The sequence below is a fragment of the Hemiscyllium ocellatum genome, chromosome 1 (assembly GCF_020745735.1).
Source record: "Hemiscyllium ocellatum isolate sHemOce1 chromosome 1, sHemOce1.pat.X.cur, whole genome shotgun sequence".
Classification (NCBI taxonomy): Eukaryota; Metazoa; Chordata; class Chondrichthyes; order Orectolobiformes; family Hemiscylliidae; genus Hemiscyllium; species Hemiscyllium ocellatum.
In genome coordinates, this window is record NC_083401.1 from 79,203,377 (window position 1) to 79,458,096 (window position 254,720).

Here is a 254,720-nt window from a genome sequence, read left to right on the forward strand (position 1 = left end):
GGATTTTCAAGAAGAATCATATTGAACTCAAAACGTTAGCTTTAGGCTGAATGTTTGTTTGTTTGACTAAGTCCGAGCCCTAGTCCCTCCTCCCTACCTTTTATCTTAGCCTGCTTGGCTCTCTCTCTTATTCCTGATGAAGGGCTTATGCTCGAAACGTCGAATTCTCTATTCCTGAGATGCTGCCTGGCCTGCTGTGCTTTGACCAGCAACACATTTGCAGCTGTGATCTCCAGCATCTGCAGACCTCATTTTTTACACTAAGTCCGAGTTGAGCCAAGTTTATTGGTGAATTTCTTGTCACAAAGTCTACCAAATTCTCTTGTTGTATCTTACCAAAGTTGGTCCAATAACCCACCCCCATGGCATCTCTCTTCTCCTATTTCCACCCTATCTTAGTGAGTACTACTCCTGAAACGACTTGCCACCAAATGAATATTCGCTGAACAGCCAGCAGCCGAGGGACCTGTGCCACCTTTGAAAGCTGGTGGTGCACCCAGACAAGTGTGTGAGTCAGAGTTGCTCCACATGGTCACTGACATTTCCTCTGGACATAGCAGACAAGGGAAGATGATGCCCCATTATATCGGCAGAGCCCTGGAGATCCTGCTGAATGGTGCTGTGCATTGGAAGGACCTCTTCTTCCACAAAGATCTCCAGTGGACGTCACAGCATGAGACCATACCAGCCTGGTCCAGGTTGGCACCTAGGTTGAAGCATTGTTAGCCATCTGGAGAATTGCACAGCACTACAGGAAGAAGTTCAATGTCATTCTCCACTGCACCACTGTAAGTTTCACTGTCTTCCCTCTGATACCTCACTCTCCTCTCACCAAGAGAAGGCTGTCCTGATTCTGACCACCCTGATCAGGCCCTGGATGTTATCTGAGCCTGCCCATTGCTCTGGGTGCTTGTGAGCAGAGGCTGTTCTCCTTCACTTGACTGAGGCATGCTGATAACCATGACAAACTTCTTGGCTGGCGTTTGTTTCAGATTTATAGCAGTTTGTCTTTAACATTGGTGACTTTTAAGCCTTCATCCTTCTATGGGAGCTGTAATTTTCACTATGACTTTGGACATGTAAGTATTACATATTTGTAGGCCCAGATATTCAGATAGCAGAGAATTATTGGAACAGCCCAGACTGGAGTTGGGAGTCCAGACGATGAGGATTCCCAGACACAGTAGACTTTGTGCAAACTGCCCAAGAAGCTTGATGTTATTGCTGCCCCTATTAATATCTGGGCCATAACTTAATTAGTGAAACTACTGACTAAAACTACAGCTAATAGTGGTCTGATATTTCTACACTTGAAGTGAATTAGTTAAAGAAAAAACACACACTGTACAGTTGGCAGGGCAGATGATGCGTTGCAGCTGAGGGTTCTGATGGACATCAAGTCTGATCTAAGGTGGCCATGCCCGCAGTACATTTCTTCAGCTTGTAAAACTTTGAATCTAACTTGATGAGCTTGAGTTCAAGTTTCAGACAGTGCAATACATCAGGGAGGGGGAAAGTTATATGAACACTTTGTTCCATGAAGCAGGCACACACTCTATGGTGAGGCGAAAATGAGTACTGCAGATGCTGGAGTTCAGAGTCAAAATTAGAGTGGTGCTGGAAAAGCACAGCTCATCGGGAAGCACTCAAGGAGCAGGAAAAATCGACATTTCGGGCAAAAAACCTTCATCAGGAATGAGGCTGGGAGCCTCAGAGGTGGAGAGATAATTGGGAGGGGGGTGGGATGAGGGATGGGGTTGGTGAGAAGGTGGCTGAGGTAGCTTTCCCAGCCTCTGTGCTGCCTAACTTCTGATTTGGACCATAGTCAGGAATGTGTGACTGTGGGTTCAGGCAGGTACGGTGATCCAGAAGGTAGAAATGGAGATACATTATTCCCTTGCAATTGTACATCACCTCAAGGTTCCTGCATCTTTTATAGACTAAAGCAGCAACTGAAAGGAGGATGAGCAAACTGACCATAGCACTGTGGGGTATGGATGTATCCAAGTGTAGGGAGTGAAAAGGAATGTAGCCGTAGTAAGGGATATTTTAGTTAAAGATGAACACAATGATTCTTTGTTAAATTAATGCTTTGAGACTGTTTTATATCTGCCTGCAAGGGTAGCAAAGGACTTGGTTTAATGACTCTCCCAAGACATAACACCTCTGAATGTGCAGCATTTTATCAGCATTGAAGTGTCAGGCTAGATTATATATTCAACGGTCCGAAATGAAATGAAAAACCCACAAGCTGCTGAATGAGAGGCGAGCATGCTATCACTGAACCTCAAGTTGCGACTTGCTGCAGATAGCTAATAACACTATCAGATGTGTTCTAGAATATAGAGAATACTTGGCTATTCTTTGCAATTAATTAAAAGCAAGGGATAAAATAAATCATACCACTGCTACCAATATTCTCGTGTTCAATTTCAACCCAAGGATTGACATATCTGATTGTGAGCTGGTGATGCTTCCTTGTGCAGAAATCAGCTGAGGACAACTGAATGATGGTTAATATTAGTGCAGACATAAAAGTCAGCCTCAGCCTTTGACAGCTGAAAATGTGTTGCTGGTCAAAGCACAGCAGGCCAGGCAGCATCTCAGGAATAGGGAATTCGACGTTTCGAGCATAAGCCCTTCTTCAGGAATGAGAGAGAGTAGCCAAGCAGGCTAAGATAAAAGGTAGGGAGGAGGGACTTGGGGGAGGGGCGATGGAGGTGGGATAGGTGGAAGGAGGTCAAGGTGAGGGTGATAGGCCGGAGTGGGGTGGGGGCGGAGAGGTCAGGAAGGAGATTGCAGGTTAGGAGGGCGGTGCTGAGTTGAGGGAACCGACTGAGACAAGGTGGGGGGAGGGGAAATGAGGAAACTGGAGAAATCTGAATTCATACCTTGTGGTTGGAGGGTTCCCAGGCGGAAGATGAGGCGCTCCTCCTCCAGCCGTCGTGTTGTTATGTTCTGCCGGTGGAGGAGTTCAAGGACCTGCATGTCCTCAGTGGAGTGGGAGGGAGAGTTAAAGTGTTGAGCCACGGGGTGGTTGGGTTGGTTGGTCCGGGCGGCCCAGAGGTGTTCTCTGAAGCGTTCCGCAAGTAAGCGGCCTGTCTCCCCAATATAGAGGAGGCCACATCGGGTGCAGCGGATGCAATAGATGATGTGTGTGGAGGTACAGGTGAACTTGTGGCGGATATGGAAGGATCCCTTGGGGCCTTGGAGGGAAGTGAGTGTGGAGGTGTGGGCGCAAGTTTTACATTTCCTGTGGTCGCAGGGGAAAGTGCCGGGGGGTGGAGGTTGGGTTGGTGGGGGGTGTGGATCTGACGAGGGAGTCACGAAGGGAGTGGTCCTTGCGGAACACTGATAGGGGAGGGGAGGGAAATATATCCTTGGTGGTGGGGTCCGTTTGGAGGTGGCGGAAATGACGGCGGATGATACATTGTATGCAGAGGTTGGTGGGGTGGTAGGTGAGAACCAGTGGGGTTCTGTCTTGGTGGCGGTTGGAGGAGCGGGGCTCAAGGGCGGAGGAGCGGGAAGTGGAGGAGATGCGGTGGAGGGCATCGTTGATCACGTCTGGGGGGAATCTGCGGTCCTTGAAGAAGGAGGCCATCTGGGCTGTGCGGTGTTGGAACTGGTCCTCCTGGGAGCATCCCCTACGCCCTCGGATTAATGAGTTCAATACGCGCCGAGATATTGAACAATTCTTCCGCCGCCTTCGCCTCCGTGCCTACTTTCACAACCAAGACTCCCGCCCACCCTCTGACAACCCCTTCTCCCGCCTCCAACACACCCCATCCACCTGGACACCCCGTGCTGGCCTCTTACCTGCCCTCGATCTCTTTATAGCCAACTGCCGCCGTGACATTAACCGACTCAACCTGTCCACCCCTCTCACCCACTCCAACCTCTCACCCTCAGAACGTGCAGCCCTCCACTCCCTCCGCTCCAATCCCAACCTCACCATCAAACCCGCAGACAAGGGAGGCGCGGTGGTAGTTTGGCGCACTGACCTTTATACCGCTGAGGCCAAACGCCAGCTCGCGGACGCCTCCTCTTATCGCCCCCTTGACCACGACCCCACCTCCCACCACCAAACCATCATCTCCCAGACCATCCAGGACCTCATCACCTCAGGGGATCTCCCATCCACCGCCTCCAACCTCATAGTCCCACAACCCCGCACCGCCCGTTTCTACCTCCTGCCCAAAATCCACAAACCTGAATGCCCCGGCCGACCCATTGTCTCAGCCTGCTCCTGCCCCACCGAACTCATCTCCCAATACCTCGACACGGTCCTGTCCCCTTTAGTCCAAGAACTCCCCACCTACGTTCGGGACACCACCCACGCCCTCCACCTCCTCCAGGATTTTCGCTTCCCCGGTCCCCAATGCCTTATTTTCACTATGGACATCCAGTCCCTGTACACCTCCATCCCCCAACACGAAGGACTCAAAGCCCTCCGCTTCTTCCTTTCCCGCCAAACCAACCAGTACCCTTCCACTGACACCCTCCTTCGACTGACTGAACTGGTCCTCACCCTGAATAACTTCTCTTTTCAATCCTCCCACTTCCTCCAAACTAAAGGAGTTGCCATGGGCACCCGCATGGGCCCCAGCTATGCCTGCCTCTTCGTAGGATATGTGGAACAGTCCATCTTCCGCAACTACACTGGCACCACCCCCCACCTTTTCCTCCGCTACATCGATGACTGTATCGGCGCTGCCTCGTGCTCCCACAAGGAAGTTGAACAGTTCATCAACTTTACTAACACCTTCCATCCCGACCTTAAATTCACCTGGACTGTCTCAGACTCCTCCCTCCCCTTCCTAGACCTTTCCATCTCTATCTCGGGCGACCGACTCAACACAGACATCTATTATAAACCGACTGACTCCCACAGCTACCTGGACTACACCTCCTCCCACCCTGCCCCCTGCAAAAACTCCATCCCATATTCCCAATTCCTTCGTCTCCGCCGCATCTGCTCCCAGGAGGACCAGTTCCAACACCGCACAGCCCAGATGGCCTCCTTCTTCAAGGACCGCAGATTCCCCCCAGACGTGATCGACGATGCCCTCCACCCCATCTCCTCCACTTCCCGCTCCTCCGCCCTTGAGCCCCACTCCTCCAACCGCCACCAAGACAGAACCCCACTGGTTCTCACCTACCACCCCACCAACCTCCGCATACAACGTATCATCCGCCGTCATTTCCGCCACCTCCAAACGGACCCCACCACCAAGGATATATTTCCCTCCCCTCCCCTATCAGCGTTCCGCAAGGACCACTCCCTTCGTGACTCCCTCTCAGATCCACACACCCCACCAACCCAACCTCCACCCCCGGCACTTTCCCCTGCGACCGCAGGAAATGTAAAACTTGCGCCCACACCTCCACACTCACTTCCCTCCAAGGCCCCAAGGGATCCTTCCATATCCGCCACAAGTTCACCTGTACCTCCACACACATCATCTATTGCATCCGCTGCACCCGATGTGGCCTCCTCTATATTGGGGAGACAGGCCGCTTACTTGCGGAACGCTTCAGAGAACACCTCTGGGCCGCCCGGACCAACCAACCCAACCACCCCGTGGCTCAACACTTTAACTCTCCCTCCCACTCCACTGAGGACATGCAGGTCCTTGAACTCCTCCACCGGCAGAACATAACAACACGACGGCTGGAGGAGGAGCGCCTCATCTTCCGCCTGGGAACCCTCCAACCACAAGGTATGAATTCAGATTTCTCCAGTTTCCTCATTTCCCCTCCCCCCACCTTGTCTCAGTCGGTTCCCTCAACTCAGCACCGCCCTCCTAACCTGCAATCTCCTTCCTGACCTCTCCGCCCCCACCCCACTCCGGCCTATCACCCTCACCTTGACCTCCTTCCACCTATCCCACCTCCATCGCCCCTCCCCCAAGTCCCTCCTCCCTACCTTTTATCTTAGCCTGCTTGGCTACTCTCTCTCATTCCTGAAGAAGGGCTTATGCTCGAAACGTCGAATTCCCTATTCCTGAGATGCTGCCTGGCCTGCTGTGCTTTGACCAGCAACACATTTTCAGCTGTGATCTCCAGCATCTGCAGACCTCATTTTTTACTCAGCCTTTGACACAACGGAGTAAGTCATTGCTGTCATGGTGAAAAATTGGTGAGGAGAGTGAAAAGAAGATAATAGGTGTGGATCCCCCGTTTTAAATCGATATAAATGAATGGGTTTTGAATGACAGAATCACAGAAGTGTTACGGTGCAGCAGAACACCATAATGTCAGCGTAGGCTCTTTGAGTAAGCATCATCACTTAATGCCATTTTCTTGCCTTTGACCATAATTTTGTATATTATGTCCAGTTAAATATTCATCTAAAATGCTCTTGAAGGCGTCAAGATAACCTACCTCAGATAGTGCATTGCCAACTGGACTGAAATATCAGAATGGAACCACTCGCTTTATGAAAAGATTTCTTCTCACATTGCAATTGCTTCTTTTACAATTTGTTTTAAATCTGCATCCTCTTGTTCTCAATCCTTTTATGAATGGGAACAGTTTGTCCCTGTTATCATATACAGTCCATCAAACAGTTTGTCGCTGTTGTCATGTACAATGCTCAGATAGCTTGTCCTTGTTGTCATATACAGTCCATCAAATGGGTATCGTGAGACAAGTGTGACTTTTTTCATTTATTCACTTGTGGGATATCGGCATAACTGGCTGGCCAGTATTTATTGGCTATCCATAACTGTCCTTGAGAAGTAGGATAGGAGAAAGTGCTGGAGATCAGAGTCGAAAAGTGTGACACTGGAAAAGCACAGCAGGTCAGGCAGCATCTGAGGAGCAGGAGAGTCGATGTTCCAAGCATAAGCTCTTCATCAGGAATGTGACAAAGAGCTTATGCTCGAAACATTGACTCTCCTACTTCTCGGACATCCTTGAGAAGATGTTGGCGAGCTGCCTTCTTGAACTGCTACAGTCCACATGCTGTGGGTTAACCCACAAAGCCTTGGGGGAGGCAATTCCGGATTTTTGTCCAGTGACAGTAAAGGAATGATGATATATTTTCAAGTCATGGTGGTGAGTGCCTTAGAGGGGAACTTGCAATATCTGTTGCCTTTGTCCTTCGAGATAGCAGTGCTCATGGATTTGGAAGTGGCTATATAAGGATCTTTGGTGAATTTCTGCAGTGCAACTTGTGGATAGTATAGACTGCTGCTACCAAGCATTGGGAGTAAAGGGAGTGGGATGCTTGTGGATGCATTGCTAATCAAGTGGGCTGCTTTGTCCTGGGTGGTGTCAAGCTTCTTGAGTGTTTTTGGAGCTGTGCTCATTCAGGCAAGTGGAGAGCACTCCATCACACTCCTCTAGGTGGTTGGACAAGCATTGGGAAGTCAGGGGGTGAGTTATTCACTGTAGTATTCCTAGCCTTTAACCTGTTTACTTGGCACAGTGCTTATATGGTCAATCCCATTGAGTTTCTGGTCAATAGTGACCCACAAATGTTGATAGACAGGAATTCAGTGATGGCAACTGAATGTCAAGGGGCCGTGGTTAAATTGTCTTTTATTGGAGATTTATGTGGCACAACTGCTACTTACCACTTGTCAGCCCAAGCCTGGATATTGTCCAGATCTTGTTGCATTTGAACATTGACTGCTTCAGTATCTGAGGAGTTCCAGATGATATTGAATGTTGTGCAATCATTGGTGAACATTCTGACCTTATGATGGAGGGTAGTTTATTGATAAGCAGCTAAAGAAAGTTGGGTCTGAGGAACTGCCCTGAGGAACTGCCCTTAAGGTGACTGACATCCAACAACCATAACCAACTTCCTATGTGCCAGTTATGACTCCAACTGATAGCTCTCTTTTATATCTTTCCCCTTTCACCCTAAACCTAAGCCCTCTAGTTCTGGACTCCCCAACCCTAGGGAAAAGACTTTGTCTGTTTATTGTATCCATGCCCTTCATAATTTTGTAAACCTCTATAAGGTCATCCCTCAGCCTCCAGGAAAAATAGCCCCAGCTTGTTCAGCCTCTCCCTATAGCTCAAATCTTCCAACCCTGGCAACATCCTTGTAAATCTTCTCTGAACCCTTTCAAGTTTCACAAAATCTTTCCAATAGGAAAGAGACCAGAATTGCACGCAATATTCTAATAGTGGCCTAACCAATGTCCTGTACAGCCACAACATGACCTCCCAACTCCTGTACTTAAAACTCTGACCAATAAAGGAAAGCATACCAAACGCATCAGATCTAAAAATATTTGCAGCACCTTTCCTCCACTTAACACTATACATCAGCACGAATGATTCGTTTACCATAGGTAACATTGATTAGATTAGACTAGATTTAGATTTATTGTCACTACATAAAAATAAAGTGATAAATGTTTCTTCACATACAAAATGCAGTGTCACCATGCTCCCGCACAACCTCGCAGTAGAGTTCATCTTTCCCTCGTCTTTGTTACCCTCCACTTTATGATCCACCCTCCACCGCCCCACTACTCCTTTATTCACTGCTTGACATTGACCAGGGTCTCTGGCTGAAGATGAGTGTAAATGTTTCAATCTTCTGTTTTGAATTGATGAGAATCTTTGTGTAGTGTCCTCTTCCAGCTAGTTGCCCACCACAATTCATGGCTGGATGAACAGGAATGTTAAGTTTGGAGCCTGGATAGTGAGATTGCAGAGCTCTATTGCATGCAGCAGTCACTGCTGAGCATTTACACAGTACTGGGTGTAGCTTCGCCTCATCTTTACCTATGCCTGATGCAGTTTTGTCTTCACAAAGACTCTGCATTGGCTACTGCTGCCCGTATTATCCCAGACTGATGGTTAGCAGCAAACAGATTTGGAAGGGGTAAAATCAAGTATATTTTCCCTCTTGAAAACTGAAAGGATTGCGGATGCAGTAAATTAGAAACAAAAACAGAAATTGTTGGAAATGCACAACAGGTCTGTTAGCATCTGTGGAGAGTAATCAGAGTTAACGTTTCAAGTCAAGTTACCCTTCCTCAGTACCCCAGTTCTGAGGAAGGGTCACTTGATCCAAAATGTTAACTCTCACTTCTGTCCAGAGGTGCTGCCAGTTCTGCTGAGCTTTTCCAGTAATTTATGATGATTTTTCTCCCTCTTGTTAGTCCTCTTCTTACCTCCTGCAAACCCTATTTGGCAGGTAGGGCTTTCAAGACTCGGCCAGCTTATGCTACCAGACCACAATTTGTAATGGACAATGAAATCCCACTGCTTGGTAACAGCAGGTACAAGTTGCACTGCAGAAATTCACCAAAGATCCTTACATAGCCACTTCATTGCCCTTGTTTATTCCAAGTGGTGTTCAATGTTCATCAAGTAAGGATTTAAATAAGTGTTGCTGAAGGGATTTTGCTTGAATTGTGTTTACAATCAAAACAGAAACTTCCTTATGTGAGAAAAGGCCATAAATTTATTCACCAATGCTTATTTGTCAATGTTACCCTGGTAATTGACAAAAGAGAGGAAATCTGGATAATTCCTGCAAAACGTTACAAAGCTCTAACTTGCACCCAGTATGGTTGGTACACCATTAGTTATAATGGACTTTCATTGATTGGAATGTTTTTCTCAAGCATGTCCCATTTGAATTCGTTATAGGCATCCTCACCATATCGTTTCTCTTTAAGGAACAAGAAGGTCAGCTGATCCTCTTTATTTAGTACATGCTTAAAAGCCATGCACTCAAGACAATTAACTGGACTGTGTCAGTCATGGCAATGGATTCATCAAACTGTACTGAGATACATTCATAGGCCTTCAGGTCCTATTATACTTCCTGCACAACATCTTTGGATAAAGAATGCACTCAACCTGCTGCTGTTGAAACATCTAGTGACATGCTCTGAATTGTCAGCATTATTTCTTCATTGTTCTCAAAATCTTTGATTGAACAGTCAGCAGTCATAGTCATTGCATCTGTAATTGCTTGTTATTTTATAATTACATGTAAGATGTGAGTGTTGCTTTTGTTGCTTGTCCCTAGGCAAGCATGCTTAACGCCTTCTTAATTACTTGAAGGTTGAGAGAGAGAAAATGGTTATGTACCTAAATCTCAAGGTCTCTCTGTTTGAAAACACTACCCAGAGCCCTACCATTAACTATATAGATCCTGCTTGAAGGCTGAGATAATCAGGGCCTGGGACAGGTGTTTGTCAGGCCTAGTAACTGATGCCTGGGATTCTACCAGGTTATTGTACATCACTGGGGGTGGGACAGAGTTTTGTGGTCAGTCTGGGAGCCAGAGGCATTGCCAGGAACCCAGAAGACTGCTATATCTGACCTAGCAGCATCCAAGGAGCAAGAAAATCAATGTTTTGGGCAAAAACTCTTCATCAGGAATTTCAGGCTTTTGCCCGAAAAGTCACTTTTCTTGCACCTCGGAAACTGCCTGACCTGCTGTGCTTTTCAAAAACCACTCTAATCTAGACTGTGGTTTCCAGCATCTGCAGTCCTCACTTTTGCCCTGTTATATCTGGCCTACCTCGAAGATAGCATGGACCTGCAAAAGTTGAGAATTCTGAACTTTGCTGAAAACTCAGAATTTGTCATGCGTCCTTTGATTAACTGAGATGAGCTTCTCCCTTACATATGCTCAAAAAAATTACTGCTTGCTTGAGAAAGTGGTCATTTTATACCAAAAACCCATTCTAACATTAATCCTTGAAGTAAATACCATGACCTCATAAACTGTCTTGGAGAAGCATGACCATGCAGGCTGTTAATTTGTCAAATACAACATCAGCTCAAAATGTTGCAAGAGACACTTCCAATGAAAACTAAATATATCAGTCAAGGTTACTTTAAATGGGCAGTTAAAATGGAATCTACTATGGCTAACGCAAATGTGAAATGTAAGCCTACTCATGGTTCTTCTATGAAAAGTTATTGCTTGTATTTGCCTTTTCTAGAGAAGTACCGATGAACATAAATGCACGCATTTTGTTGTTCTTTAAACTGTGCTGCAATTGTGGTTTCTTTCTGACCTTTATTTCAGCAAGATCCTTTTTCTTCATTATTTGCAGTTTCACACTTAACACGACTCAGATCAAATGGTGGACCACCTTATCAGTTCTTAACATCGGTCATTCACTACTCAACTTTGACCAAGTCCAAATAACCACAACATGTAGATTTTTGGTCACTTCCCACTATTTAAACAACTTTTATTTGTGAGGCCATTCAGTTTTCAACGCAACTCACTTAGTTACTGAAAACAAATCGGTATCAAATAGTTCTTAAAATAATGTTCTTGAAACTGTACTGAATATTTCGTCAAATATTCATTATGATCTGTAATTCCTGCATGCAATTTAAAATTGAGCCATTATGTACTGTACTGCACTATTTACTTCTTTGCTTCCTTTTTTTAAAAATTGCAAACACAGCATGAGTGGCAGAAAGACTGATTACTAATTGTAGTGAACAGGACTCAAGAGAATTGAAAAATAAGTGCTGCACTCCAGTTTATTTTACCATTCCTTCTACCCTTCAAACCAATGCAGGTCTTGGAGACAGAACAGAAGAGGCCTCTACCAGTTAAATTGACACTGGAGGTTCAGTAGCAGAACAACAAAGCTCTGGAATCTCCACCAAAAATACATGAGATCCATCATGAGAACATAGATGGCTGGTCATCACAAACAACCAAGTTCTCCTGCATGCTGCGTTATTTATTCATTATTCATTTATGGGATGAGAGCATTGCTGCCTAGGCAGCACTTATTGCCCATCCCTAATTGCCCAATGACCATTGTCAACTGTCAGAATGCCAAAGGGCAATTAAGAGTCAACCACATTGCTGTGGGTCTGGAGTCAGCTGTAGGCCAGACCAGGTAAGGATGGCAGCTTCCTTCCCTAAAGGACATTAGTGAACCAGATGGATTTTTCCGACAGTTGACAATGGTCATTATTAGATTCTTAATTTCAGAATTTTAAAAAATCAAATACAAATTGAATATGAATATCCTTTATTATTGCTTGCACAAGACAGGAGTAAATGAAACGTTTTTACAATGGCTACCTTTTAATGGCACTATCTTAGATAAAGTACCTAGGTACAAATCTTGCAGAGTAAAAAAGTATTGTTATACAAAAGATGATTAAAAGGGAAGTAGTAGTATTATTTAGTAACTGACAATGATTAAGAGATGAGCTGGTTATAACATTTTTAAAAGAATGTACATTGCAGTCTGGTAAAGAGTGCTGAACAGCAGCAGCTCAGCACGTGGCCCCAGCCCATGTCTAACAACTATCCCACATTGTTCTAGCCTCCAGACAGCTCCTCAGCAGCAACAAGGTAAGTCACGTTCTACCAGGATTCACTTCACCTCGTACGCCTCTAGGACTCGGGATGCCCCATGTGCTGCCTTCTAATGTAGCAAAATTTGAACCAAGATTGCCAGAACGCTTTCTGGATGTGTGGACTAACAGACCAGTGATAATATCACGAGACCATCATCTCCCCATAGGAGGGAGTTGCAGTTTCCAAATGCAATGGCGACCATATGCCAGAAGATTCAACTTATGTAGGTAGACCATGTCTCTCACATGGATAGCCACAGACTTTCTTTGGTGAAATGTCTTATGGTAAGTAGCAAAGTGGTCAGTATAAATGATACACAGAGCCTTAAAAAGGATTTTACAAATGTATGGATCACAGACCACCTAGCTTGGGAAAACACCGGCTGGAGTTACATCTATCACAAAGGAAGATGATTGTGGCCATTGGAGGCCATTCATCTCAGTCCAAGGATATCACCCAGGGTGTTCATCAGGATTGATATTTTCAATCAACCTATTCAGAGATGTTATTACATCATCAATGGCCTGCTTTCTATCACAACGTCAGAAATAGTGATGTTCCCTGAGGATTTTACAGTGTTTAGTAACATTAGCAATTCCTCAGATACTGAAGTGGTCCATGCCAATATGCAGAAAGGTCTGGATGACATTCAGGTTTAGTCTGATAATTGACAAATAACATTCATGCCAGAAATGTGTCAGGCAAATATAATCTCCAACAAGATAGAATTTTAACATCTCCCCTTGAAAATCAAAGGCATTATCCACTATGAATAGGCTTACCATTAACAAGAAACTAAACTGGACCAGCCATAAAAATATTGCGGCAACAAGAGCAGGTCAGAGGCTAAGTGTTCTTCAGCGAATAAGACACCTTTTACTACAACAGAGCTGTCCACTATCTACAATACACAAGCCAGGAGTGCGATGGAACACTCTTTCAAATGAATGCAGCTCTGCCTTAATATGCTGGCAGAGCAAGACATTCAAAGTCTAATAGATTGTTACTGTCAATTGTGGCAGGAAGTGAATACAGAAGTGAAGGAGTTATACAGGGCATTGGTGAGACAGATCTGGAGTACTGCGTACAATATTGGCCAAAATGCATTCAACCTGCTACTGTGGAAGCATCTAGCGACATGCGCTGAATGCACAAGAAGAAAATGTGGAAAAAGTTTACTAGACTAATACCTGAAATGAGGTCTTACGAGGAAAGTTGGACAGGGCAGACTTGTTGCTGCTGGACATTAGAAGAGTGAAAGTGACTTGAGTGACATGTATAGGATCCTTATGCATCTTGATAAATTAGATCTGGAAAGGAAGTTTCCTGTTATGGGAGAATTTAGTCTGAGGGGTCACCATTTAAAAATAAATGTGTATTTTTGGACAGAGTTGAGGAGAATTGCTTTCTCACAGAGTTACATGTGCCTTTGGAACTGTCTTCTTCAAAGGGTGGTGGAAGTAGAGGGTTTGAATACCTTTACAGCAGAGGTAGACAGATAAGCCAGGTGGGAATGTGGAGTAGTCAGCTTAGCCATGATCTTATTGAATAACAGACCAGGCTTGAGGAGCCAAGGGTCCTACTCCTGCTTCTAATTTATATGCTCTTAACATGTCCAACAATGATCAAGAAATTCAATACAATTTAGGGCATAGCAGCTAACTTGATTATCACCTCATATTCTGAAAGAAACAATTTACACAATTTATGTATTCAATTCCTTTTCAAAGGCTACAATCAAACCTATACCCACATTCCTAATTATTCCAACTAATTGCATAAAAATGTTTTTCCTCATGTTGCTTCTAGTTCTTTTGCCAATCTCTCTCAATCTGTGCTTTTTGGTTCCGCCATTATAAACAGTTTCTCTTTACCCCATTATCAGCAACCTTCATCATTTTTAACATCTTAATAAATTTCTTATCTTTCTCTGTTCAAGGAGCACAGCCTCGGCATATGCACATAATTATAGTCCCATAACAAACAAAAAAGAAACAAAGAATTGTGGATATTAGAAACCTGAAGCAAAAACAGAAATTGCTGGAGAAACTCATCAGATCCAGCAGGACCTATGGACAGAAAGCAAAGTTAACAGTTTGGGTCCAGTGACCCTTCTTCAGAAATGTAGCTCGGAAAACGCTGGCTTATATATTGAAGAAGGAATTGGGGGCAAGGGGAGAGGAGGAAACAATACTTGGAAATGGAGCCCAGAAGCAGAGAAAACAACAGTTAGGCAGAGAAAGAAATGGGTAACAGTCAGGCCGGGAAAATCAATAGTTGCTAATGGGGACAGGCAGTAGCTGACAATGTGCTGTTTGTGGTAGTAGTTCATCTGATAACAAAGCCTGGTGGGTGGGCTGGAGGAAGGTGCTCAGATCCTATAATTATTGACCTTAATTTTGAAAACCACAGTTCCCAATCAGAAAATGTGATGCTGTTCTTCCAGTTTACACACCTGCCAGGTGAAGCAGTGACTTACTTGCACTTCATTCAAGCTAGTCCACTGTATTTGTTGCTCACAGTGTGGTCTCCTCTACAATGGGGAGATGGAACACAGACTGGGTGAACATCTTGCACAACATTTTGTCTATAAAAATAATTCTGAGCTTCTGGTTGCCTGCCATTTTAACACACTACTGTGTTCCCTGGCCAACATCTCTGTCTCAGGCTTGCTGCAGTGCTCCAACAAAGCTCAGCATCAGCTGAAAGAACAGCACCCCATTTCTCACCTGGGTACCCTGCAATCTTCAGGACTCAATATCAAGGTCAATCATTTTTGGGTCTGAGCACCTCCTCCCACCTCCTTGCCCCAACCTCTACTCATCAAGCTTTGTCAATATATAGGCTGCTATCACACACAACCCATTGTCAGCCACAAATAATCTCCATTGCAGCAATTCATTCTCCAAGGCTCCAGCTCATTCTTTTATCTGTCCAATTGCTGATCCCTCTCTCTGGACTTCATCTCCACCCATTGTTTACACTTCCCCCCATCCCCTGCCCCACTCCATTTTTTTTCGAGCGACAATCAGTTCACTGGACCTGAAACTCTGCTTTCTCTCCACAAATGCTGCCATACCTGCTGAGTTTCTCCAGCAATATGTGTTTTGGCAAGTGCAATCCCTCAGCTCTGCAACCTCTTCAGAACCATCATCAAAACCTGACATTCTCTCTGAAATGTGGTCCCCAGAATTGGACACATGAGTAGAATTTCTGTCATTCTGTCGCCACTCCCTCACTCCAACCTCGCTTCCACACCACCCCCACCCAACCAAGAGCAGGTTGGGAGATGGTGGCGCCACATAAAATGAGGATAGAATTATGGGTTTGAGTGCTGATTGACTTTTCAACTCTGCTCCGAACAATTCCCAATCAGCCTCCTTGCATCTTGTGACCTATTTCATTTTGCTGTTCTGTGGTTAGTTGCAATACCAGCCATGGCCATTTGCGACTACTCTCCAGACTTCCAAAACTTCCATCAGCAGGGTTGCTTCAGGCTTTTTGACTAGTGGACAGAATCATTGCCAGGCCAGAGAATATAGCCCATAATCCAACTGGGATCAATTGTGTTTAATAAACATGGAGCATCACTTTCTGCCCTATCCTTAAATTTCCAAAGCCTAGGAGTCATGGGCTGGAATGTATCCCACTTAAACTGTCAGGGGCAGAAGTGAGAAAGGAGGGGCTATCAGATCACAGTGAAGAGGAGATCTCAAGAATAGGAAAGACATTGCTATGGGAATGGGTTGTTCGCAGAAAGAGTGCATAAAGCCCAGGGCAGTGGTTTGATTGTTAGATCTCAAGGAAGATGTTTGGAAATGGTTTGATGCTAAGCTGAGAGTTAATCCTGCCATTGGCGGTCCCAATTAGACATAGTCAGAAGTCACACAACACCAGGTACTAGTCCAATGAAAGGACTATGCTGCAAAAAACTTGTGTGATTTCAAATAAACTTGTTGGACTAGTGTACCTAGTGTCATTTGACTTCTGACTTTGTCCACCCCGGTCCAACACTGGCATCTCGACATCAGTTGGACATTATTAGACTGGACCCAATGCCAGATCAATTCCAGTGATATAGGGTGGCAGACCAGCGAAGTGAGAGTCTAACAGGATTTGCGGGAGGAGAGGACCAATTCTGAGGTTGTACAGGAGGTGACAAGGTAAGCAGTGTACAGTCAGAAACAATCAAAGTCTGCCGAGCAGAAGACTTGGATTGAAGGCCAAATAGGGATGTTCAGAGGCTTCATACTAAAGGTCAGAGGTAGATTGGATGGTATGAGTGGTGTCAGAACAGAGAAGAGTTAAGGTAGTCATGGTAACACTAACAGATATGGCCAACAGTCCTCAATTGTCTTCAAGGCAGCCAAATGGTTACTTATGCCATTGCACCTTCATTTCCAGCACATGAGGCCAGAATAGAGACAGGTTGTGGTGTGGTTTAGATTGTTAAAAATCTGAATAAAAGTATAGGTAAATGTAAAAGGAACAGAGAAAAGGCAATTGGATATTCATGAAGACCTTTAACTTCTAGAGAAAATCAACAGGTATTATGAAACTGATAACTAGTCAATTTTGTTGCACTTACATCCTTTTATCACTGTGAAATATGACACAATTCTACCTCATTGTGAAAGACTAGATAAGAAATTAATTTTACAGTGAAACAGAAGTGAACAATAAAGGAACATTACACTCCACTGTGAAAAGCAGCCTCTTGCCAATTTGATGTAAGTTTTGGATGAATTCTATACTCAAGACAAGGGATATTGGTGTCAATATTAAATATGCCCATGGATCAGATCGATAAGTGGTAATCTAGATGATGAATTTATGGAGAGCATCTGGGATAACTTCTCATACAGGATTCTCTAGAGTCAACCAGAAAACAGTGGAGAGTGTGGTGCCTGAAAAGCACAGCAGCTCAGGCAGCATCCGAGGAGCAGGAGAATCGAGGTTCCTTCATCAGGAATCAACCAGAAAGCAGACTATTCTAGATCTCTCAATGTGCAATGAAGCAGTTTTATTAAATAAATGGCCTCATAGTAAAGGGGCACCAATATAACGCTAATCATAATATGATTAAATTTTCCATTCAGTTTCAGAGAGTGAATAGCAAATCTAAGGATGTGTTGTTTTTTAAAAAAAATAGTGAAGTAAGAAATTAGGTAAAGGGACAGGTGAGGGGAGATGCAATGGCAGACATTTAAGGAAATGTTCAACAAATATATATTCCAGAGAGAAAGAACGATGTATCATCATTCATGAAGGAAATTTAAAATGGCTTAAAATCTGAAAGGTATGCGATTCATTGAAATTTGTGGTAAGTCAGAAAATTGGCCAGAATTTTAAAAAGCAACAAATAATGATTTAAAAATTTGAGGGAGGAATTAGAATACTAGAGGAAAGAAACAGTTGATATAGTTATTTTAAACATAAAACTTCAGAAAAATAAATCAGTCTGATTACAAATTCAATTGTGTCACAGTCAGAAAATGTAAACCAATGTTTGATACCAAACAACTAAGAATTTCGATGTCTATTGTCCGTGATTTACTTGTGCCATACTCTCTATCTCATGTATCAATCACTGGCTTCTTATAAGAGGCATTGTATTGTTACAACCTCAATCATTCACTGAGGTTGGAATTGAAAAATTCCTGTATTACATCCATGAAGTGTGTAAGTCAATTCAAACTCAAGAAATGTTTGCATGGGTGCTAGTGTGAGGTAGAAGGATATGCTCTTAATGTAGAGCATAATATGCTGCCTTAACCATTTTACCACTGAAGTCAAGTTAATAAAACTGCTTTATTCTACACAGACTATGTACATCTTGGTTGCTTTATTACCATGTAGCACAGCTGTTCATGAACCATGCATTTAAACAAATTGGATATGTACTCCAACAAAAATTAGAAGGTACATTGTTTTGGGGTCTGAGGATATCAGGGGTCCAAGAGAAGGTCTCCACTGAGGAACAGAGAATTTACAGTGCTGAGGACAAGAGATACTGTTGGCTATTCTTTACGCATTGCTTAACAATGGGGAAATCTAGGAGCACAGTGTGACAAACAACATGATTTGTCATGGAATGGACAGGCATGGATTTATAATCTCAATACTCTAGAACATAAGCCTTCAGGAAAACATCACTAAAAGAGTTACATTGTAAATAAATGTTATATTTTCTCATTGAACCAGAAATGGGGAGGCCAAATTATTAAAGATGTGCACTTTCCAGGAACTCTACAAAATGCCGATGAAATAAAACATAGCTCATAATTCATATTTATTCCGAACAAACTCGTTGTAAACTGCAGATGCACAGCCACACTACAGCCTGGAAGGTACTGCACAAGCCACTCTCAAGTTGTCCCTTTTGAGAAGCTATGCGGGCGTGGACCTACAGAAAACATTGACAGTTGGAACTTCTGTTCCAACCCCCAGCAAATGGAGATGGATGAGTAAGTAGGGAGGAGAGGGATACAGATGCTTAGGAATCGGGCGATACATTTAGGCAGTGGATTTGGAACAGCACAGGATTGGAGGGCCGAAGGGCCTGTTCCTGGGCAGTAAATTTTCTTTGTTCTTTGTTCTTTGAGATAGAAATTAAAAATGACACATTCATTTTACACGAAATTCATGATTATCAACTGCATGCTGCATTTTTAAGCATGCCGAAAAGCTAAGATTAGAAGTTGTGAATTGTGTCTATCGTATATAGCAGCAGTCACAATACGTTAATGTGTTTCATTTACTCATTTTCTTTTAATTCTATCATTTACTTTTTATATGTTTCTCTAGCTCTCGCTGTAGAACGAGCTGAAGCCAAGGAATTGTTACTTTCTCACCATTCAGAGAGCTGCTAAAGTGCATGTTAATAGAGTTTTCAAGCCGTTGTGATGCTGTGATAGCTCAATAAACCAGCCTTCACATTGTTCATTTGCTTCCTCTTATTTTCTGGTTGAAGCAACCAGATTGCAGATAATTAAGCTTCTGTTAAGTTGTTCTGCTGAAATGCAAGTTCGCTAAACAGCAAACTAAAGAGCAACATATTTAGTCAGCTAATCGGCGTAGGGAAATAATTCAATCCAGACAGGTAGCACAATAGAACCCTTATTGTTTTCAACAACAAAGAGTTTTACAATCTCACTAGAGGTTGATATGGGCTCCCAACAAAACATTACACAAAACTTTAGTATCAGTTAGGAGACTTCTGTGATCCTAATGGATGGCTAACATTTCAAATGGAGCACCTCAGTCTGATACAGGAAAATCCTCTTTTGATATTGTTATGAAAGGACAGGTTTGCAATATTTTTGTTGTCTTTAATGTAGGAAGTTGTCCCAAGATGTTGCATAGAAGTTTAAACTGACAAAAAACTGCTGCAAGTACTACAATTCTTAATTACAATGTTTCAAATAATGGGTCTTTAATGGTTGCGACAAACTACACACAAAGACACTTTGAGCAGAAGCAGAAGTTACAAGTAGGTGGCAAGCACCACAACCTTAAAGTATAATTTCATTTCTCTAAACAGCAATGTTTAAGCAAAAAGCAAAAGAAAGATATGTACCATCATTTGCAGTTAACACTATATATCATCTCCACACTATCCCCAGTCAAGTGGCAGTGGTTAAATTGACAGTGCAATTGTCAAAGAGATCATAAAGGATAGCATCTTATTGTGCAGTTTGCTTGATTTGAGCAAGATGCCTTCTTATCCACTCAGACAATATTGAGCTGTTGCTTCCTGTTGAACGTAGAAGATTTCAAACTTTGTGATAGAATCCTTGACTTTCTTCACAGGGAGTGCTTGACATCATGTGAGCAGTGTTAATCTGCTTTCCTTGTTGGTATTCTAATCCAGATGCTATCTCTGCAACAAAGTAACACTCTGAAGGAAATAGAAGCTGCTTGAGGGACATTCTTTAAAGAAGTTTGTGGTTGAGCTCCATTGTCCCAAACAGGTAGGTAGTTAAATGCTCACAAGCAAAGACAATAGCGAGGCCCTATCTCTTGATCTGAGCCGAGTGTCACTTAAACTGGTATTAATGCCCTGAATGTAAATGCAACTGTTTGTCCTTGCATTAGGATTGCTCCAAATCTTGTCTCACTGATCATACTGGAAGGCTTATCTTGATGCTGTGATACCTCTGCACAGGAATTGCCATCTCTAGTTTTTTTTATATATATTCGAGTGAAAGCTTCTCTTTCTTCTGTGCCCAAGCTGCTGCATGCTCTTATCAGTGAGCTTGCAGAAAGCTGAATACTACCATAGAACATAGAACATTACAGCACAGTCCAGTCTCTTCGGCCCTTGATGTTGCGTCAACATGTGAAACCAATCTGAAGCCCATCTAACCTACACTATTCCATTATTATCCATATGTTTATCCAATGACCATTTAAATGTCCTTAAAGTTGGCGAGTCCACTGCTGTTGCTAGCAGTGCATCCACGCCCCTACTACTCTCTGAGTAAAGAACCTACCTCTGACATCTGTCCTATATCTACCACCCTCAATTTAAAGCTGTGTCCCTTCGTGCTCGCCACCACCATCCGAGGAAAAAGTCTCTCACTGTCAACCCTATTTAATCCTCTGATCATCTTGTATGTCTCTATTAAGTCACCTCTCAACCTACTTCTCTCTAACGGAAACAGCCTCAGGTCCCTCAGCCTTTCCTTGTAAGACCTGCCCTCCATACCAGGCAACATCCTGGTAAATCTCCTCTGTATCCTTTCCAATGCTTTCACATCCTACCCGTAATGCAGCGACCAGAACAGTATTCAATACTCCCAGTACAACCCCACCAGGTGCAACATGATCACATTGTTCTGAAACTCAATCCCTACCATTAAAATCTAACACATGATATGCCTTCTTAACAACCCTATCAACCTGAATGGCAATTTTCAGGGATCTAAGCACATTGTTGCTAAGACCTCTCTGCTCATCCACATTACCAAGAATCTTACTATTAGCTTAGTACTTTGTATTCCGGTTACTCCTTCCAAAGTGAATCACCTCACACTTTTCCGCATTAGACTTCATTTGCTACCTCTGAGCCCAGTTCTGCAGCTTATCTATGTCCTTCTGTAACCTGCAACATCCTTCTTCACTGTCTACACCTCTGCAAATTTACTAACCCATCCTTCTATGCCCTCATTCAAGTCATTTACAAAAATAACAAATAGCAGTGGACCCAAAACAGATCCTTGCAGTATCCCACTCATAACTGAACTCCAGAATGAATATTTCCTATCACCCACCAACTTTCAGCTAGCCTTCTTTCAGCTAGCCAATTTCTGATTCAAACCACTGAATCACCCTCAATCCCATGCTTCTGCATTTTCTGCAATAGCCTACCATGGGGAACCTTATCAAATGTTTTACTGAAATCCATATAAACCACATCAATCATTTTACCCTCATCCACCTGTTTGGTCACCTTCTCAAATAACTCAATAAGGTTTGTGATGCATGACCTACCCTTCACAAAAGTGTGTTGACTATTCCTAATCAAATTATTCCTTTCTTGATGATTATAAATGTTGTCTTTTATAATTCTTTTCAACATTTTACCAACAACTGAAGTAAGGCTCACTGGTCTATAATTACCAGGATTGTCTCTATGCCCCTTCTTGAACAAAGGAACAACATTTGCTATCTTCCAGTCTTCTGGCACTATTCCTGTAGACAATGATGACCATTACCATGAGACCATAAAACCATAAGATACAGGGGCAGAAGTCTTCACAGCCTTCTGCAGCAATTAGTTCCACACGTTTGCTACCAACTGGCTGAATAAATTTCTCCTCATTTCAGTTCAAAAGGGTCATCCCTTCACTCTGAGGCTGTGCCCTCGAGTCCTAGTCTCTCCTACTGACGGAAACATCTTCTCCACGTTCACTCCCAGTATTCTGTAAGTTTCAAAGAGATCTCCCTCATCCTAAACTCCATGAAGTACAGACTCAGAGTCCTCAGCTCCTCCCCATATGACAAGTCCTTCATTCCTGGGATCATTTTTATAAACCTCGCCTGGACACCCTCCAAGCCTAGCATATCCTTCCTTCGATATGGGACACAGAATTAGACAGGAGCTTTCAGACGTTGATTGGAGTAGTCGGTTGGCAGGCAAAGAGCCTTCTGGCATGTGGACAGCCTTTAAAAGTGAGATAGCTAGAGTTCAAGATCTATATGTTCCTGTTGGAGTGAAATGCAAGATTGACAGGAATAGGGAACCCTAGATGACAAGAGATATTGAGGCTTTGCCCAGAAAAAAGGAGATATGGCTCAGGAACAGGCAGCTATGATCAAGGGAATCCCTGGAGGTATCGAGGGAATACAGGATTTTACTGAAGAAGACACTCAGGAGGGAGAAAAGGGGGCTTGAGATAGCCTTGGCTGAGAAGATTAGGGTGAATCAAAAGAGGTTCTTTAAGTACATTAAAGGAAAAAGAATAACTGGAGACAGAATAGGACCCTTCAATGACCAAGTGGACATGTATGTGCAGAACCGCAGGGGATGGGCGAGGTCCTCAATAAATATTTTCCTCTGTGTTTACTGTGGAGAAAGACATGAAGATTTCAGAGCTTGGGGAATTTAGTCATATCTTGGGGACAGTCCATATCACAGTCAATGAGGAGTTGGATGCATTAAAATGTATGAACGTGAATAAATCTCCTGGTTCTGACTGGATATATCCAAGAACACTGCAAGAGGCTCGAGAAGAAATTGCGGGGGTCCTGACTGATATTTTTGCATCATTGTTAGCCACGGGTGAGGTCTGGAAGATTAGAGAGGAGTGAATGTTGTACCCTTATTCAAGAAGGGCTACAATGAAAAGACCTAACATCTGTGATTGGTAAATTACTTGAGAAGGTTCTGAGGAATAACATATACATGCAATTGGAAAGACAGGGTTTGGTTAGGAATAGTCAGCATGGCTTTATGTCTGGGAGATTATGCTTCACAAATTTGTTAGAGTTCTTTGATGAAGTGACCAGGAAGGTTGATGAAGGCAGTGTGGTAGATGTAGTCTATATGGATTTCAGTAAGGCCTTTGATAAGCTTCAACATGGTAGGCTGCTCTGGAAGATTAGATTGCATGGAATCCAGGGTGAGCTGGCAAATTGGATACACAATTGGCTTGATGGTAGGAAGCAGAGGGCAATCATGGAAGGATGCTTGTCGGACGAGAGGCCCGTGACTAGTGGTGTGCCTCAGGGATTGTGCTGGGCTCATTACCTTTTGTTATCAGAAATTGCAGCAGGACCTTGATCAGCTGGGGAAGCGGACTGAGAAATGGGAAATGGAATTTAATATTGATAAGTGTGAGATCTTGCATTTTGGAAAGTCAAATCGAGTTAAGAGTTTCATGTTGAATGGTAGGGCTTCAAGGAGTGTAGTGGAACAGAAGGACCTTGGAATTCAAGTGTGTGGTTCGCTGAAAGTGGAGTCACAAATAGACAGGTTAATGAAGAAGACATTTGGCACACTGGCCTTCATCACTGAGTATAGGACATTGAGAATAGAAGTAGGGAAGTTGTACAGGATGTTGGTGAGGCTGCACTTAGAATCAGAGAATCATAAAATCTCTACAGTGTAGAAACAGACCCTTCGCCCAACAAGTCCACATTGACCCTCCAAAGAGTAACCCAGCTAGACCCACTTCCTGACATTTAACTCCTGACTAATGCACCCAACCTACACATCCCTGAACACTATAGACAATTTAGCATGGCCAATTCGCCTAACCTGCACATCTTTGGATTGTGGGAGGAAACCAGAGCACCCAGCGGAAACCCATGCAGACACAGGGAGAATGTGCAAACTCCACACAGATAGTCGCCCGTGGCTGGAATTGAACCTGGGTCCCTGGCACCACGAGGCAGCAGTGCTTGGAGTATTGTGTTCAGTTTTGGTCAACTTGCTAGAGGAAAGATTTTATTGAACTGGAAAGAGTGCATTAGAAAATTACAAGGACATTGCCAGGGCTCAAGGGTCTGGGTTATAGGGAGAGGTTGAACAAAGTAGGACTTTTTGCTTTAGAGCAGAGAAGACTGAGAGGCATGGATAGGATGAATGCATTCAATGAATGCATTCAGTCTTTTTCCCAGGGTTGGGGAGTCAAGGACGAGAGAACATCAGTTTAAAGTTAGAGAGGAAAGAATAAAAGAGATCCTGAGGGGTAACTTTTTTTACATAAAGAGTGGTACATATATGGAATGACCTGCCAATGGAAATGTTTGAGGAGATACATTAACAACACTTAAAAGGCATTTGGACAAATACATGGATAGGACAAGTTTAGAAGGATATGGGCTAAGTGCAGGGAAATGGGGCTAGCATGGATAGACATTTTGATCAACATAGACCAGTTTGGGCCAAAGGGCCTGTTTCCGTTCTGTAGGGCTCTATGACTTGATGATTTTATGACTCACAATATTCCAAATGCGGTCTGCTCAGAGCCTTATACACACACAGCTGTTTATCTCTGTTCTTCTTTTCTACCCCTCTTGAAATTAATACTAACATTGCTTTTTCCTTCCTAACTGCAAAGTGAACTTGCATGTTAACCTTAAGAGAACCATGAACTAAGTCTTTCCAAGTCACTTTGTGCTTCAGATTTCCCCATTTAGAAAATAGCCTAAGCCTCTATTCTTCCTAGCAAAGGCTCAGTGGTTAGCACTGCTGTCTAATAGTGCCTGGGACCAGGGTTTGATTCCACTCTTGGCTGATTGTGAGGAATTTGCACATTCTCCCTGCGTCTGTGTGGGTTTCCACTGCATGTCCCAGTTTCCTCCCACAATCTAAAGATGTGGCAGTGAGGTGGATTGGGTCATGTTAAATTGCTCATTGTGTCCAAGGATGTGCAGGTTAGGTGGATAAGCCATGGGAAATTCACAGTTTATGGGGATAGGGTAGGGGGGTGAGTTTGAGTGGGATGCTTTTCGTAGGATCAGTGTGGACACAGTGGGCCAAATAGCCTACTTCCACACCGATTCTACCAAAGTACATATCCTCACACTTTCCCATGTTGAATTTCATCTGCCATTCTTTCCACTCTCCTAGCTTGCCCACATCCTTCCGCAGCCTCCCCATTTTCTCAACAATACCTGTCCCTCCATTTATCTTTATGTCAGCTATTCGGCACCAACACCCTCAGTTGCTTTGTCCTAATTGTTGATGTATAACATGAATAGTTGTTGTCCCAACACTGACTGCTGCGTAACTCCACTCATCACCAGCTGCCATTCTGAAAAAGACACCATTATGCCTACTGTCTGCCTTCTGCCAGTTAGTCAATCCTCTATTCATACCAGTACCTTGCCCCTAACGCCTTGGACTCTGATCTTACTGAGCAGTTTCTTTTGCTGAACCTTGTCAAAGGCCTTCTGGAAATCCAAACAGGTCATGTCCACTAGTTCTTTGTCTGGCTCTGGTGATTTATAGTGTCATAGAGTCAGACAGCAGGGAAACAGACCCTTTAGTTCAACTCATCCATGCTGGGCAGGTTTCCCAAACTAAACTAATCCCATTTATCTTTGTTTGACCCATATCCTCTAAACCTTTCCTAATCATGCACCTGTCCAATATCTTAAATATTGTAACCATACATGCATCTACTACTTCCTCTTCCAGGTCATTTCACATACAAATCTCTCTCTGTGTGAAAACATTGTTCCTCAGGTCTCTTTTGAATGTTTTCATCTTACCTTGAAATTATGCCTTCTAGTTTTGAACCTTAGGGAAAAGACCTTTGCTATTCACCTTATCAATGCCCCTTATGATTTTATAAACCTTTAAAAGGTTTATAACCTCCTATGCACCAGGGAATAAAAATCCCAGCCTATCCAGCCTCTCATTTTCACTCAACCTCCTCCCCCCCCCACCCCAGTCACAGTAACATCCTCGCAAATCTTTTCTATACCCTCACCAATTTAATAATATCCTTCCTATAGTAGGGTTACCAGAATTGTGTTCCAAATGTGGTCTCACTAATATCCTGTACAGCCATAAGCTTCCTCAGCACTTTCTCAGCACCACAGGAGTCATAGAAATGTACAACATGGAAACAGACTCTTCAGTCTAACCCGTCCATGCTGACCAGATATCCGAACACAATCTAGTCCCACTTGCCAGTACCCGGCCCATATCCCTCCAAAGCCTTCCTATTCATGTATCCATCCAAATGCCTTTTAAATGTTGCAACAGTACCAGCCTCCACCACTTCCTCTGGCAGCTCATTCCATACACGTAGCACCCTCTGCGTGAAAAGGCTGCCTCTTAGGTCTCTTTTATATCTTTCCCCTCTCACCCTAAACCTATGCCCTCTAGTTCTGGACTCCCCCACCCCAGGGAAAAGACTTTGTCTGTTTATTCTATCCAGCATCGATCCTTGTGACACTCCACTGGTCACAGGCCTCCAGTTTGAAAAACAGCCCTCCACCACCACCACCCTCTGTCTTCTACCTTTGAGCCAATTCTGTATCCAAATGGCTAGTTCTCCCTGTACTCCGTGAAATCTAACCTTGCTAACCAGTCTCCCATGGGGAACCTTGTCAAACGCCTTACTGAAGTCCATATAGATCACATCTACTGCTCTGCCCTCATCAATCCTCTTTTTTATTTCTTCAAAAAACTCAATCGTTCGTGAGACATGATTTCCCATGCACAAAGCCATGTTGACTATCCCTAATCAGTCCTTGCCTTTCCAAATACACGTACATCTTGTCCCTCAGGATTCCCTCCAACAACTTGCCCACCACTGATGTCAGGCTCACTGCCCTATATTTCCCTGGCTTGTCCTTACCACCCTTCTTAAACAATGGCACCATGTTAGCCAACGTCCAGTTTTCCGGCATCTCACCTGGGACTATTGACGATACACTAAGCTCTGTCCTCTGTCTCTCTTGAAGTCTAATATACTACTGGTGTCACCCACCATTAAGATTGATGTTTCACTACCATATGAGTAATTGAGGACCCAACAGAGATCCTTGAGGCACACACTAGTCACATCCTGCCAAGTACTTAGCCATTATTCCAACTTTCTATTTCCTGCCATGCAATCAATTTCTTACCCATGTTAATCATTTGCTGTCATATCTTTGGGTTCTCCCTTATCTAACAGTCTTTCATGTGGAATTTTTTCACAAGCCTTCTGGAAGTCCACATTAACATTCATTGACTTGCCTCTGTCCACCACCTTTGTCACCTCATCAAAAAAACTCTATGAGGTTTGACAGGCATGACCTACCCTTCATAACTCCATGCTATTTCTCTCTGATTAAAATAAGGTCTGTGACCAGCAGTGTGCTGCAAGTATCGGGGCAGAGTCCACTGCTTTTTTGTCATTTGTATAATTGATGTGGATGTGAATGCAGGAGAAATTGTAAGTTTTCAGATGACACCAAAATTGGTGTGGTGGACAGTGAAGAAGATAATCTCAGAGTACAACAGGACCTTGATTAGATGGGCCGATAGGACGAGGAGTGGCAGATGGAGTTCAGTTTAGATGAATGCAATAAATGTTGCATTTTGTTAAGGCAAACCAGGGAGGACTCACATAGTTCATGGTAGGCCCCTGGAGAGTGTTGCCAAACAAAGAGACCTAGAGGTGCAGGTGCATAATTCCTTGGTAGTAGAGTCACAGGCAGACAGGTGGTAAAGAAGGTCTATGGCATATTTGCCTTTATTGGTCATTATATTGAGCATAGGCATTGAAATGCTATGTTCTGGCTGTACAAGACATTGGTATGGCCTCCTTTAGAATACTGCATTTCAATCTTGGTCTCCCTGCTACAGGAAAGATGTTGTTAAATTTGAAAGGGTTCAGAAAAGATTCACAAGGCTTTTGCCAGGGTTGGAAGGTTTAAGTTATAGGGAGAGGCTGAATAGACTGAGACTGTTTTCCCTGGAGCATGTTTTCCCAATGCTTATATACATGTTGATCATTTCGTCCTTTCTCAGCAGACTTGCTCTTGGTGCAAGATCACTTGTGCCTGAGACAATCCTGTCTCTGAAGGGGTATCATCTTTCTGGATCCAGCCAGAAGTATCAATGGTGTCACATACTGATCAATAACCTCCTTTGTCCCTTTTGAACAAATAACATCCTCAAACAATGACAAAACTCTCCTATCTATTTTGTCTGCTCCTCAGCAAGATCTATTTCTCTAAATAGGGTCACTAAACTAATTTTTTTCCAGATTATGTCGCTATTTCTTAATTTGCCATTGAGACCAGAAAAATTTCAATTCTGCCTATAAGTCCTTTCATTTCCACAGTTGCAGGGATTGGAAACTGCATAGGCATTTTGACTCACCCAGTTACCAATACTCAAAATTGCAGAACTCATTTTTTATTTCTCTCTTGCTGTCTTTTTCAGTAACTAGCTCTCTTATAGCTCTGAATATCCACACATTTTCAGCTGGACTATTCCTAACACCATTGTTCAAGTAATGTATCTTTAGTGACCATAGTGACTGCACACAAAGACATTCACTGCAGAGGTTGAGGTCACATGACTACAACAGGCCAGCTAGTACATCAAGCGCAACTGCATTTCTGCAAACATATAAGACATTTAATCAGAGACAGTTTCATTCCAAAAGTGGATACAGAGGACCAACAAATATTTTACTGCCAGTGCCAAATTAAATGTTGATTATTTTGTTAACCACCCTATCTATTCCACTGCCATGAATCTATCTTTTGAAATTATGAAAAGCTGAAGTTCTGCTTATGAGGGATAAATGGCATTATTGTAAGAAACATCACAAAGTAATCTGAAAACTTAATCCTCTAAATTTTAGCAAATAGGTCTGTTCAACTATTGTTTTGTTTCACTAGTTTAGGGATCCCTACTTGATACTTGTTGGTCTTAATCGACGTGTTGTCAGTTGTCATCAGTTTTCATCATTTCACCATCATCCCCAGGAATGCCCATCTCTCCTTCCCTGATTCACTGCTAGGTGGCTGGGTTTATGGGATGTCCACCCTGGAAATCCCAATGTTTCCCTCCTCTAGGGTAAGCATGATCCCTCCATCATCGATTTCAGCAGAGTGAGAAGAGGAGCCAGAGAAAACCCCAGAGGGCCAAGGATTTGCACACTGTCTCAGCATACAGTCTTCCTTGGCACCAAATGTAGCAGAGGCTGTCATGCCAGAGTGTGTGGCACCTCGGCAATACCAGACAATGCCTGACACAGAGCTGACCACCATCTGCCGAAACTTAATGTCATCTATTTTTTAGCATTTCTGTATTTTCTTCTTAACGCACAAACTCGGCTTGCTGATATTATCCTGACACATCTCGTCTCATCAATATCAGCCACAGTAGCTATTAGCAGCAACATGTGTCATAACTGCTGATTTAAAAAGGAAGGACTTACATTGCAATGACGCATAACCAGGATATCAAATGTGAGGTTACTTTCAATGTAAAATTACTGTTGCATTGTGGCCACATACCTTTTTTTCTTCATTTACTTCATATTTCATTTACTTACAATAAATTAACACGCATAAACAACTGCTTAAGATTGATGTGAAAATGTATTCCCCAGAATAATGCAAGGACTCCTTGCTCTTTTTTCAAATGACATAATGGCATGTTTTAATGATGTATTGGCATCATTCAAAGAAACAGCAATATTGGCACACAGCATACTTTAGGTAGCTCTAGCTCAGAGACACAAGTGTGAATTATAACACCTTCATGAAATGTGGCAATAACTTCACCTTTTTTTTTCTTTGTCCACCAGTATTAGGGCTGGTATATTTAGTATTCAAATATTTAATTCAGATATTTTTCTGTCTGAAAGACTGCCTGAAGCATTACAGATGTTTAAACCCAAGTGTCAAAACAGTATTGCAAGATTTCCGGTTCACAATATGTTATAAATTTAATGACGAAGCCATTACTTTTTCACACTGAATATGCAGAAAATGAAAGAACTGCCAAACAAACTGAATTCTGTTCTTTTTTTAATCAAATAATTTGTTATAAATCAAGCTATGGTACATATTTTCCCAAAGATTCATAAAACTATTCAGCCTGTCTAGCTTCTGCTTCTATCAAACTTACACAACTTAGCCTCTTATGATGCACACCACAGTCAAACAGGAACAGTGTACAAAATGGCTAGAAATGTGGACATTATTTGTAAACTTTCCTCACAGGTAATACTTGACGGCAATCTGCATCCAGAGAGTTCCTGAAATGCTAAAGAACAAAAGGAAAATGAGTGTGCAGAAAGGTCTACTAAAGACTTGTCAATTTGTCTTCAAACTGGATCAGAAGAGAAAAATGTGTTATAAATCCTTTCTCTCAAGACAACATTCACAACAATGTATCAAAGTACTTCTGATAAATAAGTAGCTTCTAAAATGCAATGACTTGTCCTACCTGCCTATCTTCCTTTCCACCTATCCATTCCACCCTCCTCTCTGATCTATCACCTTCATCCCCACCCCCATTCACCTATTGTACTCTATGCTACTTTCTCCCCCCCCTCCCCCCATTTATTTCTCCACTCTGCATGCACCCTGCCTCTATTCCTGATGAAGGGCTTTTGCCTGAAAAGTTGATTTTCCTGCTCCTCGGATGCAGCCTGACCTGCTGTGCTTTTCCAGCACCACTCTAATCTAGAGTCTGGTTTCCAGCATCTGCAGTCCTTGCTTTTACCTGGTTGTAGGCAATCCACCAACTAATTGCAAAATGTAAGGGTTGACAAACAATGAGACAAACTGTCAAATTTTCTTCTTTTGTTTTGATGTTGGTTGAGGGATAAATGCTGGCCAGGATTCCTCGAGAATTCCTCGATCTTCCTTAATATCCAGAATGAGATCCTTTATACTGAGCTGAAATAGCATTATGACCTATGATTTCACATGATATTTGTCAGATAGCACCTCCGGCAATGTTTATTCCTCCAGCACAGTTTTGAAGTGTCTGTCTTCACTCATGGGTTAGAGCCCCACAATTATCTGATTCAGAGCTAAGATGCTACTACTCAATGCTACTCTCAGTGTTGATAGTTGAAAGCTAGCCTCTTCGCAACACACACACACACACACACACACACACACACACACACACACACACACACACACACACACACACAATCTGGCCTGAAGGAGAAGGAAATGCAGAAACAGTACAATGACTACAGGTCCGGATTGAGAACATCAGAATTCCAGACAATTGGAGATCAGATTGAAACTGAAAGAAACACTTTACGATCCATCAGATGTCCCAATGCACTCACCAAAATAACCACCCTTTGTAGGTGGCACAGTGGCACAGTGGTTAGCACTGCTGCCTCACAGTGCCAGAGACCTGGGTTCAACTCCCGCCTCAGGCAACTGTCTGTGTAGAGTTTGCACGTTCTCCCCGTGGGTTTCCTCCAGGTGCTCCGTTTTCCTCCCACAGTCCAAAGATGTGCAGGTCAGGTGAATTGGCTGTGCTAAATTGCCCATAGTGTTAGGTAAGGGGTAAATGTAGGGGTATGGGTGGGTTACGCTTCAGCGGATTGGTGTGGACTTGTTGGGCCGAAGGGCCTGTTTCCACACTGTAATGTAATCTAATCTAATCTAAAGTTTAAATGTCTGATGGAAAAGTAGCTGCGATGTGGAGGTGCTGATGTTGGTCTGGGGTGGACAAAGTCAAAGTCACATGACACTGGGTTATAGTTCAGCAGGTTTATTTAAAATCACAAGCTTTCGGAGCACTGCTCCTTTATCAGGTGAAATGGTTATCAGGGAAGTTAGCGCCCTCTGAAAAATCTCCAACTCTGAATTAGAGTTGGAGACTTTTCAGGGATCAGACTTTATGCTGTCACCCAGGAGATGAGGAGGTAAATTCTGCTTGAACTTAGACTAATTATAAACCAGACTCATTCGTCACAACCCCTCCACCTCTAGCCCTCTCCCAACTCACTACTGATCCCTCTCAATTGTTCACGCTGACCACACTCTCTCCAACACATCCAATCAAACCCAGTGCTCCTTCAAGTGCTATATGCCTTGAGTTGCTATGCCAGGCAGTCAGCAACTTTCTCCTCCCAGCCAGTGGTGTCAATGTCTCAATGTGGAGCATATCTTATCCTTTTTCATTTAACTGCCCTTTCAATGTTGATTTGAGTAATATTTCCACTTTGTGGCTGCTAGAAAAGCCCAACACCAGAGCAAGCAAACATAAAGCAGATGTTAGAAATCAAAACTGTTATGACCATGGACCAAACTATCATGTGTGTTTACTTGCTATGGTATTCAGCTTTTCCAGCAAACACAAAATGGAAGTATTACTCAAATCAACCAATCTGCCATTCTTTGCTGCATTCAAGATGGGAGATGTGTTTGCAGCCCTACATGGACGTTTGAGGAGTTAAGCCAAGATCAGCATGTATAATCTCAAATGTGGTGATCTATGAACTTTTCCCTGCACATCTTGTTAAAATATAAGGGATGAGTTATTATTATCTTGGATCAACATTTGTTTGGAAAGCATCCAACCATGAAACTCAACAACACTAGTGATTTTCACAGTGGAGGCACCAATGGTGTAATCTTTAGCCCAGTGGGAGTGCACAGGAATTGCTTACAATACTAATATAGAATCTGCTGAACTCTGCTGACTAGTTCTTTGTTGCTACTCGGACTCCTGCTTCCTCCTTATATTGTTCCTCCTCTGTAGCGAAGCATACTTAATGGCTTACAAAAACAGAAACCAATGCTGACTTTTTAAGGCTGTACTTTATAGCACTCTCGACTCAGTCATAGAAACAGAAAAGGCTAGTCAGATGGAAACCACAAAACTATTGTCAATTGTTGTAGAAAGTACCTATCTAATTCACTAATGTCGTTTAGGAAAGGAAGCTGCCATCCTTGCCTGGTCAGGCCTAGCCAACCTAATTATATTTTACAGATATTGCTCCATAACCCTGAAGAATATGACATCTCAGCTGAATATTCAAGGCTTTTTTGTTAATGGCTGAAAAAGGTTACATTTTGTTGAATCTCTTCACTTTATACTTAGAAAAAAAAGATCAGATTACCAATACAAAGGGAAAATGACATTTAAACTATATGAGAGGAGACTGTTGATTGGTTATCAAGAGGTAGTGGTGATGACATGGATAAGGCACCATTGACAGTGGTGGTGCTTGACAATTAAATGCCAACCCTTGTTTAAATTTTCAAACAGGAAGGCTGACTCTGATTGCAGGCATTACCCTGCGAAATGAACCAAAAATAGCTGTCATCTATTTTGATGAGTTGAAATTAAGTTGATCATAGCATAATTCTTCGAAACCCAAGATTATTTAGCAAGCATTGATCAGTTGCAGAATCACCTCGAATGTTGGAGAATCTAGTTTGAGATTTGCAAATGAGCTGGTGGGGTACATTTAGTAAACTACTTGTTGGCTTTTTGGTTCTTCACTGGCATATCATGATGACTAACTACTTACTAGATGGTGTGCCTCCCATATTACCGTCATAGAGTTATAGAGTTAGAGAAACAGACCCTTGAGTCCAACTCGTACATGCCAACCAGGTGTCTTAAACTGATCTAGATTCATTTCCAGTAACTGGCCCATATCTGTCAAAACCTTTTCTATTTTTATATCTGTTCAGATGCCTTTTTACTCTGGGCGGCACAGTGGCTCAGTGGTTAGCACTGCTGCCTCACAGCACCAGAGACCTGGGTTCAATTCACACCTCAGGCAACTGTCTGTGTGGAGTTTGCACATTCTCCCGGTGTCTGCGTGGGTTTCCTCTGAGTACTCTGGTTTCCTCCCACAGTCCATAAATGTGCACGTTAGGTGAATTGACCATGCTAAATTGCCCGTAGTGTTAGATGTAGGGGAATGGGTCTGGTTGGGTTGCTCTTTGGAGGTCCGGTGTGGGCTTGTTGGGCTGAAGGGCCTGTTTCCACACTGTAAGTAATCTAATCTAATCTAAATGCTGTGACTGTACCCACTTCTAGCACCTCCTCTGGCAGCTCATTCCAAATACACACCAGCTTCTGTGTGAAAACATTACCCCTCAGGCCCCTTTCAAATCTTTCCCCTCTTATGCCCTTTAGTTTCGAACTTCCCCAGCCCAGGAAAAAGACTATTGGCTATTGACTCTACCCATACCTCTTATGATTTATAAACCTCTACAAGCTCACTCCTAAGCCTCCAATGCTCCAGGCAAAAAAGTTCACACCTATTCATCCTTTCCCAATAGCTCAAACCCTCCAATTCTGGCAACATCTTTATAAATCTTTAGCAAGTTTAGCAATGTCTTTCCTACAGCACGGAGACCAGAAGTGAATGCTGTATTCTAAAAGTGACATAACCATTGTCCTGTACAACCGCAACTTGACATCCCAATTCCTAAACTTAGTGTACTAACCAATGAAGGCACAAGTGCCAAACAACTTCTTCACTATCCTGTCTACCTGCGACTCCACTTTCAAGGAACTATGCACCTGTACCCAAGGTCTCATTGTCCAGCAACACACCCAAGAGCCCTACCATGAACTGCATAAGCCCTGCCCTGATTTGCCTTACCGAGCTGTAGCACCTCACATGTATCAAAATTGAATTCCATCTGCCACTCCTCAGCCCAAAGACTCATCTGAGCGAGGTCCTGTTGTACTCTGAGGTAACCTTCTTTACTGTCCATTACACCACCAATTTTGGTATAATTTTCAAACTACTGACCATACTTCCTATATTCACAACCAAATAATTTATATAAATGTTACTAAGAAGTGGTCCCAATGGACCCTTGTGGTATACCACTGGACTCAGACCTCCATTACAAAAAAAAACCCTCTACCACACCTTTTGTCTCCTACATTCAATCCAATTTTACATCCAATTGGCCAGCTCCCTCTGGATTCCATGTTATCTAACCTTGCTAACAGTCTACCATATGGAACTTTGTCAGCCACCTTGCTGAAGTCCGAATAACAACCAAAAGAATTGCAGATACCACTCAAACATTTTAATTCTGTTTGGCAGCAGGGTCACTCGACCCAAAAGGTTAACACTGATTTTGCTCCACGGATGCTCCCAGACCTGCTGAGCTATTCCAGCAATTCCTGTTTTTGTTCCAGAAAGACAACATCTAGCTTTGCCTTCATCAATCTTCTTTGTCATTTCTTCAAAAACTCTAACAAGTTAGTGAGAAATGATTTCCCACACACAAGCTATATTCACTCTCTAATCAGTTCTTGCCTTTCCAAATTAATATTAATCCTGTTGCTCAGAACCCCTTCAACAGTATACCCACCACTGATATCAGGCTCACCAGTCTATAGTTCCCTGGCTTTTCCTTACCACCATTCTTAAATAATGGTACCACATTAGCCAACCTCCAGTTTTCTGTCATCTCACTTGAGGCTGTCAATGATATAAACATTTCAGCAAGGGGTGCAGCAATCTCTTGTCTAGATTCCCACAAAGTTCTGGGATACACTTGATGAGGTCCCAAGCTTTATTTATCTTTATGCGTTTTAAGATGTCTAGCATCTCTTCTTCTTCTGTCATGTTGACACTTTTCAAGACAGCACTATTTATTTCCCCAAGTTTCCATGTTGAGCTCCACAGTAAATATTGAAGCAAAATATTTATTTACTATGTCATCCATTTCCTGTGATTCCACACACAGACAGCCTTGTTGATCTTTAAGGAGTCCTATTCTTTCCCTAGTTACTCTTATTCCATTAATCCATTTGTAGAAAATCTTTGGAATCTCCTTAACTTTATTTGCCAAGGCTATTTCATGTCCCCTTTTTGCCCTCCTGATTTCCCTCTTAAGTATACTCCTCTAGGGATTCATTCAATCCCAACTGTGTATACCTGACATGTATCAGCTTTTTATCATGACCAGAGCCTCAAAGTTTCTAGTCATCTAATGTTCCCTTCACCCTAACAGGAACATACTCTTGTCTGGATTTTTGTTATCTTATTTTTAATGGCCTTCCATTTCCCAACTGTCCCTCTACCCGTGATTAGCATCTCCCATTCAACTTTTGAAAGTTTTTGCCTGATACCATTAAAATTGGCCTTACTCCAATTTAGAACTTTAACTTTTAGATCAGATTGTTCCTCCTCCATCATTATTTTAAAACTAATAGAATTAAGATCACTGGCCCCAAAGTGCTCCCCCAACCTTAGTCACTTGCCCTGCCTTATTTCTCAAGAGAAAGTCAAGTTTTGCACCTTCTCTAGATGTTACATCCACATACTAAATCAGAAAATTTTCCTGTACACGCTTAACAAATTCCTCTCCATCCAAGCTCTTAACACTGCCAGTCCCAATCTATATTTGGAAAGTTAAAATCCCCTACAATTACAACCCTAATATCCTTACAATTATCTGAGATCTCTTCAATATTTGCTTCTCATCTTCCCACTGACTATGCAGTGGGCCTATAGCACAATTCCAATGAGTGATTATCCCATTCCTATTACTCATTTCCACCCACATAATCTCACTGGATGTTCTCCTATGAACATTCCCCCTCAGTACAGCCGTAATATCAACCTTAACCGAAAATGTCCCTTCCCCCTTTCTAACCTTTCTATAGGATCTATACACTGAAACATTAAGCTGTCAGTCCTGCCCCTCCCTGAGCCACATTTCAGTAATAGCAATGATATCCCAGTCCATAAAGCTACTTCTTTTGCCTCCATTGCATTACCTGGGGAGGAACGGACTACATTTACAGCATTGGCTACAATTCTCCAAAGCACTATTAGAACAGAAGTGCTCGGTTAGTCCTTTGATTGCTGACTTGGTATTGGAGGTGGGACATTCTGCCTCATGGAAACTGAGTCATCAACGTTAGGCAATTAGTTGCCCAAGGACCCTAACATCCAGGCATGTTGATTAGGATAGTAGAGAAAGCTAAAAATCACACAACACTAGGTTATACTCCAACAGGTTTATTTGGAAATAAACCCTTGGACTATAACCTGGCGTTACATGACTTTTTAACTTTGTCCACCCCAGTGCAACACTGGCACCTCCATGTCAAGGATATTGAAGGTAAGTCTATCAGCAACTTGCAAACAGTGACTGGGGCCAGTGTGGATGTGTAATGGCATAATTCTGAGTTGGAAGTCAAAAACCGACTGCATGTTACTGGTACAAGAAATCTTGCAATTCAAAATACAACAGCTGCAACTACTTTACAGGTTGGAAAATTCTTTGAGATGTCAAGAATACAAGTCATCCTTTCTGGTCTGAGCCTTCACATATACAATTATCTCAATTACTTAGAACCCTCATTGACTTTTCATTGTTTTCTATTTTAATCATTTCATCAATCTTATTTTGGAGTTGTGAACTATGAATTGTCAGCTAGAAATTATTTGTGGACCTTAGGGTAGCTTGCTGTAAATTGATCAAACAGGTTTTGTTCATTTGGAAAGATAGGCCTGGAGGCTAATTGATTATTTGGGGTTACTACTGACACAGTGACCCCGGGAAGAGCATTGTGTTTAAACAGGTAACAGAAGTTGGCTTTAAAGCAGTGGATGGGAATTGGTTCCAACAAGTCTGGAATTGAGCCTATTTTCAAGCAGATGGCAGATGTTGAATGGTAATTGAGGCCTTGGGAAGAGCCAATCAATCTATAAGGGGTAATAAAGAATTGAAGTTGGCTTTTTGAACTCTATTTTATGAGAAAATGAGCTGACAAGACACTGTGAAGATTTGAAAGCTAATTTGCTATACCAGGCTCCAGGAGCCTAAAGAGTGGAGAGCTGAGTAAGAAATATTGCTACCTATACCTGAGTGAATTGAAAAGCTGACACTGACTGATGATTTCACAAAAAAACCCAAGGAATCCACATTTATTCCTGTGAAATATAGTATCATAAAAGGCATTAAAGCAAGCTGGCCAGTTTTGTTATTTTCTTTTATTTATCCCTTAACAGCATTTGTTTGTCTACCAGTCTTTTGTGCGAGTGAGGGTCTGGGTTAAGGCATAGACATTAATCAGCTTACCTTGTTTAATTTGTCTTCTGCCAAAGTTATTGTGCATTTACTGAATAGTTAAGGCTTTTTTGAGATATAAAATCAGTGTCTGGAATTAATTATTTATAAAGACTGTGACTGGGACTTAGAAGTCCAGCTAGGAGCCATGCAAGTAAGTTCTGGGAGTCTTTGATGACTTCATTTTATTCTATTGAGAACATAGAGGACACGAATAAACTATCATCAAGTTGGCAGATGACATGAAAATAGGTGGGAAGGCAAATGGTGAAAATGATACAAATAGTCTACAGAAGGATATAGACAGGCTAAGTGAATGGGAAAAAACTTTGAAGATGGAATAAAATGTGAGCAAGTGTGAGGTTATGTACTTTGGCAGGAGGAGGAGAGGAGTTAAATATTGTATAAATTGAGAAAAATGCAGAAAGCTACTGAAGAAAACTCCACCAGTAGAGGCTGATATCCCGTCACTAAGTCACCCTTTATTTTAAGTACTTGACTCTGGCATATCCTTGTCAGACTTAGTACTCAAAGTACAAATCTGGGACACTCCTGTTTATCCCTGTCAGACAGGGTTCCCAGGTTAACAGCCCCAAGCAGGTCACTCACATTCTGTAAGGTCCAGCTGGCTGGCTCATTATGATCACTAGAGCTAAAAATAGAGGGAGTTTGGAGTCCCCTCATCCATGAATCACAAAAATATGGCATCCGAGTTCTATGGATAATAGGAAAGGTAAGTGGAATGTTGGGCTTTATTTCAAAGGAAGTGGAGAATAAAAATTGGGTCGTTTTGCTAAAACTATATAAGTTACAAATCAGACGACAGCTGGAATACTGTGAACAGTTTTGTCCTATTAACTTACGGAATGATATACTGGCATTGTAGGCAATCCAGAGAGAAGATTCAATAGGTTGATACCAGGACTTGGCCTATCCTGTTTGGAGTATAGAAGTATGAGAGGTATTCTTATTGAAATATGCAAGATTATTAGGGGACTTGGCAGGGTAAATGTGAAAAGTTTGTTTTCCCTGCTGGGAAAGTTTGAAACTGGAGGATATACTTTCAGAACAAGGGGCTGCACATTTAAGATCCGAATGAGGAGGAATTCTTATTTCAAATATTAGGGAATCTATGGAGGGCTGTTGTAGCTGTGTCGTTAAGTGAGAGAGACACATTGTTATTTAGTAAAGAAATCAAGGGTTAGATGGTAAAGGTAAGAAAGTGGATTTGAGGATTCTCATATCAGTGATGATCTCATTGACTGAGAGAGCAGATTCAATCAGATAAATATTTCACTTTTGTCCTGCATCATATGATCAGTGGCAAAGTAGGAGTAAAGTAATGGAAAACATTTTCACAGGTTAATGCTCAGCATGCTTCCATTTCATTTACACAAGCATTATTAATTAACCTTCATTTTCAAGAGATCAACAGATCTTTAAAAAAGCTTTCCTTACAGCTCAAGTAATGTGAAGCTATTGATTCTGGATCATTTTCCAACTGCATGTCAGTCACCCATCACAGCCATGGCCCTCAAGCAGATTAGCCTTTGAATATAAATGAATGGACTCATAGAGTCATTCAGCATGGAAACTGACCCTTCAGTCCAACTCATCCATGCCAACCAGACTTCCCAAGTAGAAGTAGTCCCGTTTGTCTGTGTTTGGCCATTATCCCTCTAAAATGTTCCTCTCATGTACCTGTCCAAATGTTTTAAATGTTGAAACTACTTGCATCTACCACTTCTTCTGCCATTTCATCCCACATACGAATCACCGTCTGTGTGAATAAAGTGCCCCTCAGGTCCTTTTTAAGTCTTTCTCCTCTCACCTTAAAATTTTTCTCTCTTGTTCTAAACTCCCCTACCCTAGGGAAAAGACATTTGTTTTTCACCATACATATGTCCTTCATGATTTTATAAACCTCTCTAAGGTCACTTCTCAACCTCCTATGCACCAGGGGAAAAAAGTCCCACCCTATCCAGCCTCTCCTTGTAATTCAACCCTCTAGTCCCAATAACAGCCTCACAATTGTTTACTGCACCTTTTGCAGTTTAATAATGTCCTTCCTACAGCAGGGAAACCAGAACTGAACACAATATTCCAAATGTGGCCTCACTAATGTCCTGTACAACCATAACTTGATGTCCAAACTCCTATACTCAATGCTCTGACCACTGAAGGCAAGCATGTCAAGCACCTTCTTCACCATCCTGTCTACATGTAATGCCATTTTTAAGAAACTTTGTACCTGAACACCTGGGTCTGTATTCAACAAGGTTCTACCATTAACTGTGTAAGCCCTGCCCTGGTTTATTTAACAAAATGCGACACCTCGCATTTATCTAAATTAAACTCTATCTGCCATTCCTTGGTCCATTGGCCCAAGGTCTTGTTGTACACAGATAACTTTCTTCTCTGTCCATGATACCGTCAATAATGGTGTCATCCACAAACTTACCAACTATACTTCCTACCTTCTCATCCAAATTGTTTATATAAATATAAACCTTAATCTCTTAAAATTTTGAGTTAATTTTGTTAAAGGTTAGTACACACACAAATTAAGTACTACGGTTTTATATTTCTTCCTGGTTTGACTCCACCTGGGCCTCACCTTACCTTCAGTTGAAACCTCTATCCATGACTTTGTTAGCTCTCGACTTGACTATTCCAGCACATTCCCAAACAGCTTTCTACATTCCATAAACCATTTATAAACTGGAGCTCATCTAAAACGTTGCTGACCGTATCCTAGCTTATATTAGTTTCCCTTCAACCATCACCCCTCTGCACACTGACCTAAATTGTTTTCTGCTCTGCCAATATTGTTATTTTAAAATTTTGGTCCTTTTTATCAAATCATTGATCTCATCCCTCTTTATCTCTGCACTCTCTTGCAACTCTACAACTGTAGAAAATCACAGTGTTCCTCCAGTTCAGTTCTCTTGAACAATCAGTTTACTTCAGATTATCTTTGGCAGTTGTGCCTTCAACTTCTCTGGCCCTACGTTTTGAAACTTCTTTCCACAAGTCTTCCTCGTGTTAGGTACACCTTAAAAACCCAAATCTTGGGCAAACCTTGGTATGTGCACCATCGTTTCTTCTGTGGCTCAGTGTTGTATTTTATCTTAAACCCCTGCACAGCACCTGGGCATGTTTTACAGAGATGAAGGTGTGAAGCAATGTGTTGTTAAAGTTTCTATACAACTGCAAGGTTGCCCTTTATACACATTATAAAATAGTCCGTGCAAAAATCAGTCAGAAAGTTTTACATTCTTATTAAAAAGGTTTTTAAAAACCTTTGCTCTATAGTTTTGCTCAGTAGTCCACTTCATCTCAATTGTAGAAATTTCACAGTTGAATGGGAATGCTATTGGCAAAGTAAAGCAAAAGATTGTCAAACAGAGAACTGACAATTCCTGGAACTGTATGTAATAACTGACGACTGAGAAATGGATAAAGTCAGGAGAACGTGACCTAGGAGGTCAGGGACTATTTGAGTTGCTCTCAATAGACCCAATCTTCTTTCCAGGGGATTGTTTTCTGAGGAGTCTATATAGTCTTGTCATCAGAGACTAATGATGATGATAATTATTATCATGCATCTGCACCCACACCAGCAATTATATGGCTAAAAAAATGGTCTAGGTTCTGACGTTAGAGGGAAAACCAACATTTGTGTAGTCTCCTGAGGACCTCTTCTGGCTGAAATCAATTACTACATCAAAACTGCCTGTGATTGATCTGCTGAAAAATATAAGTGCAGTAATTGGTGAGCCCTGTTGTTGGGTTGAGGTGCAATTTACATTCCTCCCTGCAGTGCTCAAAATGAGATGAAGTATGTAAAATTGTTGCACCCACCTCATCTTATAGCTCTGCCCCAAGCGGTTACGACACTGACCAACTCTCAGTAGTGCAGCAGTTTTTATACACAGTACACTCCGATGGTTTGTGCTGAAATTGGGTAAGCTGCCCCACAGACTAATCAACAACAACCTGATATGATCATATCCGGCGAGATGCATTAAGTTGATGACCCATCTGACTAGGGTAGCATTGTTCTAGTACTGCTGCTTCACAGTGGGGGAGGGACCCAGGTTTGATTCCACCCTTGGTTGAACCATCTGTGTGGAGTTTGCGTGGTCTCCCCATGTCTGCATGGATTTCATCCCACAGTCCAAAGATGTGCAGGTTAGGTGGATTTGCCATGCTTAATGCAGGGACTGTGTGGGATGCTCTTTAGAGGGTAGGTTGGAATGGCATGCTTTTACGTTGTAGGGATTCACTGGAATAATTATCTCCTCTGGAGGTCTCCAGAATTACAAAAGTCAGTCTTCAGCCAATTTCATTTACTCAATGTAACATCAGTCTGCACTGGTCAAAAACAACTAGCTAACTATTCTAATCCTATTTTTCAGCATTTGGTTTTGTAGGCTTTGGCATCGCAAGTTCACATCTAAATACACCATAAAGGTTTCTGCCTCAACCTTATATGCAGTGAGTTCCAGATTAAAGATACACTGCCAAGGCAATAGAAATATTACAGAAAGGATTGACAAAGATGACATTAGACATATGGGCACACATGGATAAGCATGTCTTGAGGCCATCAATACAAACAACTACTAAGAATTCCAATACAAAATTCAGAAAGTACTTGTTTGTACAAACAATGGAACTTGTGAACACAGTAGTTACATTTAAGAGAAAGTTAGACAAACTTTTGAGGTCTATAAAATAAATGGTTACAATAACATATGCACACAAAGAGAGATTGGAGGAAACAGAAGTGGAGCATAAATGCTGCCATGGACTAGTTGAGCCTAATGGCTTATTTTTTGTGATGTGATATCCAACATATGTTGCTGTCTTATGTGCTTACTCCATTCCTCATCTCATCCTGAAAGGTACCACAATTTTGAAGCTGGTGTGACCTTTCACTTTACACTCTCTATCCCCCCACTCCTACACTCCCCTGCTATGTTATGCTTTCACATATTCAAGAACAAGTGGTTGCTCAGCCCTCTAACAGCCAGGAGGTACTGCAAAGCCACAGATATTATCAATGCATTGATGATTATCTTCCAAAATTGTAAAGATCTGGGATACATCCTGCAGATTGAAAGGGAACAATTATCACCACACTGTTTAGGAAGGGAGTGAGACAGAATACAGGGAATTACAGGCCTCTTAGCCCTATGTCAGTATTATGGAAAATGCTAGAATATATGATAAAGGGTAAGATAAATAGATATTTGGATAATAATATCTCCTTTATTGGTCAGAGTATTGAGTACAGGAGTTTGGGAAGTCATTTTGCAGCTGTACAGGACATTGGTTATGCTACTATTGGAATATTGTGTGCAATTCTGGTCTCCTATTGGAAAGATGTTTTGAAACTTGAAAGGGTTCAGAAAAGATTTACAAGGATGTTGCCAGGGTTGGAGGATTTGAGCTACGGGGAGAGGTTGAATAGGCTGAGACTGTTTTCCCTGGAGCGTCAGAGGCTGAGGGGTAACCTTGTAGAGATTTACAAAATTATGAGGGGCATGGATAGGATAAATAGACAAAGTCTTTTCCCTGCGGTGGGGGAGTCCAGAACTAGAGGGCATAGGTTTAGGGTGAGGGGGTTAGATGTAAAAGAGACTTAAGAGGCAACTTTTTCATGCAGAGAGTGGTACGTGCATGGAATAAGCTGCCAGAGGATGTGTTGGAGGCTGGTACAATTGCAACATTTAAGAGGCATTTGGATGGGTATATGAATAGGAAGGGTCTGGAGGGATATGTGCCAGATGCTGGCAGGTGGGACTAGATTGGTTGGGATATCTGGTCAGCCTGGATGGGTTGGACAATGGGTCTGTTTCTGTGCTGTACATCTCTATGACTCTATGGCTCTAATAATGATCTGATTAAGCATTGTCAGCGTAGATTTGCAAACAGGAAACTGTGACAAACTTGTTGAAATTTATTTGGAGATATTACTAACAAAATTGTTGAAGGAAGGTTTATGGTCATAGTTTTGAATTTTCAGAAGATTTTTGATAAAAGTCTCTCACAAGAGTCTGGTCAGAAAAAAAGTAAAGGACATGAAATCGGCGTGGCTTATTGATTGGCTAACTGACAGAAAACAGACAGCAGGAATAAATGAGTTATTCTCGCATTGTCAGACTGTGACTAAAGGGTATCGCAAGGATCAGTATTTGGGCCCCAGCTGGTCACAATATATTTCAGATGATTTAAATATGGGAAACAAATGTAATATTTCTAAATTTGAAAATGATACAAAGCCAAGTAGGAATGATCTTGGCATCAGGGAGGCAACGTACCATCTTGAATTCACGGTCATGACCACAGAATGCCATATCCGTGCCACTGACAGAACAGTCCCCCATAACAATGATTCTTTGAATCTTGACAAATCCCGCTTAACAAAGGATTCATTCTTGATGCTCAAGATCTGGCTGCCACTTCTGCTTTCCTCTGAGTGAGTGTCCTCAGCAGCACCCAAACTGGCATATCTGTTTGAGGGAGGAATAGCCACAGGAGACTCCTGAACTACCTTCCCACTTTTCCTGACAGTCACCCATCTATCTGACTGAACCTGTGGTGTAACCACCTCTCTAATTATAATAACTATCACACTCGGTCTCTCCTGTATGCTCCTCAGTGACTCTAATTTCCTCTCCAGCTGATTCAAATGGTCTGCTATGAGACGGATCCAAACACAATTCCTCTAAACATGGTCTACAGGGACAGTCAATTGTTCCTTAATCTCCCACATCCAACAGGAGGATTGTGCCACTTCACTGACTGCCATAGTGGCCAAATAAAATTTGTTCACTTTGATTGACCTAAACAGACCCAGACCTTTCTTAAATCCAATGTTTGTAGACTGATTACTGCTGACACAGCCAGTAGGAGATTAATACAAAACTATTCTATATTATCAGGCCTAAAAGAAGAAGCTCTAAAAAAAGAACCTTTTTTTTAAAAGAAAAGACAAGCTGGATAGCCCGGGACCTTTTCATTGGAGTGTAGAAGGTGTAAGGAGTGACTTTATAGATGTTTATAAAATCATGAGGGTCATAGATAAGGTGAAAAGTGAGGGTATTTTCTCTAGGGTGGGTGAGTCCAAAACTAGGGGTGTATTTTTAAGGTGAGGGGAAAAATATTTAAATTGGAGCTGAGAGGTAACTTTTTCAGACAGAAGGTAGTTCACGTGTGGAATGAACTGCCAGAGGAAATGATAGATACCAGTACAGTTACAACATGTAAAAGACATTTGGACAGGTACATGAAAGGTAAGGTTACAGGGATATGGGCCAAACGCAGGCAAGTGGGACTCGTTTAGTTTGGGAAACTGATTGACATGGCCAAGTTGGACCAAAGAGTCTATTTCCGTGCTGTATGACTATGAATATGCATTGTGAGAAAAATACATAGTGGTTTCAGAAGGATTTGAACAGACTGTGAATGGGCTGGAACATGGCAGAATGTAATGTGGAAGAATGTGAGGTTATCCACATTGGTAGGAGAAACAGATGAGCAGGATTTTTTTTTAAATGGTAAGAGTTTGGACAGTGTAGATGTACAAATGGACAGAGGTATACTTGTCAATAAGTCACTGCAGATTGTTAGCCTTTATTGTAAGAGGATTTGAATGCAGAAGTAGTGCAGTCTTGCTTCAATTGTTCGACTATACCTGGAGTAGTGCAGATATCTCAGGAAAGATATTGTTACCAAAGAGGGAGGACAAAGAATATCCACCAGACTTATTCCTGGGATGGCAGGACTGACCATTGAAGAGAAATTGTGCAAATTAGACCTGTATTCATTCTTCAAAGTTTCAAAGAATGAGAGGTGATCTCATTAAATTGTACAAAATTCTTAAAGGGATAGACAAGGTAGATGCAGGTAAGGTGTTTCCACAGGTTGAAGAGTTTAGAACCAGGGACACAATTTCAAAATAAGGGAGAAATGCGACTTGGGTCTAAGCTGAGGGGACATTTGTGATAGGGTTAGGATTAGGATAACTCAAATGGGTTGTGAACCTTTGGAATTGTCTATCCCAGGGAGCTGTGGACATTCAGTCTTTGAGTACGTTATGGTCAAGATCGATAGATTTCTGTTTACCTGTGGTGTAGGGCATTATGGGGATGCATGAATAAAAGGTATTGAAGTGTTCGATCAGCCATGATTGCATTGAAAAGCAGGGCAGGCTTGATGGGATGAATGGCCTGTTTCTATGAAAAGGAGAAAACTTGACCATACACATGCAGTCACATGTTCAGATTTTGACACCATCTGAAATTTTGAAGATAGCATCAAGCTATGGGCATGAAGGAAAAGGACAAGGACAGTTTCAATTGTCTCCAGCAGTGACAACAACTTCCCCCATACTCACTGTGGGAGATTCTGCTAGACCTGACTAGTCAACAGTGCATCTCTTTAACCAATGAGCACAACCTTCTGAAATCTTTTTCTGTGAAAAAATGCTGAGAAAGAGAGAAAGTTTGGGTCAGCTCATGGTGGTTCATTAGGCATGATGCAACAGAAGCCAGGCCAGAGGGGGAGGGACAGCTTGAATTTGAATTCCATAGAGGTAAGGCACATCAGATTCGATTGTAGGATATTCTGGCAAGGACCTCAGTGGAGTACAGGAAAGCTCCAGTGAAAATACACACTTAGAAGTTGAGCATTGACAGGTAGACAGCCTCCTGTCACTAGTAGAAAGTGAGGACTGCAGGTGCTGGAGTTCAGAATCAAAAAGTGTGGTGCTGGAAAAGCACAGCCAGTCAGGCAGCATCCGAGGAGCAGGAGAGTTGACATTTCGAGCATAAGCTCTTCATCACATTCGTGATGAAGAGCTTATGCTTGAAACGTTGCCTCTCTGCTCTTTGGATGCTGGCTGACCAGCTGTGCTTTTCCAGCACTGTAATTTTTGAGTCCAGCCTCCTGTCACTGGCTGGGAACATGGAGAAGGCTGCCTTCAATATGATGCAGAGTTTGAAGCCCTTCCTTACTGTAGCAGAAATGGTGGGCATTTCCATGGCAGTATTGCTAGTCTGACTCATGATGAAGAAGCTAATGGCTACTGTCTCAGCTTCCATGGCAACACAAACAGAGACTCTGCAACAGAAGCTGAAACAGAAGTCAGGACTTCCTGGACTGGTGCAATCGAGTACAGACACCATTGTGCGCAGACTGATGCCCAATGATAGTGGCCGTTGTTCCATTGAGCAAGAAGCTGCTACACTCTCTTAAGTTAAGAACATTCATTCTCCTGTTCTTACAGTTCTGACTGTGCTCCTGCTGGTGCCTCTCATCAACCAGACCACATAGCTAGCACCAATGCCCATGTGGTGCCAACCTGAAGCCAAGACATACATGTCTCAAAGTTGCTTGAGGGTGTGCTACAAAGCCACTTACATGCTTTCCCTGAGATGGGCCATATTGCAAGAAACTGGGGTAATAATTCATCTCAACATTGAAATTGTCACCTTAAGTGAGATACAACGTACCGAGGGAAAGCCAACTGAAGATGATGGGAACACCTTTTTCAGGAAGGTCTATCCAGAAAATTAGTGACATCACCAATCGTCATCAAAAATATACTTACCTGGCACCTCAGTGAACCGCATTCCTGTGGGATAAACAGAATGGCTACCCAGCTCATCGGAACAAACAATGAGCAAGTTGTACCATCAGACAAACATTGGCACACATGACGCATCAGATGATGCTAAGGACTGGTTCAACACTGACCATACGCTATTCCTAGTCTAGTTTCCAACAAGTTATACCCTCAGAGATTCCAATACCAGAGTCATGAGAAATTTGAATTCAGGAAAGTTGCAATTGACTAGGAAATATTACAGAAAATCAAACTCCCAAAACCTTCTCAAAAAAAATTTAGAGCCTTGGCATGACCACAACCTGCTCCAGCAGTGAGACAAGCACAAGACCCACAGCCCAAACACATTAAGCAAGCTTTCCATTTTATTTCAGATTTATGCTGAAGTCAAATTTCACTGTAAACAATGAATGGATTCAAACCCACATCTCCAGAATGCTAGCCCAGTGATATACCCGCTATGCCACTGCTTCGTTATGCTTAGGCAACAAAAGCTACTTCTAAAGTGTGTTTTGAGATGTTTTGACATGACAAAACATGTCGGCATAAAATTCATTGCCACTATCTTGCTGGCGCTGTGACCTGATGGAGCACTGACATGGCACCACTTTGCCGTGGTGAAGCATTACACAGGTTTGGTGCTGATCTGCTATGGTCGGATTTGGTACCTGGTCTATACAGCACTCCATCTGGACAAGAATGAAATCAAACAGTCAGCCACCAACATCAAGAAATTGAAGATCAACCCCCTTCCAAAAACAAGAATAAACACCAAAGTATTTGCACTGGTTTCAGTACCATCAGACTGACCGAGCTTTAAGTGGCTGATAGCTGTTCTCTATTCAATGTTAGAGTCACTGAGAAGTTGGGAGTTCAGAAGGTCACAGAATTGCTCCTTAAGCAGACAAAATAAAAATTTAAAAAACTCAACAAATCTCTTTATCGGTGAGATTATTGAATAAAGCGGTTGGGAGGTCATGTTGCGGCTGTACAAGACATCGGGTAGGCCACTGTTGGAATATTGCGAGCAAATCTGGTCTCCTTCCTACCAGAAGGATGTTGTAAAACTTCAAAAGGTTCAGAAAAGATTTACAAGGATGTTGTCAGGGTTAGAGGATTTGACCTATAGGGAGAGGTTGAATAGGCTAGGGCTGTTTTCCCAGGAGCGTGGAGGCTGAGGGGTGACCTTACAGAGGTTTATAAAGTCATGAGGGGCATGGATAGGATAAATAGACAAAGTCTCTTCCTTGGGGTGGGGAATCCAGAACTAGAGGTTCAGGGTGAGAGGGGAAAGATATAAAAGAGACCATGGGGCAACTTTTTTACGTTGATCGGAGTACGTGTATGGAATGAGCTGCCAGAGGAAGTGGTGGAGGCTAGTACGATTGCAACATTTGAAAGGCATCTGGATGGGTATATGAATAGGAAGGGTTTGGAGGGATATGGGCCAGGTGCTGGCAGGTGGGACTAGATTGAGTTGGGATATCTGGTCAGCATGGACGTGTTGGAACGAAGGGTCTGTTTCCACGCTGGACATCTCTATGACTCTAAATCAGTCAGCATCTCAAAAGAAAAAAGTAAACAATGTTTCAATAGTAACCTTTCATCAGAATTTAAAACTCAAAGAGAAACAGGTATCTGAGTCAGAGATGAGAAAACGAATGTAAGAAAAGATATTGCACCAACTGAGAACCTGGTTGGAATGAGCAGCAAGCTGTTAAACAGAAAACTTTCAGCTGGTGGAATAGATCCCCAGTGAGGTGATAGGATGGTGATAAAAGAAAACAGAAATAACTGACGTAAGGCCCATGCACTAAAAAAATTGAAAGAAAAAAACATCAAATAACAATCTGAAATTTAAGCAAGAAAACAAAAACTGAAAACGCAACTTACTCTGTTCATCCTCCCCTTCTCCAGGGTGATAAATCTCCCAAACTCCTTGCTGGCCATGTCAGTTCGTAAAATGATCCTCATAAAGTAAATTGCTCTTTTACTAGCACAATAAAATTTGAAACAAACCAAAAACCCTGGAAATACTCAGCAGGTCAGGCAGCTTCTTTGTAAAATAAAACAAAGGCAATGAGTTTTTAACATTTGAGCAAGAGCCAGAAGTAGAGATTGAACCCTGGCTTTGAATCCATTCCAGGAAATTAATTACCCCTTTTCACCTTAATTGAGGAACAGACCGTTTGTCTATTGAACTATGGTTGACAAGTTGGCTCTCAAATCTGCACAGCTAATCAGATAAAAATCAAATGCCTTCCAGCTTGAGAGGAGCAAGGGACTACAATAGTTAAATAATGGAGTGGGCACATCAACAGACAGGTGGGGTTTAGCTCAGCTAGTTGGATGGCTGGTGTGAAATACAAGGTAATACTAACAGCATCGGTTGAATTCCTGTAAAGGCTCATGTTATTATAATGAACTTTCTTTCCCAACTTTCCCTTTGTCTGAGGTGGGTGACCTTCAGGTTAAACCTCCACCAATTGTCTCTCTAATGAGAGAGTAGCCCTATGTCCTGGTAAACTATGGCTTTACCTTTATTGCCCTTAATAACGTTTTTATATCAAACAGAAGATGCAGCAACCAGCCCACACTATAGTGGGGTTAGCTCCTCGACAGGATGGTCTTCTGCTGTACCCACACCCAGGCAGACAGAAGGATCTGTACCCCTGCCTGGAACATTGTCCCTCTAGCTTTCCACTGGGGCCGACCTCCTGGCATTTAAAATACTTCTAGTCACATTAGGAAACTGGAAGCTGACTGGAAATTCCTAGGCAAACTCCTTCAATATTGGTTAAAAAGGCTGTTAATGAGATTAAGTGGCTATCCATTGGGTGGGGCTGGGCAAATTTGCCATCTGTGAACGCATCAGTCAAAATGACGCCAAGGACAAGACTGGTGAACCCAGCACTCAATCTGTACCATGATTTCTGGGCCTGTTTCAGGTCTATGGTCAAAATACAACACAAAACATTCACTATAATCTTCACCTATATTCCCAACAAAACTAACAGGAACCTGTTATATTAATGGCTTATGATCAATCATTCACCAGGGGACTGATTAACTCCAAGGCTGAGTTTATTTAAAACAGCAAGACATATTATATGTTATAAAACAGACATTACAGCAGAGCAACTGGTTCCTGTGGGAGAGGCCAGACACATCCCAGCCAGACAAATGATTCGACAGAGTGAAATGGAATCCATATAGGTGAAATAAAAATAGAAAATTATGAAGAAATTCAGCAGGTCTGGCAGCATCTGTGGAGAGAGGAACAGAGTTAATGTTTTGAGTTCAATATTACTTCAGATCTCCAACATCTGCACTAATTTGCTTTTATTTGAGTGTGGTATGTGGGCCTGGATGAGGTAATTCACTGTCATCTGTCTCCCTTTGTTTTTGCTTTGTATGGGCTTGTCCAGTGATGAGATCACAAAAAGGTTTACTGTATGGTAGCCATAAGAACAAGAACATTTGTCAGGAATAATGACGAGAATATTACGGAGTGGGCACAGACACATTTGTGTCCTCTGAAAGCTAAAGCAGAACCTCTTGTCACCATCCACAGATCGGGTGACATCAGTTGAATGAGTAGAATCATTGTAATATGAAACATTATTTTATAAACAGTGGGCAGCCTATATTATCTTCAATGTAAAGACTTGACCTGTTTCATTTAATATCCAGTCTAATTTCCAAACTCTCAAACACATTCATACCAGTGGTCTGGCCGGATAACTCCAGAAGGGCTGCAAATTTTCAGTCTCTACATGTTCAGAATTGAAAGGAAACAAAGTTGTGTCTGGATCCCTAGGCACCAGACTGTTTCAGGAGAGTGGCCTATTTCTAGATGCTTTGGTTGTTCATGCAGCTTTTTCCACCGGCATAGAGGTGAGGCTTCACCCAGGTAAGCTCATAATATTCTTGGTGAACCAAGACGAGTAACCGGCCAAATCATTGACATTTCTTTGCTTTTAACTTCAAAATTCAAAATCAGCACTCGAGACAAAATCAGCACTTGAGACAAGGAGAAACTTGTTCTGTTTGTACCACTGGCCTCCTGATATAGCATTTGATCTTGATCCCTGCATGAATTCAGCAGTAGTTTTGACTCCTAGTGTGTCACTTCAGCTTCAGGCTTGCTTGTTACCTGCTGTGTGAACTAAGACCAGTACATTACAGGGACACCAACCCTGCGCCAACACGTGATGCCTTTCTAAACTAAGACTCTGTACCCCTATACTACCTGCCTATTTATGTATCTGTCAAGCTGCCTCTAAAACGCTACTATTGTATCTGCTTCTACCACCTCCTCTGGCAACACATTCCAGGCACTTTTCATCCATTGTATAAAAAATTTGTCTCTCACAACTCCTTTAAACCTTCCCTCTTTTATCTTAAACCTATGTCCTCTAGTAACTGATGGAAAAAGTAGGAAAAAGTATCTAACTATCCATTCTATCCATGCCTGTCATAATTTTATAAACTTTGTTCAGCTCGCCCTCCAGCCTCTGATGTTCAAATTAAAACAAACGAAAATTGTCTAATCTCTCCTTATAGCTTAGCCTCCAAACCAGACAACATCCTGGTAAATAATTTCTGTACCCTCTTGAAAGTCTCCACGCCCTTTTGGTTGTGTGGCAACCAGAACTTTGCACAATATTTCAAAGGTGGCCTCACTAAAGCTCGATGCAGCCACAACATGACATGCTAATTTTTACATCCGACTGATGAAGGCAAGCAATATATACACCTTCTTGACCACCTTACCAACTTGTGTCACCACTTTCAGGAAACTGTGGACCTATACACCTCATGCTTCAAAGAGTTGGTGTTTCATTAATGTATATTTCCCACCTGCATTAGACCTTCCAAAATGCATTCACCTCATATTTGTCCAAATCAAATTCCTCTTCCATTTCTCGGCCCAAGTCTCCACTGCTGTATCTTCTGGCAATCTTCCTCACTATTCGCAGCTACCCCAACCTTTGTGTCATCAGCAAACTTACTAATCAAGCCACCTACATGCTCCTCCAAATCATTTATATATGTTAAACAGGGATCCCAGCACAGATCCTTGTGGAACACCACTGGCCTCAGATCTCCAGTCAGAAAAATCCCCTTCCACCCTACAATAGAGTCATAGAGTCATACAGACCCTTCGGTCCAACTCATCCATGCCAACCAAGTTTCACAAACTAAACTAATCCCATTTGCCCACATTTGGCCCATATCCTTTTAAATCTTTCAGTTCAATATTACTTCAGGTCTCCAACATCCACACTAATTTGCTTTTATTTGAGTGTGGTATGTGGGCCTGGATGAGGGTAAATCTTTATTATTCATGTACCTGTCCATGCGTCTTTTAAATGCTGTAACCGTACCTGTAAAACCAACCACTTCCTTTGGCAGCTCATTCCACATTCTGAGTGAAAAAGTTGCCCTTCTGGTCCTTTTAAAATCTTTCTCCGCTCACCTTAAAATTATGCCATTTAGTTTTAACTCCTGACTTTCGGGAAAAGACTTTTGTTATTAACCTTATATGTGCCCCTCATGATTTTATACATCTCCAGTGAGGTCGCCCTTTAACTTCCCATGCTCCAGTGACAAAATCCCACCTTATCCAGCCTTTCCTTATAACTCAGACCCTCCTGTAACATCCTTGTAAGTATTTTCTGCACTCTCTCCAGTTTAATAATATTCTTCTTACAGCAGAGTGATCAAAACTTTACATAGTACTCCAAAAGTGGCCTCACCAATTTCCAGTACAACCACAACATGACCTCCCAACCCCTCTCCTCAATGGTCTGAAGGCAGGTGTGCTAAATGCCTTCTTTACCACTTTGTCTACCTGTGACGCAACTTCCAATGAGCTATGTGCCTGAACCCCTAGCTCTCTCTGTTTTCCAACATTCCCCAAGATGCTACTATTTACTGTGTGAGTCATGCCCTTGTTCATCTTACAAAAATGCAACACCTCACATTTATCTAAATTAAACTCCATCTGCCACTTCCTGGCCCATCAGCCCCATTGATCAAGGTCACTTTGTACTCTTAGATAATCATCCTCACTGTCTACTATACCACCAATTTTGATGCCATCCTCAAATTTACTAACCATGCTTCTTATATTCTCATCCAAATCGTTTATATAGATGCTGAGCAACAGTGGACCCAGCACCAATCATTGCAGAACATCACAGACCTCCAATCTGAAAAAAACAACCCTCCACCACAATCCTCGGTCACTTATTGTCAAGCCAATTTTATATCCAACTGGCAAACTGTCCCTGAATCCCATGTGATCTAACTTTACTAACCAGTCTATCATGTAGAACCTTGTCTAAAGCCTTACCAAAGTCATAGCTGTTTTCGTCCTTTTCCAAAACTATTTTAAAACTAATATAAAATTGTTCACTGATCCCAAAGTGCTCCCCATTAATACTTCAATCATTTGCCCTACTTTATCTCTGAAGAGAAGGACAAGTTTTGCTCCTTCTACAATAATTAATCTACGTTTTGATAAAGAAACATTGAACGCATTTAACAAATTCCTCTTGATTCAGGTGTTATGGACTAGGCAGACCACTCAAGATGTTCTTAAGTAGGCAGCCCCAGACCATAACTTTGCAATTTGTTTCGGTAAGTGTACAGTGAAAATTACCTGGATGAAGTTAGTGAGGTTGAACACCAGGTTTAAAACAGACAACACTTTATTCACAAAGAACAGAATTTAAAAACCCCTGCAGGACCCAGTCTATCTAAACTAGACTTAAGTATGCTGTTCCGAATATATACAACAGCCCCAATAAGCAAACTCCCCAGTATAAATGAAATACATGCTTACAGGTTGAAGTTGTAGGGCAGAAGAGAGAGAGAGAGAGTTTCCACATATCTCACTGTTAAACACTTCACCAGTTCAGGACTGAACTAAACTGCTCATCTAGAGAGCTGACCACTCCTCTTTCATTATACAGGTCACTTCAAAAACATGACCACTTTGGCCTAAAATCTCATCTGTCTACATATAAACAAAAAGCCTCTTAAAATCACGGATCCCATGTGACTTTATCTTCTGCATCAGCCTGCCATGAGGGACCTTGTCACAGGCCTTGCTAAAGTCCATGTAGACAGCATCTACTGCTCAGGCATCATCAGTCATCTGTGTCACTTCCTCAAAAAATTCAATCAAATTTTGAGATACAACCTTGCCCACAGTAAGCCATGCTTGCCTATTGCTAATAAATCTATATTTTTCCAAACGTGAATAAATGTGACTTTGCTTAAGTTTGAAGTGTATTATACAGTCACTTGTTTTGTGATTTACTTGCTCAGGAGAAGTTCAACCCGACTTGAAAGGATTCCTGGGCATTTCAGCACACAAAAAAACTCCTGAATAATATGTTTTAGAACAATAAATACAAATAGTAAAACCATTAGCTTCAAGGAAACTATTATCCTTTCAAACCCACTCTTGAAAAATTCTACTCTATAATTTACTATTGTTAAAAGCATTCAAAAATGTAATTAATGTGCAACTTCGCTTCCCTTTCACACTATACAAAACATTCTAGCTTTAATCTTAAGATCTGTTCTCAGTACAAAACAAAAATTATTTAAAGATTACCAGGTGGACATGGAACTGAGATATAGCAGCCCCTGTGAAACATGCAGGCAGGTGGGAAAGCTGGTAATTTGACACTGGGTAGCTGTGAAATGGGCATCTGATATCTCCCCATGGCCCAGTTATATTATCAGCAGTAGAAACCTCTGGAGTTCAATGATATCTAAGTACCGTGGCAGCCTCCAAGAATATTTGAGAGGATCTCTCCTTCCTGGCTACTTAGTGGCCCATGGACCAGCTGTGAACACCAGCAGATAGGATACTAATGCCTAACAGTGAACTACCCTTACCACAGAAGTCTGCTAACCCTTTAAAAATAACTCATCTCAGCTTCAAAGGTTCCTCATCAAGAAGACACACTCTCCAAGCTGAAGCCTCGCCAATGGTCACTTGTAACAAGGACACCCCTGAAGCTGCCAAATGCCACCAATTCACCAATTAGACAGCAATTTGACAGCCAGCTCAGTAGTGATGTGAACCATGTTTGGACCAGAATCCTGGTGAATTACAGAACTAGACCTGTGAAGAGGGTTATAAAATAAATCGTGGGGCTGGGTGGGTGCTGTTGCAAGGAAAGCTGAAGGAAAAGTTAAAGCAAGGGGAATGACTCAGCAGAGGTTATTAAAGTTTCCTGAACATGTAATAGAGTCATAGAGATGTACAGCATGGAAACAGACTCTTTGGTCCAACTTGTTCATGCCGACCAGAGACCCTAACCTAATCTAGTCCCATTTGCCATCTCTTGGCACACATCCCTCCAAACCCTTTCTATTCATATACTCATCCAGATGCCTTTTAAATGCTGTAATTGTACCAACATCCACCACTTCCTCTGGCAGGTCATTCCATACACACACCACCCTCTGCATGAAAATATTGTCCCATAGGTCCCTTTTAAACCTTTCCCCTCTCACTCTAAAACTATGCCCTCTAGTTCTCGACTCCCCCAACTCAGGGAAAAGACCTTGCTTGTTTATCCTATCCATGCCCCTCATGATTTTCTAAGGTCACCCCTCAGCCTCCAATGTTCCAGGGAAACCAGTCCCAGCCTATTCAGCCTCTCCCTATAGCTCATACCCTCCAACCCTGGCAACACCTTGTAGATTTTTTCTGAACCCCTTCAAGCTTCACAACAGCCTTCCAATAGAATTCTACAAATTCTATTTGAAGAGTTGCATGCAATATTCCAAAAGTGGCCTAACCAATATCCTGTACAGCTTCAACATGACCTCCCAAGGATGGAGAGTATTGGAAGTGTCAGGAATCTAACTTCAGCCATGGCAGATTATTGGACAACTATCAAAAAGGGGACAGTCAACACAGGACTGAGGGTGTTATACTTAAATGCAGGCAGTGTACAAAGGAAGATAAATGAGCTTGTTGCATAGATTAAAATTGGCAGGTACTATGTTGTGGGTATCACAGAGACATGGTTGCAAGGGGATCAGAGCTGGGAACATGGCTGAAATGATGGCTTAGTGGTTTGCACCATGCACTGGGTTCGATTCCAGCCTTGGGTGATTGTCTATATGGAGCTGGCATGTTCTCCCTGTGTCTGCGTGGACTTCCTCTGGATGGTCCAGCTTCCTTCCACAGTCTGAAGATATGCAGGTTAAGTGGATTGACCATGCTTAAAATTTGCCTCATAAGATCCAGGCAAATGCAAGTGAAGTGGGATAGACATGGTTAGGGAAAAAAAAACACTATGTAGGGTTACAGGGATGGGTTTAGGTGGGAGAGTTGGTGCACTCAATGGGCTGAGTGGCCTCTTTCTGCACTGTTGGGATTTTATGATTCTAAACATTCAAAAATACATGTCTTAGCGAAAGGGTGGGTAGAGGGGGCAAGGTTGCCTTCTTAGTAACCAATGAAATTAAATCAATAGCAAGAAATGATTATCGAGTCAAAGACATAGAATCTGTGTGGGTATTGTTGAAAAGCCACAAAGGGATAAAAGACCTTGATGGGAATTGTGTCTCGATGTGGGGATAGAATAAATCAGGAGATAGAAATGCACGATTACATTGGTCATGGGGGACTTCAATACTGCAGATGGACAGGAATGTCAGGTTGGTAGTGAATGTCAACAAAAGGAATTTGTAGAATGTCAATAAGATAGCTTTTTGAAGCAGCTTTTTCTAGAGCCCACTAGGGAATAGGCAATTATGGATTTGGTGATGTGTAATGAGGCAGACTTGATTAAGGCACTTAATGTGAAGGAACCCCTAGGGGACAGTAAGCAGTTCTAATGTGATAGAATTCACCGTGCAGTTTGAGAGGGAGAAGCTGGAATCAGGTGTCACCAGATTATAGTTCTGAGGAAGGGTCTACAGACCCAAAACATTAACACTTTTTCTCTTCACAGATGCTGCTAGACCTGCTGAGTTTTTCCAGCAATTTCTGTTTTTGTCACAGTATTGACTAAAGGTAATTACAAAGACATAAGGTTGGAGCTGGCCAAAGTTGATTGAAAGGGGTCCCTAATAGGGAAGACAGTGGAGCATACAATATGGTGAAGATGAGTGGGAAGCCAGAGCTTGGGAAGCCTTTAAAAACCAGCAGAGGAAACTAAAAAGCAGTAAGGAGAAGAAGATGAAAGACAACAGTAAATTAACCAGGAATATAAAGGGATTGAAAGAGTTTTTTTTTAGGTATGTAAAAGGTAAGAGAGAAACAAGAGTAGACATTGGTCAGCTGGAAAATGAGGCCGTAGAAATAGTAATGGAGAACCAAGAAATGGCAGAGGAACTGAATAGAGACTTTGCATCAGCTTTCACACTGGAAAACCCCAGCAGCATACCAGAACTTCAAGAGATTTGGAGGCAGACATGAGTGTATTAGCCATCACTATGGAGAAGATGCTTGGGAAGCTGAAAGATCTGTAAGTGGATAAATGACCTGGACTGGATGGATGTCATCCCAGAGTTCTGAAGGAGATAGCTGAGAAGATTGTAAAAGAGATTGGTGGTGATCTTTCAGGTATCATTGGAGTCAAGGAGGGTCTCAGAGGACTGGAGAAAGGCTAACTTAACATGCTTATTTCAGAAGGGAGGGAGGCAGATGATAGAAAATTAAAGGCTGGTGAGACTAACCTTAGCCATTGGTAAGATTTTACAGTCCATTACTAAAGGTGAGACTGCAGATTACTTGGAAGGGCATGGCAAAATAGGGCTGACTCATAATGGCTTTGTCAAAGGAAGGTCATGCCCAAAAATCTGTTAGAATTCTTTGAGGATACAGCAAGAAAGTTGGACTAATGAGGGCCAAAGGATGTGATCAATTTGGATTTCCAGAAAACATCTGAAAAGGTGCTGCACAGGAAGCTGTTAAATAAGAGCCCATGGTGTTAGGGATATGGTACTGACATGCATAGAGGATTGTCTGACTGCCAGAAAGCAGATAGTAAGGATAATGGATGACAGCTGGTGACTAGTGGAATACTGCAAGTGTCATTGTTGGCACCACAGTTACTCATGTGATACATTAATGATCTGGGCGAAGACAGTGAGGATATTTTTGCAAAGCTTTCAGATGACAGAAAGATAGGTGGAGGGACAGGTAATGTTGAGGAAGCATGGATGCTAAAGACTGACTTAGATAGGTTAGGAGAGGGGCAAAGAAGTGGACGATGGAGTACAAATGTGGGAAAGTATGAGGTTATGCACTTTAGTAGGAAGAATACAGGAGATTACTTTCTAAATAGGGAAAATTTTGGAAATCTAAAGCACAAAGGGAAGTCTGAGTTCAGGACTCTCTTAACAGGTAGATTCCGTTGGCAGTTAGGAAGGCAAATGCAATGTAAACATTCATTTCAAGGAAGCTAGAAGCAAGAGCAGAAATATACTGCTGAGGCTGCATAAACATCTTGTCAGACTGCATTTAGAATATTGTGAGCAGTTTCAGGCTCAGAATTTTAGGTACATTGTGCTGATCAAAGTTTGTGAGAAAATTTGTAGTTCAGGTGCTTGTTGTTGTGGTTCTGTTCGCCAAGCTGGGAATTTGTGTTGCAGATGTTTTGTCCCCTGTCTAGGTGACATCCTCAGTGCTTGGCATCCTAGAGGCATGGCACTCATCCACAGATTCAATCAATAAGCACATCGACCTGGACCCAATATACCGACCACTACAACGGACAGCTGGAACTGACAACCGAAAGCGACAGATTCAAACCACTATAAATGCCAGAGGAAACATCACAGAAGCGCTTCACAGGAGGCTCCCAAGCACTGAGGATGTCACCTAGACAGGGGATGAAACGTCTGCAACACAAATTCCCAGCTCGGCGAACAGAACTACATTGTGCTGACTTTGGAGGGGGTCCAGAGAAGATTTACCAGAATGATCCTAGGGCTGAAGGGCTTTCATATGAGAAGCAGTTGAGGACCCTGGTTCTATACCCAATGGAATTTAAAAGAATGGGTAGTTAGGATTGAAATTTACAGAATACTGAGAGACTGCATACAGTGGATGTGGAGAAGATATTTCCACTAGAAAGAGAGATTAGGACCCTTAGAGTGAAAGGTCGATCTTTAGAACGGAGTTGAGGACTTTCTTCAGCTAGACAGGTTAATCTGTGGAACTCATTGTCAGAGAAGGATGTGGATGCCAAGTCATTGAGTATATTTAAGTCAGAGGCAGACAGATTCTTAATTAGTAAGGAGATCAAGGGTTATAGGGAGAAGGCTGAAGAATAGGGTTGAGTAACATATCAGCCATGATTGAATGACAGAATAGACTCGATGGGCCAAATGGTTGCATTCTGTTCCTATATCCTGTGCTCTTACGGACCCTGTTAGTTGGACGCTGTCAATAAAATGCTCCCCCTCCTGAATGGAAGTTGCCAGGAGCAGGGTCAGATCCTGCTTTATTTTCTGCCAACAAGACATCTCAATCCCTGAGGAAATTCTATCCTTGGTCTCTCTTATTTAAACAATCCAAAAAAAAAAGCTGGTTGTGATTGTTTTACATTCATTTTCAGAGGAAACAGTAGATTTTAATGTCATCCACAATATATTAAAAACCAGTCCTGTAATAACAGATGCCCATAAAGAGATGGACCTCACATTGTTCTTGATAAAACAAGTAAAGATCCCTGTACTTCCTGTTCCTGCGATCAAATCTCCCAAATTATAAATCCCAATAGATCACCAAATCTATGATAATGACAACTGGCCATGACTGGTTTTGACCATTCACTGGTGACATCGAGCAGGCAGTGTGATCTCACTGTTCACTCAATCAAGTCTGCAGATGGAAATAAGCCTATTAGAATGCATAGCTTCAAACAAAATTAGCAAACATTTTGAAGTGCATGGATTAATCCAGGACAGCTAGCACAGATTTGTTAAAGGCAAGTATGCTTGACAAATATAAATCATGTTTTGGAATAGATGAAAATGGAAGTTGTATATTTTTATTGATTTTAAAACACATTTAATAAGATGTCATAAGAATTGCTTGTCAAAAAAATTCCTGCATCTGGTAAAAGCACAGAATGAACACTGTTTGAGGGCATGAAAAGAAATTGGAGTAAATGAGCTTTGACTGCTGGAAGAGCAGTTTTAGGTAATCCATATTTTTTTTTTAAAAAGCCATTAAAGCCAAACATAGCATATGAATTGAATGGTCATGGCTGTGGGATCAGAGAAGCAGTGATTGCCATCTTGGATGCTGCCTGACCTGTTGTGCTTTTCCAGCACCACTCTAATCTTTTGACTCTAATCTCCAACATCTGCAGTCCTCACTTTTGCCTAGTTGACTATAGCCACAATGAGGCCATGCCCAGGAGCCGCATCAGGATTAGATCCCCGTTGTGATGTCTGCTGGCTGCTTTGGAGGTCCTGAGGATGTCCCACCTGTGCGAGCTCCTGACAATTTCACCAGGAGCACTAGGTATTGATACTGTAGGTGGATGCAGGGCAAGTAGCATCACTGGAGCCCCCTGAACTCTGGTTAAGTGAGAATTGGTTCACTAAGGCCATTCAGGCAGGACTGATGATGAATTAACCTTCGCCAGTTCATTGCAATGTAGGAAGCACACAAACTTCATGTTGCCTGCTCATTATAATAATATAACTTAAACCCATTGCTGGGAAGTTGCTTGCCCAAATTGGGTAAGACAAGTACCATTTACAACTTTCCTGTAGTATTTAATACAAAGATGCATCTCTTTAAAAAAACGCATTCTGAGTGTAGCAGACACTGAAAATGCCTGGGGAAAGTTATCTGGCCTTCAAGGAGAGTGAATATGGCACAACAGAGCAGAGAAGGAAAAAAAGCAAGCAACTGCAGATACAAGATAAGAAATTGCTGGAAAAGCTCAACTGATTGGGAACTCCAGTTCTGAGGAAGGATCACTCAATCCAAAATGTTAACTCTATTTCTCTCCACAGCTGCTGCCAGACCTGTTGAGCTTTTCCAACAATTTCTATTTTTATCTCTGACTTACAGCATCTGCAGTTTTTTTTGTAAAGAACTGCAGAAACACAAACCAAAATTGCTATACAAATGCAGCAGGTCAGGTCCAGTGACCATTCTTCACAACAGAGCAGTACAGAGGGGGTGCTAGAAATGTCTCGGACACTGTAGGCCTCAGTGCAAGAGCTGAAAACCGGGTTTGGGGGTGGGGGGGGCGTGTCTTTATCTGTCAGAGACCATGAAGCTCTCCACATAAACACTGAGAGGACAGTAGGGGCAGGCAGTTAGTTATCAAAGTTTGGGAGAAAATTTGTAGCTCGGGTGCTCGTTGTTGTGGTTCTGTTCGCCGAGCTGGGAATTTGTGTTGCGGACGTTTTATCCCCTTGTCTAGGTGACATCCTCAGTGCTTGGGAGCCTCCTGTAAAACGCTTCTGTGATGTTTCCTTCGGCATTTATAGTGATTTGTACCAGCCGCTTCTGGTTGTCAGTTCCAGCTGTCCGCTGCAGAGGCCGATATATTGGGTCCAGGTCGATGTGCTTATTGATTGAATCTGTGGATGTAGTGTACAAAGTCCCATGCAAGGACTGCACAAAACACTACAAAGGACAAACAGGAAGACAGCTAACGATCCGCATTCATGAACATCAACTAGCCACAAAACGACATGACCAGCTATTCTTAGTAGTCACACACTCAGTTGACAAGCAACACGAGTTCGACTGGGACAACACTCCTATTATAGGACAAGCCAAACAGAGAACAGCCAGGGACTTCCTAGAGGCATGGCCGTCATCCACACATTCAATCAATAAGCACATCGACCTGGATCCAATATACCGACCACTGCAACGGACAACCGGAAGTGGCAGATACAAATCACTATAAATGCCGGAGGAAACATCACAGAAGCGCTTCACAGGAGGCTCCCAAGCACTGAGGATGTCACCTAGACAGGGGACGAAATGCCTGCAACACAAATTCCCCGCTCAGCGAATAGAACCACAACAGCAGTTAGTTATCGATATTAGTGCAAGCAGTTGCGCCCCTGAAGATATGAATAGGGCATTGGTAGATGTTTAATGGCCTCAAATGAGTGATCAAGATCAATGAATACATTTTCAAATGTTAAATTCTTCCAAATGAACCTCTAGCTGTATATATTAGATTAGATTCCCTACAGGAATCCCCTTCAGGCCAACCGGTCCACACTGTCCCTCGGAAGAGTAACCCACCCAGGCTCATTTCACTCTGACTAATGCACCTAATACTATGGCCAACTTAGCATGGCCATTTCACCTGACCTACACATCTTTGGATTATGGGAGGAAACCAGAGCACCTGGAGGAAACCCACGCAGACTCAGGAAGATTGTGCAAACTTCACCTAGGTAGTCACCCAAGGCTGGAATTGAACCTGGGACCCTGGTGCTGTGATGCAGTAGTGCTAACCACTGAGCCACCGTGATGTTCGAAATTCTCAAACTCCCATCCTAACAGCACTGTAGCTTTATTTATCATCTCCACGGACTGTAGAAGTTCAAGAAAGCAGCGTACCTTTTCAGGGGAAATTGGGGATGGACAGCAAATGCTAGCCAAGCCAGCGATATCCACATCCTGTGAATGAGATTTTTTGACAAAAATAACAGGAACGGAACGCCGAAAGGACGCATTATTAGCAACAACCCAAATGTAGCAGATGTGGCGCCAATCCAGACTGCTCTGGATAATATTGTGCTTCTTCACTGTCGCTGGATTGTGTGCATCTGAATATGTGGATAGTTTACTGTTAAATTTTAACCACAGTTTATTTTATTTTAAACATTAACTGTATGATGGCTCAGTAAATCCCAGTAAGGATTTTATTTTGAATTGAGAATGTCAATGTTATAATGACCTGTAATATTACTTTTTTTTGTATAGACTTGTAGAATCGCTACAGTGTGAATGCAGGCCATTCGACCCACCAAGTCCACACCTACTTTCCAAACAGCATCCCTCCCAGACCCTGACCCTGACCATATCCCTGTAACCCTACATTTTCCATGGCCAATCCACCTAGCCTACACATCCATAGATATTATGGGCAATTTAGCATGGCCAATCTACCTAACTTGCAAATTTTTGGATTGTGTGAGGAAACTGGAGCATGCACCTCTCTGTAAATGTCACACAGAGGGACTCCTTCAGAGCCATAGTCCCTCAGATAAAGTTAAGGGCTCTGAAAAGAGAAGCAGGTTCTAATAGCTAGACACACACTTACCAACAAGAGTTATAAACTGTTTAAGTTGTATCTTCACCCAGCTTTCAGCAGTGCCAGTTGAAGCCAGAGATGGAGAAATTATTTGGTATCCTCATCCTTCAAATATCATTTGAATGCAGCAAGTCAACTGAGGGACAAGTGACTGAGTATCTTGCTAGCAAAGGTAGGAATACAAAGGCAAGCTTCCTATCCCTATTTCCTAAGTTAGGAAAATCTAGCCAATAGTGTACTTCCTCATCCTAAATTGGGATTTCACAAAATGCTAAGGTGATTTTTTTACAAGCAAGCACAGCCTCTCGTTAGCATTTGATTATTTCTCATATGTCACAGTTCTTACAAAGGTGGTGCAGCACAACACCTCAAGCCTGTCTCACATGGATCGCATTCGCAGTTTCCCGATACTCTACCATGACCCAGAGTTTACTATCAGAAGCAAATGCAGGTTATGAGTCTGGGAAGGTTGACAGTAGGACTAAAGCAGCAAACATCTTGTTTATCCCCGTTTTGATGCGGGAGGTGATGGATTAGTTGTATTATCGCTGAACTATTAATATAAAGACTCGGTTAATGCTCTGGGCTGCAATGGCAGATAGTGAAATTTGAATTCAAGAAAAGAAAATCTGGAATTAAGAGTCTAAAGATGACCAATAGTCTATTGCTGATTGTCGAACAACCCATCTGGTTTACTAATGTTCTTTAGGGAAGGAAATCTGCCATCCTCACCTGGTCTAGATTACATGTGACTCTAGACTACTACTATTGCTGTTGGGGAGGTTTTAAATTAATGTGGCAGGGGGATGGGAACTAGAAGAGTAGACAAATAGACAGCGAGGTGGAAACTGGAGACTGTAAGAATCATGAAGATAGCATTAATAGGGGGAAGAGTAGGCAGAGGGCAGATGAACGCAAAAGAACTGGTGGCCTGAAGTGCATCTACTTTAATGCAAGGAGTATAGTGGGTAAGGCAGATGAACTTAGGGCTTGGATCAGTGCCTGGGAGTATGACATTACTGCAATCACAGAGACTTGGTTGAAGGAAGGGCATGATAAGCAACTAAATGTTCCAGGATGTAGGCAGGACAGGGAGGGAAGTAAAAGGGGGGGGTGGACTTGCATTGCTGGTCAGGGAGGATATCATGGCTGTGCTAAAGGAGGACACTGTGGAGGGCTTGAGTAGTGAGGCATTATGGGTGGAACTGAGAAATAAGAAGGGTGAAGTTACATTGTTGGGGCTGTATTACAGGCCTCCCAACAGTGAGCATGAGGTAGAAGAACAAATTGGTAAACAGATTATGGAAAGATATAGAGGCAACAGAGTAGTGGTGATGGGAAATTCTAATTTTCCCAACATTGACTGGGATACACTTAGTGTCAGAGGTCTCAATGGGGCAGAGTTTGTAAGAAGCATCCAGGAGAGTTTTCTAGAGCAGTATGCCAATAGTTCAACAGGGGAAGGGGCCATATTGGACCTGGTGTTGGAGAATGATCCAGGCCAGGTGGTAGAAGTTGCGGTGGGGGATTTCTTTGGGAACTGGGACCACAATTCTGTAAGTTTTAGAATACTCGTAGACAAAAATGAGAGTGATCCTAAGGAAAGAGTACTAAACCGGGCCAAAGTCAATTATATCAAAATTAGGCAGGAGCTGGGAAATGTGGATTGGACACAGCTATTTGAAGGGAAGTCCACATTTGATATGTAGGAGGCTTTCAAAGATAGGTTAAAGATAGGGCAGGATAGGCATGTCCCATTGAAAACAAAGGATAGGAAAGGCAAAGTTCGTGAACCATGGATGACAGGAGAAATCGTGCGACTAGCCAAGAGGAAAATGGAAGCGTACATAAGGTCCAGGCAGCTAAGAACAGAACCCTGAAGGAATATCGGAAGAGTAGGACCAGTCTTAAATGAGGAATCAAGCTTGCTAAAAGGGGTCATGAAATAGCTTTAGCGAGCAGAATTAAGAAGAATCACAAAGCCTTTTATTTTTATATAAGAAGCAAGTAGGTAACTAGAGAAAGGATTGGTCCATTAAAGGATAATGAAGGAAGGTTGTGTGTCAAACCTGAGAGAATGGGTGAGATTCTGAATGATTACTTTGCATCAGTGTTCACTGAGGAGAGGGACATGATGAATGTTGAGATTAGAGATAGAAGTTGATTAGTCTGGTTCACATTGACAGAAGTAGCGAAGGGTAGGCTAGAGGTTATTAAGGTGGACAAATCCCCAGGATCTATCCCAGGTTGCTGAGGGAGGCGAGAAAGGAAATAGCTGGGGCCCTGACAGATATCTTTGTGGCATCCTTAAATACAGGTGAGGTGCTGGAGGACTGGAGGGTTGCTCATGTTGTCCCCCTGTACGAGTAGGGATATTCCACGTAATTACAGACCAGTGAGCCTGATGTCAGTGGTGGGAAAGTTGCTGGAGAAGGTACTGAGGGATAAGATCTATTTATATTTGGAAAAGCATGGGCTTATCAGTGATAGATAACATAGCTTTCTGTGAGGGAGATTGTGCCTTACCAACTTATTAGAGTTCTTTGAGGAAGTGACCAAGTTGATAGATGAAGGAAGGGCTGTAGATGTTATATACATGGACTTTAGTAAGGCGTTTGATAAGGTTCCCCATGGTAAACTAATAGAGAAAGTGAAGTCACATGGTGTGCAGGGCATTCTAACTAGGTGGATAAGGAACTGGTTGAGCAGCAGGACACAGAGAGTAATAGTTGAAGGGAGTTTCTCGAAATAGAGAAAGGTGGCCAGTGGTGTTCCACAGGGATCAGTACTGGGGCCACTGTTGTTCATGATGTACATAAATGATCTGGAAGAGGGCACTGTTGGTATGATCAGCAAGTTTGCAGGTGATATGTAGATTGGTGGAGTAGGAGAAAGCACAGGGGATTGTCAAAGAATACAGGAGACTATAGATAGACTGGAGAGTTGTTTGGAAAAGTGGCAGATGGAGTTCAGTCCAGGCAAATGTGAGGTGATGCATTTTGGTAAGTCTAATTCTAGAGCAAATTATACAATAAACAGAAAAGCATTGGGAAAAGTTGATGAGCAGAGAGATCTGGGAGTGCAGGTCCATTGTATCCTGAAGGTTGCTGCACAGGTGGATAGAGTGGTCAAGAAGGCATATGGTACACTTGCCTTCATCAGACGGGGTATTGAGTATAAGAACTAGCAAGTCATGTTAAAATTGTACGCAGAATTGGTTTGGCCGCATTTAGAATACTGTGTACAGTTCTGGTCACCACATTATCAAAAGGATGTGGACACTTTGGAGAAAGTTCAGAGAAGGTTTACGAGGATGTTGCCTGGTTTGGAAGGTGCCAGCTATGAAGAGAGGTTGAGTAGGTTAGGATTGTTTTCATCAGAAAACAGGAGATTGAGGGGGAACCTGATTGAGGTCTACAAAATCATGAAGGGTATAGATAGGGTAGGTAAAGATAAGCTTTTTCCCAGGATGAAGGATTCAATAACAAAAGGTCACGCTATCAAGGTGAGAGGTGAAAAGTTTAAGGGGGATACACGCGGCAAGTACTTTATACAGAGGGTGGTAGGTGTCTGGAATGCGTTGCCAGTAGAGGTAGTAGAGGCAGGCACGGTAGATTCATTTTGACCGATGCCTGAGTAGGTGGGAAGCAGAGGGATGCAGATGCTTAGGAATTGGGCAACAGGTTTACACAGTAGATTTGGATCGTCTCAGGCTTGGAGAGCCGAAGGGCCTGTTCCTGGGTTGTAAACTTTCTTTGTTCTTTGTTCTTTGTAGACCTACGGCAAGGTGGTTAATTCTTCACTGCCTTCTAGGCAATTGGGGATGGGCAATAATTGCTGGTCAAGTCAGCTATGCCCGCATCCCACAAATGAATGCAAAAAAAACCTCTTAACTGGCTGCCACTTCATTTACAATCCAAATAATGGCAGTGAATGGGCTGTCCATACTGCCATCTAAACAGAGCAAGGCAGTTCTGTAGCCTTAAAATTACCATTGAGAGATTGGCCTACTTCTGAGGCTGCAAGAAGAATGAGAGGGCACCTCCTTTTGGAACCATGCCCTTTGGTTTTAGCTTCCCTTACCATGAGGAAAAACTGTTGGCTATCTACATTATCCATACCTCTCATGATTTTATAGGCCCCTATAAGGTCCGACCCCCACCCCCCCCCCCTCCCCCCAACCCCCACCCCCCTGCAGTTTCCTATGCTCCAAGGAAAAAAGTCTCAGCTATCTAGCCTCTCCTTAATTCAAACCTTCCAACCCAGGTAGCATCCTAGTAAATCTTTTCTGCACTGTTTCTAGTTGAATAACATCCTTTCTATAGTGGGGTGACCAGAACTGCATGCAGTACTCCAAATGTGCCCTCACCAAAATCTTGTACAGCTGCAGCAAGAGACCATATATAGAATCCCCTCATTGTAGAAACAGGCCATTTGACCTAACTAGTCCATAACAACCATTCTAAAGAACATCCCACCCAAACCCATCTCCCTACCCCTGCATTTCTAATGGTTAACACTCCTAACCTACACATCCCTAAACATTATATGTACATCTCTATGACTCTATGACTCTATGACAATTTAGCATTGCCAATCTACCTAATCTGCACATCTTTGGACTGTGGGAAGAAACCAGACCACCCAACACAAACTCACACAGACACAGGGAGAATGTGCAAACTCTACACAGAAAGTCACTTGAGGGTAGAGCCGAACCTGAATCTCTCCCTGGTGCTGTAAGGCAGCAGTGCTAACCACTGAACCACTGTGCTACCCACTGTATATTCAGTTTTGCTGGAAATACCACAAGTACTTACAAGGAAATTAATGTACAGCAGCCAAATTTGTAGACAACACAAAAATGGGTGGAAACGCAGGTTGTAAGAGGGATACAAACAATTTAAAGAGAGTCACTGATAGGTTAAATGGGGAAAAAGTCGGCAAATAGAATGGAATATGGGAAAATGTGAAGTTGTTCATTCTGGAAGAGAGAACAAAAAGTCAGAGTATTATTTAACTGGAGAAAAACTGAAGAAAGCTGTAACACAAAGGATCTTGGGGGACTTGTGCACAGTACACAGAAAGCTAGCATGCAGGTATAGTGAGTAATCAGGAAGGCTAATGGAATTATGGCCCTTATTTCAAGGCGCTAGAATATAAGAATGGGGAAGTTTTACTACAACTGTATAAGATGCTGCTAAGACCACATTGGAGTCCTCTGGGCAGATTTGATCCCATTATTAAGGAAAAAAAAATCATTCAAGGCAATTCAGAGAAGGTTAACTAGGATGATCCCTGATAAGGAGAGATTGTCTTATGATCAAAGGCAAAACAAGTTTTGAATCTACTCATTGGAGTTAGAAGAATGAGGGGTAATCTCATTGAAATGTATAGAATTCTTAAGGAGTTTGACAGGGTACATACTGAGAAGATGTTTCCTCTCATGGGACAGTCTAGGGCCAGAGGGCATAGTCTCAGACTAAAATGGGACCAAATTGAGATTGAGATGAGGAGGAATTTCTCCTGTCAAAGTTTTTTGAGTCTTACGAGCCCCATGCCATGGAGAGCTATGGGGGCAGAATCCTTATGCATATTTAAGACTGTGATCGATAAATTCTTGATCAGTAGGGGAATCAAGGGTTACGGGGAAAATGAGGGAATGTGGACATGAGGAATGTCAGATCAACTATGATCCTATTGAATAGTGGAGCAGGCTCGAGGGGCTGAATGCTCTCCTCCTGTTCTTATAGTCTTAAGGTCTTATCATCCGGTTGATTCTATTAACATGAAATAGAGATTATCATAGGTTTACACTCTGGACATAAACTATTCATGAATAAAAAAGATAGCAAAGACAGATAATCCCTTTAGAGTAATATGTAGGACTCAGCCATTCCTCCACAGCTTTTAGAAATGAATAAACACTAATGTTGCCTATACTACAATTTTAAAAGGATGCTAAATTGGCACAGACCCAATAGAGGTAAGATGTATATATGCAAGATTCTGGGATTAATACACATATTTTCAGCTTCAAATGATGTAGAGATTGAATTCCTTCAGAGTTGTTGCTTTACCAATCTAGCTTGACAAGAAATATCTTTGAGTACATAAATAAATAAAGTTTGGATGGTGAAAATGACAGAGTGGGAGCAACCCAAGGGAAATTCCTGGCCACACTCAGATATATATTTACATGAAATCTAAAAGGTGGTGACCATCGTCATTATTAACAGAACTTGCTGGAGAAACTCAGCAAGTCTGGCAACGTCTGAGAGAAAAACAGAGTTAACATTTCGAGTCCAGTGACCCTTCACCATAACTGGATTCTAAACACAGAACTTGAAATGTTAATTCTGTTTTTCTCTCCACTGCCAGAACTGCTGAGTTTCTCCAGCAATTTATGTTTTTGTTTCAGATTTCCAACATCCACAGTTTTTTTGCTTTTATTTTATCATCATTGTTATGTCTGTTTAGCTGTACTTCCAAGGTTTTTTTCTTAAGATCATAAAAGAAATAGGAAAAATACTCTATGTTTAAAGAAAGTAAGCATTCTGTTTGAGTGTGTTACAATTTTGAAATTTTTAGGAGATTGTTGCAAGACTTCATTTTGCATTTATAAGCTCCTTGAGAGCTGACAAAGGCTTTAAAATAATTAGATGGACTGAGAGATGTACAAGAATAGCAAGGATCCTAAGTGTAAATAAAACAGGGCAGGTTAAAATAGGAAAGTTTTTGTATGGCTGTATATTATATGCCCCAGCTGTGTATGTTTTCAGCAGGGAAGCATGTAAGTAGGTCAGGCAAGTAGTCAATCACCTTCCATCTAACCCACTCCCATAAGACATAGGTCGGGGTGGGCAGCCACCAAAGTTATCTGGCTGCACACTATATGTAAATAAATCTTTAAGGATCAGTTGAGCTTGTTACTTTACACATGCCACAATACAATAGTCTGGTCGGGCAGGTCGTAGCAAGAAGCCTTCATTGTTTAAGTTTCCAAAATGGTTGGTAGAAGCAGAATACTAATCTAGGAAGGTGCCGTAATATCCTTGCGGACACCTCACAAACAGGTAGCATCTCCTTTCCTCCTATTTGCATTTGCTTTAAAACCAATAATCCCCTACAACTCCCTCCCCAGGGGATGGTAAACCCACACATTCTAAAGTCCCACCAACTTACCTAGGCCCATCAAGCCTCCTGCATGGGCCTACATACAGCCTCGGCAGTCTCTGACACAGCCAGGCCTGTCTGTAGCTATAATCCGGCAGCTCCACAGGGTAGGATTTCCTGCCAATAAGGGGAGAAATTTCCATTCTGGATTAATTTAGTCCACATGCAACACATTATGGCTGGTTTCTACCTGTCAACTAGACATCAACTTTTGAGGTGTCCACCCCCCACCATTCCATCTGCCTCCATAAGGTTCTGTACTATGATTCTAACATGAACCTTTACTTCAGAGAATTGTTAATACCAATGTTATAATAAACAATGAAATGTACAAGACAGGAAAAGATCATGCATCCAATTGTCCAAACACAATCCAAGATATTTCTCATTTCTTTCTGGTAGATATCTTACCACACATTTATCCAATTTCTCTTCAATTTCCTAATATAGCTGGCAATTTTCCCTCACACTGAAAACCACCCTCTTCCCCACCACCTATGTTCACTATCATTTGCAGACTGCCTGTACCTTCATTGTCTTCTGAATCCACCTGGTAAATTTTAACTAACACTTTACCTCGCCACCTGTAAGTTTGAAATGATGGCTCTTGTTGAAGATTTGTAGAAATGAAACTCTGAGTTAGGTTTTACTTCTGCAAGAGAATGAAATCCAAAGAAACAGTTAAATCATATGAAATATTCAATATCCACAACAACAACCCTTATTAACTGATGGAAGATAGAGTACACAGCAGCCAGAGCATTGAACTACAGGCTTAGGAATCTGATTAAATCAATGAATAAAGATTGCTTTCAGTTAAGTTGGTTTAGGCCATGACTAAACCAAATCCATTTCTGAGAGATACTGCTGAGGGCTGTGATAAGTCTGTTCTTACTGCATATCAAATGAATTGCTCAACACAGGCACTGGGTATTGATTTCCACCTGAAATCAGCAGGGTATTCACTTCAACCTTAATGTAGAAACTTTCTGCTTCACAAAATTAGACTAAACTGGAAACAGTCAAACGCAGTTTTTACTTCTGAAATTGAATCAGAGTAAATGTTCTCTATCTATGGAACTATGTGCTGCAATTACAAAATATACGATGTAATAAAATAGCTAATTATAAAGAAATTCAATCTCACACCAACTGAGATAAACAGTAAATAGAAAATGTAGCCATGGAATATTGAACATGATATGCTTCAAATACGTTGTAATCTATCGCTACAGACAGAAGCTGTTTAACACCCATGCACATACATCAGACTAGTTTAAGGGAGCTGCTTGATACAATTAAAACTCTCAAAGGATTAAAAGTTTATTAGAATTAAAAATTGATGTGTGGCCTGCCTGTGTCCCCTCTCATGACCGCTCCCAATCTCCCTCCCATTTTACATGGTGGGTGGAAGCTGTTGATGTGCTGGGCAGCCTGGCCACCCATGGGCCTATTGAAGACAGTAAATGATCATTATGTACTGCATGCTACCCTGTTACTATTTTCCAAAGGCATGGGGAGATCCCTATCAAGCATGTAGCCCAGCAATGTTTATTGTGCAGGCTGGAATTGGGCATTGGCGTGACCTCCTTTGGGTGCCATCCAGATGTCTGATTATTAGTTATCCCAGTTGTCCAATGTAGGACCAAGGAAATTTGTCATCATCCTGGACAAACTTCTTGATTCAAAATACTGTAAGCAGCATTGATGCAAAGTTATAGAGACCTGTTGTTTCGCCATAACCACTTTATTATTAGCAATTGTACAGGAGTCAGTTAGCTCAGTTGGCTGTTTGGCAATGCAGAGTAACACCAAAAGCATGAGTTGAATTCCTACACTAGCTGAGAATTGAATGAAGGATTCTCCTTATTAACCTCTTCCCCCAGCCTGAGGCATGGTGACACTTCAGTTTTCTTTCTTTTACCTTTCACTCATTTGACATAGCTAGGTGAACAAAGGATGACGTTGTTGTCATCTCCAATTCAGAGAAGATCCACATTGCTTCCTGACTTGGAATCAAATCTTTAGTTCCTAACTAATGGAAAATTTCTGTGGAATCTTACCAGTTTAGTACCTGCTGCATTGACAATGTTTCATGGTGTTATGGGTCAACCAGATTTTACAGAACATGGAGTGCAATAGTTCAAGAAGGCAGTTCCACCAACTTCTCAAGGACAACTAAGAATAGGCAATAAATGTTGGCCAGCCAGCAATACTCACATCCCATGAATGAATTAAAAAATGAACCCAACACTCTACACAGAAGTTGCTCTACATTGTCAAGCCAACTTACACAAATTGAGCTTGAACAGGGTGAACTTGAACTCACCTCCCAGCTCCCTGAACAACTAATAATAGAGGGTGGAATTACACGTCCACTTTGACATTTCTTGTTAAAGGGCCCATGACCTGTAAAGCAAGCATTTTATTTGAAAGTGAAGCAACCACATGCAGAGATCTGGAAAATCTGCCCCATCCCTCCAGTTGGGCTCTGTTCATTTTATCCTATTGTCCTGCTGTAGGCTTTGAGGGAATCCAGTGAGATGACCTGTTCCTTAGACAGCAAGGAAGCAGTCAACATCTTCAGAAACAGGGATGGAAATAGCTGAGGAAGTCAGTAGCGCAATTATGGCTCCCCTAGCCTGGAGTTAGTGCTCTGAGAGAATACAAGGCCTTAGAGCAGTATGATCGAACGCTTTCAGGTGACAATCCCCACACTCTGACTTTCACAACTTCCTGATACCCATTGGACGTTTTTGTCTATGGACGAGATAATGATCCATTGTTTCCCTGGAAGTCACATCTTTCTACAAGTCTAAACCTAAACAAAGAGTTGATGTTGTGCTGAGCTCAATGGTTCAATAATGCATGGGGAAGGTTTTGGACTACACAACCCAGTAGTTCAGCTATTTTCTAATATTATTTTAGCTCAGTAAACACCTGCATTTTTGGGTATTTGGCCTGGTCAGAAGACCAGCCTTTAAATCTGCTGTTAATGAGTTCAGCTCTGAGTGTGCTGTTACATTAGGGTGGTTGAATGCATTCCCATAACATTCTCTCCAACTTTGTAGAATTTCTTCTGGAATTGAATATGTTCTGCTATCTGTCTTTTAGAGGGTTTAACACCAGTACCATCTGCTTCTAGTTGATCCAGGTGACTGAGTAACTTAGTGTGCAAGATGTAGAGAGTTAATTCCAGTCCATTCTTTGACATATTTTTCTCAAGGGTTCTCAAAGTATTTTGTATTTGCCTCAAAGTTGCCTTTTAGACATTCACATTTGGATTCATATCTTGGTGTTGTTGGCTTCAGTTTTCTTGTGTAGGACTTGGCATACCTCACCAGATACACAAGTGCATCACTTGGGACAGCTTGATCAGATCATATCTACTGTTTCTCTGAAAGCTGATCTGTGTCTGTGCAGACTAATTCATTATACAGAAGGTTTTCAGATGCATCAAACGTTTATGTATTACGACAGATTAGTACAAAGTTAAAAATCACACAACACCAGGTTATAGTCCAACAGGTTTAATTGGAAGCACTATCTTTTGAAAAAGCTAGTGCTTCCAATTAAAACTGTTGGACTATAACCTGGTGTTGTGATTTTTAACTTTGTACACCCCAGTCCAACACCAGCATCTCTAAATCATGACAGGATAGTAGTTGGCAAATCCTGAGTTTGCACAGCCGTTTAGTATTCTATATGTCATATAAAGTATACTACAATGTTGAAATTGAGGAGATGGTGACCTTAGCAATAGCAGATGGTTCTCCACAAGTCCAATAAAGAACTAGCTATCTGCTATGATTCTGGACTAAGATGTGGTCTAATTCATTTATTTTACTGTTGTCAAATATCTAGAGATATCACAATAACTGAACAAACCACCTGTGAAGAATTTGTTATATATTATGCAGGAGAAGAACCTCAGAGAAACACTGTTTGTTATTCAAAAGTCAAAATGACCGCAAATAGTATTAATGCCATTTTTGAAGCTGGGTAATGTATCATTCAGGTTTCCAAATATAATAAATTTTTCATGTCCTGGAGGAGATTATATTATCCATGTTAACCATTGACAGATTTATTGTGTCTGTAAATTCTTCAGTGTATTTGTAAACTAGAATGATAGACATTTGCATGTGACAGTTCTTATGGTCACATTGTATTCCTGTAAAGCACAGACATTATGTTTAAAAGGAAACATAGAATATTAACATAATGAATTCCCGAAAGGAACTCTCAAAGTGTCAGATGATTTCTTTGCAGTTTTTGGATGGACAGCGACAGATCTTTCTGAATGTATCTTTGAGAAGTTACTTAAAATACTAATGGGCCTCAAATGTGCTGAAGCTTTCACCATTTTCACAGAGTCATTGAGTCATGGAGTTGTACAGCACAGAAACAGACCCTTCGGTCCAACTTGTCCATGCCAACTAGATATCTTAACCTCATGTAGTCCTCTTTGCCAGCACATGGCTCATATTCCAGGGAGTAGTCAGTATGAAAGCTGTTACTGCTAAGATTACAGAATTGTTAGTCAGTTGGACTGGCAGCTTCCAGCATTGGGACTCGCTCATGAGTATAGGACAGAAATTCTGCCTCCAGCCAATTATTGCTTAACTGCTGCAGAGTAACTTGCATCAGCTATGACTCCAGGTCACCCATTAAAATCTACCCTTAGGAAAGATGTATTGATTTGGAAGGAGTATTCATCAAAATGACACCAGGTCTTTAAAAAATTATGAGATTCAGTTGTATAAATTTGGTATGTATTCCTTTGAGTTTGGGAGTGTGAATGACAATCCAGTCATGGTGTTTGTAATGATCAAGAAATTATATAGGATGTTTGAACATTTCTTTTATTGGGGGATTCAGATCAAGAGGATGTAATGTTTAAATTGGAGCTGGGCAATTTTAGAGTGAAGTTAAGAATTACTTTTTGATACAAAACATGTACTAGGTATCTGGAACTTACTCCCCACGATGTTGTAAATGCTGTGCTAATTAATATACTCAAAATTGACACCAGTGTTTGTTGTCAAGGTATAAAGGACTGAGGTATGTTCCAGTCTTAAAACGAATAACAGGAGGGACAGAGTTGAGGAGCTGAATTGTATTCTCTGTTCCTATGTCCCATTTTGTGCTAAAATGTCTTTTTCTCTCTGTGAACACGATTTGTTTTGTTACAATGTACATTTGTTATAGAGATCCTGTTCTGAGTAACAGTACAAGATATGGCACCGTTAAAAAAAATGTATTCCGAGGGTGTGGACATCACTTGCAAGGCTGGCATTTATTGCCCATGTGAATCGTTAGTTACCACTGGGGAGGGCAATTAAAAGTCAAATAAGTTGGCACAGGGCTGCAGGCAATTATACTCCGAACCACCGTAAAGGCAGCTCCATCTGAGTGACCATCAATCAATCGTTAGATTTATTCTTACATTAATCTAAGCGCGTTTAACGTATATAGTGCCTTTTCTAACTACATCCAACTTCTCATGCTGCCTTGTGGGATCATGAACTATTTGATATCGTGGTTGCTAAAGAATTAAGAAAGCTGCCTGTTTTCGAACTAATTGGACCATCGGAAAGCACGCAGACCCGTAATGATTATTATTTTGGAACGGCTGATTGGTATTTTCCGATAGGTATCGGCAGATTCGGGCATCGTTTTATTTATTCTGAAAAGATATGCCTTTGCTGTTCAATGTGACTGTTCTGGGCTGCCTGGAGCACTATCAGGCATTCTGTGCAGACTTGCATTTAGTTGCCATAGCAAATCAGAATTTTACCTTGATTTCGAAATGCAAACAGCTTTATGTAACTGTTTAAACAATCCGCTGACCTCATTCCCCTTTTAGCCACGCAGCAGCTAATACAAAGATAACATAAATACAAATGGCTATTTTTCCCCTTGATGTATCATGAATTGGAAAGTTTAACCTGGTCGCCTCGCTGAATTACAGAATCATTTCTGACTTTCTGTTGCCCGCTGTTTTATTGGATCAGCTTCTTTTAACAGTGTTCCTTAGACGGCCAGCATTGGCCGCCACTTGGTCTTTGTTCCGCAGTTTCTCGCCGCAATTCATCTGAACAGCTGACCATGTCCTGTTCTCATCAATCCTTCTCCAAGTTCTCCTTGCTGATGAGATCATTTGGGAAAGTATTTATTTATAATAGCGTAATATCTCCTCCATCGTGAAAATACGTGCAATTTGATAGAAGTGATAAAATCACAAATGTATAATGCAATCGCGATTTTAGCATTCAGATTCGTAAAGAGATATACAGATACAACTAATTCTGGAAGTAGTACTATTTTGACACATGGGGAAAATATTGAACTTAAGTTCCCATGATATAAGTTTGTCTAGTGTATTTTAATATATGGGAATATTACATTTATTAAATTATTTGTGTATCACACAGGAATGCCTGGCTAGCGTGCAAATATCTCCCAACCATAGATCAGCTCCGATTTCTAGAATGCTTTGATCCATATAGTTTGGCTGGGTGATCATATAGGTCGTCCCACCCTAGCCTCCTCGTAGCCATAAAAGGCTAATGAAAAAAACCCTGCGGTCATTAAAAAAGTACAAGATAAATCAGCAGAAATAGGTGATCACATTTTCTTTCAACAATGCTTGTTCTTTCTTGAAAAGACTTAGAACATTACCAAGTGCTACCTTCTGTTCCCTAGTAAATAAATATATAATTACAACGGATGCAAACGGTCGACAGCTGCGTGTTGTCCAGAACAGCAGCGGATCCTGAGTCTCTGTTTGCCTTCCCTGTAGTTCAGATTATATTGCTGCCAGATGTGGAGGGGTTACACACGAAAAGCAACTGAGGACTGAAATGTGAATCTGTAGACACACTTCTCTTCAACTTGCCAACCGGAGACGATAGCATCGACATTGTTCTTTCCTTAATCGTTCGACCATCCTTATCCACATTTTTGAACTTGTGAAAATAAATGGAGCTTTATGGAAAGGTAAGGCATTGTTTTATTATACTCACGGGCTTCCTCTTTCAAGACCGAATCTCTGTTGATATCAGGAAGGGCTGTGGTCTTTGTGAGTTTTAGACAAGATTCCATGAAAACAGCCTGTCTTTGTCCCGACTGCAAAGTCTTTAAATGAATGCTAACATTAGGGCTTCTCCGTTTTTAGGATATTTAAGGGCATTTATTATTATTATTATTAATGAATACTTACTACAAAATAATTTGCGAGAATACAGATACATTTAAAATGTATGAAATAACGTAAGTAATACATATGATATACAAGAAGTAATGTATTACTAAATTTGACACATTTCCTGGTTGTTTATTCTAAATATCGGTCCAACATGATGCAAGGTATCCGAGCTCGTATCCATCGCTTGCAGCCTTGTTTCTGCCAACGCCGACCGCTATCACTGTTGTTGTGTGGTCGTGGGTACTGGGGAGAAGGGGAACCGCTGGGCATGATGGGATCTGTAGTCCAATAGGAAGGACCACTCCCTCCCAATATGCTGGGGCGCCCGCGAGCCAAAGAACGACAAATGCCAGAAAGCAGAGCGCGACAGACGCATGCGCAGCAGCGTGTCCATGTCAATACAAAAGTGGGTGACAGCGGGAGGGAAGTGGCTCGTTGCGCTCGGCTCTCTCCGCAGCCTCAGAGGGATCAGCAGCGCTCTGGCAGCATGAGACACGAGGCACCCGTACAGGTCTGCTTTTAACCTTTCATCTCATTACAACACCTACCAGATGCAAACCGCGTCCGAGTGAGACTTTTTGATCAAGGAGATGGCTTTAAAACGCCTGTCACTGAATATCAGATTTTTCTCTCTCTACATGATCACAATAACTTGTATCGTAATGCACAATTACAAAGGTTAAACCGTGTAATTTTGCAGGTTTTTAAATCGGAACTGGATTATTTAGCGCAGAAAAAATTCAATCATTTAAATGTGGAATAAGGTGCACAATTTAAAAAAAAGCATTGCGAATTAAGAATTTTTAAAACCAGTTTCGTTTTTCTGAGACCAGTGTATTTATTCATCCCAATTTTTGTTCCTCCATTGGTGGGTGGTCAATAGCTTAGCCGTTAGGGGTTGCTTATGTGAAGGGGGTGGGGGGAGGCAGATGGAATTATGATGACAGATGTCAAGATTGCATCCTTCATTTGTGCTGCTACCTTACTGTTTGAGCACACTATCTCTCCTACTCATCGCGGGTATCTGGTGTTTAATTTAGATGGTACAGTCACCTACCAAGATGTCTGGGCTGCAGTGGAGGGGAGCCTATCCATCTGATTTTAACATGCCGACTTTTTCATATGCAGGGATTACCTTTATAGAGATCGTGTGTCGACTCTTAATATTTTGTGATTTAAAGCATACGAACACTTTATTCTGACAAAATAGACTTTGTCACGCTTGCTATTACATTATAAAATCAGAAAGCCTGCTTTGTGTCCATTCGTAATTCCCAATACAGTACATATCATTTGAAGTAAAGGCTTATACCAATATTCATATTTAATAATTATTTAAAGCTGACCTAAAGCCAGAATTGTTCTGGTTATAATTAAAAATACTCTGTGGACTAAATACTGGATATTTTAAGTCTGCTGTTATTTAATTAAGGTATGATTCAGTGTCATAATGTCTTTAAATACAATTTGCTGTTGTTTTTGTTGGGATGGTACACATTAAAAATGGACTTCTGTGTTTGTGATCAATACATAGAAGGTGTACATTAAGTGTATGTGTGTGTATATATATGTGTATATATATATATAGTATAAAAATTGTCAAGTCTAAGGGGATTGATAATATATATTCTACAATGATGCCATTATTTTGATCTTTGTAGTTTTTTTTCTAATTCTTGTCAGAGAATACAAGTTTTACATTTTTTTTAATACTCATACACAATTTAGATTCTGTGAATGGTGCCAACATTTTATGCAGAATATAAATAAATACCATTTGTAATGTGGGTCTGGATGTTCCTCCTCAATGATGTTAAATAAGTTGGGCTGGCAATTAGCTCTAGTCCAGTAGGAGCCATAGTCAGCTATCTTTGACAAAGCGTGAGTGAAACAAATGGTTAAAGAGATAAAGGAACAAGCATTCAGCAAGATGAGAAATTAGCACTCCATAAACTACCACAAAATGGCTAAGTAAACTAATATTGCACATTGTAGATAAAAGTGTTGCTGGATAGCTGTTCACCTGTTCATACACTGTCATCAATTAGAATTATGAGAATCAGACCAAATTGGAAAGGGACAAAAAGTTCCATTTGAAGTGTAATACATGTGTGCCATGATACACAGCATTTATCAAAGCAATCCAGAAGGTCCCATTTTAAATTTGGAATATGCTGAATAAAATGATTTCAGCTAGGTCAGGAGTGCTACAGTTGTCTCTGTATAGAGACTTGATGGTTGTTCTACATCCTAATTTCCATTTGGTAATCTTCCATTTTATATCTTTAATATTTGAATGGTCCCTTACTGCTGTTTATGTCATTTACAAGAATCTGGTTGCCCATGGACATCAGGTGAGAACAGATTCCACCTCCATTTTATTGCTCATGTGAATGATGGCCACTAGGACAGGTTATTGAAACAAGTGCAGATGGAATTAAAACTGGAGCAGCTCACTGCCTTTCTAAAGGAAAAAGAAACACTGTAAATTGCTATTGCTGTAATATGAGGTGTTAGATTCTTGTAAGCTATAGTCTTTAGTCAGTAGCTTCCATTGCTTGATTGTCTGTGTTCTACTGACAATATTTAGGTGGTTCATCTAGGAAAATATTTATGTATGATATGATATATAAGAAAATACAAGAGATTTAGTTCCCATGGCATTGCTTATCATTTGTCATTTTCATTTTGTTGCTTCACCCTTTCTCCCATTTTTTTCTTTTTGGCTTTTCTTTCTGTATGTCTTTCTGTTTTCTATTCCAGATGGGAGTGAATGATTTGTAGGCTGTTCTGGGGAAAGCTGCTTTCTACTGCAGCTTCCTCTATTTATTTAAACCATATCTTCCCCTTTACCCTTTTTCATTTTCAGTCTTCCTTCCCTTCCATTTGCCATCCCTACCCTCCTATTTTCTGTGTCCCTTTCCCACTGCACCCATAAGTTTCTTCTAAAATGTTGTAACTTCTCCTGTGTTAAAGTGCACATCACTACCTTCATCGCCTAGATTTTTAATTGAATTACAAAAGTGAGGAAGCCCCACTCTTGTGCAAAATCTTAGTCAAACTCCATCTTAAACATTACAATCATTTTTGGGCACTCCACCAAGGCTTTGAAAGGTGTACATGGCAGATTCACTGGGATTATACTGGATATTGGAGAGGGTAATTAATGAGGAGTTGTTTAAAATTGCCTTGTTTTCCCTTGCTGGAAAGTTTAAGGAGCATCTAGATGCAGTCTTAAGAAATGATAGAGATTTGACAGGATAGATAGCAATGAATTAATTCCATTGATGGCTGAATCCAAGTCAATAATTAATTTATAATTAGAGTTCAGCCATTTTGGAATGAAACCTGAAAGCATCTTTCTCAAACGCTAGTGGAAGATTAGAACTTTCCAAAAAAAACTGCACATGCTGAATCAGTTAAAATTTTAGGTACTATGATGTCTGGGTTAGGTAAGGCAATCAAAGGATATGGTGAAAAGATAAAGTTGAGTGCATGTCAGCATGATCTTCTAGTATGGCAGACCAGGTTCAAGAGCCTATCCTGTTTCTCTACATAATATATCTGCTCTACTTCCTCAATTCCTTAGGACCTACCACTTAATCTTTGTTGTTTTCACAGAACTGATTTGAAAAAAGACAATTTGGTTTTCAAAATGTTCACTGTGCAAATAATTAAGTTGCTGCCTGTGGTCAGCACAAGTTATGAGTGTTGTGAGGTAATGAGTTGGTTTCCAGTTCAGAGCTACCATTCTCTGCTTCACTTTGTAGTTATAGAGTCATAGAGATGTATAGCATGGAAACAGACTCGTTGGCCCAACTCATTCGTGCTGACCAGATATCCTAAATTAATCTAGTCCCATTTGCCAGCATTTGGCCCTTATCCTTCTAAATACTTCCTATTCAAATACTCATCCAGATGCTTTTTAAATGTGATTGTACAAGCCTCAATAATTTCCTTTGGCAGCTTATTCTATACACTCATCACCCCATGCGTGAAAAAGTTGCCTTTTAGGTCCGTCTTTAAATTTCCTCTGTCACCCTAAACCTATGCCCTCTAGTTCTGGACTTCCCCCCCCCCCCCCCCCCCCCCCCCCCCCCCCACACCCCAGGGAAAGGACCTTGTCTATTTCCCATATCCATGTCCCTTCTGATTTTATAAACCTCTATAAGGTCACCCCTTAGCCTCTGACGGTCCAGGGAAACAGCCCTAGCCTATTCAGTTGCTCCCTATTGCTCAAATTCCCCAACCCTAGCAACATCCTTCTAAATCTTTTCTGAACCCTTTCAAGTTTCACAACATCCACCTCCTAAGAGCAGAGCTGGAATTGCATACAGTATTCCAAAAGTGGCCTAACCAATGTCCTGTATAGCCGCAACATGACATTCCAACTCCTATACTCCATACACTGACCAATAAAGGAAAGCATAACAAATGCCTCCTTCACTATCCTGTCTACTTAATTACTCCATATTTCTGTCTCCTCCCTTTCTGCCTTATTTTTTTTTCTATTCCTTTATTCACCTTTTCCTTGATCTAGTACTACAACACTTCCCCTTCTGCTTCAATTTGCTTTGCATTCAAATTCGTCCTTCTCCTAGAACCATTCATTCTTAACCCCAATGGTCTCCTTACTTTTTCAGCTCCCTTTCATCCTCCAACTTGATGTCATTTAATCTATTTCTTTACCACTTTCAACCCAAAGCTTTTGATAAGAAAATAAGACCTAGAGATGTTAATAGTATGTAAATATAGCATGCCTCAATGACACCTAGAAATAGATCTGGAATGTGAAGCTTAGCAAAACATCCGTTTATCATGTGAAGAGCTGAAGGATAAGTATAATGTTAAGCTTTTGTTTAAGTTGGAAAGTGCTAACCGTGGTCTTTGTTAATTTGCTACTGGTTTGGTTGAATGATTTATTTTCCCTTAAATACAACACAAAATGTACTTGTGTTCTTTTGAAATTAACCTGATATTTTTGCACCATTGTCTGAATCAAAACATTCAGTACTGAAGAGTACACTTAGGTCCTCCACTGCCTTTATATGCATCGTATGTTCTGAACAGCACTGTACAGATATTGTGACTGAGAGCAAGTAAATGTTCACTTGGTCAGTTTTGTGGGTATACTTATTGGAACAGTAATGTGTGTGTATAGTTAAAGTTGCAGTTTCCAGTTAGCCCAATGAGAGTGAGCTGTATTATTACCAGTCATTTATATTGTGGACTGGAGAAAATTCAATGCTGCATCTGATATAAAGCACAAGCTGTGATAATTAATTCTGAGAGTGTACTTGTTACTTTTAAGTAATTCTATTCCCAATGGTTTTCTTACCTTATGCCTTTTTCAAGCAGTTATCTAATTTCCTTTTTAAAGTTATTACTGAATCTGCATCTATGACTTCTTTTAGCCAGTGCATTCATGCATAATATCCATGCATAAAGGAAAAGTTGACTTATTCCCCACAGACTCCTGTATCAATTAGAATAAATCCAAACCCTTGATTTCTTTATTCACTCATGGAATGTGGGCATCTCTGGCTAAGACATATAAACCTCTTTCAGGTCACCCCTCAGCCTCTGACGGTCTGGGGAAGACAGCCCCAGCCTATTCAGCCTCTCCATACAGCTGAAACCCTCTAACACTGGCAATATCCTTGTAAATCTTTTCTGAACCTTTTTAAGTTTCACAACATCCTTCTGAAAGGAGGGAGACCAGAATTGCACACAATATTCCAAAAGTGCCCTAGGGTAAATGGACAAGATCTTTTCCCTGGGTTAGGGAGTCCAAACAAGAGGGCATAGGTTTACAGTGAGCGGGAAAAGGTTTTAAAAGGGACCTAAGGGGCAACTTTTTCACGCAGATTTCGTGCATTTATGGAATGAGCTGCCAGAGGAGGTGGTGGAGTCTGGTACAATTACAGCATTTAAAAGGCATCTGGATGGGTATATGAATAGGAAGGGTTTGGAATAGGCTGGGGCCACATGCTGGTAAAAGGGACTAGATTAATTCAGAATATCTGGTTGACATGGATGAGTTGGACCAAAGGGTCTGTTTCAGTGCTGTACATCTCTATGACTCTATATTTTGCCCATCCCTAATTTCCCAAAGTGCAGTTAAGAGTCAACCACATTGTTGTGGGTCTAGAGTCACATATAGGCCATATGAGGGCAGATTTCCTTCCCTCAAGAATTTTCCTGACAGTAGTCATCATTACTGAGCTGAAAATGTGTTGCTGGAAAAGCGCAGCAGGTTAGGCAGCATCCAAGGAGCAGGAGAATCGACATTTCGGGCATGAGCCCTTCAGGCTCCTGCTCCTTGGATGCTGCCTGATCTGCTGCACTTTTCCAGCAACACATTTTAGCTCTGATCACCAGTCCTCACTTTCTCCTAGTAGTCATCATTAGACCCTTAATTCTAGATTTTTGTTTGAATTCAAATTCTGCCATGGTAGAATTTGAACTCATGTCCCCAGAACATTAGCTGAGCTTCTGTATTGATGGTCTCGCCGTCTTATCACTAAGCCGTTGGCTTCCCCATATTCACTAAGTCTTCAACCAAACCTTTGTTAAAACAATAAATAATTGTTAACATCACTTTTTAAAATTTCCTCTTCACCTTTTAATATCTAAGAACGCAACACAACTTACTGTTGGTCAGATTCTAGTCCATACTCAGTGCACTCTCCCCCTATAAGTCTGAGGTGAATTCTTATTTGCAGATGCGTTCTATTTTGTTCAAAAAGTGCACAATTTCTAGGCAGTCAGTCCATGGGACATTTTATGAATTCCTAATTTGGAAATAGATCCAGTCTGACACAAAGTTGGGATACAGACAGTTTCTAACCTCATGCCTTAATGCATTGAGCTGAGATATCCCTTTTGTTTAGACTGATAAAACCTTATGTTTTCTTGGGACTGTGACTTGAAAGACGTTCTGGGATTTGCATATTAATCAATTAAAACCTGCATCCACATTCTAAGTGATTAAAGACTTAACAGTAGGTTTCTTCAATACATTGCATCAGTTGTATGACACTTTGATCTTTTACTATAAATTCTGTGTCCTTTATTGTTGCCCCACTAGCTACCTGACGAAGGAGTAGTGCTTTGAAAGCTTGTACTTTCAAATAAACCTGTTGGACTATAACCTGGTGTAGAGTGATTAAGCAACAGGTATCTGTACAAAATCTTTATCCAGAACAGTCCTGATGAAGGGCTCTGGCCCGAAAAGTCGAATTTCCTGTTCCTTGGATGCTGCCTAACCTGCTGTGCTTTAACCAGCAACACATTTTCAGCTTTATCCAGAACAACCAGATATCTTTTGTCCAGCTACTTGTTATATTTTGTTACCATTTTATAAAAATAAAGTATTTCCATGTTTAAATAGTTAACATTTAGGAAACACTATCTTGGGACAAAGTTAATGGTCATTTGGACAAGTGTAGATTAACTAAAGAAAACCAATGTGGCTGTGCTGAAGGCATATAGAACATAGAACAATACAGAGCAGAACAGGCCCTTCGGCCCTCGATGTTGTGCCGACCTGTGAACTATTCTCAGCTTGTCCCCCTACACTATCCCAACATCATCCATGTGTTTATCCAAGGATTGTTTAAATCTCCCTAATGTGGCTGAGTTGACTACATTGGCAGGCAGGGCATTCCATGCCCTTACCACTCTGAGTAAAGAACCTGCCTCTGACATCTGTCTTAAATCTATCACCCCTCAGTTTGTAGTTATGCCCTCTCGGACAAGCTGACAGGACATTTGAGAAGTGCTCAAAATCAAAAGAGGTCTGCTGAGAGTTGAGTAATAGAACACCCAGATGCAAAGTGATTTTCAAATAAACCCTGATGTCATAAGTCACAATTATAATTCAGGCTTTTCACTGTTAACCAATAATTGAATTACTACAGGTTTGGTAAATTGTGATTTTATTTTATTTCCATCTTTATTTTTATTTGTAAATTTCTATGGTCTTTTGTATAAATCTTTTTAACAAAGAGAACAACAATGTAATATACTTGGGTCAGTGGGCATTTTGAAAGTATTTTTTAATCTATCTTCTAGATGGCATCTACACAAGATTCTCGATATGGCCAGAAAGAAACAGCTGACCAGAACTTTGACTACATGTTCAAATTACTGATCATTGGCAATAGTAGTGTTGGGAAGACCTCATTTCTTTTCCGCTATGCTGATGATTCCTTTACATCTGCCTTTGTGAGCACTGTGGGCATTGACTTCAAAGTAAAGACGGTTTACCGGAATGAAAAGAGGATTAAGTTGCAAATTTGGGTAAGTTTACACCTATGGTTTAAAATACAGCATCCTCAAACGCTGTAGTTTAGTGAGAATCTTACTTTATAATCTTTGTTTGATATTTCTATAAGTCATTCATGACTAAAGTTTTTTAAAATTTGGGGGATACTTTAGTAAAGTGTTTGCAAGGTATTAATGGATGTTGCCTATGGGTAACTAATTTGAGTGTATCCATTTTGCCACTGAAAGGGGACACACACCATTTCCCATTTTTTCTCTTTCTGCACATTAAACTAGTGAATGAAATCCTGAGTAGTAGTAATCCACTGAACAGCTAAGTCATGTTTGTAACATGAAGTCTTAAGGTTGAAGAGCATTGATTCAATCATGTTTGAAGAAATAAGTAGAAAGTCTGGCTTATAATGAATTTAAAACACGAAAATAGACCAAAAGACAATTTTCTTTCAAAATGGAGTGATATGTAGTTTTCTTCCATTTTGTTTTTTTTGGTCCTGTAATATAGACTTCTATTGAGTTCTGTCAAAACTGGAATTATAATTTGGTAACTTTAATTATATTCCAAATGGTAGTTTACTTTGACTTGGTGCCAGATTTAACCCGAATGTTTTGCTTAACTATATTCAAAGAAAATCTCCTGGAAAGTGAAATTCAAATAAATAATCACAACATGCGGTTTAACAGTCTGAACAACAGACTGTTGTTCTCTGCATTACTTGTCATCTAGTTACTCTTAAACATGGGAGAGTGACTCAGCCCAGTGCACCCTCATCAACATCTTCAAGTAGAAATGAAAATAAATTGTTTTTTTAAATAAAAAGCAATATTAAGAAAACATTGTTTGTGCGTTAAGTATGAAATACTTTCCTCTTGAAAATCATCTGATATTTTGCAGAAAAAAATGATGATTTCATGCACGTAATTATTGGTGAGGAAAATAAAGACTCAAGATTTGCATGTCTGTGAGGAAAAATAGCTTTTTGCTGACATGGTAAACTGCAATTTTGTTTATTTGTGAAGGAATATGAGCAGATTTTTTCATTAAACCTAGAAACAAACATGCAACATATGTTCAGCAACAGTAATAGACATACCTGCTCATAAAGCCTTGTGTCTGCTCAGTGTCAATGCTCTGACGCCAATGGATAATTTCATTATAAAAGCACAAAGACTCAGATTAAGTCATTTTCCTTATTAGACCAACTGTTTCTCTTCAGTCTGCACGAACTTTCTGTTGCATGCTGTCTGGCTTTAAGAAAAATTGAATTATTATGCATCTGCTTAACTGGGTCACACTGCAATGTGGATATTTGTAACATCAGTCAATAACTGAACAGTTTTTAATGTTGCTATAAGCTCAAATGTAAATCATACCCAAAATTAGGTTGGATGACAAATTCATATGCAACATGTTGACAAACATCAATCCTATTTAACATTCAGTTCCGTCAGCATTTTATTAAATCACCAAATAATAATTGTCAATGTCAAGTGATATTATTTTAACTTTTTTAAATTGCATCCTCTTACACTGAGGCTCTTATTTTTGTTGACGTAACTGATATCCTGTTCCATATCATCCAGACACTGAAAATGCACTTTGCGTAAAGCCCCTCTCTATTCTGTTTGATTGGATCAGATTGTGTGGTCAGATTTAATTTCAGGTGTGCCACAAGCAGTGAAGTGAGCGAACAGGATAAAGAGAGAACAGGTATCACACTGAAGTATTCCCAGAGGCACCATGTTAGGAACTTAAATGCATTTTTATCTTCACATTTTAAGTTTTCAAATATAAATTTAATCATCATTTTAAATATATGTTGAATTCTTGCTCACTGTAAAATTTGACATTTCATAAATTTAAATTATTCTTTCAGAGCCAGCACGACAGTAATTATGAACTTTGATTGCTGTTAAAACCCTGTCAGACCCATTTCATAAGGAGTGACATTTTCAACAGGTTTTGCAATGAGAATAGTGGAATGTGGGCTTGCCTGTTCCTAGTTTCTCTTGAGAAGGAGTTGGTGAGCTGCTCTTGAAATTTTTCTGTCAATTTATTCTTCTTCAGTCGTGGAACATTGATGTCACTGGCTGGCCAGCATTTATTGCCCATCCCTAGTTGATCATGAGAAGATGGTGGTGAGCGGCCTTCTTGAACTGCTACAATGCTCTTAGGGAGGGAATTTCAGTGTATCGACCCAGTGGCAGTGAAGGAACAGTGATGTATTTCCAAGTTAAGCTGGTGAGTGGCTTTTAGAGGAGCTTGCAGGTGGTGGTATTCCCAAGTACCCTCTGCCGTTGTCCTTCTCCGAAGCGTTTGTGGGCTGACTGGGTGCTATCTAAAGATCTTTGGTGAATTTCTGCAATGCATCTCATTTGGCTTCTGAGTTTACAACTTGTAGTTTACAAAAGCTATTAAAAGATTATTTGTGGAGTTCAATTAAAAGTTTGTTTCATCCTAGGGAGATAAGCCACCTGAGGAAATTTAAAAGCTTTGAATGGGCTTCAAGAATGGGAGCTATATTAAATTGTTAGAAACTTAATTTTATTTGATCTTCATGTGTCTCCTGAGGTCTGTCAGTTATGAATGTTGGATGCTATGGAATAATGTTGGCAGGGAGGTGAGATAACATGGAGATCAGTGGGGATATGAGTTGGATTTGAAGTGGCATGGGACTAAGTGGGGTGAGGGGGGAATGGAGGTTAAGCAATCTTACGGTTTCTAAAGCAACTGTGATGAAGTCCCAGAGAATTGATGACAGGTTCTAACCAGTGTGCATCAGTGCTTGCCTACTCCATTGACTGCCAAGGATCTGCTTCCTACGTCAGTGTGCCTGAGTGTAACACCTCCTCAATATGAAAATTTCATTTTATGTGACTCTTTTAAGAAAGACAGGCCTGCCAAATCAGGTTTTCTCTTTTGATAGTAATAAATCTGGCTGTAATTATAAAAGAAGTTTGTTTTTACCATTCACACATGGCTTAGTAATTACACTCTGGTAAGAAGTCAATATTGTACCTGTAGAAGGGTGTAGAATCATACACAGTAACTTGTGAATTTCCACATTATTCTGTGCACATGAGAATTCCCCAAGTTGTTGTTATTTCTGTGATATAATGAAAATTCATGCAGTCAGTTTCACAATCATTAATATGCAAAACCTAGGGCACTGTATTCAAATTAACTAAGTTCACAAATGCATTAAAATGCATATGGAGGAGTTTATATGCATGTGCGTTACAAGTACAACTGGGGACAATTTTCTCTCCCTTTATTTAGTTAAACTTCAATAGAGTAAAATGGGACAATCTGGAAATTTCTGTCAGTAAAACGATAAGCCCATAGGTTATAGGAGCAGAATTAGGCCATTTGGCCCATTTGAGTCTGCTCCACCATTCAATCATGGCTGATATGTTTATCAAACACATTCTTCTGCCTTCTCCCATAACCCTTGAACCCCTTAGTAAGAATCTATCAATCCGTGTCTTAAATACCCTCAATGACCTGGCCACAGCAGCCTTCTGTAGCAATGAGTTCTACAGTGTCACCACCCTTTGGCTGAAGAAATTCCTCCTTGTCTCAATTCTAAGAAGTCATCCTGTCACTCTGAAGCTGAGACTAACATTCTTTACTTGCAAATTATGTTAGTAGAAATTAATGTAGTGTAAATGTATGAAATGTTGTCTTAATGTTTATCAATTTGAATTCACTTCAGTTATTTGCTAAAATTTAATTGTTCTTTTGCTGAATGACCATACTAGTAATTTAACATATTTTGGAGCAGAATAGCTGAATCTACAGTATTATTAATACATTCAAATATTCATGATTTTGCAAACATTGAGAAAAATCAATTACAGCAATAGCACTTAAACAACTAAATAAAGGCCAGACATTAATTAGGAAGGCACCTTATTTTGTGAAATGAAATTCTTCCATATTTAGTGTTTGGCATTTAAGTTTCAAAACTGTGAACTGAGACTAATTTTTCAATCTTTGCAACAATTATCTGTACCTTTATGTAAGAAGTTCTTGATGGTTCTAAGTATTAGTTTTTGCTGCCTGTGATTGATTTAAAATAATATTCATTTAGATTTCATTTTTGCATCCTGGATATAGATTTGTTTCCTAACTGTCAAATGCATTCAGGGAAAACTCTACTATTGAGATTTATGCAAAGATTAAACTTGGAGTGTAAAGTGGTGCAGGGCATTGTATAGATTCATAAATGCAATTTAAGTGAGTGGTTTCAATCATTTTGCCTTTGCTGCTTCTGAATTCAGGCTACATTTACATCATAATTACAATATCAGTGTGAGTTCAAATCTCTTTGGACCTTCATTATAGTTCAATTTATATTGTATTGTTCATTAATAATTAACAAACCACAATGAGTGTTGTTCAATTTAAAAAAAAACAACTTGACACACCTTGAGCGTTCTATTGTGATTAAACTTACTAGTCTGTGACTTCTATTGACTCAGTCAAGTACAGTTGAGTTTAAGTGTTGGACGTTGAAAATCAATGTACTGAAACGCAAATAACCCAACCCACTGCATAGTTATTTTGTTACAGGTTGTATAAATTTAATCTAAGAAGATTTGTCTCAGTCTGCGGTTTGCACTGCTAAAATTAAGATGTTATGAAATGTCATTTTTTTGATAATTCTTGTACTTACTAGCTTGGGAAATTGAAAAGGCAGTTTTTTGCAACATTAATCCTTACTTCCAAAATCTGGTGGAGCAAGATATTTAAGTGAAGTATTTATTCCAAACGATCACTTTTTAAAAATGGAATAATTATTAAAATCTTCTAGAATTTAAGAGCAAGTTTTAGAATATTCTACAATATACTTTTCAGAGATTAGATTTCTTGCAGTATAGAAACAGGCCATTTGGCCCAACAAGTCCACACCAACCCTCCAAAGAATAACCCATCCAGATCCATTCCCCTACCCTATATTTACTAATGCACCTAACACTATGGACAATTTAGCATGGAGAATTCACCTGACTTGCACATCTGTATATTGTGGGAGGAAACCAGAGCACCTGGAGGAAACTAACAGACAAGGGGAGAATGTGCAAACTCCACACAGACAGTTGCCCGAGGCAGGAATTGAACCCAAGTCCCTGGTGCTGTGAGGCAGCAATGCCAACCACTGAGTCACCATGCCACCCAAGCTGTGTATGTTATATTTTTGTTTGGTAATATTCAGTTTTAATAGGACTAATGCCTAATAGCCTTTTTGATTTTACTCTGAAGCTATATTCATTTACCTCCTGTGGGAACAAATCAGCTTGTCTCACTCTTCAGTCTTTTCCCAGAGTACTCATTTGAAAATCACAATTGAATTGGCCTCCATCATAAATATCAAGTCTTACTCTAAATCCACTCATGTATATGCTTCCACTATTCCAATGTAACAATAAACACCAATTGCCATTGACTGTGAAGAAGATTTCTGCTTAGTTCTTCAGAGGATATGTTAGTGGCTACCTAGCCTTTTTCTTCCAAACTCATCTATGCTGTTTGACTCTTCTTAAATGTAAATGCCCTGTTAGATATTGTTTATTCATACACACGATGTGGACGCTGCTGACAAGGCTTACATTTATTAACTATCCATAATCACTCTGGAAAAGGTAATCATGAACAGCCTCCTTAACAAATAAATAGTTTGTGTAATAAGTTCAGCAGACAATTCAGAACTATGTGTAGGCCAGTCTCTACTGGATAGTAGATTTCCTACCCTTGAAGGCAATTGATAATACAGAGAATTTTTTGCAAAAAAGAATAGTTACATGTAACTGTACTGGTGGTTATACTGACTTTTTTTAATTCCAGGTTTTCGATTTGATTAATCGAATTAAAATCCCAGCAGCCTTTTTGGGATTTGAACTCATGCCCTGATTTTAATTCTGAGTGAACAAATCCGATTTGAATGAACTGGAATCTCACTCAAATGTTTAAATCATTAATCCAGGCTTCTGGATTACAAGTCCAGTAATTTAACCATCCTCCATATACTTCCTTCTGGAAAAGGAAAAATTATTCTGTCCTGCTCAATCTGTCCTCTTGGGTAGGCCATAAGAACATCAGAAATAGGAACAAGCATAAGTTGTTCAGCCTCTCAACCCTACTTCACCATTCAACAGGATCATGGCTAATGTGACAGTCCTCCAGTCCACTTTCCTGCATTTTCCCCATTACCTATGATTCCCTTATTGAGCAAGAGCCTGTCACAAGGATTCTGCCCCACGGCTCTCAGTGGCAAGGAGTTCCAAAGACTCTCAACCCTCTGAGAAGAGATTCCTCCTCATCTGAAATTGGCCCACTTTATCCTGAGACTATGCCCTCTGGTCCTAGATTATCACATGAGGGGAAACATCCTCTCGGCATTTACCCTGTTAAGACCCTTAAGAATCTGATATGTTTCCACAAGATCACCTCTGATTCTTCTTCTAAACTTCAGTGAGTAGAGTTCTAACATGATTAGCCTTTGCTCATAAGATAACCCCTCCATACCAGGGGTCATCCTAGTGAACCTTCCCTGAACTGCCTCCAATTAAATTATATTGCTCCTTAAACAAAAGGACCAAAACTGCTCTCGGTACCTCAGATGTGGTCTCCTTAGCACCCTGTGCAGTTGCAGTAAGACTTTCCAATCGCCTTGAAATAAGAGCACATGTTTCATTGGGCTTCCTGAATACCTGCTGCGTCTCTAAGCTAGCTTTCGATGTTTCATACACAAGTATTCCCCCCAAATTCCCTTTGTGTTGCAGCTTCCTGCAATTCTCCATTTAAATAATACTCTAGATACATCTAGATACATGGTTCCTGAAGAAGGGCTTATGCCCAAAACGTCAATTCTCCTGCTCCTTGGATGCTGCGCTTTTCCAGCAACACATTTTCAGATCTGATCTCCAGCATCTGCAGTCCTCACTTTCTTCTAGATACATCCAATCAACTCTGAGTCAAACTTTATAAGTATTTTCTACATTTCTTCAATACCGTTTTTTAATATTAGCGATGAGATCTACATACTTTACTGAAGTTGGGGTCTATCCAAAAAGTTTCTATCATAATTTTAAAATGTCTTTTCACTTTAGTGTTCATGTATTCCTTCAGAAAAAAGCCTCAAAGCATTTAAGATCTTTTCAACTCCTGTTGCTAATTTTAGTGATGTGTGTATCTGTTATCTCAGATGTATTTCTTTCAACACTCCATCTGGTTTTTTGCCTGCCAGGAATACATGGCCTTTTATCCCTCCTACCAAAATAAACCATCTCACTCTTTGTTAATCCACCCACTCTGCAGCTTGCCTAAGTCCTTTTAACACTTTACTATGGTTTTCCATACCATTAGTTACTTCCTATATTATGGCTAAACTTCAGAATCCTTCATTATCTGTGAAATGACTTACAACATTGTGTTAATGAAAGAATCTACTTGCAATATAGAACCTTTTGTTCCCTATTTGATATCATCTGTAATTCTACTCCATTTTAATTCTGACCACTATTATAAACAACAATAATTGCAGAGCCCTAAGTGACACCACTTTCTGACATTCCAAAGAACTTAAAAATGCTTCTGTTTTTATGCTCCATCGACTTCTTTCAATCCATTCTGCTATCTAACCCCTGATTCTGCACAGTCTGTGCTTGTCAACCTAAGCCATATTTTTGAAAGGCTCTTGAAGTCCATATCTATCTCATCTACTGTATTTCAGTTGCCTTTTTCTGTTTTTTTTCAAAAACACAAGGTTGGTTAAAGATTGCAAAAGTGTTTTCTTTTGTAAATGTTAATACGGTGTTTTCATTTGTGGGTATTCCAAAACTAGGGACCATAAATATCAAATAAGCAGAAACGACTTTTTTGTTTCAAAGGGCGTGGGTTTCACTGGTTAGGCCGGTATTTATTGTCTATCCCTAACTGCTCTTGAGAAGGTGGTGGTGAGCTGCCTTTTTAACCTGCTGCTGGCTATGTCCTGTAGGTGAACACACAGCACAGTTCGGGAGGGTGTTCCAAGATTTTGACCCAGCAACAATGAAGGAATGATGATATAGGTCCGAGTCAGAATAACGTTTGGCTAGGCTGAGAACTTGCAGGAGTTGGTATTCCCTTGTGTCGCTATCCTTGTATTTCTGGATCTGGATTTGGATTGGGAAGTTGCTAACAAAAACAATTGTGTAAATTGCTGAAATTATAAATGGCACTTAATGCTGCAATTATGGAAGAGGGAGTGATTGTAGATGTGATGCCAATCAAGTGGGCTGCTTAGTGCTGGATAGTGGCAAGCTTCTTGTATGTTGTCAGAGCTTCATTCATCCAGACAATTGGCAAATATTCCATCACATTCCTGGATTGTCGAATTTGCTACATTTTGAAATAATTGAGGAGAATAGCATAAATGCCTTTAAATGGAAGACTGATAGTTACAAGAGACAAAGGATTGAGTGATAGAGAAATGAAGGAAGGAAGATCAAGTAGAGCACAATCACGTGTCAAAAAGTAGTTGGATTGCATGGCTTATTTCTGGCTTTTATATATATGCAATTGTCTTCTACTATAATAGTTGCTTCTTTGGAAAAGTCTTTAATAAAAACTGGGTCAACATATATATTCAGTACTCTTACCATTCAAGTATCATCTCCTGTAAGCTTATCTGAAATGTCAACTTCAGAGAAGCTGTCAGTTTCTAACTGAACAGCTCAGAAGATGGATCGCCAGTGTGATTGATTGCCTATGGGCAATTTGGACAGCTAGTGATGAAAATAATGTAAAGGAGAGAAAAGAAAACATTAAAAGATGATCCTTTTACAATTCATTTTCGTATAGAAGGATGTAGAGTTGTGCTGGAGAGGAACAGAAATGCAGAAAAGTGAAAAGTAAATTACTCCTTTTATTGCTATGTGAAGTAAAAGAAATTTTCTATGTATTTTCTTGTCATTTCCACTTGACTGTTTTGAAACTTCATTCAGGTATGGATTTGAATGCTTTGAATATGCTTTGTTTTGTTGAAGTGGTTGTTTACTTGTGTGTGTTTTGACAATTTACTGACATTGCTTCTGCATCAAGTTGAGCTATAATGCTTATGCTGGGTATCAGGTGAGAAGACAATTGAACATGTGTCTGTTCTGCTGTCAGTGATAATTTAAATAGTTCAATCATCTCAATCTGTTCTTTTTACATTTAAATAATTTATACTGGACTTGCAATTTCCATGAAGTTCACCATTGCATGTTATAAATGGAGAATGCAAATAAAGAATGCTTAAATAAATGGGAAACCTCATTAAATTATCAACATTATAGAGATTTTTAAAAAAAATTCTTTACCTTTTTATCTTGATAATGACAGTTCCTACATAGGGGAAACAGAATGCTGCCAGCATGTTTTGCATCTATTCAATTGTATATCAGCTTTACTATATTTCTACAGAGCTGAAAATGTGTTGCTGGAAAAGCGCAGCAGGTCAGGCAGCATCCAAGGAACAGGAGATTCGACATTTCGGGCAAAAGCCCTTTTTCAGGGCTTTTGCCTGAAACGTCGAATTTCCTGTTCCTTGTTTGCTGCCTGACCTACTGCGCTTTTCCAGCAACACATTTTCAGCTCTAATCTCCAGCATCTGCAGACCTCAGGATCTGTAGAAATATACGAGGAGAAAGTGAGGTCTGCAGATGCTGGAGATTAGAGCTGAAAATGTGTTGCTGGAAAAGCGCAGTAGGTCAGGCAGCAAACAAGGAACAGGAAATTCGACGTTTCAGGCAAAAGCCCTGAAAAAGGGCTTTTGCCCGAAATGTCGAATTTCCTGTTCCTTGTTTGCTGCCTGACCTACTGCGCTTTTCCAGCAACACATTTTCAGCTCTAATCTCCAGCATCTGCAGACCTCACTTTCTCCTCGTATATTTCTACAGATCCTAACACATTGCTAAATACATTATTATCAGGCAGGTGCATGTGTATATGGAATACTGGCTTCTATGTCAAGGAGTAACAGGACATTTCTGACCTGACAGCACTGCAAATAAAAATGGTGCAGACTGAGCAAGCATGTTCATACACATTTATCTCACAATCATAAAAAAAAAGCAAAGTATATTGATGTTGGAGATCTGAAATCAAGAGTGCTGGAGAAACACAGGGTCATACTGGACTCTAATTGTTAACTCCATTTCTTTGCCCACAGGTGCTGCCAGACCTACTGAGTTCCTCCAGCATTTTCTGGTCTCATAACATAGTTACACAGTCTTCCAATCATGTTTTTCATCAGGCATAGTGCAGTTTCTGAAGCTCACTGTTGCAAGGTGATTTCAGCTGATTTTAGAGGAATATAGAACTGTTTGGTATATGTCTCCTGTATTCCAATGTGTTGTATTATAAACTGAGCTGAAAATGTGTTGCTGGAAAAGCACAGCAGGTCAGGCAGCATCCAAAGAGCAGGAGAATCGACGTTTCGGGCATAAGCCCTTCTTCATTCCTGAAGAAGGGCTCATGCCCGAAACGTCGATTCTCCTGTTCCTTGGATGTTGCCTGACCTGCTGCGCTTTTCCAGCAACACATTTTCAGCTCTGATCTCCAGCATCTGCAGTCCTCACTTTCTCTTGTTGTATTATAAAGGTTACTTACGCTTTCTGTCACAACTGAGGCATCACATCTGCTAATGCACATTTCTCTGTTCCATTTTAATACCTTACTAAACACATGAACATTTCACTGGGCAAAAGTATTCTCCAGAAACATAGTACAAGAGTCATGGGGCTTGAGATCCCACCTATTTGCAGAAATAATGGCAATTACAATGCCTTAATGAGGCTTGATGATCATAGGTATTCCATTGAGAAAAAGGCTGTCATAATTTAAGTTTTCTATCCTGAGAACAAAATCTCTTAATTTGGGAGAGAGAAGCCTGTATGTTTAGGGAAAAATATGTGCATTTTCATCTCATTGATTACCAACTTGTTGTCTTAGCTACCCCTTTTGCAAATAACATGTGCCTAATCAGGAAACTCAATGCTTCAAAAATTCAACAGCAAAACCCTAGCAGCTAGCTGTTGAGTTGAGGCCTCGACCTCAAGTCCAGGTGAATTCACAGCTATGCCAACCATCCTCCTTCACTTCAGATGCAACCAGTACATAATTGAGCATGAGGACTCACTCGTCCTTACAACCACCCAACTAAGCAATCGCGTACCACCAGCACAGGAATGTCAGCTTCATGCTCGCAGGCTGGCTTGGCCAGCAGAATCTCTGGCGGAGGTTTCAGATTAGCAGGCAGCGGCAGCCAGTAGCTTCTGGTTCAGAGGGAAGACTTTGACATGGAGGGGAAAACTGCATTAATATTGTAGGCAAAGCAGCAGCTGATGCGGCAAACAATTGTTTGCCTGTGAGAAGGAGAGGGAAACTATCTTTAGTGGGGCATCGGGGGACTCCAATCAGTTAGGGTGGCTGACTACAATCCGTTCAGAAGCTGGGCCATTCATAATCTGGTGTAGTTGGCCATGAACAGTCGGATAGGAGACAGTGAGGACTGCAGATCAGAGACTGCACTCTGGAGATCAGAGTTGAGTGGGGAGCTGGAAAAGCACAGCAGGTGAGGCAGCACCTGAGCAGCAGGAAAATCGACACTATAGGGCATAAGCCCTTCATCACGAATGAGGCTTGTGGGTTGGTGGAGCTGAGATAAGTGGGAGGGGGGAGGGGGGAGTGCAGCTGGGGGGAAGGTAGCTGAGCATGCATAGGTAGATGAAAGTGGAGGAGAAGGTAATAGGTCAGAGAGGAGAGTGGAACAGATAGATGGAAAAGATGATGGACAGATCAAGGGGGCAGTGCCAAATTGGAAGCTTGGGACTGGGAAAAGGTGGGAGGATGCAGAGAGAAAATGAGGAAATTGGTGAAATTCACATTAATCTCATGTAGTTGGAGGTTCCCAAGGTGGAAGATAAGGCGTTCCTCCTCCAGTCATTGAGAGGTTAGGGTTTGGCAATGGAGGAGACCCAGGACCTGCATGTCCTTGTGGGAGGGGGAGTTGAAGTGGTTCAGCCAAGGGGCAGAGCGGTTGGTTGGTGTGGGTGTCCCAGAGATATTCTCTGAATGATCCGCAAGTTGGCGCTCTGTCTCCCTGATGTAGAGGAGACCACATCGGGTGCAACTGACACAGCAGATGACATTTGTGGAAATACAGGTAAATTTCTGTTGGATGTGGAAGGATCTTTTGAGGCCTTGGATGGAAGTGAGAGGGGAGGTATGGGTGCAGACTTTGCACTTGCTGCAGTGGCAGGGGAAGGTGCTGGTAGTGGGCTGGTGGAGGATGTGGATCTGGCAAGGCAGTCACAGATGGAATGGTGTCTCCATCACGCAGATAGGGATGGGGAGGGAAATATATTCCTGGTGTTGGGGTCTGTTTGTAGGTGGTGAAGGATGATGTGATGTATCCGGAGGTTGATGATGTAGAAGCTGAGGACCCGGGGGTTTCTGTCCTTGCCAGATCCATGCCTTCCACCAGCCCACACCCCACTACGTGCACCCTCACCTGCCACCATAGGAAGTGCAAAACCTGCCTCACTCCTGATGAAGAGCTTATGCCCAAAACACTGATTCTCCTGCTCCTCGGATGCTGCCTGACTCACTGTGCTTTTCCAGCACCACAAGCTCGAACATGAGCAGTCAGATGCTGGCTTAGTGAAGATCCGCACTGTTCCAGTCCAGGATTTGACCTTATTGGTCAGTCAGTTGGGGTGGGATTAATTAGTTGGCCAGGCAGGGTCTGTACACCGTCCTGAGGATTTTAATATGTCAGCCTATATCGACAGTAAGGCTATCGATGATTTAGGTCTGGGAATTGACTTCAATATACTGGGTCGCTGAGGGATTGATCAAAGTGATATGGACAATTGGAGATAAAGTGGGGCATTTCAGTATTTTATAAGGATCTATATGGCCCTGGTGAGAGCAGAAGGGTTTAAAAGCAAGTTGTGATCATTCTGGCATTGATATGGAAAAGTGCAGAGCCAGCTTGGTCAGCTGGTGGGCCATGGGAGCTGAGAGGCATGGAGCTGGAGCGGGGGGAGGGGGAAGGTAGCTGAGAATGCAATAGGTAGGTGAAGTGGCAGGGGAGAAAGCTAGGGTAAAGGGATTGACAGCCATGGACTCAGGGAATAAAGCGGGTATATTAATTGTCAAGTAAAATGAGGGGAGAATAAAGGGTCATTGGGGAAGAGGGATCAAAACACAATAAGGGATGTGAAGAACTGGAGACATTTCATCATGAGGTATAGGTGGAACCTGCAAATCATTAATACAAAATGAACCGCTCAAACATCCAATTGATATGGACAACACAACATCTAAAGTTGGAGGCTACAATAAAGCAAAGAATGGCAGTTACTGAAGATTTGAGACAAAAACAGAAATTGCTGGAAAATCTCTGCTGGTCTGGCAGCATCTGTAGAGCGGGAAAACTGCATTAACATTTCAAGTCCAGTGACCCTTCTTCAGAATTCAGACCTGCTGAGTTTCTCCAGCAGTTTGTTTTTATTTCTGAAGTGGGAGGAGGAAGTAATTGGAATGCGAAGCCTTTTAAGGACATGTTCCAATAAAGTAGAGTCCTGTCATCACCCAATGCTACACACCTGTTAACTCCTAGTTGAACAAAAGGTTGCGGCAGGGGAATTGGAGGCCAGGGTAAGGGTTTAGTTTTCAATGGGCATCCTCCCTTCATTGACCGACAAACATGACAAGTTTTGCAAGGCCTTCATAAGGTGTGGGAAACCCATACACCTTGCATTTAATCACTAAAACGCCATATAGTTATAGGTGGCTCTGATTTAACATGGCCAGGATTTAACCAGCAGTGTGCTGTTCTGGCATTATCACCAGAACCATGTACCGCTTATGTTCCCTGTCTTTTTCCAGTTTCCCAGATGAAAGAAACATGTGACTGGGCAGTACGCAGTGCCCAAGACAGCAGAGTACATCAGAACCCAATATCTGTGTCCCAGGGTTCTCTGATTCCACTGTCTCTGGGTTCAGGCAGGACCAAGGGCAGGGTTAGAGCTTGAACCAGGAGCCCCTGGTTTTTGGTTCTGCCCCTCATGGCGGGGGAAACTGACAATGCAGTAAGTACAGACAACCTGTGAAAGAGTCCCCTGTTTAAGCAGGGCAGTTCTGTAACTGTTACCAATAATAAAAACATAACTTTCACTGTGTATTTCATATTACAGTGGCTTTACTTTTTATTTACCTGTACATCATCAGTTGTTGAGATACGCTTAATCAGAGAGCTAACTGTACTATGGCACCTCATGGTTGACATATTTGGATGGTTACAGGAAGATGAGGAACATTTCTTTATTGTGGAAGTAGTCATGTTGTGGCTTTGCATTTATTCTTTATGAATTTTCATGGTAGGGTTCAATATTGTATGCATTGCCTTGTGGGAAATGGCTGAACCTGTAGGCTGAGCTGGCCCTCTCTCTATGCATTGTAAACAACATTGTCCCATGTTGTTGAACAGAGATAATTGAAATGTAGGTGAACTCAAACTTCTGTAGGAGCCCTTCTAACCAACATCCAAAGACGGTCACAAATTTGAACAGTTCTGACACTGCCCTTAATTTTGTCATTTTCTTATCATAACTGACTAATCCCACCTGTCCCCCATCAACAGGAGCTCAGACGCTTTACACCTCCATACCCCCCCAATAGCACCCTCTGTCCCCTCCTGGGTCCCTCTTGCACTCCTCAACTCAAATTGACAACTTCCACTGACTCTGTCCAATGTCCTATAAATGTTGCCATAAACAAGGCCCACTGATGCATGTCACCTTTAAACAATTATGAACTGAGTGGAACAAAATTTTCATTTGCCAATCATTTTATTTTATAGATAGGATATGATTAAAAAGGTTTATGCCAAGGGATATGCATGGCTTGCAATGTGTTACAAGTGGGAAACCTCCACAGTTTGATGTGATGCTCAACAAGCCACTTACATTATCTCCGCATGTCAGCCCACTGTCAGGAAATCAAAATTTCAAATCCTGCCCAATTAATTCCCCCTTCATGGCACATTTCTAGTTCTTGAGAGCTCCACATAAATGTCCCCACGGGTGTCAATTGGCTCATTAGTGAGCTGAATCAACATCCCACTGACATCTAAGCAGTACCTGGCTGTCTTATTCTTTCTACCTCCCTTCACACTTCTTTATATCAACTTTCATTCTCCATACCCATTGAGCAAGGCTTTTAATATTTTCTTGCATTTTGTTATCTATTTTATGCCTCTCAATTTGATATTGCCACAAAATTTAAAATTACAATTCTTGAGCCCAAATCATTTATGTAAATAATGAATAACACTGGTTCGAGCATTAGATTTTTTGGAATGCTACTTTCTACCTGTCGCCAATCTCTATCATTCACCCCTATTGTGTGGCCAACTCACACTCCATTCTGTTACTTGTTCCTGACTCCACATGCTCTGACCTAGTTATTCTAATCAAAGCCCTTTGAAGGTCAGGCCATATTGCATTACTCAAATACTTTGTATTTTCTTCAGAATTTACGAATATTGATCAAGTACAGCTTTCCCTCTGAGATCTGGGCTGATCATTCCTTTATGATTTCAGTTTTTCAATATTTTCTATTATGTCTTTAAGTAAAGGTTAATTACCTTTCTGACTACCAACGTCAAGTTAATTGGTCTCTCATTCTGTAGACTTGTTCTGTCTCAATTTTTAAATACAACAATGACATTAGAAAATGGAATAGCTAATGAACGTTTTTGTTAACATGTGTCTCTACTTCTTCTTTTCTGCTTTTCAATATGTGTTGATGCAATCCATCTAATTTTATCTTCAAGAAGATGGATTGATTTATTCATCATCTTACCCCTTTCTTGACCTGGGATCCACTGAGACAAAGTAATTAATTCACATTTTTTCCATGTCACTATCATTAACTGTGAATTTATCCTATGTTTCCTTTAGTTGCCCTATACACAGCTTAAGATCAAATCAGTATAAGATATAGAAGCAGAAATAGGCCAGTTAGCCCATCCAGACTGCTCCACCATTCAGTAAGATCGTGGGTGATCTGAAAAGCCTCAACTCAACTTTCCTTCCTTAGTCCAATAATCCTCGATTTCCTTACTGATTAAAAATTAGTTCGGAGCTTTGACTATATTGAATGAGTTAGCCTCGACAGCCCTCTGGTATAAAGAATTCTCCAGATGCATCACCCTCTGACAGGAAAAATCTTCCTCAACTCTGATCAACCCCTTAGACTGAGAATATACACTTTGGTCCTCAAACTGCCCAGAAGGGGAAACAATATCTCAGCATGTTTCAGTATGGTCACTTCTCATTCTTCTCCAATGAGTACAAGCTTAATTCACTCAACTTCTCCTCAGAAGAAAACCATCCAGGTTTGAAATCAATGGACGTCTGCAGTGGCAGTATATCTGCTCGTAGATAAGAGGCCCAAACCTGTTCACAATATTCCAGCTGTAGTACGACTAGTCCATTTGATGTCCCAGTACCTGCTGTGCTATAGCGTAAGGAGCCCAAGTTCCTCTGGGCTGCAGCATTCTGCAGTCTTTTCCCATTCAAATACTATTCCGCTTCTCTGTTCTTCTTAATTTCAATTGTATTTTTTTTATATGCTGAATATGTAACTATTTCCATTTAGGATCCTTGATAATGTAATTTTGTAGATCCTCTCAATTCATTATTTTGGAATTTATGATGGTAAAATGGAAGGTCCAGTGCAGGTGGAAATTATACAGTGAATGGCATAACCCTTAGGAGTAATGATATGCAGAGGGATCTGGGTGTGTAGGTCCATAGGTCACTAAAGGTGGCAGTATAGGTAAATATGGCATACCTGTGGCATGCTTGCCTTCATTGGCAGGGGTATTGAGTATAAAGACAAGCAAGTTATGCTGCAGCTTTATAGAACTTAAGTTAGACCACACTTGGAATATTGCATACTACCACACTAACAGAAGATTGTGGATGCTTTGTAGAGGGTACAGAAAAGGCTTACCAGGATGTTGACTGGTATGGGGAATTTTTACTATGAAGGTTAATTTTACCAGTTTCCTCATTTCCCCTCCCTGCACCTTATTCCAGGTCTAACATTCCAACTCAGCATCACCCTCTTGAACTGTCTCACCTGTTCCCACTATCCACTCCACCCTCTTCTCCGAATTATCAGCTTCATCTACCTATTGTATTCCCAGCTACCTTCCCCCAACACACCCCCCTCCATTTATCGCTCAGCCCCCTTGGGCAACCCCCCCCATTTCCTCCCCCCCCCCCCCCCCCCCCAACGCGCGCGCGCGCGCACACGCACACGCACACGCACACGCACACACACACACACATTCCTGATGAAGACATTATGCTCGAATCTTCGACTGTCCTCCATCCCAGATGCTACCTGACCTGCTGTGCTTTCCAGCACCACATTTTTTGTCTCTGATCTCCAGCATCTGCAATCCTCATTCTTTCCCTGAGTTTGTTTTCACTGGAACAAAGGAGGTTGAGGAGTGACCTGATAAAAGTTTATTAGATTGTGAATGGCATGGATAACATTGAAAATATGAGGCTTTTCCCCAGGGTGAGGGAGTCAACTACTAGGGGACACAGGTTCAAAGTACGGAGGGAATAAGTTTTTAAGAGATGTGTGAGGTAGGTTTTTCACACAAAGGATAATGAATGCCTTGAACATGCTGCCAGAGGAGGTAATGGAAGCAGACACAATAGCAGCATTAAAGAAGCACCTGGACGAATACATGAATAGGAAGGGAATGGAGGGATAAAAATCCTAAGTGAAGACATTTTTAGTGTGAAAGGGCAAAATAGGTTGGTGCAGGCTTGGTGGGCTAAAGGCCCTGTTCCTGTGCTGTATTGTTCTTTGTTCTTTTATACCTAAACAGATCTTTTGATTTTACCCAAATTATATTTCTGACGAACTTCAGAATTGAAACTGCTGAAAGGCAGTAATCCTTTAAATTCTCAATGTTATAATGTCTCTTTCCAAATTAGCCTTGTCATTGAACCAATAAGAAGGTAGTTGGGACAATGAACAGGCTAAAAGTTTGTTAAAAGGATATAGCGATAGGGCTGGCTATACTTAAACATTGATGAATTACTAGGCCCAGGTGGGATGACGTACATGTATTAATTTTGGAATTACTGAGCATATCTTCCAATTCTCCCTAGATACAGTGTGAACAACTGGAAAATTGCAAATGCTGTATTTTTGTTCAAATGTGGTGTAAGAATAAACCCAACAAAATGGTAATTTTAACTATGGTATAGGGAATCTTTTGCAAATGTTAATCCAGGACAAAATTAACAGTCACACAGCCAATTAAGAAAAGTCAGCACAGATTTGTTATAGGCAAATCAAATATAACTGACTTGAATGAGCTTGTGATGAGATTATGGGGAAAGTTGATGAGGGCACTGTAGTTGTTGTGATTTATATAATTTCCAAAGGAATTTGATTAAAATTTTGCATCTTAGATTTTTCAGCAAATGTTGAAGCCCATGGAATGAAACTGTGATACCTGGGTAATAAATTAGGTAAAGAACAGGAAACCTAGAATAGTCATGAGTTCAGGAGATGGGGTGTCGGAACTCGGACCACAGTTTATTGACATACATATTAAAGACACAACACTTTAACATTGAAGGGGATGGTGATAGGCTTCAGAGCTCATACCAAATTGGTAGAATAGGTGAATTTTGAGGTAAATGACATTTAGTGCGATCAGGCATGAAGTGATTTGGTTTGGAAAAGCAGAGAGCCAATATACAATCAACACAGACCTGGGACTATATGGTCACATACAGTCCCAGGTTGAGGAAGCGGTTAAAAGTCATTAGGGGTCCTCAGCTTTATATCTAGGAATTTTGTGCAGAATTGTAAGATGTTGGTAGGGTTTCAGGCCTGGCAAAGTTTAATAGAATTCTCCATATCGTTTTCCCATCAATATCCATCCACCCAAAATTGAACAGCAAACTTAGGCTCATCTATGCCTCTTATGTGGCCCACCTATCTTTCCACTTACTAGCCAATTCCTGCCTGGCAGCTGTGGGAGATCAGGAATGAGTGAGAAGTCTTGTAAGAAATCTATTGGAATGGGAAGGGTTGCAGCCTCCTCCATCAGACCCCTTTCCCAATCAGAGATCTCCAACCTTGGGTATTCCCAGTATTTTGCAATATAATCCCTGCCTCCTCAGTACCTTCTCTGAACGAGCTCCCAAAGTAAACTGTGCCAACAGCTTCTGGCACATAACTCTGTGGCACTGGATGTAGTGCCAGCGGTGGCCACCACTCCAAGTGGCACTGCAGGGACAGCAGATTTGCTGACCAGCCAAGTGGTACTATCCTACTAGATTGGTGCTGAAACTCCATCTCCAGTTAAGGTGACTGTAGGGTAGATATCAGGAATGAGGGGTGTGGGAAAGCCCGTTGTGTGAAAAATTTTTCCTCATTGTGTGCACGTGCAAGAAAATTATGATGAAAATTTATAAAAGCCTGATTTGGCCCCAACTGGAATGTAGCAATCAGTTCAGGAAGCTGGGCTTTAGAAGGAATGTGAATACCTGAGACAGAGTGCAGAAAAATACACAGAATTGCTACAGGGGCCTGGAACAGCTGGAGCTCTTCACCTTGAAATAGAGAAGTTTGAAAGGAGATTTGACAGATGTGTTCAAAATCATGAGGGGCCTAGTCAATGTGAATGGAGTGAAACTTCACATTGGCAGGAGGGTTGGGAACCAAAGGATGCAAAAGGATAGATGATTAACAAAATAACTAAAGTCACCATTTGGAATTGTTTTTAATGCGGTGCATAGTCAGGATACACAACACACTGCCTCAAAATGTGGTGAAGGCTGATTTAGTCATTGTTTTGTAAAGGGAATTAGATAAGCACTATGGTGAAAAGCAGATTGTTCCAACAGAGAGCCAGTGCAGATTTGACAGAGTGAAATGCCTCCTTCCATGCTTCTATGATTTTTGATTATGCACGGGAAAGGATGCATTGGTGGAGAGGCACAGAAAAAGTGAAATGTCAAAGCTATTTTGATAAAACTTAATAACACCAGTAAAATAACTTGCCACCAACGTGAAGGCCAATTAATATACAAGAAGCTATGTGTAAAGCAAGTTAAAGATACAGTGTAGAATAGGTTATTATCCTGAAGATTACAGTGTTTCAGGTACTGTGAGCAAGCCAAACAGAATTGAATAGAATATAAATTTATTGTCACATGTACTTTTATATGAAAAAGTAAAAATGAAATACCGTGAAATGTTTTAGGAGTCACCCTACCATGATGACCTCAATGACAGAAGTCCTACATAGTAATTTAAAAAAATGTAAGACAAAGACAAAGTTCATCTCAGTTTAGTTAATGGCTCCTGGGCTCGGGGAAAGCTGATTTAAGGAACGATAGAATATCCTGAAGACACCGCCAGAATGAGACAGCCATTCCGGGCTGCTGGAATACTGGGCAGGACACCTGAAGAGCACTATGCTAGGCCAAGACCACCAGCCAGGACGCTGGAATGTGCAGAACACCAAACATGAAGAAGACTTCCACAGTGGGACAAGACCACCATGCCGGGACAGGACCACTACACTGAGCTGAGACTACCTTTCTCCTCCTTCAGTCATCCATGCCTGCCTGCAGGCCTGGAGCCTCGGCATAGCCTGTGGGTCTTGGCTGGGAGACCCTGAGCTGGGGTGGAGCTGTGTCTGACTCGTCCTGGTGTTGCTGCTGCCGGAGGCATTTTCCTTCACACACCATTCACTAGGCTTTACAGAAAAGAAAACTAAAAGAAGAGAGCAACAGTATCTCCTTCTTAACACAGCATATACTGGATTGGATATAAGCCACTGAAATGGAATAGATAAACTAGGCCCAATGCAAGATGATACAGTGAGTTGTAGTTAGTTGAGCTGGAGTGGTATTGATTGAAATGCTGCTATGGAGAGCACGGAAAGCCATGACAGGTCGAATGGCCCCTTTCACTGCAGTAGCCATTCTGTAATTCTATACATAAAGTAACACTGCTAAATACAGTACATTGTCAAGGACATAGACAGGTTAAAAAAGTGTTTTTTACTTCACATTGAAATTACAGTTGCTTCAGTTTTATCCAAAGTGCTAGAGAAACACAACAAGTCTACCAACATCTGTAGAGAGAAAAACAGAGTTAACGCTTTAAGTCCAGTGACCCTTTTCTTTTTGTTTTTGTTTCAGAGTTCTAGCAGCCACTGTTCTTGGTTTTTGCTCAATATGAGGTCATCCATTTTGAATTCATAGATTTGTACAGCACAAAAAAAGGTTCTTAGACCCATAGAATCTGATATAACTACAATTAAAGGTACACAAATCCCAAATCCCTGCACTTGTCCCATATCCTTGAATGTTATGATATTTGACGTGATCATCTGAATATTTTTTGAAAGTTGTAAAGTTTCCAGTCTCCACTATCTTCTCAGGCAATTCAAGAAAGGTAAATCTAACTTTTTAACTAAACACTGAGAAACTGGGAACTTTGGAAAGCAAAAATATTATTTGATATTTCAAGTGAGCAGAAATTAAAAGGAAAATTATGCTTCTGTTGCACACGGCATTAATCAGTGCTAGCTGGAAAACTGTGTTCAATTTCGGGCTTCATACTGAGAAACAAATATTGGGTGTGCAGTGAAGGTTCATCCTGGACTTTCAGGGGTTAAATTCAGAAGGTAGCGTGCATTGACTGGGCTTGTTTTTATTACAACATTCACAACATTTATTAAACATTTATATTCTCTTGCACATAGAAGATTTAAGGGGCAATTAATCAGGGTGGTTTTAATGTTAAGATATTTAGCAACATCTGTGAAGAAACATTGAGTCGAATATGACTCTTCTTCAGAACTGTTTCAAAGCAGTGTAATATAGGGCTCGAAACTCTAACTTTGTCTGTCTCACCATTGACACGACCAGACCTGCTGGGTTTCTCCAGTAGTTTATTTTTATTTCAGGTTTCCAGCATCCATATTATTTTGCTTTGATTACAATGTCAAGTGGGATTGATTTAATAGATACAACAACAAAAAAAGGAGTTCTGGGTAATCTAAGATGAAGGATGGGTCAAAATGATGGCTGTAAGAGCAACTCCTGTTTTTGAGGTATTTTCAGTGTTGGAGATGATTTCCTTAAATTAGAAGAACAAATTATTGTTTTATCAGTTATTGCATTGTTTGGAACTTTGTTTTGATTTTTCCCAATGACGTTTTCAAAGGAGGAAGACAGACAAAGGTAGAAACCTATTGGAAGTGATTCAAACACAAAGGAACCTACACTGCTGTCTGACCAAGCAGTAACCTGCATAGCTGCTGCCTTTGCTGTGAGGTTTCAAGTATCTCCTGACATCTGAGTTGGTTCAAAGAAAAATAAACACACGGTGAAATTCACAGCTGACCTTGGAGCAACTTGTGTGGGAGCTCACTGCAGGGGAACAGCTAAGTGGCTTTTTAAAAGTGGAACCTGACTGTCTTTCTTGTGTAAATCTACAATAGTAAGTAGAGTGGGATCATTTTGATTATAGGTTTTATTGAGATCTGTCTCTTGATTAAACTTTAAAAATATGAAAAACATTGTAAGTTAGGCTGGAGCAGTGCTTTTTAGAGCAGTAAGACTGTGCTATTTTCTGGATCTGTAGATTGCAAAGGTGCAAAGGTGGCCTTTGGTAGTGATGTGCTCTTCCTTTTTGATGTGGGAAATTAGGGAGAATTTCCACTTTACTGATGATTATGTCTGCAGGAAGTGTGTTTGATCGTGAATCTTGTTTGATCGGCTGGAGCAGCAGTTTGAGGCTATGAGGAATTTACAGGAGGTGTGATGGATGGCAGTTGCAGGGAGGGAGATATACCGCAGATACAGTCACGTAAATGGGTGACCTCCAGGAAAGTTAGGAGAGGGGGGCATGTATTGCAGGCATCTGCTGTAGCTATCTCCATCTCAACGAGTATGCTGTTTTGGAAAGCATAAAGATGATGGACTATCGGGGGAATGCAACACTGACCGCCAGGTTTCTGGTACCAAGACTGGCTGTACTGTAACAAAGGTTATGCCTGGTTCCAAGTGATCAGTTATAATTGGGGACTGTCTAGTAAGAGGCACAGACAGACATTTCTGCAGCTGACAGTGAGACATCCGAATGGTGTGCTGTTTCACTGGAGGCTGGATCAAAGATATCTTGGAGAGGGTGCAGAATACACTCAAAGGGGAGAGGGACTAGCAGGAAGTGAAAAGGACACGACTCTGAGAACAGAATATAGGAAGTTAAACAGGAATGTAAAAAGGATAGCCTCGGGGGTAATAATATCTGGATTACTCCCAGGGCTAGTGAGTGTAAGAATAGGAAGATAGAGCAGATGAATACATGGCTGAGGAGTTGGTGTATGGAAGAAGGATTCACATTTTTGGATCATTGAAATCTCTTCTCGGGTAGAAATGACCAGTATAAGAATGACGGATTGGACTTGAATTGGAAAGGAGACTAATATAGTGGCAGGGCTAAAGCTGCTCGGAAGGATTTAAATTAGGAGATGGGGGGGGGGGGCGAAGAGGCGTGGACCGAGGGAGATAGTGAGGAAAGAGATTAATCTGAGACTGGTAGAGTTGGGAAAAGGAAAAAGTCAAGCAGGTAGGAATAAAGTAGAGAACAAGGTAGGATTGATCAATTTAACCTATTTGTTTCAATGCAAGAGGCCTAACACGTAAGGCAGATGAACTCTGGGTATGGTTGGAAACATGGGACTGGGATATCATAGCAATTACAGAGATGTGGCTTGGGGATGGTTAGGCAGTTTAATGTTCTAGGGTATAGTTGCTATAGGAAGGATCAAAAAAGGAGCAAGAGAGCATGGGGTGTGATGTTTTTGATTGGGGATAACTTTGCAGCTATACTTAGGGAGGATATTCCTGAGAATACATCCAGGGAAGTTTATTTGGGTGGAATTGAGAAATAAGGAAGGGATGATCACTTTATTGGGATGGTACTCTTGACCCCCAAATAGTGAGCAGAAAATTTGAGAAACAAATTTGTAAGGAGATCTCAGTTACCTACAAGAATAATACGGTGGTTATGGTAGAATGTTTTAACTTTTTTCAAACACCGACTGGGACTGCCATAGTATTAAGGGCTGCGTTGGACAGGTAGTAAAGTGTGTACAAGAAACCTTTTTTGATTGAATTTGTGGATATACCTGTTAGAGAAGGTCCACTGCTTTTCTTCATTTATATAAATGATTTGGATGTGAATAAAGGAGGTATAGTTAGTAAGTTTGTAGATGACACCAAAATTTGAGGTGTAGTGAACAGCGAAGAGAGTTACCTCAGATTACAACAGGATCTTAATCAGATGGGCAATGGGCTGAGAAGTGGCAGATGGAGTTTAATTTAGATAAATGTGAGGTGCTGCATGTTGGAAAGGCAAGGACAAGACTTTATAAACTTAATGGTAAGGTCTTTGGGAGCATTGCTAAATAGAGACTTTGGAGTGCAGGTTCATTGTTCCTGGATAGTACAGTCGCAAGTAGATAGGATAGTGAAGGTGGTGTTTGGTATGCTTGCCTTTATTGGTCAGGACATTGATCATGGGAGTTAGGAGGTCATATTGCAGCTGTAGGGACATTGGTTTGACCACTCTTTGAATACTGTGTGCAGTTCTGATTTCCCTGCTATATTAAGGGTGTTGTGAAACTTGAAAGGACTCATAAAAGATTTACTAGAATGTTGCCAACGTTGGAGGGTTTGAGCTGTGGGGAAAGGCTGATTAGATTGGGAGTATTTCCCTGGAGCGTTGGAGGCTGAGGGGTGACCTCAGAGGTTTATAAAAACATGAGGGCCATGGATAGGGTGAATAGCCAGAATCTTTTCCTAAGGCAGAGGAATCCAAGACTAGAGGGCACAATTTTAAGGTCAGAGGGGAAAGATTTAAAGAGATTTAACAGACAACCCTTTCACGCAGAGTGTGGTAAGTGTATGGAATGAACTGCCAGAGTCTGCTACAATTACAACATTTAAAAATTATCTGGATAGGTACACGAATAGGAAGGGTTTAAGAGGGATACGGGCGAAATGCTGGCAAATGGAACTAGATCAGTTCATCATGGACAAGTTGGACTGAAAGGTCTGTTTGCATACTGTGACTCTATTACGTCTGGAAGATTCTAGAACAGGGACATCATCTTAAAATTACAGGTAGACTGTTCAGGGAATCAGAGATACCTTTCCATAGAAACAGTGGTAGAATTCTGGAACATTATTCTAGTTTCCCTACAGTGTGGAAACAGGCCCTTTGCTCCAACCAGTCCACACCAACCCTCCGAAGTGTAACCCACCCAGACCCACTTCCCTCTGACTAATGCACCTAATACTATGGGCAATTTAGCAAGGCCAGTTCACCTGACCTGCGCATCGTTGGACTGTGGAAGAAAACCCACGCAGACACTGGGAGAATGTGCAAACTCCACACAGTCGCCCGAGGCTGGAATTGAACGCAGGTCGCTGGCGCTGTGAGGCAGCAGTGCTAACCACTGAGCCACCGTGTCACCCTAAAAGAGAAAGCAAAGGGTGCCAGGACAATGGAGCTTCCAAACATAGAATCCCTACAGAAACAGGCTATTTGGCACATCAATTTCACACTGGCCCTCCGAAGAGTGTCCCACCCAGACTCAGCCACCTACCCAATCCCTGTAACCCTGTATTTCCCATGGTTAATCCGCCTAGCCTGCACATCCCTGGACTCCATGGGCAATTCACCTAACCTGCACATCTTTGGCCTATGGGAGAAAACCAGAGTACCTGGAGGAAACCCATACAGACATGGGGAGAATGTGAAAACTCCACACAGATATTTGCTTGAGACTGGAATCAAACCCAGGTCGCTGGCACTGTGAGGCAGCATGCTAACCACTGAGCCACCATGACACCCCAAAGCTGAGATAGATATTGGATAAGGATATTTGGTGATATGGTGGAATGGTGAGTAAACAGGGTTGTGACATAGATCAACATGATCTAGTTGTAAGCTAAATGGTGCACCATTTCTGCTTCTATTGTTACAACCAGACCCTGGGTGATGTTCCTGAAAACATGTGTTTCAAAAAGGAGCCAATTTAATTAGAGTTCCTTGAATTCACACAGAGTGAGAAAATTAATTAGATTAGATTACTTACAGTGTGGAAACAGGCCCTTCGGCCCAACAAGTCCACACCTACCCGCAACCCACCCATACCCCTACATTTACCCCTTACCTAACACTACGGGCAATTTAGCATGGCCAATTCACCTGACCCGCACATCTTTGGACTGTGGGAGGAAACCGGAGCACCTGGAGGAAACCCACGCAGACACGGGGAGAACGTGCAAACTCCACACAGTCAGTCACCTGAGGCGGGAATTGAACCCGGGTCTCTGGCACTGTGAGGCAGCAGTGCTAATCGCTGTGCCATCGTGCCGCCCACTACTACTAAACGTGAGAAGTAAAAGCGCGTATACACATGAGAAATAAGAGCGGAGTCCCAAACAGTAAATGAAAATGTATGTGAATTGTTCATGAAGAGTATTATAGGTGAGTGTTGTGACCATTGTAGTAGAGGTTACGAGTCGCATTGATGCTAGTCCTTGAACAGACAGATTCACAATCCTTAGTTTTGCAGATTGGTTGAGATTCTGTTGTTCTGAATTCTTTCATCCATGACTGAATTCCAGCAGCCAGAGTGAAGAAGAAAAAAATCCTTTTGATGCCCCTTTCCCTTTTATAACCAGTTAGCAGCATTCGGAGTGAGAGAGAGTTATTACATCCAAATCAGGTGTAATGAGGTAATGCTTCATGTCATTGCCAACATTCAAACTCCGGCTGGTACACATCTCAGCATTCAGTCCCAACACTGTGCTCCAGTAGCATCAAAAATAGCTTTTTTTTAACCTCTGCCTTTGTGTATTCTTCAAAGGAAAAACACAAATTGTGCCTGCACTGGAGTGGCATGCTGTTAAGCAGAGAGTTATCAGCTCCTTGTTATCATTGTAGTCACAAGAAATCACAGTTTGAAGTTTCTTTGACACTTTAGGAATTACATTCTATTCATATAATCATGGAGTCATAGTCATAGATGTATAGCACGGATACAGACCCTTCAGTCCAACTTGTCCACACTAACCAGATGTCCTAAACTGATCTCATCCCATTTGCCAGCATTGGGCCCATGTCTATCTACCTCTTTCCTCTTCATAGACCCATCCAGATTGCCTTTTAAATGTTGCAATTATAACAGCCCCCACCGCCTCCTCTGGCAGCTCGTTCCATACACGTATCACCCTCTGCATGAAAAGGTTGCTCCTCAGGTCCCTTTTAAAATTTTCTTCTCACCTTAAACCTGTGCCATCTAGTTTTGGACTCCCCTACACTGGGGAAAAGACCTTGGCTATTCACCCTATCCATGCCCCTCACAATTTTATCACTTTGTATAAGGTCACCACTCAGCCTCTGACACTCCAGGGAACAAACCCCAGCCTGTTCAGCCTCTCCCCTTAGCTCAAGTCCTCAAGTCCTGCCAACATCCTTGTAAATCTTTTCTGACTCTAGTTTTCAAGTTTATAGGAGAAATTCAGATTTTAAAATGATATGCATGACTAGACTCCCAACCAGATAGATGGCAGTGTTAGCAGAACAATAGTAATGTAAAATGCCTCTAAATTATTTCAAAACAAACCTTTCTCCTAAAAGGAAAAGAGATGAATAAGACCAAGTGTCCTCTGCCAGATTAGATTAGATTACTTAGTGTGGAAACAGGCCCCTTGGCCCAACAAGTCCACACCGACGCGCAACCCATCCAGACCCACTCCCCTACATTTATCCCTTCACCTAACACTACAGGCAATTTAGCATGGCCAATTCACCTAACCTGCACATCTTTGGACTGTGGGAGGAAACTGGAGCACCCGGAGGAAATCCACGCAGACACAGGGAGAATGTGCAAACTCCACACAGTCAGTCACCTGAGGCTGGAATTGAACCCGAGTCTCTGATGCTGTGAGGCAGCAGTGCTAACCATTGTGCCACCGTGGCACCTAATTCCTCAAAACAAAAGGTGCTCCAAAGATAAGTAGCAATCAACTTCTGAGCAATCTCCTGGAAACCAGAGAAAAATGCTCCCTCTTCTTGTCCACTCCAAACATGATCTCAGTGAGCAGAAACATCAGTATTTCACAGCATATACAGTATACAAAAACATGCCACTCAGCAGAATTGATACAGAAACATTCAGTCTCCAACTAATCAGTATTAAGACTAAATTACATATGGTGGTTTACATGTCTCTTCAAAAGTAGCTAGTATAATCAGTCATTCACTGAATTGTGCTATGACAGAAAGAACACAATAGGTTATCATCGTTGTCACTCTTTGCATATTTTATGCCCCCAGAACTTTCTCCATTGTTTTGCTTTTTTAACAGGTTTCTCTACTGGAGCTGACTTCTTTCTCTTAGCTCTTTGATCATGCATCATTTTTTCCAGACAGCAACTTAATTTACAACCTCAGCCATTTTTGACTGTGTCAGCCATCTTTCAAAACATTTGTTGGAATTACAAGTTTAAAATGTCGCAGTACTTTGCAGCATGATTGTAACATTATTTATATATCGATTTCTAGCTCATACTATTGGTGAGATAGCTTGAAAGATTAATTTAAAGATGAAAATCAACATTCCTTTCTTGTGAGCTGTACCACATATTCTTGTAACTTACTGAATTTAGTACAGGTAGAATCAAACAATGAATGAATTTTAAATGTACACAGCAGGGAGTAGTTCCTTTTATCCTTATCCTGCGTGTTGCCTTCACTATAGTACTTTCCTTTTTCATGCAAATTCTGACTATTCCCCGGTGTAAATTGTATTCAATTAAACTCCAGTCGAATTAACTGTACCTCATAATGACTGATACGGAATAAGTAAAGAGCATGGCAAATATTGAGGTCTTTGTCAAACCTATGTTTTAAAGTGAGCTTTAAGTAACATTTTTATTGCTTAACCCTTATTGGCATCAATTTGCTGACAGCTTCACAATGTCCCTCATTTTTCTGAATAAGATGACCTAAATCTAAACTTCATATTAATCGCTTTCAAAAGAATGGTCTCTTAAATTACATGGCTTACCCTTGCTACTTCCAGGTTATTTAATGTTATAGTTACTGAGCTTTTTTTCTTGTTAATGCAGTATTAGACATCAAAGCTATGTATAGCTTTCTGCTGCATTGTGAATATTTCATGAGGCAGTGTATTATAAATTGTAATCAGCAGGAGTGAAATAGGACAGAAAAAAAGTTTGACATGAAAGGCAAAATGAAAATCTGTAAAAAGAAGAGTTATTTAGCAGATTAATTTTTTTATGAACTTAAAGCACTTTGGATTTTAAATGAAATTTTAAATTCTGTGTTTTCCAGAATCAAAAGTATCTGGTCCCCTCTCATTCAATTTAAAATACCATTAAATTAGAAGTTTTCTTTCATATTTCACAATCTTCAGTGTAGCCAATTCCCTTGTCAGCATCAGATGCTCTCAAGTCAGGTACAATATGGCTAGAAGCAGTTACTTTGCCTGTTCTACCACAGTAATATGCTTCAGAAAAGCTTCCTTTAGAGTGTGATATTTGTTTAGTTCCCAGAGCAGTCATACTCTGCTCCCTGCTCAAGGAGATCAAAATATAATGGAAAATTCAGAATGGGTACATATTGTGAACTACTGTCCATTAGGTATGGGATTGATGCTGCCCAGATAACAAATTGTGCCCTATTCATAATGTGAACCAAAAGACAAATAATTATTCAAATTACTGAGACTTATTAATACCTAATTATGTCAATTATCTTACCCCCTCCTGGGAATTCATGTTTATCTTAATTATCTTGGACCTTGTATGGACAGTTTAATAGACTGCTCCTTTCCTCAAAAGTCAGTTTGTTAATAAAGGCTGTTGACATAAATTGATGTAAGCAGGTTAGAGTGTACAGTATGGGACGTCATTAAACCCTATCTTTCATAATCAAGGCAATCAACTTATTAAAGCATTTTCTACCAGTGTTGAGGTAGACTCAGACAAGAATGAACATTGTAACAACTTCAACCACATTCTTACTCTATTGAAATAATATTTTATCACAGTCAATAATAGCAATCATATGACAACATTCTTTGTCTAATGCTAAGTTTATGCTAATGCAGAACAATACATCTTGTGGGATGTTTTCTTTTGCTGATTGCCTAATGCAAGCATTCTGTGTAAGCAACTATATATGTGCACATATAATATATATTTAAATAAATATATACATGCATACACTATGAGCGTCCTGTGTTTGTCACTGATAATTGTTCTAATATTTTGTTTACGATATCTAGTAAAACAAATTGAAGTAAGAAACATGTAATGCTGTCGTTACAACTTCCTTAAAAATCTGTTCAGGTAAATTGTTAACACAAACTGAGATCACTTAGCGAATGTACAATGGTGAGTGTTCAATTAAATAAAAACTTAGAATCAACATGCAGACTGTGACAATGTTCTGCCCTTAATTTCTGTGTTAATTATATGATTTGAAATGTTTGCCACGCTTGAATTTGTTACAAAGTTCATTTTTATCTAAATCTGTCTTCACGTTGGTAGAAAATGTTTAACAAGTTGATTGCTCTATTGTTAAAACTTCCGAAGGATGTGAATGCATTGGAGAGTGTGTCAAAGCAATTTACAAGAATGTTCTCGGGGCTGAGGAACTTCCGTTATGAAAACAGATTAAAGAAGTTGGGTTTGTTCTCTTTGGATAGAAGAAGGCCAAGAGGAAATCTGATACAGATTTTCAACATCATGTATGAGCTGATAGAGTGAATAAGGAGAAAATGTTCCAGAAAGTAAAAGGAAGAAGAATGAAAGGCCATGGATTTACAAAGACCAAATGTGATGTGAGAAAAAAAACTCTTCCACACTGCACGTAGTCAGAGGCTCAACTGAAGTATTTAAGAAAGCATTGGATAAATATTTGGATAGAAATTTGCAAGGATCCGGGGAAAAGCAAGAGACTATATCAGCTAATTATCCTAACTTGTAAAGTCAGTGCAGACATATGAAGGGTCGAATGGCCTCCTTCTGTGCCCTAACACTTGGTGTGGTTTTGTGATGGTTTATTATTGTATATTTAAATTAAAAACTGTAAATTAATGCATTTTCTCAGATTTTGGCAAATGTACATTACTAAAGACATCTCGAACATTCAAGCATAGCTGTTGTCCAGATCAAAGTAAAATATCATGTTGTTATTGGATATAACAATATTTCAGTGATTTCAAAATGTAGAAAAGTTAGCTACTTTTTGTTACATTAACTGAATGCACTGGTCTTTTTTGTTCCCCATACAGCATTGTCTCTTCACAGTATTTGTATAATGATTGCAGTCTGTATAATTGCCAGCCTTCCGGGAATATGATGCTATACAGCTGGGTTCAGAGGTCCTAAAAGCAGTTGCACATTAATTATGGGCAATTAGAGTGAATGTTCAGCTGCAATGGCAAACTTCTGTACTTCACAGCCTGTCTTTTAATGCAGTTGATTTGAACTGCTTTTATGCTATGGATAATTGAATAAGACAATCTCCCATTTATACTCAATAAATATTGACCGATTTAAGAAGCGAGAAGATGTAATGCAGAATGTGAACTTTAAAGAGGCGCACGGACTTGGCATTCAGGGAAGCAGATTAGCCGATCAAGACAAAAAAAAAATTGGTCTTAGGCTAGAAGTTGAGTAAATCTGTCAACCTGCATGTGCTGATTCTGTGCTGTGCAGTTGACAAGGTGAACTAGAGCAGTTGGAACAAGGCATACAGTCAAGGAAAGCAGTGTCCATCTGGCTTGCTGCTCATTTTTTTTATGAGGAGGGAAAGTACTGTAAGAGTAACTTGGTCAGAGCAGACATCCAGCAGTCCACATGCATAAACTGGGCCTGGAGTAGCTGTGAAGGTAGCAGAAGTTGGCCACACTGCCAGCCACTCTGATACAAGCAATTCTCCATAAACACTCATTGCTAACAGAAGCAGTGGTTGCTTCCAATGATGAACCAACCAGAAGCTCAGGATAGCAGAGGGACCCCAAGTCAAAGGTGAAGAAGGGCGGAATGATTCTGTGAATCATGATGTATAGTCAGAGGCGAGAGTACCGGGATGCCTTTCTGTGAATAGCTCACACTTCCTGATACATCCCTCAAACAAACCACTCATTTCTTTGTGTGTAGGTTCCTTTATACAAGGCTTAAATAAAGAGGTTTATTGTGTGGATCTGGGAGGGTGCAGATCCCACTGATTACCAGTGAGATGCAATGAGCTCAGGAAGATAGGTGTAAATTGAGTCATTCATGGCATTCCACTAATGCGAGTTCACTATAACATGATTAGCAAACTGGGTACACTGTTCCTAAAGCACAAACCTTTAAAGCGTGTATTGGTTATAACACGATTCCAGCCCCATTTGTTCAAATGGTGCTGCTATTATGCGATTTTCTTGGAATACTGGATTGCATGAGAATGGAAGTACCGTGTCATAGCAGAACTGACTACTGTATCTTAATATTGATCTTATGGCAAATGGTGTCAAGAGGACTTAGTGGTACAGTTGCTCTCATATTCTTAGTGAGAGTTAATGATGTGAACGAGTGGATCAATTTTCCATTTTTACAGCATGTTTTCCTCATTTAATGGTAATATTTCCTCTGCAAATGTAGGCTCAGTTCTGAGCAAGCACAACAAAGATTTTAATTTGGCTATTCACCACATAACCTTTTGAGTTATTCTTCTAACTGTCGAAAATGACTTCAGAAAGGAAATTTTGAACCTTCTTTTCGAAGAGAATCCAAAGTTAACATGAGAAATTTTGCATTAGTGTGAAGCTGACTGTTAAATTAAAACTTTTCAAAAATGATATTTAAATCAGCACCTATAGCATTTTGCCAATTTCCTGTGCTCAAAGAGAGCTCTTTGAGTTTCTTCCTGCAGATCCTGGCTAATCGCGTTCTTCAGCAAGTGGGGGTCATGTCATAATTTGCTGGGATTGTGGAGATTTCTGAGATTATAAACATTAAATGTAATTTCATTAAAAGTTTATGTTAGAAACTAGGAAAACTTTGAAGAAAAGGACTTTTATTTCCCTTGAAGGCAAACAGAAAATGGCACTTATTACTGTGGAATTCAAAACAAGCATCAGCATTAAAGCTACAATTATGTACTTTTTGCTGAGGGGCATAGAGCAGGCACTCTTCTGAAAGACCAACAAAATAAATGAATTGATTTTTATTTCAGAAAGATTGGATCCCATACAAAACAGGACAATCCAAACAATAAAATAAACAATGAAATAAACAATGAGTATACTGAGAATTATGTTGAGAACCAATTTGGGATCATCAATTGGGTTTGCAGAGTGGTGGACCTGCGGGTACTGGAAGCTCTGGATATAAATTCTTTATACCTGTGTAACAGGATAACTATAGCTCTTTTTTGTTTTAAAGAAAAATATCCTGTATTGCATACTGCAGAAGCATAAATCATGTAATTCACAACATATTTGGAATAGAAACTGCCTGATCTTAGTCAAAAGAGAAAAGACAGGTAGTTCTCCTATTCTCATGCATCACTGTTATACAAAATTGCCAATAGAACTAATGGCGAAAAACAAGGTTGGGGCAAAGCACAAAAAATACCAGTAAAACTCAAAACAAAAATAATAGTTAGCTGAACCCAAACGATACCACAATCTAAAGGGATGTTGATCAGATGGGCCAATGGATCGAGGAGTGGCAGATTGGAGTTTAATTTAGATAAACGTGAGGTGCTGCATTTTACAAAGGGAAATCCGAGCAGGACTTATACATTTAATGGTAAGGTCCTGGGGAGTGTTGCTGAACAAAGAGACCTTGGAATCCAGGTTCATAGTTCTTTGAAAGTGGAGTTGCAGGTAAACAGGATAATGAAGAATGCATTTGGTATGCTTTCCTTTTATTGGTCAAAGCATTGAGTATAGGAGCTAAGAGGTCATATTGCAGGAGTACAGGATTGGATAAACCACTTTTGGAATATTGTGTGCAATTCTGGTCTCCCTTGGCGAGGAAGGATGTTGTGAAATTTGAAAGGGTTCAGAAAAGATTTACAAGGATGTTGCCAAAGTTAGAGGTTTTGAGCGATAAAGAGCAACTGAAAAGGCTGGGGTTGTTTTCCCTGGAGCATCGCAGGCTGAGGGGTGATCTTATAGTGGTTTATAAGATCATGAGGGGCATGGATAGGGGAAATAGACAAGGTATTTTCTGTGGGGTGAATAAATGTTGAATTAGAGGCCATAGGTTTAGGGTGAGAGGGGAAAGATTTAAAAGGGACCTAAGGGGCAACTTTTCACGCAGAGGGTGGTGCATGCATGGAATGAGCTGCCAGAGGAAGCAGTAGAAGCTAGTATAATTGCAACATTTTAAAAGCATCTGGATGGGTATGTGAATAGGGTTTGGAGGGATATGGACCAAGTGCTAGATTGAGGTGGTGCTGGAAAAGCACAGCCAGTCAGGCAGCATCCATGGCTGATTTCCAGCATCTGCAGTCCTCACTTTTGCCTATGGACCAAGTGCTGGCAAATGGGACCAGATTAGGTTGGGATAACTGGTCGGCATGGACAAGTTGGACTGAAGGGTCTGTACATCTCTATGACTCTAAGTAAATTTTGACCTGTTGTAACTGACCTGTTGTATGGTACTATATAGTGCAATTCATCAGCATCTTCAACTGATTTACCCTCGATTGGCATTTATACCTGCAGGCTGCATTACATTCTAGCAAGTGTTCTGATCCCATCCAACGGTAACACTGCTCAGGTCAGATCCCAGAATGAAATCTGCCTCTTTTGCTGTGTCCCTTTTGTCAGGTTTCTCTGAGGATTTCACATCATGATGCTCGGGGACATCTATCGCCTTATTTCACAAAACCTACCTGAATTATTACTTATTCCCAACCTTTGGTGGCCCTCTCACATCTTCTAGCACCATCATACCATACGCCATTTCCAAAATAACTTTCCACTTCTTGGATATCCCAGAATTGACCAACATCAATGGCGCAGCACCATCTTTAAAAGATACTGAGCACCCAGACAAGAGCTATCACTCTGGAGCTGCCTTGAATGGTTCCAGACCTTGCCTCTGGACATGGCAGACAATGGAAAATTGGTTAGGAGAAAGTGAGAACTGCGGGTGCTGGAGATCAGAGTCGAGAGTCTCGACAATGGAAAACTGGTGCCTCTCATTGTGGGCTGGGACATGGAGACGCTGCTGATGGGTTTGGGATGATGCAAAGACAGGAAGTCCTTTTCTTTCAGGCTAACAGAGGATGCCATTCTATTGGATGCATGCCAACATAGACTCAGATTACCATCCAGGCCAGTGCAGTCGCAACCATCTGAAGGAATGCACAGAATGTAGGAAGAAGATCAATAACCTTTTCCACTCCGCCAGTGAAAGTGCCACCATCTTCTCGTTGATACCTCACACTCATTCTATCTCTGCTACTGTACCCACCACTTCCCCACTCTCTCTCATCTTCACTAACCTCTGACCCTGCATAACCCTGAATCTCTTCTACACAGTCTACTCACCTCCTCAGGACACCTCCACACCTGCCACAAAAGTAGCAGTGTGCCATCCACCTTTCTCTCCCTCAACCACTGTGCAGAGTTTCCTGATGCTGACCAGGTCCAAACCCCTGCACTGGTACTTTTATGCAGTTGTTTACCATAGTGATTAGTCACTGAAACAGATTCATAAGTCAGCAGATATTCTTTAACATCTAAACATATCTTTTAAACAAAAGGAGATAAAAAAGTTCTTAATACGAACAACAAAGGCAAGTTTCAAACTGCTCCTCAACACTGTCATTTTACTGTTAGTTAATTCCAGTGAAATTTTACTCTTATCTCATCTCTTAAAGTTTTTAAGTTAGCAGATTGCTCCCAGCTTCTTGTCCTCAAGCTGTAGAGAGATTTTCACGATGCTTTTCCAAGTCCACTGGCACAAACATTTTACAGTATCTTTCATGAAGCTCTTCATGGGAAAGCGCACGCACTAACTAACCACGTGATGCCAACGCGGAGACCCGTCCTCTGCACACCGTGATACCTAGTGCCATGGATGAGAATCGCATAACAGTGAATGGGAGTTCAATTTATGAAAAAACGGTCAGCAATTCACAAATCGTGTTACAGACAAATCGCATTTAATAAACGAGCAATTTAGGAGAACTACCTGTAGATAATGTTGTGTAATGCTTATGAATATGTTTGCAAAACAAATAAGAAATTAGAGTCCAGAAAAGTAACATTTCAGCTTAGAAATCAGCCAAGCAAAAACTGAAGACATGATCCCTATCAAGTCCTGCATTGATATCTTATATAAATGAATGTCTTGCTGTTCTATTTTTGATGTTCTCCCCTCTCCTACTGAAGGCAGTGATTCGTTGCTAGGATACAATTCTACAAAATCTTTGTTAATTTCCAATTACGATGACGCCCACAAGTTAGCAAGTGTCCCCGTTTGGATTGGTGGAACCCAATTTGGCAGAGGCACCTGCTCCATGCCATTAGCAAATCAATGCATGTAGGCTGGAAATCTTGAATATCATTACACTGAAAAAAACACATATTGTGACTGTCTACTTTTCGTCTGTAACAGTCTGATCAGAAATTTCTACAGATACATCCTCGTCAAATTTCAAAAGCAATATTGAAATTGATGGGTATTTTTGGATTCTCGAAAGCAGCAGATTCAAGTTAAAAGTCGTTAGTCAAGTACATCAAAATTTGGTCATGGAGAAAACATTGTGGATATTGGAAAGCTGAAATAAAGACTGGAGGTGCTAGAAATACTCAGCAGCTCTGGCATCTTCTGTTAAGACAGAAACTGGGTTAACGATTCAGATTTTAATATGTACTTGATCAAACACAAGAAGGGAAATTAGAAGCAATGAGCTTGATCTAGGTTGATAAAGGAAAGAGCCTTACAGGGCCTTGAAAGTAATGGACTCTGGCTAGAAATCTGGTAGAATCACATGAGCAGTCCAATGATACCTTTATCAACATCAACTGTGAGCAATTAGTTGTATTTGTCAATAGAGGTCCAAATGTTAGAGATTCTCACGAGTAAGCAGCAAGAGGTCTATTAATGGGGATTATTACTTGTCATCAGTCTCCTTAACTGCAAATCTTACCTCATTAACATGCAGCTTCCTGTCATACCAGGGGACAGCCTCAAATTAGGCTCTGAGTACTCCCAACATGGAAGTCAGAACAGGTATCTGGTCACTCCAGCTTGCTGCCTACCCCTGCAGAGTGCCATATTGGACACCTGTCTCATGGCACCTCCACAAACAGCTTCCACTGTACCCCATTTCATGATGCTAACATCCAACACCTGCCAGCCTCCTTGCACTATCATGGCACATGCCCGATCTACTTACCATTTGCTTCTGCATTCCAGTGCTGCACTTGCCAATGCTGGGTAAAGGCACTTTGTGGACAGAGACAGGCATCCACCTTCCACTCTGGACCAGGCGGCATCTTAGAGCTGCTCACTCACTTTCTGGAATATCCCACTGGTTCTTGCTGCTATGGCAAGTAGTAGAATGCTATTAGTACTGGTTAAGAGGGTGCTATATACACAGACATGGTAGGTAGTTAATGAGGTGAATTTGGGATGATAATGTGTGAAAACCTGCTAGAGTTTGTAGAGAGAAGCTCTACTTGAAACTTGATGAAGATGACAGACAAAATACCGTAAGATTAAGTTAAAACCAAAATCTTAGAATTATACAATCCCTACAGTGTGGAAAGAGGCCATTCAGCCCATTGAGTCTACACTGATCCTCTGAAGAGCATCCCACCTGGATCCCTACCTTTATTCCTATTACCCTGCATTACTACAGCTAACTCACTAGCCTACACATCTCTGTGGACAGTGCAGGCAAGTTAGCATGGCCAATCCACCTAACCTGCGCACTGTGGGAGGAGACCGGAACACCTGGCAGAAACCCACACATACACACAGAAAGAATGAGACACAGTGACCCAAGGCTGGGATCAAACCTAGTTCCCTGGTATTTGAGGTGCTAACTACTGAACCACCATGAGTATTTCCTGAACTGGATATCTCAAATCCTGTCAGAGAAGAGCAGATCATGGTTAGCGTTATTGGAAAGAAAAGTGACAATGAATTGAATGCTAAAACCAGAGTGAAATACTGTGGATGTTATAATAATTATTCTAATTAGATTACACAGTGTGGAAACAGGCCCTTTGGCCCAACAAGTCCACACTGACTGTCCTAAGAGCAACTCCCCCAGACCCATTCCCCTACATCTCACACTACGGGTGATGTAGCCTGGCCAATTCACCTAACCTGCACGTTTTTGGACTGTGGGAGGAAACCGGAGCACCTGGAGGAAACCCACGCAGACACGGGGAGAATGTGCAAGCTCCACACAGACAGTTGCCTGAGGTGGGAATTGAACCCGGATCTCTGGCGCTGTGAGGCAGCAGTGCTAACCACTGTGACACCTTGTTCTGATGAATTTCTCTCTGATTGAGCCATTAACTCTGTTGCTTACTCTGTATTTGCTGCCAGACTTGCTGTATATTTATAGGTGGGAAGAATAGCTAGCCACCTTTCAACTTCTGGTTATTGCAAAAAAGAGAGAGTCCTTAGGTAGAATCTGAAAGAAGTGAACTCTGGCAAATAATGTGATACAATTGTATGAAACATCTTATTTCAACACTTGGATTTGCATTGTTTAAGCACCTTTTGGATGTCAAAGCAATATTCTCACAAGGGAGCGGGCGGTGAGTTGTAACTTAAGGGGGGCTGTGGGATTATTGCTTGTTAACGACTTATCTTCCCTATGCCAGACCTGTTAGTGCATTGCCACTTCAACCAGAGCCTAAAGGCTATCAGTACTGTCATAATGACATGCTGTTCAGTTCAGACATACAGACAAGCTGCTTGTAATCTTTGCCAGTAGGGATATTTCTGAGGGGTTTGGACATCTTACTGTACAGAACACTGAGATATTGATCTGAAACCTACAGTATATGCCAGCTGTCTGTGTAGCAAACACACTGCATGTATTTTCAACCAAATAGCCCAAGTGGGTAAGGGCTGATGCTCCGTTCAATCAAGGTAGAGCAGCTGTTGGTCATTTCAGGAGCTTGGACACAGTCAGTCATCTGTTTGCGCCAGTCATGGTCAAGGGATATGTCTGACTTCAGACTAGGCATTGGACAATAGTCTGTCCTATGGGGCCATTAGGGGTAGGCAATGGCTTGGTGGCTTTATTACTAGACTGTTAACCGAGTAATCTCCTGGAGAACCAGGTTCAATTCAAAAATATCTGAGTTAAGAGTCTAATGATAACCATGGAACCATTACTGATTGTTAGTAAAGCCCAGCTTTTCACTGATGTCCATTAGGGAATGAAATCTGCCATCCTTTCTTGGTATGGCCTATATGTGAGCCAAGCAATATTTTTGACCTTCAGCTGCCCTCTGGCAAATTAGGGATGGGAAATAAATACTGGGCTGGCCAGTGAGGTACAAGTTCTATAAATTAAAAATAAAGCTATCACAACCAGTTAGAGGAGTTGTTGTGTACCATCAGTTGGAGAGCTACAAACATAGTGGTTACTACTCTGGTCAGACAAATCGTGGGGTTGTACATCAGAGTTTGGGTTGAATGCAGTCCTGGGTGTCCATGAATTGATTGTTGAGTAGGGTGCAAGGAGCACAGGGCAAAAGGACTCTCACTGCCAAAAGGGGGTTATGCAGTAAAGGCTGGGCATGGGCCATTGAGGCGTGTAGAGGTGGTAACGAGGACAATGACAGGGAAATCTCAAGGTACAGCTTTAGAGGTCATGGCAGATTAGAGTGAGGGGGTTCTCAGCATTGCCCACCACCTTGGCCTCCACAGGTACAGTATAGAGGACCAAGTTATGGATCATTTAAGGTGTAATGCCAGGATTCAGGAGCTAGGGAGGGAAAAGGGGACATGGAGCTTCTTGCGAGCATCGGATGACCTGGTGGAGCTGGTGCTGATGGTGTCTACCGTGTTCTGTGTAGTCTGCCATCACTTGCCAAACTCTAAATGTGAAATGTACCTGAAGAATGACTGGGGCAGTGCTCAGGGTGTGCAGAGTCAGGGTTAATTTGATGGCTAAAAGTGTGAGGACAATGTCTGCTGGCTTTTAGGACATTGAAGGAGCAACTAAATGAAGCATTCAAGTGCAAAATAGAGCTACATTTAGTGTACATTTAATTTGACTGACCGCTTGTAATGGATACAGAGTGAACATGTTTTGGATTCAAGTGTTAGCAAAAGGCAATTTACACCATGTTAAAAATCACACAACACCAGGTTACAGTCCAGCAGATTTATTTGGATGTACAAGCTTTCAGAGAGCTGCTCCTTCATCAGGTAGCTAGTGGGACAATATCATAGGGCACAGAATTTTAAAGTAAAAGATCAAAGTGTCATATAACTTATATTTCCACATAAACCTGTTGGACTATAATCTGGTGTTGTGATTTTTATCTTTGTCCACCCCAGTCCAACACTGGCACCTCCACATCATATTTACACCATGTCATTGGTGCTTGCAGTTTGAACAATGGTATCTCAATTATGCTGAGGTTAGTAATCACTTAAAAGCAGAGGAATGCTGTCCAAAAGCGACCTGTAACTTGTGAAACTTCCAAGGTTGCTGTGAGATACAGAGACCATCTGTTGTAATGGACTTTGCTGACGTTGTGATAAGTTTCACGGGTCTGGAATGGGAAAGGGTGAGAGCACACACAACAGGCACTCCAAGTTGATGCAGCTGTTGAGCATGAAGCTGAATGAATGTGGGAGACGTGACCCTTGTTAGCAGGATGCAGCACTGCCTCACTCCCTGGGTGGGCTGTGTGCAACCCCTCTCTGCAGTCTGCACCACCTCTGATTGGTCCACAATTCAAAATTAAGAAAAATAGAAAGAAATGTTTTTAATGGTATATCAATAGGTTGAAGGACTTGCGCTATGGAGCCATAGTTTAATAACATTTTCTTTGTGAAGTCAATATTATTGCACTTCCCAGTAATTAATCAGCAACTGAAAGAGTTTATAGATTATATTGAGCAAAATTATTAAGTTTAGTAGAAGCGAGAGGGCAGTGAATGTTTAGTGTTAATAGCTATTTTCTGATTGTGATTCTAAACTGCTCTCCATGGAACCCTTGGATGGCATAGTCGACAATGCACTCTTCACTGTAACATCGGTTAATTGGCACTATAAAAGACTGTCAGCCTGATGTGATGAAATTTGATTTAGTGGAATACCTTGGGACTTCTTGTTTTAAAAGCCTCCTGGCACAGTAGTTGTATATTATTCAGTTTCATCAGAATAATATAATAGTTATGGGATGCAAAATGAATGTCACAAGGTGTTGCGGGTACTAACTATAAATAATTTTTGTCATTAAAGGGGTCACCACCATTCTAAATGTTTCAAGGTAACTGGCACAAAATATAATTTACACCAAAGCTACAAAGCAAATTCCCTGCTGATGGATGAGTTGGAGCTCTAAACAGAACACAGCAATGGTTGTATTAGGTTCTTTTCTAAAAAATACATCAGTGTTTGTTATCAGAATGCATGCAGTGCTGTCACACCCAAGGCCACTCCCTAGTTACCTTGACAGGGTGGTAGTGGACCTTTTCCTTGAACTACTGGCAGTCTTTGTCATGATGGTGCATAATAATATTGGTGAAGTAATTCCAGGATTTTGACCAATAGGTGATGGAGAAATGGCACTATTTATTCAAATCAGGATTGATCTTCTTGCTTTTAAAATGTTCCAGAAGAGGGAAATGTTGTCCTGAGTTTCTTTTGGTACATCCATTATATTTTACAGATAGTGGCAGATTTGATGGCTACCGAGTCCAGTGACAAGACCAGCAAGATGCTACATCTTGAATGATGTAAAGCTTCTTGTGTGTTGTTGTGACTTCAACTATACAGGAAAGTTTCGGATATTCAATCACACCTTGATTTGAGTTTTGTAGTTGGTGGAAGATGATGTGGTGCTTCGAAAATAGCATTGTCACACATGCATGCTATAATACCAGTAAATATTCTGCTTTTTGAACTCACCATTACTTGGCTGTGTTGCCAATAGCTGTGACCAGACAATGTTGACTTATGAAGCAATGAAGTGTTTGGGAAACTCCTTCTGCCATTGTGCATGGTTCTGGTGGTGGTATCTCTCAAACTAAATGTCCTCCTTTTGAAATGTAGCTCGCCTCATGAGAAGGTGAGCTAAACCTACAATGTATCCGGATTTATCCTGCTTCAGAGCAAAGTATTGTCTGCTGATGACATGGTTCAGTAATTGAGGTAGAAATCTATGACAGAGTGTTTAATTATGGTACTAATGGAATTAAACTTACACTTTTCTCTTCAGACATTTCTGACTTTTCTACTCTGTAACTCACTAAGTATTAGATGTTAAATGCCTTAATATTGTCATCAACATCAACAGAAAACCACAAAGCTCTTATAGTCAGCCTTAGCTGTGCCCCTATCTGTGTGATAACACATGTGGAAACCACTAGAATGTTGTTTGTAAGGGCAGAATTTGCATGTCCATGTCCTCACCCTCTGTCCATTCTCTGGAGTCTCCTGTGCAGTCCTGACATTTGCCTTTCCTGACCATTTGGTACTTAGTATGTGGGAACTACCAGTAATCCCAGCAGTGGTTACCCAGTGGGATTGGTGACACTATGGAGTAGTGGCTAAGCCTCAGTGTTAAATGGTAGTGGAGCAGCTGACACTTGAGGATACATTTCCCAACAATTCTTTTCTGCTGCGGTGGGAAATCTGGCCATCTGAATAATCCTGCCCCAAGTATATCTGCAAAGAGAAATGGTGTTAGACTGCGCTTCAAGAGGACTTTACCACTTAATACACACTATAGTTAAGAATATCCATCAACTCCAGTCCAAATAAATCCTGTTTCAATATATTTGATGTATTTATGAAAACAATATATATCTTGCCTGGTGTCAATGTTTTGCTTCACAGGTTGCAATTTGTATGTTGAGTCAGTAGTCACTGTCTCTCCAGTGATTTCTGCAATTGCAGTTCCAAAGGCAAGTCCCACTTCAGTCTTTCACCTTTCATCACTGCTACTTTTTGTGTTTTCTTAACACTGTCTCTCTTGCCAAATGTCTACCTTTCACTCTTATGTCTGTAAATATCATTGTAGTTGGTACATACGACCCAAGCACAACCCAGCCCCCAAACAAACATTGACAGTTCCTAACATCCCCTCAAAAGAAACAGCCTCTGCACCTCCATCCCCTCCACACGATTCCCCCAGACATCTACCATTACATCCTCCAGCTATCTCCTATCAGGACCTGTTGTAGTGTGCAGGCTTTAATAACTCACTAGATGTTCAGGTCTTGCTGCATGAAGCCATATCTAGCTAGTTATGAATGGACCTGAGCACTGAATTTGGAAGCCAGCACATCCACTTCCAATCTTATACTGAAGGAAATGTTGTTGAGGAGATGATTGGGCCTATAACACTATGTAGAAGAGTTCTCTACACTGGTGACCAAGAATCAAGATGATTTCCTCCAACAGTCACAACCACCTTTCATTGAGCAAAGTTTGACTTCAACCAGTAGAGAGTTTTCCTCTGACTTGCCTTGAATTCAGTTTTCCTACAAACCTTTGGTAATTTCATGTTTGTTTCTTCAGAATTCATGCAGAGAAAAGCTGCAACTTAAACAACCATCTCTAGCCTGCTAAAGAGCTATTGAAAGTCTTGTGGTGAGTAGATAGAAACAGAAGTAGGCCATTCAGCCTCTCAAGCCTGTTCCACCATTCAATGAAATCATGGCTGATCTGTGACCTAACTCCATATACCTGCATTTGTCCATATCCCTTGCTGAACAAAAATTTATCTATATCTCAAATTTAAAACAGATCTAACTGCTGTGTGGAGAGATTTTCGACACCTTGCACTCATTGTGTGTCGAGGTGCTTCCTAACATCTCTCCTGAATGGTCCAATCTTAACCTTTAGACTATGCTTCATAGTTCTAGATTGCCAACCAGTGGAAATAATTTATCGTATCTACCCTGTCTCTTCCTGTTAATGTATGTATATCCACCTGCCTGCCGGAACTAACTTTCAGCTGGCCATTATGTTAAAATGCCTGCCAGCAACATGTTTAGATCTGTAGCATTCAAATATGAAATGGAAAGATTCAGAATGAAGGCATGAGATTTAAGGTGTAGTGGAAGCATCCCTACCTCTGGTCTGGAAGCACTAGTTTAAGACCCACCTCAAGACTTGATGGTCACAGCGGGTGTGTCAGAACGTTGCTAAACAGGTTGATTACTAAACCTCTAAACCCTTCCCTTATGGCTGTGGCAGGAGATACGCGTGGAAAGGATTCTTGGACAGCCAGAATCATGTGTTAGCTGCAGTGCAACAGCATCCTTGGGTTAAAAAAAAAGTATTCTCGTAGGCTTTACCTGCTGCTAGTATGAAGTCACTGACCAGTTTGTACATCACAGGAAACCAATGACCTGTAGCAAAATGCCAGATTGGCACCTGCACATTGCCAACAAGCTGTTAATGAATTCTGAGCCTGAAAGTGGTTCCATTTTCCTGTCGCTAATTCCTTATTCCTTTAGGTGCCATCTGTGTGATACCTAAATCAAAAGTGTCCCCTTTGTTGCTTTTGTAAAATATGACATCATGTAGTTACAATCTGAACACTTTGAAAATCCAGTTAATTTATATCTAGAATAAAAGGCTCAAGACCTAGTTTGAAACACCAGAGTTCACTGGTTGTCATGGCTACCACTTAAGGAAGTCCCTTTGCTTCTGGCTGTTAGCAATCTATCTCCAAATCAATTCGAGATATCCTCAATTTAAAAAAAAAGTGCTGGAGAAATTTAGCAGGTCTGACAGCATCTATACAGACAGACACTGAGATAATGCTTCGCTATGACTTCAAGTCACAATGGACTTTAATCAGTAACACTCCTTCCCTCCACAAATGCTGCCAGACATGAATTGCTCCAGCACTTTTTAAAATTTCAATTGTCTACTCTCGACAGTATTTTGCTTTTGGTAGAGGTTCCCTCTGTTTCATTCACTTTGAATTTTTGATTAGATTACTTACAGTGTGGAAACAGGCCCTTCGGCCCAACAAGTCCACACCAACCCACAACCCACCCATACCCTTAACCTAACACTACAGGCAATTATAGCATGGCCAATTCACCTGACCCACACACCTTTGGACTGTGGGAGGAAACCGGAGCAAACCCACGCAGACACAGGGAGAACGTGCAAACTCCACACAGACAGTCGCCTGAGGTGGGAATTGAACCCGGGTCTCTGGTGCTGTGAAGCAGCAGTGCTAACCACTGTGCCACCGTGCTGGCCTAGTACGTTTGTTTTGTAGAAATGTACCTTATGAAAATCTGTGCGTATGAATTTCATTGATCTTCCTTATCCAGTACACTTTTGCATCCAAATGAAAACCCCTTTAGATTGTCAAAACATGTTCTGTTTGTTACAAAACCATGTGTCTCTCCAAAATCAATTTATATTTACTTAAGTGCTTCCTTGCTCTCCCCTCGATAATAGGTTATCACCTCTGTGGTTAAGCTCATTGACCGATCATGAATTAATTAGTCTTTTTAGAAGGTAAGGTTCCATACAAAAAAATAAGCAGCAGCTAGAATTCTTAGTGAATAGAATTGGAGGGAACCTCTAATTGATTTGAAGGTGGATAGCCACAAACTGAGATAATTTATCTTTTCCTCCTTTTTTTTGAAAGGTGTGTGATTTGTTATCTTCATCACATGCAAGGTTCCAGTGAGTTTTGTAAAATTATACACTGTGAGCCTACAAGTTTTGCCGATTTGGAAATTGTGTCTGAATCTGATCCTGTTGATTTATCCATTGCAGCTTTTCTCTGTTAATTCCAGAAAATTTGAGCTTTTTGCTGTCTCCAGTCATAGAGTCCAATAGTATGGAAGCAGACCCTTTGTATCAACCAGTCCATCCTGATCATAATCAAAAACTAATCTAGTCCCACGTGCCTGCGTTTGATTCATATCCCTCCAAACATTTCTTATTCAAGAATTTATCTAAATAATATCTTTTAAACATTGTAACTCTACTCACATCCTCCACTTCATCTGGAAGTTCATTGCACACACAAACCACTCTCTTTGCAAAAACATTGCCCCCATTTCTTTTTTAAATCTTTCTCCTCCTACTTCTGCTCTCTAGTCTTGAATCCCCCATCCTAAGGAAAAGACACCTGCCATTCACCTTACCTAAATCCCTCATGATCTTATAAACCTCTATAAGGTCATCCCTCACCCTTCTATGCTCCAGTGAAAAAAATCCTAGATTATCCAGCCTTTCCTTATAACTCAAACCCTCCATTCCCACCAACATCCTGGTCAATCTTTTCAGAACCCTCTCCAACTTAATACTACCCTTCCTATCGCAGGGCAACCAGAACTGGATGCAGTACTCCAGAAGAGGCCTCACCAACATCCTGTACAACCTCAACATAATGTCTCAACTCCCATACTCAAAAATTTGAGAGATGAAGGCAGGCATGTTAACTGTCTTAACCACTATCTATATGTGATGCAAACTTCAAAGAATTGGGTATTTGAACCTATCGTCTTATGTCAGGTACTGTATCCTCCAATAGTGACACATAGATTTGTTCCTGTTTGGGAAAAGAATAACATGTTGTCACATCTTTTGCTGAGCCTGGGGATTGGAGTTAGGCTGCAGGTGGGTAGACATTTACAGCTGCAATCTGATTACTCAGCCATATTTAACATGGCAGAATCAGCAGGGAAACTGACGCACTGCTCTGTTTGACATTAATTGCATATGTATTTTCCAAGCAAAGTTTTGTGTTCTTAATTGGTACTGTTGACAGTGGAACCATAAAATTTGCAATTCAGCCACCAGCAGTGCCAAATGATGCATGCGCTATGTAGGTCTCAAAGTAAGTTTTTGCTTGAGGGTTTCATTCGAGATTTCTTGAGTTTTTTTGACTTTCAGCATTTTTTTTGGTCTCACTCAATCCTACAGGTGATGCAGTCACTTAACATTACTATTAATGTTTGTGATGGTTTATGGTGTATTGGGACTCACACAGAAGCAGAATTAGAATAACGCATCAATATCTTAAAGCAGTCATCACCACTCTATTAAACCTAAAGCCACACACACAGAAAACATTAATTTCTTAGAAACTACAGCATTTAAATTGGTACAAGACAACTTGCATAATAAAGCAACAATTTTCTTTTTAAAAACTTCACACTTCTATATAAAAAATGTTATTACCCTAAACACGCTTTTCATGGTCAGGTGACAGCTTTTATGGTAGTCTTTCATACAATCACTGAACCTCAAGTAACTCATTGTATGTATGACATTTTGAGATGTGATACCTAATATTTACGAAATTAAACTGTTCAGCATTAAATTATACCTTTGACACAGTGATCATTGGAATAGCATTTGCTACATTTTTCCCCCATAGAGCAGTTACTACCCTCCTACAGCCTTAATCAAGAGACTCCATGTTGATGGGCAAGGAATCCATTATCGCTGCTTTCTTATTTTGATTTAGCCTAATATTCCTTCGTTGAAAAATGTTTTAAATAATTTTTGTCACTTTGTACTGATTTTCTCCTCTTTCACATTTTTTTTTCCAGAACATTTCCACCATCCACAGACCCTCGCCATATTTTCAAGCCCCTCACTCACTTTGTCGGCCTCTCTTCCCCTTTGCAGCTCCTTATTCTACCTTTCCACTTTTTGGAAGGTGACCATCTCTGATGCTCCAGTGAAAACATTCCCAGCCTATCCAGCCTTTCTTTATAATTCACACTTTCCAGACCCCACAACATCCTGGTAAATCCCTGCCACCTCTGTTAACTAATGCCCCTTATCTCACTCCACCAATCACAGACTGTTACATTTCCATATTTGCTCCTGGTCAATTAATAGTGAGCCTATGAGAAGAAAGCATGGGAAAGACCCAGCCTCTGGTTGGAGGAGCAACTCCTCCTTATCTCCTTCCAATTACAAGGGCAACTGACTTATGTTGCTGAATGGTTGCCCTTGCGGGTGGGCTTTACTGGTGATTTGGCAACATTTAGGAATGAATTGGGCCACCCCATCCATGTATTTCAGTACCAGTGCTGTGTTACACGTCACGTAAATTTTGCTCCAACCTGGCTGTTATGGCACATTTGTGTTCAGTTTCTCTCTTTGAAATGCGCCAATATTCTGATCACTTACATCTTTACCATATTCTTCAAAATGCTTTGGTTTTACAGAGTGGGGGCAAATAGTGTAGTTTGTTGTTGCATTATATTCGTCATAAATCTCCTTAGGGAACAATCTTTGAATAAGCACATGAATGATGATGGGATAGTATAGGGGGATGAGCTGAGAATAGTTCACAGGTTGGCACAACATTGAGGGCCGAAGGGCCTATTCTGTGCTGTATTGTTCTATGTTCTAAAATCCTTAATCAATCATAAACAATCTTAAACATGTAATCCTTTAACAATTTAACTTCCAATTCTTGAAGAAGTATGTCCGAGTTCTATTTATAGTCTTTGCTCTAGTGTATGATGATGATAGAATTATATTTTTGCTGCATCATCCTTTCACCTGCACCAGCACAAAATCTACCAAGTCAAAAATTAAGACCGCCACCAATTACAACCTATTGGCTTTCCAAGGGTGATGGTGGTTTCAAATTTAGTAATGTTTTAGACATAAGTTTGAAGGATTGTGGATACTTTTTTTTGAAGATACAATGAAAGGACATTGGAACTTATTTTTTTAAACAAAATACTTCTTAGAAACCTCAGTGTTCTGGATAATTTTTGGTCTTCTTTGATTGAACTCACTTTAGGGAAAACATCAGACTGTTTTGACTGGGAGACAGGTAGTTCTGCTTGGAGATTGCATATTCCGTTGAAACTCACTTCAGAGAAGAAAACCCAGATGGTTTTTACAAGTTGGTTTTATAGCTGTTCTGTTGGAAGCATTTTCAGGGTCAGTGACAGTTTCGGATTTGTAGTGGGGGGGACCTCATTAAAAGAACAGAGCTGCTCAACACATGTATCCTGTTTATGAAGCACCTTTTACAGTGAATCGAGTGTGAATCCTGAGCTTTGAGTGACTTTAGTTGACTTTCTCAGAACTCTTTCCTGGGCAAGATGATTCTGCTAAGACCCCAGAAAGATCTGCCAACATTGGTGACCCCAGTCATTAGTGCAAGAATGACATGAGAGACTGCCATGTGAACATTCTATACCTCATTCAGTTTTTGCCTTCAAGAACTAGGATTTGAGACTTACAGGGGTCTGAACAATATGGTATTGATAGGAAACACGGCAGAATCACATGAGATGTCAGGCAAGCCCTTCCTCAATAGTGAGAACAACTCGCTGCATCTTTTAACTAAGTTCGTGATGACATTCTAACTAGGCAGCAGCAGATTGTCTGTGTGGGTGGGGGTGGGGGGGTGATGAATTATTGCTTGTTAATGATTCTATTACCTCACCTCATTCATATTCATTTTCATATTCCTATCCAACCATCCATAATGAGCAAAATAATTGCCAGAAATTCTTTATGTGGAAGTCAGAGTGGGTACCTGCCTTCAGCTTGACATTTGCTCCAAAGGCCCTCAATGTTGGACATCAGGCATAAACACTTCAAGACCCACTGGATAGGCACTAGCCGTACACACTCCATGTCCACAGATATTGGCATTGTTATGTGTCAACTTCTAAGAACCCTCAGTCTTCAATCAGATGAAGGGAGATAGCCATCAGGTGAGAGGGTCCTGGCATAACAGGTCAAAGGCAGCCTTTTGATATCAGTCAGGGACTTGGACATGGTCAGTCAATCACTTGGCGGGGCCAGAGTCAGGATTCTCTTGTCATAAGGGGCCGGCAATGTCGGACAGCCTACCAACAATATTGACTCTTTCTGTCCTATTTGGGCCTGTATTCCTCCTGGAATGGGTGAGAGGCAGGTATTATGCGAGATGAGAGTGGATGGCACAGCCTGTAATTTTGGTGGAGGTCAGGACATGCCCAAGTGAGTGAGCAAGCAGCACAGAGGGCTTACAGAATCAATGGTGCAAGGTAGATGCAGTGACAGAGTGAGAGGAAGTTATTGGAGAGAAAAGTGTGACACCTCTCCCAGCAGAGCGAAGGTCATTAATCCTCTTCCAACAAAGCTGGGTATTCCTTCAGATGGCTGTTGAGATGGCACTGACATGGGTGGCAAACTGGGATTAACGATTCTCTTCTGTATTGTCCTTTCCCTTGGCACCATGGAGGCAAGTAACTATTCCAGAGTCACATTTTTGGCTGCAAAACATTTATCTGTTCCTCAAATCATCAAATCACTTACCTTCATGGTTTTCAATTCTTCCCTGTGCCCAACTGTACAGCTGAGCCACTTAGGTACCACAAACATGGATCTAACTGCATATCCCAGGTAAAGTGTCTTCCCAATATTCAAAACTGAATACTTATTGGAGAATGGGATCCACTTAGCAGACTCCTGTACTATCTGCCTGTTTCTTTTTGACTGCCAAGGGGTCATCCATCCCGTCTATTTGGACCAAGGCAGATTTCATTGTAATCTGAGGTAACCTTCTTCGCTGTCCACAACACCTCCAATTTTAGTGTCATCTGCAAACTTACTAGGCATGCCCTTTAAGTTCACATCCAAATCATTTATATAAATGATGAAAAGCAGTGGACCCAGCATTGATCCTTGTGGCACACCACAGGTTACTGGCCTCCAGTCTGAAAAGCAAACTTCCACCACCACCCTCTGTCTTCTACCTTTGAGCCAGTTCTGTATCTAAATGGCTAGTTTACTAGCCTCTCACAATTAGGAATGGGCAATAAATTTTGGCTGGCCAATGACACTTACATCCTGTGACTGAATAAAGAAATAATCAATGCTGGCCTTGCCACTGACACTGACATCCCATGAAAGAATAAAGGAAAACCAGAGAATATTCAGACTTCATTTTCTTTTCTGTTTAAGTATATAAAGTTTAAAAAGTGTGGTGCTGGAAAAGCACAGCCGGTCAGGTAGTACCTGCGGAACAGGACAGTCAACATTTTGAGCATAAGCTCTTCATCAGGAATGATGAGGAGCTTCTGCTCTTCTTGATGAAGAGCTTATGTTCGAAACGCCAACTCTCTAGCTCCTCAGATGCTGCCTGACCGGCTCTGCTTTCCCAGTGCCATACTTTTTTGACCCCAATCTCCAGCATCTGCAATCCTCTTTTTCTCCAAGTATATTAAGTTGTTCTTCCGTTCAATTAAATTGAACAGAATGTATGTATTCTGGTGCATATCAAATGCTGACAGCAAGAAAAAGCCATCATTTTCTATCAATTCCTCTTAGAAAATAATCATGTAAAATTTTGGATTAAAATAAAACCTTTCTGAGAAACTCTCAATTCAATCGTTTTTTTTAAATGGAAAGCACCAAAATTTAATACACTTGAACATAAAAGTAGATGAAAATCCTGGTTCATAATGGCAGGTAATCAATGTAGTTCACTAAGGTAATTCTGGACAAGCTGAGTAGAGCTGATCTGTCTCTGAAGCTAATGCATCAGCAGCTTATTCTTCATTTAGTTAATTACATAACTAAAGCCAGTGTCAGCACATAATCAATCATGGGTGAGAATTTACTTTTCTACTGAATACTAAAAATACTTTAAAACCTTGCGATTCAAATATCTGGTTAAGACAGTGAGCCGCTGAGCTACACAGACTTGGAAAGCCTGTGCCTAATTTTGTTCTGAGTTTGATCTCTCCTATTATAAAACAGATCCCTGCTGGAAATGCTGGTCCTGAAACAAAGTGAGTATAGGATTGGGTTTGACTGTATTTCAGACTTTGTCAAATAGTCTCGTAACATTGGCTAGATGGAAGAGAATGACTGGTGCTTGTGGTTACTATATCCCAGGAAGATCTTGGTGCACTGATAAAGCAAGTGAACAATAACTAATATTGTTGAGAACCTGCTATGGGAGTCTGAATAGATAATGGATATGTATTCAAATTGGCAGGATACAACTGGTAGTGCCACCAGAAGACCATCTTTTGTGTTTCTGCTTAGTGCTATATTCATAAGAGATTTAGATGAGGGAATTTAGAACTTCATGCCACGTTTGCAATACATCTTAAGTTAGCTGTTATGTTATTAAGTTAGGTGACATTGTATATGGTGTAGGTGGAAGCAGAAAGTTACAAAGAAGCATTAGTCTAAGTGAGTGAGCAAAACTCTAGTAAAATATAAAGTCATCCTTTCTGGACCTAAGCTGCATATATCAAAGTAAATGGTAACCAATCAAGGAACTGTAGAAGAGCAGAAACTCAGCAGACCAGATAAAGAAATAGTTAGGCATAAGAGGAATTGAAATAGGCTAATGGAATATTAGTGTCTAAGGGAGCAGAAGTTATGATACACTTATAAAAACTGGACTCTGGCTGGTTCCCATTCAGATAACGACATTTAGAGCAAATCACCATTCCTAAAAAAGGAACAGATCCATTGAAGACTCACCAAATTGTTATTGAAACTGAGTGGGTGCAATCATGAGGACAAGTTGTATATATTGGGCTTTATAAAATTTCAGATAAAGGTGTTTAAAATTATTAAAGGAGTTGAAAGAAACAGAAACAACTGGATGCTGTAGATCGGAAACAAAAATAGAAATTGATGGAAAAGCTCAGCAGGTCTGGCAGCATCAGTGGAGAGAAATCAGAGTTAATGTTTTGGGTTGAGTGACCTTTCCTCAGGACTGCTAGGCTAGGTACAAGGTGGAGAGGGTAGATCAAAATCAAAGTCATGCCTAATAATTAATGGTGAGCTAGTCATGGGTGATGTCAGCAAACCAATGGAAATTTGGAACAAATTCCACCAATTAAAAAGCTGTTGAGACCAAGTGAATGGAACATTTCAAAACTAAGACCTCTAAAGTTTTGTTGGGCAAGTAAACAAGGAGTCCTTGATTTATGAATGTTCCTACTTATGAACTCTGTCTTATACAGGAGTGCAATTTTAAAGATCAGCATATAAACATTTCCTCACACTTATAAACACCTATTTTATATTATAATATATTGTGTTCAGATTTGTACACAGATTGACTTGCAAACAGTCCCAGGAATGGAATTCATTTGTAATCCAGGGACTGACTATCAGAACTCCAGGTCATTGATGGAGTTAAAATTCATTTCAGTGATGATCTACCTCAATAATGGAACAAACGTGAGTGACTGAACTGCAGTTCTTCCTGTAAAATGAAAGCCTGATTGCTTTCATTACATAAAAGTACTGAAGAGTATTTCATCAATATTCCATGAGCCATTCAGACAGATTATTTTCATGGAAGCATGTTAAGTTTCTGGTATGAAATTATCTTGCTGAACATGTAAACCAAATGCATCCATGTCAATTATTGCAAAAAGCTTTATTTTAATTTTCGATTATGAAGCAAAGTCTTTTTGTGAATAAAAAACTCTCGGAACTGAATGAAGGTTTTAACCTTTAGTACTCACTTAGGCCAAAAGTATTAAAAGCAAATCTGTTATATTTTGGTCAGTTCAAGTATCTTGTTTCATTGACAATTTCCACTTCAGTACCAAGTTGATTATGGCACAAAAGCAACTTACAATTCAGCACAGATTCACACATTTAGAGGACAGTGGGTGAAGTGGAAAAGTAAAATACTTTGGCGCAGCATGGAGTGAGACATAGCATCTGAGTGGTGGTTAATAAAGGTGGAACAAACATCTGGTTTGTATCTGTTATTTCAAAGCTGATTGGAGGCTACCAGTTACTATCCGCAGTCAATATCCGAAGTTTGAAAGGTTACAAACTGAACTGTGATGTTGATCAGGCTGTAAAGCACAACAACAGCATCACAGGGAAATGAGTTATGTAATGTGATAAGTGTTTCTTTTTGTTTCTGAAAATTGCAAGTTACCTGAGTGGTAATTGAATATTTATTCAATACCAGGAATGCAGCCAACTGTAATTGTAATCAGTGTTATAACTTGTTTCTAGAATTTCAAGTATGCGGTAAATATAGACCCCAACCTTAAACATTGTCTAATTGATTCAAATATATTGGAGGCCTTTCCTTGAGGTATAGAACAGAAAGTAAATGAATATAATTAGGTGATTATGACTGGGTATCAGGACCCAATGGAATTTTAATAACTATGTCTTTAAAAAGCTAGTAACCTTTCAGAGAAAGAAAATAACATCTTTTCTAGGACAATGACAAGTTGAAACGTGTTGGTCTTTCTTAGTTTATAATGCAGATTGAATGGTTGTGCAATTGAGAAATGAACACTGAAATTTCAGAGCCACAAAGTTATTGTCGACTAGGTTGAAGGGGCATTCACTTGGGTCAGCACATGATTACAAGGAACCACAGTGGTAAAAATCACTCAATTGAGGTCAGCACCCAGTACACTTAATGTCCCAATCCTGGATCTGGGATAAGGTGAGTGGGCTGGTGAGCAACTGAATGAGAAGTGGGTAATTGAGTTGAGAGGTAGACAGGTCAGAATGTTCAGTTGGGTCTGGTCGAGGGACAGTCAAGACATGAGAGATTGTAGTTAGGCCAGAGGGCAGTGGTGGGAAATAGAGTTGAGTCTGGTCAGGGGTGATAGTGATCGTGCGTGAGGTAATCAATTATGATGATCAATTCAGTTGGTGACTAATCTGAATCAGATTAAGTATTAACAAGTGTCACCTGTCTTAACTATCTAGATAAGTCCTGAACATCTGACCCATGTTTTTGACCCTGAATTTCACTGAGGGTCCTGGCAGGACAAATCTGACCACTGGAAACTATATTCGCAGGAAATTAAAACACAAGTACGTGAGTCAGGATCTCTGTACGATCCTGGGAAAGCGCACCAGGTCAGGCAGCATCCAAGGAGCAGGAGAATCGAATCCTGAAGAAGGGCTTGTGCCTGAAACGTTGATTCTCCTGCACCTTGGATGCTGCCTGACCTGCTGCGCTTTTCCAGCAACACATTTTTCAGCTCTGATCTCCAGCATCTGCAGTCCTCACTTTCTCCTGTCTGTAGGATCCTGACATGCAACACAGACTTAACTCCAGAGTTTGCTGGATTCAGCCCAAAGAAGTCATACATTGAATCCAGTAGACCACAGAGGGAAAGATGATGTTTGAGGTTGTGTTGACTTTTGTTGGAGGCCAAGATCAAAATGGGTGCTAGATGGATAAATGCCTGAAAGGTAACTCGAAAATCAGGGTCAAGCCTGCATGCTAATTACAGGTACTTTCCAAAGCAGCCATACATTCAGAGTTTATCTATCCAATGGAGAATCATATTTTGAACTGTGAATGCAGCTTACTAAATTGAAACAAGTGCAAGCAAGTTACTGTTTCACTTGGAAGGAGTGATTTGAACCTTGGACATAAAGAAGGAAGAAAGGCAAAATGACACATGTTACACCTCCAGTGCTTGCAAGGAAAAGTGCCATGGGAAAGGGGATTGTGGGGGACTGATTAGGAAGTGAACACATGTGTTGCAAAGGAAACAATCCCTTGGAATGATGAAAGTGAGGGGAAGGGATGATATGTTTGGTGGCATAATGCTGGTGTGGCTAAAATGGTAGAGGATGATCTATTGAATACAGGCCTTAGTGGGATGAAAGGTGAGATACAGCAAATCTAGTTCTGGTTCTGGGAGTGAAGTGAGACCTGATCTGTACGAAATTGAATGGCTCCACTCAAGGCCCCTGTTAAACATGACAGTTGAGGAAAAAATGAGGCATTTTGGAAGTGCTAGTCAGAAAATTGCAGTGGCTGAAATGATGTGACTGAGAAGGAGAAACTGGGAGAATGGAATTAGGATCTTACTGGAAACTGGTGAGGTGAAGTGTTGCTGGAGTCAGTGGGTAAACAGTGAATGTTTATCTATCCTGACAAATGGAGAAAGAAAGTCAAGGAAGAAAAGAGTCAGAGGTGAACAAATGAAGTAGAAAGGAGGAAATTGGAAGCGAATATAAGGAAATTTTCCAATTCAGAAAATGTGCAGGAAGGCATTCATTTACTCATCAACATAATGAAAAAGTAATGAGGGAGTAACACTAGATTAAATTGTTTCATATATCCCTTTAAAAGGACAGGTAAAGGTCAGATCCATGCAGATAATCATGCAAGACTATATATTTGAGGAAATGAATGGAGTTGAAGGAACACTAGTCAATGTAAGAATAAGTTCAGCCTGAGAGAGAAAGAAATGGAAAGCTTTCAGATTATCTTGGTGAGGATGGAGGTATAAAGGGATTTGGATATTAATGCTGTGAAAAAGCTTTGTAAAATATTATTAATAATCCAGAAACTCTTGGTGGGGCCTTCAATGACCATCACCAAGAATGGGTCGATAATACTACCACTGACCAAACCCTAAAGGACATTGCCATTAGACTGGTTCTGTGACAGGTGGTGAGGTAAACCACAAGAAGGAAAAGCATACCACACCTCATTATCACAAAATTATCATAGATGCATCTTTCCCTGTCAGAATCAGTGGGAGTGATCATCTTATAGTCCTTATGGAAACAAATTGCTGTCTTCCCATTCCATTATGTTGCTATAAGTTTTAATAATTTTCTGAGCACCTTTTTCTTGGTGAAATAAATTATTCAACATTCTTCTTCCCTTTCATCACTTGATTCAGAGTTAATTTTGGAATGCTATTGCTGTTCTCTGCGAGATCTTCCACTTGATGCATTTAGTGATTTCCTGTAGAAATGGATGAGTCTGAGATTTTCAAATGTACAATTTCTGCTTACTTAGAATATTGGATTGTGAAGCCAATCCCATTACAATTCACAGTCAAGAACTTTAGATCCAACAAAAGCAATTAGTTAACTGCAGTAATTTCAGACGTAAAGACTGTTTCTGTCTACCCAAGATTATTGCTATATTTCTGATCATTATTAATGCTAAATCCTTCTGCCTCAAAGATGTTACGTTAGCAAAAAATCTCATTTTTAAGACAAAAGTAGTTTCATCATTTTTGTAGTCTTCACAAAATGTCTCTGAGAACTAGCTCTGTATTTTTGCCTTGTTACTGAATATACTCCCTTTGTTGCAGCAGGAAATGAGGCAAACGTTATCTTGAGTCCTAATCCATTTTGTTGCCTTATAATATTCCAATTGATCCTAGAGGCATTCACACTGAAATAGATTCTTCAGAAATTACGGTGCTTTATATATTTCATTAGCTGCTTGTTAATGTTGAGGGTGCAACACCCCCATTTGAAATGGGCACCCAACATTGTTAGGTGATTATATAAAGAATGGATGTCAATGCAAATGGTCCAAAAACTATTAAAAGCTGTCATAGAGACTGTATTTATTAGCCATTGATATATATTTCACCCTGCTATTAAATGCTTCATTCTGGTTTTCGTGTTTTGATGTTATCCTTGCGATCCTCCCCATAATTTGAGACGTCATTATGAATTTTACATTCAGAATTTTCCTGTGTCTTTGTCTTTTGGAGGAAGAACAAGTTGTTGACAGATAAATTAGGTATGAGAGATGCATGCACACCTGCCTTTATAATCACTCCAAAGTATTCACACCATGACATTCCTCACACCAGCTGTCAGAGGAGCACTGTTTGTGGAAGCTGTGAAAGGAAATCGCTCAGCGAGTTTGTTCTCCTTGCTGAAACCTGATATACAACCAAACTACAAAGACATTATACTTTACTGCCCTTGGCTATGAAGGAAGCAGCCAATTTAATTCCTACTGCATTAGCCAATCAGCTATGTATAGATTCATAGAGTAACTAGCTTATTCACTTTTCCACTGGTGACAGCAGGGTACGACAATGCACTTTTACCAAGCAGGTGGATTCTTCAAGGACCAAAAAGTCATATGCATTGCCTACCTTACTGTACATGCTCTGTGTTCAACATCCATTTGTATAGCATCTTTCAGAATTTCAAGATGTCCTGAAGTACATAACAGGCAATGAAACATGTTTGAGGTGTACTTACTGCGATAATAAAGAAAGTACAGCAACAAAGTGTGCTCACAAATAGCAGATAGATAACACATTGGCATGGAGGCTCAGTGGTTAGCACTGATGCCACAGCACCAGTTTCCTGGGTTCAATTCCAGCCTCTGGTGTCTATTTGTGTAGAGTTTGCACATTCTCCCTATGTTTGTGTGGGTTTCCTCCCACAGTCACAAAAATGTGCAGGTTAGGTGGGTTGGCCATGCTAAATTGTCCATCATGTCCAAGAATGATAAAATGGGAGGACAATACACTAGTTTGAGTGGAATACTCTTCAAGGGGGAGTCTCAGTGAACTGAATGTCCTATTGTAGGGTGGCACAGTGGTTTGCACTGCTGTCTCACAGCACAAGGTACCCGGGTTTGATTGCACCCTCAGGCGACTGTTCTTGTGGAGTTTGCACATTCTCTTTATGTCTGTGTGGGTTTCCTCCCACAGTCACAAAGATGTGTAGGTTGGCTGAATTGGCCATACTAAATTTCCTGTAGTGTCCAGGGATAGATGGACTAGCTATGGGGAATGCGAGGTTACAGGAAAAGGGTGGGATATGCTCTTCGAAGGATCGGTGTGGACTTGATGGGCGAAATGGCTGCCCTCATACTGTAGAGATTCTATGATTCTATGACAAATAACCAAAGAATTTATTTTAATGAGGATCAAGCCATAGTTTTTGGATAAACTTGAATTCTTGGTTGGCATGTGTACTTGTATGAAGCATTTATTCCAAATGTGAAAGGGACCTGTAATTCAATGCAGTAATCGGACAGATGAACGTAGAGACATTGTTTATGGGAGAACAGAATTAGGGATTAACATTCTTCACTTTAATGAATTCAAGAGTAAAAGAGTAAGAAAGATAATAGGATAGCAACATTCATCCTAGATTATATTGTAGGCCGAGGCGATGTTGGGAAGTTGAATCTACTTGTTAAGGTTAATGGATAAGGAAATACTCAGAATCAGAGAATGAAGCCATTTGACCTGCCAAACTGTGCGAAAGCAACTCAGTCCCTCTCTCTGTCCTGCAAGTCTTTTCACTTCAGGTGCTCATCAACTTCCCTTTTGAAAGCCACTGTTTTCCTACTGGGACTCTAAGACAGCAGAAAGTTTTGACTTGAAATTTGGCAACAACCGAGAGCCTCTCTGCCATTGTGGAGGCTGAAAACTCCATCATGAATAACTTACCATTTTTGAAGGGATTGGGGGCTGGAGCAGGGGTTAATGGGGCAGGTTCCAATTTTTGTCTCTGGAGGCTGCTGCTCTTAAAAACAATGGCCATTAGTCATGAGCGGAACATGTGATGATATGGAAATTAGAGCTAGCAGGAGCAGTGCTAAACTTTGCAGAGTTGTTTGGATAGGTAGGCCACCCTTTTAGAAAACGAAGGTATTACTTCAGATGTAATGTTTCAGAGGTCAGGTGTCCTTTGCAAGATGTAATGTGCCCTTTGAGATTGTTCAAAGTAGATAAGTAGGTACAATAAGGTGCATAAACAGTGCTTAAACAGATTCAAAGTGTAGGAACGAACTGTCCAAAATGAACTATCAAAAGAACTTTCAAAAGCTGCCTTAGAAAACAACGGTCAGAAGGAGCTGTCAAAAGGAATTGTCAAGCAGTCAACACGTTTAATATTCCTAACCTTGTTTTGAAAAATGTTTGGACTGTAAATAAAATTGTTAACTATTTTGCTATTCTTGTTGGAATAAGACAAGGAGTAGTAAGTATTAGATTAGGGCAGCATAACTGATTTCAAAGGCTTGTTTTATCACAGTGGGATATCTGGTACTTTAAATTGATTGAGAACTGCAAGTAATTATAAACACTTTGAAATAAAATATGATTTCCGATGCTTGTAATTATACAGGATTGAAAAAAGTTAAATGTAGCAAATGGATTTTTATCAATGAGGTTGTCATCTTTTAAATGGTAAATTCTTCAGCAGATACTTAAGAACTTTATTTAATCTTTTATCAGTGTGGGTCCTGACTTCTGAGCTCTGCCAGTGATGCATTCTGATGAGTTGGCATGGTAGGTATTAGGTCAAAGGATGGTGGGTGGGGTGACATAGGTTGCCGTGGCACAAAAGAGATAGCAATCATTGAGAATGGGTATGGGTGCACAGTGCATGCTGGGTATAAAGGACATGGAGGCTTTGGTTGGAATGGAAAGTGTGTGATCATGGGACTGGGTAAAGTGTCATTGTCATCAAGGGTATAAGGGTCTATGAGAATTGGGGGTCACATATATGTTGACACAGAGTATGAGGGACAGAAGGAGGTAGGGATGAAGCACGAGTGGCCTGGAATTTTCAGATAACCCTGGAATTAGATATACATTTTCTGAAAGCAGAGAAACTGTTGTCAGGAGAGCGGTATTAGAGTGAGGACAAGTACTAATTGTAGTGCCTTTGTGATTGATCAATGAATTGGATTTAGTGATTGATTCTGTTTCTAATTTATACTAATGAATTGGATTTAGAAGCTGAAAGCAATTGGTCAAGTCTTTAGGAGGCCCTAAATTAGGGCAAGTAGTTGACCTGAATAAAGCAGCAGAGGATCTACAAAATGTCGGGTAGAATTTGCAAATGAGAATAAAATTAAATACAGAAATAATTGTAAAACACTACACACTGAAAACATGGATGAGACAGCTAGCAAAAGATAGGATTGAAAATCTGCTAAGTTGGTATTTTTTGGAGATTCTTTGCAGCTTTTCACTCAGTAGGAATGAGAATCTCAGAATGAAATACAGCTTTTAGTGTGATTGATTCATGATTATTCCAGTAATGACTAGAAAAACTGATGTTTAACAAATTAGGCCACAGCCATCCATTCTGTGACTGGTATTTCTATTGAGCCAGATTCTATCACCATTTGCATTGTATTCTCCTTTGCAAATTATCGTAAAGCTGCTTTGAATTGAAAAGAATGCTGAAGTATATTGTTAAATTGGAAGAGTATATTACAGAGAAAATCATTGACACAGGGTAATTCAGAATATTCCCTGGATATAGTTTCCAGCTTTCTCACCAAGACAGATAAACAACATTCAAATCCTGCTGAGATCTTGCAGAGCTGCCAGGCTGACCCACAGTGGTAACAGCACCGTGAAGAAATATTGTCAAATGTTCTTTAATTTTAAAAAAAAAGCCTGTGGGAGAGGCCCATATAAGACAATATTAGATAACAAATTCCAAAGGAAAATATACATTTGGAGACCTTGTTAAGGTAAATTGTGACATGATATAATCTGGTTTAAACTGGCTGAAATTAGTTTAAATCAAGTTTAAATAGCAGGAACAATTAATTCAATCAAAAATGATAATAGGCTTCTTTTTAGAGCCAGTTTGATGCTGTAACTGTTAAGGTTTCTTCTGTGGAGAGTTAAATGGGTTGATCTGGCTTTCTTTGTTATAATTTCATGGACATTTATGAAATAGATGAACAGATGCTACTTAGCTTTGGTTAAATGGAGCATTAATGAGTATTGCCATCATTTCTCTAATATGCAGTGTGGTATTACACTGCTGAATCCAGAGCATAGAAATCAATCTTCAATTATATCTTTATGCAACATGGATTTATTCCTGTTAAAGAAAAAGTTATTTGACAACTAATATTTACAGGGAAATGAGTTTGAACGTTAGACTTTGTACATGATTGTGTATGTAAATGTATATAAAATGAGACGGGGTTCACGTGAATCTTTTAAAAAGACGTTGCAGTATTCAGAATCAAAACTTGTAGGTATATCTTTTTCCTATGGCATTGTGAACTGTGGAGGTGGTGGTGGAATGGGTTGATGAAACAGGGTGGGGGTGGATGATGGTGAGGTTGGATGGGATGGTGGTGAAGTGGGTTGGTTTGGGTAGGGTAGGGCTGGTATGTGATAGGGGTCAATTGGTGATGGTATGGTTATGGTGGGGGTGGATTCCTTCCTCTCAACAGCCTTAATCCAATGACAAAGAGCCTTTCGTACTTAACACCAGCTACCGTAGAGTTACATGAGTGAGCAGAAGCATTGTTCTGTGGATAACCTAACAATTAGAGTATTATCAAGTCTTTTTAAAAACATAGAAGCTAGGGGTAGGCAGTTTGGCCCTTGGTCCACCTCTCCATTTGTTCATGACTGAACATCTGACTCAGTCCCCTGTTTGTACTTCCTCCCCATAAACTTGATCCTTTTAGCCCTAAGAACTATATCTAATTTCTTCTTTAAAACATTCAATGTTTTGGCCTCAAATGTTTCTGTGGTAGAGAATTTCATAGGTTCACCACTCTGAGTAAGAAACATTTCTTCTCTTCCGAAACCTAAGTGGTCTATCCTATGCTCTTAAAATTGTGCCTGCTGGTTATAAACTCTCTGGTCATTGGGAACAACTTTCCTGCATTTTTTGTTGTGAACCCAAAAATATGTTTTATTTTGCCAGTTGCTAATTTGTGATTTTGTTTTGGTGAATGAAAGAACTTCTCCATTTGGGCGGTACAGTGGCACAATGGTTAGCACTGCTGCCTCACAGCGCCAGAGACACGGGTTCAATTTCCCGCTTCAGGCAACTGTCTGTGTGGAGTTTGCACATTCTCCCCATGTCTACATGGGTTTCTTCTGGGTGCTCTGGTCTCCTCCCACAGTCCAAACATGTACAGGTTAGGTGAATTAGCCATGCTAAATCACCTGTAGTGTTAGGTGAAGGGTAAATGTAGAGGAATGGGTCTGGGTGGGTTGCACTTCAGAGGGTCAGTGTGGACTTGTTGGGCCGAAGGGCCTGTTTCCACACTGTAAGTGATCTAATCTAATACTTTCTACATGGCATCTGTCTGAGGCTTAGCAGAGGTGGTAAACTACTAAATATAGTCGAAAAGATAGTTGCTTAGGGTAGTAAAGATACTTAGAGTCATAGAGTCATACAGTATGGAAACAGACCCTTTAGTCCAAATCAGCCATACTGACCGGACATCCATTCTAATCTAGTTCCATTTGCCAGCATTTGGCCCATCTCCCTCTGAACACTTCCTGTGCCCATCCAGATGCCTTTTAAATGCTGTTATTGTACTCCCCTTCAAAACTTCGTCTGGCAGCTTGTTCAATACATGCATCATCCTCTCTGTGGAAAAAGCTGCCCCTCAGGTCCTTTTTAAAATTTTCCCCTTTTACCTTAAAACTATGTCCTGTAGATTTGGCACCCCAACACAAGGAAAATAGCTTGGCTATTCACCATGCCCCTTATGACTTTATAGACCTCTGTAAGGTCACTCCTCAGCCTCCAATGCTCCAGGGAAGAAAGATCCCAGTCTATTCAGCCTCTCCCTACAGCTCAAACCCTCCAGTCCTGGCAATATCCTTTTCTAATATCATTTTTTTTTTAAAAATTGACATACTTTTCCTAATCAGTCTGTTCAGAGATGTAATTACATATCTCAGGTGCAGGTGGGACTTGAACCTAGCCAAGGGGTAGGGACACTACCATTGTGCCACTGGAGAGCCCTTCTAATAACATTCATAGAGCTGCATACTAATAACCTTCAAATGATTCCAGGAAATGATAAATTCTTACAGGTGATTGGCAGAAAGCATTATCTATTGATTGTTTTTGGAATGTTAAAAAAAATTCAACCAAATAAAATATAGATATTTTAGAGGATGTTTTGTGGACATGCACTGCCTTGGGAAGCCTTACCATTGAAGGTGCGTATGAGGAATAAAATTTCCAATTAATATTTTTTCTTTGACTCATACAGCATAAATGCAGTTTACATTACATCCATTACCAATTTACCTTAGGTTGTGGCGAATTTACTCTTCGGTTCATCAGCAGAACAAAAATTGTGCTGCAATGTAAACCAAAAATAGTGCATTGTTCTGACTACAGGTTACTGATTATTTGACATCTAGTCTGGAATCTTTTCTAAAAACTGTGGTTGCAACTGCATTTGCTGGAATATATTCAATCAGTGTAAATGAGTGATCCAGGATCAACCCTGCACACTTGCTGGACTGTAGTACTGAGCTTTGCATGGGCCAGGTCATTTACTCTACTGTGTAGTTAGAATGGCTGCAATATACTCTTAATAACCATTGCAAAACACCATTCTCAGCAGCCAAGTAGTGTGCATACTTTGAAAATGTAAGTTGCCATGAATATCCAATAATACAGAATAACACCTAAAATTCCATAAGAAAACAGCACCCAGCAAGTCAAGAAAAATAATGTTAGAGAGATCATTCCAGAGAAGTCTGTAAAAGTTAACAGAAGTACCTGTAGTACACAATGGTTATAACTGATCTATTGTTAAGTATACTTTCTGTTTTTTTTTGTTCCCATATTTTGAAGACAAAAACTTTCTTCAATAATTCACAAATCGATTTGGACATAAATATAAGAAAATAAGAAGGTTATAATAAACATCAATGGAGTTAATAAACTACATGGAAAATTATATCTTCTATAGCCTGGGGGCCATGTGATCATTGCTGTAGAAGGGAAATGGGCATTGTTGAAAAGAAAGGTTGTAATTTTAGCTGACTAATTTGAGGGGTTGTGTTAAAGTTAAATTATTTTAAACTTCTTGTTAAACACTGATAAAGGCTCAATGTTGCAGCTGATTCATGGAAAGTGTGGTGTCATTTTGTTATTTTCTTATAGTCCTGTGTCTGTAAGCATTAAAAAATGATTGACCATTGGGAACAGCTAAAAATGGCAAATATCAATTCAATTTCTTTAAGTGTTATAGCTTGCTTGATTAAACTTCTTAAGTTGCCATTTGCTTTTGTGCATTTTGATCAAGATAAATTTCAGCCTCACTGGATTTGATTCTGGTCATTTTTTTGTCATTTATTTCTGCTTAACAAGACCATTGTAACATAGAATAACATCAACTCTAACAGAAGACCTCAATAGGCAAACACATTTTAATGTCAGGGAAGTATCCTCACTATGAAGTGCGCAACTTGAGCTAATTTGTTTCCTTGTTCACTTTAAGAAATAGTTCACTAAGCTACTGGCTGACCAATGCTGATAGCTACAAGCAACTCAGTGCAGTCTTTCAATAATTGAATCTCACCTATTTGCCTTTCTTTCTGATTTTGTTACTCAAAAAAACTAAAGGCTCTGTGGTAAGTATTCCCTACGCCTTAACCAGGAGGCCTAAGTTCAAGTCTCAGCTACTACAGCAGTTTAGAAGAACACCTTTGATCAGGTTAATTGGAAAACCTCTTACTCAGGAAATAGGACTGCCATATGTATCTTGATTATCATTGTCATGACCCTTAGTTTAAATTGGTAATATGCTGTAATTTAAGTGTAATGTACCAATCTAGTAGATGGTTACATCTTGCCTTTGATGTGCTAACTGGAGAAGCTCTAGGGCTGAACCACCAACTAACACTGAAATTTTTACAATATATTTTAAATTGGTTAATTACCTGTTTTTTTTTAGTTTACCAATGATAATTATATGCTGTCAAAACCAGCAGTTCTTTCAGCTTTCTGTCCTTCCTTTTTGCCCACAGCTAAAGACTACTGTTGAATGTATTTGAACTGTTAATTCATCACTTTCCCTTCAAATTTTATTTATCTTTTAAAATCCAAGTTTGGGTGAACTAGGTGACTAAATTAAATCCTGTTTTCTCAGGTACATTCACAATCAGGAAAGATATCTAACACATTCTTCTCTTGCTGCCTTTGCCTCTTCTTTTGAAGTCAGTTAATTCAAAATATTTAATAACTTCTGTTTTGAATCTACTTCAAATTAACAGGCATAGAATGGTCAGAGACATACAGCACGGAAACAGAATCTTCGTTCTAACTCATCCATGCTGACCAAGTTTCCCAAACTAAACTAGTTCCATTTGTTGCATTTGAAATAGAAAAGCACGTCTTTCTGACCCTATTACAGCCCAATTCTTAATCACCACATTCTCTGTTGTATAGTTCTTCAGACCTTGTTGCCTTCCTCAACCATCCTCTGATCCATCTCCATGTGAGAATGTTAAGAGCCATCTATAATTGAGTATATAAGAGCAAAGGCCACAATAAAACACTCTTAAAAATTGACACACAAATTACCAGGATTACAAACTACAAAAAACAGGGAAAAGGGCTTTAAAAAATACATTATGTATCAAAATAAGAGATGTTTTGATCTCACAGGAAACAGGAATTAACTAATGGCTGGAGCCAGAGTGTTACAGTGTAGGGGAGACCATTCAACAATGGTAGCAATTGGTAGACAATACTAATCCTTTCCTGTGAACTGAAATTCCACAGGGTGAAAAGTGTTATGTTTATGCTAATGCATTGAAAAGTCCACTTACCATTACTCAATAGAGCTGAATCCAGCACATTTTGTAGCTCAGCTTGTTCAAATCCATTGGAGGATCTCCTGTTCAAATCCAGTGTAAAAGAGGAATAATGGGCAGAATCTAATTGAGGTGTCATGGGTCTTGCCTGCTGGCTGTAGAGCTGTTGAAAGACCTGCATGACTGCTTTAAGAGAAGACTCATGGAACCACAACCAACCATGCACTTGTAAAGCCACTAGTGACAAGAGAGCAAGTGTCACCCTTTGAGTGCCAGACAGAGAGAAACAGCTCTGAGCTGGGTGTGGATGTTGCCAGAATGACAGGGACTAGAGTCCCAGGACTGTAGTGTGATCCAGCGACAGCTAAATAATGTGCAAGGGGGAGGCATCTCCTGAGCTTGGGAAAACAGAGGGGAGTGGGTGAATTCAGCGGCAAAAGCAGGGGTTGCCTTGCAGACAGCTCGCTCTTACCTATGACCGGACTCTCAATCAGGCGCTGAGTGACTTTTGACTGAGGCATCCCCCACCTAGTGTTTGCGGCCACTTCTCTGTTTACATCCATGCTGAACCTTAAAATCCACTCCCCTCTTCCATAGTTGATTTGAGAGTAGCTTCCAAAAGGAACTTGGACAAATATTTGAAGCAGAAATTATGACTGAGAGGTGGAGCAAGAGGCAGTGAATGGGACTACCTAGATTGCTCTTCAAAAGAGCCGTCTCAATGTTGATGGAGCAAATTGCCTCCTTCTGTGTTACCATCAGGCCTTTTGATGCAACCCACGGGGTAGTCCTCAATCACTAGCTGTCACCAAATTCATTCAATCCTGTTGCATGAGCAATGTGTTCACTGCACTGAGGAACAGAAGATGGACAGAGCAGAACAGCATGTTGCCAGGAAATATTGATGTCTTGACTGATGACCCAAAATACTGGTCTCATTGTGAAATGCAGACAAGTGACAAACATGATATAGCGGAAGCAACATATGATTTTGTTGACAATAGCAACAAGTTTGATAAATTGTGCTAAATGGCTCCCTTATGTGCTGATAAAATTAAAATTACTAAAAATTAATTTAATTTAAATGACAGATTATTGATTACCAATTGTTACTGACCTCCAGTGTTTCCCACAAAAAACTCATACTTTGTGAAACTGAAACTTGATGTCATAAGGGACAGTCTAGTGGTTTGTTGGTGGACTGTTAATCCAGAAAACCCAGAAATGTTCTGGGGACCCAGATTCACACCCTTCCACAGCAGATTGTGGAATTTGGAATTGTATTTTTAAAATGATCTGGAATTAAGAATCTGATTGTGAGTTGATTGGCAGCAAAACCTATCTGGTTTGCTAATGTCCTTTAGGGAAGGAAACTGCTGTCCTTACTTAGTCTGGCTGCGATGTGAATCCAGCCCCAGAGCAATGTGATTGACTCTCAACTGTATTCTGGGCCAATCAGGGATAAGCAGTGAATGCTGGTCTAGTCAGTGACACCCTGATCCTGGATTAAAAGATAATTGTTAGTTTATTTTTCTGCATTTTGAATTTCTTAATTATAGCCCTTGCCTCTTCATTTCAAGTTGCTCAAAATTAATTGTTCAGGAGTCAAGAGTTCCTAATACTTTTCCTAAATAAAGTAAACATTAGATTAGATTAGACTTACAGTGTGGAAACAGGCCCTTCGGCCCAACAAGTCCACACCGACCCGCCGAAGCGCAACCCACCCATACCCCTACATTTACCCCTTACCTAACACTACGGGCAATTTAGCTTGGCCAATTCACCTGACCCGCACATCTTTGGACTGTGGGAGGAAACCGGAGCACCCGGAGGAAACCCACGCAGACACGGGGAGAACGTGCAAACTCCACACAGTCAGTCGCCTGAGTCGGGAATACATAATACATTGCAAATTAATAAATGTGCAAGAATCATCAAGTTCCACACAGCAAAAAAAAACAAATAGCTGGCTTGTAATTGAATTGTCTTTGCTTTTAGAAATTATATAATTAATGATGAGCAGACAGGATTTTACAAGAGCTCACTGACATTCTCAAATGTATTATACCACTGAAAAATTTAATGCATCCTGTGCTCAGTGGAACTCCAAATGTTTCAGTGCATGATTTGAATTCAGAGGTATAATTCAGAATGAGCCTTTTTCACAAATGATCATGATTTAAAAATCAGATGCCACGGTTTCTTAAGTTTTTGAAAATAAACATGTCTGTTCAACAGTAATCGCAGCTTCAAGAGTGTGGTGCTGGATAGGCACAGCAGGTCAGGCAGCATCCGAGGAGCAGGAAAATTGATGTTTCTAGCATAAGTTTACTATAAGATAGCAGAAGACATAGGATTGGAAGCAGGCCATTTGGACCATCGAGTCCACTCTGTCATTTAATCATGATGGGTGTTTCAATTCCACTTACCCTCACTCTCCCTGTAGCCCTTAATTCGTTGTGAGATCAAGAATTTATCAATCACTGCCTTGAAGACATCCAATGTCCCAGCCTCCACTCCGCTCCGTGACAATGGATTCCACAGGCCCACCACTCTCTGGCTGAGGAAATGTCTTCTCATTTCCATTCTAAACTGACCCCCTCTAATCTTAAGGCTATGCCCCGGATCCAAGTCTCCCCGACTAACAGAAACAACTTCTCAGTGTCCACCCTTTCTAAGCCATGCATTATCTTGCTGTTAGATCTCCCTCAACCTTCTAAACTCTAATGAATATAATCCCAGGATCCTTGCCACTCATCATATGTTAGGCCTACCATTCCAGGGATCATCCGTGTGAGTCTCCACTGGACATGCTCCAGTGCCAGTATGTCCTTCCTGAGGTGTGGGGCCCAAAATTGGACAGTATTCTAAATGGGGCCTAATTAGAGTTTTATAAAGTCTCAGAAGCACATCGCTGCTTTTATATTCCAACCCTCTTGAGATAAATGACAACATTACATTTGCTTTCTTAATCCCTGACTCAATCTGCCAATCCACCTTTAGAGAATCCTGGACTAGCACTCCCAGATTCCTTTGTACGTTGGCTTTATGCATTTTCTCACTATTTATAAAAAGCATCCTGATGAAGGGCTTATGCTCCAAACGTCGATTCTCCTGCTCCTTGGATGCTACCTGACCAGCTGTGCTTTTCCAGTACCACACTCTCGATTCTGATCTCCAGCATCTGCAGTCCTCACTTTCTCCTAGTAATCACAACTTATTGAATTGACGTATGCAGGCATGAGGCATTGAATGCAACTTTCTACAGGTTACAATATAGATTTTAAAAAAAAGATTTATCACATATTTTCAAAAGTGTTGCCCAAAACTTTTCCACTCCACTTGAATGACCAACTTAATACCCACTCTATCAGGGGAACCCCTGCGCCCACTCCATCAGGTTGAGCAACTCTTAGGAAAAATAAAGGGATGATTTGTCAGAGGAGTAGTGGTGAGGCTGGTGATAAATAAATAGTTAAAAATTTAAGGAATAACATAATTGTGGTATTATAAGGGTGCAGTGGAAAAAATGAAGGCTGCAACTCACCTCTTGCTAAGGCTCCTTATACAGCACATTCCAAACCCACAAGTTTATTACTTGGATGGTTCCCCTGTTCAAGAAGGGGAGTAAAGACAACCCTGGTAATTATAGACCAGTGAGCTTTACTTCAGTTTTTGGTACAGTATTGGAAAAGGTTATAAGAGATAGGATTTGTAATCATCTAGAAAAGAATAATGTGATTAGGGATAGTCAGCACAGTTTTGTGAAGGATAGGTTGTACCTCACAAACCTTATTGAGTTTTTTGAGAAGTTGACCAAACAGGTAGATGAGAGTAAACTGGTTGATGTGGTGCATATGGATTTCAGCAAGGCGTTCAATTAAGGTTCCCCACAGTAGGCTATTGTACAAAATGCGGAGGAATATAGCAGTTTGGATCAGTAATTGGCTTGCTGACAGAAGACAGGGTAGTGGTTGATGGGAAATGTTCATCCTGGAGTCCAGTTATCAGTGGTGTACCGCAAGGGGCGGTGTTGGGTCCACTATTGTTCGTCGTTTTTGTAAATGACCTGGATGAGGGTGTAGAAGGGTGGATTAGTAAATTTGCAGACGACACTAAGGTCAGTGGAGTTGTGGATAATGATGAAAGATGTTGTTACAGAGAGACATAGATAAACTGCAGAGCTGGGCTGATAGGTGGCAAATGGAGTTTAATGCGGACAAGTGTGTGGTGATTCACTTTGTTTGGAGTAACCGGAATGCAAAGTACTGGGCTAATGGTAAGATTCTTGGTAGTGTAGATGAGCAAAGAGATCTCGGTGTCCAGGGACACAAATCCTTGAAAGTTGCTACCCAGGTTGACAGTGTTGTTAAGAAGGCGTATAGTATTTTAGCTTTTATTAATAGAGGGATCGAATTCCGGAACCATGAGGTTATGCTACAGCTGTACAAAACTCTGGTGCGGCCCCACTTGAAGTATTGTGTACAGTTCTGGTCACCGCATTATAAGAAGGATGTGGAAGCTTTGGAAAGGGTGCAGAGCAGATTTACTAAGATGTTGCCTGGTATGGAGGGAAGGTCTTACGAGGAAAGGCTGAGGGACTTGAGGCTGTTTTTGTTGGAGAGAAGAAGGTTGAGAGGTGAATTAATAGAGACATATAAGATAATCAGAGGGTTAAATAGGGTGGACAGGGAGAGCCTTTTTCCAAGTATGGTAATGGCGAGCAGAAGGGGGCATAGCTTTAAATTTAGGGGTGATAGAAATAGGACAGACATCAGAGGTAGTTTCTTTACTCTGAGATTAGTAAGGGTATGGAATGCTTTGCCTGCAATGATAGTCGATTCGCCAACTTTAAGTGCATTTAAGTCGTCATTGGACTAGCATATGGAGGTACATGGAATAGTGTAGTTTAGATGGGCTTCAGATTGGTATGAAAATATGTTGCTGGAAAAGCGCAGCAGGTCAGGCAGCATCCAAGGAGCAGGAGAATCGACGTTTCGGGCATGAGCCCATCTTCAGGAATGAGGAGAGTGTGCCAAGCAGGCTAAGATAAAAGGTAGGGAGGAGGGACTTGGGGGAGGGGCATTGGAAATGCGATTAAGGTGGTTAAGGTGAGGGTGATAGGCCGGAGTGGGGGTGGGGGCAGAGAGGGGTCAGGAAGAAGATTGCAGGTTAGGAAGGTGGTGCTGAGTTTGAGGGTTGGGACTGAGACAAGGTGGGGGAAGGGGAAATGAGGAAACTGGACAAATCTGAGTTCATCCCTTGTGGTTGGAGGGTTCCTAGGTGGAAGATGAGGCACTCTTCCTCCAGCTATAGTGTTGCTATGGTCTGGCGATGGAGGAGCCCAAGGACCTGCATGTCCTTGGTGGAGTGGGAGGGGGAGTTGAAGTGTTGAGCCACGGGGTGATTGGGTTGGTTGGTCCGGGTGTCCCAGAGGTATTCTCTGAAACGTTCCGCAAGTAGGCGGCCTGTCTCCCCAATATAGAGGAGGCCACATCAGGTGCAGCGAATGCAGTGACTGATGTGTGTGGAGGTGCAGGTGAATTTGTGGTAGATATGGAAGGATCTCTTGGGGCCTTGGAGGGAAGTAAGGGGGGAGGTGTGCGCACAGGTTTTGCATTTCTTGCGGTTGCAGGGGAAGGTGCCGAGAGTGGAGGTTGGATTGGTGGGGGCTGTGGACCTGACGAGGGAGTCACGGAGGGAGTGGTCTTTTCGGAACGTTGAGAGGGGAGGGAAATATAGCCCTGGTGGTGGGGTCCGTTTGGAGGTGGTGGAAATGGCAACGAATGATATGATGTATATGGAGGTTGGTGGGGTGGTAGGTGAGGACCGGTGGGCTCTGTCCTGGTGGCGATTGGAGGGGCGGGGCTCAAGGGCAGAGGAGCAGGAAGTGGAGGAGATGCGGTGGAGAGCTTCGTCGATCACATCTGGGGGGAAATTGCGGTCTTTGAAGAAGGAGGTCATCTGGGTTGTTTGGTATTGGAACTGGTCCTCCTGGGGACAGATGCGGCGGAGACGAAGGAATTGGGAATATGGGGCAGGGTGGGATGAGGTGTATTCTAGGTAGCTGTGGGAGTCGGTTGGCTTATAGTAAATGTATGAGAATTCTACTACTGAACCACCATTGCAACATATGTCCAGAATTCTACCACTGTTGCCTGAACTGTTGTGCTCTTCCAGCACCAGTGATCCAGAATCTGGTTTCCAGCATTTGCAGTCATTGTTTTTACCTTTATAGTAAATGTATGACAGGTTGGCACACTATCAAGGGCCGAAGGGCCTGTACTGCACTGTTATGTTCTATGTAGAAGAGCAACAGATGCATCGGGACACCACAATCAGCAAGTTCCTCTCTAGGCCACACATTTCCCTGATTTGAAACAATATCACTGTTCCTTCCTGGGACAAATTCCTGGAACTCACTCACTAACTGCCTGATCTGCTTGGCCACTGCTCTCGAGTACCTGATTGCTAAGAACCCGAGCTATGAGGGTAAGTTTGTAGGAGGTAGTAGTATAGTAATCATGCCACTGGATTAGCAATCTAAACCCTCCAGTCTAGCGTCCTGAGGTATGGTTTCAAATCCCATCGATGAGACTTTGTGAAGTTTCAATTCAATAAGTATCTGGAATAAAGAGCTGATCTAATGCTGACAATGAAACACTGCCAGACTGTTATAAATCCTGTCTGATTCACCAATGCCCTTTAGGGAAGGAGGTTGCCATTCTTAGCTGGTCTGATATACATGTGAGGCCTAACTGCCCTCTGGGCAATCAGGGATAAGCAATAAATGCTGGTCTAGCCAATGACACCCCAATCCCATAAAGTCTTGTTTAAAAAAAAACATGTGGTACACTCACTCCCTGTTGTTCTTCACTCTCCCGTCAACAGCTGAGAATCACAGGACCATCCAACTCTCATGTTTCTCTGTTCAGGTTTGTAGGAAATTTACCAGCAGCAATCTGTGTGCCTCACCCATTCCTCCCCATAGTCACCTAGTCTTGGGACTTCACACTTCACCGACCTGCTTTAGACTGTCGATCACAGTCAACTCTAATTCCTGCCCCATCCTCTCCAGATTGAATGTCCAACATTCTTCCCTTGGTTAAGGATTATACCCACCCCATCCCTCCCCTTGTTTTGGGACCATCCCTCGGTCTCCAATTTTACCTCCGTCTCTATATGGCATACTCACAGCTCCCACCCACCACACCTGGTACAATTACTTTATCTCACTCCCTGCCCCACTGCAGGGCCAAAGCCTGAGTTTATTCTAACCTCCCCAAAGCTCACTGCTGGGCTGCGTTACGAGAACCAGGACACAACAGGAGATCTCCTGCAGCTTTCCACACACCTCCATAAATGGTCAACACCATCCCCCAACCCTAGGTACAGCCTGTGGGTTACACAAACCCATTTACATTGCTACTTCCTTTACTCATTGTCAACCAGGAAGATCCCAACCTGGAGCATTGCTGGCTATGCTTCATCTGTGGGAGTGTGTCAGAGTGCATGATGAATGTGGGGGTAGTGGGAGTAAAGGGAGTCAAGGAGGTTACTTGATGGGGGAAGGAGGTGATGAGGAGAGAAGTTGGGAAAGGAGGGAAAGGTCTGAGAAGATGGTTGAGAATGTGGGAGAAAGGTATCAGAGGGGTAGGTGAAGAGAGCGGATGTGAAGGGGGAGGATGGAAAATGGTGAGGAGAAACTGGAAGGGAGCAAAGAAGGTGAGAAAGGATAGAGATGGAGCGGGGGACAGTGGTGGGGCAGAAAGAGGTTAGAATGGTGTGATCAGAGGGGAGGAAAGGGAGAAAAGGAGAATAGAAAATGGGACAGGCAGCACAGAGGAGTAGAGAAGGGAATACAGTGAAATGGGAATAAGGTAAAGAGGGAAGAGGGGAGGAGAGATGGGAGTGGAGAGAAGAGAGGGAGCAGAGAGGTAAGGAGGAGTGAGGTGGGGAGGACCAAAATAGCATTTAACATTAAAAAAAAACTATCTTGCAGTATCATAACTAATTACAAGATTCATATTATATATGCATACATAAGACATAGGATCCAAAGTAGGCCATTCAGCCCATTGAATATGCTTCTCTATTCAATGAGATCATGGCTGATGTGATAATCTTCCATTCCACTTTTCTACCTCTCCTCATAACCCATGATTCTCTTATTGAATAAGAATCTGTCTATCACAGCCTGAAAAGTACTTAATGCATCAGCCTCTCACAAATATAGTGACTACTAATAACAATGTAATGATCAATGCACTGAATTGTCTGTTTTAAACAATCACACCCTTCATGTCACTGCAGCTGGGACATGGGAAAACCTCGGAGACACTGTGACCTTTAGCTGAAGAATTTCATCCTCGATGACTTCCAGGCTGAGAAATTCCTTTGGTGTTTTTGTTTCAGCATAATTCCTTGTCAGTTGATTTCCAATGATTTCAGTTGAATGCCGCTGACCACTTTAAAAACAAATAAATATTTGCAATAGATATGGTTTGAGTGCTTTGTGATTTTATTTCAGGTTTGTTAATTTAAACTGGTCACAATTAGATGTCAACTGATCACAAATGAATGCCTTGGAATGCAGATCATTGCGAATGAGTGTGATCAAATGTTGCTCAGCACAAAGGATGCCAAAATTTTCTCCAGTACAGATTCTACTGTGTCCACTGCAATGAACACCATCTTTCCTTGTTAACCTTTTCCTTCCCACATACCCAATGAAGCTTTTACAGCCCATCTTTATACATCCTTGAAGGGTTGTATTCCTATCCTGTCTTCCCTTTCTTCATCAGTTTATTGGACCTCTTTTTCAGGGCCACACACTATGAATGTAAATTTTCAACAGTTCCCACTCACCTCAACATCTTATTCTGCTTGCTATGTTGGGTGAATATTATAATTCTTCATTGTTGGAAAGGAAAATCAAATTGGAAATGTTTTTCAGTTATATTATTTGATATGATTTTCTGTGACATGAAGCATATCTAAAAAGGTCATATCATGCGTTTCTGTCTCCCACACAGATTGAAACAAAATCTAATAGGTAGCAACTAAAACATTATTATGGTGAAGAACTGGGAACAGACCGAGGGCAACATAAACTGGATTCCTCACTTTAATTAGATTGTTGCAGTAAATTGAGTTAAAGGTCCTTTCTATGTAGGACACAGTAATTAATCAAAAAAACATAGAAGATAAAATTAATGTGCGCAATTGCACATGCAAATGATGTTTTTATTTGTTTAAAGTTAACTCCAGCTCCTTGTCCACTTGTAACGATAGCAATTTGAGGCTTCAGCTCCACATATTAGCAAAATTTTCTGACAGGAAATATTTTCACAAACATTTCAAGTGCAGGAAATGTTACTGTTGATACATTTAATTGTTTGATTGTAAATCTTAGTGCTGGCTGATTGTGGCAGTGGGGAGACATTGAGATTGGCACAAGGTTTACTCAAGTCTTTGGGGGTCAATGCTGCAGAACTTCCGAGCCTTCAAGCAGTGTTATGAACAGTCCGTACTAAATAATTGCAGGATGTCACGAACCATACCTTATGAGAAAGTTTTGACATCAATCACTGTACTCCAAATATAGGAGTGCATTACCTGAAATTAAATGTTGTAGTTTGGAATGAATCTTGATTGCAGACAGTGTTCCAAAGCGAGTACAGCCAGTTAGACTTCTGTGCGGTTATATGACAACCCTTCCATAGGATATGATAGAAACAAGCACAAACAAACTTTACTGTATATTTCCAAAATTTTTCTCAACAGCTTCCCTCACCCCTTCCAACTGACGAGGCATGCAAACCTTCCTTCTAATCATTCCCCAGCACCTCTGTCTCCATTCAGCCCAGGTAATGTCTGTGTAAGGATGGGGTAGGGAGCCTCCAGGGTCTCTCCACCCAGGAGGCTCCCTGCTTATTCCTGATGAAGGGCTTTTGCCTGAAACGTCAATTTTTCTGCTCCTCAGATGCTGCCTGACCTGCCGTACTTTTCCAGCACCACTCTAATCTTGACTTTGATCTTCAGCATCTGTAGTCTTCACTTTTACCTCTGTGTAAGGATGATCAACTCTGGATAACAAAACAAAGGACCTTTGTTGACTCTCTGTTTAATCACCTCCTCCACCCTCATCCTCTGGCAAAGTTAGGAGCAATAACACCGTGAAGAAGTGCAATCATATGTTATTGAGCAAAGAATGATGTCAAAGGTTTCTGGTAGGGTATTACCAAGTGCATTTCATTTTTGTAAGTTTGATACTTTTCATGGGAAGGAATCATTGTGGGTGTGGTGCTGTGCTCACTTATAGAATCATAGAGTCATAGAGATGTAAAACACAGAAACAGATCCTTCAGTCCAACTCCTCCATCCCAACCAGATATCCTAACCTAATCTAGTCCCATTTGCCAGCACTTGGCCCATATCTCTCTAAACCCCTTCCTCTTCATATACCCATCCAGATGCCTTTTAAATGCTGTAATTGTACCACAGACTCCATCACTTCCTCTGGCAGCTCCTTCCGTACATGCACCACCCTCTGTGTGAAAATGTTGCCCCTTAGGTCCCTTTTATATCTTTCCCCTGTCAACCTAAACCTATGACCTCTAGTTCAGGACTCCCCCAACCCAGGGAAAAGACTTCATCTATTTATCCTACGCATTCCCCTCATGATTTTATAAACCTCTACAAGGTCGCCCCTCAGCCTCCAATGCTCCAGGAAAAACAGCCCCAGCCTATTCAGCCTCTCCCTACAGCTCAAATCTTCCAACCCTGGCAACATCCTTGTAAATCTTTTCTGAACCTTTTCAAGTTTCACAACATCCTTCTGATAGAAGGGAGACCAGAATTGCACACAATATTCAAAAGGTAGCCTAACAATGTCCTGTACAGACGCAACATGACCTCCCAACTCCTGTACTCAATACTCTGACCAATAAAGGAAAGCATACCAAGCGCCTTCTTCACGATTCTGTCAACCTGAGAGTCCACTTTTAAGGAGCTATGAACCTGTACTCCAAGATCTCTTTGTTCAGCAACACTCCCCAGGACCTTACCATTAAATGTAAGATCCTGCGAAGATTTTTTTCCTAAAATGCAGCTTCTCTCATTTATCTAAATTAAACTCCATCTGCCACTTCTCAGCCCATTGGCCCATCTGATCAAGATCCTGTTGTACTCTGAGGTAACCTTCTTTGCTGTCAAATACACCTCCAAGTTGGTATCATCTGCAAACTTCTTAAGTATATCCTCGTATCCAAATCATTTATATAAATGGTGAAAAGCAGTGGACCCTGCACCGATCCTATGGTACGTCACTGGTCACAGGACTCCAGTTTGTAAAGCAACCCTCCATCACCACTCTCTGTCTTCTACCTTTGAGCCAGTTCTGTATCCACATAGCTAGTTCTCCCAAGGATCTAACCTTGCTAACCAATAGTGGGTGGCACGATGGCTCAGTGGTTAGCACTGCTGCCTCACAGTGCCAGAGACCCGAGTTCAATTCCCGCCTCAGGCAACTGACTGTGTGGAGTTTGCACGTTCTCCCCATGTCTGCGTGGGTTTCCTCGGGGTGCTCCGGTTTTCTCCCACAATCCAAAGATGTACGGGTCAGGTGAATTGGCCATACTAAATTGCCCGTAGTGTTAGATAAGGGGTAAATGTAGGGGTATGGATGGGTTGCGCTTCGGCGGGTCGGTGTGGACTTGTTGGGCCGAAGGGCCTGTTTCCACACTGTAAGTAATCTAATCTAATCAATCTCCACGAGGAACCTTGTCGAACGCCTTACTGAAGCCCATATAGATCACATCTACCACTCTGTCCTCATCAATCCTCTTTGTTACCTCTTCAAAAAACTCAATCAGGTTTGTGAGACATGATTTCCCTCGCTCAAAGCCATGCTGACTATCTGTAATTGGTCCTTGCCTTTAAAAATACATGTAAATCCTGTCTCTCAGGATTCCCTCCAGCAACTTGCCCACCACAGATGTCAGGCTCACGGGTCCCTGGCTTTTCCTTACCACCCTTCTTAAATAGTGGCACCACGTTAGCCAACCTCCAGTCTTCCGGCACCTCACCTGTGACTACCAATGATACAAATATTTCAGTAAGAGGCACAGCAATGACTTCCCTAGCTTCCCACAGAGTTCGAGGGTACACCTGATCAGGTCCTGGGGATTTATCCACTTTTATGTATTTCAAAAATCTCACATCTCCTCCTCTGTAATATGGACATTTTTCAAGATGTCACCATCTATGTCCACATATTCTATATCTTCCATGTCCTTCTCCAGAGTAAACACTGATGCAAAATATTCATTTCGCAACACCCCCATCTCCTGCAGTTCCACACATAGGCTGCTTTGCTGATCTTTGAGGGGCTCTACTCTGTCCCTCATTACCCTTTTGTCCCTAATGTATTGATAAAATAATTTTTGATACTCCTTAACCTATTTGCCAAAACTATCTCATGTCCCCTTTTTGCTCTCCTGATTTACTTCTTAAATATACTCCAACAGAGCACTGAAATCCATAACTTTGGCACAAGGCATAGAGTCATAGAGATATATGGAACGGAAACAGACCCTTCATTCACGCTGACCAGATATTCTATATAAATCTAGTGCCGTTTGCCAGCATCCCATATCCCTCCATACCCTTCCTGTTCGTATACCCATATTGCAATAAAGCTGGTAGCATTCTTCCCCAGCATTGATAACAGAGACTGTAATATATCTCCTTTCATGCTCACAATATTAACAACAGAAATCTTAACTACTGTCCTAATTTGTCCTTGCTAGTTTTCTGAAATCTACAATTTCAGCTGGGCACTTTTGACATGTTTCATATAATGTGTCTTAATGGCAACTACTTTTAAACTAAAAGCAAGTTATAAATGGCAGAGGTCACATGACCAATGGCAAGTCTGTGAATTGTACAAAGTTTGAGTGCATTTCACCAACCAGCAACTTTGATCACACTGCAGTAGGATGTTGAAAGAAGAAAAATAGTCATTTTAGATGTTGTAATTGTACCAGCTTCCACCACTTCCTCTGGCAGTTCATTCCATACACACACCACCCTGTGCATGAGAAAGTTACCCCTGAGGTCCCGTTTAAATCTTTCCCCTTTCACCTTAAAACTATACCCTCCAGTTTTGGACTCCCCCAGGGAAAAGACCTTGCCTCTTTACCCTATTCATGACCCTCCTGCTTTTATAAATCTCCATAAAGTCATCCCTCAGCTTCCAACACTCCAGGGAAAATAGCCCCAGCCTATTCAGCCTCTCCCTATAGCTAAAATTCTCCAACTCTGGCAATGTCCTTGTAAATCTTTTCTGAACCTTTTCAAGTTTCACAATATTCTTCCTATAGGAGGGAGACCAGAATTGCACACAATATTCCAAAATGAAGATAAAACAAAATGAAATTTAACAGCTCAAGCAGTAGAATTTTGATCAAGCAACGAGATAAAGTATTAAATGCAAGCAGTAAATCTAGTCTTGGTGTTGACAGAGGTTACTAGCTGGGTTATCTGCATTCTCCTTACAAGGAGCCAAGGCTTCCGATTCTATTGAACCATTTCCTCTCTCTGCATTTTCTCTTTGTTAAGTATGCTCAGACTGAAGGAATGCTAAGTTTCAGTCTAAAGCAACTTTATGAAAGAAGCAATATGGGATAAAAAGGGACCAAAGTCTGTGCAGCCTTCCTGAAACCACTACATTGCTTCCTAATCCATTCTCAGATCCTGTGACAAGTATCATTGTCTTTACCCTGTCAGCTAAATCTGTCACGTAGCTCTGGCACGGACCTTCAACAGAAGTTGGCTCCTGATCCCAAATGGACATCAAACTTCCTGCTGCAGTGTGATCAAAGTTGCTGGTTGGTGAAATGCACTCATACTTTGTACACTTGAGAGTCTTGCCATTGGTCATGTGACCTCTGCCATATGTAACTTGCTTTTAGTTTAAAAGTAGTAGCCATTAAGACACATTATATGAAACATGTAAAAAATGCCCAACTGAAATTATAGGTTTCAGGGAGCCAGCAAGGAAATGTTAGAACAGTAATCTCCAACTTTAGAGTATTGAGTGAGTTAGGATGTCTGCGTGTCTTTCTGTTGTTACTATCATGGGCATGAAAGGAGATATCTTCCAGTCTCTGTAAGAAGTCTGAACAAATAAGAATCACAACTCTGTTGTCAATGTTGGGGAAGAATGCGACAAGCTTTATTGCAGTATGGACCTTACCAGACAGCAGAAAACTTAAACTGGTAAAATGTTGCAAGTCTTGAAGAAGTTGAAAGAGATATTTGCAGAAATGTCAGCAAATAGTTCAAGGACAGATTGCAGGATGTAAATATTTCAGAGTAGGAAACAACAAAAAATGTCCATTCTGGGAAAAACAGTGCTTTAACTGTAAGAAAAATAGAATTACACAATAGAATTACAAATGTTTAACTGGAAAGAATCAAAGCAGGTGAGGGTGATAGGCTGGAGAGGGGGTGGAAGCAGAGAGGTCGGGAAGAAGATTGCAGGTCACCCTCACCTTAACCTCCTTCCACATTTCGCATTCCCAACGCCCCTCCCCCAAGTCCCTCCTCCCTACCTTTTATCTTAGCGTCCTTGGCACACCCTCCTCATTCCTGAAGAAGGGCTTATGCCCAAAACGTCGATTTCCCCAGGCAATATCATGAGATTTGCAGATATTCACCCAGCAATTAAATACTGAAAGGTAATGTTAAGATCATGTAATGGAACAATACACATCCCAAGAGGAAAGATGAAGATGAGAGGTTAAAGCAGTGGGAAGAATGAAGATCTGGAATTCCAGACTGTAGATGTTAAGGAAAATGCACTCATCTGAACCGAAGCAAGACTAAAACTTGGATTGGCAATATGTATTACAATCTACGCATCCTACAAACAGTTTTTATTGTTCACAGACCACTTAGCCATTAACAGCTGAACAGATCCTGGAAGATTAAAGAGATGTTTTTACAGGTCATGGAGTAAATACCAGAAGAATATCATCTTGAAATCACTGAGAGTGTGAAAGCAATTCATCATTTGCCGAGGTGAGTTCCAGCTGTTTCAAGTCCGGGAATGCCAGCAGGAGAAACAGATGTAAACAGCAGACATGCTGTCAACAGCAGCACTGTCTGTCAAGAAAGTTGAAGATGCAAAAATAGAGTATAAAACCTTTCCATCTCAAAGGGAAGCAACAACATGACATGTTCTGGAAGTCATTGATTCAAGAGAGACATTGAATTTGAAAGGCAAGTGTCTTCTCAAATCTTCAAAACATCTAACAAGAAACAACCATTCCAAGTGCTACAGGTATTAATTATGAAAGAATGGCCTGAAAGCACAAATAATACACTAGGTGCTATGAGAGACTATTGGGCACTCAAAGATGACGTGATTGCCCAAGATGGGAACTTGTACAGGAAATAAAGCCATTATCCCACAGAGATGAAATAAGCGATGCTTAATCATATCCATGAAACCATCAAGGAACTGAATTTAGTCTGAGGATGACATGAGAAGGTTTGATTAGTCAAACATGCACAATAAGATTAAAATACATCAGCCAATGTTTGTAGCACACGACAAACTAATTAAGTTAGTGACTCATTCATGACCACCCAGTCAAGACTATGCATGAAGTTTGGAGTCCACCTCTTCGCTCTTGCAGAAACTAATTACTTCATCAGCATGGATTATATGGACTACTAGGTGTTAGACTGGTTGGTATCAATGGCTACTAGTGAAATTGTAGAACATGTGAAAGTTTACTTCAGTCATTATGTAGACCAGCATTATTATGAGCAACATTTATCCTCATTTCACAGCTTAAAAATTAAGGCGCTGCAAAATAATTGGGAAACCCCAGCACTATACATCATATCCACATTATCAGCAATTAAATGGAAAGGCAGCAAGAGTCACAAAAGAAATCATTTAAAAATTGAACAAATCTAGCTGAGACCTGTACAAGGCAATTTTACAGTAGGGGACATCTACTGAAGGTGTGGAAAATAGTCCAATCTAATGATTAATGTGAAGTCACACCAAACTATTCTTCCAATACCTAAAGCTGGATTTTGTAATAGGAGTCAATAACAAAACCAAGATGAAATTACAAAAACAAACAAATTTAATTGATGTAGGTTTCATTTCATTACTAGAGCTGAGTATTGGAGAGCCAGTCAAAATGTAATTATTCAATGTAAGCAACAAGAGTCAACCTACATGGAAACTTGGGACCTGTGTAGAGCAGTTGACACTTTGATCACACACACTGAATGTGAACAACTGACCATATCGTTGTAAGCACAGGCATATAGATCCAGATGGAGAGACTTCCTTGACTTCAGACAGCTGATCAGGAAGATATTCAGTCACCAGTTGCACAGAGTATAGAAAGACCACCAACCCAAAGGCCCACCTTTCCTAGCAAGTACAATGGATCAGCAACAGTTGCTATGACAACAGTACCCACCATTAAATGACATTCCCCCAGCCCCAATCCCAAATTGATGTAATGCGTGACCAGAGACTGATGAAAGTGGAACAGATTAGAATTAACAAACAGATTTTTTCTCTGTAATTAGTTTTCATTATTACTCATATGTATTGGGTAACTACAAATGTTATTAAATGTATTAGGAGAAATGCATTGTTGTGGTTTGCCATCATCAGGGGACCTATGCTCTAACTTCTGTTCACTTTAAATGTAGTTGTCATTAAAACACATGGCATGAAACAGTTGCTTTATTTAAAATAGTGTGTATTATCAACTGCCAATCATTTCTGGAATTATTGTGTTGCAATGCTATTTAAGAATGATCAGCAACTCTTAAAGAGCTGCAGGTCCCAATGTCAAATCCATTTACTTCAATTTGCTCTCGAGATACTTTACATGCACAAAGCAACAGACTCAAACTTAAATAGTTTCAGTTTGCATAACATTGAAGGGTAAAGTATGCAAAAACACAGATACATTGCAATGCTTGACAAGATGTTAACTGCTCTCCAGCACATAATTGGCTCCCTACTGTTTCAGTGGATTGAAAGTATGTATTTTGAATCTTTCTTCTGTGCTTTGTGAAGAAAAGATTTGCCTTATCTACAGACAGTGCATTATTTCATATTTTTTAAACTGCACATGTAGCCTAATAGCAGCTTACACTGAAACAGTTAAATGTTATAATTTGCAGATCCAGTTGTTCCAGATGATATAGTTTATTTCATAATGAGTAAAATTCTTAACTTATGTTTCAAATTAGATATTTCACATTTGTTTCTGTAGAGCTGGATGCTATCCTTATTGTGAAGCCAAGCTATTGATACTTTGCCAAGTGAAGTGATCATAGCACTGGCATCATTTGAGAACTGTGTTCTTCTCAAACCAGTCCTCCTTTGGGACAAATAGTTTTAACTTCCATCAATCAGATTATTGTAACTAATATTCCTTTTGACTTTCCAAGTTAGGTGAAGATAATATTATTCATAAAATTACATACAAAAGAACTTGCAAATAATACTTTATGTGATACTATAGCAACATGCACAAATAAATTAACTGCTTTGTTTCAAAATTACCCTTCTTAATCAGGCCTTGAGTATTTAATGGTGATGTTTCTCAACACTGGACGTGTCTTTCAACTATAGATCCTAATTTGTGAAACAGGCAGCTAACAATTGAATGTGGGATGTAAGATAGTGAAGCTTGCAGCCATTTCTATAATTTGTGGGCCATCTTATGCAATTTTCAGTTAGATCTTATCATGGCCACAAGACAGAACTTCAATGTAACATTGCTAATTTTACCTTGTAATGCAATTATTTTTTAAATGAGGACTGATTACAGAGGCATTACATTTGGAACATTAGGGTACATTTGGGACAGTCAACATAGCTTTGTATAGAGCAGGTCATGTCTTACTAACTTGATTGAATTTTCAAGGTGGTAACGAAGGTGATCGGTGAAGGTAGAGCAGGAGATGTTGTTTACATAGAGTTCAGTAAGGCTTTCGACAAGGCCCTCATAGTAGACTCATCCAAAATATTAAGATGAATGGGATCCACTTGTCTTGCCCACGTGGATTCAGAATTGGATTGCCCATAGAAGACAGTGTAGTGATGGAAGGGTGTTTTTCTGGCTGGAGATCCGTGACTAGTCGTGTTCCACAGAGATCTGTATTGGGGTCTCTGCTGTTTGTGATATATATATATATATATATCAGTGTTGTGGATGAAAATGTAGATGGGTGGGTTAGTAAGTTTGCAGATGATGCAAAGATTGGTGGAGTTGTGGATAGTGTTGAAGATTGCCAAAGGATACAGTGGGATATAGATCAGTTGCAGATATAGGTGAAGAAATGGCAGATGGAGTTTAATCCAGGTAAATGTCAGATGCTGCACTTTTGGGAGATAAAATGTTAAGAAAAAGTATGTAGCTAATGGCAGGAGCCTGAACAGCATTGATGTACAAAAGGATCTTGGGGTTCAAGTCTGAAAGTGGCCACACAAGGATATAGGATAGTAAAGAATGCATATGGAATGCTTACCTTTATTGGCCGAGGAACTGAGTACAAGAATCAGGATTTCATGTTGCAGCTTTATAAGTCTTTAATTAGGCCATATTTAGAGTATTGCATTCTATTCTGGTCACCACATTACAGGAAGGATGTCAAGGCTTTGAAGAGGCTGCAGAAGAGGTTTACCAGTATGCTGCCTGGTTTGGAGGGTATGAGCTATAAAGAGAAGCTAGAAAAACCTGGGTTGTTTTGTCCGGCGCAGCGGTGGCTGAAGAGAGATTTGATAGATTGAGATGCTAAGAAAGGATTGACGGTCAGAACTTCTTTCTCACAGTTGAAATGCATTTAAGGTGAGAGAGGGAAAGTTCAAAGGAGATGTGAGGGGCAAGTTTTTCAGAGTGGTAGGAGTCTGGAACATACTGCCAGGGGTTGTGGTGGAGGCAGAATGATAGGGGTATTTAAGGGACTTTTGATAAGTACATGAATATGCAAGGAATAGAGGGATATGGACCAAAGGCAGGCAGAAGGGATTAATTTCATTTGGCTTCATGTTCGGCACAACATCGTGAGCCAAGCAGCTCAGTCCTGTGCTGTACACATACGTGCTGTATTTTCAAGGCAGATATAGCCTGCCTTGTCAGATGGGCTCATCAATGGAAAATTGAATTCCATCTGGATAAGTGTAAGGTGATATATTTGCACAGGCCGAACAAGAGCAAGGGAATACATGATAAATAGTAGGGCCTGGGAAGCACCAAGAATTGGAAGGACCGAGGTTTGCATGTCCACTGTTCCCTTACAGTAGCCGGATGGGTAGATAGAGTGTTTAAGAAGGCATATGGGATACTTGCCTTTATCAGTTGAGGCATAGAGTTTAAGAGCAAGAAGGTTTTACTAGAACTGTTGGAAAAGTTGGTAAGGAGTTGATTGCAACTGGGAAGGTGCAGAATCTTCCTTGGGCTGGAGAGTTTTAGTTATGAAGAGGGATTGGATAGACTGTGGTTGTTTTCCTTGGAGCAGAGGAGTCAGGTTTGATTTGTACAAAGTTATGAGGGGAATTGACAGGGTAGAGTAAGAAGAAATGTTTCTCCTTAGTGAAAGGATCTTGTGGGACTAATTCTTCTCAGGTGCATGAGGCTGGCTTTGAGCAAGACCTTGCTGTGAAGGTCGTAACCAAAGAACTCATCCCCTAGTCATCCTTCTTTGTTGTAGGTAAAGGGACTTTTGCTCTGATTGCTAGAAGTGAGCTCGCTAGCAAGCCAGACAGAATGGAACGTATCAACAAAAGGACTCTTATTCACCTTGAATATTGGAATTCAGTCATGGTCAACAGGAATCAGAACTCCAGAATCTCAACCAATCTGCAAAACTAAGAATCATGAAACTGACTGTTCAGCTACCACCATCATCACTACCAACTTACAACTATCCGTTCTTCAAGAATAATACAGACGGTAGTCCATTTTGTTTGGACTTTCATTTTTCTGAACTCACGTCTTAATTGTAATCTGTGTCTATATGTGCTCTATTACTAATTCTTCTTGCATTTAGGAATTAATAAATTCACTCTTTGTTAACTCAAGAAGACCTATCTTCGGACAACACACATCCTAGTATAGGCGAAACAAAGACATGCATGAGGATTCTTAGAGGCATGGCATTCTAATCAGAACTCCATCAATAAGCATATCGACTTAGATCCCATCTACATTCCCTTGGAAAAAAAACAGAAGAGACATCACCCACCTTACGAAACCAAGACCTATAAATAGAGAGGCAGGATATGCCACTAACACGTCACTGACTCTCACTGATGATGTTTCCTGGTCATGGTAACAAAATGTCTGAAAATAAACCTTCCAGCTCCGTGAACTAACTTACACACTTAACATCAACCTGAGCTACAAATCTTCTCAAAAGTCGCTAACCTGTCTTAATTGGTTCCTCTTGCTCTGTGAGAATGGTATCCACAAGGGAAGGGATTCCTTTTAAATTAATAAAGAGAAGGGTCAGTTCTTCTTCATGAGGTTCATCATTTGTTAATAGGCACCGATTACAATGATCATATACATATGGCTAGATTGTAATAAACACACATCAAACTGCCATATTCAAGTAATGCACCAACTGATTTAACCACCAGTTCTACAGGAGCCTTCTGTAGGCCACTCAACCATTGGCACATAAATTATTAATTTCTATTTTTTGTGGGATGGGAAATTTCAGAAATATTTTTCCCCTTGCACCAAATTGCACTGGCCAATTTTCCATCTTTCCAAAAATGCACCCTATATTGGGTGACCTCAATGACATCTGATGTCCATTGACAGTCCATTCATAAATGAGGAAAGAGCTGTATGTGATGGCAGCTTTTGGACATGACTTTGGTTTCAGATGTAAATTGAACATCTACATCTCTTAATCCTTATTGTAAATATCATCTCTATAAAAGTAGGATTAAATCTACTTATTGTCTTCATACAAGTAAGCATAATTAATAGTAATACATTTTTTTCTCATGACTAGCATATATTGTATTTTCTGTGAACAAACCACAGTAATTGTTTGAATAGTTTGAAACAGGACAAAACACAAAATAAAACTGGACCCAATTTAGATTTATTCAAAAAAACCCTTCAAATTAGTAAATGGTTGTTGTGCTGATTAGACTCTGAGATTGCAATCAGGCAATTTATCAAAGTATAATATCTGAACTTTTCTGAGGAATTTCTGCCAAACAGATAATACTGCAATGCAATTTTAGTTTCATTATATTTCATTGTGTAGTGCGGAAGTAATTGATGAATAATACTCCCCTAATGAGTTATTGTGTAGATTTCTGGTTGCATCCAAAAGTCTTGCCTTCAGTAAATTAAATTCAAGAAGCAAATTATAAATTTGACTTGCAATGATCAATTTATACCCTCTGTTTATCTGCATTGAACTGTCAGGAATGTAGTGATAAAAATTGCAGCTTTACTGCTCATGATGTTTGGTCCATCTCTTGATGTTATTTTCAGCATCAACACTTTGCACCAGGTGCACACATTTGAAAAATCAACCCTGCACTTTCATATTAGACTGGACATTCTCATTTTTTAAAAGTTGTCTCATTTCCACATGATGATGTGACAAATGTTAAGTGTTCACCTGCTGCTATCATTTTCTATATTTGTCACTCACTGTTAGTATCAAGTGCTTCTGCGTAATTATTACCCAGGCATTACTGCAAAATAAAGTTCCGTGTATTTCACTCAACTGTGAACTCAAACCTCATGCTCAAGAGTTCAAGGTCACTAATGAGACTTTTCATGAACATTGTGAGTTGGTAATTGGTGGTTACTAGTTTGGCCCATTGACATTTTGGGCCTACACTTGCTAAGAATTTGAGAGACAGGGACACCAGATTTGATATTTGTTGGGTGGTGGAACTTGCATCCATCATAAGGTCAGAAGTCGGGGTGTTTGCCCATCATTACACAATGTTCAGCACTATTCATGGCTCCTCGGTTACTGAAGAAGTCCATGTTCAAATGCAACATGAAATAGGCAGTATCTAGGTTTGGGCTGACATGTGGCAAATAACATTCACATCACACAAAGGACATGCAGTGACTATTTCCAATAAGAGACAATCTAACCACTGATGTTTGACGTTCAGTGGTATGACCATCACCGAATCCCCCACTATCAACATCCTTCAGGTTACCATTGACCAGAAACTCGAATAAACTCACTGCGTAAACAAAGTGGCTCCAAGAGCAGGCCAGAAGCTAGGAATACCACAATGAATAACTTGCATCCTGACTCTCCAAAGCCCGTTCACCATCTATAAAGCACAAGTCAGGTGTGTGATGGAATACTCTCCACTTATCTTTCAACAGTCAAAAAGTTTGATACCATTCAGGACAAAGCAGACCACTTGATTGGCACCATATTCACAAGCTTCCACTTCCTCCACCAATGACACTCAGTAGCAGCAGCATGTCCTATCTACAAGATGCACTGTAGCAAATCACTAAAGATCAGCACCTTCCAAACCCACATCCACTTCCAGCAGGTACATGGGAACACTACCACCTGCAAGTTCCCATCCAAGCCACTCATGCAGCCTGACATGGAAATATATTGCCATCCTTTCTCTGTCACTGGGTCAAAATTCTGGAATTCCCTCCCTAAGGGCATTGTGAGGCAACACGCAGCAGGTAGACTATAGCGGCTCAAGAAAGCAGTTCACCACCACCTTCGTAAGGGCAATAAATGCTGGCCAGCCAGGGGCACCTACATGTCACAAGTGAGTAAATACCAAAAGAAGTGTTATCGACCTCATGCTGGAAAGTGAGACCAACTCATTTTGATTTATTTTTGGCACCTCGCAGCTGACATTCCAAAAGCAAGTTGGGCATCTGTGGTTTCATATCTAATGCCAGCAAAGGGATCTAGTCAGTTTCGGAGAGAAATAAACAGCAAATATGAAACATTGGAAGAAGCATGATGCAAAGGCAAACAGATCAATTTCGAGATATTGTTTTGACAGTGCTTGAGAAAGAGTTAGGTATTCTTGGAGCATGCTTCACTCAAAAATATTGCCAGAGTAGTTGAAAAGAAGCCGAAGGAAGGATTTATCTGACTTGGACAGGCATTTCCTGTCGAAATTGCAGTCCTGGATGAAAACTTAAGCAGAAAGAATCCAAAACTGGGTCTTGAAGATTGTAAGTGATGGAGCTGTGATTATTTTTTTCTGGCAGCATGTTCTATTCTGGCACCATCCTTGAAATAAACATTTATTAATACATTTTTTTGAAAATGCTCTTGTAGTTTGTGTGGATGGCTACGTTGTGTTTTGTCTTTGCCAGTGAGAGGTATTTGTTTCTGTCAATTCCCACTACTTCATTTCATATTTTATGGAATACAGTCAGTCTTATATTTTCTCTCCTTTGTTATAATGATTCCTCTTCCAAATCTTTGATCCAGGATGTGACATTGATGTATCTCCTATACTGATTTCTGCAAAATCTTGCAGCAAGCCTTTGAATCACCTCAATTTCATTTATATCACTAACCATACATAATCCCACACACAACTTGCATACTTTAGGTTTAGACAATAAGTAAGTTATAATGCTAATACTTTTGTTTCAATACCAAGGCTTCCTACTCAGAAATCAGGCAACCCTGATCTTCTAATTGTGGAATCCTGATTGAAGATTGTTTTAAAGATGAACCCCAGCTGCTTCCATTAAGCTCTCAGGTAGTGCGTTCCACCTCTTAAAGGGAGCTCTTGTAGTGCAGTGTTAGTGCCTCTACCTTTGAGCTAGGAGATCCAGGCTCAAGCCCCACCTGTTCCAGACATGTCTAAAAGCAGGCTGATTAGAGAGTATCTGCATTCCATGGCCTAACCGCTCAATGTATAAAATAAAACTTATTCATGTTGCCTCTGGTTCTTTTGCCATTTGTTTTATGCCAGATTCCTCTGGCGTTTGACCCTTTGTCGATGCGAACAGTTTCTCTCCGGCCACTCTATGCAAACGGTTTATGATCTCAAACATGTGTCAAATCTTCTGCTAACCTCCCTTTCAATCAGCATGTCTATCCCCTTAAAATTTATCACTGTACGCCTCACAGTTCAGAATATTTGCAAATTTGTGCCACATATATGTTTGAAATTATACCCTGAACATGTAACTAGAGTCATAAATGTATATTAAGAAAGGCAGTGTTTCTGATATTGAACATCTAAGCCTCCATTGTATGTATTCCTCCAGGCTGAAAAATAAACTATTCACGATTATTCTCTGGTACCTCTTTTTTAGCCAAATCCCAATCAATGTTGACACTGCCTCTTATATTCCATCGGCTTCCAATATTCTAGAAAATCTATTGTAGGAGATTTTGTCAAAAAGCTGCTGGAAGACCATATTCACTAGATCAATCACTTTATCCTCATCAGAAAAATCAACCAAATTAATTAAACATTATTTACCTTTTAAAAAATCGGTACTGGATTTCTTTCATTAATCCAGAATTGTCCAAATGACAATTCATTTTCCTTAAAATTGTTGGTGCTGTACGTCTGTCTATCATTAAGGTTAATACCAATATCAGACTGGATTGAGCAGCTTGAACTTGTAATAGATATATGGTGTCAATTCTCTGCAGCACAGAGTGGAGAATACCAGAACAAAGAAGTGAACTATTAACTGCCATTGGAGGAAAGCTAATAAAACTGAATTGCACTTTCTTATTGAATAAAAGCAACATGATCCCTTAGTTTGCTCCTGCATAAAAATTTAGAACAACATACAACGGCAAAACGTAACCTCTAAGTCTGAACATGAATACATTTTGGAAAGAAAAACAGAAGTAAATAAAACTTAAATGGAATACAGAGACTTCAGGCAAATAGGTATTAAAGATGGCAGTACAATGAGAAAAAGTGATCGAAAATGACATCTAAAGTTGTTGAATACAAAAATCAGAGAATATGATATTGAGCTTGAACAGGATTTCAAGTAAGCACCTGGAGTCATGCAGATAGTTTTGTGCGTGTGTTAAGGAAAGTTATAAATAAGAAAAAAAGTGAGACTTAGATTCTTGAGAATGTCAGCAAAGTTACAAACTCCCAATTTTAGACAGAGACTTGAGAAGTTCAAACGTTGTAGTGGGCAAAAATAAGGAAATTTCAAATTTGAGGTCTATGAGAACACAAAGGGATTCAAGGTCAAAGGTCAATGGATTGCTTCACAGTGTCAGGATAACAAAGAGCACGTGTTTATTAAAGTTGACTCAAAAGCTTTCTCTGCTATAAACTTCTGCTCAGCGGAATTGACAAGTTTGTTTAAACTGAGGGAAATTTACTGAAAATTAGGGAATATTAAAATCTGTTAAAGAATATTAAAGCAAGCAGGACACAGTGTATACTTTTTGGAGAAAAATCTAATGTTTGGTGTAAATATTTTTTTCTACCTGTGATGAAGCACTGAATTACATAGAATGTACAGCACAGAAACAGAACATTTGACCAATTTGATGTAATATTTACTCACCATGAGCCGCCTCCTGACCTACTTCTAATCCCAACCAAAGAACAGTGAGGCTTTTACTCTCATGTGTTCACCCTTTATAATTTGAACGTTCCCCCATTTGATCCATCAACTATCATTATTTGAGTAAGAACCTCTTCACCGTTTGTGATCTGTACAATCCTCCAGTTCCAGTTCTTGAATCCTCTGTCATCAGTGCTCCCTGTGCCCAGATTGTTAATGTATAATGTGAATAGTTATAGTGTCAACTCTGATACCTGCTAAACTCCACTAGTCATTGGCTGCCATCCTGAAAAGATCCCTTTAGCCCTACTAGCTTTCTCTCGTACTCTAATTTATTTCTTCTGATTAACCTTTTAGTTTTTTTTTACTATTCTTCGTATTCTTTGTAATCATCTAACCTGTTACTTCTCTATGCTTGTTCCTTAAATGTGATGCTTTCTTTCCCTAACTCCTTGAGTTATTCACGAATGGTAGGTCCTCCTTTTAATTTTTTAACATAATAAGAATATATTTATCCTCAGTATTCTAAAATATCCCTTTAAATATCTGCCACTGTATCTGTATTGATCTATCTCTAGCTTAGTGTACCAGTTCACTTCAGCTAGCTCAGCTTTCGAACACACATCATTGACTTAGTAGCTTTAAAATACTAGTCTTAGGCCCAATCTTTTCCCTTTCAAACTGGATGTAAAATTCAATCATATTGTGGACAAGGCTATTGATAGATGGCTAACTCTGAGATCATAAAACAATCCTGTCACAACACACAATTCCCAGTCGAATGTAGTTTGCTGTCTTATTGCTTCCAGCACATACTACTGTAAGAAACTATCTCAAAATCATTTGATGAATTTCTCATCTGGATTATTACTGCCAGTCTGATTTTTATAAGTAAGTTAAATCACCCATAATTGCTGCCGTTCTTTCATCACAAGCACCCAATATTTCTTTTTGTATACTTTGTTGGGGATCCTGTAGATCAGCCTCAATGGTGACTTATTGACTAGATTAGACTCTCTACAGTGTGGAAACAGGCCCTTCGGCCCAACACGTCCACACCAACCCTCCGAAGAGTAACCCACCCAGACCCATTTCCCTCTAACTAATGCACCTCACACAATTCACCTGACCTGCACATCTTTGGACAGTGGGAGGAAACTCATGCAGACATGGGAAGAATATGCAAACTCCAACCAGACAGTCACCTGGAATCGAACCTGGGTCCCTGGCGCTGTGAGGCAGCAGTGTTAACCACTGAGCCACCATGCTGCCCATCTGTCCACCATTCCTCATTTCCACCCAAATTTATTCTATATCCTAATCTCGTGAACCATGTTCATCTCTATCTATTGCAAAAATGCTATCTTTGACTAACCTTTCTCAAACTGTTTCTCAACAGTCATATATACCTCAGCATACAGGATCTAATCTTTGTCATATTTCAGCCTTGTCACCTTAATGGCTATCAGATCATATTTATTTATTTTAATAAATGCTGTAATTTCTAATTTACTTTGAATGCTACGCACAGTCAGATACAAAGCCTCTAGTTTTGTCTTTTTGTTCTCTTTGTAACGTCTAGTTGTGATTGTTGATGCCTTCCGAGGTGTATTTCTCTCTGCCCCTTTGTCATTTTCTGACCCTCATTTTGGATATTACGATTTTCCTCACTTACTTTGCCTTTACTCACTGTTGTACCACACTTTTCCACATTTGATCCCTTGTCCCTCCCTGCAGTTTTAATCCCCTCCACTACCCTGGTCATATGGTATACAAGTTCACTAGCCTGAGCATGATTTAGGTGTAGACTGTCTCAATATTGCAGCCCTGTCTTTCCCTTGTACTGATGTCAGAGCCCCACAAACCAGAAACCACTTCTCCCATACACCTTTGAGTCTTGTATTCATCTCTTTGTGCCTGATGCCAATTTGCGCATGGCTCATACAACTGTGCCAATATTATAACATTTGAAGTTCTGCTTACTAATTTAATGCTTACCTCCTCATGCTGTCCATGCAGAACATTGCTGTTAGTTCTTCTTATGTAGTTGGACTGTGGCCATTGGATTTTCAAATGCCCACAAATCTCAGGGTCTGTGGATTTTTTGTATTTTCTTTATTATGTTTCTGTTAGCTTATCAGCATACGTTAATTAGAATTACCTCACTCCCAGCTACACAATAAACCAGTGATGTTAGTTCCCATTACCGCTTTAGTTGTGCCCCTATGGTTTTTCCTATATTCTACTTAATATTATTCTAATGTCATGATTAGATATTTAGCGTTGACTTTTGCAACAGTGGTCTTTCATTCCAGACCCTACTTAATATTTTTCTAATGCCATGATTAGATATTTATTATCACCTCTGCTACAGTGATCTTCCATTCCAGACTAACCTGTTATGATTAGATATTTAGCTATTCCATCTATTACAATAGTCTTCTGTCTCAAACTGACTCTACTAACTACTAATTAGATATTTAATGCCAGGTCCCAAATATTTATAGTCCAAATCCTGCCATAATGATATTTAGCAGGTGAGATTAACGTTACTAACTGTGTTATCTCATCTTGCCATAGTGGCCTTTCAGCCTCAACCTTACTCTGCTAATTGGTGTAAGAGCATTCCACTATTCCTATCCCATCCTGCATTCTACAGACCTCTTGCAACAGATCGCCAGTGGTTTTCATGCTTTAACTCTTTCCATGCTTTCATGCTCTTTATTTTAGTAAGTTTGCAGATGACACCAAAATTAGAGGTGCAGTGGACAGCGAAGAGGGATACCTCAGATTACAACAGGATCTGGAGCTGATGGGCTAATGGGCTGAAGAAGTGGGAAATGGAATTTAATTCGGATAAACGCGAGGTGCTGCATTTTGGGACAGCAAATCTTAGCAGGACTTATGCACTTAATGGTGAGGAACTAGGGAGTGTTGCTGAACAAAGAGACCTTGGAGTGCAGGTTCATAGCTCCTTGAAAGTGGAGTTGCAGGTAGATGGGATAGTGAAAAAGGCATCTGGTATGCTTTTCTTTATTGGTCAGAGTATTAAGTACAGGAGTTGGGAAGTCATGTTGCGGCTGTACAGGACATTGGTAAGGCCACTGTAGGAATATTGCGTGCAATTCTGGTCTCCTTTCTATCGGAAAGATGTTGTGAAACTTGAAAGAGTTCAGAAAAGATTTACAAGGATGTTGCCAGGGTTGGAGGATCTGAGCTACAGGGAGAGGCTGAACAAGCTGGGGCTATTTTCCCTGGAGCGTCAGAGGCTGAGGGGTGACCTTATTGAAGTTTACAAAATTATGAGGGGCATAGATAGGATAAATAGAGAAAGTCTTTTCACTGGGGTCGGGGACCCCAGACCTAGAGGGCATAGGCTTAGGGTGAGAGGGGAATGATATAAAAGAGACCTAAGGAGCAACTTTTTCATGCAGAGGGTGGTACGTGTATGGAATGAGCTGCCAGAGAATGTGGTTGTGGCTGGTACAATTGCAACATTTAAGAGGCATTTCGATGGGTATATGATTGGAAATGTTTGGAGGGATATGGGCTGGGTGCTGGCAGGTGGGACTAGATTGGGTTGGGATATCTGGTCGGCATGGACTGGTTGGACCGAAGGGTCTGTTTCCATGCTATGACTCGATGCTCAACAAAAAACAGCTGGGCTGTCATTTTGCTCTCTGATTTATATATTAAAAAATTCTCTAGCAGTCTTCTCTTTCTCTCTCCCTCTCTCTCTTCCACTTCTGTTCAGCATTTTTTTCATCCTGCTCTGTTCTTAGACTTTCCACTGTTCAAACTAAACTCTTTCACTTTCTTCCTCTCTTTCTCCACACCATCAACTCCCACTTCTCTTATTCTGCTAAACTGTTGAGATTCCTTATTTTGCAGAGATCTCTCTTTTTCTGATTCTCTCTCTCTCTCTCTACCCCCCCCACCCCCACTTCTCTCTCTCCCTCTCTCCATCTCTTGTTGTGTGTCACACTACTCAGCCTGCTGTGCACTGAATGTTCTAGTGCTTCACCAAATGTATACAGTGTTAGGATGTCTTATTTAATGACAAATTTTGTGTGTACATAAGCCCTTTATCACTAGGTCACAGACGTCTATCTGTGATTGCTATTTTCCCTCATCTCTCATTGCTGTATCACAAGGTCAGTTTGCATTGAGATTGTATAATTGTGCAAGCAATAATTATTTTGGAGACTTTTGACGTCTGTTCTATAAAAATCTTGGAATCAATGTAGACAACTGGACCTTTGTTAAGTGAAATGCTTATGATACTGCAGTAATATGAAAATGTTTTCAGTAGCTAGACTCAATCAATCTGACTACTAAAGTAGAGAATATTCAGGTTAGTTGCAATAACTATACAGGAGACAAATAATTTGGGAATAAGTTGAATGACAGAAAAATAAATGTAAAAATAAGAATAAAAATACCTATAATTCCCAAATTGTGGATTCCTGGTTCAATTAGCATCATAGAGCCTTATGACATGGAAACAGACCCTTTGGTCCAACTTGTTTGCACTGACCAGATATCCCAATCTGACCTAGTCCCATTTGCCAATATTTGGCCCATATCCCTCTGAACCCTTCATCTTCATATATCCATCCAGATGCCTTTTAATATTGTAATGATAGAAAAAGAGATAAACATGTGATTGCAGACAATTGTCAGCTGTGGAAAGGTGAAAATGAGTCCACTCTGCTGAGAGCAAGGCAAAAAAACCACAAACAACACCCAATCAGAGCAGAATTGGGGTTGTAAGAAAAATGGAGTACAGAGATCATACTTAAAGTTGTAGAGGTTGATATTCAGTCCTAGGGATTGTGGAGTACCTAAATGATAATTGAGGTGTACCTCTAGCTCAGAAAAGCTGTGCTGTTGTATTCAAGTAGCTGAGTGTTCTCTTGAAATTTTTCAGTGGCTTTGCTCAATGATTAAATTATTTTCTGGAAGGAGGAAATCTCTGAGGTAAGTCACATGCTCTGTCATCTATGTGATAGCTGATGCCAGTAACACAGGCCTGGAAATAAGCACAAACCCTCATCAAGGAGGATACAATCACTACAGAAAATTGAAGTGGGGAATAGAAAATAGTTTCAAATAAAAGCAATTAATACTCTTTCCTTATTTCAGACTTCCAGCATCTGCATTACTGTTTTATAAAATACTTTTGGATCTAGTCTTGTGTTTGTAAACATTTGTTTGAAATTATAATTTTGGTAGGCAATATGTTTATGCTATAATTAGCTTGTTTTATAATGCTGTGTACAATTAAAAGTCAAAAGTTGAAAAGCTGTTGACTATCTCGCAGACAATTTTAATAGAACATGATGGTTATTTCACCAACGTTAACTTACTTGACATCAGCTAAACTATTTTTTGATATGCTTGTTTTGTAATTAAATATTTTGCTATTTGTAGCAACTATGCTTTTTATTGAAGACTCATCAAACTACGGAATAAATACCATACAAATTGGGTTAATTGTTACCATTTTGCTATTATACTAACGGGAACACTTACTATAGAATGGTGCAGATCACTTTAATACTGGTTCCTAGTAATTCACTTCAGCTGAGCCTTCAAGAGGTATGGCTATGTTTGGAGCTTAGATGCTTTCTTAATTTAAGAAAGATGTATAATAATATAAGCACAATAAAAAAGATGTACCACCCCACTTTATTGAAAATATTGATGTCTATTTTTTATGTATGGATCTGAGCAATGAGTGCTGAAAAGATATCCCAGAGGCAGCCAAACAATTATTATTGGGAACTCTGGTTGACCATGTCCATCGCCCTGGTATTCAGGTTAGTTCCCATGTCCCCAATTGTGTGTACTATGTGAGATCAGGCAATCTGAGCCATTTAAAAATTATACTTGAAAAATAATTGGAGACGTCATGGAGTCAGGAAAGGCACTAGAGGAATACACATTCTTATTTTCTTTTCCTTTAGGGCAATTATATTTTGTGATGTAAACTTTATAAAATCAAAAGGGTTTTTTCCTGCTGACTATAAACAACATTTTGATAAATATTTTTGATGTCATTTTAATATAATTTAATATAATGATGATAAGGAACACAAGTGATTCTGAATAAAAACTGCTTTATCCTACTAAAACCACATTGGAATGGTTGCATTGACTTCAGAAGCAATCAGCCCTGGTTTATTTATAGGACATTGTAAATTCAAGTGGACTTATTATGGTACAGAATAATGTGCACAGAATTCCTGTATTTGCTGCTTTTGATTCTTCTGTAACTTGATGTAGCAACACTGTTAACTTAAAATATCTAGCTAGAGATAAAATTAAAAATCTATGAGACTAATTACATGAGATACTACATGGAACATGCTAATTCCCAAGTTTTGGAGAAATCAAAGTATCTGTCACACCAAGAACTAACAATATAGGAAGCAAGTTAATTAAGTATTATGGAGCTATAGTTCATTTAATTTTGGAAGAGGAATAGTAAGGAACCACGTAAACCTTTCCCAGATTATGAGATTGAGTGGCGTGAAGTGGATCTGTGGAAGGAATAGATTTGAGGTTGCATAACACTTTATTAATTCAATCAGAGTATCTAAGTCAGGAGTATAGCTGACTTTTCACAGTCAGAATCATTTTCCTAAACATCTGAAGAACTGCATGTGATTATAGTGGAGAATTCTCCTCCAATGAAATGAGAATATAATCCTATCAATTATTGAGCAGCTACTTTAATTAGGAATTCTACTGGCTGAAACCTTGTAAACTCAAAATCATTAACTTGCTTCTGGGAATGAGAGCTGTATAACAAGATAACTGGGAGGAGATGTTTTTGGTTCTTGAGTGTTGATAATCAAGTCAGTTATTTGATATAATAACAGGCTGAAGAAATTTAGCAGGTCTGGCAGCATCTGGGCAGAAGGCATCCGAGTTAATATTTCAAGAGTTAATATTTTGAATCCAATCCATCCCTTTTTTTGAAACTCTTGGGAGAGTCAGATTGGGCATAATCTGACCTGCCAGCCTTGCTGAGTTACGTCAGTTCTTTCTGTTTTGTTTCAGAACTTCAGCGTTCGCATTATTTTGCTTTGGTCCACTGTTATTAGATATACTGGCAGATCTCCTATGGCATTGTTTGCATGTAGCAAGCAATGTACCTTTCTTTTTCACAATTTATGCAATGTAGGATTAACTAAAAGACATAAAAGTGGCAAATACTGGAAATACTCAGCACATCTGACAGCATCTCTGTAGCTGTAAGACTATATTCTGCATTCTGTTCAATTATCCTGATCTACGTAAGTAAGGTATGAATTGTCTGGATGGCATGCAAAACAATACTTTTCACAGTATCACACTACATGTGACAATAATAAATCAAATCAAGCTGAACATGACTTCAATGGAGTGGCCTTTGCCCCATCCTCCTCTTCCTCCTTCTTCTAGCTGTTCTCCTCTGTATTTTCTTTGCTCATTCTCTCTATCATGCTGCAAGCCCGAGGGCTAGACATTACTGGAAAATATTTGGTTGCAGCAAGTGGAATGAGTGGAACTATGAACCAACTTCTTCAAATCTCTCCCTATTGACTTCAACAATTTTAAATAGCAGAACATGCCACCAAACACTAAAAAAAAACTCCACAATAGCCAGTAGAAATCAATTGGCATCTCACCTGAAAGTAGCTTATGATGTCTTTATACTGGATTAGTAGGCCCACTTGTGGCACAGTGGTAGCGTCCCTACCCCAAGATGAGTATGGAACTAGACTCTTTGGATAAACCAATCTATGCTGACCATAATCCCAATCTAAACTGCTTGTGCATGGCCCCTATCCCTCCAAACATTTATTATTCATGTATATGTTCCAAATGTCTTTTAAAAGTTGTAACTGTACTCACATCCACCACTTTCTTTGAAAGTTCATTCTACACACGAACCATTCTCTGTGTAAAAAAGTTGCTCCTCATATCTTCTTAATATCTTTTTCCTCACACCTTTAAAATATGCCCCCTAGTCGTGAAATCCCCCACTGAGGGAAAATAAACCACCATTCACCTTATCTATTCCCCTCATGATTTTATAAAACTTGAAAAGTTCACCCCTCAACCTCCTAAGCTCCAGTATAAAAGGTCCCAGCCTATTCTGCCTCTCCTTATAACCCAGACCCTCCATTCCCTGCAACAACCTGGTAAACCTTTTCTGAACCCTCTCCAGTTTAATAATATCTTTCCTATAAGAGAGAGACCAAAACTGAGACCTGGGTTCAAGTCTCACCTGTTCTAGAGATATGTGATAACATGTCTGAACAGGTTGATGAGTAAAATAGGTTAAACAAGAAAAACTGCATTGCTGCTATTACAAAAAGCACTGATATTCTCCCTCCAACTCCATTTTGATTTTGCCCAATCCTCCTCTCCCTACCTTTCCTTCACCTTTGATGGTTTGCATTTACCTAAACAGGCTTTGCAGTTAAATAGTTCAATGGGAAACACGAGTATTTTACTGGTGGTAGTTAATGGATGGGGAAAAAAGAAACATGGCTGATTTGGTGATGTGAAAAAAACATTCAGTTTTACGTCAGTCCACCTGCATATAAAAGAGAAAGAAATAGTACTGGGTGTGTTGTGTGGTAGTGTCCCTATCCCTGAGCCAGGAGTCATTGGTTCAAGTCCTACCAGATCCAGAGCTGTTTAATAACATCTCTGAACGGGTTGGTTAGTAAATATTGTCTGTTCCTTCCTGCTGAACACACGTTCAGAAGTGAGATGAAGAGGGGGTAGTGACTGAAATAAAAGAAAATAAAATAGCCCCCTCACACCCCAACATCTTGTTTGCATAACTAACGTATTATTTATTATTAACACCTACTTTTCATCTGTAGTTCCTATCCAAGTCCCTTAGCACACTCTTTGCTTTTTGCACCTTTGCCATTTATTTCCATTTGCTTCTCCTCTCCACTTTTTCCAAAGCATAAAATCCATCACTTTTTTAGCCCGCTTCAGTTTCAAAGAAGATTATATCGGTCTTGAAGCATGAACTGTTTCTCTCTCGACACAGACTGCCAGACCCACTGGGATTTTTTAGCACTTTCTGATTTGATTTCATTAGCTGGAATGTTGAGGTAAATTATGCCACTGTTGGAGTCAATAAATGTTCCATACTGACTGATAATCAGATTCTCCCTGCTCTGCATATTACTGTTCACTGTCCCAAATTTCAAGTTACCACCAGAATGGCACTTAATAAGGTCTGCATTGTAAATGTTCACACATGGAGTGAACGTCACTTTGGATTCAAATGTCCATCCATCAGATCAGAAATACAGCTGTTAAGCAATTGAATTTTACAGCCAGGATCTTAAATTATGACCAACAGCACTTACCTTTAACTAGTTTTTCCCATACTTAGCTATTTTTTCTGATGAAAGCTTTTACCAAATGGTCATGAAGACACCATTCTAATTTGTACGTTGTGGTAGCACAACCATCTTATCCAGCATATTCCTGAACTAACACGGTATTCCATGTTGTCGCTGTAGATACCTTTGAAACATGGCTAAAGCAGATTTTAGTTTTGAAAAATAATTGAAAACATGTAATGGTACTTTTTATATTGATATTGTTTTCCTCTATGTAGGACACAGCTGGGCAGGAACGTTACAGGACAATCACCACGGCTTATTACCGTGGTGCTATGGGATTTATCCTAATGTATGACATCACAAATGAAGAATCCTTCAATGCCGTACAAGACTGGTGAGTGTGAAGACAAGATTCAGTGCTACACTATTTCTGCAACTGTACGTCTGGCTTTTCACTCTAGACTAGACGAGCAGGAGGCTAGAAGAGTACAGCAAGCCATGCAGCATCTGGAGATGGAGGAGTCAATGTTTCAGTTATAATCCTTCTTCAGTCCTGAAGAAGGGTTGACCCGAAACATTGACTTCTTCATCTCCTGATGCTGCCTGGCTTGCTGTGTTCTTCTGGCCTCCTGTTTGTCTACTTTGGATTCCCGCATCTGCAGTTTCTTCTTTGTCTCTAACCTGGTTTTTCACTCAGCTATGTAACCCGCACAACAGGTTAAATCAGGCTCCTAAGCTGTCCCATGTCCTTAGCTGCTCCCTGGTATACCGTTCCAGGAGTGCAGTTTTCTGCTTAGTTACCTCTGAATTTGCTGTCCCAGTAAGGGAGGTGGACAGTCTTTCGAATGCTGCAGTTTCACTCAGGGGCTCACACTGATGCCTGGAGAATATCAGGTGGTTATGCTAAATACACAAAATCAGCAGGCTGAAAACAGCAGCTTATCACCGGACAGTTAAATTGTCTCTTATTGGAGATAGTCATTGCCTGGCATTTGTCCGGTGCGAATATCACTGTCCACTTGTCAGGCCAAGCCTGGATATTATATAGATCTTGTTGCATTTGAACATGGACTGCTTCAGTATCTGAGGTGTCACAAATGGTGATGAACACTGCAGTCATCAACGTCCGTTCCTACCTCTATACTTATGATAGAGAGTTGATTATTGATGAAGTAGTTGAAAATGTTTAGGCCTATGACATCACCCTGAAGTACTGAGATGTCCTGGAAAGGAGATGGCTGAAATATAACAGCCATGACCATCTTCCTTTGTGCCAGAAATAATTATTTGCATCCTCCTAGACACATGGATTGATCAAACATACAAAGACTTCATAACTTACTAAGTCTTTCAAATCAAGAGTTACCATTTGGATTTGGTGACATTCTGGGGGAAACATTGATTTCTGTCCACAGATGCTGCCAGATCTGCTGCGCTTTTCCAGCAGTTTCTGTTTTTGAGTCAGATTTACAGCATCCGCAGTTCTTTCGGTTCTCCCCACTTCTTACTGTCTTACAGGCTGCTTTCCTCCCCATCCCTCCTAATTGCCAATTCTTTCCCAACTCTCCTGCTTGCTCTTTCCCTGTCTAACCTTCCAGCCGTTGCTCTCATCCACACTTCCATACCTGATCTTCCCAATCATTCCTTCCTTCCACAGTTCTCTTACTCACCGCCTCCCAATCCTTTTGAATAGGAGCCTTTTATCCAAGAACTCCCACCGCATGGTTGAAGCCACACATTCATCTTATTTTTATACACATCTTATTATTTTTACTGTCACTAATGGGTTACACTGGGAGATATCCAGGGATTGTTAATTTTGAGATCCTCATTTTAATTTCTTCCCCAATCTAGAATTCTTTGATGATTTCATGGCCATTGTTGGTAAATTTCCTGCCCTTCTGCAATTGCCTTTGAGTGATTGATGGTGAGAGCCTGTTTGAGCTACTGAAGCTCATCTGGTATAGGTAAACCTACAGTGCTCTGAATTTATTAGATTTTTGTTTTACCACCCACTGTCACTGTGCTCTCACACTCTGCCTGCTCTGTTGCAGCTCTTTTTCTCTCTGCTGCCTCTTTGAGTGAGATCCATGGATCATTTATGTTGCCACAATGTTTGAATAATGCAAATACTATTGGTGGAAATAAAGCAAATTATACAATGCTTAGTTATTTCTGTAGTAAAGGCATGTAAAGGACATAAACCTATTTTTCCATTCATCATTGTTGACAGGCAACACATGCCCACCTAACTAGCAACATTTGCATTAATCCCACAAATGGACAAAAGCAATTATTTAATTCTGGAAGAATTTTTAATTCATTACTAATTTTCATTTATAAGCAACTCAAGAAATCCACTAATATAAGACAAATTGAGCATTTTGAGTGGGAGGGGGAGTTGGTGAGGTGCGTGTGTGTGTTTGCTTGCTTGACATGTGATTTATTTTGATAAATATTTTGTTTATTTGTTGCCAACTTGTTATTTTGCAGAGGTAAAAGGGAAATAATTTCTTCAACAAATCACCCAGTCCTGTTGTTACTTTTGAAATATTCATATGAAAACCCCTTCACTTTAATACCAACTTCAAATTTTATTTCAGCAGCATGCAATTAGTTAAACTGTTGCATGACAGTTTAATAGTGGGTTACATCCAACATACAGCAGTGTTGTGCGGGTAGTAATCAACAGAGGTTTTCTCTGTTCACGTTTGGAGAATTACTTATTTTTCTATTTAAAATTCAGTAATACTTTGTTTCAGGTGATTTAACTGAAGTGCTCATGTTTGCTGAAAAGATTAAAAAATCCACTGGTGTTCGCTTATATTATTACTAACTTCCTTTTCTCCTACTATTTGGTTTATCCAAACTAAATCCAAGTATCTCTCATCCATCTTGCGTACATTTTATCAGGAATTATTGATAGCCCAAATGTGAATTTACAAACTAAGCTATGAACAGAGAGTGAAAATTAATGTCTGCAGCATCAGTGCATCTCTCTGAACCAAAGATGAGTCTGGATATTTTTGAGAAAATATTCTGGTAGAAGAAAGATGAATTGACAAATTACTTTTCACAAACAAAGAAGATACTTCTACTTCTCAAACTTATCTGTATATTAGGTTAACAAAATATTTTATAAGTTTAGTTACTTTATGAAAACAAAAATTAAAACTGTATGAGAAATGAATTAAAGGTTTTTCTAATGTTGACACTTTGAATCTTAATACCTACAGTTATAAAATGTGAGCAATCAGTAAAGGTACAAATCTGGCTACAGCACCCTGGACTATAGAAGGAGAAATCATGCTTCACTATTTTAACTGTGGTATTGTGATTGCTTGCAATACAGGCTTGCAGGCACCTAAGAAGAGGCTTCCATTGGCCCACCATGGAACATGTTATGTAGAACAAGCAGCAGGTCTCTATGATACAACAGGATGCTAACTATCGGTAGACTGGCACATAGAGAATAAGGTGTTAGGTGGGTACCACCTAGAGAGCAGAGCGCACCAATGGAAAGGCATTCCTGGAGGAGAGGAGAAAGAAGCAGAGAAAACCTGGGAATTTATTTTAAAGGACAAACATCAAAATGTGGATTGAGGAAAGAACACAAGACATAGGAACAGGCGTTCAGGCACTTTTCATTTTTTGATATTCTAACAAATACAGTTCTAATATAATCAACATAATTTGGAAGCGGGGCGATGGGGGAGGGGCAGTAAGAGGGGAGGTGTGAATCAGAGTAGTTAATAATTTCTGTACTGTCGTGTAAAATGCATATTTCAATTCCATATAGCAAAATAAAACTGCTCCATCAATCATGGTTGATCTGATTATTCTTACTTCTAGGTTCCTGCCTTATCCACATAACTCTGGATTCCCTTACTGATGAAAAATTTATCTATCTCAGCCTTGAAACATAGGAACATAGAAAATAGGTGCAGGAGTAGGCTGGAGACCATTCAATACAAGCATGGCCGACCCTGCAGTCTCAATATCCCGTTCCCACAACAGCTACCTCCAGCTTCCTCGAGTATATCTAATGGTCTGGCCCCAACAACTTCCTGTGGGAGAGAATTCCACAGGTTCACAACTCTGAGTGAAGAAATTCCTCTTTATCTCAGTCCTGAATGGCTTACCCCTTGTTGCTAAACTGTGACCCCAAGTTCGGGACTTCCCCAACATTGGGAACATTCTTCTCACATCTAGCCTATCCAGTCCCAATCAGGATTTTATGTTGCTGTGAGATCCCCCTTCATTCTTCTAAATTCCAGTGAGTACAAGGCAGTCGATCCTGTCTTTATTCATTTGTCAGTCCTGCCATCCCGGGAATCAGCCTGGTGAACCTTCACCGAACTACCTCAATAGCAAGAGTGTCCTTCCTGAGTCTAGGAGACCAAAATCATCTATAATACCCAAGGTGTGGCCTCACCAAGGCCCTGTATAACTGTAGTAGGGCATTCTTACTCCAATATTCAGAACGTCTTGTTATGAAGGCCAGCATGCCATTAGCTTTCCTTTATACTTAACAACTCAGCCTCGACAGCCCTCTGCAGTAAAGAATTTCACAGATTCACAGTCCTCTCAGGGAAGACATTTTTCCTCATCTCTGTCTTAAATGTGCGATTCCTTATTCAGAGATTTTGATCCCTGGTTCTAGGGTCTCCTACAAAGGGAAACAGCCTTTCTGCATTTATCCAGTCAAGTCCCCCAAGAATCTTGCATGTTTTAATAAGGCCACTTTTCATTTTTTGATATTCTAACAAGTACAGGTCTAATATAGTCAATGTAATTTGGAAACGGGGAGGTGGGGGAGAGGCAATTTGAGGGGTGGTGTGAATCAGAATAGTTAATCATTTCTGTACTATTGTGTAAAAATGCATATTTCAGTTCAATATACCAAAATAAAACCATAGTACTGAGCCTGAGCCTGCTATCCTTTGAAGGGTCAATAAATCTAAATGATTTAAGACAAAACTGGAATCCAAAAATGGAAGGTTCTAAAATCCTCAGTGCTGCTGGAGTTGAAGAGTGGATCCGTAACGAATCGAATGAAGTGTGTTGTCACCTTGTCTCAGTTATTCATACACTCATATGTTTCAGAAGGATATGGGATCAATACCAACTGTAGGACTTGTGCATTTCTTTTTTGACTGAATTCAAATTTTCAAACTGGTGCAAAAAAACAAGGGATTTTTAAAAAAACAAAATAAAAATGGAAAACCCAAGAGAAAGAATGTCAATTTCACAAAAATACTCTCAATGTTATTTATAGCATAAGTATAAGGAAGTCCAGGGTTGGAGAAGCTGAGTGTTACATCTTGGGACAGGGTCCAGGGGTATGCTAAGGAGAGAACACCTCTCTGCACACTACCAGACCATGAAGAAAACCCAACTAGGCTGTTTGCTTAGTGTAGGTCTCTTGCACACCAGCTAAATTACATCAGTAGAGGACTGAGATTCTTAAGAAGGCATCAGTCATTTTCGTATGGGTCTCGAATGGCCCAATGGTAGGCATGGTGGTTAACATTGACCCTGAAAATTGTAAAATTGCAGGAGACAGCCGGTGCAAGTTGGTAGTTGGCAGACTGGATTTAATGTGTGTGTCTACCTTCCAAACTACCAATCCGGGTGCGTTAAATCCAGCTGATATGTACACATGATAAAGAAGGGGGGTAGGCCATATATCCTCTCAAGCTTTCTCTGCTTTTCTAGAAGATTATGGCTAGATTTCTCTATCTATCCCACTCCCCAGTCCGATCTGTATATCCCTCCACTCCATCAGTAACCAAAATCTATCGGACTAAATCTTGGAAATGCTTGGGGTGTTATATTATGTTAAAGAGTATATAAATACTCATAAATAGTAGCTATGTTGTTTAGGTTTGAACAGGACTGAACTTCTTGATTATAAGATGTTTGGCAGATATGTGAAAATGAATGGGGTTAACAGTGTTTCTGAAGCTTTCTGTCAAAGTGCTAGAGCCTAAGACTGCTTTGGAGAATTATATTTTGGTAGAAATAAAACATATTCTTTAAGAATAAGGAAAATTAAACAGTTATCTGTGTATTACCAGACACTCAAAAGTAAAGATGAGATATGGCAGAAAACTGAAATAATTTAGAAAGGTGTATCAAATTACTGAGAAGTAATGTGTGATTTTAATTTTCATATGATGGACTTGAATTGAAACATTGCATTTGATTAAACTAGCATGTATCCTGGCCTATAAGCCTGACCAGGAAAGAAGCAGTGCTTGAACTAGCTTAGAAAATGAAGTGGGACAAATCACCAGTGCAAGAATTGTACACAACATGGTTAGGGTCAGTATAAACACTGGAAAAGATAATGAAGAATCAAAGGTAAGGGTGCCTGACTGTGAAAAAGCAATGTTCATCTCAGTGAGAGATGCTTTAATTGAGGTGACCTCACATAGCAGAAGACCAGCTTGATATGCCCCAGACACACAACCACCAAATTACCAGGATAGTGTTTAATCCTCGCAAGTTTCTGGAGCAGTAACATAGATGTTCATGTTTCCTGCTTGGGTTTTAAGATTCACTGGGTAACCTGCAGCCTGCAGATATGAGTTTAAGTAGAAAGAAAATTGAGCTAGCTCCATTATAGCAGTTGTCCATGCTAGATTTTTATTTGGGTAAAAAATGAGGTCTGCAGATGCTGGAGATCACAGCTGAAAATGTGTTGCTGGTTAAAGCACAGCAGGTTAGGCAGCATCCAAGGAATAGGAAATTCGACGTTTCGGGCATAAGCCCTTCATCAGGAATAGATTTTTATTTGTTCTACCCGATGAGGCTTAACACCCAAGCAGAGAATCCACATGTTTCAATCATTTCGATGTAATAATGACACAAACCACCTATTATAAATGAGACAATAAATTTGAGGATTTTTCTGACCTGTTTTATTCTAAGAGCATTTTTGCCTTAGAATTGCCCATTCTTCAAAATCTGATAATAATTTCATTCATAGTCATTTAGTTACTCACAACTATCCGCTCAGGTAAGGGTTAGGGAACCATCAGCATGCTTCAGATATCCATCAATAACATTGTACATTGTCTACTAAGTCAATTTAGATTGATTTTTAAAGTAAATGAAATGTTAAAAATGTGAATGGGAATTTTATCTTAATTATAATAGCAAAAAGAAATTAATTACTTTTATTGTCAAGGTCTGACTTATTGGAGTATTTTTTATGTTGTGCATCACTTTTTCCTTAGTCAGAAAGAAAGCATCATCTAATAGAACATAGAACATAGAGAGGTATAGCACAAAACAGGCCCTTCGGTCCACGATGCTGTGCCAGGGATTATTCCTAACCTAAAATAAACTAACCTAACCTATGCACCCCTCAATTCACTGCTGTCTGTGTGCAGGTACAGCAGTTGCTGAAGTGTCCCTAATGACTCTGCTTCCACCACCGCCGCTGGTAACGCATTCCATGCATTCACAACTCTCTGCATAAAGAACCTTCCTCTGATGTCTCCCTTATACCTTCCTCCTAATATCTTAAAACTATGACCCTCGTGCCAGTCACTCCTTCTCTGGGGAAAAGTTTCTGCTATTGACTCTATCCATGCCTCTCATTACCTTGTATTGCTCGACCATGTCATCTCTCTTCCTCCTTCTCTCCAGAGAGAAAAGTCCGAGCTTGGTCAACCCCTCTTAGTAAGACAAGCCCTCCAGTCCAGGCAGCATCCTGGTAAACCTTTGCACGCTCTCCAAAGCCTCTGTATCTTTCCTATAGTAAGGCGACAACTTTGAGGGATCTATGCACTTGAATACCAAGATCATTCTGTTTCTCCACAAAGCCAAGAATCCTGTCTTTAATCCTATATTCAGCATTCAAGTTCAACCTTCCAAAATGCATCATTTTGCATTTATCCAGGTTGAACTCCATCTGCGATTTCTCAGCCTAGCTCTGCATCTATGTCGCGCTGCAGCCTACAATAGCCCTCGATACTATCAACAGCACCTCCTACCTTTGTGTCATCTGCAAATTTACTAACCCACCCCTCAACCTCCTCATTCAAGTCGTTCATAAAAGCTACAAAGACCAGAGGCCCAAGAACAGAGCCCTGCAGGACACCGCTCACCACTGACCCAGAATACTCTTCATCTATAACCACTCTCTACCTTCTGTCAGCCAACCAATTCTGAATCCAGAAAGCCAAATCTCCCTGTATCCCATTACTCCTGACTTTATGAATGAGCTCCCCATGGGGAACCTTACCAAATGCCTTGATGAAGTCCACATACACCACATCCATTGCTTGACCATTGTCAACCTGTTTCATCACCTCTTCAAAGACCTCAATAAGATTTGTGAGGCATGACCTGCCCTTCCCAATGTCATGCTGACTGCCTTTAATCACACTGTGCTTTTCCAAATAGTCAAAAGTCCTATTCCTCAGAATTCTTTCCAAAACCTTGCTGACCACAGACATAAGACTGACTAGTTTGTAATTGCCAGGTATTTCCCCATTTCCCTTCTTGAAAAGAGGAACAACATTTGCCTCCATCCAATCCTCCGATACGACTCCCATGAAGAGTGAGGAAGCAAACATTGGCTTAGTAATCTCCTTCCTACTTCCCGGAGCAACCTAGGATAAATCTGGCCTGGCCCTGGGGATTTATCAATTTAAATGTTTGCCAAAATTTCCAGCATATCAACTTAATCAATCTTGATCTGGTCAAGCCTGTTTCCGAGCTCCTCAAAATTCTCATTCACAACAAGGTCCCTTTCCTTAGTGGAAACTGAAGCAAAAAATTAATTTAAGGCTTCCCCTATCTGCTCAGATACCACACACAAGTTCCCTATGCTATCCCTGACCGGCCCTACCTTCTTCCTGATCATTCTCTTATTCCTCACATATGAGGTAAATACCTTTGGGTTGTCTCTAATCCTTCCTGCCAAGCCTTTTTCATGCCCCCTCCTGGCTCTCCTCAGTTCATTTCTGAGCTCTCTAGCAGGCCTGTAATCCTCTAAAGTTGTGCTAGATCCTTGCTGCCTCCACCTTACATAAGCTGCCTTCTTCCTTTTGATGAGAAGCACCTCTGTTCTTGTCATCTAAGGCTCCTTAATCTTACCCTTTCTTCCCTGTCTTAGAGGAACAAATGTATGCATCACTCACAGCATCTGCTCCTTAAACAGTCTCCACATGTCTGTTGTGCCCTTTCTGTGGAACAATTGTGCCCAATCTGTACTTTTCAACTCCTGTCTGATAGCGTCATAATTTCCTTTGCCCCAATTAAATATCTTCCCTCAGTAACTGCCCCTTTCCCTCTCCAAGGCTATGGGTTAATATGAGGAAGTTGTGATCACTGTCACCAAAGTGTTCTCCCACCGCGAGATCTGACACCTGTCCTGGCTTATTGCCAAGTACCAAATCCAAAATGGCCTCTCCCCTCATCAGCCTGTCTACCCACTGAGTAAAGAAACCCTCCTGAACACACCTGACAAAAACGACTCCATCCAAACCATCTGCACTAAGGAGGTTCTAGTCAATATTGGGAAAGTTGAAGTCACCGATAACAACAACCCTGCTACATCTGCATTTTTCCAAAATCTGCCAGTCTGAGTTCTTCTATCTTCCTACTGTTATTAGCGGGGTCTGTAGAAAACCTCCAATGAGGTGGCTGTTCTCTTGCTGTTCCTAACTTCCATCCATACCGACTCAGTAGACAAACCTTCCTCAACAACCTTCATTTCTGTAGCTATGATGCACTCTCTGATTAGCAATGCTACACCCCCTCCTCGTTTTCCACCCTCCCTCTTCTTTTTAAACATTCTAAACCCTGGAACATCTCGCAACCATTCCTGCCCTTGTGAAACCCACTGCTCTGTTATGGCCACAACATCATAGTTCCAAATACTAATCCATGCTCTATGTTCATCACTCTTATTTTTGACACTGCTTGTGTTAAAGCAGACAAAATTTAACCAATCCCTTTGTTTCATCACGTGAAAAGCCTTCGCGATAGACTACATCCTGTCACTGCCCCATCTACAACTAACCTCCTCTCAGATATGTAGCTCTGGTTCCCACCCCCTTGCCAGACTCGTTTAAACCCTCCTGAACCACAAGAACAAATCTCCCACCAAGGACTTTTGTGCCCATCCAGTTCAGGTGCAACCTGTCTTTCATGTACAAGTCCCACCTTCCCCAGAAGACATCCCAATGGTCTAGGTATCTGAAGCCCTCCCTCTTACACCAGCCTCACAGCCACATGTTAAGCTGCATTCGCTGACTGTTCCTCACCTCACTATCTCATGGCACCGGTAGCAAACCTGACATCACTACTCTACTTGTCCTGCTCTTCACCTTCCAACCTAGCTTTCTGTAGTCACTTTTCAGATCTTCAATCCCTTTCCTGGCTATACCATTGGTGCCAATATGTACCACGATTTCTGGCTGCTCACCCTCCCCCTTCAGAATCCTGTAAACCCTATTGATGACTTCTTTACAAACAAGGACAGCCTGACATAGAGTCATAGAGACGTACAGCATGAAACAGACTCTTTGGTCAACCCATCCATGCTGACCAGTAATCCCAACCCAATCTAGTCCCACCTGCCAGCACCCGGCCATATCCCTCCAAATCCTTCCTATTCATATACCCATCCAAATGCCTTTTAAATGTTGCAATTATACCAGCCTCCACCACTTCCTCTGGCAGCTCATTCCATACACATACCACACTAGCTGAAAACCAGGATATTCTGCAAAACAATGCTGACTTCTGTACTCTACACAAGTCTTCACTCACCTACTTCATCTTGGTTTCTCAAAATATCCTTCTACTCCTTATATATTTGACTAATTTCCTTCAAATGCCTCCTTGCAAATTGCCTCAGCCATTCCACATGACAGCAAGATTCCCACCTGCACCTCTCTGAGTGGCCTTCTCGATTGTATCAGATTATAAAGAAAAAAACATCTTGAAGCAATGACTGAATGTATGAGAGAAAATGTTAAGAAGCAGACAATGCCTCTAACTGGACAAGGTCTGTGCTACAATTGCAATACAACTCTAATTGTGGTCTATATCATGTGGCTGTTATGAAGCTTATCGATAAACATTATCGATGTGTTTGGTTAATATATCCTATGTAATAGAATACTCTCCTTGGCTTGTTTATCTCACTGGAAGAAAGATGATTTGAGCAAATATAGGTGGGTTCTGGTAACTGGCATCTGTAGACCAAAAGGCTAGAGAATTCTCGGAAGATAGGTTCCAAAAACACCTTTACTGGTTTTTGTGCTGAGAACCTATTTTTGATTTTAAGACAAGTGGTCTTTTGAAATCTGCAGTCCGATGAACTTGACCATAGAAAGAACTAGAGCTAATCCTGCTTCCTTTCCATGTGATATTTGCTGCTGCTCACTTGTGCTCTCTGTATTCCCCAGCTTTTCCGCATAACCTTGCACATTCTTCCTTTGCAGCTAACTAACTAATCTCCTTCGTAATTGACATTTCTCATCCCTGCAGCTATCCTTGTGAGTGTTTCTTGAGTCTTAGTAAAGTGGGATGCCTAGAGCTGGATGCAGTGTTCTAGTTAAGGCCAATGATTTGTACAAGTTTGACATAACCTTCTTACTCTTGTACTCTATTCCTCTGTTAATCAAGCCTAGGATACTGTATGGTTTATAAGCTGCACTATCAGCCTTGCCTTGCAACTTGCAATGTCAAAAAACGTGGTGCTGGGAAAGCACAGCAGATCAGGCAGCATCTGAGGAGCAGGAGAGTCGGCGCTTCGGGAGTAGGCCCTTCACCATTCCTAATGAAGGGCTAATATCCGAAACATTGACGCTCCTGTTCCTCAGGTGCTGCCTGATCTGCTGTACCTTTTCCAACACGACACTTTTAACTCTGGCTTTTTAACTCAGCAGTCCTCACTTTTGCCTAGTTGCAACTTTCAATGACTTATGCACATGTACATCAAGGACTTTGTCTTCCTGCACCCCCTTTAGATTTGCACCCTTTTATTTTGTGATAGCTCTCTGTGTTCTTCTCAACAAAATGAATTACTTCACAATCTCCATATTGAACTTCATTTGCCACTTGACTACCTAATCTGACATTTTGAAGTTCTACTCTATCGTTTTTGCAGCTCACACTTTTGTGATCAATTTTTTGTGGCAATGTAATTGCGATGATAAAGAATTCCATTTTGCTTTAAATTACTAAAAGCATTACGTATTTTTCAATTAAATTTCAGAGGTAGAACTGTGTTGGCTACAGTTAGTGTGGGCAGTACGGAGAGGATACATAAACCTGATCAGAGAGTGCTCTTGATTTCAATAGGAATCAATGAACCTGTGTGCACAGTGGGTTTCCTCCGGGTGCTCCGGTTTCCTCCCACAGTCCAAAGATGTGCGGGTCAGGTGAATTGGCCATGCTAAATTGCCCGTAGTGTTAGGTAAGGGGTAAATGTAGGGGTATGGGTGGGTTGCGCTTCCGCGGGTCAGTGTGGACTTGTTGGGCCGAAGGGCCTGTTTCCACACTGTAAGTAATCCAAGTAATCTAATCTAATCTGATGTTGATCACCTGACCAGTACATTGTTTTAGAGATGATCCAATGGTTTTGAAATATTAAAACAATGTAAACTTTCAATTCCAGTTTAGTTTGACTCAGACCATTTGATAACAAGTATCAAAAAGCAATTATAACCCTACACAATGACTGGAATTCTGCTTCTCATACATTCAATTGCATTCAGTGCATGACTCCTTTGATTTTGTGGGTTGTGTTCTACTAAGAAGACTTTCTGAACCCAAGTAAAAGCTTCTAAAAAGGACACATGTGGCAGTATTTTACTAGCCTGGGTGTCTCTACGACCATGGGTCTGTGTGAATGGCAGTCTAATTGAGTAAGAGAGCTGCTGGCCTCTGATTGCTGACAAATCTTGGTTGATGGGGCTTTCCACCTGCAAGGTCCTGATCCCATGGGAGACCTGCTGGTGACCTTTCAACTGCCTGGTCAGGAGAAAATACTGATGGTGCTTTCCAGAAAGGATTTGTATGTCTCTCACTGAGCCTCGAACTGGTAGCTAAGGCTCCCGTTGCTTCCACAAAATTCACTTAAGTGAAGTTTAAAACATTATTGAGGATGTTATCAACTCACTGTACCAGGTGTAAGTCCATCAAAGTGGAAAACAGTGGGTTCAATAACAAAGCACCCAATCCACAAAGCCCATTTAAAATTATCCTATTAATGAATTTCAGATACAGTTTCTATTATCATGCTAGCACTATATTATAAATTATGTTTTTTTGTTGTAATTTAATGATTTGTAATTATTAGTTTCAGTCTGAATAATGTACTCTGACAGCTTTTGTAAAGAATGTTAATAGGTAGGCAAACTGCTCAAGCTCCATACTAAATCATCCCAGAAAAAGAATCATTGCCAATTCAGTGCCAGAATTTATCATACAGAATACACTTAAAAATATAAGCTCGAGATCAGTAAGAGGCACAGGTATCAAAATTATTTTTATGAATACAAAGGTTTGAGAAGTGCAGCCTTCACCTTATTTGCCATAGCAAGGTAGAAATTTAAAGTGCAATTATAATAGACATGGTACAATGTATGAATGGAGTAACTTTTGGATTACTTAATTTAGGGAGACTGCTAGAAAATTCACTAAAAGGCAAGAGTGATTATTGAATAAGTCTTGGGAATTGTCCATAACACATTTTAACATACATAACTGCTAATCCAGTTGATTCTTACCAAACAGTGCTGAGCAATGGAACAATAGAATTTCGATAAGTGTTTGAAGTTGTTTCTCCAAAGTAAATCAAATTGAAACCTATGTCAACATTTCAGTGGTGAATAATTCATCAAAATTAATTTCTCTTATTTCCTCATTCATGTTTTTCATTAAGAAAACAGAAATTTAAAAAAATTCTTAATAAATTTTGCAATAGATTTTGTATAAAATGTCTGTAGAAAGCTAGAGGTACTTGTCCCTGTTAACAGAATTAGCTTTCCATTTTGTTTCATTCAAGTCATGATCCTGAACTTTATATATATAGAGAGGAAAAACTGAAAGAATTGCGTATGCTGGAAATTTGAAACAAAAACATAAATTGTAAATTCTGTTTTCATTAATATATTGAGGCTGAGGCCAGTATCAAGATGAATATTTCCGGTAAGTTGCACATACGCATGTCCTTGCAGCAGCTAAGAAATCCTGCACACACTCTATCATCCTTCTCTATATGCTTTGCCTTAAATAAACTGCTCTGTCCACTTCAAAGTCAGAACAGGAACAACAAAAATCTTAGAAAACATCAGTCAGTTCAACAAATCCAGTCTGGGAAAATGACTCAAAATGTCACGTTTTTCTCCCAGGGTGGCAGGATTCCGTGGGAGATGAGCAGAATAAGAGGAGAAGCTGTGGTTGTGGAAGTGGCATGTATAGAAGGCATCCTGATGGGTTTCCAACACGACGTTGACATTTCATTTTTAAAAAAAATCTCTCAGCCTTTATTCTTCACCCACTAAACACTTTTCCCGTGCCTCATACATGCCATCTTGTGCCCCAATCTCTCCCAGGCTCCTCAAACAACTGTTATGGCCCTTTATGTTCCAATGTCCAGTAATGTCACCTAACCCCCTCTGTGGACCCATATTCCTCATGCCAAACTATTTTCCTCCAACCACCCATGTGGGCCCTGACACCCTCTAATTCAATCCATTCACCCTTCCACAAGCCTTTGCTCTTATACTTAATGTGCCAACTCACCTGGCATTGACTACACACACATCTCAGAATCCCTGCAACAATAAAATACAATTATATAATATAAAACTCCAAATATGTACTGCCAACTAGCGATATTAAAAAATACTCTCATTCATAAAATTCCATGAACTACATTTACAAATGAATAAAATCAACAAATAAATAAAATCTTACAACAACAAATATTTCTTCTGAGACTAAGTGTTGGAATTTATAATCAATTCTAAGACCACTTGGAACTGTTACTCAAACTGTGAACTGACACCCAACTAATTGTGAAATCTGTCATGCAGCACTAGTCCAGTGATGGAAATCTTCAGGTTTAGGTCAACAGACAGCGTGAAGTGGCAAGCAATCTTTTTACAACACTCCAGATTACTTTCTTCAAGGTTTAAAGGGCAGGACTTCTAAATGAGAAACCATACAATGGAATCCCTACAATGTGGAAACAGGCCATTCAGTCTATTGAGTTCACACCAACCCTCCAAAGCGTATCCCAACCAGACCCCAACCCTATCCCTGTAACCCAGTCTTTCCCATAGCTAATCCACCTAGCCTGCATATCCCTGGACATTAAAGATAATTTAGCATGGCCGGTCCACCTAACCTGCACTTCCTGTGGAAGGAAACCAGCACACCCAGAAGAAACTCACCCAAACATGGGGAGAATGTGCAAACTCCACACAGACAATCGCCCGAGGGTGGAATTAAATCAAGATCCCTAGTACCGTGAGGCAACAGGTCTAACCATTGAGCTACCATACTGCCCACATCATGCCGCAACAACTTGACAACTCCCTTTGAAGAGTCCTCTGGATGTATCTCTTGATATTTTTGTCAAGTCCACAAAACCCTTGCCAGACCTCTTGACATGTTATCTGGTCAGCATGGACAAGTTGGCCCAAAGTGTCTGTTTTCATGCTGTACATCTCTATGACTCCATATTTGTTTGACAGTGCTTCAGAGAGTTTTATGAGTTGGTTTTGCTGGGTTTATTGACAATTCCAATGAGCTTGGCAGTAATGTTTTTCATGCATAATCTACATACATTTATGTCTACTTCTAACAATTACACAGGGAGCTTTACCCCTCCTAAAAGGCACCTTACTTCTTTCATAGCATACCTTACCACTTCAAAAGTGTCTAGGGAACAGATCCAAGGGGATCTCTCTCCAAAAATGTTCCACTGACTATCCAAATAAATCCACTAAGTTTGGACTTGTTCTTATTGTTTTGACTCTGCACGCTGAGATTTTCATTTTCCAAGGATACCAAAATCCTTTTTGAACATTTTTAACCTGTGATCAAAATGGCCAGCTGCATCTGTAAAATGCAAAAGCACAAAATACACTTGGCTCCCATTCCAATCCCTGGACAGAAATGGAAAGAGCTATGTTGGTGGGGGGAGGGGTGTGAACTTGCTGTGTTTACCGTGAAGGAGAGGCTCATGTTTTGCTGAAAATCCAGGCCTTAGAACACAAAAGTAAGGAAGCAATGGTGAGCCTGTATAAATGCTGGTTCTGGGATACTGAAGCTGAGGCATTGTGTCCATTTCTGGTTCCTATTCTTTAGAAAAATGTGAAGGCATTGGCGAGGATTCAGGGGTTCAGGGAAATAGAATGAAAGGTTTGCGTTCTATTGATTGATTAATGAAGCTGAGGCTGTTTTCATGAGAGAAGGAAAGGTTGAGTGGAGATTTCATAAAAGTGATCAAAATCAGGAGGAGTCAGGCATAGTAGCTGGTGAGAAAGTCTTTCCATCGGTGTAGTGGTCAAGAATAGATGATATTGATTGACAAGTGATTGACAAAAGAACCAGAATGGACCTGAGGATGAATGTTTGTACTTGGCAAGTGTTTCAGATCTGAAATGCACTGCCTGAGAGTGTGGTAGTGAAGGTCAGTTGTGGCTTTTAATATGAATTGAGTAATTACCTGAAGAGAACAAATTTGCATGGCTCCAGGGAAAAGGCAGCTGGTGGGTGTAGTTGAGTTGTTGTTAAACAGAGCAAGCATGGGCATGACTGGCTAAATCAGTTTTGTTTCTGCCATTACAATTCTGTGAATCTTTCCATTTCTTTCTAATTTTACCTTCCTCCAATATTCATCCTCTTTGTTTTTAATCATGACCTTCAATATGTTTACATCGCCATCTGTTAAGACATTCAGTGCACAAACAATTTTCTGCAGAATAAAGTTCTCTCACTCTCCTGGTTTGAAATGGTGACAGTGTGAAATGATGCCTATAGTTATCGACTTACTAAGCAGCAGAAGCTTATCAAAGTCCAAAAATTTGAACTCCTCCCTCCAATCTTTTCTCAATAGTCTCTGTTTTAGTGAAACCCAACAAGACATATGGAGTGTCCCTAGCAGAGTTCAACCATGTTATTCTTGAACCTGCCACATTGAAATTTGACCCCCGAAGAAGGAGGGTTAAAGTGTTCTCTTATTTGATTAATAATTAAGGAGAAGTATATATTTTATAAAATCAGATGAACATTTTCTGCCTCAACTTTTACTCTATCATGTTGAAATATCTGTTGGTACACTTTGTCTAAGCTGATACAAGAACACTGATCCCATGGGTGAGGCTTTGGAAAATTGGCCACCAGAGCCATGTTATTCTCTTCAGGAGAGTCTTTTTTGTATTTATTCATGGGATGCAGATGTACTTGGCTGGGCCAGCATTTATTGCTCATCCCTAGTTGCCCTAAAAAATATGATGATGAGCTGCTTTCTTGAACTGCTGCAGTCCATTTGGTGTAGTTAAGCCCACAGAGCTGTTAGGGAGGCTGGTCCAGTACTGTGACTCAGCAACAGTGTAGGAGCATCAATATATTTCCAAATCAGGATGGTGAAGGGCTTGGAGGGCAACTTGCAGGTGGTGGTTTTCCATATTTCTGCTACCCTTGACCTTCTAGGTAGTAGTGGTTGAGGGTTTGAAAGGTGCTGTCTAAGAAGCCTTGAAGAATCCCTGCATTGCATCTTGTAGATCATACAATTTACCACTGAACACATTTGTGGAATGTTTGTCGAGCCAACCAAGTGGGCTGTTATCTCCAAGCTTAAAAATGTATTGCTGGAAAAGCGCAGCAGGTCAGGCAGCATCAGAGGAGCAGGAGAATCGACGTTTCGGACATAAGCCCTTCTTCTCCAAGATCAAGCTAAGCTTATTGAGTGTTACTGGAGCGATAATCATCCAAGCAAATGAGGAGTATTTCACCATACTTGTACCTTGTAGACAAGAACAGGTTTTGGGGAAAAATGAGATGTGTTCTTCACTGCAGTAGCCCTTGCCTCTGACCTGCTCTTGTAGCCACTGTATATAGGTTCTGTTCCAGCCCCGGGATGCTGATAGCAGGGGATTTCAGATGCTATTAAATTTCAAAGTGTATTAATTAGATTCTGTGTTGTTGAAGGTGGTCATTGCCTATGTTTTGAGCATTGTGACCCTGAGGAGGCCAACAAAATAAACAAACTGAATTTACTAAAAACCCCAATGAGAAAATTAACAAACCAGATGTCACTATTTCTAGTGTTTATTTAATTAATTGAACATGAATAAACCTAATTTTAACATGAATGGGAAAATTGTTGTCAACATAAACCATAAAATGCATATTAAATAATGGACATAACATTGATACAATGGATTTAGTAGACAAGCCACTTAACAAAAACAGCATTAATTGCAGCCATATGGTCCTTCAAAACTGAATTTTTCAGAGAAAAATACAGTTCCTTTCCATTGAAGTTTAGCCACCAATGTTCATCCAATAGCAGCTCCCAATTAACTTGATTCCTTTGGGCAAGGTTATCACCAAAATTATGTATTTGTGCAGAATTTCCTCAGCTCTGATCACTTCAGTTTGATGGCATACATCCCCACTCAAAAAACTTTTACCTTAATCTCAAGCAACAACTCTTTGCACTGTATTGCACTTTGTTTGTTTGTTAAGTGGGTGTCACTGGATAGGCAAGAATTAATCACCCAACCCTAATTACCCTGGAGAAGGTGGAGCTACTTTCTTGAATTACATTAAAAATCACACAGCATCAGATGATAGTCCAACAGGATTATTTGGAAGCACAAGCTTTCAGAGCGCTGCTCCGTCATCAGGTAGCTACCTGACAAAGGAGCAGCGCTGCGAAAGCTTGTATTTGCAAGTAAACCTGTTGGACTATTACCTGATGCTATGTGATTTTTAACTTTGTCCACCCCAGTCCAACACCAGCACCTTCACTTCTTGAATTACTGCAATCCTTAGGGATATAGAGGCTTCCAAATTGCAGTTAAGAAGCAACTTCTAAGTTTTAACCCTGTTGCAGTGAAAGAATGGTGATTGGCTTCTTTGAGAACAGCAGGCAAAAGGAACACCAGAATCTAGATTAGAGTGGTGCTGGAAAAGCTCAGCAGGTCAGGCAGCATCTGGGAACACCGGAGACAATCTGCATCATCTGACCAAGGAGTCAGACAAGTGTTTCTGCAGCTGGCGATAAGATTCTGTGCATATTGCTTCCAGCGTCAAGGATGTCACAGCGCAACTATGAGACATTCTTCAGAGAAACAGTGAACAGTTAGAAGTTGTGGTCCACATTGTCACCAGTGACTTAAGTAGGAAGAGAGACATGGTTCAGAAATCAGAATTAAGGTAGTTAGATTGAGAATGAGCAGGCAAGACAGCAAATGTGGTAATCTTCAGATTATTCCCAATGCCAAAAGCAAATGAGCACAGAAATAGAAGGAGAGGACAGATTAATGCATGGCTGGAAAGATGGTGCAGGAGGGAGAGCTTGACATTGCTGGGATACTGGAAAGGGCTCTGGGGAAGATGAAACCTGTACAAGCCAGATGGGTTGCACCCCAGCAGAACTGGGACTAAGTTCCTTGTGGCGTATTTTGCAAGTGATTTTGGAAGGACCTTAAATTAACTCAGCAGGGATGTAGAGACCGAGAAAGAATAATTGAGAACACAATATTTAGAGAGACGGATAGCATCTCTATAGAGAATAGAAAGTCAGTAGTTGAAGTTGGATCTTTGAAAGGAAAGTGTTGAAGTGTAAATCAGCAAATATTCAATGTGTAGTACATGAATGCATTAAGACTAGTAAGTAAGATTGGGGTGTTACAGACATAGGTTGCAATGTGGAAATGTGATTTGTAGTAACATCAGATAGCTGTCTCAAGGATGTGCAGAATTGGGTGCTCAATATTCCTGGGTATTTATAAAGATGAAAGCGTGCTATCTGCCTTCTTGACCATCTTATCCACTTGTGTTGCCATTTGCTGGGAACTAAGGACCTGTACAGGAGATCCTTTTGCGTGTTAATGCTTCCAGGGGTTCTGCCATTTGCTGTGTACTTCCCTTCTGCATTTAGACCTTCCAAATGCATCACTTCAAATTTATCTGGATTTAATTCCAATTTCCATTCCTTCACCCAAGTCTCCAGCCTATCCATATCCTGCTGTATTCTCTGGCGATCTTCCTCACTATTCCCAGCTCCCTCAAATTTTGTGTCATCCTCAAACTTACTAATCAGACCACCTACATTCTCTCCAAATCAGCCCTGATCCCTGTAGAACACCACTCATCATAGATCTCCAGCAAGAAAAACACTTCCATCACTACTCTCTATCTGAATTCATTTAGTGCTCACACTAGATACCAACTAAGAGCTAACTCATGCCAAACCATATTTCCACCTTTTACATCCTTCACCTACCATGTCAACGTACCTAGTATCCACCAGTACTGGGAGGAAAAATGAAGTTTGATTACTAAATTTTGTATATTTCAACGGCATTCTATTGAGAAAATACACCCATGCAGGTCAAACATGTACAATTTAGGGTTCCTTAAGACATGCTGTCAAAATCTCACTTCCATGGCAACAGCTTAAACAACCACTTGCTGCAGTAACACACGCATACACAAATCCCAACCTGACCCGACGTCGAACGCTGAAGCAATAGGATGTGCCATCGTTGAAGGTAGGGTTTTTTGCCATTTTGGGCCATTGCTGCCATTTTTGCCATAACTGAGATCCTTTCCATTGTGCAGGAAATTTGGACCAGCAGGCAAATGTATTGAAATAAATAGAATAGAATAGCTTTTATTGTCATGGGAACTCAACTGAGTGCAGTGAGAAGTTTGTAATGCCACCTCTTGGCACTATCTTAGGTACAGAGTATCTAGATACAGAAACTTTAACTGTTGTCACAGAGTTAAAATAATAGGAAAAAAAAACAGAGTTTAAAAGTCCTGAATGAGAATAAAATGTATCTTTAAAGTAGTCAAGTCATAGTCCTTTTCTTCTGAGTCTGTGCCCGCCAGGATTCAGAATATGAGGCCTCCCCTCTGTCCCGGACTCAACTCCAGAAATCATCCCTCCGGCCAGTCTACACTTGCTGTGCTCCCCACTACAGGACTTGGCCCATGACTCACTCTGCTCCCCACTCCAGGACTCAGCCTGCGACTTGCTCTGCTCCCTGCTCTAGGACTCGACCCACAACTCATCTCTCCACCTCTCACCTCCAGTATTTTAAGACATTAAAAGTTGGGAGGAGGCAGGAGAGAAGAATAATAAGGAGGAAAAAAAGAAAAAGGACAAGGAACTGGTGAGTAGAGGACCTCAGGCTGGAGCGTCTTACTGTGCCACCATCTTGTTGCCAAATAGATTAACCATTTCTGATAATGGACAAACTAATTAACTTGCAGCTACATCATTAGGCTGGTTTACAACTGCTCAGGGTAAACAGTGAATGAAGAAATTACACAGCCTGCCTGATGGTACCTGCATGAGACTTAGAACTATTTCTTCCTCATTTAAATTTCTTTGGTGAGCTGCAAGCACTCAATAAATGACTGACAGGTTGTTGCCAATTGTGAAGTTGTTGCTGAAACCAACATTTCTGATACGGACCAAAGCCAGACGTTAACCTTAATATGGAGGGAGAGACAACACCAAGAGTGGTGAGCACCAAACAGTGAATGGTAAATTTAATTTGGTCAAAGAGAACTGTTAATTAAATTCCCTGGCCAGCAGGAAGCCAAGATAACAAGGTTTTTAACCTCGTTTTTAGCCAGGGCCTGTATCGGTTCTTTTGAAGATCAATTCTTTTTCTTCTGACAAATGTAGATATTGAGCTGCAACTATTATAGTATAGTAAACCATTTATGAGCTGACACCATTGGGACCAGGAGTGTGCTGGTTGATCAATATTTCAGATAATCAAGATGTACGCATAACCACAATAAACCCTGACTGAGTGAAGCTTCGAAACATCAACAATCCCTCAAAAAAATTGATATAAGAATATAAACACACCTAAAATCAATGTTAGGATACACAGTAAGAATAGAAACATAATGCATGGCGTGTACAGATTACTGTTATACTTTATTTACAGCATCAATACTTGGAAATGATGATAGATCCAGGATTTGAAATATATAATGTTTGCCGGCTTATCAAGAGTGCCTGGTTGGTTAAGATGCCAGTTAAAATGAAGTTTGCTGTAAAGTCAATGGCTGAGCCAGATTATTATATCAGGTGGAGTGGAGAGTCTCACTGGACACTCTTATTTGTAAATGGAGCATTGAATCATAATATGCCCCAGTCTATGGATGGGGAGGAATTTGTTAAATGTGTGGAAGAAAATTTTCTATATCAATAAAAGAACGCAAATGTTGTATTGGTCGCCATTGTGAGAGATTTCGAGTACAGGAGCAGGGATCTGTTGTTGCAGTTATACAGGGCCTTGGTGAGGCCACAGTTGGAATATTGTGTGCAGTTTTGGTCTCCTTTTCTGAGGAAAGATGCTGTTGCTCTCAGTGAAGACTTACCAGGCTGATTCCAGGGATGGCGGGATTGACAAGTGAAGAGAGATTGAAAAGGTTGGGATTATTTTTGCTAGAGTTCAAACAAATAAGTGGGGATCTCATAGAGATTGATAAAATTCTAAGAGGACCAGACAGGGTAGATTCGGGGGTAGGGGGCAGGGTTGGGGTTGGTGTTTCTCATGGTGGATATATCCAGAACCAGGGGTCACGGTCTGAGGATTTGGGGTGGATGATTTAGGATCGAGATGAGGAGACATTTCTTCACCCAAAGAGCAGAGAGCCTGTGCAATTCATTACCACAGGAAGAAGTTGATGTTGAAACATTGAATGTATTCAAGAGGTAGCTAGATAGAGCACTTGGGATGAATGGGATCAAAGGTTATGGGGAGAAAGCACCATTAGGCTATTCAGTTAGATGACCAGCCATGATCGTGATGAATGGCAGAGCAGGCTCAAAGGGCTGAATGGCCTCCTCCTGCTCCTATCTTCTGTGTTACTTTGTACCTACTAGAGAACATGACCTCCTTGTGGGAAATAAACCAGGGCAAGTGATTGAAGTGCTAATAAAGGAGCACTTTGGGACCAGTGATCATAATTGTATTCATTTTAAAATAGTTATGGAAAAGGATAGGCCTTGTATAAAAGTTAAAGTTCTAAACTGGAGTCAGGTCATTTTTGATGGTATGAGAGAAGAACTTCCAAAATTGATTGGAGTAAACTGTTCACCGGTAAAGGAACGACTGGTAAGTGTGAGGATTTCAAAAGAGATAACGAAAGTTCAGAGGCAGTATGTTCCTGTTAAAGTGAAGGTTAAGGCTTGTGGGAATAGGGAACAAAGGATGATTAGAGATATTGAGGCTCTGACCAAGAATAAGAAGGAGGCATATTTCATGTATAGACAACTCTGATCAATTGAACCTCTTCAAGGGTATAAGGGTTGTATGGGCATTCTTAAGAGGGAAACCAGGAAGGCAAAGTGGGGAAATGAGATAGCTGTGGCAGATAAGGTAAAGGATAATCCAAAGAGATTCTACGAGTATATTAAAGACAAAATAACAACTAGGGAGAGAACAGGTCCCCTTAAAGATCAGCAAGGCTGTCTGTGCATGGATCCACAGGAAATGGGAGAGATACAAAACAAATGTTTCATTCAGTATTTGGTGTGGAGAAAAACTTGGAAGCTAGGGAACTTGGGGAAATAAATATTGATGCTTTGAATCAGTTCATATTACAGAAGAGGAGGTACTGGAGGTCTTCAAAGCAATAGGGAAGATAAATCTCTAGGACCTGGGAAGATAAATATATCTCCAGCACCTGATCAAGTGTTTCCTAGGACATTGCTGGGAAGCCAGGGAAGAAATTATGGTTCCCCTAGCAGAGATATTTGGATCATCTATAGCCACAGATGAGGTGCCTGAAAACAGAAGGGTAGCTAGTGTTGTGCCTTTAGTTAGGAATGGCTGTAAGGAGAAGCCTGGGTTTCCTAAAGCCCTGTGAGTCTGACATCAGTGGCAGGTAAGTTATTGGAGAGAATCTGAGAGACAGGATTTACATGCATTTGAAGAGACAAGAACAATTAGGGATAGTCAGCATGGTTTTGTGCATGAGAAATCGTGCCTCACAAACTTGATTGACATTTTTGAGGATGTAAGCAAGAAAGTAGATGAGGGCTATGAGGAGTGTTGTAGAACAGAGTCCTAGGGATTCAGCTACATAGTTCATTGAAAGTTGAACGTAACTTGTACCTAAACACTATCATGCAATAAATTACATGTTTTAAGACAAGCGCCATTTTGTGCTAAGAGTCAATATGGTTGTTCCTCTACCACCATAATTTCAAAACACTCAAGACAGAACCCGAAAAGAAGAAAGAAGTATTGATATTACCTATGTTGTAATACGAGAACTGTTTTGTACTGTTAACAGGAAGGAATTGTGTGATTATTCAGGACTAGTGGACACGTTTTCCATTCTTTCCCTCAGTGAATAGCATTTGCAGAACAGAAAGCCCTTAAGTTTTTAAGCTGAAGCAAATGCTGTCAACAAAAATGGGCAGATTATCACACTTCAGCTGATTGAGGAATATTTAACTGATGTCATTCAAACAGCAAAATCAGCTGCTGACCATAGTTATAGCAGATTTGAATTTGATGTGAGATGATGAAGTGACAGGAATTCAAAGAGAACGTTTCAAGTCTGCATCTTCCAAAGCAGAGTTATCAGTACCAGTGAGGTAATTCTCAATGAGCAGCAATCCTAATGGGGATGGCAAATGACCTGCTGCACAAGTACAATGACCACAGAGGGTGAATGAAGCCATCCAATGTCCAACACACATCTGACACCACATTTGAGAATAAGAATTTACTTACTGAAAATGAAGATGAGCTGCACATGGCTCTAGAAAAGCTAGATCAAAATGCACAGATTCAGGACATGATTGATGAGGAGAAATTACATGGTTTGGATACCAAAAAATAAAAAACACTTGTTTTCATGGAGCAGCCACCTTCCATGATGGCAACTCATGAGATTAAACATAGAACAATACAGCGCAGAACAGACCCTTTGGCCCTGGATGTTGCGCCGACCTGTGAACTAATCTAAGTCCATCCCCCACATTATCCCTTCATCATCCATGTGCTTATCCAAGGATTGTTTAAATTCCCCTAATGTGGCTGAGTTACCTACATTGGCAGGCAGGGCATTCCAAGCCTTTACCATTCTCTGAGTAAAGAATCTGCCTCTGACATCTGTCTTAAACTTATCACCCCTTAATTTGTAGCAATGCCCCCTCATACAAACTGACACCATCATCCAAGGGGAAAGACTAGCACTGTCTACCCTATCTAATCGTCTGATTATTTTGTATGTCTCTTTCAAATTCCCTCTTAGCCTTCTTCTCTCCAATGAGAACAGACCCAAGTTTCTCAGACTTTGCTCATAAGACCTTCCCTTCAGACCAGGTAACATCCAGCAAATCTCCTCTGCACCTTTTCCAATGTTTCCATATCCTTCCTATAATGGGGCAACCAGAACGGTACACAATATTCCAAGTGCGGCAGCACTAATATTTTGTACAGTTGCAGCATGACATTATGAATAAAGGCTCGTGAGTTTGTTTTAGATTCAGCCAAAAAGAGTACTTGGTAAATAAGCAGGAGGCTGGAATAACACAGCAATCCAGGCAGCATCAGGAGCTGAAGAAGTGAACATTCCAAGTGTAACCCTACTTCAGGACTGGGGATGGGTGTAAGGGGAGCTGCAGATAAAAGGGGGCAGGGGAGCGTTTTGGGTGGGGAGAGGGTCTGAGTGGTGAGGTAGTGATAGGTGAAGACAGGTGGAGAGTACGACCTGGTTGGTCGATGGGAGGAATGAATCTGGTTAGCAGCTGTAAGGAAGGATCAGTCGGAGGATTGGAAGGGATGGGAAGGGGCAAGGAAGGGAACCGGAGGATGGGAAAGTAAGCTATTTGAAATTGGAGAGCTCAATGTTGTGTCCTCTGGGCTGTAGGCTGCCCCAGTGGAAGATGAGGTATTGTTCCTCCAATTTGCAGTCTGATTTGTTGTGGCAATGGAGGAGGCCAAGGATGGTGATATCAGCAAGGGGATGGCATTGGGTACCTGGGCCTTTGCAACCATATACCAGGATCCCTAAGAACTCAGTAACCTCTGTCTTCGCTCCAGATGTCTCCTCCATTGCCGCCCCAGATTGTGCCAACACAAAGATTCAGATTGGCCTTGATTTTCCTCCAGTTTCTGCCTCCACTTCTGACTCTACCAACTCTGCAGTTAAGACTCAGATTCCATTTCCCAGGACCACCCTAACCATGCCTCGCATGATCTTATACATCTCTAAAAGATCCTCCCTCAGTCTCCTATGCTCTAAAGAAAAAATCCTAGCTTATCCAACCTCTCCCTATAACTCAGACCATTGAGTCCTAGCAACATCCCTGTGAATCTCTTTTGCATCCTTTCCAGTTTACTAACATTCTTCCCACAACAATGTGACCAAAACTAAATACAATACTCCAAGTGTGACCTCACCAACATCTTGTACAATGGCAACATAATTTTCCAACTTCTATACTCAATGCCCTCACTGATGAAGACCAGTGTGCCAAAAGCCTTCTTCACTGCCCTGTCTACCTGTGACTCCACTTTCAGAGAACCATGCACCTGAACTCAAAGATCCCTCTATTCCACTACACTCCTTAAGGTCCTACCATTCACCATGAAATTCCTACTTGAGTTGACTTTCCAAAGTCAACTTTGAAAGTCAACCACTGGGTGGTTCTCTACTGCACTGGCTTCATACAAGCCATAACCACCTTGTCAGGAGCAAATCCGAACATTATTGGCAAACACATTTCCCTATGTTAAGGACCCATTGGTTCTGTGGTGTCTTTTTCATTCACTCACAGAATGTGGGTGTTGGTAACTGCGCCAACATGTATTACCCAACCCTGTTTACCCTTCAGAAGTTGGTGGTCAGCTGCTCTCTGCAGTCCATTTGATTTAGGTGGATCCATTAGGGAGGAAGTTCCAGGATTTTGACCTAGCGACAATGAAGGAATGGCGATATGTTTTCAACTCAGGATGGTGAGTGGCTTGAAGGGACCTTGAAGGGACCCATATATCTGCTACCCTTATCACTCTAGCTGTAATGATTGTGGGTTTAAACGGTGGTTTGTAAGAAACTTCTGTTCCTGTACACTATTGCCTATAAAATGTAACATCGTGTATAGCTCAGTGTGCTTTAGCAAATGTGAAACAGCATAAAAAACATAAAACTGCCACTATCTCTTTATATTCTCCTAGTTTAAAGTAACATATTCTTTCTTTAGTGATCCATCCAAAATGTGGCATTTCCAATATTAAGTACCACCAAATTTGATTGGGTGGGATAAGGCAGAGAATCTTAGAGCTCCTGGTGCACAGACCTCTATCCTCCAGCCTTAATTTTTTTTATGGCAATGTTTATCCAACTCATGTAATGTCTACCAAGGGCAACACGGTGGCACAGTGCTGCTTCACTGCGCCAGAGATGCGGGTTCAATTCCCACCTCAGGCAACTGTTTGTATGGAGTTTGCACATTTTCCCCATGTCTGTGTGGGTTTCCTCCGGGTGCTCCGGTTTCCTCCCACAGTCCAAAAATGTGCAGGTTAGGTGAATTGGCCAGGCTAGATTGCCTGTAGTGTTAGGTGAAGGGATAAATGTAGAGGAATAGGTCTGGGTGGGTTGCTCTTCAGAGGGTCGGTGTGGACTAGTTGGGCCGAAGGGCCTGTTTCCACACTGTAAGTAATCTAATCCAATTTTAAAAATTACTATCATACAATAAACTAATATTGCCCTCTGTTTTCTTAAGACTCATTAGCAGTTGGTCCTCCACCATTTTAACCCAAACAGACTTTTAGACCCTCCTGGGTAACAAGGGCACATGATGATTAGGACCATGTCCATTTGGACCTGGAAACTGCAATTGTGACCTACAGCCAATTTTAATAAGACTTTTGTCTGTTTAGGTGGAGGTAGCAGTGGAGTGGTAATTGTTTTGAAAATTCATTCAGGGAATGCGTGTTTTGCTGGCTGGCCCAGGATTTATTACTCATCCCTGGTTGCCCTTGAGAAGGTGGTAGTGAACTGCTTTCTTGAAGCTCTGCAATCCCTTGGGAGTAGATAGACGCACATTGCTGTTAGCGAGACTGTAAGTTGATGGAAAACTCCATCAATGTTACAACACCAACCTTATGTGTCATTCCTATTATCTCTACATTGACATCACTCCCAAAAACATATTGTGACATCAAATCTAAACAAATGAAATTTTCTTTTGTTTAAAAAATTACTCAAGACTTGGTCTTCATGCAGGCTCAGTTCCAGAAAGTGTCTGATGTGAGAAACCAACTGTGAAACTAACCTGTTAACTGCCAAGTCTTACTGACACTGCAGCCAGCAAGCTATATTTGCTGTAGTGAAACCATTTGAGGGTAGCTTTCCCATTATTTTGTTTATGACCTATATTAAAACAAATTAATTATCCTCCCAAACAGAATTGACAAGGTGATGATATAGTCAGATTATCATATCATTGTGCCCTGTTCCTCCAAACACACGGCAAACCACTTAGTAGATCAGCAACAGTGTCAGTTGAAACAAGTTTTTTTTTATTTAGCTGGTGCCTTCACTGAATTAAATGAACCAACAACATCGATCGTTTCCCAGGCAACTATTATCGTCTCTGACTAAGATGCCCCTTAGGTCTATTCATGTTAATCTCAAAGATTTTCTTTGATTTATTGTCTGACATTCTATATTTTGAATCAGGTCAGACACTTTGCTTTCTACATGTTGAGATCAATTTCTGAAATGAACAGTCTGGGAAATAAATACATGAGCCATTAATGTCAATTTGGCCAACTGCCCTTGTGCAGCACTTGCTTGTTATCATGCTGAAACTATAGTGAGCCTTAAAGAAAATTAATTGTTCATTTTAACAGAAATTGAGCACTCTATAATTTCTAATAGTGTCCTTTGAATAAGCTGGTAAACATATAACATTTCAGATTTTAATTTTTCACCTTTGTAAAGTGCTAATGGTTGATAAAGAACACACAGTGCTGACAAATTCACATCAATTTGCAAAGAAGTGGTTATGTGCTGGCTTTAATTTTTATAATTATTTGGGTCATTTAGATATCTGACAGAGACAGGGAATGGTTACGGTGACAGGTTACACCCATGCATCATCTTCAAGGTATTGAATTACTCAACAAAAATTGGAAAAAAAGCTGGAGACTGAGAAATAGAGATATAAAGATTAGGAAGCTGACTGAATAGAAAATCAAAGAAATAATTGTCAAGTAGATACTTGAAGAAGAAGTAGTAAGATGGAAAAGCATGGGATGAAAAATATTTGAAGGCTCTTTAGCTAAAATGGAACTGAATGGAATGCAAAAGGAAATACAAATGATGTGCACCGGAATAGTAAGGGAATAGGCCTTGGAGATAGTCAGCACTACAGATGCTGGAAGTCAGGATCAATAAAATGTGGAACTGGAAAGGCACAGCAGGTCAGGCAGCATTGGAGGAGCAGGAGAATTGACATCATTGGGACTAATGATGGATCCCGACCCATCAGCTTTCCTGCTCCTCTAATGCTGCCTGACCTGCTGTGCCTTTCCAGCTCCACATTTTATTAACAGGGAATAGGACTTACTATGTGACAGAACACAGACAGCAAAACCTTTAACAAATTGAGATTTATAAAAAGTAGAGGTCCAATAACCAGAAGAGACTAATAAAACTGGAAGTCATGATGCATGGTAAGCATTTGAGTGATGGTCAGATTGAGAGTAAAAGCTTGGGAATCTTACAGTGAATAAGAATCCATATCTAGTGCTTTGGGAACTTTCTTTCGTTGCTGTGCATTGTACCGTAGATATACGGTAATTCTTTCTGTATTAATTTTATTAAATTCATGCTTGTACCCAGCCCAATCATTGCGATGTTTTCTTTAGTTTCTTGCATATCTTCTCAGCCTTTATATTACTTTACAATCAGCTTTTATTTTCCTGCTGTGTTTCCCCCTGTACCTGAGATGGAAACCTTTTCTCCTTCAAATGTATTTGGAGTAAGTGTGAACAAGAGTTTCACTGGATCTGTTCTGGGACCTACTTCAAAGACATGCCCCAAACCTAATTTCAGAAAAGCACTAATTCTTTATTGTGCTCTTCTGACATTTTCCAATTCCCAGGTAAAATTTATTTCAGTGCTAACTTTGAAAGTGTGTTGTGGATCTGTACCTGTCGTTTCCTGAGCAATGTTTACTGAATTTGATGGTGATGAATATGCCAGATGTTATCAGTCAACTTGACAAATGGGTAACAGCAGTCAGGATTCAGGTCGAACAATCATTGATTTTCTTATGTAATCAAAGAAAGCCAGTATAATCGTTGTAAAGTCCAAATTTAATCCTGCCTTCATGATTGTGGGAGGGTGAAGGAAAGCATAGAAACAAGGAAAAAAACTGAAAAGTGATAAAAAGGAAAAACACACACATACTTGAAAGATCAATAACATAAAAGCCACAGTAGAGTGATGGTATTTCCCAACATACTGCTTAGTCCTGCACAAGCCAGGTATTTCAGATATAAAGTAGCTCCTTCTCCATTCACCATACTTACCTCAGCCATGACATTCTGAGACCAGCTAAAAGAACTACACCACATGAAAAACAGATGGTTTCACTTCTAAATTACGCTGCAACCATTCATGTAGCAACACATTGTACACGGTATAAAATTCTATTTAAAATCAAAACTTTGCATTTAACAGCAACCAAGGTATATGTATGCAGATGGCTGAGGTCCTTGCTTAATATTCACAGCATAACATTTGTTTGTAACTGCCAAGATGATTTCATGACTCTTGATAATAATTTTCTCACACAGTGTGACCAAATGGTATATAAAAGATAGGCCACAAAATGCATAATTATTGAATAATGTTTGATCCTCTAAAATTAGCATGATACAAATAACCAATCTTTCACGATTAAGCACTGCTTCATCACTTGCATCTGAAATTACATGTAGAAACAGCATAGAATAGAAATGGTTTGTACGTAATACTTTATCAAGGGAAATATTCCATGATGTTATTAAGCATCTGTATTCCCATGCACCATTTTGTCAGAATATTAAACAAAGAAATACTGTGAGAATATGTTATCAAATTTTAAATGGATTTACTTCATTGAAAATGATTGAGAAGTTTGCAGGCATTTTCATATTTGTGACTTCAAAATTACAACATCTTACAAAATAAAATGCATAAAGAAAGTTATCATACTAGTCATCCATTATGAGACTTGCAATTTGTGTCAGTCATTTTATTTGTCACATATTTATTCCTTCCTCGTCTAACATTGGTCTGGTGAGTAATGCACCTGACCAGTTCCACACTTCCTATCTCAGCAGTCTCAGTATTACACATATTACTAAGAAAATAGATTTTTAAGACTTAATGTAACACTTTAAAATTGATTGAGACTGAAAGTGACAAGGAAAGCCAGTGTAAAATTACATTTTAAAAGTATTGTCAAGAAATGCATCAATACAAATATAGCCCATCTTTCCAGCATTGTTGTTTCTGGATAATAAGATTTTGAAAAGCGTTATGTTTTGCATAATATTAGTCACTATATTATTCAAACAAAAGCAACAAACCTCAATCTAATGTATTCTCCAATTTCCTCTTAGGTCAACCCAAATCAAGACATACTCCTGGGATAATGCACAGGTTATTCTGGTTGGCAATAAATGTGACATGGAAGATGAAAGGATAGTATCTATGGAGAGAGGGAAGCAGTTGGCAGATCAACTTGGTATGTTCGGCGAATGTGAATTGTCATGTTTACCTGATATTTAATGAATTTTGTTGATTACATACTGTTACAAGTTGAGACCTAGTGGACATACCCTCTTGGTTTGACTCAGTCTGATTTGATATGTGATCTGGGCACCCATTTGATTCTCAGTGCCTATGTGATATGATCATTTAGAGACCAGAACTGTATGTTCATGTCTTTTGTTCACATACTGCTTCAGTCCTTCTGAAAATGGACTGGACAAACATCTAATGAGCTGAAGGCAGCTATGAATTTTTAAGTCAAATTCAATTGATCCAATTTGTCACACATAAACTAAAGAGCTAACTGTGTTTCACATTATGTGAGTCTCCTTGTTCAACTTTAGAATCTTCTAACAATTCTCTAGCTTCTTGAACTCCCCTGCCTTGATCTGTCTGCTAGACTCTGGCTTCCCAATAATCCATTGGGAAGATCTCAACTGATTCCCAACTGATGGCCCAAATTGACTATTCACCATGTGACATGGGTAGCCTTTGCTTCCTCCTGCAAGAAATGAAGGGTAACTAACCTAACATGTTATGTTACAACTTTGCTCCTATCCCTACCTCCTTATCTACTTCTGTGGCACAGGGAAAATTCAGCCCAGGTTGTGAAGTTTTTTTAAGACAAGTTTAAAAAAAACCATTCATTAGTTGCTGTGGGATATGATCTTACATTTAGTACAGGATCCACCTTTCTCCTGGGTGCCTTTTGTAAAAGCTGCGCTTCTCAAGAATCGTTTTTAAAAAATATTAAAATCATCTTTCCCTTCCAAATCTAGTGTGAAAACTGAGCCAAGTGCCTGCAATATGATACCTACATGTTTCAGAATCCAACCATTCTAAGAATTAGATAAGTCAGTAATACATTGCGGAGGTGCCTTCATAGTTTCTATTCTCTACAACTATATTATGACAATAGTCAACAAGGTTGGTCTTTCTCCTCTTTAACTCCTCTGGAGACCTAAATCAGCTTCCTCCGAAGTCCTCCAAAGCCGATTGCACTGGAGTTTGCAATGTGTGGGTGAGTACCTAACCTCATGGTAACACCAGAACCTCTGCCACTGAAGACAGTACGGGGTGTGGTACCAGCCTTGCCCGTGCAATTGCAAAATGCAGTTCAGCTGGTGGTATGGGAGACACAGAATTGCCGAAACACCAGCAAGTCTCCAGCCCCACATCAGGGCTACAATTAAATTATTGATCAAAAGATATCTTATAGATACTGCCACTGGCTCCATTTTTGTCTGTTCTTTATTCATTCATGGAACATGGGTGTTGCTGGCTGGCCAGCATTTATCACCTGTCCCTAGTTCCCCTTGAACTGCTGCAGTCCAAGTACCCTAGGTTGACCCACGATGCCAAAAGGGAGGGAATTACAGGATTTTGAGCCAGTATTTCCAAGTCAGGATGGTGAGTGTCTTGGAAAAGAACCTGAATGTGGTGATGTTCCCATGTATCTGCTGCCCTTGTCCTTCTACTGGAAATGGGCCCGGGTTCGGAAGGTGTTGTTCTTTGGTGATTTGCTACATTGCATCTTGTTGAGAATTCACATTACTGCTATTGAGTGTTGGTAGTGGATGGAACAGATGCTTGTGACTGTAGTGCCAATCAAGTGGGCTGTTTTGCCCTGGATGGTGTCAAGCTTTTTGAGTGCTGTTGGGGCTGCACTCAGGCAAGTGGAGAGTATTCCAAGACATGCCTAACTTATATTAGGTTACTTTACAGTGTGGAAACAGGCCCTTCAGCCCAAATGGTCCACACCGACCCTCTGAAGAGCAACCCACCCAGACCCACTCCCCTACATTTACCCCTTCACCTAACACTACAGGCAATTTAGCATGGCTAATTCACCTAACCTGCACATTTTATTTGGACTGTGGGAGGAAACCAGAGTACCCGAAGGAAACCCACGCAGACACGGTGAGAATGTGGAAACTCCACACAGACAGTTGCCTGAGGTGGGAATTGAACCCGGGTCCCTGGTGGTGTGAGGCAGCAGTGCTAACCACTGTGCTGCCTTGTGCCTTGTAGATAACAGGCTTTGGGAAATCAGGAGTCGAGTTACTCGCAGCGGTATTCCAGCCTCTTGCCTGCTCTTGTAGCCACTGTGTTTACATGGCTAGTCCAGTTTGCCTGTTAGTCTGTAAACATAATCTCTCTCAGACCAAACTTTGATATTGCCCTGAAAATAGGGCACAATTTCAGGCCGAAAGCCCACCACGTCAGTACTGACCATGATGCCATTCTAAACCAATCCCCTTTACCTGCGCAGGGTCTGTATCCCTCTATTCCCTCATTGTTCATGTGTCTGTTTGAATGCCTTGTAAATTTTGTTAATGTATTTACTTCTCCCATCTCACCTAGCAGTGCATTTCAGGTACCTACCACGCTCTGTGTAAGGGATTTCCTTGCACATCTCCCTTAAACGTCCCCCCTCTCACATTAAACCTATGCCCCCTAGTATTTGACATTTCCACCTTGGGAAAAGATTCTGACTGTCCACCCTATCTTTGCCTCTTGCAAATTTATATACTTCTATCAGATTGTCTCTCAATCTCCAACCCTCTAGTGAAAACAATCCAAGTTTGTCCAACTGCAAACAACAAATGCTGGAGATCACAGGGGGTCAGACATCATCCATGGAGAGAGAGCAAGTGAACATTTCAAATCTAGATGACTCTTCATCAGAGCTGAAGTGAAGTGTGAAGGGGACAGCATTTATGAAATAGTTTGGAGGGGTATAGTAGGTGTCGGGTATTGGTACAAAAAAAAATGCTGGTAGTTCAGATTAAGTGATTGGAATGTGAGAATGGCAGAACAATGTGTGTCTAATTGTCAGACTGGAAAGAACAGACAGTCCCACTGGGATGGGGGAAGGGGAGAGAGAACATGATACTAGAATGTAACAAACTAAGATAAAGGGAAGAAATTATTCACAATTTAAAGGTGTCAAACTCAATATTAGGTCCAGACGGCTGTAAAGTGCCAATCTGAAAGTGAAATGTTGTTCTTCCAGTTCCTCACTGGAACACTGCAGCATGCCGAGGACAGACATGTGGGCATGTGAACAGGACGCTGTGTTAAAATTACCAGCTATGGGACGGTCAGGGTCCTCCTTGCACACAAACTAGAATGTTCTGCAAAGCGGACACCCAGTCTGCATTGGTTTCTCTAATGTGGAGTAGATCACATTAGATACAGCCTCTCCTTACAGCTAATACAGTCCAATCCAGACAATATCATACTAAATCTCTTTTGCACCCTCTCCAAAGCCTCCACACCCTTCCTAAAATGTGGTAACCAGAATTGCACACAATACTCTTTACTAAAGTCTTCTACACCTGCAACATGACTTGCCAACATTTATTCTCAATGCCCTGACCCTTCTTTACCAGCCTATCCATGTGTATTGCCCCTTTCAGGAAGCTGTGGACTTGCAGCCCAAGATCCCTTGGTATATCAATACTTCTAAGGATCTAACTATTAACTATGTGCTTTCCTTTTGCATTTGACCTTCCAAAATGCATCAGGTCATACTTGTCCTGATTAACTTAATCTGCCGTTTGTCGGTACAACTTTCCAAATGATCTTTATCCTGCTGTATCCTGTAACAGCCCTCCTCACTGTCCACAACTCCACCAACGTCCGTGTCATCTGAAAACTCACTAATCACACCACCTACATTTTCATCTAAGTCATCTATATTACAAACAACGATCAGCACCAATTCTTGTTGAACACCTCTGGTCACAGACCTCCTGTCAGGAAACACCCGACCACCCTTCTGTGTCCTGGGACCAAGCCAATTTAGAAATCCATTTGCCAACTTACCCCGGATTGCATGTGACCTAATGTTCTGCACCAGCCTACAGTGAGGGATCTTGTCAACTGCTGTAGTAAAGTCTATGTAGACAACATCCACTGCCCTATCATCAACAATAATCTGCACCATTCTCTCAAAAGTCTCAGTCTAATTTGTGAGTCCATACCTCCCCCACAGAAAACCATGCTGACTATCCTTAATAAGTTCATTCTTCTCCAAATGCATGTAAATCCTGTCCCTAAGAATCTTCTCCAATAATTTCCCTACTACTGATGTAAGACTCACTGGTCTACAATTTTCTGAATTGCTCTTCTTAAACAAAGGAACAACATCGGCTGCTGTCCAGTCCTCTGGGACCTCCCTTGTTGTTAAAAGGATACAAGATCTCTGTCAAGGCCTCAGAAATCTTTTTTTCTCAAATCAACCAACACCTCCTTTAATATTGACATGTCACAGAATATCAGCATACCCATCCCTTACCTTCCCATCATTCAGTGAATATTGATGCAAATACTCATTAAGGAACTCACCCACTTCCTCCGTCTCCTTGCATAAATTTCCTCCTTTGTCCTTGAGTGGACCTACTCTTTCCCTAATTACCATCTTGCTGCTAATTTATGTATAAAATGCCTTGGGATTCTCCTTAATTCTGCTTGCCAAGGTCATTTTGTAGCCCCTTCTAGTCCTCCTAGTTTCTTGTTTAAGTTATGTTTTGCTTCCTTTATATTCCTCAATGGCCTTGTTTGATTTCAGTTTCCTGAACCTTACATATGGTTCCTATCTAGTTTTAACTAATCTTTCAATATATTTAATATCCAAGGTTCCCAAATCTCTCCATCCTTATCTTTCATCCTCACAGGAACATTCTGTTCCCAAACTCTAATCAAATAAAAACCAAAACACTGCAGATGCTGTGAATCAGAAACATAAGCAGAAGTTGCTGGAAAAGCTCAGCAAGTCTGACAGAATCTGTGAAGACAAGTCAAAGTTCACGTTTCAGGTCTGATGACCCTTCCTAAGAATTCTTTCCAGCAACTTCTGTTTTTATTTCTGAACTCTAATCAACTGGTATTTAAAAGATTCATATGTAGATTTACCCTCAAACAGCTGCCCCCAGTATAATTTTCCAAGTTGCTGCCTAATACTGTTGTAATTAGCCTTTTCCTAATTCAGTACTTTCATCCGAGGATCAGTCTTATCCATAACTGCCTGAAAATGTACAGAGTTATGATCACCGTTCCCAAAATGCAACTGCACTGAAACTTTGATCACTTAGCCAGGCTCATTCCCCTGTACAAGGTCGAGTAGAATCTTATCACTACCCCTCATCTACACTTTGACCCTCCCCGCTGTACAATTGTGCTAGTCATGGTACCATTGATCCAACTGCTGCTGTTTTTCCCTGAGAAGCCATCCCAATCAACAGTATGTACACAGTGTACCTGTTTGAGAGGGGAATGGTCGCAGGGGACCCTTACACTGCCTGTCCACATCTTCCTGGTGGTCACCCAACACTTAGCATCATAGAGTCATAGAAATGTACAGCACGGAAACAGACCCTTCAGTCCAACTCATCCATGCAGACCAGGTATCCTAAATTAATCTTGTCCCATTTGCCACCACTTGGCCCATAATCCCTGTAAACCCTAACTGTTCATATACCCATCCAGATGCCTTTTAAATATTGTAACTCCACCACTTCCTCTGCCAGCTCATTCCATACATGCACCATCCTCTTAATGAAAATGTTGTCCCTTAGGTCCCTTTTAAATTTTACCCCTTCTCACCCTAAACTAATGCCCTCTAGTTCTGGACTCCCAACTCAGGGAAAAGACCATGTCTATTTATCCTATCCATGCCCCTCATGATTTTATAAACCTCTATAAGGTCATCCCTCAGTCCCTGACATTCCAAGGAAAATAGCCCCAACCAATTCAGCCTCTCCCTGTGGCTCAAATCCTTCAACCCTGGCAACATGCTTGTAAATCTTTCCTGAACCCTTTCAAGTTTCACAACATCCTTCTGATAGGAGGGAGGTCAGAATTGCGCACAATATTCCAAAAGTAGCCTAACCAATGTCCTCTAGAGCTGCAACATAACCTCCCATCTCCAATACTCAATGCTCTGTGCACTTTTCTATCTGTACAGCCTTTAGTGGTGGTGTGATCAGCTTGCTCAGTGTGCTATCCACAATATCCTCAACCTAATGGATGGTCCATAGTGAGTCCAGCCGCACCTCTAGCCACTCCCTGTGGCAATTCAGGAGCTACAGCTAAAGTATCCCTGATTTCCCACATACTGCAGGAGGAGCATTCCACAGGATTGTGTCCTCCTGCTGTTTTGATCCTTACCAACTACAAACAGTTATACACCTTATCCACTACTCACCAAAATCAGAGCTCTCACCCTTGCTGTCCATTCCTGACAAACTAGAAACCACAAAAATGAACACTTTACACTCTAACTTCCTCTAGCAGCTGCTCACTCACTACTCACCCGACTCCTAAATGACCTAAATAAAATACCGAGTAAGGGTCCATGAGCAGAATTTATTGTTAGTCAAGGAAACAGCGAAGAGGCTGTTGAGCCATGTGGGAAGCTCAGTGTCAACTTCCCGAGATTGGGATGGAAGCACTGAATTATTCTGCTGCTGAGGAGGACGCATGTTGGTAATGCGAGGGCAGAAAACAAATAGTAATGGTTTGTATGAAATAAATAACCATGAAATGTAACCTCCAGCAACTAAATGTGACTCTGTTAGTGATTGGTTTGGCGATGCACGGGATTAATGAGCCATCACTGACATGACCAGTAATATTACTGGGCAGCAGGCAAGTCAGCCCTTAATGTGGAAGGAGGCAAGATGGAGGGACCTGTTACCCTTCAAATTCATTTTGGGAGAGAGGAGAAATTTTACAGAGAAGGGCTAACATGATAGACGAGTGGTCGAGAGACTCTGAAGCAAGATTGATTATGATTCTGAGAGCAGGACCAGATTGAACCCCAAGACCAGGGTGAATGTCATTAAGTCACAAGCTCAAAGTACTTGATGAAGGCTAGGCCTCCATTGCAAAGGAAATCCTTGCAAGGGTTCTGTCCTTTCGTTATGGAAGTTCCGTGTGGTTCCCATCCATTCAGTGTTTTTATGCTTGACAAAGGAGTAATAACACTGAGGAAGGATGGAGTGGGTGTGGCCAGAAGGGGTGCTACCTGTGGCTGGATGAGACAGTGAGGGAATTCATGATGCCAATGAGCCACTCAATATTCTCTCTTTACAAATATTCCCTTTCAATTTATTATGCAGATGAATTGTACTGTTAGCCACATCCCAACAGCAAATCCATCTACCATACATCCATAAATAAATGAATAAGGTTATTTAATCACATACTAAAATATACTGCAATATAATTAACACCCATTTAAACACCAGGTACCTATGTGGTCTTTTATTTTATTGACATTACTATTGTTGTCAATTGGATATTGTGGAGGAAACTATTGATTCTCTTCCTTCCTTGGCCCTTGTTGGCCACTAAGATTCCTCAGGAAGAACATCAGTAATCCATCTCTCAAGGTAAGTGTGTTTGTCCCAGTCGACTTTTGAAACAATCTTTCTGATTCAGTTACTCAATAATGTTAACCATACTTTACCTGAAAGCCAGTAGTCTTCACAAATGCTCCATCTCCCAGTAAGATAATAATCTACAAGTGCACCTTTCCTTACAGTCTAAATGCATGTAAAGCAATTCTGAATTAGCCACACCAGTGATTTTGAGCTTGCTTCCCCCTTCCTTCCCCCTTGCCTTAAATGTTCAACTCTTAGAACAACGTATTTTGCCAATCTTTCAATGCCATTGCGTTATCTTTTTTCACTTGCAGGAGAAGATAGCCCAGAAGGCCTGAAAATCTGGAGCAGTTAAATGGTTCACCTGCTATAAAAGGCATCTGGGGAAGGAGTGGTGGAGATGCGGGGTGGCATATCACTGGGACAGAGAACTAAGAGCTTGCTAGTAGCAGCTGTAGGTTTTCATGGACCATAAGCAGCTTCCTGATCTTTCATCTCTGGAAAGACATAAATTACAAGAAACTTCATTGTGCACCTTCAAGTGCTAAAGCGTACACCAGAAATTAGCTGCCTCATCCATTTTATTTTTGAGCTAACACACAAGGAAGAGATGGAAAGATGGCAAGACCCTGCAAACTCTACTACATGCACATTACCACATTATTCAACCTTACTTTCGATGGTCCACCTCACCACTGGGGAGGAAACAACTCCTGCCAACGAGTGAGATATGGACCACAAAGAACATACAGAGGAATCAGGAATGGAAATAGACTCCAAGGTTGCTGAGAGGAGATGCTGTAGACATCGCCCTCTGCTGGAAGAATCTGCTAACTGTTCATATGTACTCTCCATGTCGACACCCACAGGTTTCTGCCCATGTAAATGAAAAGAGAAGCAATACTGTCCATGAACCGGCATTAGCAAGGCAGCTTTCAGTGACTCCAAGACCAGCCACATTCATCCCAACAGGCTATTGTTCCCAGAGTACAGCCTAAATCCTCTAGGGATTTTGGCACCAGGTGCTGCTAACTAGAATAGGTTAAAGGACAGTGCATAGATTGATTAAAGGGATGGACAGAGTCAAGACCCGACCTAAAATGTTGCTCTCATTTGAAGCCTAATGTAATATAATGCGCTGTGATGATAATTCTGTCTGGTCATAAGCAGATTTTAGAAAAATGAAGAGTGAGCTAATTGAGGATGTGTGGAAGCTGGCACAGGACTATTTTCCAAAAATTGGTGAAATATACGTGTATATACTGAAAGAGAAATAATTCCCACGATTTAGAATGCGTTTAATAAATAATGAGATCGGAAATAATTTGAGATCGAAGAGGTTGTAAGGTATAATAAAAATGAAAAAGACAAGAATGAGAAGATAAAAGGGTGGAAAAGGAGCAAAGGAAACAAGGAAGAGAAGAAGGAAAGAATCTCAAATCATTTTCAATAGAATAGTAAAGTATATTGTACAAATATTGGTAAAAGAGAATTGTTAACTTCAAGTGGAAATCAGGAAGAGAGAACAGTGAGTCAGTAAAAGATAAATTGACAGAGTAATTATAAATGTTTTGTCTGCTTGTGGTTTTAGAAATATTTAGACTCCCAAAGGAATACTTTGTTTAAATGTTGATCAATAGGAATTTTGGCACAGATATAGTGATGGCCAGATAGCTGTTGGAGCAGCATAGACTGAAGTTGCTTACTGGGACAATAATGCAGCTGACTCCATGAGATTATCTGGAAATAAAATTTTCTGATGGTTAATTCTACTGCATCTAAAGATAGAGTAAGTCATAGAATTCAGAGGCTTCTGCATAACTTAAGTCAATAGCTACTCAGGAAAAGTTAGAGGATGAAAATCCTGAATCTTATTTTTTTTGGGTAAATGCCAACTGCATCAGGTTTTTTTGGAGGGTTATTTGCAAGTATCTTACTGTACCATGCCAAACTCACCTCATGAACTACCTACTTAGGATGTCTCTCTCATATGATTCTTATCACTCACCATTCCCAGAATTCGCTACTCAACAGTTAATCCACCTAAAGATGAGCATCTCTGGAACCTGCACATATTGAAAAGGATGAGCACTGGCATTCCAAAGTTATTTGGTTCAGTCATGTACTGTCATTCCGAAGATATTGGAGAAGAGGAAAATGGTACCATGATGCTTTAACAGGGATATGGGGGTCCAAGTGGAGAATTATGCAAAGGTGAGGTGTCCTCTTTCCAGCAGAAAAGGCCATGCCTCCAGTACCTGGTGACCTGTGCCAGCCTGATTAATGCAGTTTCCACAGTCCAGCTGAAGGGTCAGCAGTGCCTTGAGAAGATCTGCTACTGCACTCATCTGCAACCAAGGCTCATACAGTACCACTGTTGCTACTGCCTGCAAAATCCTCCCTCAGTCGCTGTATCACTGCCCAACTTTCCATACCACTAATGCTGTATGTTCTCAGTACTGACTATTCACTTGCCAGGAACACTTCACCATGTTTCAACCACCTATACTAGCACTAACAGCTGTCTTACTCGATTTCGATTAGATTAGATTCTATTAGACTTACAGTGTGGAAACAGGCCCTTCGGCCCAACAAGTCCACACCGACCCGCCGAAGCGCAACCCACCCATACCCCTACATTTACCCCTTACCTAACACTACGGGCAATTTAGCATGGCCAATTCACCTGACCCGCACATCTTTGGACTGTGGGAGGAAACCGGAGCACCCGGAGGAAACCCACGCAGACACGGGGAGAACGTGCAAACTCCACACAGTCAGTCGCCTGAGTCAGGAATTGAACCCGAGTCTTAGGCGCTGTGAGGCAGCAGTGCTAACCACTGTGCCACCGTACCGCCCACAAACTCACTCAAATCTTCACTTGCCCTTATTCACAGAGAATACAACCCGTAATGAAGCAGACGGGGCCCTACCAGGTGGGGTGCTGCCTGCCACCAGGCTCCTCATTCCCCAGGTGGAGAGAATCATGTTTCTCACAGGGACTGCTCCTGCGGGGATGTAGAGACACCCATATCCTGCCAACTGATAAAGTGCTATTCTTCATTCCATTGCACCTTTCACAGCCCCCTATCTTGCTGTCAGTCTTAATCATTGCACACCATTCCAATCATTCTCCACTGCACCTTGTCTCCCTTTTGTCTTGCAGGTATGAACAAGATGTCCCCCAGAACCTTCGCAGAAAATCTCTGCTAGAAGCTACATCCTCGATTTTGAGGACATGAATTCTGAGGCCTCAGAGGCAGTATAGGCAGGGCTGCTGCTTCCTCATCTACCCTGCCCTGCTTGGGCATGAGAGCTTGCCCTTGACTTACTGTGCCAGGACACGTGATTGACTTGTTCGTCCATCATTTTCAGGGAGGACTGCTGTCCAAAAGCTGAGACATGACTGCACATGCAGTGTGTAGGCTGCTGGCACTTGGTGTTGATGTGAGCTTGATGTCACACACGTGCGTACAGTAAAATGTGTGCTCCCTAAACTGAGGTCTGCTGACCAGCAAGGCCAGCTGTTAGGTTGTACAACTATACTAACTGACAAGGCAGGAATACTGTGAGCATGCATGTGAACAAGTGCTAAGTAAGCAAGCAACAGCCCTATGGTGCCGCCTGGACCAGTCCATAAGTTGGGTGCCTTTCCATGAGCACAAAAAGTGCTTGAAACAGCTTTGCAAAGTTCACTTCCTGTCCATCCTACAGCTCTGTGTACTTCCTAAGAGCCCTGAAACTGGATCAGGGAAATGCCATGATGGCAGTGAAGTGTTGGCAATCTGCGTGGATGAGGGGTATGTATGACTAGTGGCCATGGAACATGCCCTAAGACACAGTTTGACCTTGACCAACATGGAGGCTCCTTGTAGCCAGCAGTGAGCTGAAGCTGCAAAATCCATCCTGTCAATTCCAAGTCTAGAATGTTTAATTTGTTTTGTGTGTTTGCTAAAATAGGAAGCTGAATATCAGTGAGATGAATTGCAATTTTAATAATGCATTTAATAAGTAATAATCCACCTCAATTGGCTACACGCCATTTCTTAGAGAGAAATTCACGACACAACCAGATGAAGCATAAAGGTTGTAGCAAGTTGCTCCTTACATTGAAATAAGCCTTATCAGAGATTCTGCATGATTTTGCAACAAATTTTACAGTGCTCAGTCTCCTTTACAATTGTACCTCCTGGTCTAAGTCCAAAATAACAAGAAAAATGAACAACCCTGACACCCCCTAGCCCCCACCCAGACCTACACTACCCCTGGGCCATTCTACTTTTCAGATTCCAGCAAACTCTCTCTGACCAGATTTCCCCAGACCCACTCCCAACTCATTCATCCCCAAAGTGACCCAGCTGGAGCTGACACCCCTACACTCCCACATCCCTAATTCCATTACCACTCCCACAACCACACTCCCAATCCCCACAGCCCCAGCACCTCACCCTCATTCCAACACTCCCAAAACCTCACCATCATATCTCATCCCGACACTCCCACAACAGCACTCCCACATCCGACAGCCCCACTTCACCATGCCCCACCCCCCCATTCCCACCCCCACTTCCCCACACTCCCAAGCTCCACCACCACACCCCCATCCCATATCAACACGCCCACACTCTTACACCCCTAACACCCCCACCCTCATCTCCACACTGCCACAGCAACACCCCACCCCATTGCACTAACCCCATTCCCACCCCCATTTCCCCATACCCTAGCCCCACACTCCCAGAGCCACACCCCCACACCCACATGACTTCCCAGTCCAACACCCTTTAATGCTGGCTTTATTCCCCAGACCTGACACCATCCAGACCCTCCTCACAACAGAGTCCTACCAGGACCCAATATCACCCATTGCTCCCCCTTTATACTGCGTATACTTCCTGGAACTGACAGTACCCCCCACCCCCACCACCACCACCACCACCAAGTCACTGGCCTGAATTAAGCCTCCCTCTTCACTCCCTGAACTCGACATACCCTCCCTGTCTCAACAGCAATCCTCAACCATCCTCTACCACATCAGACATCCCAGTCCCTCAACCCTCAAGACTATCATCTAAGCTTGATTAGCCAACAAGCTGCACTGCAGAAATTCACCAAAGATCCTTAGATAGCATCTTCCAAACCCACGACCACTTCCACCGAGAAGGACAAGGGCAGCAGATATATGGAAATATCACCACCTGCAAGTTCCTCTCCAAGCCACTCACTCTCCTGACTTGGAAGTAAATCATCGTTCCTTTACTGTTTCTGGGTCAAAATCCTGGCATTTCCTCCCTAACAGCATTGTGGGTCAACCCACAGCTGGTGGACTGCAGCCGTTCAAGAGGTTAGCTCACCACGAAGGGCAACTAGGGTGGGCAATGAATGCTGGCTTAGCCAGTGAAGCCCATGTCCCACAATGTAACTAAATAAACTTACCCGATTCCTATCCCTCTGTCTGCCTAATTCATCCACCCACAACCCTAATCTAACCAATCACTCCATAACTTACCTGGCATCTTAATTAGGTAGGTAGAGCTTTGAAATAAATACTGGATTGGGGGATGGTCAGTGGATTCAGTTGCATGGCAAATTCGAAAATCAAAGTCAAATGAAAAGGTGGAATTCCAGGTTAATGATGGGGCTGATTGTTACCAAAAAATAAAAGGGAGTAATAAAATGTGGGAATATCATATTGCACCAAGAAACTATAAAAGTGCAGGAAATCAGATTTGAGAACAGTTAAAGGCTTTGTATCTCAATGCACAAACCATTTGAAATAAGTTAGACAAATTGACTTGAAGTAAATGAAAATGATCTCATAGCCATTACGGAAACATGGTTACAAGGAGATCAAAACTGGGAACTTAACATATAGGGATAGCACAAGGGATAGCACAACTTAACATATAGGGATAGCACAACTTAACATATAGGGATAGCACAAGGGCAGCAGGTAGAAGGCTAATGGAATGTGGCCCCTCTTTTCAAGGGAGTTAGAATATAAGAGTAGGGAAGTCTGACTGCAAATGGACAAGGTGCTGGTGAGACCACACCTGGTACACTATGCACAGTTTTGGTCTCCTTATTTAAGGAAATACACTATTTCATTGGAGGCAATTCAGAGAAGTTTCCTATGATCATCTCTGGTATGGAGGGATTGTCTTGTGAGCAAAGGTTAAACAGGTTGGGAATCTACTCATTGGAGTTTAGAAGAACGAGCGGTGATCTCATTGAAACTTGTGAGATTTTTAAGGGCTTTGACAGAGTAAAGTGCTGAGCGGATGTTTCCCGTCATGGGAGAGTCTAGAATCAGAGGTTATAGTCTCAGAATAAAGGGACACCAAGTTAAGACTGAGCTAAGGAAGACTTCCTTCTTTCAGAGGGTTGCAACTCTTTGCCACAGAGAATTGTAGCGGCAGAGTCCATGTGTATATTTAAGGCTGAGGTAGATGGTTCCTGATCAGTGGGCGAACCGAGGTAATGGAGAAAATGCAGGAAAGTAGACATGAGGTATGTCAGGTCAGCCATGATCCTATTGAATGATGGAGGGGCCAAATGGCCTGTCCTTATTCCTATTTTTCATGGTCTAGTTATGGTCTTAACTGCCACCCTGAGGTCTTAACCGACTGGCAGCCTAACTCTGCATGTTACTTATTTACCTAACCTTTTGCAGAAGTTGTCAAAGTGTCTGACTGTACTGCTGGACATTTAAATCACACAACACAGCAACTGACTGCACCCAAAGGCATGTAGTTTCCATGGTAACTTATTTTGCTGGATTCTGGCATTTCTGGATGACTTCCTAACAGCAGGTTCCTGTCCAGGAATCTCCAGTACAGAAGACAGCTAATGGGAAGTGAATAATTTTTAATCATGTCTTGAGCAAACTTAGGTTTATGATCCTGACTGGAATAGCTAATCCTTCAACTTCTTGATAGGTTCAGGCTCTTCTGCCCCCTTCTAGATCCCACTGCTTGACTGTGTGACTCTGATGTCATTACTGCATCGTCATCATAGAATCCTTCCAGTGTAGAAGCAGGGCATTCGGCCCACTGAGTCCACGCCACCCTTCGAAGAGCATCCTACCCAGACTCTACCGCTCCGCCCCATACCTTTAATCCTGCATTTCCCATGGCTAACACGCCTAGCCTGCACATCCCTGAACACTATGGGCAATTTAGCATGGCCAATCCACCCTACCTGCACATCTTTGGACTGTGGGAGGAAACCGGAGCACCCGGAGGAAACCCACGCAGACACGGGGAGAATCAACACACTCAACATAGACAGTTGCTCAAGCCCGGAATTGAAACTGGGTCCCTGGTGCTGGGAGGCAGCCATGCTAACCACTGAGCCACCGTGTCACTCTTTACAGAATCAAATCATTATTATATTTACTTCTGATGTAATCCAAATGAACATTGCTCCCAATTCTTATGTCAATTCTATTTATATCTAAACATGTTTCCTTGTGTAGAAGAGTCAAGGATGTGAGGCAAAATCTCAGCGTAAGGAGTGCTCATTTGACACATTATAAAAATCAAATGGCAAAATATCGCAATGAAAAGCAAATAGGAAGTAGACATAGAAACAGAAATTGGGTTCTGGATTAGTGGTGCTGGAAGAGCACAGCAGTTCAGGCAGCATCCGAGGAGCAGTAAAATCGACATTTCGGGCAAAAGCCCTTCATCAGGAATCAAAAATGGCTGGCGAAACTTAGCAACTCTGGGCAGCATCTGTATGGAAAAAGCAGAGCTAATGTTTCGAGTCCAGTGGCTTCATCAGAATAACGTCACCACCGACACCGCCAGACCTGCTGAGTTTCACCAGCAATTCCTCTTTATATTTCAGAACTGCAGCATCTGCAGTTCTTTGTTTTATTTAAGAAGTAGACACCATGGATTTTTTTTAAAAATTGCTCATGTTTGTCCAATCTGATTAGTTCTTCGAAGAGATAAATGAGGGTATTGCGCTGGATATGACCAATATGATTTTATGACTTGATTCACAAAAAAAAATGGGGAAAACTACTGAAAAAGATTAATGGATATGAAATTGCAAGGTATGATGATGCAAAATTGGATTCAGTAACTAGGTACAAGGGACGAAGCAGAGTGGGAGTTGACAGTAGCTTCCCAGAATGTTTGTAGTGGGGATTAGTGTCATACAGGATTGCTGCTACTCTTCATTGTCTACATTAATTATTTGAATCCAGGGCTAGAGGGAGCAATATCTGAGCTAGCAAACAATACCAACATAATAGTAATTGTAAGGATCAAAGCAAGTCACTAGGATGTATTGCTTTGATAATAAAATGTGCATTAATGTACAGTGATATCTGATACATACTCTTCTCTGGGTAAAATACCGGCAACGTGTGCAGATATTGATGATGCTGGCCTTACCAATATAACACCAAATTCGACCACCACCAACAACACCCCCTGCCCAACCCCCATCCCCACTCCTCCCATGGGCCACCCATGGAAGCATATAAAAGTTTGGCCAGAAAGTCAGGATGTATGAGTAAGTACTTTTTGATTAAAACTGGGTAATTATTACACTTGAATATGGGAAAGGTTGGATTCTGTGAAAGAACAGAAGCATTTGAAGTTTTGAGATTCGCAAGACATTTAAACCAGCTCCTGAAGTGGATAAAGTAGCTCATCCAATCCTGAATGTTATTTCAAGAGGTCTCTTTTGAAAAATTTAAATAGTTAGGTAGGCTATTGTGTATCTAGTGGCATAATTTGAATGTGTAAAGAGGTTTATCACCACACTGATGGCTTTTAACAGTCTAAATTGCATGTCACCAGTGCAAGTCTGGATTTCTCATTTGTATTTCCAATCTGTTCAGTGGTTAAAGTGGAATGTCTACTATGGAAGAAAAAAGAAATACCGGCCAAGAAAACAGGCACCCAATTGTTTTGATGCATTTGTAATTAAAGGAATACAATATCTTTTGATTTCATTGGAAATTAAATCAGACATGTTTTATAAGAGATGGAGGGAGTCAGGTGGTATAATCAGCCCTACCAAATGATCCAACCCAGTACAATTTTAATAATATATTCTCCATTGCTGTTTACAGATTAAAAAAAAGTTTTCACTCTGTGAGAACACACTCGAGATTAAACATAGAATTGAAAGCCAATCTAGATGCTTTGACAACTGAGAAAGATAGTGAACATAAAGTTGGTTCCACTTTAGCAGAATGAACAAATAAACAAATTGAATGTGGATCGCCCATAAGTAGTGGAACAAAATCAGATTGAACCGCAACAAAGAAATGCAAGGGAAAGAGTAGATGATGGTGCCAATACAGTTAGATTGTTGGAGATTGGAGATTGCTGATTGAGAACTGTTCAAAGTAATCAAAGATTTTCAGGCTAAAAGTGAATGCAATAATGTATATCACAAGATATATCTGTACAAAGACTGTGAATTTTGGACAACTGATACGAGAGGAAGGTCAATACAATGTCAATTTAGGAAAAGGACAGAGGTAGGCAGAAGAAACTTTCTGAATATAAAGGATATGCTAACAAGAAAACAGAAGCTTGAAGTGAGGGAAAAACTCATAAGATGCTAAGTTCGATAAAGTTGTCTTAGGCCACTGTAACCTGGTCAATAAGTAAAGCTCTGTGGAAAACAATAGAAGCCTTTGAAGTGTGGATGCTAAGACTTTTGATAAAGTTTCCCTTTACTGACATTAACAATGATGGAGGGATATTTGAAATTGAAAAGGCTAAAAGAACTCTAAAGAAGAGAATGTCACTGTTTTAACCATTTGGTCAGAGCTGAAAATCTACACAGGGTATCTTTCAGAGGGCACTAGAAGGAGGTATTAACCCAGGCATCATTGGATTATGGATGTCACAGTTGCCGATGAGCTGTAATAAAGAGGTGAACAGATCTCCTATAGGAATAGCTAGAAGCAACAGAAGCAACAAAGTTGTATGCTCATTTTAATCACTCAAAGTAACTTCAGTATATGTGGCACTTAGCCTCATTCCTCATAGCAAAATGTATCCTTCAAAAACTCATTCAGCTAAATCAGGTACTTCATCAAGTGAGCTGGTATAATTATCTTAACTTCTAGTTCAGCTAGATACAGCAAAATTACTAAATACTGCTGGAGATAATTAGTGTTGTGCCTATTAGAGTTAATGATTCATATATCATACGCCTCACCACCAGTTTTTGATATTACCTACCCCAAGAATCTAGTATCCATTAAGCTATGGCCTTGCATATCACACCTGCATGCCAAAGATAATTACAGAACTAAAGCAAAAAGGAGACCTGAACAATAACAATGAGGATAATCTTCAAAAATATTTACAGAATTTTAGTGATATCCAATATTAGAAATTTTTTAAAAATTCAATACCGCTCTGAAACCAAAATGGATTATGTTGATGTTATTTTGGGTATTTACTGATAATGATATGATGATTATAGTCAGTGATGTTTGCTGTTTTTGTAATCAGAAAATTATTTACATTGAACAGATTAATATAGTTACAGTTTAGAAAAAGATCAGAGGTCCCACAGTTGATTAATATCCAATAATTCCTGCTGCAAATGGTTTATATGTGACAATCTGATGAGAATATTCCCAATACTAAATAAGGTGTTAGTATTCACCATCTGAGCTCACATGTACTGGGGAGTACTTGGGAGCCTCCTGGAACATGAATCATTGCCTTCACAAAACAAAGGCTGAAAGTCAAATCGGTGCCAAAGACCGAAAGCAAACCTGTAGTCCTTAAGATGGTGGGTACTCAATCTTCAAAATGGCTCAGTCAGGAGCTTTTAAGCCAAGATTAGCAGTTTTTGCCAAGTTAATTTACTGTGATTTTAACAATTACTCCGGGTAACATTCACGCACTTTATAGCAACTGAGCAAAGTATATCTACAATCTTTCCTCTGAACCAGAGAAAGGGAAAATAAAACAAAGAAATACTGCACACAGACTGCTCTTTCTGTACATTTGTTTAGCAACTGTTAATTGAAAAGCTAATATGTTCTATTCTTTCCACAAGGCTTTGAATTTTTCGAAACCAGTGCCAAGGATAACATTAATGTAAAGCAAACATTTGAACGTCTTGTTGACATAATCTGTGAGAAGATGTCGGAAAGCTTGGACACAGACCCTACTGTTGCTGCAGGGAAACAAAACACAAAACTCACAGAGAATCCTCCTCCACAGCAACAAAACTGCGGATGTTAGTGACTTGATCATAGACATATGAAGAAATCAAATTGTGTCTATATTGCAAAGATTAGTCCTTAGTTATTAGTCCATGAAAATGTTACTGTGTGGCCTCTATATAATATTAAACAAACCAATCTATATTTATTTTTTGCTAGTCTGTGCACAGCACTGTTTCCCAAGACCTCTTGCATTAAAACTGACACTTAGCCAACCTTTATTTATATTGGTATTGGTTCTGCAATTTTCCGTAGATTCAAGGTTTATGTGACTATTAAGAGGAACAGTGGGTTCCTAAATTCTGTGTACTATATTTCTAAATTTCTTAGGTCTCCCTGCTTACTAGGTTCATGTGGCCTTCCGAGCATTCCCTCAATGATAAATTAATAATAAACACCTTATCCTCAGTCTGCACAAAACTGTGAATTCAGTAATGAGATGTATGTATTTAACTTACTTGAAATTAGTTTGAATATTTGAATGAATATCCTGTGTGTAGTAGTAAATGTTTATCCATCATTTATAGGAGAAATTATCAATAAGTATTTGAGAAAAAGAAGCTTTGCAAAATATTTGCAAGCAGCCTCAGATGACAGTTAGCTATCACATTCATGTCAATGTGAATATGTTGCCTATTTGTATTGACACAGCCAATACAATGTGTTAAGTGCAGAATCAGGTCCTGATTTTCAGAGCCATGTCCAATAAGCCATTTCACAAATCAAAGAGTGAGATACATATGAAACAGTGTTCAAAGATGGTCAGCCAATCCACTGGATCTCGAGGATACTTGAAAAACTTGAAACTGCTAAAATGTTATGAGGAAACAGATGTTACTGACACACTGTCATAATATTAAGTATTATGTACCCAAGTATACATTTCCAGTGTCCTGTCCTAGATACAGTATAAGTTAGACAGTTGGCACCTACAATGTAACTTTGGTTTTGGTAAGTGTAGTTTCCAATCCCCAGCTACCTGTTTCAAACCAGCCTCATTTGTAATTTACCGCTGTTAGAATTAGGTTTATTGTCACACATACTCACATGAATATGGTGAAAAATTTACAAAGTTGCCACTTATGGTGCCATCTTAAGTGCAAAGGTACCCAGGTACAGATTCCTAGGAATAAATTAGAAAGCTAAAGAAATAAGAAGTCCAGCATTAAGGACCTTCCAAGCAGAGGAGACGGAGGGGATGAGCCTGTGCTGGCCTCCTGTTCAGGTGGGCCTCACCTCCAGTCCAGGCCAGACATCACGTCCAGTCCAGGCTGGGCCTCACCTCCAATCCAAGCCGAGCTGAGCTTCCAATCCAAGCCAGCCCTCACCTCCAGACCAGGCCAGGCTTCACCTTGAGGCCAGAAGCCTGTACTGACTTCATCTCAAAGCCAGGAGTCCACGCTGAGAGCAGGAGTCCGCGCTGAGGCCAGGAGTCCGCGCTGAGGCCAGGAGTCCGCGCTGAGGCCAGGAGTCAGTGCTGAGGCCAGGAGTCCGCGCTGAGGTTAGGAGTCCGCGCTGAGGCCAGGAGTCCGCGCTGAGGCCAGGGGTCTGTGCTGGCTTCATGCTGGACATCGCTGATGCCACCCCAGGACGGGAGGTAATAATAAAGAAGGAGGAAACATAAAGAGAGAAAAACAAACTGACAGAGTGTATAAGCTTCGGCTCAGGAGTCCTATTCCCTGCAATCTTAGAGATATTTTCTATTTTGCCACAGATGGAATGTAGATCTCTTAAAAAGAATCATGTCCCATAACAGTCTTAAAGATAAGTTGTATTCTTCTTAAAAATGTATTGCTAATTTACCACTTCCTTGGTAGCTCACCAATCTCAGCAGTGTTTTTCCAGCATTTAGACCACATAAGTAAACCAATTACAAAATAACTATTTTTACCTTCAAATGATGATGTATTATGTAATGTGTAATATTAACTGTAACAAGCGTTATCTTTCTGCTGTCTGAATTTTTATTTTTGTCTGATGGAAGAAAGTGTAAAATGATGGATAGGTGCTGAAATAATCTGCGTTTTATATTTTTGTGTAGCCTCTATTGAGGGACAATAGGCCAATAAGTGCAATATTTCAGAATATATAGTGCATCTCTAATTCAATGCAGATATCTGTGCAAAGTTACATACTATAGGACTTGAAGTCAAACACATTTAGTAACATATCAGTTTTCACTTTGAATTAGAACAGTCAGTTATCTAGCCATTTGCAAATCACTGATACATTAGATGAGCATCTTCAACAAGATGACATTTAGCTTCCATCATTTAACTCTGTTGGAAAAAGATTTGAAAATGTAATATTCAGAATTTCCTCACTGTAAAGCATAGGAGTGAATTTGAGTTGTTTTCCTAAGGTTTCCCACATCTCATCTGCCAAATAAATAAGCAAGTGGGAGGACTTCTTGAAAATTCACCTACTGTGTCTTTGTGGAATAAAGCTACACTTTATTCAAATTGAACAGGCAAGAAAACATTCTAAATATCCACTCCACTCACTAAAAATCAGCAATGTATAATATCGTATAGCAAATATTTAAGGGAGTCCACTTGACTCATCCTTTACCATTAATCTTTAGTCTCTCCATGGTTATGCTTAACAGCCTCTCAAATGACTTCAATGATCTTGCTTTCATAGTCCATTTCAAACACTGAAAACTTTTGAATGTCAAGGAACTTCTTAACATCAGTCTTAAAATTGCATTTCACCAGTAAACATCTGTTCCTCTTGACCTACTTTGTAGTGCAGTGTATAAGTGTAATGTTTTTCTACATTTTGTATTACCTTTTATAACTCTATAAGATTCTATTCACACATTTCCATTCAGAGTTGAAGAGCCTACATTTCTCTAGTTTTTCCTCATAAACCTGTCCTCTAACACAAGGGATATACCTCATAGCTGTTCAGTGCCTCCAGGAATTGAATATATTTCATGTGTGTAGATACCAAATCAAGCCCTGGATGTGATATACTAGAGCCAGAATCTGCTAGCATGGTGTGTGATTTGCAGATCCTCAGAGACATTGCTGGTCTTGTGTAAATGTATGTGACACTATGTAAAGTTATTTTGAAAAATACAGCTTGTCTGTGTAGCAAAAGTATTGAACATGTATGAGGTCTTCAGTGACAATTTTATGTTAGTGCCAGGAAAATTATTTCTGTGCATGAATGTACATTGAACTGTTGTGTGTGTGAATGGGCTTCTGATTGCGTGAAATTTCATTTTAGTACACAATCCTCAAGGATCTTGAAGTCTTAGAATTAATTGCATTATTGACTACCAATAAGGAATGGGTATGTTGTACAGTAGTAATTTGTTAAATTTTTCTGGGATCAAGCAGTACTGTGAGTTATACAGTAGGCACTTGTTGCTGAGACTGATGGGATAAAACTCCTCAAAATACTGACTTTCCAATTCCCTATAAAATAAGTTTTGACCATTTACATCCTGTTTCTATTAGACAAAACCAATACTTACACCCAAACACACAAGAAAGGTAGAAAATAGAAAATAAAACCACACTACTGATACTTCTGTGTTTGGAGCTCAGCCATTTCACTGGGATAGAGGAAAGAGATTTGTTGTGTATATAATTGTGCTATGACTGACTTATGGCTTAATGCTGACATTAGGCATCCAAAGTGAAAAAATTGCACTCCCCTCATAAATATCCCTTCCCTTGCCTTGTACAAAATTATTTCTTTTTGTCATTGCTGATCTTGAATTATATATCTTATGATCTCATCTGATGCTGTAATTTAAATGAGATAGTATGGTGCAGGTAGCTGAGTAAGTATCATAACAGGAACAGTCTGACCTGAACATAATTTATTACAAATTGAAGGTTTACAGATATTGTGCAGACTGGAGATACAGAGGCCAGTATTTACTGAGGTCTTTCTGGTGGACAAACATGAAACTGAACTGCCACATATGTACATTCTACAAAGTTAACCACTGCCTTCAATATATTGGTTCAAGCTTGCAAGTTTTATTATAAATGTAATTACCCTAGTTACTAAAATAAAATCCTATTCAACACAATTTAACCCCCACCCCGGATTACGCTTACTGCCTGTGAAAACTTGGTGAGGTGGTGTCATTATAGACCTATTGAAACAGCTGTTTGATCAATGTTGTAATCCCTTTATATAAACATCAAAATAAAAAAAAATGTTGTTGTCTAAACCTGAAGGTTATGTAGGTGCATATTTTACCTCTTGTTAGAATTTGTTATCTATAGACTGTACAGTAGACCAGGTATTTTGTGTTTGTCTGTGAAAAATGTAAATGAATGTGTGTTTGAAAGGAAAATAAACTTGCAGAGACTATATCAATCACATTGGTATTCTAATGTTGCTCCATGTCTCTCTCCAAATATGAGATTATAATTCTGAAATTATTGTTAGCATTATCAAACAGAATGTAAGCACTTTAATGAGCTAGTGATTGTATGGAACCAGCAAACAGAGCTTCAGACAAATGGAGTGAGGACTTCCCCACTAATACCACAGATTTTAAATTCAGACAAAAATTTATTTTGTAGACTTGTCAGCATTATTTATTGTAATGCACACTGCATTCAGTGGGATCACTTCTTTCTAAACTATTTTCGACACAATTCAATGTTTTGTTTGTGAACAGCAAGTATAGAATTTGCTTGTACAAACATTATTGGTTTAACAAAGCTTATCAATTTTCTCTACTTTGAGTTCTGGGACCAGGGAGGTGATGGTCTACTGGTATTATCACTGCTGCAAATGTGTTGCTGGTCAAAGCACAGCAGGCCAGGCAGCATCTCAGGAATAGAGAATTCGACGTTTCGAGCATAAGCCCTTCATCAGGATTCCTGATGAAGGGCTTATGCTCGAAACGTCGAATTCTCTATTCCTGAGATGCTGCCTGGCCTGCTGTGCTTTGACCAGCAACACATTTGCAGCTGTGATCTCCAGCATCTGCAGACCTCATTTTTTACTCTGGTATTATCACTGGACTGTTAATCCAGAAACCCAGGTAATGTTCTGGGTACCAAGGTTCGATGATGGAATTTGAATTCAATTTTAAAAATCTGGAATTAAGCATCTGATGATGACCATTAATCCATTATTGATTGTTGGGGAAAAAGCGGTTCTCTAATGTCCTTTAAGGAAGGAAACAGCCATCCTTACCAAGTCTGGCGTACCTGTGACTCCAGACTCACAATAATATAATTGACTGTTAACTGCCGTCGGGGTAATTAGGGATGGGCAATAAATGTTGGCACAGCCAGTGATGCCCTCATTCCATGAATGAATAAAAAACAATGGAATTTCGGCCTGTTCCAAATTCAGCTCTAATTGCATATCAGTTTCCAGGGTTGGGGTTTATTCCAAATGGATTGTAATGTCAGACAGTCAGCTGGGTCTGGAAGAACAGGCAAAAGGAGGACCACATGAAAAGCAGTGAACAGCACCCAGAACAGCAGTTAAGTAGAGGACACCGGAATAAAAACATTGCAAGAAACAGTCAAATCACAAGAAAGCTGTCAGGCTGACTTTTCATACCCTATAAAGGTAAGGTTTGTCACTTACTGTGCAGACATCAGTGAAACAGGAAGTGATTGTGGCAGTTGTTGCTTCACCAGATTAGGAGATAAAATCAGTGACAACATGGGAAATTCATGAGTTGATTGGTGAGTAATTGCTTTAGGAACACTTTATTGGAAATTTATCAGTACCCAGTATGGGTTTTAAAATTTGCTTATGGGATGTGGATGTCTCTGGCTAGGCCAGCATTTATTGTCCAACCTTCATTGACCAGAAGACAGTTAAGAGTCAACCACATTGCTGTGGGTTTGGTGCCACGTAAGAATGGCAGATGTCCTTCTCTGTAGGCCATTAGTGAAAACCAGATGGGTTTTTGCAACAATTGACAGTGGTCACGTGGTGGCCATCACACCTTTGTATTTCAGAATTTTTATTGAATTCAAATTTCACAATCTACTACATTGGTTTTAAATCCATGTCCTCATTATGGATGGCAGGGTGGCTCATTGGTTAGAACTGCTATTTCACAGTGTCTGGACCTGGATTCTTTTCCACCTTGGGTGACTGCTTGGAGCTTGCATATTGTCCCTGTATCTGTGTACGTTTTGTCCGGGTGCTCTGCTTCCCTCCCACAGTCCGAAAATGTGCAGGTTGGGTGGATGGGCCATGCTAAATTGCCCATAGTATACAGGGTTATATAGGTGAGGTAGATTAGCCATAGGAAATGCAGGATTACAGGGATGGGGTGGGTCTGGGTGGGATACTTTTTGGATGGTCTTTGTGGACTTGATGGGCCAAATGGCTGCTTCCACACTGTAGAGAGTCTATGATTCTATTGCATTCAGAACATTGTTGCAGCATATAGATGCCTGCTCTAGTGACAGTACCATTACACCATCACCTCCCCTGAGTTTGCCAGTAGTTGTAATGTTTAAAAGCAAAGTTAAGTTAGGGCATGACAGGGTAGCAAAGTCATGTGGAAAGTATGCTTTTTATTGGAGCATTGCTGACTCCAAATTCTAGGTTTTGTGACTGGAGTCACTGTGGTGCATCTGCAAGTCTGAGAGCTACATGTACGGTACATTCAGAGAGGTGGCTACACCACTAACAAGGAAACAGGAGACAGAAAGGGAAATGATAGCATGTGTCTGTCCAAGAAAAACATGCAAGTCATGCAGAAGTCCTCTGACTTACAGCTCATTAATCACTTTGTGTGTTGGATACAGATAAGGGTTGGCTCATCGGAGAAGAGGCAGAGCCATGTTTGTGGCACCATGGACAGCTCAACTGGACAGGAGGGGAAGAGGAAAAGTTCAAGAATGGTATTATTTGGAGATTCAAGAGTCAGGAAAACAGGCAGGAATTTGTTTTGGCCTTAGATGTGACTCCAGAATAGTATGTTGCCTACCTGGTGCCAAGGTCAAAGATATCGTGGAATGACTTCACGTGGCTATATACGGTTGGACATGAAAAGCCAAAGATCATGATCCACATTGGTGCCAATAACTTATGTAGATAAGTGGAGGAGGTCTTGAATGCAGATTTTAGGGGATGATGAAGAAAATTGAAAAGCAAAACATTTAAATCAGTAATCTCAGGGTTGCTTCCAGTCTCACGTAGAAACAGGAGATTAGAAACATGGAGAAACACAATAGGTTTGATAGCATCTGTGAAAGGTGAAATAGCATTAACATTTCAAGTCGAATATGACCTCTTCAGAACTGAAAAGGCTGGAAAATCATGTTTTTTTATATATTTGTCAGCGAAAGAAGAGGAGGTGGAGCAAGTGAGAAAGGTTGTGAAGGTGCTCAGAGCGAAAATCAAAGGCAGTGATAATGGTGATAAAGGAGTGATAGGGATGAATAATAATTATAAATGCTAGCTATGGAAAGGATGGAATTGGCTTGCTTTGTTGAGAACAAATCCAATACACACTGAGGTTGTGTATGGAGATAGACACCTGAGGGCAGAATCAGATCAGAAAAATTCAAACCAGGGAGAGGGAGACAGAATATTAAGGAGTGATTCTGAAAGACAGAAGCAAAGATAACAAATACACAGCGTGTGATGCATGTAAATGATTTAGAGGAGAATATGGCTGGCATGATTAATAAGTTTGCAGATGACACGAAGTTTAGGCAAGCTGTGGATAGTGAAAAGGATACAGACAGATATAGATAGGCTGGAGATGCGGATGGAGAAATGGTACAATAGAACTTAATCCAGACAAATGGGAAATGATGTATTTTGGAAGGTCAAATGCAGCAAGGAAGTACAATAGTTGCCCTGTATGTGCAGGAGATACGTTCCAAGATCTACCGCGGAAGCCGGAAACCATGGATAGGAGCAATCCCATTCATTTAAATGGGAAATTTACCTTCCCAGAAACCCCTGGTCCTCAATTCCAGAATGTTCCCTATAATATGTTCGGGCTGCGGTAAACCGTGGGTAACTGAAATTGTGGAAAACAATTCTGCGGATACGGGGTGGGGTGGGGGGGGTCGCCCTGTGTACAGGAAATGGTAGAACCCTTACTAGCATCAGCATAGAGAGGAATCTAGGCAGACTGGCCCACAGTTTCCTGAAAATGGCAATACAAGCGGGTAAGGTGGTCAAAAAGGCATATGGCATATTGGCCTTTATCAACTGGGGCATAATGTATAAAAACTGGCAAGTCATGTTGCAGCTGTATAAGACTTTAGTTCAGCCACTTTTGAAATATTGAGTAGAGTTCAGGTCATCACGCTATCAGAAGGATGTGGAGGTTTTTGAGAGGGTACACAAGCAGTTTACCAGGATGTTGCCTGGTTTGAGGGGTATTAGCTAGGAGCACAAACTCGGTTTGTTCTCACTTGAACATCAAAGGATGTGGGGCAACCTGATAGAGGTTTACAATATTAAGGAAGGCATGGGTAGAATGGATAATTTTTCCCAGAGTAGAAATATCAACTACTTGGAGACATAGGTTTAAGGTAAAAGGGGGTAAGTTAGAAGGAGATATGAGAGACATCTTTTTAGAGAGTGGTAAGTGTCTGGAATGTGTTGCCAGAGGAAGTGGTGGAGGCAGTTGCAATAGCAACATTTAACAGTCATCAGAAATATGAATAGCAAGGAATAGAGGAATAGTGACCCCATACAGGTGAAAGGTTTTTAGTTATGAACTCATCATAAGTTGGCACAATATTGGTGGGCCGAAGGGCCTGTTCCTGTGCTATCCTGTTCTTTATCTACTGCATGAAGTATTGTTCACGTTGGACTGCTGTGACTTCAACTTCTTTATCAGCTCACTGGGGAGATGTTCACCAAGGACAAGAATTCCAATTGCCAGAAAGCTTTTTTAATTTCACTTCCAGCTTGCTAACACATTACAGGTTACCCTGAGGGGCAGGTTAGCACACTGCTCATTCGACCACAGGCTGACTGCCCCTTTTAGAGAAATCAAACGAACAATTCAGCTTGTTATGATAGGATTTGTCCAATTAAGTTCAGCAAGGTGTCAATGGGGAGTGCTTTCTCTTTGACTGCTTTTAGAACGTAGCCAGTTGTTGAAAGCGTGTGGTAATTCAGCATACTCAGGCAAAGCTTATATGAAGGTCTATTGGCCACAATGAGATATGCTGGAATATCAACAATCGATTATTAGTTTTGGAGTCTCCAACTAGCTCAAGCCCAAACATAGATTCTTTAGATGAAGCAGAAGTTTCTTACGATGCAATATACCAGCACATGTTACATCTTTCAAGATTAAGTAGTGTTTGTGAAATAAAGGCAGCCAGCAAATCCTAACATATATTTTGCCTGATTTCTGGAATATTCATGAATTCATGAGTTTTAAGCATATTTTTACGGCTGCATGAATTTCATACAGGCCATAGAAAGCGGTTAGAAAATTTTACCCTTTTCAAATGAGGTCTGGATGAGTGCTCAGATTGTTTTATTACTCTAGGAGATTCAATGGTGGGAATTTGGGTCCAATTCGGAGCAGAGGAAAATAGTGTCCATGTTGAGAAGGAATGTAAATTAGATGGAAAATAGGCAAGGTTAGAGTAGGAGACATGTAAACAGAGTCAAGCGCAATAATACAACAGAGAATGAAAAGGTGATAGCCGCTGACAGGTTGCAGAATCTGGACGCTTGCTGAGTTCTCAGGTAGCAGCTGATGTGTGTATTCAGCAGGAACATGAAGCGCACCAAACATACTCTCATTGCCCAGTGTTAGTGCATGATATTTCACACAACCTTTTGGTTAAAATGCATGAACAGGGGCCACAGATAGATAGGTTCTTGATTAGTTAGGGGGTCAGTTATTGAAAGCTCTGGGGAGAAGGCAAGAGAACTAGATTGAGTAATATATCAGCTATGTTCAGCCATGATGGTGGAGCAAACTCAATGAGGTGACTGGCCTAATTCTGCTCCCAGATCTTCTGGTCGATTGAGGACAATTTGACCTCAGCACCTATCATGGTTATTTGACTGTCGTTGGATCAATCTGAAAACAAAGTCAATCCAACAAAATGTTTTGGAATAAATGAAAGGTGTATAAGAAGGGCTCTTGGAAATTGTCCATATTTGTACCATCCGATTCTTGTTAAATAGGGAAAGCTTTTTTATGTTGAAGAAAAATTAATGTATCAGGTACACATTTTGGTACATATTGTATTTTATTTGTAGCAGCATGCTTTCAAGGGAGAAATGATTTGGACGGGGGTGTACAAAGTTAAAAATCACATACCGGGTTTTAATCCAACAGGTTTATTTGGAAACACTTGCTTTCGGAGCACTGCTCCTTCATCACAATCACCTGATGAAGGAACAACACTCTGTAAACTAGTGTTTCCAAACAAACCTGTTTGACTATAACCTGGTGTTATGTAATTTTTAACTTCAAAAGAGAAAGGAGATTAATGGAAAATATGCATTAACCTAATACCTCTCTAGGAGATCCAAGTAATAGTATGTTTATTGAAAGGCTTAAGGACTATAACAATGTGACTATGTGAATTGTTAAATAAAAATAAATTGCCTAAACCCATAGAGGGAAGGATAATTAATTTTGCTGTAGAGACAGAATGAAGTATACAATTCAATACAAACTTGTCCTGACAGCCACAGACAGCCTGACAATGATATATGGGGTCGGTGAGATGGTGTGTTCTCCTCTGATGAGGTGAACATAGATTTTATTGCTGCTGTCCTGTACATTTGCTGATCCACTTTCACTCTTGTTGCAGGTGTCATTCCCTTGTTCATAACCTGCAGTTATGTTTTAACTTAAAATTAGTTTGTCTCTTTTTCAAAATTCCTTCACCTTAATGTGTGCATTTTTAAAACGTACATTGTACAGTTACATTAAATTGAAGAGCAAATTCGCCCAAATCAAAATAGTGTGTATTTTTATCTTCTGTGCTCCCACCACAAGGGGGAGAAGTTCACACACCAGGAGGAACGGGCAGTGGGATTTTCAGCATGCCGAGGTAAGCATTTTTGATCCAGTAATTTTACTGAATGTAAACATATATCTAAGGCTTAGTTTGTGCTCAAATTCCTGATATCCACTTCCGCTGTGTGAAGATTGTATGATAACACAACTTTCAAAAATATTCCTTAATGTAGAAATGTATGTGGTTTGGGGGGAAATATGTTCTGTGAAAAAATGGTCAAGAAATGGCATGTGATTTCATTGTGTCCAATGCAGCTAGAAACGAGTCCTCCTGTATTCGAGTTGCAGAGTACTTATAATGGAAGACTTTAATTATCTGAATAAGGACTTAGATAGTAGTAGTTTAAAGGGGAGAAAAAAGCAAGAGGTCATAAACTATGTTCAATGATTTTGCATAAAGTAGTATTTTCCAAATCAATGAGTAAGAAGTCATTGCCAGACCTTATTTTGAAAATGAGGTGGGTGAGGGTATGACCAAGTATCCTTAAGGGGATGTTTAGAGGGCAGTGATCATTGAGTCAAAGATTTTATGCTAGTCGTGGAAAAATACGGTACACTCCCAAGTAAGAATACAAAGAAGTAAAGTTGCCATAATCCCAGAGGGTTGTGCTCTCATCATACAGAGACAACTGGTGACAGTTCAACCAGAGGATCATAACACCTCAGGCAAGCGGCAATGTTGAAAAGACAGGACCTTTGTGGTAACTTCAACTGAATTGCAAACCAGTCATCCAGCCAACTAAGGTAATAATTAATTGGGGCAAAGCCCACCTTAATGGGGTGAAACTCGATCTGGCCCAGACCAACCAGAACCAATGATTGCCAGGCAAAGTGGTACCTGTACGTGAGACAGCCTTTAGATAGCATGGGGCTCAGGACCAGATAGCGTTAATTCACACAAAGGGAAAGGTAGGCCAAACAAATCCAAATCTCCCTGGATGAAAAGAAAATGAGAGAGATGAAGAAGAAATGTATGCTTATAATAGACATAAAGTAGATACTACAACTGAGAGTTCGCCCTAATAAAAACTTCAGAGGGGAAGTGAAAAAGCAAATAAAAGAAGCCAAGGAAGGTTATATAAAGAGACTGATGGCTATTGTAATGAAAAGCAACACTTCCAAGACCTAATCGTTACCCATAAAAACCAAAAGGATGCTGTGAATCAGAAACAAAAACAGAAATTGCTGGAAAAGGTCTGGCAGCACCTGTGCAGGGAAATCAGAGTTAATGTTTCAGGTGGAATGACCCTTTCTCAGTTGTGAGGAAGGGTCACTCGATCTGAAACTTTATCTCTCTGCACAAGTGTTCCCCTCCCACCACCCCCGTATTGCCCTTGAATTGCAAGGCCATTTCAGAGGGCATTTACGAATCAACCACATCACTGTGAATTAAGGCCAGACTCGGTCAAGTCGGTAGGGGACTAGTGCTCCAGACAGGTCCTCCAGTTGTCATCATTAGACTAGCTTTTAATTCAAGGCTTTTATTGAATACAAATTTCCCCATTTGTTATGGTGAGATTCAAAGCTAATTCCCCAGAACTTTACATTTTGGGATGTCTGATTTTCTTGTCCAGTATCCTTACTATTATGCCACTAACTCCCTCATCAACTATATTAAACTAACTTGCTGGAGTGTAATAAAGATAACAGAGAGGGCTGATGAAAGTATTACTGTTGGGTGTACAGGATTTCCAAAAGGTATTTGTTAAAATGCCTCAGATGTATGAGTAAAGTTGGACCTCATGGAATAAAATTGATGGTTGCATTATATACTTTGTGTTGGTATTCACCAAAGAGAAGAAATTGGTGGAGGATGATCTCAGGAGAAGGGAGTGTCAAATTTCTAAGTTATTAAAAAGGAAGAGGGGGTTGTGCGTCTTAAAAAGTATGAAGGTAGATAATGCCTCTGGTCTTGATGGGAGGTTATCAGAAAATATTGAGGCAGGCAAGAGAACAAATTGCTGGAGCATTGACAGACATCTTTATATCCTCTTTAGCCACAGGTGACGTCCCAGTGGATTGGAGAATAGCCAAATTTGTCCCCTTGTTTAAGAATGGTAGGAGGTTTAATTCTGGAAATTACAGGCCTGTGACAATCACAGTGGTGGTAGGGAAATTATTAGAAAAGATAAACAGGGACAAGAACTACACGCATTTAGAAGCAAATGGACTTAATAATGATTGACAGCATGGTTTTGTGCAGGGCAGGTTGTGTCTCACTAACTTGATCAAGTTTTTTAAGGAGGTGACGAAGATGATTGATAAGGGAAAAGTGGTTGATGTTGTCCAAGTGGATTTCAGTAAAGCCATTGACAAGATCCCTCATGGCATTAAAGGTGAAGTCACATGGTATCAGGGTGCACTGGCAACACGGATACAGAGTCTAGATTAGAGTGGTGCAGAAAAAGCACAGCAGGTCAGGCAGCATCCAAGGAACAGGAAAATTGATGTTTCAGGCAAAAGGAATGAAGGCAGGGAACCTCCAGGAGGGGAGATAAATTGGGGGGTGGGGGTGAGGGGGGGCTGGGGAGAAGGTAGCCAAGAGTACAGAAGGTGGATGGGGATGGGGATGAAGGTGATAGGTCAGAGAGGAGGGTGGAGTAGTTAGATGTGAAGGAAAATTGACAGGTAGGACAGGTCATGAGGACTGTGCTGAGCTGGAAGGTTGGAACTGGGGTAAGGTGGGAGGAGGGGAAATGAGGAAACTGTTGAAGTCCACATTGATGCCCTGGGGTTGAAGTGTTTCGAGGTGGAAGATGAGGTGTTCTTCCTCCAGGCGTCAGATGGTGAGGGAGTGGTGGCGGAGGAGGTCCAGGACCTGCATGTCTTTGGCAGAGTGGGAGGGGGAGTTGAACTGTTGGGCCACGGGGTGGTAGGGTTGATCCATGTCCCAAGACGGATATAGAACTGGCTTAGTCATAGGAGAGAGGGTAGTGGTGAAAGGATGCTTTTTGGAATGGAGGGTTGTGACTAGAGATGTTCAACAGGGATCAATGTTGGACCTCTGCTCTTCGTGGTCTATATAAATAACTGGTCGAATTAGTAAGTTTGGAGGCAAAAGGTTGGTGGAAGTACAAATAGTGAGAAGGATTGCCAGGGGATACAGCACAATATCAATCTGCTGGAGGCATGGACAGAAAAATGACAAATGAGATTTGATCCTGACAAATGTGAGGTGATGCATTTTGGAAGGTCAAGTACAGGTGGAAATTATACAGTGAATGGCAGAATGCTTAGCACTATTGACATACAGAGAGATGTGGCTGTGCAGGTCCACAGATCACTGAAGGTGGCAGTGCAGGTAAAAAAAGGCCTATGGAATGTTTGCCTTCATTGGAAGGGGCATTGAGTATAAGATAGACAAGTTATGCTGCAGCTGGAAGGTCAAGTGCAGTGGAAATCATACAACGAATGACAGAACCCTTAGGAGTGTTGATATGCAGAGGGATCTGGGTGTTCAGGTGCACAGATCACTGAAGGTAGCAGCACAAAGAGATAAGGTAGTAAAAAAGGCCTATGCCATACCTGCATTCATTGGAAAGGACATTGAGTATGAGGATAGGCAAATTATGCTGCAGCTTTATAGAACTTTAGTTAGGCCACACTTGGAGTATTGCGTACAATTCTGGTCACGACCTTACCAGAAGGATGAGGATGTTTTGGAGAGGGTACAAAAAGGGCTTACTAGGATGGTGTGGAGGATTTTAGCTATGGAGAAACTTTGAATAGATTAGGCAAAAGTGAGGACTGCAGATGCTGGAAACCAGAATTTAGATCAAAGTGGTGCTGGAAAAGCACAACAGGTCAGGCAACATCCGAGGAATAGGAAAATAGATGGTTCAGGCAAAAGCCCTTCATCAGGAATAGAGGCAGGAAGTCTCCATGGTCAAGAGATAAATGGAGGGCTACGTAGAACAGTCTACATTCTGTAGCTACCTTCTGTAGCTACACCGACACCAGTCCCATTGATGACTGCATTGGTGCCACCTCGTGCTCCCGCAAGGAGGTTGAGCAGTTCATCAACTTCACCAACACATCCCACTCTGAACTTAAATTCACCTAGACCATCTCTGACACCTCCCTCCCCTTCCTGGACTTCTCCATCTCCATTAATGACGACCGACTTGACACTGACATTTTTTACAAACCCACCGACTCCCACAGCTACCTGGATTACATCTCTTCCACCCTACCTCCTGCAAAAATGCCATCCCGTATTCCCAATTCCTCCGCCTCCGCCGTATCTGCTCCTAGGAGGACCAGTTCCACCACAGAACACACCAGATGGCCTCCTTCTTTAGAGATTGCAATTTCCCTTCCCACGTGGTTAAAGATGCCCTCCAATGCATCTCATCCACATCTCGCACCTCCGCCCTCAAACCCCACCCCTCCAACCGTTACAAGGATAGAACCCCCCAGTGCTTTATTCCACACTACCAACCTTCGCATAAACCAAATCATCCGCCGACATTTCCGCCACCTCCAAACGGAC

At 40.9% G+C, this 254,720-nt stretch overlaps 1 protein-coding gene across 2 annotated transcripts; it reads left to right on the top strand.

Annotated features, from left to right (window-relative positions):
* The first annotated feature begins 78,279 nt into the window (after positions 1–78,279).
* Positions 78,280–243,586, top strand: rab3c (RAB3C, member RAS oncogene family). 2 transcript variants are annotated; one of them, XM_060823589.1, is made up of 5 exons: positions 78,280–78,451; positions 86,736–86,963; positions 188,886–189,004; positions 220,497–220,621; positions 239,088–243,586. In XM_060823589.1, exons 1-5 carry the CDS (start codon positions 78,434–78,436, stop codon positions 239,273–239,275), a joined length of 678 nt encoding a protein of 225 aa, XP_060679572.1. In that variant the 5' UTR covers positions 78,280–78,433; the 3' UTR covers positions 239,276–243,586. The 2 variants fall into 2 exon arrangements, with proteins under 2 accessions (XP_060679572.1, XP_060679541.1); XM_060823558.1 differs by lacking the exon at positions 78,280–78,451 and adding an exon at positions 79,082–79,170.
* Positions 243,587–254,720: the final 11,134 nt, after the last annotated feature.

What these genes read in the sequence shown, in the direction of transcription:
- rab3c (XM_060823558.1), top strand. Translation starts at nt 79,147, where the DNA reads ATGAGACACGAGGCACCCGTACAG. An exon ending in GACACGAGGCACCCGTACAG is followed by an intron (nt 79,171 to 86,735) that starts GTCTGCTTTTAA and finishes TCTATCTTCTAG; the next exon opens with ATGGCATCTACACAAGATTC. An exon ending in GCAGTTGGCAGATCAACTTG is followed by an intron (nt 220,622 to 239,087) that starts GTATGTTCGGCG and finishes TCTTTCCACAAG; the next exon opens with GCTTTGAATTTTTCGAAACC.